The 250,854-nt window shown below is 38.4% G+C and overlaps 2 protein-coding genes across 2 annotated transcripts; both read left to right on the top strand.

Annotated features, from left to right (window-relative positions):
- The first annotated feature begins 23,085 nt into the window (after positions 1 to 23,085).
- thsd7aa (thrombospondin, type I, domain containing 7Aa) lies at positions 23,086 to 115,680 on the top strand. The gene is made up of 27 exons (XM_079485657.1): positions 23,086 to 23,612; positions 58,513 to 59,500; positions 63,255 to 63,503; positions 66,872 to 67,053; positions 73,963 to 74,118; positions 77,598 to 77,801; positions 81,387 to 81,581; positions 85,594 to 85,846; positions 87,018 to 87,133; positions 88,860 to 89,001; positions 89,414 to 89,517; positions 90,438 to 90,632; positions 91,142 to 91,408; positions 94,906 to 95,084; positions 95,866 to 95,999; positions 96,090 to 96,243; positions 97,313 to 97,457; positions 97,726 to 97,841; positions 98,147 to 98,264; positions 102,305 to 102,450; positions 103,435 to 103,609; positions 105,081 to 105,254; positions 105,356 to 105,451; positions 108,687 to 108,769; positions 110,975 to 111,188; positions 111,446 to 111,533; positions 113,471 to 115,680. Exons 1-27 carry the CDS (start codon positions 23,465 to 23,467, stop codon positions 113,556 to 113,558), a joined length of 5,109 nt encoding a protein of 1,702 aa, XP_079341783.1. The 5' UTR covers positions 23,086 to 23,464; the 3' UTR covers positions 113,559 to 115,680.
- A 6,949-nt stretch (positions 115,681 to 122,629) lies between these two features.
- Positions 122,630 to 148,713, top strand: nxph1 (neurexophilin 1). Its single transcript, XM_079485658.1, has 2 exons — positions 122,630 to 123,000; positions 146,731 to 148,713. Exons 1-2 carry the CDS (start codon positions 122,947 to 122,949, stop codon positions 147,493 to 147,495), a joined length of 819 nt encoding a protein of 272 aa, XP_079341784.1. The 5' UTR covers positions 122,630 to 122,946; the 3' UTR covers positions 147,496 to 148,713.
- The last annotated feature ends 102,141 nt before the right edge of the window (positions 148,714 to 250,854 follow it).

The following is a 250,854-nucleotide window of genomic DNA, read 5'->3' as shown; positions in this document are numbered from 1 at the left end:
TACATTCTGTGAGTAATTTAAACCTTAACATTTATTTAACATTGAGTTTGTCGTCATTACGAGAAGATCTTATGATAGAAACAGTGCTGGGTGTTTTACTTTAGCCCTGGTTGTTTATGAAAGTGAGCCTGTCAACTACTTTAATAAGATAATTTTTTTCATTTAATAATTGTATGATTGCACAATAATAAATGACTAGAGAATACGAATAGAAAAATACGCATAAGCATGTTTTATAATGCTTATTATTTAATGCGTTTTTAATGCTTTATATTTAATTATTTGAGTTTCTGCTGATTTTGATACAGAGCTGTTATATACTGTATATTAAAATGAAGTGTTTTAGTTTTTTGATAGGAAGATTTTTATTGATATTTTCTCCACTTGTTTTGTAATGTTATATGGATTTTGTGATATGTGTTGCTTTAATCATCTGCGCCTAGTGTTTTTAAAACCCATCAAATGTTTGAGAGCTGACCATCACTTCAGCTTCAGCAACGCATTTAATATAAGTTTGTTTTGTTCATACAGGCTTTGCAGGTTTTGTTGGAGGTCTATGGATTTAATATGGGTTTGCTTTGTTTGTATGAGTTGTTTTCTTTGGGCTGCATGTATACAACATGTTTATTGACACTTATTATCAATTGACAATTCTTGCTATTCGGGATGGTTGAAAAGTTGCACTAAACACAGTAAATTCTATGCAATGAAACATCTCTTAGCCTTATCTATATGGTATTTGTTCATTGATAGGATAGGTGTAGATGAGTTGCAGGTGATGGTCATCAGAGTCATCAGTTTAGGCCTAACGTATATGTTTATCAGTTACTAGTATGGAGATGGCGGTCTTTAACTGTTGCTCTGCATGAAACTTTCGTACTTTGTCCAAATAGTAAACCATATCGTTTTTTAAGTGAACCCTCCACATAACTTATTTTAATTACCATTGCTCAAAAGCGTGTCTTTCTATTTGGCATTAAAATTAAAGTTCCTTTGTTGTAATAGTTTACATGAATTTCTAATTGACACCAGGCAAAGAAGTGAGAACACAACCTCTAAAAGTCATTAATATTGATGGGATAGAGGTGTCATGTTGTTTTCATATATCCATAACGATTAAAACGAAATCTGATGTTATATTAAATAACGCAACCTTTTTTGGTCTTTGTTACATCCCTGTGAACTTAGTGTTCATTATTTATAGACAAAGACAAGCAAAGTATTTTATTATATTTTATTATGCTCATTAAAGTGAAATAGGGCCAGTGATATAGTGGGCTCAGAGGGGCACATTGTGCAGAATGGGTGCCAGTTTTGTCTTAATGAATGGAGTGACTCAGCTGTGTAGAAGAGTCTCATTAGCAGACTTCAGTCAGGGTCCTTAGGCTCCCGGGCATAGTCTCTCATGTACAGCATCCCCCGGCTGCCTGAGATACATTTGGACGGGGGAAGCTATAGAGAAAAATATATGGCCACTAAACCCTGAGTGTGAGATGGTTATGGCTTTTTATGCAGGTCAGTGGATAATATAATTTATTGTAATGAATGTCAAATGCAAGTAGGAGGTTCATGCGGTTCACACACTGCTGTATGCGCTTTACAAACGCACATGACGTTCGAAATAAATCTGTGATTTTTCCTCAACATTTGTTCCCAGTGCTTTTGAAACCTGTCATATTTCATACCAGTGTTTGTGACAATCTGTTTACTGCAAGCAGACCCAAGCAAAGGTCACATTGTTCCCCTCTGCTGCCTGCAGGAGCTGTCACACATCACATTTCTGCACAAATATCCTGTTCGGGAAAATGCGGGACAGCTTGCTGTCCAATAGACAGCGCTTGTCTGGTGTTTGTTTTTTGACTGCAGTTATGTTGTTTACCAGGTAAACCTTGCCGATTGGTTTTCTGCGTGAGTGGCGTCTTTGAGCTCATTGTCTGGTTGTTTAGTGTAATTGGATTTGTTTGTTTCCACGTGAGCATGTATAAAAGAAAACACTTTATTATTGTTGATTTGTTTCATTATTTAGCCACAGTTTATCTCTGTCAACAATTTAAAAAACAAAACAATGAAGTGCTGTATTGGCAGCATAAAGCTTTTTTTGTAGTTTCCTTTGTTAAAATTGGAAAGCTTTTGAAGTGATTTGAAGTGATTTTAATGTTCCAAAATACATGCAGGTGTATTTTTAGCTGTGTTGTTCACTATATCATAGTAGTAGAAGGATTATAGAGAGGGGGCGTCTGTACTGTACAACTTTAGATGCACGTGACTGCTTTTGGGTTGACAAGTTGCTAAAAAGAATCATTCAATCTGTGCTTCTGTCTGTGTATGTGGTCAACACAGGCAGTTTGTAAAACTACACATTCTCCTGTTGGTGTCAGTGGGGCGGCACGTGAAATGTCAATTGAGACACAAGAACAGCCTTATCGTATTCTTCTGTCCAGTGCCTGGGGGACAAATTCTATTGTTTCTAGAAAGAGGTGTGTGGACAAGGATAAATTATCTGAGCAGTGCACACACTCACACACACACATACTTTGAAACTAGATATGTGTCCACTCTATAGCTCTCTCTCACACACTGACATTTAGACACTCGAATCAAATAAAAAGGCTTTTTTTCAAAACCCGTAAAACACCCGCCGTGAATCTTGTGTTCTGTTTGCGGTCAGCGCCTTTAATGAGGTCTACTCATGTGACTGCACAGATAAGGGAAAGCCTTCGAAGGCTACAATGCTCTTACGCTCTTAATGTGCTACAGACCAGTCCAGCAATTCAGCACCTCGGAGAGCGGCAACATTCTTTCATCCAGACGCAGAATACCAGAGTGCTAATTCAGCATATACAGACTCACCTTCACAAGCCAGTGTGTGTGCACGCTCATACTCATTCACTGTAGACTCATCCTTTGTTCTAGACTTTAATGGATTTTTTGTTTAAGACACTGCGGGCACCATGACAGTGTGAATATTTATGTTATATACAGCCACGGAAAACAAAAATAGAGACCATTTCAGTTTTTCAGAATTTACTATTTATAGGTATGTGTTGAAGTAAAATTATCATTTTTTTTCATTCTGTGAATTGCTAACAATATTTATACCAAATTTCAAACAAAAATATTGTTTCTATTTGCATTTATTTGCAGAAAATGAAAACTGAGAAACAGGTGAAAATAACAGAAAGGATGCTCTTTTTCAGCCCTCAAATACTGCAAAGAAATAAAGTACATACTTTTAAGCAATACAACAGCAACATTTAAACACATATTTAGAAAAAGTTAAAAGACAACTTTCTTATGTGATAAACTTAATTCTATCACAGTTTTGATGTGTCTTGTCATGCTGTCAGTCTTTCACATTGCTGTTGGATGACTTTGTCACTCCTCCGATTTGATTTTGTTGAAATTCAACAGACACTGACTGGACAGGAATGGCCACAAACATCTAGAAATGCTGATAAAATGTAAATTTAGAATTGTCTCCTAATTGTTCTTATACACCATAATGTTGAGTTGGTATGGTGAATAATTTCAGCATTATAGGTAAAATCTCAATAATGGAAATGATAAAGTCCATGAAATGCCTCTATGGTGTTCCTGTAGCTTACTTGTTGGAGCAATGCATTAGCAGTGCAAAGATCATGTGTTCAATCCCAGGGTACACTTTCAGAAAATGTAAGGCTTGAACGCACTATAAATCGCTTTGGATTAAAGTGTCCGCCAAATACATGAATCTATGAATCTACATGCACTGGAATATAAACTCTAGTTTTGCATATTAAAGGAATCATTCTTCCAAATATATATTTTTTTGATTAGCAGAACAAAGAAATGTATACAGAATTGTAACAATTTGTTAGTGAGTAAGTGAAAGAATTATCTAGACAGAAATATCCCTTTATACGTCTACTCATGGGGAAGCGAATAATTAATATGCCTTTAATAACACTTTATGTAGCACTTATAGGCCGCATTTGTAAAAAAATCTTTGTATGGAAGCAATATCATAATGATTTATAACTAGTGGGGTTCAATTCAGACATTGTGTACTATCAGACCCTTTCAGGCCCTCCTAATTACATACCTGCCCCATGTGATGAATGCAGAGTATGCTGATCTGATAAAGCCTTTTTTCATTTCCAGCTGCACACTTTCCCACTGAGACCAAGTGAGGGGAGAGAGAGCCGTTAGTTCTTTTAATCCGCCTAATTACTGCAATTGTCTGAGAGAAAAAAAGGGTCTTATGAGAAATAGCCTTGCTTTTTGGCCCTTGTATTGTTGTATGTCCTTCCCAAAGAATTCCCACAGCGGTAGGACGTGCAATGTAACTCTACTGCATGTCTCACTGCATTAGAGGGAAAAGTTTAGATTAGTATTATGCACCAAATTAGTTAATAGTTAGTTTTTGTTATTTTTGGCAGTTACAATGTTTGCTAAAAGTTGCCCATAGCCAAATACGTGTTAGCAACTATGGTTCGCTTTATAAAGTTGGATTTGATAATGTAGGCCTGTTTGTTTCCAGTGAAGGAGCTTGGAATGATCAAAGCAAAGCTGATCCGCCATCACTACTCATTGTGATTGACGTTCTGCAAAGGAAGGTAGAACTGAACTTCAGAGCGGTGTCAATAAACCAAATTTATTAGAGGTGTAGCGAGAACTCTGCTGATAGATTGTTATAATTGCTTTGTGTGCTGACAGAGCTGTCTGAACAATTTAAGTGAAAAATTATGTCTTTATGGTCAGAGGCAACCCTGATGTTAATTTGATTTACTTCACATTTGCTGGACTCGAGTGTTTTTTGATAGACCGCATTAATGGTTGCATTAGTGGCTGGAGTGCAGACTCGGGGCTGAAGAGCATTATAATTTCCTTTTTAGCGCTGACCTGTGATGTAACCCTCCAGAACTGTCTATAAAGAGCTGTATTGCTCTGTAGACTTAGAGAGTTACAGGCTGTTAATGCTGTGGATTTTTATGGTTTAGGAATTAGGGTTAGAACCATGATCTCTCTTGTAAGTGTTTTTATCTTTTATAATATGCTCTTCAGTCCCCTAAGAAAAAGAGAAATCTAGATTTATTTTCAATGTTTTATTCTACTGTAGAAAGCAGTGAATGGTATGGAGAGCAAATTACTTTTGCTTAAGTCTCTTACATTTCTCCTGAGAAAAGGCTTTAGTTATCTTAATGTACATTGTTGCTAATCGTATATATTGTGTCTCTTTTTTTAATAAGAAATGTCATGAACATACGTGGTGAAACATGGACAAGAGGACCCAAGTGCAGACAGCAGGTAAGGGGTTAACAAATGATTTTAATATAAAAGACTAAATACAAAACAAAAACCTGCGAGGGGGTAAAATAAAAGGGCAAGGGTAAGAACATGAAGGGTAACAGGAACAAGACTTACTACACTAGACTAACAGGACTAAATACAACGGTAACATGACGACAACAACTAACTGACTAGACTAGACTAGACTAGACTAGACTAGACTAGACTAGACTAGACTAGACTAGACTAGACTAGACTAGACTAGACTAGACTAGACTAGACTAGACTAGACTAGACTAGACCGACATGGCAAGACGGGTGGCAGGGGTAGCACCACACACATACAATGAACCAGCACAAGACAGAAGACACAAGGGCATTAAATAAGGGACCAAATCAAGAGGGGGACAGGTGTAGGGCATGAATCAATAACAAGGAGACGAGAGGGCGGGAACAGAGACGAGAGGTTATGGAAGGCCATAAGGTCCATAAATACCTCTCTACACACAAAACATGAGATTCTGTCATGATCCTGCCACTAAACCAAGAGAAACATGACATGATGCGGCAGAATCATGACAAAAAATTGGAAAAAACATCTGAGACGAAGATACTCATTTGACCCTCAAATTAGGCACAACTGAGCCCCTGAGGTACACGTCTGAGCCACACAGGGATGATGTCGCGAGATGAGAAGTGCAGTGAGGTCAATGCTTGATTAGTTTTTTATGAATTCTCTTTTAACTGGTTGTCAGTTCTGCATGCAAGCTTAGTAGCATTAACACATGGAAGAAACTGACCCCATGCTGAGATTTGACCAAGTACAGTGGGTAAACTAAGTATTAAACAGAAAAAGTCTGCAGTTTTCTCAATAAATATATTTTTCAAGGTGCGGTTCACGATTTGAAAACGTTTGTGTGGAAGAATGGGACAAAATCACAACTGAGCAATGCATGCGACTAATTTCTCCATACAGGAGGCGTCTTGAAGCTGTCATTACCAACAAAGGCTTGTGTACAAAGTATTAAATACATCTCAGTAAGTGTGTTCAATACTTTTCCCCTGTGTTATTCTATTCTATTATTCTATAAATTTTTAAACATATTTGTTTTATTTTCTTTGTATGTATGGATTATTTGGGATGTTAACGAGATCTGGTGAAAAGCACCTTTAGAAATATATTTAATGAGAAAAATGGTGACGTGTTCAATATAAATTTTTTGCTGTACTTTTATTTATTTATTTAATATTTATTTCATGACTGCAGTAAAAAGCAGGGTGTTACTGTTACATTTTACATGTATTAACTCAAAAAGTGCATGAATTTAGCTTGTAATGTCCTCATTATAAATTGAAGGTAAATTGAAAAAGCCGAATAGAGATAATGAGAAGAGTACAGATGTGTGCTTCATTCTCCACTCTAATATTCCATTTCACACGCTGAAGGCGAGAAGAGAAATCAGCCCTATGTTTATCCCTGTCTCAACATTCAAGAGACGAAAATTAGTGTTTACAGTGAAGACACAGAGCCACATTTCAGTGTTTTCCCAAATAATTATCATACTTCAGATGGGATGTTGTTTTACAGCGAAAAAAACGCCCATATTGAATCGGATGTTTGCATTTGGGTTGAGAATATTGGGGCGAACGGCGCAGCGTCTTGCTGAGTCATGAATGAATTATGAGCTGAACCGTGTAATCTCGAACAAACATGTAGCGGTTAATTGAGTGGATATGGAGAAATGCTAATTCGACAAGTCAACTGCATCACTAACATCGTTTGACCGGCAGCAATAGAATCGATTTGAGAATCTAAGCGGCATGTGTTGCTGACAATTCATATAATCAGATGTTTATGTCGGTTGTTGAATGAATCAGTCAGAGGGAATATGTTTGGGTGGAGTTAGTTTGAATCGATTTAGTGAACAGTGCAAAACAATTCTCAGATTTTAGCAAGCAGTTAGACTGCATGTGATTGGTTTAAAGGTCCAGTGTGTCATTTTTTGGAAGCTCAATTGACAGAAATGTTTGACTCAAAGGTGTTCAGCTAGATTCAGGTCTGGGCTTCATGCCGACCAGTCAAGTTCCTCAACACTAGACTGAATCAATCATTCCTTTTTAAAATGTGGGTTTTGTGCACAGTGGCATTGTCACTCTGGAATAGAAAAGGGTCTAATCGAACTGTTGATGTAACATTTAAAAGCACACAATTCTCTAAAATATAAAAATGAGTAGTCAAAGCTGTTTATTAGAAAAGGGCGTCCTTATACTTATCCACATCAAATCCAAATCCCTTTATTGTCTTTTCAATGTGATTCTGGTCATTACATTTGATGCCACTGTCATGATGTTCAGATACAGGTTTATATTTGTAACATTCTCTACATGCTTGGAAATGTGTATTGTAAGCGTATCATTTTGGTTCCCTCCCACATGTTAGCATAAAGGAATGTTAACGTGCATTTGTGTGTGTGGAGGCTGGTCCTCAACCGCTGCTGCTCATTGGTTGCTATGCAGAACATGGGTAGCTGCATGACCCACATTTCGGGAATGCCATGGTTTGATGCAGATCATAAATGTTATATCGAGACCTAAACATACAGGGTAGCAGATAAACACGAACAGTGAAGTTTCTTGAGTTGCCTTTCGACCGTGATACAAGTGAAAATCTTGTGTCTGTTCATATCCATTCATCACTCGCTGTAGTATTCTGCAGCTTCCTCCAGTTGTCTTTTTCACTTTCTCACTTACATGGTGGTTCTCTTGCAGTCTGTCAGTAAGTGCGAGCTGTTTAGATTGTCAAATGGGTTCAAATTAGGGATGCCCCGAAATGGGAATTCTTGGACGAAGCTGAATAAAAATTAAACACTTGGCCGAAGTCCGGATACCGAACAACGAACATGGCTTTGCTCATGTTCTTCTATTTATTTAGCCACATTTTTTTCCATTGCATAAACTAATTGGCAAAAATGTGCATTTTATATTTTGTGTTTTGCTTTTCAATACAATATAATAAAAGATGTTGCCCTACCGCCTATAACTGACTGCTGAAAGAATGTACTGCACTCTGTACGCCAACAAAAAAACACTTTGTTAAAAAGTAACATTCAAAATTATAAGATAAAAATATGAATAGACGAAAAACTGTTGGATTATTATCGGCTACACTGAAAATGTATTTAAAGAAAAAAATCCCTGCAAGCAATTCTGACTGACAAACATTTCAGTTCACGTCTCTCCTCCAAACTCCGCCCACAAAAGCTGACTGTTCTCGCTGAAGATGCACCTGTGGCCGGGATGCACAGAACATACTTTGACAAGTTGTTTAGTACAGGGAACTGTGTTCATGCGACAGGCGCGCGCAATTAGGGGCGACGCATTTTTCTAGGTCGGTCAAGATGGATTCAGTTCAAGTTTTTGGAGTTCCACGTGCTCACCACGGGTCATTTGAAAAGACAAAGAGGCGCGCATTTTCTGCACGATTTTAGACGTGAAATGTGAATCGGGCCTTAATCAGCCTAATTTGTAGCACAATCGGCTAATGGTGATTAATTTAAAAATCCCCCAAATCGTCAAATTAATCGACGCAAGGCCGATCAATCGGTCGACCTCTACACAAGTTACCGACCGGTACAGATGCTTTTATTCCCAGTGAGGCAAGTCCTGAGCTGTGTCTTTCTCTGATACACACTGCCTATACGTTAGCTGCATTAATAACGCATGCGTCTCCCTCTCTCTCTCGCTCTCTTTGCTGCTTGATCATATCACACATCATGTTTGTGAGAATATATTCTGCCATATAACTTACACATTTTATTCGATATGCTATTTTCGGTTGCCGAAAATTCGGTGCATCCCTAGTTCTAATCCAATGGTTCAGTGCATCAATTACCTGTGTTCATGGGAAAAGGGAAACAACTGGCTCCTGTTAACCCTGGTGGTCCCCAGCTCGCTGCCAGAACCCTTCGGTTTTCTTCTCATCAGAAATTGAGATGTAATAATGTCCCTTAAAGGAACAGTTCACCCAAATACGAACATGCTGTTTATTTGCCCTAATGTCAGTGCATATAAGCTGTTTTGAATCATGCTGTGCTGCCACAAGACCATTTGGTCAAATTGCCCTGAAGTGGTTGTAGGTAAATAAATTGGGGAAAAATCTTAAGATTTCTTTAATTTTGTTATTATTCTTTAACCCTCATGCCATTCAACCTGAACTGTATGAAAAACATATTCTGAGAAATGTCTCACTGGTTTAATGTCCATACAATGGAAGTCAATGGGATCCAATGTTGTTGGGTCACCAACGTTCTTCAAAGTATTTTCTTTTGTGTTCTGTAGAAGAAAGAAAGTCATATATGTTTGGAATGACATGAGGGTAAATGAATAATAGACACATTTTATTTTTTGTGAACTATCCCTTTAAGTCTGATTTGGGCCATTGGAATGTTGCTTAAAATCAGTTCTGACACCGAAGTACAGTGTTTCTTGGTTGTCTCTTGAACAGCATGAGGCAGGAGAAGTTGAATTGAAAAGGATTGAAGTGATATACTGCAGCAGAACAATGTGAGAATTAGCACCTAATAGTGAACTGAGTGAAATGTGAGTGAGAAAGATGAATGTTGATTGCATTTATTAATATCCATATTTCGCCAGCTGTTCTACATTTGCTTCTCTTAAAGTGTGCATATGTTATGAAATGTAATTTTTCTCTATGCATTTTAAATTTCTCATTTGTAATTTTGCTGTGTCAACAATATATTCTTGACATTTGGATTTACGTCATTCTTAATCGGTTTTAGACTGAGATTTGCAATTTTTTTTCGAGTTTCTAGAGGAATCACCAGTCGACAGCACAGAGACCATTTTACAATTATGTTTAGTCATTTAGCAGACGCTTTTATCCAAAGAGTTTGGGGAGCAATAAGCGATATGTCATACGAAGATCAATCGTACAATAGGTGCTAATACAAAGTTAGCTTATTTTCAGTTTATTTTGATTTATTTAGATTCAATGATGTCTCACTTTATCAGTAACATGCACCGAGTAACATGAGACAGCCCGGAGAGCTATTGATCACATTTGTCCTTGAGGACAAATTGTGACTTTGTCTAAGAACAACGCTTCAAACAAGGTGAGAATTTGAGATGATATAAACACATGGTGAGTGAATCCACCCTGTTTTCTGATGAGTTTTTGCTCCTGTGTCTATTAGACTACACCTCTGACTAAAATCACAACGCCCCAATCTGTGTTGGTGCTGCTTCTTAAGTAGAGAAAGCATTATCATCATTAGGTATGAAACAGCATTACAAACAGTCTTTTCAACCACACACTATCTTAGTTATTTCTGTGTCAAATGATGACAAAAGCAGAGCTGCCAACAATTCTCAAGTTCTCAGTCTGCCCAAATTAATCTCAAAGTAAATACAGCCTTTCAACAAAACTACTCTTTTGATTGTCTTTAACATATAGTTTAATTTTGTTATTTGTTGTAAAAAAGTCTGACACTAGTAACTATAGGTTAACTATGAAATATGTCATTATTTTGAAGCAAATTCCTAAATATTACTTACCCTAAATAAAACATTTTTGTTAGAGTATCTGGTAAATGATGTATTACTTTTAGTCGTCATTCAGAATCGTAAAATAATCGAAATCTCTATTTGAAACAAAACTAATCGAAATCTCTATTTGAAACAAAACTAATCGTAATTAGGGTAAACCCATCAAATGCAGTAAAATTCTCCATAGGCCAGAGCCCAGCCGCTGCCCACAACCCGAATCTTTTTAATGCATGCGTGTGTCGGAGTGTAATCTTCATTGTCTTGGAGTATGCGTGCTGTCACATGGCACCCCAATGCCTGCAGCATAACAAGCTTGAAAATCCCCATATTGCACTTTGCAGAACAGGAAAGGCTGCGATGCGGAATCATCACGGCCTGACGTCTGATTGGTGTTGAACTCCGCAGCTGAGGGGAGCCACCCCAGACGTGGAGCTTGCTGTCTCCGGGAAAAAATCTCTCATTGGCAGACTTAAGGGGGGTGCGAAAATGGGGGAAGGGGATGCAGCGGGTTTTTAGAGTGAGACGATGAAAACTAGTGCATTACTTGTGGTTTGATTTGTAGCCAATAGTTTTATGAGGGAGAATACCAAATTTACAGGAGAAAAATAAAGTAGCAGGAACATTTTTTTCTTATTACTTTTTGCTGTGTGTAATATGAATACAGGCTGCAATAAGCTGCATAAATTATTTGGATGTTTGTGTGTTTTTCTTAGCGTTCATGGATGCATTTCTATGCGACTGCATTTGATCTTTGATCTAAAACACAATTTCTAATGAGGAATGGATTTTTTGGCTGGCTTCCTGCCTTCATAGCAATCCACTGGCATGGTGCGGGGTGATCCATTTGGCAGTGTTTCTCTCTTTTTCACAAACCACAGGGCTATGTTTATCACACTTAAGGTATTTGTATTGTTCTTTGTAAGAATATAATACTATATACATTATAATAAAGTATCAACTAGTCTCACTAACTAGCAATTATTTAAAGCCAATCAGTCTTAATTTATTAATTTTCTGATTTTAATTAGATGAATCAACCTTTTATGTAACTGACTTTGAGAAGTTCTGACCAATCTTCACAAAAAAAAAGTGGATGACTAACTTCTAAGACTAGTGCAAGCAGTTGATGCAACCTGCCCCTGGTCATAGTCAGAGGCTGCGCAGTCTTGCAGTTGACAGAAATGTTGTGAACAAAATATGTATAGAGGGTACATTCAGTCATTCCTATCACATAAAATGTGATGGGAATATGTCTGTTTTCGTCACCTTCTCAGTCTAATGCACACAAGAAAATGCTGAGTTGAACGAACGAACCCATCTGCTGTAACCTTTGCTTGGATTTTCTGCCCAGAATGCAGTGTTATTTTAACCCATTATTGGGTCAAATATAAAATATTATTTGGTAAATTTAACCCTAGCTGGGTTCGTCATTTCTTGACCCAACGTTGGGGTTGAAAACAACTCAGCATATCTTAAAGTAGAGCACTCTGGTTAACATTTCAGTAATGTTTTACACACACAGCTTGTCATACATGCTCAGGATGAAGCATGCTGTTTATGAATCACATGCCGTACAGTCTAGTTGTGTTACTTTTTGATGCTTTTGCATCCTTTAAAGCTTGAAGGCTTTATTCATCAGTTAAGCGCATTTAAAAGTGAAACATTTTGTGTTAAGAAAGTCGTACAGTTAGAAGAACATGATGTTGAGTAAATGAGAAAATGTTCATTTTGAGTAAACTGTCTCTTTAAATACCACAACATATATTGTGGTCTTCCTACAGCCTGTTTACCTACACACGTTTCATCATGAGGAAATGAATGTCAGATTTATTTGCCTACCTCAGCTCAGTCTCAAATATCATAAACCGGATACAGAGCTAACAATCTTTAGCCCAGTCTCTAAAAAGCCATATCTCACTTGCCACGTCGACCTCTTCCGCTATCTCCGATCGATCCGTATCGGTAATCAATAAGCCCTCTGTGATTGCCGTTGAAAGGGAAGATTTCACAGCTGTTGATTTGTGTCCCTGGAGCAAAGCGGTCGGCGTAAATCAACGTCCAGTGAATTCCACAGGGGATTCACTGACCGGATGCTGACCGTTGTGTTTAGTTGCCGAACCTCCTGCTAATAATATTAATTTGGTGGGAGGGAATTGAATTAGCAGCGAGTGGTCTGTGTCGGAGCGCTGAGGCATGGCAAGTCATTTATTTTCTCCGGGTTGGAGGGTTTCAACAGGCCACTTTTTCATTTCACTGCTTATGAAATTAAAAATCAATCAATCAAAGGCCAGCATGTGGAGACATGAGATAAGAATGCCAGTGAAGACCTCCTGGTGCGTAACTTACAATAAAGATGGCTGAGAACACTTTTTATTGCTAACACTGTGGCACATGCAAAAGTTGATATAAAAATATAATTAGTGGCTTATTGTTAAAGCAAACATCTGTGATGTTATTGGCTATACTTTGGACAAAAAACAAAACATGCATTTTAACCACATATCTATAGAAATGACTGTATTGCTCAAGACGTCATTACACATGTTGTTATGCCCAAATGTTCTATTAATGAATAGGGAGTTTTCACATATTAATGATATAACAGTAATTTACCAGTCCCCATTTTGATTTCTGAAGGCTCACGGTACATTCCTACAACGCAAATGTCTAAAGCATGTAAATGGTTAATTATATAAAGTCGAGAATTTTCCAGTCTTATTAGATATAGATATATACTAGATTAGATGTTACGTTCATTTTCATCACAGTAGCGTATATCAGATCAGCAGACTAATGAGACACCTCAACATATGACAAATGTGTTTTTTCTGAAATATAAATACAGATAAATACAGACTGTAAATGTCTTGACTGTATATTGAGTTATGCATCTTTATTTCTAAACATTTACACACATGCCATTACAACTGTGTGCAATACACACTCACCTTCTATACATTGATTTCTAATCATTAAAATAAATAATAAAATAAGTAAACATTGGAAAAACATCAGAAGTAACAAATACATTGAAATACACATGTGAACTTAAAACTAATTGTGTGTGTAATAAACTGAAATACTGGTTATTTTATATCAACATTTTCACTGTAAGTCAATGGCGCTCTCCGTCAGTTGGTCATACGAAGATGGTGGCACGATCGCTTCCGGTGGCATCACCTCCTGATGTTGGTTTAGCATTGTAGGCACAATCCAGTAGTTCAGTATTTCTCAGTTGTCCTGGTGACACACAGCGCTGCACATTTCAGATGTCTTTTATTAAACACACCTGATTCAAATCATCATTAACAAAGAGCTTCATGAGCTGAACTAAACTGACTGTTTCTGGCATAAGATGTGCTGCAGTTTCTATACTCGATGCCTTGAACTCTTCAACTTTCCATGGGTGAAAGTTAGTACCATGTCACAAACACATTTGCATGTTTGAGATGAAAGAGATAAATGTGTGTCTCTATCTGACTGACTCACATAATTCTATGAACATACTGAACGCACTTCAGGGACTAGTATAATGGCCAATGTCGCTGATGTCTTTGCGTATGTGTGGATGAATACTCTGTGTCTGAATCACTGACCTTCCCTATAGAATGTGCAATAGATCACAGAAGACACATTTAATCACAAAAGTGGATTTTATTTGATCAAAAATATCCGGCTCCAGTGATTTATGCTGCAAAGCTGCATTCAGTGAGAAATTTCATAATTAACTTTTGAGTATTCATTTTTTGACATTATAATCCTTAGTGCTTTTTACTTTTATAGGAGGCTTGGGATAAATGTTACTCGCCAAATAACAATCAAATTAAATTTGTATACACTAAAATTGCAATATCATCACATATTTTACTTAAGCGCTGCTAAAATGCAATGACATACAGTTGTGTGGTAAAATTAGGAAACATAGAAATGCAATATAATATACGTTACTATTCGTTCAGAGGTATATAAAGACCTAACATAATGAAGCGTTACGTTTTTATTAGCTTAGAATGAACTATTTCCTCTGTAACATACACCGCGGGTCACCTTGCATGGAATTCGCCATGTTGTTTCTACAGTAGCCCTAAACTGACAAACTGCTCTACAGAGCGCTTTTCATAAATACACAAATACACAGTGAAAACGTGATGACATCTTTGTCCTGTGAGAGCCGCCATAGTGCTTTGAAAGGGAGGGATGGAGTGAGCCGGTGGTTTCAATTCACAAACTCACCACTAGATGCTGCTAAAATATCCACATTGCTCCTTTAAAACGCTACACTTTTTCAATTGTTTTATGATTTATATCATTTTAATAAATGTATGACGCAGCGCATGCTTTTGGAAATAATGATACAGCTGTATCTGTCTTTTATAAATGTGATCAAACTAAAGACTGAAATTTGGAGGATGCAATACAATTCTCTCGCTCCCCCATATGTCTTTATAATGCATTACTCATTGTTAAAGTTAGTCTAGAACATTTTTTATTACATCTCTTTAATTGGCCATGGATGACCTTCATAAAAGATTTTCCATTTGCAGATATATTAAGCAACAATCCTGTGAATAAGGCATTTGTCGATAGCACAACACGCCCATATCATACTAAGTCACCTTCACATGAAGTGGCAGATTACCCAGAACAGGCTTCTAAAGAAAAACTGCACCAGATGTCCCATCTCCTGTGATGGCATGCCTGTCCCATCCTGACAGTTCAGAACCCATATTCCTCCGCTTTGGGGACGTACCTATGACCCTCCCCCACAGGTCCTGAATCCCAGCCGTCAGTCCAGACACCTGCCACCCCCTCCAGTGGAACCAGACTGATAGTCACACCTATGCACTACATCATGTAGACAAGGTCATTATAGAACAAATCAATTGAGCACACAGATGTGAGGTTCAGCCTGGCTTGTTTAAAGGATGAGTTAAAAACATCTGGAGGGGTATTCTCTCTTTTTCAAGTCCCAGGCTAGTTAAAATCTGACCTTAGTTTCTATCATTTACATTTTGAGCCGGAAACTCTTTTGAACCTGGCCCACAACACAGATAATTATTTTAACACTGAAAAAAGGAAAGCATCTCCGTGGAGATTGTATTGTCCGTTAGTGGAATGAAAATATTTCATTAGGTGGGCGAGCAGCGGCTGATTGTGTGAAATACACATCTGTACTTGCAGAGGCGAACTGCTTAAAACAGTCGCCCATTTATTGGTTTTGTTGACTTCCCATGAGGACCAGTCGTATTCTCCCTAAAGAGGATAGTGCAGTAAACCCCTTTGATGACTGTGCCTCCCCCAACCCCCCCACCCCACCCCAATTTCCATTCTCAGCAAAGTGGGATTTCTAGGGGGGGCTCCTATGATGCCTTTGTTCCTGGTCTGGTTATTTCCTGGGACTCATTGAGGCAGACGACAATGGAAACGTGGTTCGGCCCTGGTTTTGAGGAAACCAGAAGTGCGCCTCAGTGAACTAAGTTCAGGCTTGATTTGTCCTGACAGATATGAGCTTGTTGAATGTATGTGAGATTTTAGGTCTATTATGAGGGAAGTTCTCAGAACAATCTATTTAAGGCTTTCGGATTGGGACGCATTACTTGTGACCTGAAAGGTCTTGACTTGAACCAATGATGGTCCGATTGCATTTGTGTGATTTGCAGTATATATCTCACATTTAATAGTGTTAGGGAGTGAACTTTTCATGTAATTGAGGAAATTGGCATCAATTACTTAATATCAAGTAAATGCTTGGGTAGTGTGATCTGGCTTTAAAGGGTTTGTTTTTTACAAAAATGAATTATTGCATCATTTACTCACCCTCTTGTCATTTTAAACTTGTCTGACTTACTTTGTTCAGCAGAACACAAAATAAGATATTGGTAAGGTTTACATAACAAAAAATATTGGTCCCCTTTGAAAAAAATCACAGACCTTTCTCAAAAGACTTTCTTTTGTGCCCCACAAAAAAAGTCATCAGGTTTTGAACGACATAAGGGTGAATAAATTTCAAATGTGACGGAACACACATTTTTGTTTGGGCTATTCTTTTAAGGTTTTTTTCAAACTGCATAAACTACACGCCTTCAAACACCAAATTCTATTGGATTGGGATTTTATTGCATCAAACAGTAATTAACTGGAAACAGTTTGAATCCAACAACTAACTTAAATTTGTTTTAAATGTTGGCGTTTGGTTGGACATTGCGTAACAGCCTTTACTTTAGCAATGATTTGGTCATGTTGCAACACATTTCAAGGGACACCAACCAACATTATACATTTTCCTTAAGCAATGCTTTGACAGCTTTATTTTTAGACCACAGCAACGGTTTGCAAATTGTTTTGAAGAGAGACAGACTCTTACATGTTGTTCAATGGCCACAGCGTACTGCCCATTACACCTGTTTAGAGACTATAATCACTCCTTTAATTGAAGGCTAAACGTTTCATTGCATCAACCATTGTTCTTTTTGTTCTCCCATTTTTGTTCTCCAATTGTCTTCCCATTTCCTCTTTCAACTCTGGTAACATTTGCATATTTAAATTGGATCAGCCTGGCAAGGCATGCCCCTCCCACTTCACTGGGTTGGTTCCCCCACCCTCTGCCCCCTCCAGCTGTTCTGCAAGGTTTGAAAAAATCAAAAACACTGGATCAGGGCTGCTGTGAATCTGCCAAGCCTGTCTGTTTCACGTTTACTGCATTCATACTCCTACCGATGCATGTATCGGTATCTATTTATACTTTATAGATCAATGCATTTCCACCACACTGTGATCTCTGTTGGTGATGGTCTAAATGACTGTCAGCATCTGCATTCTTTTGAATGATGCTTAAGATGTAAAGCAATATGCTGTCCAATACATTGACCCGTATCTAGCGGCCATTAAAATAACCATAATGACCGTCCCTGGCAAATGCATCCCTTTTGAATGTGCGGTCTAAAGGTAGAATGTCTGAGCGGTGCTCTGTTTGTTGCAGCGACCACACAATCTTTTCTGCTCGCAGAGAAGAATATTGCTTTTGTCAGGCCCATTTACTGGTAATACCTGAGTGGTCATACGTTTTATGATGACCTGCTCTATTGTGATTGTGAAAGATTGTGTTGAAAGTACCCAGCAGGAGCATTTATTGCTTACAATCACAAGACATTAAATGAAGTTGTCATGTGTACAGTGTTGGTGGTTAAGCTGCCCATCAATGTGTAGCTTGAGCGCACGTGTGTAGGTTTGGTCACGGTTGTTGAGATTGCAGCAAACGGTGAAATCTCTGAACGTCTGTCTCTGTTCACTTCCCAAAGAAAAGAAATGGCCATTATAATCCTGGGGAGGCACTTCATATTTGACTAGTATGCAGCCGCTGTTTTTGATTTCCGTCTTAATGAGGCTTCACTGCAGACCAGCGAATGTCGATTATTCAGCCCCACTCATCCACATGACTGCACGCTCACCGCTGCCCAAGGCAAAGCTGGCAGGTGTTCAGAGAGCTATCGCTTCATTACTCCATTGCTTAAGGGAACTTATTGCAAATCGCTATGTATTTAACATTTTGAAGCAGATTTTAACAAGTTGCGAACATGCAGGATCTCTCGGCTGTGATAACGCACGCTGTTTGTTCGCCTTGTTTTTCAGGTGATTGTTTTGTAGCTTGATTTAGCTCTCAAAAATTCAAATCAGTTTTGTTTTAATTTACTATACTGAAATAATGGTTGTTCTAATGCAGTACTGTGATAAAATCACAGCTTTAATTGAATGAAAATATTAAAGATGTTTAATAATTGTTCACCCACAAATATTCTGTCATTATTTATTTACGCTTGTTGTTTACAACCTTTATGAATCTTTTTTTTTCTTATGAAAGAATATATTTTGTGGTGTGTCTCTGTGAGTAATTCCAGCGTAATCAAGTAAAAACTTGAAACATAAATTCTAAGATAATGAATTTATTACCAACATGCTGAATCATCTGTTTATTTTTAGCAAACCCTGATAAGAAGCCCAGACATCAGAAAAAAATCAGTTTATGCAAAATTTTTCTGTTTTAAAAGGGTGGACGCAGAAGGACTCATGTTTTAAAAGAATACATACTTCATAGGGTTTAAATATGGATTAAAATGTGCAAACCATAAGCAATAAAACCCAACAAATAGAGAAGGAATAGCTCTTAATTGAACTTAAAATAGTTTTTTGACCGTTTATGGACCATTGTCGATGTGACAATTCATTGACCTGAGCAAAATATGCTTAAAGTCCCAGTGAAATTCAAAATTACAATGCCTATATTTTTAATAAAATATTCCAGCGTTTATTGTATATAGTTTATCATTGTGGGTCATTCTCTTTTTAAAATTTGTGTGCCCTCATAAGCTTCAGTTAAAATCTGAAAATGCACTTCCCTTCTGGGGCCAGTTTCTTAAAATGCCTAGATTAGTCATACAAGTTAGTCAACTATTTTGTTTCTTTAAGATTGGTCATAACTTCTACAAATATGTTACATAAAAGGTAGATTGGTCTAATTGAAATCTGAAAAGTACGACTTATTAGTCGTAACTAATTGCTAGTTTAGTTGGAGATTAGTTGTTAAGACACAGTCTTAACTTAGCATCCAGGTTTATGCAACTGGCCTCTGTAGTGACTATCCATCTTCAATGGAGTATGTTAGATGGCTTGGGCGGAGCATCTGTTAACTCCTCCCCTTCAACTGTCTGCTGCCAGTTCCATTTCAAAATGCAACGGCTGTTTTTATAAATCCAATCAAACCATAGAGAAAGACGAAAGCCATGCCCATGTTTTTTCTCATTCGAAATTCGTCTTCTGGAAATGCGTGGTCTGGAAATGCGTAAAAATACGTAAGAAAAAATTTATCACAACATCAGGTTCATGGGGACTTTAAAAAGAAAAATGCTTAAAAAACTAAGACAGGCTTCACATGGGTATTTAAACCTCTAAGTATTAGTGCTCTCAGTATGGTAAAGAAAAAGTCATACAGGTTTAAAATAAAACAAGATTGCTTAAATAATGACAGAAGTTTCATTGTAGTAAACTATCCCTTACATAAATAGTAATATTCTTGCAAGATCTTGTGCCAGATGATCTTGTCACATGAGTGATCCGAGGGGCCGTTTACACGAAACCGTTTTTAAGTGAAAACGCAAAAGAATTTTTGCGATTTGCCTGTCCGTTTACACAGAAACTGCGTTTTAGGGGACTGATAACGCAAACTTTTGAAAACGGCTTTCAAAGTGCAAGTTTTTGAAAACCAAAGCGTTCTCATTTCCGTGTAAACCCCGCAGTACGCAAGAATGAGAAAATGACATTGTGCACATGCGTATTAGGTGTGGGGGTGTGGTGTGCGCGTGTACACCCAAACACAACGAAGAAGAAACAAATACAGCAATTTAGTCATTTTTGCGGATCTGTGTAAACGCGAATTGTTATGATAACGGTGTCGTGTGTACATAAAACTTTTCCGTTTTTCATCGTGTTAATGTGGCCTAATACTAACAATTCTTCCATCACTTCAAAGGCTGAGCTGGAGGTTGTTTTTAAACAATGTAGATATTTTGTACATTAATATACAATGTATGGTTACAGGTGTGCATTTCACAATGGCATCAAAAAGTTTCTTTTATGCAAGTTTTATGGTGATGTTTTAATGCACCATTAATTGCTTTATGTTCAGCGCTTCTGTGTTGCATGTAATTACGCTGAGGTGCTTTAATCACTTACATGCAGTTCTCACACATCATAAGCATGTTGCATTGTGACAGTATAGCACCTGTTTCGCAATGATGCGCTTTGCTTTTGTTTGCTTAATTGCACAGGGCTGGTAGTGTTAAAGTGTGACAGCCCAATGAATGTTTTGTGTTTCCTTTCTGTGAATTAACTCCTGCAAGGCCCTCACACATGTGTGCACGCGCTCGTGCCCGCACGCAGTAATCTGGTATGATCAGAGGGAACAGCTACAGCAGACCATATGCTTGTACTGTCATTCATCACGCTCCATGCGCCTCACATCTTTTCTCATTATAAAGCTCTGTCTCTACAAAAGAATAGAAAAAACGCTTTCTCCTACACACTTTTTCATTCTCAATTTCCTTCTGTTTTTTTTTCAGCCCATCTGTCTATTTCCATGGCCTGTTTCTCTTCTATTCATGTTTCTGCTGCACTCTTTTGCCCTCCAAAGCTTTGCTTTGTTTGTCTCAATCTGTTCTTGCCCACCTCCCTTACCCCTCTTTAACTGAGCTCTAGCATTAAGGTACAACAGGAGTAGATATCAGCGTCTCTCATGCTGTGCTTTAAATGTGTGTGGGCTTGTTTGCACGTGCATTTGTGTCTATGTTTGACATCGGCTGGCTTTATCACCGAGTTAAGCCCTGTCGGTTTTGACTCTTTAAGGAGGGCAGCTGAATCTGTAATCCCACCCGGCTGATTGTCACTAATCAGAGTTTGCTTTCTCTCTCACTCTTTGCTCCGTCTCGTATAATGCTGGCTTGCCGCGGTGGAGATCATAGATCATCTTACATCTTCTGCTAAAGGTCGAAGGCCATTTTAATAGCTCAAAAAAGATGATACTTTATGACTTCCTAATCTTGTAGGAAGTGGTAATATATAAGAATGTAAATGACTAACAGGCATCAACTGCCCTCCATATGAATGGTTTTTCCGGTTTCACAAGCAAGACATATATTAAAATGCCAATGACTTTGTTTTGTTTCAAGATGCAGACAGTTTTTTTATAAAAGCAACTTAAAAACTCTTAATTTAACTTAATTGACCCATTCACTTCTTTTGTACGGACACAAAACCAATTCATGTCAATGGGTACCACGCCACCATTGTTCGGTTACCAATAGTCTTCAAGATATATATTTTTTGTGTCTAATATTGAAGTATCGTTTTACACCTCTTAGTCTGTCTCAATCTATTACTAGTATTTAGTTACCAAGTCACTTTTATTATCTGTCACACACGTAGGCACTTATTTTAAGTCCATTTGCCATTGGTTTCCTTTAGTACATTGTAAAGTGCTTGTATACTGTATACTGTTGGAATGAAATGTTTTTCCTACACAAGTATTTACAGTTTCTGGATCAGTTCAGGTATGTCAGTCCTGGCTTATGGCCACCTTAAGCTTGACCACTAACCCAACTGACCTTCAGAATCAAGACTGGCCTCTACCAAGATTTAAGAGTTTACATTTTGGGGGTTTTAACAAATCTTGATTGTTTTTTGGGATTGCCTAGCTGTCAATCTTATGTATTTTAAATGTATTGCATGGTTAAGCATATATATATATATATTTTTTAATAACTTTGATTATTCAAGAACACAATCAGGTGTGCGTGTGTGTGTGTGTGTTGGGCAGGGGCCAGTCATTGGGCTTGCTCTCTGTTAATGCTACAGCTTGGCTAATTTGTTCCATGGTTTGCTTTCTGTGTTAGTGGTTAGCAGGGGGTGAGCGTTGTCCACCATCATCCTAATCACTGTGAAATGACTCACATGATGAACACAGATGATTGAAGGGGGGGTGGGTGCATATTTGAAACTGATGAGGTGTACTTACTGTAACTTGAAATCGTTTATTTTTTTAATTGTTATATTATTAATGATCCTGATGTTTATTTATGTACAGTATATATTGCTTCTTAGATGTTCATTATCATTCAAAGTTGCCTTTTATGTCACTTTATCCCACATATCTTAGCAATATACTTAATTGTCCTTTCATTTTCTGAGGAGAGGTGTGATTCCCCTGGCTGTTTTTACAGCGGTTTCTAATAACACACCACCCGTTCTATGGCTTGGAAATCATACAAGGTCAAAGTAAGCCCACATTAATTATTCATGAGGGTTTTTACTACTCTCGTTTGGCTGTTTTTTGCCGTTCGCTCTCCCCACCGTCAGTTAAGATTCGGACCTCCACCCACCCCCCCAGCATTTTCCTCTGTACTGTTACACACGCTGAGATATCTTTCCTCAGCATCTCTTTATAGCTTTTGGTCCCAGCTGGTGCAAACGACTCTGGCGTCTCTGCATCTTTCAGCAAATCACAAATCGGCACAAACACACACACTTGCTCACAGATGCGCACACTTCTCGCCTCGGACCAGGCACCTATCCTACTCACCTAATTCCCCTATTGCGTGAAGAACAGTGCAGCCCTTGATAGCAGGGCAAAGTGATAACCGAGAGTGATTGCAGGTGGATCAGTAAAGAAGAGCGAGTCTGTGCGTGTGTGTGAGAGAGAGAGACACAGAGACAGGAGGGGGTGGAATGGGAGGTGCTGTATCAGCCAGGCTGAGGCAGGACGCAGCAGCCGCACAAGCAGCACGCTGAGCTGAGGGATCTATTGTTCCTCTGGCTTTTACATTTTTTTCTCCACTCAGATCTCATTCTTCTCCGCTGAACCAGAGAACAGAGCAGAAAAGACAGCGAAAGAAGGAGGAAGGAGAGAAGAGACAGACAAGTGGATTATCCTTTTTTTCGGAGAAACCGCGTGCAGAAGAGTGAGAGGGACAAAAGCAGGCACACTTTTTCCTGTGCCGCATCTTCCCGTTGAGTCTGTGTGTGTTTTGCGAAGGCTGTCTGGCAAGTCTCAAGCCGCGTGGATCTATCTGGCCGGGCTGAAGCCATGGGGCTGGCCAGCAGGGCAGCAGGGAGAGGGAGAAATCCAACAGGGGCTCTTGACTCCCTCTTTAGAGTTGCTCTGCTTATTTTCGGGCTTTGGGATGTTCAGTCGCAAACAGTCGCCAACAAACCCACCTACATCTGGCAAACAGGTACGGCTGTTTTATAGGAGCTGAAGTGCCTAGTGAAGATAATTGAAGTGTGTTTTGTGGAGTGCGTTCAAGTACGTCCTTTTGAAAAATTGACAGGTGAAAATGTTCTTGTGAATTTAGACTGCAGAACAATTTCAGGCGAAAAAATTATCTGTAGCTGTTTTCTGAACCACCATAATGTGTTTGAACACATGCTGGTTGGTTAAAAGTGCTTAGTGTTTTTTTAGAACGTGTGGGATGGTGGTTGACTTCTGTGCTTTTCACTGGTAACCCTCCATATTGACAAGATGTTCATCCTCCATAAAAATATTAAGTTATAAGTTGGAAAATAAGTTGCATGCTTGGTCAAAGAAAACATAAACCTGAAACATTTCTATTGTAACATAATTAAACACATGAATATCCCTATAAGGGCAATGAATAATTGAAGCCCCTGCTAAATGCAGCATGGTGAAAGCAACTGTGAAATTAATATTATGATGCTTTATACAGAAGAATTAAAGGTTCGGCAGGTACGTTAAGTATTTGTAAATGTTTTGAGCACTTGCAGTTGTTGTGTTGGGTGGAATGCTTGATCTAGTTTCCCGTTTTTGGGGTGTCCCCCACCTGCTGTATCACTGGTGCAAATCCGGTATGCGTGGGACAGCAACCAGCGGTTGAAGTGGGGGATGGACTGGGTTGAATGGGGGCGCGTCTGTTTCGAGTGCGTATTTGGATGGGGTATTTGAAACGGTTCCTATGGAATGGCCACGGATCGATGGGTCATTTGACCAGGGTCTCAGGCGGGAATAGATGGAGATGCTTAGGATCAATGACGAGGGTGCACTGTTGTCCTGCAGGAGTTGATAAATGCACAGCTTCACAGCTGGACAGGATTTAGATCCAGCAGAATCAATGGAGAATTCTGAACTCTCTGGTTTAACTCTGATCATGGGGTTCATGGTGAATTTGCTAAAGTAGACGTTCTTGAAAGAGCAAACTATAAAACATTCACTGGTTGTTTAATGTAACGGTTCAAGGAGAGTCTGTAAACTTTAATGTTGTCTCGCAAAGTTGGATTCTTTACGGTGTGAGTATACGTAGCTTTTAGTGCATTACAGCTGTCATAGTGACGGAAATATGATGGTGATGCAGTATCCTGACCCCCTCCCCTTCTGTGGCTGAGTGCAAGAGATTAAACATAGAGTGAAAGAGGACGAACAGATTGGCTCAAGCAAGTTAACCTACATACAGTGAAGCCCTGTTTTTGGCATTAAAAAACCCATAATAAGTACAAACTATAATTGAGAATTTGTCAAAGGAATAGTTCGCCCCAAAATAAAAAAAATCTCTCATTTCATTTAAACCCTGTCTATGACACTTTCTTCAACACAAAAGATGATATTTCGAGGAATTTCTCAAGGAACATGTAAATCCATTTCCATGAATGTGTTGTTGCATTTTTGCTTTTGCGTTCCTGTTCGGCACTGTATTATTTTCACTGTTTTGAGCTGAAAGAACTGCTTTTGGGCTCATATGGGACCAAATCCGTTTTTTGTTGAATGCACAATACATTTCGAGGCTTTGACAAATAGCTCTGGTGGTGTGCATCCATATAGAAGCTGAGGTTCACGAGTCAGCAGGCTGTTTATTAGACAGGGAACATTTCCTATAGTTGCAAATAAAACAAACAATGAAGTGTGGGTCAATAATTTTTTATCTCAACTTTGATACATTTAGAATTTGACTATTAGTTTCATTGCATTTTTAGGATACAGCAGCAGAAATGTAACAAATCTTTTATCCGTCTTAAATTTGGTGAAAAACTGCATGCTGTCGACTGTCAATCATCTGTAATTTACTCCAATCCTTAAGGATTTGACACTGCAGTTTGTGTTCACATGTCCCTGTTTTTAGAGTCGTTAGACTCTGGGGAAGTGTCTGGCCTGGTTTATTGCAGTGTATTTTCCAACCCTACTCTGTAAACAAACCTCCTTTTTTAACACCATTGCATCTGCGTTAGGGCATCTCGGGATCATGACTTCATTTTGCCGAGTTTATTGCTGTCTTGAGTTTTGAGACAGTCCTGTACAGTAAAGCATTTTACCATATTGCTGTCTCTTACAAGGGTTTACCTCTGTTTGACCGTCACTCTCCAGGGCCTTTATGTGGGCCATTTTCTGCCCTTCAGCTGCCTGAAATAACACACACACTTATCTTAATCGACAGGGCTGAACTCTCTCCCCGGTCAGCATCATGCCCAGTGGTGGCGTGCATGTGGAAGGAAGCTATTGAGTATGTGAGGTCCCTTCCCCCTTTCACCCCGCCCATCCAGTCCAGCAGATGATATGCCCTTTATTCCTTTTGCATGTGTGAATTTGCCTCTACTGCCCCGTATTCTTTACTGTCCAAGAGCTTTCAAATATCCTTCTGTTTCCTTCTTTCAGCACTTTCACCTTCCTCCTGTTAGCATTCTTTTCTTTAGGTCGACCTTTGACCCTGTGGTTAGAGGGGTCTCGGGAGGGCTTGTCATTGTGGGGAGGTGGGAGTGTGGTAGTCAATTCAATGTAACTATAGGTCTGACTTCAATACCACACACATCACATTTATGCATCCTTATCATGTGTGAAGTTTTAGGGTAAGTTGACAAAATTACATGAAATCAGATTTAACATAATATAAAGTTATTTGGCACAGCACTTTGGACCTTATTTTTGGGCGGGGCAGCCTTGTATTTAGGTCATATGCGGTTATACAAATTTTGATATGCTGAGAAATCGTAGACATTTTTACTTGTCGTTTGTGGGTAGAACAAGCCTCAAGATGCGTAAGACTTGGCCATGTGCTTCTCAGCTTTTACTGAGTGCAGATATGGTAAATCATTTGGAAAATACAGGAGAAAAACATATGGAAGTACACAAACATTCCCGAGGCGATCAAGCTTTAATTATACCCAGCCATCAGCCTATATTTGGAGCCAGAGTTAGACAAAATCATCCTGAAGAGGAATGAAATTGAGTTTTCTTTCAGAGTCATCAAGTGCCAAATTGCTGCTGCTTGTCTGGGTACTTTACATAAGTACAGTCCAGCTGCCGGTCAGCCAGAACGGTCCGCCTCACACAAGAGCCTAATTTTCACCCACTGTCGCACGGACATTTTAGCTGTCTTGAGTTTGGCGTCATCGTTTTCCCTCTTCTAGTCTTTAATTGTGCGTATCGGTACTGTTGGCCTTCCTGGTGTGTGAGAGGTCACCTCCTCCCTGCCCAGCATCTGGGCGCTCCTTCGTCTCCTTTTGTCTTGGAGGGCGAGGTAAGAATCCTGATGAGAGCTCACTAAAACAGACAAAAAAGATGACAAAAGACAGACTGACAGCGTGATTTGTTCCACTTGCCCCGTTCTCTGTTTTCCTTCTCTTTTGCACACGCGTGCACACTGGCATCCGCGCACCTCATTAGTCCGCTCAGAATGGATTGCAGCTTGTGTGTGAGTCGGTGGTGGGGGGGACAGGGGGATGGGGGTGCTTTGTAATTACCTGGGTGTGGAGCGCTAACCTCTTTTTGTGTTCATTCTACGGCCTTTTACCCTGATATCTTTCTGACAGGATACTGAGAAGGCAGTTTTCTAAAAAAACAAGCACATTCACACATCATTTATGTTCTTGTAATGTGTCACAATAGATGATGGTTTCAAATCAAATTCAGTTGCCAGAGCTGGTCATTAAAGAACAGTAGTAAAGACGTGCAAATGGGATTGCACTAATTGTATTTAGCTTTGAATTAACACCTTGCAGATGACCTCTCTACGGCCGGCTAAATGAGAACACTTTGGTATTCTCAAAATGCAGTCAAAATGCAGTTTCATTTTGAGGTTGATGGTGAGATTCTAGAGCCTCAAATTGTGTTTACACCGGTATCAGATTCTCACCCTCTTGTCAGTTCAAACTTTAACAAAATATAGAAAATAAGATATTTCGAAGAAAGTTGGTAACTGACACCATTCACTTCCATTGTGTGAACCCACAACCAATGCAAGTGAATGGGGCCAGTTAACAACATTATTTCAAATATCTTCTTTTGTGTTCTGGGGAAGAATGAAAGTCATACAGGTTTGAAATCACAAGAGGGTTAGTAAATGATGAAATTATGATTTTTGTATTCTTTTTGAAAAATGTCATCTGCATCACTTATATATAAAAATGGTGATGTATGCAGTATTAACGTAGACTATAGAGAGCTATTTATACACTCACAGAAGTACACAGGCTATTGAAGGCTATTTTTTGCATTCTTAAAAGATCATTTTGAATGGGATAATATTTTTATTTCATAAAAAATAAGGTTTAAAAATAACTCTCTAATTGTTAAAAAAAGCTGCTTTGGAAAATCAGTTTCAAGTGGAAAATATCACCCCATAAAAGGTAAATTGCACACAACATCGATCTCTATTTCTCAACTATTTATCTTTCTTTGTCTGTGTGTAATGTAGACACACTTGTATTCCGAGCCTGTCTCTAAGGAGCAGGGCTGAGAAGTGCCGTACTTTATAGCGTAGCGACTTTTCTAAAGGAGATATTAATAGCAGACAGGTTGAGCTGCGCGGCAGCTGAGCTCCGGCTCCAGATCGTAGTTTCTCAGTCGCTAATAGTAAACAACCTGGTGGAGGTGTGATGAAGAATAAACAAGAAGAAAAAGACAGTTTGTCATCTCAGACGATTCTTTGGCGCCATGCTAAATTTTCACAGCGCTTTCCGATAAACACATTAGCACTGCTGATCGCTGCCTCGTGCACAATGAAACACCTGCAGCCTCATTGTGTGGGCATCACGTGGATGGCATATACTATAGCAGAAGCCAAATAATACCTTTTTGATAGGTAAGCTTTAATAAGAATTTGATTATAGCACACCAAAAGGCATTTGCCTTATGGATAACTGAGAAGTAGGGATGCACCGAAATGAAAATTCTTGGAAGACACAGAATAAAAATGAAACACATGGCCGAATACCGAACGTGCCATTTTTTTCCCCATTTGATAAATTGATTAGTCAAAATGTGCTATTTAAATGTTGTCTTGCTTTGCAATATAAGACAATATATTTTAAACAAGCAAATTGGCAAGCAAAAATATTCGCCAGAATACTTTTGGTTGACGAACATTCTGTGCATCCCCACTGAGATTTAAATTCTCACACTTGATTGTCCATCAACAGCTTTTTACACTGTAATGTTTTAATGTAGAAACTGCCTTTCGGCATCGAAGCAGTGTTAAATTCGACATCTGCCAGGTTTATCACAGAGTGTCTGATGTAATGACCAAATGTAATGAGTTAGTATGTGAGTAAGGATTTCCCAGCTGTCTAATCTGTGAACCCTAATGTGCCTTGACCTTTTAGGAACAATGATGTGCTGATATCGAATGACAAGTTGAAGGGAAGTTTAGGATAATACATACAGTATGAGGCTACGTAAATGGACTTTGTGGGTTGGACTGTCAGAGCTCTTTCTCTTTCATAAATACAATATATAGGCTACATTGTTTTAGAAAAACAACTGAAGTCAGAATTATGAATTTTAACAGAGAAGGAAAGGGGAGATATAACGCACATCGAGAAAGAGTGGCGGAGGCAGCAGTTAGTTGATATGATGTGGAAAGGTTAGCTTCTCTCCATTCAAATGGCAACTTGTCAAATATCCATTTATTCTGCCACCCACTCACCACCCACACAACACCTTCCTCAAACACTTCCACACGCTCCCATTCTTATTTTCACCTTCTACATTCTATACGTGTTTCAGAAATGAGCTGACTTTTTAGGTGAATGCCTAAAAGCTATGCAGTAGATCAAAGGAGATATTTTACCTTCATATTACGAAATTTAAAGAAATACTAAAAATGAAATAAACATGTCACGATCTTTTACTGTATTTTAAAAATTTCAAACAGTAAAAGTGAATGGTGACTTCAGCTGTCAACCATGATTTTCATTGAATAATGTAAACGTCATTATATTCCTCACTGAAAGCCATCTTATGGTTTCAGAAGACTACAGAAAGATATATTACACAAACCATGTGGAGTGCTTGATGATTTAATGGTGCTGCGTAGTGTTGTTTGAAGCTTAACAGCCTCTGGTCCCCATCCACTTTCATGTAATAAATGATAACATCAAACATTCTGCTAAACATCTCCTTTGGTGAAAAGAAAGTAATTCAATACTTTTATTGACATAAAGATGAAACAATACACAATTTTTGAGTGAACTTTCCCTTTAAATTACCCAGAACTCATTTTTTTTACAGAATCAGTTGTGCTAGTGTTCATGTTTTTCTCCCATGGATGTTTTCATACCTGTGAGAATTTGGGGTTTGCCTGTGTCCCACATGTAGTACTCCCCATTGTTTTATGCATTATATCCTGTTTTGTATAAATATCATTGAAAGTTACGACTTTAAGTGGCTGTATCCACTATCAGCATGTTCCAGATGTCAAGAATTGCTAACCTAAACAGAATTACTAACATTGGGTCTTGTAATTTCCATGTCCCGAAGTGTATGGATCTGCGCATTACCTCACTTCCTCATTTATCCATATTGGACCTATCCCTAATAAACCTTTGACTTTGAGTGAACTGCACTTCTGTGTCTGTGTCATTCTTGGTCCCCGAATCTTCTGAGTGTTCCATCGACTAGACTCGTCAACTTTCTACCTAGGCAAAAGTAATTATCTTACAATACCTGTCTGGAGATTGTCTGTTTGCTCTTCTACTGACAGCTTTAAAGGATATCATTTTCTGGGAGTGGAAGAGAGAGGACAAACATTGGTGTAAAAGGAAAGAACATTTTATCCATGTCATTTTTCATAGCCGGGTCTGCAGTGCCTACTTTAAGTGAGTTACCAGAGACCCACAATTCATCACAGTTACTCTGAGCACTCAGCCACACTCCCTGGTGGAACTTCCCCCAGACTTGTGTCTTCCCATAATGCACCAGTATACACTGCCCACCTCGTCTGCGTCATTGTTTTCTTTTTCATTCAGCGCTTGAAAGTCTCCTGGAAATTATGTAAAATTATGTAAAATTATTTTTGAGACCTCTGCTGATACTTGAGTAGAAAATGAGAATATTAAGGACCTCATCCTCCTCTCAAAACTGCATTGCTAGTGTTAATATGGTTTCAGAAAACTCCTTTGCAGAGATTGCTTCATTCATGTTTGCTATACAAACTTTCCCATGAGATGCAGTATGTGAGTGGTGCTGAGAAGAGAATCCATCTTGACAAATGTGGTGTAAAATTGGAGAAAATTACTGTTATTGTTTCAAAAGGGTTCATTTATGAGGATTTCATAGTGATCCAGACAACCTCTATTCTGGATACCAAAGTTACCATGCACACACTGCTGTTGTGTTGATGAAATGTTTATATTGTGTGTAAAATATTATGTTTAGGCTCTGGGGGATTTGAGCGATTTAATGTTTGAAGGGCTAGAATTGAAGAAACAACATCTCGGTTACGTATGTAACCTCTGTTCCCTGATGGAGGGAACGAGACGTTGTGTCGAACCGACATATGGGGTTCGCCCTTGAGAACCAATCATCTTCTGACTATTTTGAAAAGGCCAATGAAATTGGCGAATGAAATTTGCATGCCAGGCTCCGTCCCCAGATATCCGGGTATAAAAGGGGAGCCGGCGTGCTCATTCATTCACCTTTTGTGCTGAGGAGCCTGAGAGCATCTCTTGACTGCTGCAGAGGACGGCTATGTTTGTGGCATGAAGGAACAGAGGGGGTTCCGACAGATGGGGTTCCTATTGAAAACGCCACAGCACTAGCCGCGTCACAATCTATCGTGCAGCGACGTTGACCGGCCTAGGCGAGTCAGACGTAAGCGCTGTCGCGAGATTGTAACCTTCCAGTAGGTAGGAAGGGGTCCCAGAGCTTTAGAAAAGATGGGTAGCCCCTGCCCTCGGCCATCTCAGAGGGCCCTCACTGCCAGCAGGCATGGGCAGCCTTAGATTGGTATGCCGTCGTGACGGCGTCCACGATCCAGTGCGCCAGTCTCTGTTTGGAGACAGCCCTCCCCTTCTGCTGACCTCCGAAACAAACAAAGAGCTGCTCAGAGCTTCTGAAGCTCTGTGTGCGGTCCATGTAGAGGCGCAAGGCGCGTACTGGACACAACACGGATGGGGTTGGGTCTTCCTCCCCGGTGGGGAGCGCCTGCAAGTCCACCACCTGGTCTCGGAAGGGAGTGGTGGGAACTTTGGGCATGTAGCCGGGCCGGGTCTCAGGATCACGAAATTTAGGCAATCCGTGGACATGGAAAATGCTTGCAGATCCCCCACCCTCTTAATGGATGCGAGCGCCACCAGGAGAGCCGTCTTCATCGTAAGATGAGAAAGAGCGGTCTCTCCAAGGGGCTCGAAGGGAGGCCTCTGAAGGCCCGCCAGGACCACATTGAGGTCCCAAGAGGGTACGGAGCGCGGACGAGGTGGGTTAAGCCTCCTCGAGCCCCTCAGGAACCTGATGATCAGGTCATGCTGTCCTAGAGGTTTTCCAGCAACTGGCTCGTGATGAGCGGCGATAGCGGCTACATACACTTTCAGTGTGGAAGGGGAGAGATTACTCTCCAACCTCTCCTGCAGGAAGGACAGCATGTGCCTGACCTAGCAATTCCGTGGGTCTTCTATGCGAGAAGAACACCAAGACGAGAAGAGGCGCCACTTAAAGGCGTACAGCCGCCTTGTGGCAGGTGCCCTAGCCTGAGTGATGGTCTCCACCACCGCGGGGGGTAGACCACTCAGGATCTCCTCGTCCCATCCAGGAGCCAGACGTCGAGTTTCCAGAGGTCTGGTCTTGGGTGCCACAACGTGCCCTTCCCCTGTGAGAGAAGGTCCTTCGTCAGTGGAATTGGCCAGGGGGGAGTTGTCGTCAGAAGCATTAGCTCTGAGAACCAAGTCCGGTTGGGCCAGTAAGGCGCAACTAGTATCACTTGATGCTCCTCTTCCCTGATCTTGCACAGGACCTGTGCAATGAGGCTCACTGGGGGGGAAGGCGTACCTCCGCTTGTCCCGTGGCCATGTGTGCGCTAGAGCATCCGTGCCGAGGGAGCCCTCGGACAGGGAGTACCATAGCGGGCAATGGGTGTTGTCCAGGGAGGCAAACAGGTCCACCTGTGCCCGCCCGAACTGCACGCAAATAAGCTGGACTGCACGGGAGTGTAGTCGCCACTCTCCACGGGGCGTCGACCGACGAGAGAGCGCATCGGCTGTCTGGTTCAGGCTGCCCGGTAGAGCAGCGGGACATGCCACGCTGAAGAAATTTGCTCTTTTAGAAATTATCCCATTCTCGAACACCTCTGGAACTGCTGAAACGCCGGGGGGATGATCACTGGAAGGGACAATCCGCTGCACCACGTCAAGATATCAGCTTCGTTAGTCATTCGATGCGAAGGCTCCGAAGAACAAAAGGTGAATGAATGAGCACGCCGGCTCCCCTTTTATACCCGGATATCCGGGGGCGGAGCCCGGCATGCAAATTTCATTCGCCAATTTCATTCGCCTTTTCAAAATAGTCAGAAGATGATTGGTTCTCAAGGGATAACCCCATCTGTCTGGTTCGACACAACGTCGAGAGACCGACTGTAACACTCCCGTCCGTTTCCCCCCGTGCCAGCGCCCCGATGCACACCCGTGCCAGCGCCCCGATGCACACCCGTGCCAGCTCCCCGAAGCACACCCGTGCCAGCGCCCCGAAGCACACCCGTGCCAGCGCCCCGAAGCACTCCCGTGCCAGCGCCCCGATGCACTCCCGTGGCAGCGCCCCGATGCGTACCCGTGCCCGAGCCCTGATGCATACCCGTACCCGTGCCCGAGCCTCACCAGGCCTCCGTACCCATGCCAGAGCCTCACCAGGCCTCCGTACCCGTGCCCGAGCCTCACCAGGCCTCCGTACCCGTGCACGAGCCTCACCAGGCCTCCGTACCCGTGCCCGAGCCTCACCAGGCCTCCGTACCCGTCTCTGTGCTCTCTACAGAGCCCAAGGAATCCCAGGGGCCAACCCAAATGTTTTTTGGGGGGGTGCACATTGCATATCCGGGGAGCCCGGCACCCACCAGTCTTTCAATGGCCCCGGATAGCCCCGAGCCCAAGCCTCCGAACCCACAGCCCGAGCCCAAGCCTCCGGATCCACAGCCCGAGCCCAAGCCTCCGGACCCACAGCCCGAGCCCAAGCCTCCGGACCCACAGCCCGAGCCCAAGCCTCCTGACCCACAGCCCGAGCCCAAGCCTCCTGACCCCAAACCAGGGGAAGCCAGCTGAGAGACTCCCTGTCTCGTCCTAGTTTGTATGTCCCGCACGAGTCTCTCAGCTGCCCACCCCCCCTCCCTGGTGTTTCATTGGCGCGAGGACGCGCCTTTGGGGAGGGGGGTGTACTGTAACACTCCCGTCCGTTTCCCTGCCGGTTTTCCCTATGGACTTCATTTCACAATCCCGCACCTGTTCGTCATCCGTAATCACCTCGTTTCCCGCACCGGCCAGCCATCATTGTCATTACCAAGGACTATTTATACCCTGTGTTTCCTTTGTCCCCTTGTCGGTTATTGAATGTCTTGTCTTGCGTTACGTGTACCTGTCTGTTTGATTTATTAAAAGTTATCCGTTTTTGTACTCCTGGATCCGCGTCTGTCTCGTCCGGCACGTGAGCCGTGACACCGACAGAAAGGGAACTGTGAGTACAGGAAAGATCTGTGAGACCAATAAACAGAGACTGTTTATTGTAATCTGAAAAAGCAAGGCTTAAAATAAATCCTGTATTATTCATATGTGTATACTGGTGGATTATAGATTAGATTTATTGATTCCAAAAAATTACATAGAGCGTCCTAAGAAGATTTGAAATACAGACCATTGTTGTATATGTTTGCATTGCAAAACACTATGCTATTTATAACACTATAAACAGTATGTTAACTATACATAAATATAATAAATAAATACTATGATATAAAATGTATTCAATATAGTTCCAATATATCCTCTTAATCCAGTTATATAGCATTTTGAATGATGCGATTTGTAAATTGTTTGCATTATTTAATGACTTATTCAAAGCTGTGGCACTACAGAGAACCACACATGTGATTTAATACTCACAAGTTGTCTTATTAAATATTGTCACTGTCCTTCTGAAACCTTGTTTCTACAAATAGTCAGGAATTGAAAAAAACGGTGTACTTTTTAATTGATTACATTCTGTGTTGACAATGTTGACAAGCACTTTTTAAATAATTTTTATTGGTTAGCTATTTGTGAATCCTAGTGACAAACACAAAAGGTGACTAATAATATGATTTATGGCAAAAAATAAATAACTCACGGAATATGGAGATACAAGGTTTCAGAAAGACAGCGGCTATATGCTTCATTGGAGTTTTTTACAGTACATTCACAAGACAGCAGTTATACATCAGAATTTTTGTAGGTTTCTAGCATCTGCCAGCAGCTGTGAAGGTACAACATATGTGCAGGTACAACATAAAACACTGTTTTCATGGCCAGCATTTGGGGAGCTTCATTCAAATTGGAACATTGGAGAAAGTTGCCCTTATATGTGCCCGACAGTCTTACTGCAGACTTCTATGTCTGGTTCAAACATGATATTCCCAATATCATAAAATGTATGACTGAATCTTCTGTACGGAGATCAAAACAGCACAACAGTGACTTTTGGTACCTTACCATAGAGTCACTCTCATTCATCTTGTTTTGCTGTTCTCTGTAGACATCTGTCTTTCCACTCCATTTCCCCACCAATCCTTCTGTGATCACCCTGATGGCTGTAAGCCATTTTCTTGCAGATGTTGTCTGAGGAAGTTTCCAGGAAACTACTGAACTGAGGCACAGTTTGGTGTCAGTTGTCACTAGGTTGATGGAACATCTTTAATGAAACCTGATGTAGGATCTCCTTTGTGTTTATGCCCTGCACAACTTTTTGACAGTACTAGTCTCAAAAATGAAATGTGGGACGTACAAGTACGAATGGGGATTGATGCCGCAGCTGTCCATTCATGGAAACCCACGTATATGTGAAACGTTACCGGCCAGTTTATTATTTATATAATAACTGTTAAATGAGAGACAGTTGTAATTTGTTATCTACTTAAACGGTTGTAGTTAGACACATTGTGCATTACTGTTGGCGTTTGGTTATACTTTAAGCAAATGTATTTTTTTGTGCAATTAAATTAGCCCTGAACAGGATGAATTGTGTCACCATGTTCTTGTTCTTGACATTAGTGGCATGCTTTCTGTTTAGAGGTTGGATATAATCAGTCATGAGTTCAGCGAGTTTGCTTGATCTCATTCATTAGCCTGATTGCTGAACTGTGTTTTATGTTTGCGGATTTGTTTTCCCACTACAGTTTCTGAGGAGGAGCACTAGATGGATCTCTTTAGATCTGATGATGTGCATTCAAACTGTTTGATTTGATATGTGATGGGTTTCTGCCATAGTTACAGTACTTGGTCCACCTTGGCTGTTATAATTACAATTTTAATAGCTGCTGTAATGGTGCGGATGGGTACGTTCATTGAAAAATCAGAATTGTACTATATCGATGGTTGTCAATGGTGCCCCAGAACTATTTGTGCTCCTAAAGTCTTCAAAATATCTCACAGAACAAAGAACTATATTTTTTTCTACTATGGCAGTCAGTACCCCAGAAATCTCAGTTGCTAACTTTCATCTAAATATAGATTTTTTGTGTTCAGCCAAACAAAGCAATTAATACAGGTCTTAAACAACCTGAGGATGAGTAGGTCAGACATTTAAACTGGCACCCATTTAATTTGGTTTAGTGTCCAAGTCCAAGTGAATGGGTGCCGAACAGTCGGGTTACTAACTTTTTTCATAATATCTTCTTTTATGTTCTGCCGAAGAAAGTCATCCAGGTTTTAAATGACCAGAGGGTGGGTAAACGATGAGAGGATCTTCATTTTTGGGTGAACTATCCCTTTTAGGGAAGCAATTTAAAAGGTTTTTCTTTTTTGCATTTCTCAGTGAATACTGTCTGTTTGCATTTTGCAATTTAAGATGGTAAATGTTGCTTCTGCACTGAGAGCTGTATTTGTTGTTTTCTCATCACAAACACTTTTTTGGGAAAAGTTTTTATGTTTGGAAAAATTGACAAGGACAAAAAAAGTACGAACAAGATTTTGTGTATGTGTCATTTGCGACACATTTGTTGTAAAAGGCCATTATGACCCTCTGTTGACTCTTTGTGATTGCGAAGTTGCATCTCTTTCATTCTGAACCTCTCAGAACGAGGACAAAATAATAAAGAGGCTTGTTATAAATGTTTTTGTGCATGAATGGAGAAATCAGTGGAAAAGAATTGAAAACGCTCGCTAAACACCCATCACCCAGTGCGGCGGGAGAGTTTGAGCTTGAGTGATGAAGTCCTCACCTCTCTCATTATAGTGAGACACAATAACACGGGCCTGCTCACCGCCTTGGGTTCTCCTCATGCCATTGACTGCAATTCTAGCTGTCCTTCATGTTAATGGAACCGCACAGACAGTCCGCGAAAAATGAATTCTACATGTTTACGTACTACATCAAATCTCACATTGTTAGATCAGCCTATGCAGAAGAGAAGCTTAAAGGCGATTGTGATGAAACGTATCCTCCATAAACCAAATAGAAGTAATTAGACAAGCGCAGCTCATTCGTCTGCTTTTTTTTTGAAGTGGAATCTTGTTAACAAGGGAAGTAGACAAAAAGAGCCAAGAAAAATTCAACAGCATTTGCAGAGCTGATTCTTCCCACTCGTAACCCACCATTTCATAGTCAAACTGGAACAGCAGGTGAACTGTCAAATAGAGACATTATAGATTCAGTTTGGGTTGTTTTTAATGTGTTTTTGAAAGGGAGAGAGTCAGTCTTTGAGTGATCTACTGTATATGAAAGGGATGACTGACTCTTTAGATCTTTCATTTGAAGAATGCCACAGTCAGCTCTGTGTAGATGTAATGAGATATGGGAGTTATTCACGGGGTTTCCCGTTGACGCCAACGTTCTTTCCTCTCCACCTACTTCAACATGCTTTTTTTGTTTACAGCAACATTTATATTCTATTTCAATCATTGTGATAACAGAATGTTGTCTGTTGGGTGTTACTTGAGAATTGCCCACTTCATTCTTTCCCTCTTGGTGTCTCCCTTCTAAATGGTTGTAAAGGATGATTTTTGTTGTGGGTGTTTAGTTGGTCTTGATCAATCGTCATTACTTCCAGCCTATTGTATTCCTTTATTTATTTAGTGAATTGATTTATTTTATTTTGTGTTTATTTACAAAAATATTAACACTCTACTGGAAGCTTTTTTCTCCACAATTTGTATGCAGATTATTTACAATGTTTTCCGCACACACTCATTTATTGTTGCTTTTAGCTATTAAGTAGTCTGACCTCTTTTACACCTTTTAAAATATTTAAATCCATTCCTGCAGATTTCCCCCCAAAAATTTGCTACCGGTCAAAGACTGACCTACTCACAGCCCTCAAATCTCATCAACTGAAGTGTTTGAACATGATTGTTGATTGCACTACATTACGTATGCACAATTACATAACAGCCGTTTTTCAATTCCAAGAACGCAAAGAACGGACTTGTGTACACCGAAAACACGAGCACACAAGTTTGCTGAAGCTCTCATGTTGAGAAACAGCTAAATAAGTATAAAGACCTTGTGAACCATAAGTTGAGTTAGTCTTTATATTAGTATTCTGACTGTAATGGATAATCGAACAGAAGGTGTGGCTTGCGTTTTCCACTGCGAAAGGTTGGAACTAGAAAAGAAGGTGTTTCAATTTGCAATGGAGCTTGGAGATGACTGACAGTTGGAGGGGAGGAGTTAACAGATGTTCAATCAAAGCAGTCAAACTGATGTCATCATAATTTGTAACCGTTTGCCAGGCTATTGTGCTTTTATTTGGTGTGTGGTTTCCCTTATTTGTATACTGTGTGCGGGTCATCCGCTGTATACCCATGTGGCTTGCTTGGAGAGGTCAGAGGAAATGGGAGCTATGGGAGAATGCCTCTTCTACTATTTTGATTGTCCCTTAAATGTGCTGGACTCAGTTGACAGTTTTCTCTCTGTGCAATAAGCTTGGCCATTTGGATTCAGCAGTTTGTTCTTATTGGTTGCTTTTATGTCACCCATTAGAACAGCCCGTAGGAATTTTTTTTGGAGGATCTGCTGACAGAAATGCTATATAATATACATAACTATGTCTTCTGAGGTGTATAAAGACCTTACGTAATGAAGCGTTGTGTTTTTATTACCATAGAATGAGCTATTTTTATTTACATACACCGCAGGCAGGTCCCCTTAGGCCTACATGGAATTCGCCATTTCTATAGTAGCCCTAAACAGACAAACTAATCTACAGACCGCGTTTCGTAAATATGTTGTATGTTATAACAACATATTTGTCCTGTGTCAGCCACCGTATAGCGCTTCGAAAAGGAAGGAGTGCAGTGAGGAGTTGGTTGCAATTCGCTAGACTACTAAATTTCATACACTGGACCTTTAAACTTAAACCCACATTTCATTAATACTGTAGCTCTGTACCTGTACAGTGTCTCAGATATATTGTGATTGCTCTTAAAGAAATTAATAAAACAATAATTCCATAAAAATGTATACCAAAATATTTAATAGAATGAGTGGTCTCATACTCAGAATGTGACGGGATGGGGGTAGGGTGTGTTTGAGATTGCTGAGGTTGTTTTTAGCCTTCATTCATCTCCTGCTGAAATTAAACCCACCAGCTCCACCATTGTGCAGTGGCCTCTTATAACCCTTGCCATCGTCTCTAAGGAGCATTTAATGCATTGTGGGTAATTCTGGTTCTCCAGTGTAATTTGGTACCAACCTAGAAATAGCCAAACAAACAGTATTGTTGTTGGAGGTTTTTAAAAACAATCTTTAGGCTGGTTATGTGTGCTGAGATGCATCCGTATGTTTTTGAGTGATTGTGAAGGTTGTTTTCACATGTGGAAGAGAAAATATAGGCCTATCATCATATTTGTGTTTGGTTTTTAACTGTAGACATTGAAATCCCATATGACTGAACTAAAATGTTTGGTGAGCTCCGTTTGTGTCTACTTAACATATGTGTTCTCAGGAACCACACAAGTTCCCACCAGCAATATAAAATGCATTACTAGAATTTAATTATCACCCAGTTAGCACCCTCTGACCATATGCACACAACTTACTAAGACTGTGGTTTTGAAACCTCGGAGGGATTCAACAATGAGCCCTTCCCGCTTTCCCTCTCTCTCTCTCTCTCTCTCTCTCTCTCTCTCTCGCTCTCTCTCTCTGTCTCTCTCTCTCTCTCTCGCTCTCTGTCGTTCTTTGATCTCGGAATGCTGTACAGTTGAGCACATCTCAGTTAGTCTTTTACCATAAATTGCATCTTATCACAGCGGTTCTTGCTTCACTTCACCTGATAGCACAGCACCTCCTCTCCATTTCACCAACCTTAGCTGAAACGTAATGCAGTATCCATCATAACCGTAATATCCTCTAGCATAATTCAAAGTGAACGGCTAAAGTGAAATGATAGTGTGCATTTTAATAACATATTTCAGTCCGTCCTCAAGCTAATTAAGTACTTTAAGTAAATAAATAGAACTGGGAATAGAGAGTAGCAGTGAATGAGCGGGAAACAAAAACAAGGTGATTATGAGACACTCATATGCATTTTGAGATCACTTATCTGTTATAAGTGCTGATAAATGCTGGAGGACCCTGCACAGTGCGTAGCAGTACAAGTATTTATATATTTTTTATATTTGTTCTTGTTTGAGAGAGATGGTTCACCAGAGATGGTTTCCATTAATACTGAAACGTGATCTTGACTATTCATTGTGATGTTCTTTGTCGAAGTGGCCCTGTCTGCCACTTGCATTAAGATCAGTGAACCTTTGTAACGTGAGGGCTCGGAAGCTATTTCCTTTATCGGGACATGAAATGACACACCAGCATTAAATATTAACATCGATTATGTTCCGACTGTAGCAGCCACTTTAAGGCCAATTTGTCAGAGCATTTTGTCACCAAAATTACAAAAATGCCAAAATCCTCAGCATAAAAGTTTTGTCTCTGAAATTTCTCGGAAAATAGCACTCGACCCGATGCGTCTGCCAATCTTTGTTACTGCTATTCAAACAGAATAGTCTACGTCCTGGAATAGTCTCCAGATTTCTAGGCAGCTGTGTGTAATGCAAATGATCCCCATCTTGCTTTTTTATTCATTGTTGTAAATTTAACATATTGCACCCATTGAGCGATGCCACCAAATACTTCTCGGTTTCCGAGTTGATTGTTTATCTCTTATTTATTTTTATATTTACAACTGCAAAACAGTTTTAGACACTTCAGCCGCCTACGCGAGAAATTGATATTTTAATATCACATTGTTTAGAAAGAATTCTGGTAGGTTTAACACTGAATCATTCATGTGTAGATAATGATGAGACTGCTCAGTCTGGTGATATTGCATGCATGTGATTATAACACCTTTATTTGAATACTGATTGGTTCTTTGTTCATCGTCTAGACATGATTAAACCCGATACACTTTTTTCACAGGTTGTTTAATGATATGCATCATGTACTTTTAGTCCTTTGGCAAATACCAAAAGAACAGTTGCTGGTAAGGCAGGGAAAACTAGGTCAACAGTGGAGGGAGAAAAAGAAATGAAGCTGCATGCGGCACCCTTTCTATAATCCAATCTATTGCTGACTTCTGCCTTCACTAAAACTTATTAAAGCTCTCATGAAGTGCTTACGGATTATAGCATCGCTGCTAAGCAGGAAACTAATGATCATGCTGTGCATTGAGATGTACGATGTACAGACTTAATAAGGTTGGTGGAACATCAGCGAGGGTTTCTCAGACTATCGTGTGTGTCACGCATGATGATTTTAATGATTTTATTTTTGTATTCAGTCAAGTAATCGCAGTGTGCAAACGGTCATTAGCGTGTAAGGCGTGCTGATAGTCAATATCATGTTTTTTAAAACCATGTGAAATCTTTTCATACAAAGGGTTTGCCGTTTTCTTTCTCCCTTTCGTACCCGTCATTCACGGTCAAACTGTTTTTTCCCCGGCCCCTTAGATCCGCCTTCTCTGCGTGAGACCTGCAACCTGCTAATTCAGACACATCATTAAACCCCGGTACAACTGCGTTCATGCATATTTCATTAAAGGCTCTCGTTAATTATTTGTTTTAATATTACGGAGACAGCGACACACTGCATTTGAACGTTTTTATATGCACATGAGTGGTAATAAACATGGCAAGAAAATGGGGAAAAAATAAACGTCAGTCTAGGGAATAATTTAGAGACGTCCCCTAATGAATGAGGGTTTTGTCTGGAAGCTAATGGGATGCTTGCATGCCAGAATAGACACAACACCGTCAATTACACATCCTTATAGCGTTATCCAGGAACCAGGTAATTATGTAAGTCTGACAATGTACTGTACGTCTATACAAAACTAAAACTAAACTAAAGTGACATCTGGATGATACTAATATGAATTTGGTGCCAGTGGCTGTGTTGATTTAATATCTGCATCACATCTGTCCTGCACAGTATTCATAAACACGTAGGCATGGTTGAGAATCTCCAAACAGATTTTCTCACAGATAAAAGGTGAGAAAACAAAGCTATCACAGTTTGTCTCCAGGCAATCAACACACAATCAGATGCACACACTTCCATTGCGGTATTAAACCTGCTTTAACATGGATACGCACACACGTTTATTCTTTGGGGAGTGTTGTCTATTGACATCGGTTGCTTTTATATTAAGCTTTTTCACTAGACATAAACCTGATCCACCAATAAAGTATATTTTAGTTTTTTGTATTCATGGGGACATTTACTTGCTATTAAAAAAACATCTTGAAGCATCTTAGTATGGTTTGCTTGTCTAAACCAGCAAACTGGTTTAGTATTTTTCTCAGCTCAGTTGGTCCTTAATAAATTAGATTTGACTTACAATGTAGGCCAAACCTGAAGAATGCTTGTAACCAGACCAGTTATTGTCCACCATTGACTAGTATTGCAATTGCTATATAGATTTTTTTTTCTGTTGAAAACAAAAGAAGATATTTTGAAGAATCTAGGAAAGCAAACAGTTCTGGGGCACTATGATAGTCAATGGTGGCCAAGAACTGTTTGGTTATAAGCATTTTTCCTAATATTTTTTTCTGTGTTTATAAGAACAAAGACATGTATACAGATTTGGAACAATTCTCATATCTGCTGTGTTTAGCCCCATTAGCTTGAATTGGGGACAACATGTGCAGGCATCATAGATTCCCTTGTGACAATAGCTTTGCTTTCAGCTTTAGCATTTCATTTGCAGCACTGACTAAATACAAGTCCAAAATATGCAAAGCAACCACTCATTATACACAAACTTCTATGAAAAAAACAGCGCTGATGCAACTGTTTTTCTATATGCACATCACATTCATAAAACAGACATCTAAATCTAGATTTTTTTGGGGAGTGTGAGGCACTCATTAGCGTTGGTTGTTTACAGAGAAGCTGACGACTGTGACACTTGCTAGGAAGTTGTATCATTGTGATTGTCTTGCTTTGTGTGTGTCTTTCTGAGAATGACAGACCCCTACCCTTCACACTCTCGGCGGTGTAAATGATGCCCTGTGGGTTTGCTTCGCCCCATCTCAGGCGTGAAAATATGGCACCATCTCACTGCGGTGTTGTACCATACGGCCATCACATCAGACGCCGTACTCGGCCATATGCCTTGGAATGGACTTTTCTATTTTTTACTTGTGTTGTTTACTCCATTTAATAAGGACTGTACGTATATACCTTTAATACATTTGTTTACTAATTTCCACAATCCTCAATGATGAAATATATGAAAAAGTTTATTCACCATAACACAAAATGCCAAAAATGTTGGCATTATAAAGTCAGCTTGAAACACATTCAACTTATAGTTTAACGAATTATATTATGCAGTTATAAACGATATGTAAACACTGCAAAATATTTAGTCACAAACTCAAATAACAGTCGTAGCTGTGGTTGTTTTCTATATATGCTTTAGTGCTCGTGTTAGCAGAGGTGGTGAGCATCATTTCACACTGTCAATCATCCTTCATCCATGACTGAACCCTCATTGCCTTCAGAGAAACAGTTAAAACTACATAATCACATCATGTTTTATGCTTACATTGCACATATGTAAGAGACAGATGATCCGTTTTTGAAGAGGTTTGCCTGTGAATGTGTATAAAATGAAAACAGGTCACACCACAACAAAATGTGCACTCACACAAATGCTCCTATGAATATTTTGAGGTCGCACAAGTTAAGTTTAGGGAACATATGCGACTGCATTGGTCGCAAATTTTAAGCCCAGCACTCCAGTCCTGCCAATTGCGCAAGGAAATTGTGACACATCGGATCTCATCACACCCCTAGTAATCAATAAGCACAGACTACCACTAAACGATTAAAAGTAAGCAAACATGTTTGCATGCCCACATTATATTTTAGTTCAATTGAATTGCACCTAGTGCTTGACCCCTAAGTTAAATGTCCTCTATTACAGCAGCACTGAATTTATATAATTTCATGACTTCTTCGCCTTTGTTTGAGAACCAGCATGGCTTGTGATGAATTATTCAGCAGGCGGACTCCCAGCGATTGATTGGAACATGAGCTGATTACTGTGGGAGCGCGGCTCTCTTCCCATCCTTCGTAAATTGATACCATGTCGTTTTATGACTGCAGAGTTCAAGGTGCCCTCCGTGTGTACAAATCTGCCAGCGAGAATGTCATTATTGATGCGTAATATCACCATCATGCTCACAAATCGTTACCATATCCGTTCTTCTGCCATCACTATGCTGACAGTAAATAGTATTTATAGTGTATACTGACTATAAATACTGAGCTAAGCTAATGATACATGATTTACGGATAACAATGACATTACTGCCTTATTGGAATAAGTAAGACTAGATTTTTCCGTTTATAAGCTAAGTAGACTAGCATGCCGTAAACCTTTGCTCGGCTGTTAGATAGTTTGACTATAGAATACCATATGAAACATTTATTCTGATACCGATTCGATTATTTAGATTGAAATCTTCTGATACCGATTTCGAAAGTTAAAATTTATATTTCTTAACTTTCTGAATGTAATTTTTTCATATAATTACCATTAATATTGAACATCAAATTGGCTATGTTTCTTTATATTTTCAATAATGCAAATTTATTGCATATTCCTGTGCACTTTTGATTGACAGGATATATCTGCCCTGATCAACAGCTGTTTTTAAACTATTGGCTGATGGAAGATATTAATACCGATTATTTGCCGATATATCGTTGCATCTCTAAACCGCATTTCTTGATGTTTTTATTGTATGTATATACATTTTTTAATTAATATTAAATAAATCAAATCTGACACCCAAAGTGCTTTTTTACCAATGTTTACATCTTGCGAAGTAGCCTATATACTGTATGTACAGTTACCGTCTGCTAAATGACTCAAATGTACAGTACAGTGTATGTTCAATACAGTATGTATATGTAATTTGTATGTATGTACCTAGTGTATTTTTTTTTAATTTGTTTAATTTGTAATTTGTAAATATAAAGTTTGTCCTCCAAGGTCATTTGGGATGATCAACACTTAAACCAGTTGTTCTCCTTTCGTAGAAGGTCAAGCATCCACTTTCACCAACCATTTGTGGACTAAATAAAACTGCATCATATATAAAAGTAGCCCTTTTTAGTACCCTATTCACTTAAAGTTCTTGGAAATGGCTGGAACGCAATATGCCCTCATAATCTTCTTCATCGTTTGTTGAAAAAGACATGGCAGAATGGTGTTTGCCCTTTAGAAAAACAGACCTGCAGGCTTCTAAACAGGTAAAGTGTTAACGCTTTTGGCACACTACCAGGGTGATTGATTTCTGTAATGTTGTGTGTGTGCTTTTCCAGCTCTATGCCTTGCTGACACACTGGCCCTGATATTGAGCACCGCACCAGCATCGCTGCAGGGCATTTGAGAGCGTGTGCGTATCGCCGTCGCAGGAAAGCCACTGCAGGTTGAAATGCATTAACATAAAGGAGAGCTGTTATTGAGCGTGTCCCTGTACTCCACTAGAACGTTATAATGCCTTTGGGGTGTGAGTGCAAGGGTACGAAAGAGAGTTAGGAATCTTGATTAGCTTCACAGTCATTAGTACATGATTGAAAGCTAACTATAAAGTGTGGCTATTTGGAGATGCTGCTTCCAAGCTTGTTAAACTGATTTGGTCTTAGTGGAAGGTTCAAATGCGCTCTTAAAAGTGCAGTTTCAGTTCTTTCTACACCCCTTTGAAACCAAATTTAGAAACTCATATGGATCCAGAGGAATATCCCTGAAGATTTCTTTCACATTATTAAAGGGCTGGTGCAAAGGAGACCTCTGAGCAACCTTGTGTGGGCATTCCTTCAGAATAGCTGCAGGGAGATTGCTGTAGTTTTTGCATTATGTGTCATGTTTTTTTTTCTGTTCATGAAGTACTGCTGGCTTGCTTAAAGATGGTGAAATACGCTCTTTAAAAGGGTTCTTGGCAGCGTAGCCATAAAAACATTTTAGGTTCTTCAAAGTATTTTTAGTCAAAAGTTTCTTAAAAGCTATTTCTTATTCCACGACGGATATTGTTTTGTGCAACAGAAAGGTTCATTGGGTGTTAAAAGTTATTTAAAAACACATTTAAAAGTCTTTATTTTAAGGTTGTATGTACAGGAAACAACCTAAGGCAGATTTACAGGATTAAGGTCATAAACTATATCAGCATGATTCAGCATAAGGGGCAGATGATCACAACATGCTGATATAAACAGTATGTATGAGAATAACAAAGAGATGGCTGAGGTGTCATTACCTGTATCTGCTGTAAAACATGTCTGCTGAGATTGATCGATAACTTTACTATTTATCATTTATCATTTATTTATGTATTTATTTTTGTTACTTTGCCGTTAGGTATGTCAGTGCGGTTCTGTTTTTTTATCCACACTCCTGAAACGCCTCGCGTCCAATCAGAATAGAGGACCAGAATACACTGTTCGGTAGCACTTTAGTATAGGGATCAATTCTAGGTATTTTGGTGTCTTTAAGTCTAATATCTATAATTAATACTATACAAATGTCCCAATTTGTTTATGTTGTTTGGCAACCATACACATCCTACATTTGGTTAGTGAACATTCTTGATGTTTTGTTTGAGTTATTTAGTAATAAAGTTTTCTAAATTGGTGCCTTGCAATATTAAAAATCATCATGGCTTGAAATACAAGTAGGGAGATTTCTGTGTAAATTGCTTCTTGCATTGTGTTTAACTCAATCCCTAAAATGTAAGAATGGGTTTATGAAGAATTATCATTTTCGCGGGTTTCATCCACACATTCGCTTATAACTGATTGCTTTATTGTACCATCAAGAGCAAACCTAATTCTATATTATGGGATCATGCACCATTGAGGTTGATGTAGTTAGTTCATTGACTGAATTTAGAAATTGCTCAGAACAGGCATTACAGTCAATTTCATGACTGCACCCCATGGTCCCATTTCCAATCAAATAAAATTACAACATGTGGTACATCAAGTATCAAGTACCTCTTTCGCATATGGAAGGCAAAATATCTGGTTTGAACAGTGGAGGCATTATCCTGTACAGTATGTGGCATGTTACAGAGAGGAAACGTGCATAAACTAAGCCATGACATAATGTGCGGATCTACAGTAAATGATTTGGACCATCAAAGGTCATTTATTTCAAACCAAGCGCACAGATGGAGCTCACCATCCACCCCCACTGGTCTTTGAGAATCCGCCACATGTCATGTTGCACTGTAGATTTATCTTCTCTTATCCAGATCTTGTCGGATTAAAAACAGACACATATCACTCCAATCAACCTGTTATGATAAAGTTTTAGTTTTATGCAGCTGTGGGCTGCTCTGTCACGGTAAGCCTCTGAGAACAGAGCAATCCACTTCAGTACTATGGCATCTTACGCAGATGCACCTCTTTAGGCCTTCATGACTCATGCTGTTTTAAATTCACGCAAAAACATGCTCACCCTCCATAACTGTACAAGTGCAAGTAATAGAGGGTAGGCGACTTCCTGTGACACTGAAAAAAATAGCTTGTAGAATTTACTTTAAAACAGTTGTAATAATTTGCACAACATTTTTTTAAGTAAAATTTTCTACTATAGTTCAACTACAATTTAGTAATTCTACTTATTAAATACATTTAGTTAAAATATCAAGTAAATGTTACGTTGAACAAAATCATATGTCAAACTTCACGTACTTTCATATTGAAATATACAATTTTCTTTACAAAATAGATGGTCGAGTGAGAAGAACCGTGTGGTCTCTGTAATGGCATTAGCACAGTTGTTACACAACTAATATTGTGCCTCCCTCAATCTAGGCAAAAGCAAAAGCACCGCTCTTCTGAACAACGGTAACAACTTAAAAAACCCAAACTAAAAAATAGTACCAAAGCTCTCCTACATTTCAAAGATAAATCAACAAAAAAACACATGAAAAACACTTAAAATGACAATTAATCTTTATAATTAATCTCCTAATGCAGTCAGATACAATGCATGCTGGGAACTACAGATCATCTGCCAAAGTAGTTGTATCTACAAAAAATGATTTATGTATGTCAAAATAAATAAGTAAATTTCACCAATTTAAATGGGTTTAACATAATACAATTGAGTTGGATTTAGTTAATAATTTGTTAATATAAAATTACTCAAACAAACAAAATAATAAATAAAATCTACTAAGGCACTGTAACGAGCAAGGCAGGACGAGAGCCGTGAGGGATTGGTGCGAGGCCGGTGACGCAAGTAATAATGAGTGTCAGCTGCACGTTGCACCGGACTCGCATATCTCATGGAGGAGCTCCGGGAGCATAAAAGGAAGAGCGACAGGAGAGTACGACGAGAGAGGACGAGGGCTGGACTTTATGTTGTGTTTTGTGGACGGCAGTCGACCGCGAGGGAGCTGTCGGCATTTTACTGTCGTTTGGTTGTTTGTTTACAATGTTCGCCGGTTCCCGCCTCCTTCCTTCCCTACATTGAACTGTTGTTACATGCACATATTAATTAATTACCGGCTAGCATACACTGAAAAAAAATAATATGTAAGAATTAAACTACTGGGTAATGGTGGGCACCCATTCACTTATATTGTATGGACACAAAACCAATGCAAGTGAATGGGTACTGCCCTTATTTGGTTACCAATGTCTTCAAAATATCTTATTTTGTGTTCTGCAGAAGAAAATCGAACAGGTATCGCAGCCAGATATCAACCGTGTGAGCACAGAAATCCATGCCTGCGCAGGTTGTGTTTCCTTTCTGCAGCATCCAGCTGGGCACTATCTATTCATTGATTGATTGATGAAGGGCCACACGTTTGAACTCAAACAGAATAAAAAAACTTTAAATGAGGCCCATCCTGCGTCGGGAGCAAACTTGGAATCTGATCGAGCATGTGCATGCATAAGGTACTTGTCCAACGCTGCGCTGTGCTGTGCTTCTCCTCCGTTGGCCACTGCCGCTTTTGAGTCTCCCGCATAATGAGGTGTTTGTGAAGAAAGTCTTGACTTCAAATTCAAGGATTAAATGCCATTGTTTTTATGGTGTGTGCGACAGCCATGATGCACAAGTTATAAAGTATCATCTCATTTCGTCTTAAATAGACGTTTTGTCTAAACAGTTCTCAATGTCAATTTCAAGGACAGAATTGCAAATTCTAAATATAGCTAAGAAACTGAAGCATACTTAATGAAAGACACTGAAACTAAATTAAATGTCAACTTGCAGGAGAGCATGGCAAATCTTGCATACAGTTTTGACAAAAAAAACTGGAAAAAAAGGCATACATAACATTTGGTGGACGTTAATAATAATCTGTCAAAAGCAGACTTTCAAGAAATAAGTGTCAAGTAATGGGAGGCCTGCTCCCCAGCAGAGCTTTGAAGATAAGCCCATACTTTAAATTACATTTTGAAGTAATTGAATTATGCTTCAAAGCACATTTAGAGAAGTTATTCTCTCTTTTATTGGTAACATGATTCAAATATTTGATATTTACACAATACAAAAAGATTTTATGCTTCATCATATTCGCACACTGCTGGCATCTAGAATGGTTTTGATCAGCATTTTATTATATCATGTTATATGGCTCTCTCAATTTATATCTTACATTTCGCTTTTTGCAATATTGTTCGTATCGTTATCAGCATTATATTGTATCGACCGAAATATATTCCAATATCAATTTTGGCCATATCGTCCAACCCTAATACATATGGATAACGGGCCATATCATTGTTGTTCATATGTTGTTTATCTCATCCTTATTAATCCGGCTCACTTGGAATCACTTTTCTTTGGATCATAGTTAACACTTTTGAAAGAACATTTATTTTGTCTATTTAATATACATGCATACATAAAAAGCCTGTATTGTTCAAACTTGAAGGTGCTTGAAGGTGCTGTAAAAAATGCAATACAATATACATAACTATGTGTTCAGACGTGTATTAAGATCTTACATAATGAAGCGTTATGTTTTTAATACCTTAGAATGAGCTATTTCTATCGACATACACCGCAGATCCCCTCGCTTTGAATTCACTGTTTTGTTTCTACAGACAAACTGCTCCAAACGCGTTTCGTAAATAGATTATCTCATTCGGTAAAGAGGGAAAAAACGTGACAACGTCTTTGTCCTGTGAGACGTAGTGATTCGTAAGGGGAAGGGTGGAGTGAGGCGTTGGTTGCTGTGTTTAAGTTATCATAAATAGCTTTGGATTGTCTTTAAACAGTATTTAACAAAAGATTTTGTCCTTGGTTAAGGAGTACAGGTTAAAGGTCGGATGGTGTAGTACAGACATATGTGACATCTTTTAAGCCTCTGTGTTCCAAGTAAATCTTTATTTAGAGCAGGATTGGCACAGTTCACGTAACTGTTCAGCCAAGCATGCCTCGGCTATAGTCTGTACTATAAGCTAAATTTAGTAGGCGAGTGTGTGCTGTTCCTCCAGCTTTGTGATCAGACACCACATATAGCCTCTAATGGCTTTTTCGAAGAACTGTGTGTAAACCTACAATCTCTCCCACAAACCAGCTGTGCTTCTGTGTGGGCTCGGCATTCAAGTCCTCACACATGCACACACACTGCAAGTTACTATTGCAATATTAGCATTTGTCTGGTCAAACTATCAACATCTGAATCCACACTACAAACAATCAAGAAAACAGTAATGAATTTGCCACAGCTTACAAGAACAAAGGCACAAATGAACATTTAATCGTTTAATTGTTTTGTTGTCTAAGGAGGAGAAGAAACAGATTTGTTTAATTACACAATTACGTTGATTAAAGTCAATTTTCTCCTTTTGTTTTTCTAACTCGGCTGTGGCAGGGGGTGAGGATGAAAAGAAAGGTTAGTCTTGACTCGGGATTACAACGTATGCTGACGTGATGCGAGCGGGATGTTAATCACAGCAACATTGTGATGCCACCAAACCCGGAGTCTCCACAGGGCCACATGCTGACAAACGTGACCCCTGCGGTCACTGTCTCACTATTTCCTCTCTCTGTACACATATCTTTCCTTTATTGTAGCCAAATCCAATCATGTAAAGCCCGTCCGCCCCCTGCTCCGTGCTGATGTCATTAATCTGAAGGGCATATATCCTGAACGATTTCCTTCTCACTTCCTTCCCTTTCACTTTGGATCGCTGTGTGTCTTTGTTTATTTTTTCCCTCTATCTCTCCAGCTCTAGTTTCTGTGGTTCCCCTTTATGTTTAGAATTAAAGACTGCTGTGATCAGACTCGTTCCTTGGATGTGCACCTTTAATAATTTATACTATGTAGTGACAATTAAACATTTAATGTAAATAGTGGTAGATTCTTTAGCAGGACCAAGTAAATAAAAGCAGTGGGTGTTTATTTGGGGTGAATGCACATTTTATTTTGCAGTTTAACAAACATACATTTACAGATTTTCATTATAGGTATACAGTTTATTCGTTCCTAGAGATTCAAACCCATGATGATGACATCACCATCACCTAAGCTACAGGAACCACTTGACTTGTTCTGTATGACACTTTCATCATTCATCCATTTTGGTGTCTGATGTCATGGACATTTATAAGCAAGTCAATGGTCTACATGACCTGTTCAGCTATTACAAACCGAATCCTTCAAGATTGCCCTCACGTTACCTTGTTTAGATGATATAAGAGGTTTATGGTCACAGAACTGTTGAGTGCATGTGTACGTGAGTTGATGATGAAGGTGATCTTCTCTAAACATCCTGAAGGGCAACCTGACCTGAAATAAATCTTGCTTTGGCAGAGCAGCTCCAAATGCTTTCCTGTTTTGATTCTGCAAGCATTTATTTAATTACTCCTCCATGGTGTTAAGATTTGCTTATGGAGGATCTATTGACAGAAATGAAATATATTATACGTAAATATATATTCAGAGGTGTATAAAGACCTTGCATGATTAAGAGTTATGTTTTTATTACCTTCAATTGAGCTGTTTCTACTAACTGAATAAACCGCGGGTTCCTGAAATTTGCCATGTTGTTTCTACAGTAGCCCTAAACAGGCATATTGCTCTACAAAGTGTGTTTTGTAAATACGTTATTTCCTTCGCCTAAGAAGCAAAAACCTGATAACATCTTAGTTCTGTGTCAGCTGATGTAGTGCTTCAAAAGGGAGGAGGCCTTTGGTTGCAAATTGCGACCTCAGATGCCGCTGATATTCGTACACTGGACGTTTAAGATTTGATAATTGAGATATGTAAGATGTAATAAAAGTTATCTGAGATTTTTATGAACATATTGGAGCTTGGGACTTCATTTAAAATTGAGAGCTTCATTTTGCGCAGGGAGTTTTAAGGACGAAGATGTATGTCTGCACCCTAAAAAGGGATATTCTATTGTTATTCTTAGCATTTTCTCAACAATCATCCTTAACACAAGATCCAATTTTCCTTGAGATGCAAAATTAAGTAAAGTAATAAAACTTGTTCTCACAGAAACATCTAGAGTTATGTTCATTGTTTTTACCCCATTGACGTAATCTAACACAGTTTGTTTATGACAATTAGATTAGAACCGAAAACTTAATATAAGATTTATATTCTTTGAAAACATGTTTTATTATCCTACTCAATTCTGCTTTCAAGTAATATATCTTGTTTAAAGAATGCAAAACAAGACAAAAACACTGGCAAAGCACATTGCAATGTTTATGTAGATGTGTTTGTGTGTAGGAAGAGTCCAAATAGATTCCTTTGTCTCATGCAGTATTTTTGTGCACAGGCAGCTCGAGGTCAGACCAGGCACGCTGTCAAAACCCCGCAGATTTAGGCGCTTCCTTATTGTACATTCATAGAACAGAGAGACACTGTTCTGTCACAAACAAAGGGCGTGCAACTCGATAGAGGAATAAATGATGTGGGTGTGAGCATGGGCATGTTTAGGAGAGTCAACAGCTCACAATCTTGTCTGACCACAAATCAGCAATCTGAAGTGTAGCTGTCCTAAGGTGACCAATGGCATAATTTTGTGTGGAAAAATCAATGGATCATTCATTTGGGTTTTTGTTACACATTGTAATATGTGTAATCCCTAAAAAGCAATGACCTTCAAAGTGACATAGGAGAAATAAGATGCTTTTAAGTCATTTTTACCCTTCCCCACAGTGAAGTTGATGATGCTGAAAAAAGTGCCGTCGCAATTGCACTCTCATGGACTTTCACTGACTGCGTGTTGCACGACATCCTAAATGAAGCGTGTAATGTCTCATCTTAATAGTGAAGCACCTACCGCTCACTGCGCTTTCATGAAAAATAAGCGAGTCGTTTTAAATTCCAAGTATCACTTTTCCTGTTCTTGTGTTGAACAAATTGTTTCACAATAACAGTTTTGCAAGCCATTCTGACACTTCAGCCTTCAAATCGGAGTACCCCTCACTTATTTTCTACAGAGAAAACAAGTGTTTTGTTTTCAGCTGTGGATGTATCTGCAGCTCAGCTTCTTTATCTTGAAAAATTTTTATGGATAACGTATTCTTTTGACAAGTCCTTGAATTTGACAGGTACACAAACACTTCTGAGACATTCTGGAGCATCTTCTGGCTTTGTTTTTCTTAATAGAGATTTTTTTATTTTTTGTTGCACGTCATTGTTGAGCTTTTTGCAGCGTTTTTTATTGGAGTAGGTTTCCAGACTTTATCATAAAGATCCTAGATTACTAATCATAAAAGCAAATTGTGTCATTTTGATGATTTTCTTTCTGAAATTCTTTGCTTCTATTGTGCATTTTTTTAAATAAATTATAATAATTTTATATTGTTATTTGTTATAAATCAGATTTTCACTCACATTGTTTGGTAATGATAAAAAATGTTAAGTGAGGATTTGAATAATTATTAAATTACTGTATATTTGCTAACCGCAATATAACTTTGGCGGTAGCGTTGTCAGACTGTATTTATGCATCTTCCAGATCTTACAATGTAGGCTACATAGATTTGCCAAGATATAAAAGCACAGGAAAAGGCCCAATTTCTTGTGCTTTGCTATGCTTTCTGTATTTAAATGCTTGGATTGTTTTTCAAATAAATTTCAGATAAATTTGATTAGAAACATCTTAAGGTAATGATGACTATATCTACACACAGATAGGCCTCCAAATGAAAGAGCAACCGCTGAGCATTTATTTTTGTCAACCTTTGGTTCACGGTATTATCCGTGAAGAGGGAAGAAAAGTAGGCTTTATGAGTTTGAGATTATTACTGTACCCCTCAAAGGTCTTCATTTATTACTTTAGCATCATGTTTATATAACATTGTTCACTCTGTGCCATCAATATAACTGATATTATGATTCTTGACAACCATGCAACATACTCTAAAATCAACAGTTTGTGTGAAGGGTTTTGTGGTAAATAGATGATGAAATAATCCCTGAAATCAGTTGTAAATTAATTAATAAATAAAATATAATTTCTCTGCTATATGGTATTGTTAAGTAGATGTCTTCTATTCAATGTCTTAGTAAAACTATGAACAGTTCGTGATATTTATTTCATATTTCAACACTACTTCAATATTCTCTGTGGGACGTAGATAAAGCCAGGCTGTACTCAACCAAGCGATTCACTGCTGATATTGTGCCTGATAAAAACTAGTGATTTATGTATTTTTTACACTTACAGCAAATCCTCATACAATTTAGTGAAATACTATTTTCTCTTTGTAATCATGCTGATCTAAACAATAGTTGGTGGTTGAAACGCGTGCCCTTTTCATGGGCTTTTCCTGGTTGTTCATCATGGAGTGTGTGAATGCCGTGCGGTCGCCCAGCATGATGCTGTTTTCCAAAGCCTCTGTATTCAGCCAAGCTGGTACGGAGCAACATTTCATGCTGTTTTACATTTTCCCTGGTAAATGCCAGCTTTAGCTGGCCCACCTGGCACTGCAGGACATAACCATATTGGGAACAGGCTCAGCGAAAGGCAATGCAGATGAGAAATCGTATTTATCAGGAAATTATTTTAACACACTCCGCTCCTCCCTTTCCCCTGCTGTCTCTCTGTGTTGTGTTTTCCTCCATCGTCTGACTGCATAATCTTGTATGTGAATAATATAATAACAATCATATAATATGAGTCATAACCTTGTGCAGTCACTTCGATAGTGGTTGCTGTAAGCAATGGAAAATAGCATTGAGAAACTGATAACATTTGTCATCATAATGCATTTATTGTCCATAAGTGTAATTTGGGCTTGGTGTTAATTTTATGTTTTTACCTGAACAAAACTGTAGATTTACAATCAGAGGATCTTGAAATTGTAATAATTGTGGGTCTTGACATATGAACTGAACTTGAACTGTATCTGAAAAGCATGTTTAGATATACATACACCTGTGAATGGAAGATCATATTGTGTGTATTAGCAGGTAATAAACAGCAGTGAGTGGCAGGTGGATGAATGGACAGGAGGAGATTGATGAGCTCTTTCACTAATGCCCTGAGGCTGTAGATCTAACTGCCGGAGCAGAAACCCTCAAACAAAGGATTGTTTTATATTACCTTAGAATGAGCTATTTCTATCTACGTAAACCGTGGTTCCCCTTACATAGAATCTGCAATGTTGTTTCTACAGTAGCCCTAAACAGACAAACTACTCTACAGAACGCAATTCATGAATACGTTATCTCCTTTGGCAAAGAAGTGAAAACGTAATGACATCTTGGTTCTGTGTCAGCCGTCGTAAGGCTTCGCAAGGGAAGGGTGGACTGAGCCATTGGTTGCAATTCACAACCTCACTGCTAGATGCCGCTAAAATGTCCATGTTGCTCCTTTAATGCTTGAAATTCAACATTGATGATTTCACAGACAGGGTCACTTAGTGTAATAGGCAGAAATCAGGGAATTCCACACTACACAAAACATTTACATGCCTTTCAAAACCCCTGGTTTTAACAGTACAGGTGGAAATAATATGCATTTCCCGTCTTTTTAAAACGTTTGTTCATGACTTTGTTGGTGCTTCTTTGATGTTCTGGCCAGTCTGCATGCTGTACCGCTGTATGTGTCCCTGGTGTCCCATGGCCTGTGGATGACCACATCACCCTGTGACATGCTCGTAAATTATTCTGAGCACCTGCAGCTCCAGGCGTGAATGAAGAAGCTCTCGCCCGCTCTCTCCGGGGAGCTCCATTATGCTTCCTCTACGTGATGTTGTTTATGCAGTAGAGCTCTGGTTAAGCCAGTAACATGCTTGAATGTTACACACTCAAGTGTTTACTTGTGTGGAAAAGGAGAGGGATTTTCATCTTGCTCTTTGCACTTAAAAACCAAATTGCCATTGAAAATTGGAGTTTACAGTAACTAGCCATGTGGCGCTTGTGGAAAGTCGTAAATTGTCAGCCACATTTTTTTATTAAAATAAGATTCTTGTACTTAAAAGGGCTGTCGAGAGAAAGAAAACTGATTCTGCAAATACACTCAACATACAAGCGTCACTTTCCAGTATTTGAGGACAATCGGTTTGTGATGATGCTTGTCTGTTGTACGTGAAGCAGTTTGTGCTGGTCGGTATTGATCTCTATTGACTTGGTCCTTGTGGTCGTAGCTGTTGGCTAATTCAGTCCGCTACTTCTTCCGATGACATTTACATCGGCCTGTTTCGTCTTTATCGAGTGGAGTCATACAGCATGACTTCAAATGGCCTGCATTTCTCCGCGCTAAATCACCCTTTGGCCCAACCACTTAATGAGGCAGGTAACTGAGCCATGAAGTGCTGTGTTCTCTGAGAGAGCTTTTAAAAGAGAATCTGTGAGAGAAAGCTCAGCCATGCTGCACAAACAAATGATATGACCTCAGGTAAATATACAGTATGGAATATAATCTAAAGGAAATAGTTTACCCAAAAATATAAAAATGAATGTCATTTAAAAGCTTATGGAACACAAAAGAAGGTATTTTGAGAAATGTCCTAATGGTTTTGTGTCCATACAATAGAAATCAATGATCTTTGTTTGTTAGCTTTCTTCAAAATATCTTCATTTGTATTGTTTTTGGGTTAACATTTTCTTTGTGCTTTGTTTCACTGCATTCATTTCCTTTTTTAAGGGATAGTTGACTCAAAACTGAATATTCTGTCAATTTGTTCCATTCTTGTATAAAGTTTGTTGTTGTCTGAACACAAACAAAGATATTTAGAAAAAAAATTAACCGAACAGTTCTGGGGCACCATTGACTATCATAGTACAAAAAATACCGTGGTAGTCAATAGTGCCCCAGAACTGTTTGGTTACAAGCATTCTTCCAAATATCTTCTTTTGTGTTTAACAGAACAAAGAAATGAATACAGGTTTGGATCAACTCCAGTAAATTATGGCTTAGTTTTTGTTTTTGGCTGAACAATCATTTTAAGAACCATAACAAAAGGTCAATTAAATTCATCCACTCAAGCGCTGCCATTTTCTTTTGTGCATTGTGTTTTTAAGACGTCATGTTTAAAAAAATCCAGCTGTTAGAAACAAGTTTCGAGGTCACTGCACTTTTGTTTTACTTCCATTTGAAAACAATTTTTTTGCACATCCCTGCCTCAAGACTTCATCTCTCTCTATAAAATACTGTTGCAGATTTGTGACCTCAGCAAGTTCAGTCAAACTACATTTCGGTGTCTGTCAGCGCACTTTGATTTATGGCCTCAGACCATGTTTCCATGTTTCTAGTGTTCTGTAGAGACTGAAACGCTGCGGATAGTGAGATGGAGAGGAGACAAAAACAAGAAGTGGGGGATGGTGTAAGGCTGTTTTTTAGCTTTGAATGACCCATCCCCCTGAGTTATCCCTCTGCATCTATCTGTTTCTGCTTCTTTTTGAATATTCCCTGTACCACACTAACACCTCTACACTAAGATGTTTGTGTCAAATCCATCAGTCGAACAAGCACCCAACCACTGCACCTCCCCGGAGTGGTTTGAATTATAGTGTCCATGGGAATATGGGAGTATTGATTCAGGCAATGGACATTTGACTCTGCGTATCCTGTTTTTAGTTATTTTAATGCCTTAAGTGCATTTAGGCTGCAGACATTAATTATGTTCCGCACAGGAAGTGAAAGCGAATCAGGTTATTGACATCAGTTTAATACGGTTGACGTTGTCTCTGTCAAACTGAAATGGTGGCTTATTTCTCTCTTTTGTATGAATGTTTTAGGGCCCTGGGGTAGGTGTATGGGCAGTGAGTGCGGCCCGGGTGGAAGTCAAAGCCGAGCAGTGTGGTGTGCCCACTCTGAAGGCTGGACAACATTACACACCAACTGCCTGCAGTCGGAACGGCCCAGCAACCAACAGAGCTGCTTCCGCGTGTGCGATTGGCACAAGGAGCTGTACGACTGGCAGCTAGGGGCATGGAATCAGTGCGTGCCAGTGTCCATGCGCAGCGCAGGCGTGCCAAGGCCAGCGGTGTGCACGCGGGGCGAGGAGGGCATCCAGACACGTGAGGTGGGCTGTGTGCACAAGGCGGACGGCGTGCCTGCCGAAGACGCCATCTGCGAGTACTTCGAGCCCAAGCCACGGTTAGAGCAGGCCTGCCTTATCCCTTGCCCACGTGACTGCGTGGTTTCTGAGTTCTCCCCATGGACCTCCTGCTCCAAGAGTTGCGGGATGGGTCTGCAGAACCGCCTACGTTCCGTTTTGGCTCCACCTCTTTTTGGTGGTTCTGCTTGCCCGAACCTTACAGAGTTCCGCACCTGCCAGCCGGGTCCCTGCGAGGGGGAGGAGAGCTTGCACAGTCTAAGGGTGGGTCCTTGGGGTCCCTGCACTGCCCCCGCACCCGCACGGCAGGCCCGTGAAGCCCGTGAAGGCCGTGAAGGCAGAGTACCGAAATCAGAACGGAAAGCAGAACGGAAAGCAAAAAGGGAGCGCCAGTTGAGGCCGGACCGCCAAGCGAGGCAGGACCGTCAGGCCAAGCGGCGCAAGAACAAAGAGAAAAAGGAGTTGAAGGAAAACAAAGGGGAACGTTTGAAGGACAGGGTGAGAGAGAAAGGGAAGGTGAGGGATCCAGAGACTCGAGAGCTCATTAAAAAGAAAAGGACAAGGAATCGGCAGAATCGGCAGGGGTTGAAATCCTGGGACCTGCAGGTGGGATACCAGACCCGGGAGGTGACGTGTGTGCACCGGAGCGGAACCACAGCGGCGCTCAGGTCAGCCTCATTTTCTTCACATCTTGTGTTCATGCGTGAGATATGAATTTTTATTCTTGTAGATGCGGGATTCTCAGCAAGGAACTGTGATTTTCTTAACTATGCTCATACTTGATAAAACATCTAGTTCTTTTGCAATAACTTAAACTATATTGAAACTCCATCTCTGGGTCATACCTAATGCTATAATGAAGCCTTAAGGGTGTAAAGGGAAAGTTCACACATCATTTACTGGTTGTTCCTAACCAGTAAACATGTATTTCTTCTATCGAAAACAAAGGAAGACATTTCGAAGAATGTCAGTAACCAAACAGATTGATCCCACATTTACTGCAATGGTTGGTGAAAATCACCATCATGAGTCATTGGGGGATGATAACTCTTTGGTTTGGACATATTTCCAAATTCCTTCCTAATGAGAGTAAATGAAATCAAATAAAATTTTTGGTTGAACTATCGCTTTAATACTTTTGAAAAAATTAAACATACTCACCGTTTTTGGGATATTTTATTCTATAGTTCATTTTATATTTTTGATCGTTCATAGCTGTCCACCGAACAGCTGTTTTTTCTGCTCCTCTCTGCGGGGATTGCAGATACCTATATATAAATGTATAGGATAATGCTATGTAAGTCGCTTTGGATAAAAGCGTCTGCCAAATGCCTAAATGTGAATGTAAAATGTTTCTGATAGCTCATAGGATAGTGTCCCTGTGTGCGTGTGTGATAACTTACAATTGAATGCCGGGGCAGCACTAATGTCTGTTTTTGAGCACAGGGATATGACAAGCCAAGGTTTAACAGGACACCTTTACTTACATGAGCCTGCAGTGGAATATGGTCCTTTACAGAAACAAACACAAAAGCCTACATTTCATGCTCAAGGCATTATGCGTGTATGGTGTATTTTTTACACACATAATTTCTTATTGTCCCTTTCCTACAACTTAACAATACGGTTCAGAGAAAACCAGGCGGTCTTGACATATTCTGACATCTTTTAATATTAATTTTGTAATTTATTTCCTAATACATACCCAGTTTATATAGATCTTCATTCTCTTTAAATACTTTAGTGGACTTACATAACAGACTGTAGAGAAGCTGGTCTGAAACATTTATTTAATCTGGTTCCTATAAATTTGTAGAGTGAGAAAACCAGAGGAGGTTGCAAAAAATCTGCCAGTCGACAATAGATTTAACATGGAGAAATGTATTGAAATTGACCTAAAACGCTGGATACCCATCATTACATTACCTTATTAGTGCCAGAGCCTGCCCAGAATGCACTTGTATGATCAAAATTAGAATTTTTATCTGAAGAGCATATTTTATTAACTATCGTAGGCTATATGCTACTGCATGATATGATTAGGAGTACTATGTGATATTGCATTAGATGTTAGCATAGAGTCTAACGTTTTCCTGAAGATCTGCACAGCACGTCATACAGTATAGCCAATGCATTTGTGTCCTCGTTCTGTCATAAATGACGAACGGCTACCACAGAAACGTTTCTTTATCTACTTAAATAACTACGATATTGTCAAGTGGCATGGAAATGTCACCACATCCCTTTAAACTTGAAGAGCGAACTGCTAAAGTACAGCATGTCCATCAACATCCTTTTTGATTCTGAAGCCATGTTAGGGCTTCTTTCATGCTCGCCATGTCTTTCGATTCAAGAGTCAGCATAGGGACTTCTTGTATCTGCCTGTATTTGTTGTCAAAAGGGATTAGAAAAGGAAGATGGGCGAAAGATGCGAACTGTGTCCTGGCAGTTCAGTACATTAAAGCTACTCATTGACTTCACAGATGGCTGAAATCCCCAAAGAGGCTTAGCTGATTCTGATGAGCGCATTTTTGCTCTGCCCCGCCCTGGATCAAATATATAATCATGAATGAGAATCTTGGGCAAACATTTAGTTAGCAAAAAAAACAAAAGGATTCATTTGATTATCATAAAATGGATAGTTGTGACATTTTTGTATTTATTTAAAAAGTGCAGATAGTTATACATACACTTTAAAAACGTATTAAATAAGTTAATTCAAATTAAAATGATTAGTTAAATAATCCATTTCTCAACAACTCGTTGTGTTAACTAATATTTTTAAATTGAATTCATTCAAGATGTTAAGGCGGCCAGGTTACTGTTTTTTTTAAAGTTGAACCAACATTTCTTTTTTTACAGTTTAAAATATTAATACATATTTACAACTTATGAAATTATTTGCTTTCTCGCAATCTTTATTATTTATTTTAATTTTTTTAGTTTTAATAACTAATTCACTAACTTTATTAATTCTTTTTTCCTTTAAAACATGTATTTTTTTAGTTTATTAGTACTCATTTCGTTGCCACAGTAATAATAAGACAGGAATCTGTCATTTTTCAGATGTTACTTTCATGTCTGGAAAATCACGCTAATGTAGATATTATAGAATTAGTGATAGACGTCTAAAGGTGTAGTTTAAAGTCTTTAACAGCCAAATGTGTAATAAAAACCTCCACATCGCTTGCATTTAGGTTATTATGGCCTGGTAAAACCCATTAGGTGATCTCTAAAAGCTTTGGATTTCTCCAGCTTGCAAATAAAGTAAAATAAAGTTGCGTTTGCATGTCTTCTATGAGCTCCTTTGTGGACCACAACACAAAGTCGTCGCAGAAAACAAGCATTTTATTTATTTTAATTAATAGTCTTGGAAATTGTGCCTTTGATACGTATCTACATTGAGTTGCAGTTGGTATTGACTGCACTGAGAAAGACACTTGAAAGGTTTTGAGGGAACTGCTGGTGAGATATCAGGTCTAAGTGTAAGATAGTTATCTTTCTGATATTTTCTGCATATCCATAATGGTGTAATTGGATGGGATCAGTTGAGTACAGCGTTAGTTGATAATGTTTGCCAATTTATAAAGACAGCAGAAGATAAAGTACAGCCTCCATACGGCTCTTTAATTTATGTTGCTGTAGTCTGAAGTGTCTGTTTTTCTTAAAGTCCCCGTGAACTGTCGTTTTTACGTCTGTATTCTGACACATTTCCAAGTGAAAAGGAATTTCAAAGGAGAAAATTAGTGGAAGTGCATTTTCAGAAGATTATGAGGGTACATGAATTTTAAAAAGAAAATGACCCGCATTGATAAGCTATTTACTATAAACGCTGCAATATTTAGTGAAAAAATCAGAATTGTCATTTTTTATTTCACATTTGGACTGCAAACAAATAATTTCCATGTCCTAGTTTAATATGCATAGACAACTGTACCTTTCATCATTTATATGTATTACATTCTTGTCTCTGCAGAGCACACAATAATGTTTATTGAATATGTGGTTGGGCGAATGCAATACAGTGGCGTTCTCTTGTTACATCTTTACATTTAAAGTACCCAAGAGTGTCTTCAGAAATTGTGTGCAGTTTGCTGATTTATTTGATATTAGTAAAAAAACAACTTGCGACAGCCATTTGAAACACCATCGTGAATCCATGTGTGATGATGGCTGCCACAGCTTCCCTTTACATTTTGTTTGTTTACTTGTTTACCTTATGCATGTTGAGGCTGAACGATTTAAAACTGTAAGTTAAATGAATATAATACAAGTCAAAATTAGCCCAGTTCTGAGCGTTCCTGATGTTGCTCTGGAGGTACATTAGAAACAAACATGGGTCTATGTTATATTTGATCTGTTAATTGATTTAAGGATTATGTTGTCATGTATGACTAACAGACTACTTTTCTTTCCCTACAGCTTTTGTAAACAGCAGACTCTTCCTGTAACGTTTCAAGCCTGTGTTATATCCAAAGACTGCGAGGTGACTGACTGGTCAGACTGGTCAGCTTGCTCGAAGGAATGCTATGATCTGAACGGACGTAAGGGCCAGCGCACACGCACGCGACAGGTGCGACAGTTTCATGTGGGTGGGGGTGCAGAGTGTCCGGAGCTGGAGGAGAGCGAGCCGTGTTCCCCACAGGGAGAGGGAATCCCTCCATGTGTGGTGTAAGTTCTGCATCTGTTCTACTTCATAATGGAGACAAAATAATGTTTCTCTCTATAGTGCCTACTGTAGCTCTCAAAATGAGTCATTTTGAGTCATGTACTTATATATTATTAAACATTTTCACACATTTGAAATAATAGTTAACCATATTAAAACTATGCAAAGTTATGAATGTTTAATAATGGTAATCGTGTTGTGACCGAAAACAATCAACTGTTATGTTTTATTTAGCTTGAGATGTCAGCTTGAGATGCTATATAAACAGCATCGAAAGAGTAACCATCTATTCTGGCCTTCATTACACTATAAACCTTCATCCATCTGCATTTGTATATCGTGTGCATGTTAAAACACAGACAGAGGATTTAAAGGGGTGGGGGGGGGGGTTAGGGATGGCAGGAGTCCTGCTGGGGAAGATGGAGAGATGGCTGTATGCTGGTGGTTTGGCACGCCGCCACTCTGAAGGAGATGAGCTGATGAATAGTGAATGTCTGAGAGGACAGGCGACACGCTGTCTAATCTGATCTCCCCACAGATGGGCTGGTCCGTTACCCATCACTCATCACCTTACTGCACTGGATCTCACACACGGGAGAGCAGAACATGTGTCCCTCTGTTGTAGATGGAGGTCAACACTGCACCCGTGGAGCCAACCTGGGCTGTGTGCCGGGCCATGTTTCCTCATCAAACCCCATGCGTGCTTATGCTGTTGTCACTAAGAATCCTTTTCAAAAGGGGTTTTTGACCAAATGTCACCCCAGAGTGAAATTCAGGTGCTCAGCCATGGCTTGTAATCATTAATGTTTAACATTCATCTCTCAAGGTTCTTAAAGCGGCCCTAAATCACACAGTTTCTGTATATCTCATGTTAATCTTGAGTACTTACAGAATAGCATCGCACACTTTAAATATCAGTAGAGTCTTTAGTTTGATCACATTTATAAAAGACAGATACAGCTGTACGTATATACGATTACTAAAGCACATACGCACACATTGCCAAAAAAACAGTTTCAAGTTTTCAAGTTGTTACGTAACGTTTTTTCATGTTCGAAAAACACTTTCCGAAACCTGTACGAACACTGGGGGAGTGTGTCGAGCACAAAAAGTTGACCATGTTAAGCATGAGAAGACAGCACGTTTAACACTGTAAAGAAGTCAGAATGCATGACGCACTGTTGCACCACCCCTTTAAAGGTCCAGTTCACCCAAAAATCTTTTTATTAGCATGGTTCTGTCTCATGTACACTTCCTCCTGGCTGTTGCTTTCTATACCATCAACGTAAATAGAAAGAAATGCTGTTAAGCTCCAAAAATGTGAATTAATAAGTAATTAATATCCTCTGTTTGAAGCTGATTAATTGAATTATGAAGCAATTTAAAATTTGCTTTATTTTAATAAAGATATTTTCTTTAATTGACTGGAGCGTATGAGTGTAATTTTGAAACACATCAGCCATTAGACTTGATCTTAAACCTTGAAATGTGATTAAAGCAATTGCTTTGCTGATGGTGCGTTATGCTAATACTGTTAATAACATTTACAATGTTGAAATGCAATTTGGATCTTTCAAGGATCCTACACAAGAACCCAAAGGTTTCACTCTTCATACACAGCACATATCTTAAAGGTCCACTGTGTAATTATTTCGGAGTATCTATTTACCGAAATGGAATATAATATACATAACTATGTTTTGAAAGGTGTATAAAGACCTTGCATAATGAAGCGTTATGTTTTAATCACTTTAGAATGAGCTAATTCTATCTACGTAAACCGCGGGTCCCCGTACATGGAATTCGCCATGTTGTTTCTACAGTAGCCCTAAACGAACAAACTGCTCTACAGAGCTCGTTTTGAAAATACGTTATCTCCTTTGGGAAAGAAGCAAAAACGTTACACATCTTAGTCCGGCCGCCGTAGTGCTTTAAATAGGAACGGTGGAGTGAACAGTTGGTTGGAATTCGAAACTGCTAGATGCTGCTAAATTTCATACACTGGACCTTTAAGCATGATACATAAATGAAAGGAAGGCTCTTGTCATAACAGTCAGTTGGAAATGCTCATGAAGCCAGGTTTTAAGTCCTTTCGGATAACCTACAATTGGCAAGTTATGGTTTAGTTACAGTACATGCATGACTACGTTCAAGCAGTGCCTTTTTCTAGATTGCCTTTTTGAACTCTTGTGAAAGCTAGAAGCAGGCTGAGCTATACTTGAAGGTCAGTGGACATTTAAAAACATACACACAAATGCACATCACCTCTTCTCTTCGGCAGCCCCTCAGGCTTTTAATGAGAAGAGCTGATGAACAAAGACTATAGAAAGAAAGTCCTTACTTGTTTAGCCAATGCTTCTTGTCCCCACTAAACAATACTGCTGATGAAGACATAAGAAAACATATAATTTGTTAGTTGGACAAATTGATGACTGCACGACAACCTTAAACCAATTTTGGCCTATTTACTCAATGAAATATTATTTCTATGTAAGCCATTTTACAGTTTCTTTTTATAATGTTTTTCTGTTTGGTAATTTACTTCCAGACAGCAAAAAGACAGTGTTTTTTAAAGATTGTTCTGTACTGTTGCAACATTTTCATCCATGGCTCAGCTGGAAGCTGTCTGTCAGGTTTTGTCACTAACGTGATCAATCAAAACGCAGCAGGCCAGACGTCAAATTCAATAAAGCTCAATAAATGTTTGACCTTACTGCATATCCTGACTCTGTCACAGCTTTTGATATCCGTGTGTTTTCACAAAATAACAACACTACCGGTCAAAGGCTGGTGTGGACGGAGGTTACTCAAATGTAGTCTTGTAAAAGATCATTACAAATGTCTATGTCTACATTTCAAATTTTGAATGAACAGTTCACCCAAAAAGAAAAAATCTGTCTTCATTTATTTACTCTCATGAGGTTCAAAACTCTAAAGTCTTTCTTCTGTGGAATAGAAAAGAAGATATTTTGAGAAATGTCTGAATGGTTTTGTGTTCATACAAAAGAAGTCAATACGGTCCAATGTTGTTTGGTTACCAACATTATTAAAAATATCTTATTTTTATCTTACTTTAGTTCTGCAGAAGAATACAGGTTTGAAATGGCAAAAAAAAGAGTAATTTTTGTGTGTACTATCCCTTTAACATTTAACTCTATTCCCTTTTTCACGTAAGTGGTAGTAGCAGCAGTATATATTTATAATTATTTATAACTCTTAAACAACAGGGTGATGTACAGTTTATTATTATTGTCATCTGTCTTTACAGCCTACAGAGGATAAATAAAGAGTAGTGAGATGTGTGAAGAGATCATTATATGCTCATCATCACACATCCATTGGCTAAATTTGCCTCCCTCTCTCGCTGCAGGTATAATTGGAAAAGCACAGAATGGACCGATTGCAGGGTAGACGTGCTTCTCAGCCAACAGGACCGTCGTCGAAGCAACCAGACAGGGCTCTGCGGAGGCGGGGTTCAGACCAGAGAGGTCTACTGCGTTCAAGCGCCCACAGAAACCTCATCTAACCTTAGCTCACTCAAGAGCAAAGACGGTAAGAAAACATTTCTGTCAAACAATTGAAAGGATCAGATTAGAACATGCGTTGGTTGATAGCTGTGAAAGTCATTTTGAGAAATACAGGCTTAAGATATAGCTTGCATAATTTGCAAATTTGGATAACTATGTGTGTCAGGGTTTGGTAAGGAAGAACCCAAGCGCAGGCAGCAGGGATGAAGGGGTTGACGAATAGGCTTTAATAACTAATAAAACATAAACACCCTCGATGGGGAAAACACTACTAACCAAGATACCAAGTGAAAACTAAACACTCAACAAGACTAGCAAACACTCAATAGGATTGTCAGGAAACATGAACACTCCAAACAGGGCAGGATACATGAACACTTACAACCAATGAGCACAAGACAATAGACAAGAGGGTATTTTATAGGGAGACTAACAAAGGAGATAACGATGGGCAGTTGTGGGTAATGCGACACAGGAGGAGAGCTATACTAGAAACGAGAGGGGCAGGGCCAAATGACGAGACAGGAGAGAACGCATATTATGTCCTGATTGACCATAATATGTTCCTCTCCACATAAAACATGTATGTCTGTCATGATTCTGCCCCTACACCAGAAAATCAAGACAAGAGCAGGCAGAATCATGACAATGTGATCTTATGTAAACAAGAATCAAACTTAATTTTGTGAAGTAAAGGGGTCACACCTTAATTTTCTAGACTAGCTTTACAGTTGGTTTACCCCGTTGATGCTCCCTGCTGTCATTCTTCCATCAGGTTGAAATATAAATATGCCACCAACTTGATCCTAAAAATCCTATGCAATTACTGTAAACACACATGGTGTCCTTTTAGCATATCTTTTATTGATGTCACCAAGCGGTTTAAGATGCTACAAGTTCCTATTTTTTGGATCAGCTCACCTCTGCTCCAGTACTGACTTAAGCTCACTGCAAGCTGTTAGAAAGAGATCGTTTTATATCTGTACGGTGGCACAACCGAAGCCAACATGTAATTGGATTGCTTTTTAAGGGCTGAAATTAGATCACTAGGGGGTAATTAAGGAATAAAGAAGGCAGAGCAGTACAAATTAATGAAGCAGCTACTTTGGAATTGAAATGCTAATGCCATCACGTAGGTGCCGATACACCCAAACACACATTCTCTCTGGAGTAATGTGACAGAAACAGGGAGACTCTAGTGCTCGGTGCCATGCGCTGAGGCTGGTGCTGGGCCCACTCTCGCTTTCAGGCCGACACCGAAACTCCCCTGCCATCTGCTCTGAAACACCGACTGCCGACCTCCCAGGGAACTTATTCAAATGTCCACAGCTGTCCTCAAGCAGTCATTGGCCGGTTCGGCTTGGTCACGACATAGAAAGAAAGACAAAGCATGCAGCAAGCAGATGTCTTTTAGAAGTAAGGCAAATTTATATAGGCCAAAACACACAATGGGGTATTTTTAGGCCCTGATTTAATAAACGCTTGTTGTGTATAAACAAGGAAATGTTTCAGATTTGTTTCATATGAGCAAAGTTGGTGTCTCGTTCGATTTTGCAGGGTTCTGTAATATGTTATTTAGAGCGTGCCTCTATTTAAGATTAAATTAAACAATGGTGGTCTATGCAAATTAACTGAAAAGAACCAGTAACTGGATGTGCAAAATAACATGAGTGAAATGCAGGTATTAATCGGATTCGTGTCGTGCTCCATATGGTTGCTGTCACAGAAGCACGATGTAGACTTGGAGACTGAAGAATATGTAAATGTAACAGTACTGCTGGATTACTGACACAGATAATATGCTTTCAAATGATTTCGTGTGAGATATTTGTGAGCAGTTTTGAAATGACATTTACAGCACAGAATAATAAATGAACTCAACATATTTTCATAGTCAAGTGTTGAAACGCATACCAGCTTATTCTGCTGTAACCTAAAATGATCTAACTTCTTGTGTTATTCTTTTTTAATGATTTTAGCATTGCTTTTTAACTGATTATGCCTCCCCTGTTACTGTTACTGTGAACAGTGTTTAACATGTAAATATGTTTAAATCGAAATTTATTTTATGGAAATGTACTCTAAATTATTTTACATTTACACAATGTACAAAACAATGCAAAAGCCTCCTTGAAATATATCTTAACTTTTTCACGGGTGACTACTTTTGTATTAGGGAAATTCCATGCAAATGTCAACCCTAAGATTACCAAAGGGTTTTACCATACAGTATGTCAGATTTCAGTATTTGGTAGTTTGAATACCCATGTGAAGTCTCTCTTAAAGTCTTTAAAACAATTTGTTTTTAAAGCATAGTTTTCAATAGTCATCCACATCGATAACGGTCCATGTTCCTCATAAATGGACATGTGAAATAATTTTTTTAATCTATTTTATGTTCTATAAAGAGGTCATCCCTTCTCCATCCCTTCTCAAAACACGCTTCCTTTTCTGTCACATCCATAAGGTGTTAATTTCTCATGCATAGACTGATATTTTTCTAATGTCTGGACTCATTCAGTGTTTATTAAAATACAAACAGATAATTTAATATTGGTGATAAATACTGAGAATTTATATTTTCAAGTTTTAACTGAAAATGTCACATTCAGAACCCATGACTTACCCAGTAGTAAATCTAGTAAAACTGCAGCACACCCATTAAGTGCAGACCTGATTTGTTAGACTTGACCAGCACGGTTGCCTTTATTTGCAATGTTGACATACAGCCCTCCTGCCAGCGAGGATGTTTTGCCAGGGAGTGCTGGAATCCCATAATGTGGCATTAAGGGAGGCACATGGCAGTGTCTGCTGCTCCCGCTGTGGAGGTGACAGGCCTGGTGTGCTGACGAGTCACACACTGACAGATGGAAGAAGCGTGTGAGATAAAGGAGCAGGGCATGAGCACCTGCTTCTCACACTCCATTTCTCTGTTTCACACCCACACACATACGCAGTAACAACACACACACCCTTTAAGCTTTTTCACAGCATGTCCAGCTCGGTCTTATTGTATGTAATGAATGTGGCAATTATGCTCATTGTTATAAAGGGATAGTTCACCTCGAAATGAATTTTATGTCATCATTTATCCACGATAAATTTCTTTCTTCTGCAAAACACCAAAGAAGATACTTTGAGCAATGTTGGTAAACAAAAACGTTGGTCCCTATTCCCTTCTATTGTATGGACACAAAACCAATGCAAATCAATGGGGACCAGCATGATTCAGAAGAAAGTAAGTCACAGGTTTTCGTTTTGGTTTACCTATTCATTTCAATACAGTGATGGTAATTTTTTTATATTTTACTTTCGTTTTTCCTACATTTTTAAATAAGAGTAAAGAAAAGTGTACTTTCTCTGTTGAAGTTAACGTTGTTCTGTTTTGTTTAAGAACTTGTTGTTTGGCTTTAATTGTTTTATTTTTCTAGTCAGTCAGTCAATACATTCCATGTGATGTTCAAAGATATCAGTCCACACATTTATTATTTACTTGCCCTCCTTTATTTTTAAACATGTATGACTGTTTCTTTTTCGCAACGCAACAGTTAATTGAACAAACAACACAACAGAAACATGATCACAATGTTAACATCCTTTTTGCCGATGGTCTTGTTTGCTTTTTAAGCATTAAAGTGATTTATAATGCCATTGTATGAAGTCCACACAAACGAATAAATAAGTCATATAGAAGGGACAGAGGAAGTCAAATGAATGTGAAACGGTACATGAGGTTGAATATATTGTCACTATTTTTATTTTGGATGGAAGCTGGTTCTTGATTTTTTCAGTTATCCTCCTCTTTTCATGCTTTTTTATGGGAAAACAGTGAACTTAACTCCTCGGAACCTTTACATGCTGATGTCATATTTGGACAGTTATGTCACTTTTATTCCGAATATTTTGTAGTTTTTATTGTATAATTTTTATTATTTGTAATTTTCTCATCCATATATTTATATGTAGGCCTACCTTTTTTGCATTCTCACAGAAAACCTTACTGCCAACATTTTGGGAAATTTTACGGATAACTTTATCAGGACCTTTTCACTCTCACTCTATCATCTTTCCCTGAGTCAAACATCTTTCTCATGTAACTGCTTCCTCTTTAATCAATGGAGACTCAATCAAGCACTTTTCCCCACAGGGAATTTCCGACAAATTTGAGCGGATTTAATTTCAAGCTTCACATGATTGGACATTTCCAAGCGATTTGCCACTGGGTCTGTTGAATTTTCCACATGTATTTATATATGCTAAAGCCAGACAATAAAAGCACCAGGTCTGCAGTTAACTCCAGAATACAGGGACAGGGTGTATTAAACAGTTTTAATCCGGTCATTCAGTTTCAGGGATCAAATGAACAGTAAATCCTGTATGTGAATTGTTTGACGGACAACCACAATCTCCAGCCCTTTGCATTTTCCAGTACAGTGTCAACCACATGCAAAAGGCTCTCTATGTATGCCTTTTTAAATCCATTATATATATAGGAATATGAAAGTGTTTACCTTCTGAATCCTGTTTCAATCATTCTGGGATTATGGTTTCCAAAACAGGCGTTATGAATTCCAAAGTGTCCGTTTTACATATCAAAGACAGCTTGTTGTTTTCCTCTCTGCCATTGCCGTATCCCATCCGGCTTTCTGCTCTAGTGTTTGGGCCTGGGGAAGCTGTGCTTGATTTCCTCTCCCTGCGGGGGGCTTCAGACATTTAGACAACGGGGGAAAGCAGCTGCTGTCTCAATCTTTATCCATTAACACATCTCAGTCGCTGGAAAAAGAACCGAGAGCAGAATGTAACAACATTGCCGCCACCGTTCATTCGATTCGCCTCGGCCATGTTGCTCCCCAGAAGGTAATGAATACAGCACCCTGTTGTGGATCTTTATGAGATATTCAATAGCGCGGCTTTGTTACAGGGCATCCATGCAGCTCCGCCCTGCAGGCAGGAGTAGTTACTGATGATGATGATGTGAGCAGGTGAACGTGTTGGGTGCTGTCAGACGGAAGAGGGACTGATGGGATTCCATAATTAGGCCAGGTAGACCCTAGGTGGGAAACTGCAGACCATCTGGCCTCCAAGCAAGAGTTGTGCCACCTGAACAAGGTCAAACTGCAAGGAGAGGGTCATTAATCAGAGTGGGTTAACACGGTGGGGAAAAGGGGAGACGCTGAGACAGGAAGTCCGATAGGTGTTTGTCCGTCTCAGTGATGAACTTTCTAAAATAATAATGATAATGAGATAAAAATGCAAGCATGCCAACGAAATCTATACTGGGCGGCCCATTCACTTCTGTTGTATAGACTAAAAATCAATGCAAGTGAATGGGTACCGGCATCGTTTGATAACCAACATTCTTCAAAATATCTTCTTTTGTGTTCTGCAGAAAAACGAAAGTCATTCAGGTTTGAAATGACACGAGGGTGAGTAAATGAGAGTTTTCATTTATGGGTGAACTATCCCTTTAAAGACCCCCTGTGTTTATAAGTTTATGTGATGTTTTTAATGTGCTTTAATACAAACCATGTGCAAATGTATAATTTGAAACTACTGTGTAATATTGTCTTCATAAAACTGCAGTCTACCAAAGACAGATTAAATATGCCGCTTGAAACTGCCCCAGTTAATGACGTCATAAAAATTTAACCAATCCCATCAACTCATTTGACCCCGTGGACCAATAAATATGCAAAGATGGCGCATGGATTCGGGCTAAAATTATCACTGCACTACTCTGTCAGCCCTCAGTTTCACTTTCAGTTTCACATTTGAGTGCTAATTTGCTAATTCGTGTATCAGTGAATACTTAATGTAAGGTGTAGAGTTACATTTAAGCTATTTTAACAAAGGAAAAATTGACCACAGGGGGACTTTAACTGTCGAAAAATGTAACAGGGGTCATGCATTTGCAAGTCAATTCTTTTGCAAATCAATATCATCAATTTGACGCTTTGACAGCTAATTTCTTTTTACATGTCACTTTTGGAACGAAGAGTGAGTAAATTGAATGTTTCAGTGCACGTTTGTCCCAGCGGAGCACTTCACGAACCTTTTTAATTTCTATTTTAAACAAGCTCACGTGAATCATTAATAATTGACGCACGGTCACCCAATCAATCATTCAGATCACTTTGAAAATGCGTGTTACGCAGATAATATTAGAATCAAAGCCTCACACCTTTTGGACACGGAGCAATTTGCATGTGAATGAAGCGAAGATCCGTCACAGGGTGTCATGACAGATAAATTTGTGCGCTGACCTTGCAGGAAGTCAACTACAGCTTGGAGCTGTATGCACACACAGACACACGTACACAGGGTGCTAGTACAGATAAAAGAGAAACACAAAGACACAGGGTGTCTTGGGAAATATTGAGGAAAACACGTGAAACCAAAAGCATTTTTCTGTTTGAGAAAGGTGTTTTCAGGTTACAATGTTGCATTATATTTCGATCTTTATGTCATCAAAACTTAATTTTAGGTTTTGAACCATGACTAGTGTGGGCACTCATTGGGGGGAAAATGTCATTTTTTTATACAATTTTTCCTAGAATTTTCTGTTCATGTAGAATTCTGGCACAAAAGCCAATAATAGGAATTCAATTACCTTTCAAAATGTAAAAATTATCCGGAATTCTACCGTTGCTGTCCTTTTGAAACCTCAGATTTCCAAATATGCTGTTTTTCATGAAACACTGTACTTTTATCAAGCACTGTGTTGTCAAAGTTACCAAGCCCTTTTTAATACTTTTTATTGGTTACATACCCAATACAAAGGCCAGTGACACACGTAAAGGGTGACTAATAATAATGTTTTATGGCAAAGAATTTAAATTACAAAATCACACAGATACAATGTTTCAAAGAACAGCAGCGATATTCTTATTCCATATTGTTTTTATGTTTATATGGAATTTCTTACTTTTTTCAGCTTCCCGGCCGGTAAACAGTGACCTGTGTTTGGGTGTTCCTCCTAACACCACCCAGCTCTGCCATATTCCCTGTCCTGTGGAATGCGAGGTGTCTTCCTGGAGCGCTTGGGGTCCTTGCACCTTTGAAAACTGCCAAGATCAATCCACAAAGAAAGGTGAGAGCAATTTCAACTTGAACTGTTTGCCTCTTACACTTCTGTTTGCGGAGCGGGACCTTCACCCATCTCGCTAGTCTAAAACAGAGCGGATCAATAAAATGTCCCCTTTCATTATAAATCTCATGAATTGTGTGCTGAACCCCTTTCAACACATAACTCATCCCCCCCCCCGATCACCTCTATCTGCACCATCAGCGCCCATAAGCTCACCGCCTGCTGGAGCAGAAGATTCATTCTCAAAGGTTTATATAGCAGGGGAATTGAAGAGAGTAGTCATAAAATAGAAAAATACAAAAAATGTGTTGCACAACAAATCAACTTTATATCCTGTGGGGTTTCGCAGGATGCCATTGTGTACTGATTTCTCCATGTAAATCCTGACAGTTGTTACTAGTGTATCAAAGGTGCTGGCATGCTGGCTGCTTTTCTGGTTAATTATGGCTGGGACAGCGACCCGTGCCATGACTAATGCATATTGACTCATCCCTAATGAAGCGACTCAAAAGGATGGGATGGGATGGAAGGAAATTCTCCGCCATGCATCTTAATGATGGATTCCCTCGAAATCTGTCTTGCACTCTTTCACGTTTCAAACGCCCACGCTGCATTCTTTACAGCAAATACCTCATTATTCAGGGATATGTGGTAAAAGAGAAGAGTGTATTTACAGCCTGGAGGGAATGGAACAGTGTACATCAGTGTCTAATAACTAAACTCATCAGTCATTGTTAAATTTTGGATGCATGGTTGGGAAAAAATCTAATTTCTGAATCTTGAAGTTCATAAGTTAAAATTTGAATTGAATGAACTGTACTCTAGATGATTGAATTTTAAATGGAAATGACAAGTAGAGGATTTGAAGATATTTAATATGTATTAGCAAACGTGACCATGTTTGTGAAATCCAAGTTACAGGTCCAGTGTACAGTATGAAATGTTGCAGCATCTCGTGGTGAGGTTGCGAATTGCAACCACCGGCTCACTCCAACGCTCACCCCTCCCTTTCGAAGCACTTCGATGGCTAACACAGGACTGAGATGTCGTCACTTTTCTACTTCTTTGCAGAAGGGGATTTTGTTTTCGTTAAAGTCTCAAAATCTATTTATGAGATTATGAATATTTTCTGAGTTTTTGCCATAAAATGACAAAAATAGGTGGTGTGTTTATCCGGACATTTTCATTTTAAATGAATGATGAATCATTTTACAGTAAATACCTAAATGAATGTTATAAGTCATTAAGTCATATTACTTTTACACAAAAAATATAATTCCAAACATTACTTAGTCAATATTAAGATATCATGGTTATATTTTCATAGAATTACATAATGATATTATGTATAAAACTGAAATCGCATTAAAAAAAATTTAAACAAGCAGGGTCATATATTTCCAAAAACTGAAACTGTAGTCTGTCTCAATTTGACATTGAAGACCTCTTCAAAAGGTGTAACCATGGTTCATAAAATGGATGTTCTACATCTTATTAAAACATATACATTTATTCTGAATTTGTCCTGACATTTAAAATGTTACATTGTTATATTTGAATTAAAACATTGACTATTTACCCCTAATATTTCTTGTTGTATCCCATTTGTTGTGTATATGATAACATCCTCCACGGGTGGCTAACTGATAAATTGTGCTAACAAATGAAATATATGATTAACATTGTACGATTCAACAATTCCTTTAAGATTTGAATTGCAATCCTGCGTCCAATTTGCTTCCTCAATGCAAATTTAAATGTTGGAGTTAAACACATCATCAATGCCTTGTACACGCCCAAGTCATCTACGACAGCTAAAACCAGTGCTGTCTAACCTTCCACTTCTGATGAATGCCATATATAAATTGTACCATGTTATTATGACAGAGAGGCTGTTATATATTGGTAATCTTTATTATAGCCTGCACAAGGTAGAAAAAGAAGCCTGATGTGGGATAAAGAACAAATTACCAGTGACATCTCAACCAATAATGTGTCAGTGTGCACCTGGGTGTGAAGATTTGGATGAGATTTCTCGGCGGCTGTGACTTTTTGTCGTTTTTTTATTTTATTAACAGGGGGTCATATGAAATCCAGTATCCTGCCTTGTCTGATAAAGAGACACACACACACCTGAGTGCTGACTGACTGAATGTGATACAATCCTCTTACACACGCCCCCACCTCTCCTGACCACAATGCTGACCTTCTGATTAAATAAAGCCAGAGACAGAAGTAATCAGAGAAAGGGACGATGCTGGCATCTCTGCCTTACTCCGAATGGCCCCCCACACCCATATTACCTTATCAGTCCCAGACAGCGATGTGGATTAAACCAGAAGCCAGGGGCCGGCAACAGAATGGGGGGGTTACGTGTAGGTGACTTTGGGCAGGCCTGAGTCCTTTCTTTTGCCCTTTAATGGGAATACCCCTGGAGTCAAAGCCCTTTCAGTATTAATGGATTGCTTAATGCATTAGGCGCTTTGGTGAAAAGCCATCGTAATGAGGAAAGAATAATAATATTCATTATGATGAGCTGCTCCAGTAATTTCTGTCATCTGCCACACTTAATGGACTGATACGTTTAAATGAAATATTGCGATTATGGCTCAATGGCACACTGTGTCAGTGAAGAGGGCTTTGTGCTTCCACTGGTCATGTCAGCCTGTTAAATCAATAGAAAATGATTTCTTTACTCAGCATGCCAAGGTAGAAAGATATCAAGCCACGTTAAATAATGCCGGGCTATCTATGCCTCCCTCAAACACATGGTTGGGCTTTTCGAGCAGTATAGATCTAATGCAAACTAACAATGAATGCATTTATTTGTCTTAGTTTATGTTTATGCTTGCATTTACTAATACACTTTGATGTTTTAACTGTTAGAATTAGTTAATGCACAATAAACGATTGCAATTGTATTGCCATTAACTACATTAACAAAGATTAATGGAATAGTTCACTCAAACAAATTTGTAATTTCAAACGTGTATGACTTTCTTTCTTCTACAGAACACAAAAGAAGATTTTATGAAAAATGTTGGTAACCGAACAGTGGAGGTACCTATTGGCTTGCATTGGTTTTGTGTTTTAACAATAGAAGTGAATGGGCACTGCCGTTGTTCGGTTACCAACATTCTTCAAATATCATCTTTTGTGTTCTGCAAAAGAAAGACAGTCATACAGGTTTGAAATGACAAGAGGATGAGCAATTGAGGACAGACTATTCGTTATTGGGTGAACTATCCGTTTAATGAATGCTGAAAAACTGTTTATGTTGGCTAACACATTTACTAATCTTTGCAAATCTTATTGAAACGTCTCACTGAATAAATGTTCCTTGAATGCAATATAAATTGTATCAATATAAGTCATGTTTAAAAACATGGCTAAAGCGAATTACTGTAAATATGTAAAACTGTATTGACTTGCAGTCAAATGGCACTAGCATGATTTTGACTCTGATCTGTACTTCTCTCCAGGCTTCAAACTGAGGAAAAGGAACATCATAAATGAGCCCACTGGTGGGACAGGAAACTGCCCCCACCTGACCGAAGCCATTCCCTGCGAGGAGCCCAGTTGTTACGATTGGCTGGTTGTGAAATTGGAGGAGTGTGTTCCTGACAATGACAAAGTATGCGGGCCAGGAACCCAGAACCCACAAGTACAATGTGTCAACAGTGATGGTAAGTGATACACACACCGGCCATCTGCATAAAACAGGCCTGTTAATTTTGTGGTACCTTTAATCGTTTAGGCTAATTAAAAGTATTTTGCTTAAATGGCTTTTGCGTTTAAGGGTCGTGTTCAGACGTGTAGAATGCAAACAACCCAGATTTTTTTGTTCTTGTACAGCTGGGTCCATTCTTGAACTCTGTCCGTGGGGCTTATGTTCTGGATTTATGCCCAATTGTAGTAATTGCTGTTTTTGCACAGGCGGCTGGTTGTAGGTTTCTGTTGTTACAGAGGCCAGAGGGGAAATTCAGAGCTTTAAGAAGTGGCTTTTAGCTTGTTTAACACAAAGCCACATGTGTTGTTACTAGATCAAAGACCTTAAAGGGATAGTTCACTCAAAAATTAGAATTCTGTCATCATTTGATCATCAGATGACATGAGGGTGACATGGGTGAACTATCACTTTAAACTATCCAATGGCATCAAACTAACACCAGAGGAAGCAGGAAAATACAGTTCACATGGGCAAAGGTGCGTGCCTGGAACTATACAAATAGCTCACATTTTGTCTGAAATGGATAAACAACGCTGTCATTTAAAAACACTGTCAAACAAATAAAGCATATTTACATGTACATTTGCATTTATTCATTTATCAGATGTTTTATCCAAATCAGCTGACAGATAATTGTAGTTTACCAAGCCATGTTTTGAAGTAAGAAGCACAAAATACCTATAGTTGTTAAGCTCCGAGAGGTTTGCTAATAACTAGATATAATAATATATAAAAATATATAATTAGTCAATTCTTTATAAAGCTTTGAACATCACAGATATTGAACTCAAACATATATGTCAAATTCCTATGTGTTATATGTTATATCTATGTTGTAATAAGTGTGTTAATGGGATTTTGTTGGCTCGCAAATCAGTCCGGTTGACGAGGAAGCAAAATTTAGCGCTGCAAAACCGCGGCTCTAATTCATCCAATCTAATTAATTTCATATAATAGAAACAGAGCATAGCTGAGTGACTATTTTAACAGAGAATAAAATGAATACTTACTAGTAAAATTGAAAGTCTGCCTCAACAAATGAAATAGATTGATTCACTGCGGCTTAACGAAAATAATTAACCTTAAATTATGGTGGATAATATGAGGAACAAGTAGAATATTTCGCTTTTTAAATAGGACCACCAGCTCTGTGACTTCCTTCTCTTTGCTTTTTGTATTGGTAATATCTCGTCTTGAGTTGCGGCACGACCTGCATTAATAAATCAATTACGGGGCGCGCGCCCGTAATTCTAATTTACATCCTCACATTTCACTCCTTGTTCCAGTAAATTTCAGCGTGCGGACATGGCAATTACTGCGACATTCCTGAACCTCAGCTTTCACATCGCTAATGAGGACTCGGGGGAGAGACTGAGAGAGAGAGAGAGAGAGAGAGAGAGAGAGAGAGAGAGCGAGAGTGTGTGTGTGTGTGCGCGCAACTCAATCAGGTTTGTAAGGCTAATAATCAGCAGTCCCATTCATAGCAGCTGAAGGTATCATACTGCCATACTGTCACCACGGAGACGACTACCACATCCCCCCCAATTCTCCTATGAATCTTCTACATAGTTACCTGCAGACACCTTGCTTAGCACATCATATGCAGCAACTGTGTTTTATATACAGTAGGGGAATTTATATATTTGTGTAACCTGTAGAATATGCAATGAAAAAAAAGTTGGGTTTGTCCATTTTGTGACCAAACAATGAGTTAAAATAACCCCAAAATGAGTGTTGGCATGATCTTGACCAAAAATAAAAATAACAGGTTAATAGTTATAGCAATTTTATCACAAACTATGTATTCCTGCTGCATCTCCCTATAAGTAGAAATACGATTTTTGATTTACAACTCTCAGTAGAGTCCAAAGCAGTAAAGAACATCAGCCATTACTCCATCACTCTCTAGCCATAGGCTTGCTGCAACACGTTGGCCCATTTAAGTCCAGATACCTCGCTGCTGTGAGAAATAATATGATTTGTTCAAGGTCACCTCTCTCTTTGTCCTGCCTTACAGACGAGCACATGGTAAATATGTTATTCTAGCTTCGGCCACATAAATTAAATTAGCTCCACGTGTCCCTCAGAATAATTCTGCATTTAGCTGAACCCTCTCTCATTAACTTAGAGACGAGTAGCGTGCATCCTCATCACATTGTGACAGCGCTCGATAGAGGAAATGTCAGGTGCTGTCTGGTAGTTTTCCATCAGGGGACAGTCAGACGCAGGTGAGGTTTAACACATCTGAGATGTTTAAAGGGTAGACGTGCAGCCTTTATTGCATTTGTCCCAGCGGGAACTCGCTGAGTGATTCATGGAGACGGTTGATTTGTTTTTTCTCGACCAAGTTTTCCTTACTTATTCTTTGATTAATTATTAAAGAAATCTAGATTGAGCTGTTAGCTTGAAACAAGATTGCTTTCTAGCTGGTTTTGAGCTCATCTAAGATGAAAAGAGTTATTCTGCAGGGAATTTGTGTTTTAAAATATATTTTGCCACAGCCTCTTTCTATTTGTCTTTTAAGATCTCTATCGTTAAATCAGACCCTCAAAAAGGCAAATGAGCATCTGTAATGGACCGTAATGATTTTCGTCCCGACGTGGAATGTTATCACTTGATGTGAGGACGTCTCACACTTTCCCACCCCCAGTTTCAAGCACTCCTCATTGTTCCCCAGTGCATCCCCTCTTCTCTGCGTTATTGATCTCTGTTGTCTGGTGCTGATGAGAATGGATCTGTTGTGTCTCATGGGGTCCAGCGGTGTCATCTGTTCTTTGGGTTTTCTGTCACTGTGGGCTATTTTCAGGGGTGGGGTTTCCCGATCGATACGGGGGCTGGTGCGCCGGTCACAGCGGGGTTGGTGTCCTAAAATTGGCACTCTTGGAATGACCTCTATGAAGAAATCTACGGTTTGCTCTCTTGTTTTAGATACTGGCATAGGGTTGACAGGGTAACCTTGAGTGTAAAGTGTAAAATGTTTGCTTTTACATTCAAGTTGATGTATAAGGTGATATAAAATGAAAGTGCACAGTACAGGCACTGAACTTCTACCTTACACTGTTGCTTACCAAATGCGATCATTCAATCTATGAGTGTGTAAATTAATATTTATTAATGGGAAATCCATAAGAGTGCATAAGTGTGAGCGTGGGTGTTTTGCCCTGAATGTTTGTGTGCTTACAGTCTGGCATAGAGTAGAAATAACAGCTTGGCACTGGATCACATGCACTGTGTGAATTCTCTGTGTGGGTAGATTTATTTACGCACAGTGACAAGTGGATTAATGTTCACACAATTTAACACATTGTCAAATTACTGAGGTCTCACTTAGCCTTTTTGTTATCCTGTAGGTGAATTTCTTGTGCTGCAGTCCAGCGGATGATTTTACTTTATAATTTATTAGGTGTTCATGCCCTTTTAATGTCGTATGGTTTAATAAGTTATACAGTTTTATATCAGCAGTAGCATCAATAAACAGCTTGCTAAAGTTCATATTATTGCACATAAACAATATAAACGGATGTGTTTTGTCTGCTTTCAGGTGAATTTGTGGACAGACAGCTGTGTCGGGATGCCATCCTTCCCATGCCGTTGCTGTGTGAAGTGCCCTGTCCAAAAGACTGTGTGCTCAGTCCCTGGACGTCCTGGTCCCTGTGTTCCAACACCTGCTCGGGGAAGAACACAGAGGGCAAACAGACCCGATCACGCTCAATCCTGGCTTACAATGCTGGTGAAGGTAAGAGTGTTAACATTTACAAAACTCCTTCCTCCTTCTTACCTTGTTAAAAACTAATAGGTCTGGTTATGATGGTAGTTGTTAAGTGATGGTAGAAGAAGGCATATGGACAACGTGGGATTTAATTTATTTGGGAAACAATAAGCAAGCAAGAAAACAAAACGTTCTACCTAGCATTAGTCAGGGGGATCTTTCTGCCTCCCCCTAAGCTCCGCCCACAAAAACGTGTCACAATGTTTACTAAATGCGTCTATTACCAGTTATTTTATTTATTTTTCCACATAAGAAACTCAAATAAGGGAGGTTATTTTTCTGAAATAATAGCTTATTTAAAATATAACATAATACATATGAATATAATATTAACATATTTATTGTTGTATTATAATTATACAACATCTACGTATCTATATATTTTGTATATTGTGTATTTCATATGTGATATAGTTATATTATATATTTAATCATGTAATTTTTGGACAATATTAGTATTAATACAAAATCAGTCAACGGAGCTCCCCCGTGAGAGATGCGAGACCGGTGCACTCACAGCTGACACCCATTATCACTCACGTGACCGGCCTCGCACCTTACCCTCACGGCTCTCGTCCCGCCCTGCTCGCCACAGTATACGACATAAATCATTTATGATTGGGTAATTTACAACATAAGAATTTATACAATATCAATAATTTACAATATTAGTATTTATACATATAATCAATGTATTTATTTGTAAAAAAAAATTACAATATCAGTACATTGTGTCGTGTTGCCCAAATTAAAGATTTCAGTCACACAGATGTTTAAATAGACATGAACAGATTATGACTAGCAAAATGCACTTCCCTCCCTTGTGCCAGTAACACAATCTTCGATGTGAGAAGACTTATAAAAAACGCTTCCTATCAGAATGTAATGAGCATCTATGAGCGCTAAGTGATTCAAACCTCAAGTGAGCTCAGGCTGTAGAAGAGTGTGTCTGATCTGTAACAGACTAATGCTTAAGTGAGAGCTCGTAGGCTAAACCTCTGCTTTACCTCTTCTACCCATTTTCCATTTCCACAAATATGCAGCTTGAGGGAACAAGACTGACCAACTGCTTACAGCTTGTTTTTCTTCAGCATCACATAATTTTTATGGTCACGCTAGCATTAGACTATATATTACACTCAGGCAGAGTGCATCAGAATCAAACGCAGTGTTTGATGCATGTGTGGAGTGCAGCTGCATTATGTGTTTTCTTTCAGGGTGAATGTTCGACCACATATGAGTTCTGCCTTGTGGCGAATTCCGCTATGTGCGATCTCAGGTTATTAGCTTTTAGATGACTCAGGAGACGATGCACAAAATTATGATAAGCATCTAAGAAAGCAGGTGTGTGATAGCAGTAGCATGAAGTACAGCCCTGCTTGCCATCTGCGTCAGTGTGAGGTGATGGAGAGAGGTTGATTGACATGGAAAGGTAATTTTACTGTCTGTGTTGTTCATGAATAATGGAGTTAAACTGTGGTCTCTTGGCCGATATGAAGCTGAAATAACACAATTACAGTAAATGAGAGACATACAGAACATTGGTTAAACTAAATTAATTATTGTGTACTTTATCATGTGGCTATTTAGTTACATGTAGCTTATAATAAAAACAACAATTTACAAAACGTTTATCGCGGGCAGCTAAATGTAGCTACACATAAATTGAATGTATAGGAATGTAGAGAAATAAATGTAACATACTTTATAGGGGCCAAACAGAAAAACATATCATCAGATTGTAAAAATGTTTTGATTAATGCAGATAATAAAAATAATAAAAAATAATAATAAAAAATATTTTTTAATAATAAAAAATGTAAATATCAACCCAATATATACCCTTTATTGGACGAATACGCCAGGCCCGAAATAAGTTTCTGGTTTGTTTATTGCTCGGTCTTGGTAGTTGCTAATAGTATAACAATTTATATTTAATTTAATTTATGTGTATATCAATGTATATTACTATTTTATTGTATAATAATTGTATTAAATAAACAATTGGTTGAATATTATTCTACATACATTTTATTAAATCAACATGGGTCGTGTAATTTTGTCGCATTTAAGTTTAGGCAAGTTACTCTCCTTCCAATGGTAACTTGCCTTCTTATGTAATTTACTTGTTATTTTGTGTTTTTTCAAAAACATTCAACTGAGACATTATTCTTTGCGGGCGCTTTCCGGAAGTTAAATTTGGCCACAAAAGCATGCATGCACAGTAACGTTTGTTTATGTTTTGTTGGTTTGAAACCTCCGGCCATGGCGTTATATCACTAGCGATAACTTATGGATTGCCATAGCTGGTTGAGAACCTAAAATTTTATAACTGGATATCTTTAAATACTGACACTACTGGATCTTCATGTTTGCTTTTGATCTAAAATAATTAAAAAGGTAATTTTTGGATTGAACATTTAAAATGTTTAGTGCAAAAAAGACTGGAATACACTGTACGACTTTTAAAATATGAACAGATTTTTAAAATCTAGACATCAAACGCTTGCAGACTTTTTGAAAGTTTGCAGAGATAAACAGGACATCAGACACTAAGTGATACAATCTGCAAATTAGCGCAGACTTTCTGGAAACAAGTTCAAACTGAAAATCTGAGCTGCTTTTTCTTAAAATAACACATTTATTTTCATAATCCATGCCCACTATATTATATTCTCTCATATTGTATTCTGTATTTATTCTAACTGTATATCCTGCACTTGCTAATTGCACTTCTGGTTAGACCTAAACTACATTTCGTTACACTGTACTTGTATATGTGTAATGACAATAAAGTTGAATCTAATCTAATCTAATTCTTCTTGACGTGATGAAAGAAAGTGGGTGGCGATTGTTACCTTTTTTTATTTACTACTTAAATACTATAAAAATAACATAATCACATTATAGTGCATGTTTGCCATACAAATTGTACCAATAAAGATCTGTCAGAAAATGTCACATTGGTTCAATGCAACAATTCATTGAGAATATAACGTCCCACACCAAGAGATTAACACAACAGTAGATGTGGATGACTATATGCAACATGAACTGCAGCTCTTTGTGGTGCAAAGAACATGCTATTACGCTGAGCTGTGTTCAGACTCACTTTTGTAATTGCACAAGGGATTAATCTTCATGCGAGTCACTGGTCAATAAATAACCAGAGGGAGTGATAATCCCTATTTGAAACAATGTGATTGTCGTGCAGGTTTCTGAAGCTCTGTTAATGCGCTGTCCTGGTGTGCCCAGAAACAATATGAGAAGCTTTGATGTTACATAACCTCCCCTGTTGTATTTTATTTTGTTATGATTGCTTCTACCTAGAAGCTCACAGCAAGTGTTTTTACCTGTGTAATGGAGTGTGTGATAATTGTTGATAACACTGAATGACTCTGCACTGCATTGGTACAAAGGATAAGTCAATTATTCCTTATTTTAGGTGCTACTAAAAATAAGCTCTGCTTTTTTCCTCATTCACCGGTTTAACATTTTCTCATTGATTGCTGTGTGGTTGTCAATGCACACCATTGAGATAATAGCTGGCCACTCCGTAGGGATTTTTTTGTTTTGCATGAGTGTGGCTTTTAATTAAACACAGGCAGTGCTTGGTAAATAAATTGGACATCCACTATCTTTAACGGTCATGGTTGCATTACCCTTGTGCATTTGACATTTCTCATAGTTCATCCGGGGCACTCACCGTGTCAAATATAGCCACAACACCACATTGCTTTTGTGCAAAGTATATATTTATATACACTTGTGTATAGTAAAATACAACATGACAGATGCAAAAACGATAAGAATAATGGTCACAGTCAAAATAAAACTCTTCATTAGGATCGGAATAAAACAGCTTTACCATAAATTACGTATAGGATTGTCAAATACCAGATCAACCACCAGTTGAAGTTTGTTAAAGTTTGGTCTAAATGATCAAGAGTTCACCGTCCAACCTTTTTTTTGCCTCTAGGTGGGGGTCAGTGTCCCAACAGCAGTGCCCTGCAGGAGGTGCGCAGCTGTAATGATCATCCCTGCACTGTGTACCACTGGCAGACGGGACCCTGGGGTCAGTGCATAGAGGACACCTCTGTTCCCTCTGCCAACAGCTCGCTGGGCCGCGCCGGAGCTGGAGTCGCCAGTAATGAGGCCTTCTGTTCAGTTGGAATGCAGACGCGCAAAGTCATCTGTGTCCGGGTCAATGTGGGCCAGGTGCCGCCAAAAAAGTATGTTTTTATGTTTAATATATCCATGATTTGATTGATTTTTGTAACTATGAATACTAAGAGGCTTTGAATGTATTGAAATGATTGATGTATTGATTGTATTTGTTATTAATTGTTTTAGCATTATTTCAAAAAAATGTCATCGTCTTATAGGGTTACAAATGTTATTTTCTTAATAGGTATAATCAGATCCTCCTACATTTTTAATACTTCCCTTTTTTCATTGTCTAGCCTATAAATGCCTTCATGTGACCTCTCATTGTCCTCAAGCAGGTCGCAGACAGACGGCAACTTAAATTTTTTTTTGTTGGAACAGATATTAAAACACATCATGTATCAGCTCAATATTCTAGTGCCCCGCTTGATCTTTATTGAGGGATTGAGACTGTAGCTTGATGAGATCTCATCCGGTAGTTAAGGTACCTAGATCCGGTCTTTCCTGCAAGGCGTCAAATGGGTTGGTAATCGGTTTATTTATTTCATTTAAAAGCTGCATTTTTCTGTCAGTGACTGTAAAAACGAGTCTGGCTCGCAGGGACCCCATGCTGGAAATGGAAATGAGGCATACTTTCTTTTTACCAGGGGTTATTCACGCGCTGGGCTTTGCCCGCTGATCTACATGTTCACAGACGCATGCAGATTTGCAGGCACGGGCTGCATGCTGATCATTGTAAGACTGGGATTTCGTGTGAAAGGAACAGGAATGACATTGCGGTGTGAATAGGAAATGTCACATGTTCAAGGCATCCTACTGTATACATACCCTATTAAATATTTGTATTGTGTTTAATTTAATTTACTGATTCATTAGTTGAATTAATGAAAACTATTTTATTGAAATTAAATAACTAAAAATGTACTTTGGTTTGGTATGTCTCCTTTTTTCTTTTAATTCCAGTGTGCCCTCATTGTGGCATGTACTTTGGTGCATACAAAACCTCATGCCAACACATTTTGAGAATGTTTCAAATAGCATCTTGTATAATAAAAGCTTAGAAATCATGTATAAAGAAGTTAATATGGCTGTGCTTGTTCGTATAGCCACCTAGGAATAGTGCATATTCTTAAATAGTTCCACATTGTGTTTCATATTATTTCTTGTTTCACATCCCAACCTTATTTTAAGCTTGGATTAGGATAAACATGTGTCTGATTTATTGTAATTGTGTAGGTGTCCAGAGAGCCTGCGTCCAGACACAGTAAGACCATGTCTTCTGCCATGTAAGAGAGACTGTATCGTCACTCCATACAGCGACTGGACCCGCTGCCCCACCGCATGCCAGACAGGTGCTGTTTTGCTTATTAACACAAAATTACAGTACAGCTGAATAAATGCCTCAATGTTTAATGTATTTCTTAGGCATATTCCACATGTTTGGTGCATTTCTCAACAGAAGAATAAAAATAATAATCCAAAGGAATGTTTATAGTTCATTGTGCTGTACTATTTTGTTGACTTCACAAATAATGTTTTGTATTGTTCTTTCCATTAGATTATTTTGTTCTCATAATATGAACACAGTAAAGATGAATTGTTGCTAGGCAACCCAGTCTATAGGAACCAGAACAAATATTATAATAAGCAGCCAATATCAGAGCAATTTGTTATATAAGGCGAACTTGCGCTGCATTCCAATTGCTTGTTAAAACCATTTATAACTGTGAATGTCACACTTGAGCGTGTCATGTTTGAAATATTGTAATGCCTTTGAAAGAGCATCAGCTTTAGAGCTACTGCATGTGCATGGGCATGTTTTATCCTGCACTTGTTTCTTTGCCTTTTTTTGTAGCTGATTATGATGAAATGTATGTGGTTTGACCAGTTTTGTTTAGAAAGCAACACACAGGCAAATATTTCAGTTGATTTTCACAGAGAGCAATGATATTACATTAAGGTGATGGTAAACCTAAAAATAAATATTCCTTCATCCTTTAGCCACCCTCTTGTCATATTAACTGTATGACTTTCTTTCTTCCGCAGAAAACAAAAGGAGAAGAAATTTGGTTACCAACTTTTTTCAAAATATCTTTTTTATTTGTGTTCATGCGAAAGAAAGAAAGTCATACAGCTGTGAAATGACAAGAGATTGAGTAAATGATGACAGAATTAGCATTTTAGGGTGAACTATCCGTTAAAGAACAAACAGAAAGTTTCCTGAAGTCTCCTTGTTTTCAGTGGTAGCTCACGAAAAAAGAATCCAGTAATCCCACGTCTCTCTAAGAGTTTCAGAAGCGATCTTTGCAGTGTCACAAACACATTTTTGGTCAAGTTAGTCTAAAATCAAAACTCAAATTTCAGTATAAACTCAATTTGACATTTCTTGGGTCGTAACAATATCAAAATCTCACCTCTGTAAAAATGTATTTATTGCAATGTTTTAAATGCCAAATGATGACTTGGAAACGTGCCATAAGCATCCCCTTTTCTTTATTCTCTAATCATAACCGTTGCTTAGAGGCGTTATAGTATAAAATGGGTCAAATGTAAGGCCGGTAAAACCTATAGTTTAAACAGTCATGTGAACACGGTTATTTTTTCTGGAAATTTTGCTATTGCGAAAACCCCATATTGTTTATATTGTTCGAGCCCTAGAAAAATGTCACATCACAGGATCTGTGCTTTTCTATTCACTTACCCCTGAACTACCAAAAAAAATGTAATTTGAGGAGGCAAATTGGCACAGTGCTACAAAATGAGACGCTTATGCTTGTCAATGTCTTTGCCAAGTGAAAAACTTGAGAGTATGAATCACTCAAACGAGTTTATTTAAAAGAGAACGTCTGTGCATTGTGGTTTCATTTTTATCATTTCATTTCTAAATTGAGTCTAATATTGTACTCATTAATCCACAAAGCAGATGGTACTGCCATTCCCGAAGTATTAAGGCTGAAGTCGGCTGCAAACCTTGTTAACTGTAACACAGTCATGCATAAACTAATGTGCTGATTTGATGCTCTCTAGAATTCTCTGTTTACGTGTGACTGTTTTATATTTTCTGTTCATCTTCTCTAGTGTATTTCGGTGGTACCATCAAAAAGAAGCAATCCAGGAAACGCATCATAATTCAGCTTCCATCTAATGGAGGTCAGGACTGTCCAGAAGTTCTCTTCCAGGAAAAGGAATGTGATGCTGCCTCTGTTTGTCCAGGCTACAGGTAAACATAATGTCACAATCGGTAGCACTTTACTTAAAGCATACGTGTATGATGCATTAAAAATGTAGTTTTAATGTATTAATTATGCCTTGTAATGCACCTTATATTGTCTCATGAATAGTTGTAACTACGGTTTATGCATTATGACTCTTCTCAATTCATTGTTACACTTCGCATTTTGATTTTGGTTATAATTCTTTACAACAACATTTAATGTATTACAACAAACATCATGAACAATTATATTGCATCATACCATTTAATAACCCATTATAATGCATTATACCTAAAGGCTTTAAGTAAAGTCTTACATCAAAATCTAATTCCTGAAGTCATGCCAACGTAGGATACACTTTATTGTATAAATGTAATGAAAAGCCCTCAATAACTTTAAATAAAATCTGTTCCCCAGGTGGAAAACTCACAAGTGGAGAAGGTGTCAGCTGGTTCCATGGAGTGTTCGGCAGGACAGCCCCGGAGCTCAGGAAACCTGTGGACCAGGACTACAAGCTAGAGGTTAAAACTGCTAAAAAGATGCTACATCTTTCAATGGCGTTTGTCAAAACTACTTTGTAGATGCTTTGCTTCTCATCGCAGCTGGGGAGATGCGTTTACGTGTTGTTAATGCATGAGATTGTGATCTGTGACTGAGAATTAACATCAAAGCCCTACTGCTGGATCTTTACAAACAACATTAATCACTGTGTAAATGCCTTCAGATACAAGTCGAAAGATAAACCTTTTGCTCCGACTCTCACCATAAATACTTTAGGGTTTTAACGCTGACCTATTACTGTGGAATGAATAAAAAACATCCTCGAAAATGAAAGATGAGAGTCTTGGGTTATACGCCTGCAGACAGTGAATGTAACCACGTGGTGAGGACTTTCTCTAAGAGAGGTTAACAGCAATAGTTGAAAAAGTCTGTTTATATGGGAAGGTATACATTAGTGCAATACTGAGAAAGCAAAAACAAGAAATGTCCCATCATGGATGACCCATGAATTGTCTAACAAAAGTGGATATGACTCAGAAGAAAATGCAAGAAGATCGTCTGTAAATGATTCCCAGACCAACATTATAACCACAACATGATGATCGTCTTTAGATATCAAGATATGCAGCACTTTACAGCACAGCTTGCATTAGCGACCATTACTTGTAATAGTATCCCGCATCACTCAGACACGGCTGAAGAAGCAATCCAATACAGTTGCTTTCACACTGATTCAATGATATACGTCTGGATCCGTTCGGCTTGAGTCAATAGGCATTAAAATGCCCTCTCATGTAATCCATCACAAGATGCTTATCTTTATTCAATGCTGCGGCTTTATTGGTAAGAGAAGAGAAACGGATGGTATTTTTTCTTTGGCTTTTTATTCTCGTATTATTGTCAATTTAGTTCCGTTTATAATCTATTTTTTCTTTTTCAGCTGTCTCTTGCAAGAAGGTGGATGGTGGAGCAGCAGATGTAGCGGCGTGTTTGAAGTTTGCTGGTCCTATGCCTCAGCTCACTCAGTCATGTCAACTTCCGTGTCAAGATGACTGCCAGCTAACCAGCTGGTCCAAATTCTCATCATGTGCAGCTGATTGTGTAGGTGTTCGGACCAGGAAAAGGATGCTTGTTGGTAAGCTCTGGTTCTGGACATTTAATCAGTATTTCTAGATTTATTGTATTCCAGTCCTGTGTCTGTTGAATTTCGGGAAAACTTAGGAGTGACATAAAGTCATCCAACAGCAATGCGAAGGACTGACAGCATGACAAGACACATTGTCTTTTTTGCTTTTTCTTAATAAAACTAAATACAAATATTAATGTTGTATTGCTTCAAAATGAATAAGAACTTGTTTTCTTTGAATTATTTGAGGTCTGAAAAATTCAGTTTTCTACCAATAAATGCAAATAGAAACAATATTCTTATGTGAAATTTGGGGGAAATATTGTCTGTAGTTCACAGAATTAAACAAATATGATAATTTAACCTAAACACACACCTATAAATATAATTCAGAAAAAATGAATCATTTTGAAATAGTCTCTTAATTTTTTCCGCAGCTGTCAATTACTCAATTAAACTTGTGTGACGTTGAACTTCACCTTTATAATCAACTGTGTTGATATGATTTATGCCCTCAGGAAAAAGCAAAAAAAGGGAACAGTGTAAAAACACACAGATATACCCCCTAAGTGAGACGCAGTACTGCCCCTGCAACAAGTACAACGCCCAGCCTGTTGGAAACTGGTCGGACTGCATACTGCCCGAGGGTGGACGTGTAGAGGGGCTTTTGGGGATGAAAGTACAAGGTGATATCAAGGAATGTGGTCAGGGCTACCGGTATCAAGCTATGGTGTGTTATGACCAGGACAACCAACTCGTGGAGACATCACGCTGCAACAGTCACGGTGGGTTGACAGACAGACATGTGAAAATAAAGCTTTTGTTAGTGTTTATACTCTTTGGTTATCCAGTTAAATTTGGCTTGTTTACAACTGTATGCATATTTGTCTGGAAAATGAGTTAATTACAAAATGTAATTTACACAATGGAAAAATTACACATGGTTTTGTTTTATTGACATTCATTTGACCATTTTGGGTGAATGGGGCTCAGTTAACAACATTCAAAATATATTTTCTGTCTGCCGAAGAAACAAAGTCAAAACAGGTTTGAAATGACAGGAAGGTGAGCAAATGACAGAATTTAAATGTTTTAGTGAACTATCACTTTAAGAGAGATATACGAACACAATGCATGTTTGAAGCATACAGTGCATCCGGAAAGTATTCACAGACCTTCACTTTTCCACATTTTGTCATGTTACAGCCTTATTTCAAAATGGATTAAATTCAATGTTTTCCTCAATTCTACAAACAATACCCCATAATGACAACGTGGAAGTTTGTTTGAAATCTTTGCAAATTTATTAAAAATTAAAACAAAAACGAAAAAAAGCACACGTACATAAGTATTCAAAGCCTTTGCTCAATAATTTGTTGAAGCACCTTTGACACCAATTACAGCTTCAAGTCTTTGATTATGATGAGTATCCCTATTTTTGGGCAGTTTCTCCCATTCGTCTTTGCGCTGGATTCCTCCAGACATGATGCTTCCAATCAGGCCAAAGAGTTCAATCTTTGTTTCATCAGACCAGAGAATTTTGTTTCTCATGGTCTGAGAGTCCTTCAGGTGCCTTTTGGAAAACGCCTGGCGGGCTGTCGTGTGCCTTTTACTGAAGAGTAGCTTCTGTCTGGCCACTCTGCCATACAGGCCTGATTGGTGGAGTGCTGCAGAGATGGTTGTTTTCCTAGAAGGTTCTCCTCTCTCCACAGAGACATTCTGGAGCTCTGTCAGAGTGACCGTCGGTTCTTGGTCACCTCCCTGACTACGGCCCTTCTCCCAGGATAGCTCAGTTTGGCCGGGCAGCCAGCTCTAGGAAGAGTCCTGATGGTTCCAAACTTCTTCCATTTACAGATGACGGCGGCCACTGTGCTCATTGGGACCTTCGATCCTGCAGAAATGTTTCTGTACCCTTCTCCAGATCTGTGCCTCGATACAATCCTGTCTCGGCGGTCTACCAATTCCTTGGACTTTATGGCTTGGTTTGTGCTCTGACATGCACTGTTAACTGTGGGACCTTATTTAGACACGTGTGTTCCTTTCCAAATCATTTCCAATCAACTGAATTTACCACAGGTGGACTCCAATCAAGTTGTAGAAACATCTCAAGGAAGATCAGTGGAAACAGGATGCACCTGAGCTCAATTTTGAGTGTAATGGCAAAGGCTGTGAATACTTATGTACATGTGCTTTTTTCATTTTTTATTTTTAATAAATAAAAGATTTCAAACAAATTTCTTTCACGTTTCATTACGTGGATTTTATTTTTGTAGCATTTTTAGTAGAATAATTAATTGAATCCATTTCGGAACAAGGCTGTAACATGATAAAATGTGGAGTGCTTTGAATACTTTCCGGATGCACTGTAGATGTTTACTAAAATAAATCCTCGAATAAAGACAGTAAAGATCTTACGATGTTTCGCACACTCACTGATGGTCAAAACAAAATCAATGTTGAAAATATGGAGCGCTCTGCAACAGGGTTCATCGTCTAATTCTCACAAACCTCCAGAAGAAAAGGAGCTCAAAAAGGAGCATTTAGCAATCCCTTCCTCTCAGCCCAAGATTAGGCTGTGGAAAACTACAGCACTAGATCAAAGCGCGGGCAATGTTTTGGGCCACGCAGGAGCTCAGTGACGTAAAGAATTATGTCTTTATGAGTCACGATCTTCTCAGCTTGAGGCCTGTGCGAGGCTCAAAGACTTGGCATCCCTGGTGTGATGGTGAGCTGACAGAGGCAGGGCATTTCTCTCTCCCTTCCTTCTCTTCCTCCCGCCTCTGAGACATCCCTCACTCCAGTCAGACACCCAACTCTGCACAATTTGAAGCATGGTTATATTTTGTGAAGCTGTCAGATTGACGTGTTGCCCGTGGTGATTTGTTGGGGGAGGGTTAGTGTGTTTGTAATCCAGCTATGGGAAGAGAAGTTTCTTATATAGCACTTGGTTCAACGAGTGCAAGCAGATACAGTTGAGACGATGACATATTTTACGTGTCCATATATATTTTTTTTAAAGGCATAAACTGTGGAAGACCGAGAAACAAGGGCAAATAAGCAATTGTAACACTTTTAGTGCACCTGGTATCTTTCTGCGTTTGCTGAAAAATTGTAGTCAACCACCAACAAATATTGACACTGCCAGCCAGTCACAGGTGGGGTTGTCACGATTATAAAATTAATAGCTATTATGGGAATTGCGTATTTTAAGGCTTAGACAATAATTATGATAAATTGTCATATCAATTGTATGATCCCATGATTCCTATTAATCCGTATTAATTTTAAGATTATAACACAAATAAAATATCTTACAGTACATCTCCAATAAGAACGAGTTGAGTGATTTTAATTATGAGTTAACTACTCCTAGTTAAACACATGGGAAAATGACTTCATGTATAATTATCACTGTAATAAATTATTATCTGTAATTTCCTCAGAAATGCATGTGATTCTTGAATGGCTCAATGAGTTCAGTTGAGACCACTGCACCCTTTTCATTCTTTTTAACGAGTGCCTTTCATTCCTAGACGGCAGAATTAATTTAAGGCTTCTCATTGGTCCACAGACAGGATGTCATGGCAAATGTCAGGATCAGCCAAGGAACAAATTAGATTTCTTACCGTGTGCTTTGACATCATAACCAGCAACCAGAAATTTTCTTTTTGTGACTTTCTGCAAGCTCTGCACATTTTTTTATGTTGAATTTGTTACTTTGTTATCTGGTTGATCTTTTGATTTAATTATAAAATATATCTGCCGTCGCTGCTTTTTCAACACCAACCTCCAATAGCGTATTTATTCTGCTATAAACTATAGTTTTCAGTATTTCGTGTTTGTTATTATGCATGTTTATTTAAAGGAGCACTGCATCACAAGACTCCGCCCCCTCTTTTTGAATATCGTTGATGTCCTTTCAAAATCTTTAATGTTCAAATGAGCTGTTTTTCAGTATTTTTATAAATTGGTTAAATCCAGTGTTGTCAAAGGTGACAAGTAGTCGTAATAGTAGTTTTTGCTAAAAAATTTAATCAGGAAATATAAAGATACTAGATTTCAGAATGACAGCGGAGATACGTACCTTATACCCATTTACACAACCCAAATATGAAGCACTTCCTGTATCAGTGTTTTGTCACTACGCAAACAGTTAAATAAAATACTACCAACCGAATTGTTAATATCAAACGAACCTTCTTTAAGAAAAAATATATCATATGTTTGAACTGGTTCGGCTTATACAGTTGATACGCAATTTAATTCAATTGTTCTTTTACAGGTTACATCGAAGAAGCCTGTATCATTCCCTGCCCATCTGACTGTAAACTCAGCGAGTGGTCAAACTGGTCACGCTGCAGCAAATCATGTGGCAGTGGGGTGAAAGTACGATCAAAGTGGCTTCGAGAGAAACCGTATAACGGCGGAAGACCCTGCCCTAAACTTGACCATGTTAACCAGGTACATTATGTAGAATATTTAATGGTGTTGGATTAGTGCTTGTCTTGTTTTAATGATTCATTAGCAGGCTGTTATAAATATTTGATCAAAAGACCAAACAGAATTACATGTTTCATTAATGCACAGAAATAATATGCCTGCTAATATGTTAATATCATGGGATGATGTGTTCTACATCACAGCATTATGTTTCTTTTAAGATTGTAAAATTAAAACAATGTGTGTTTATCTACCTTTAAAATCTTTATTTTCCATGTTCTTTTAATCTCACCATCGGGGTTATCCTGCCACAGGCCCAGGTAAATATCTCTACCAATTTATTGTTATTATTAATATTACAGTTTAAAAAGTATTTATTTAAATTATTACAAATGACATCATTTCACTTCTCAAAATAAGTTTTGCTTATTACTGAATAAAAATATTTTTACATCATTTTAACCCAAGATCTTAATAAATATATGCCTTTGCATGCAGAAACCCAATCTAAAGAAACAATCTAAAAACGATTACATTATAATGTATTGTTCATGAATATTCATTAGGTGACGTGATGTTCAAACAGTAGTCATAACTAGTTTGCTCACAGGAAAAACTGGCCGTTAACTGTTGCGAATTCATATCACATTCATTACCAAAGTGACTGGTCTTAAAGTTGCTTTACGCAAAAAAATCTTCTCACTGCAAATCAAACCTCTTACACTGTAATGTTTAATGAACAAAAACGCAACTTCCTAGTCATTTCTATACCCCTGTTGTAATCTTTGCGTTGTCTCTTCAGGTGTATGAAGTGGTGCCGTGTCTGAGTGACTGTAGTCAGTATGTTTGGGTGGCTGAACCGTGGAGCGTCTGGAAGGTCAGTAACGTCGATCTGAAGGAGAACTGCGGGGAAGGTGTACAGACGAGAAAAGTCAGGTACGACATATTTAAACATGCTGTTCTCTAGGAAGTTTATGTGAGTTGAATAAAATCTTTGTAACAGATTCTTGTTTTTTATATGTAAAGGTGTATGCAAAACACTGTGGATGGGCCTTCAGACCCTGTGGAGGACTATCTGTGTGATCCAGAGGAGATGCCTCTTGGAGCCAGAGAGAGCAAGCTTCCCTGTCCAGAGGATTGTGTTCTTACTGACTGGAGCCCTTGGAGTCGATGTTCACTGGTGAGAAAGCAGATTGATCAGTTAAACGCCTGTGAACTCGAATGTGTGATTTAGCACACAATTCTGCTGCCCCCCCAAAGTGTTTTAATGGGTAATTCAGCCCTGTTTTAATTTTTCACACAGTATGGTGCTTATGAATGACGCTGAGCCTAACGTTTTCTATGCACATGTGCCCCTGAAAGCGTTTGTCTGGAACTAAAAGGGATAGTTTAGGCATAATTATTTGACTCAAGTCATTCTAAACGTTTAAGGCTTTCTTTCTTCTGTGGAGCACAAAAGAAGTTCGAGAAATGTTTTTTTTGTCCATACAGTGGAAGTCAAAGGGGGGTTTTGTTTGGTTACCGCCATTCTTCGACATATATTTTTTTGTTCTGCGACAGTAATGTTCAAACATTAAGTCATGCAAGCTTGGAACGACATGATGGTGAGGGAATGATTCAAGAGTTTTCATTTTTGGGCGAACTCCATCTTTGGTTTCCTTTAAACCCTTGGATTGGCAAGAGGTTGGTAAACTTTATCTGCCTATTTTTCATTCCCTATTTAGAAGGATTTGAGAGACAGCAGATGGGCCATTCGAACGCTGGTTCTTTCTTGGTCAGCAGTAAACAGGCTATCTATAAATACAGAAGAGAAAAAGCGGTGAGGGTAGTAGGTTTAGATTATGGTGGTGGTTGGTTTCTTGGAGTGCTTCATCTTGCCGGTGGGTAGTGAGCTCATACATTAAACAGTCAGCAGCCGCATAAGTGTTTACGGGCGATATTGAGGATTCTCTCAGGGGTGGTAGGGGTGTGGGGGGTTTTCTCGTGTCTCTCTCAGTTTGATTTCCCGGCGTGCGGCCACCGAACTGCAAGGAAAGCTAATTGCCATGGATACCGAGAGTATCCCTGCTGAGAAAATGCGGGAATTCATTTTCCCGCCAACATCTACAATGGCTAAGAATATCCAAAGGCTAAATTCATCCAGCGTGCATATGCTGAACATTTTAAGACGTCCTTTGTTTCAATGAATAGATTGTTTGTATATTTTGTTTTTTAATTTTATCATCAAGCTCTCTGTTTTGTTATTGAAGCCGTGTAACGTGAACAGTACAAGGCAGAGAACCGCCAGCTCTCTACGTCAGCCCGGGGATGATGGGAAACAGTGTCCTCCAACTACAGAGAGGGAATCATGCATCTTAAACACAAACTGCTACCATTACTCCTATAACATAACAGGTAACTATTGATAAATACCGTATAGACGATTTCAAAGCTTCTGTGGCCCAAACGTAACTTCCGGTACACATCCGCATATAGAATAGTCCCTGCGGATAACAAGCATAAGAAATAAGTTAAAAGTATGTCTAGCCAGCATTAGTTTGGGTTACCAGTATTAACACACAAAAAAATTACAAATTCTTAGTATAATATACGCTATTACGTGCTAATATACATGTTCTCTTAAATGTTGTTGAAAATATTTTTTTATAATATTCACATCCAGATTGGAGCACGTGTCAGCTGAGCGACAGAGCTGTGTGTGGGGTTGGATTCAAAACACGCATGCTGGACTGTGTTCGAAGTGATGGCAAGTCAGTGGACCTCAAGTTTTGTGAGGAGGTGCAGTAATATTGTTTCACCTTACAATATTTCTCTACTTGAAATGACCGTAAATGAAAAAATAAAATAATGAAACACTTTTTTTGTCAATGTTAAAATGTTCTCTTTTAATGCTTACACATAAACTGCATCATTCAATTTGTGTAAAAGAGAAAAGGGACTGTTTTACAGACATAGATGTTCTGTAATATTTCACAAATTTTTATATGTGAATATATGACACTAATGGTGTTTCATCTCAAGCTGTGTTTTACGCTCCACTCTCTCCCATATATATCTAACTATATTGGTTTCTGTTATTGTAGCTTGGTCTTGAGAAGAAATGGCAGATGAACACTTCCTGTGTGGTCGAATGCCCCGTCAATTGCCAGCTGTCTGATTGGTCGTCTTGGTCCGAATGCTCCCACACCTGTGGTCTTGCAGGTAGACACTTCTTGTTGGATATGAGCCAACACATACTCAAACTTTTACGGGTTTAAAATGATTAAATTTGTCCGGCTTGGTTAATTCACTCTCTCAGCAGTCTCGGTTAGAATTAGTTTGACAGCCTCCATCAGATAATTTCAAAAGCCTCGGGAGGGCTGTTGGGTCTTGCGGTCCAAAGCGTTAGTCTTTGATGTCAGCTACCGTGACTGGTTCCTCAAATGGCAGATTTTGGGGAATTACACTGAGCTTTTAGCTGTCTTTTAGAATTACCAGAGCATTGGATGAAACCACTGGAAAAATTTATGGTGCGAGAGCAATCGTGTTATCGTTCAAAAACCAGTGTTTGAGCAGAGGATAATGATGTCCTTCGGTGTAATTCCATCTACTTCCACGATTGATTAGGGGGCCATTATGTTTGTGTGCTCTGGGCCTTTGAGACCACTACACAAAGTCTTTGAAAGCCAATGGCCAGCAACTGATAGAGCAAACCCTGCTGCTATGTGCAACATACACTATACTGGCTTAGTTCATTGTAGCATCTTTAATCTCTCCCCAGGCTGGGGGATTCTCACAGAGATGCAGGTCATCTGTAGCTCCTGACAGAAAAAAAAATGTTCACGCTTGTGCGAGGAATAACCAACATGAATCCAAAGGACTCAGGAAACAAGCTTGGCTTTATGTTGTCAAACAAATTACAGCAATGCAATTGTAAGCAACCGTGGCCATGAAGTCCAAAACAACAAATCACTAAATAAGAAATCTGATAAAAAAAAATCAAATTTGAAAACAAAACAAAATAATCCAAGATCAAAATTAGAGTCTGAAAACGCAATATCAAATCTACAAACAAACTAACAAAACATAACATAACACACAACAACAAATCCAGAAAAAGAATTTAAGTAAGAAAATGAAGAACCGGAAAAGGTAATTATTTGGTTGGAATAGGATAGTTACTGCTGATTGGATAATTGGACTCCTGAACATCAAGACATCCAGGAAGTACGTTCAACGTTACTATGAGGAAGGACATTCTTATTTTTTGCACACAAAAAATCTCAAACGGACTCTCTCGGTATCAAACCTAAACCTGTCGCTCACCAGTCACACATTGTTTGCACCGTGGCCGCCAGTAGAGAAATAACAAACAGACAGAAACGGATGAAACAGAAGAGAGGAACAGAACAAAGTGGATATGAGCAATCCCTACGGCTAGAAACCCACACAAAGCCTCGCAAGTGCTTGTGTGTGTAGAGTTTTCCCAATAGAAGTCGGCATATAAAAAGAGAAAGCAAAGAGCTTGGGAGTTGATTTGGTTTGTGGTTGTTGGATAGCAGGGAGCTTCACAGAGGCTTCTCCGGGGGGGAAAGGCCATCACGGCTGGCCTCGGCGAAGATGAATTGCATGCGGTACAACTAGCTTCGGGCAGCACGTCGGTCGGGGACCGGGCTGTGATCATGCTGAACATAACGCAGTGCCTCACTGTGCCATGTGAACTTGTGTGCATCCAACTTGTTTTCATAATAACAGGTAGTTTATGCTGTTTGCTCGCCAGTGCGGAGGAAATTGGCTTCCTTGGATGGTCATTTTATGTCTGTTATAAACAACACGGAGGCTTGGTGACCTTTACCAGAAGAGAGGTGCACAGGCGACGAGAGCAATTTAGTGACTCGAGTTAGTGGATACTATTTAAAAGTCATGTAGTCATTGGTCTGTATTTTAAGGTAACAGGATGCTGTTATGAACACTTAGATACACTTGTTGTAATGCCAAGCTAGTGTGTTTTTATAAGCAGGTGAATAAACATTGTGATATCATCTAGTAATTCTTAAGCTTTAGAATGTTTTTTTTATTTAGTTCTTTGTTTTACCGCCCGCCAGACGAAATAAGCATTCTGGTAAGAAAAGGGTGTGGTTGATTCTTGCTTGTGCATTCCCCACTGGGCTTTCTGACTAATTGACAGAGTTTTATGGCAAGCGTCCCCTGGGCACCAGTCTTAAACAGCTGGATGCCTTCTGCCTGAAAGACTCCGCACTTTATTTCTCTCCATCCCTCTTTACAACCCAGAGGAATCGATTTAAGAAAATCAAGAGAGAGAGTGAGAGAGATGAATATTCAAAGTGGTTTCCGGGCCTGGAAGTAGGCTTAAAAATGCCTGGCAGATTAAGTTATTCACAGAAGGAAAGGAACATTACTGCACAGAAAAAATATAATTTCAGGTCACACATTTTTGGTTCTCCTTCGGGGAAAGATTGAGTTACCTGAGATGGTGCGCGTGTAACCCGAGAAGATTCACTTGCGGTAAAAGCCCTTATTTCATTCCTCAGGTCATTCTGATGGAGGTTAGAGCGCAAGATAACCGTCATACTGTGTATAAGGAGCTGAGGAAAACAAGGGAGTTGGGCTTTCACTGTTTGAGTGAATTGAAAATAAAGAATTTCATTTCTTTTTTTTTAAATATGTACTTGAACGTTTTTTTTTATATTTTATATATATTTTTGGTTTAATTATATATTTAAGTCAAGTTTTTTATGTATATCTTTTCTTTGAAAAGGTTTAATTGCAAATATTCTATGGTGTGTGTATATGTATATAACTGTCTATTAGACAAATAAAATCTTAAATCTTGAAGCATCAAATGTTTTAAAGTCGGCATGAAACGGAAATAAAAAATCTTCTTTTCCGTATCGTGACGTAATTCCAAGTAAAACAAATTCCGATATGAGAAAAATAAATGTGTCCATAGAGATTTCATTGGATCGTTGTCAAGTGCTAATTGCTAATCGCTACTATATTTACACAGGCAGAAGTTATTCTCCGATAGCCAAAATTCCGACAACTGATAACAACACAAATTATCATGACAGGAAGTGAAGAGAAGTGATAAAAGTCCCTGTGAAAAGGATGCTGCGTCGTTTTTACATCCGTATTTTGACGAATTTCCAAGTAAAATGGAATTTCTAATGAGAAAAGTAGTTGGCATGGCATCGATTTGATTGGATGTATAAAAACAGTTGTTGCATTTTGAAATGGAACTGGCAGCAGACTGACAGTTGAAGGATTTAAGTAAACAGATTCTCCACCCAAGTCGTCTAACATACGTCATTTAAGAGGCCGTTTGAACGAGACTGTTTTCAACAGGAAATGAGAATCCAAGAGACTCACCCACATTGATAAACTATACTATAATAAACGCTGCAATAGTTCATGAAAAAATAAGCATTGTAATTTTTTTATTTCACTGGGACTTTTATGATCATGAGGGCACATGAATAAATAAATACATCACAGATAAGTCATATATTAAGACACTTCAATATTCCATAAAAAAATTTGAGTTTAAAGACTTTATAACTTCTATCTTGTTCTGCAACACCTTCTGTAGCACATCTGATTTACCACCAGCTTCATGTGTTTGTTTTGACATACAAGTATTCCTGCATTTGTGACCTCAAGACTTGACTACTGTAATGCGCTACTTAGTGGTTGTCCTGCATCATCAATAAATAAACTACAGTTAGCTCAGAATGCAGCTGCCAGAGTTTTAACTAGGTCCAGAAAATACGATCACATAACCCCAATGTTATCAACCCTTCACTGGCTTCCCATTAAGTATCGTATTGACTTTAAAGTTATTTTAATCACTTATAAAGCCTTAAACGGTTTAGCCCCTACCTACCTAACAGAGCTTCTATCACACTACAACCCATCACGCTCTCTAAGATCTCAAAACTCAGGACTTTTGATAACACCTAGAATAACTAAATCCACCAAAGGTGGTCGAGCTTTCTCATATGTAGCACTTAAACTCTGGAATAGCCTTCCCAACACTTCGAGGGTCAGACACACTCTCCTAATTTAAATCTAGATTAAAGAAACCAAGCATTTCAGCCAAGGATTCACTTAATGCAAAATATGCTAAATAAACCACCGGGAGACTGCATCTAGTAGATATTATTTACTAGAATAATTTAGCTTGTTCTATAAACACCATGTACTGTTGTAAATGTGTGATTTTAAGTCTGTCTTTATCATAGGAAAGCTCTGGAGAAGAAGAACCGTGATCCAGGCCTCTCAGGGAGATGGACGGCCATGTTCCTCGCAGCTGGAACAGTGGAAACCCTGTCCTGTGAAACCCTGTTACAGCTGGAGATACAGCTCTTGGTCACCTTGCAAATCTGAGGTGCACTTCTCACTTTTCTTTAGTAACGCCAATCATTACAAACTTAACTTAGTTAGAATTTTTAAGTATCTTGCCTACACAGCAAGCACTTGATTCTCTTTATGGCAAGCCTGTAGAAACATTTTTACAAGGTTTCATCTTACCTGAGGCACACATCCCTACAGCAAACCACCATCGTTCATGTCACTGCAGGAATGTTTAGGTATATTTAGAACACACTCCAGCTTTGCCCTTTCTGGAGCATTTGTGCTGTCATCTTCCCTTCTGTCTGTCTGGCTTTCAGGGCCCAACGGGAGGTTTAATTAAAGACAACAGACACAGCCTCTCTCTCTCCTCTCTTCTCCCTGCCACCCTCTGTTCCCCCCACCCTCTTCATGCCTCCATCACTGAAGAGAATGTGAGCAGATATTGACTCTGCTCTTTGTTCTCGGCTGCCTGTCTCTAAGTCTGTGACAGCCCTCAGCAGTCTCATGCAGCATTGCCTCTCACTTGTGCCTTATGGTTTAAGACACTTTCAGCAGGTGTGAAATTATGTTGAGAAACAATGCTGGACTTCTTTTCATTTTCATGTCACTTCGAGAACTTTTGCCCTTTCCAGTAAAATATGCTGGGTTATTTTCAACCTAGTGTTGCATCATAAAGGGACAAACCCAACCGTTGTGTTAAATTAACCCAGAAATTTTGTATATTTAATCCAACAAATCAAAACAACCCATAGAGTGTCTGCTCTGGTGCGAGCTGGTTTTGGTGGACAGTTACAGTTGAGCATTTTTGTACTTTACACAGCGGAAAAAAATGCTTAGTTTTTAATAACTAGTACTTTGAAACCAATTTCTAAAAGTTTGCATTTTAAGGCCTCCAAAACTCTGTTATGCAAATGAACAGAAAAAGCGCATAAAAAGTTTTAGCTTTTAGTCAAACATGTGTTGTATGTAAGTTCTACAAAGTCTCGTCTTTTACCACAGTCCTTTAATCTCTGTTTAGGGTGCAAGGTGTGGAGACGGCTTGCGCTTCAGAAACATCTCCTGCTTCGTATCTGATGGTTCGGGTAGGGATCTGGGCAGTATGGTGGATGAGGAACTGTGTGGTGACCTGGAGCAGACGGTGGATGGAGACAAGCAGATCATCCTGCAGGAGTCTTGCACAGTACCCTGCCCAGGTAACATCTACCGCTGTACTGACTGAAACTGTACCACACTGATGTTAAGCCTCAACAACTTTAACGTAAATGTATAACTTCTAAATGAAATGCTGTTTTCGGTCGTTCTACGGCAAGTTAAAGTTTACCTCAGATTACCTGGCTCATGCATCAAAGCATCCAAACAACTCAACGCTAGCTTGTGGGAGTGCATTAAAGTGAGTTTACAAGCTGCTGTTGCTCTTTCTGGCAGCTCGCTTTTAAATCAGACAGACCTACTTTGGCATAAAAGATGGCAAGGCTTTTATGAGACGCTGTGAAAAATATTCCCTGGGATATCACATACCTCATTTCAATAACCTCATATGCCTCTGTATTGCCTCATACAGCCGTCTGTAGTGCAATTCAGAGCTGCTTCATGTATTACCTCATACAAGCTGTATTTCAGACTTCCTGTTAAGATTTGTGAGATATCATACTGACGTTTTATTGGAACAAAACTAAAGGCCTTCTGTTCACACCGTCGTTTCGTATCATTAAGTGCGAATGACAGATATATGGACAACATTTTGATATGTTTTGATTGATAGAAGAGTAGAGTGATGACAAAAATGATACACCAGCATTTTTTTTAGAAAGTAATCCTACTCTGACCTTTGACCCCATCAATTTTATTTTTGAAGCTTAGAACTCCTACAGCTGCACTCTTGCAATGTCTTCTTCTGTCTCTCCTTACCTCCAGCATACATTTACACGTGTGTATTCGTTTCAAGCTTCTGGCATTTCTGGCATTGTGCACACATGCTCTGATAATAATGCCAGGATTGTGGCATTATAGAAGGACAACTTGAATAATTAATATTCAAGGATATATTAAAAAATCAGCACTGATGTTACAATAAGACAGACTGACCTAGTTCTACGGAAAACCCTTGAGACCACCCACAAAAAATAAAAACATGGGATTTGAGTTTAAGTGTTCTAATATTCTCGACAAAAACCCAAAACTCCTTAAGCTGAAGGGAAAAAAACAGCAAAAACTTTAGTTCGTATAACTTTGTGGAGAAGTTATGATATGGAAGGAAAATCAGGGGGAGTGGGGGCGGAGACTGTGCTTTGTCTTGACTCTGCCTTAATTAAAGCACTTAAACATGCTGTGTGTAATTTTTTGAAGGCTCTATTGACAGAAATCCAATATAATATACATAACTTTCTATCTACATACACTCCCCTTACATGGATTTTGCCATGTTTCTACAGTAGCCCTGAATAGACAACCTGCTCTACAGAGCGCGTTTCGTAAATATGTTAACTGCTTCAGCAAAGAAGCATAAATGTCCTCTTAGTCCTGTGTCAGCCACCGTAGTGCTTTAAAATAGAGGGGTGACGTAAGCCATTGGTTACAATTCACAACCTCACCGCTAGATGTCACTAACTCTATACACTGGTCCTTTAATGAATCAGCCATTACAAGCGTCTCTGTTTTCTTTAGGTGAGTGTTACCTGACGGATTGGGCCGTGTGGAGCCCATGTCAACTGAGCTGTATCAGCGGGGACGATTTGGGCTTCGGTTCCGTGGAGGTGCGCTCTCGTGCCGTCTTAGCTCAAGAACCCGAGAATCTCCTACAGTGTCCAGAACAAGAATGGGAAGCCAGGCCATGTACAGGTGAGTCCAAAACAGTTGTCCAGATCTGTTACATTGGGAACCCAATTCAATATACAACTATATTACATTCTTCTTATGAAATTCTATTTTTGTGTTTTAAGATGGCCAGTGTTTTGAGTACAAATGGATGACTGGTCCATGGAAAGGCTCATCTCGCCAGATCTGGTGCCAGCGGTCAGATGGATTAAACGTCACAGGTGTGTGTGCACACGCGCTGATCTCTTTAAACCGCTAAAAAAATCCTAGACTGTGTATCTTTTTAAAAATATACTGGATTAGGAGCAACCACACGTGCAGAAGAAAAATTCTTAAACCAGACTACGCTAGTTTGTCTGGTTTGCTGGTTTTAGAGGGGTTTTATAGGTGGTGGACTAGCTTGCATAGACAGGGAGACAGTTGATATAGTTGGCTGTTTTTTTCCATCATGAAGCTGTTACTAGACAAACCGTGACTTGTTATCTAGAAGCACAGACGTCTGCTGTCAATATTTAGAGAATAAAAACATGTTTTTCTCTGAAACCATTCATGTGACAAAACTGTCGATATTCTCTCCTCTCAAAGTGTGTGTAATGAGAGACTGTGGTTTGAGATAACGTTGACGTCTTGTGCTGCCGTATCCTGTCAGACCCCGGGAGGCTGAAGTGTGTGACTTTTATACATTTTTATGTACTTTATTGAAACAAGCTTTTAATCTATGACAGTGTCACACCCACATCATAATCCCATTCAACATTATGCCAGCTGTCCTCCCGTGGATGCATTAATATGCATATTTTTCTCAGTCTGTATCTGTTTTGTTGCAAACATGCAAATGTGTGGGGCTTGTCCATGTCTCTTATAACATCACTGAGAAGAATTACATTTAATCCGATTAATAATTATATGAATTTTGCCTGAGATTTGTTCTGAGTTCTGGAATGCTGTACTTATGACAAATAGGATCTTGTCCTCCGTACGATTTTCAAATGTTTATTTGTCCTCTGTGCCGAGCCATCCAAACCGACCTCATTCCAGATGGCACACATGAAACTGATTGGCAGATCAGTGCAGCAGAAGCTGTAAAAATGTAACCAATCCCTCCAAAGCAATCCGCTCTCCGTTTATGAATATGCATGAGTTATATTAAGGTGTGCAGCAGAATAAATATTCATAAATGCTGCTAATTGGTCACCATGTTTCTGAAGTTGCTTACAGTTTATGGCGAACCTTTTTTATTTACAGGTGCATCTAAATTAATTAGAATATCATGAAAATGGACAATAGTTTTTGTCACTCATTTCAGAATATAAAACCAATATATTATATAGATTCATTACACATAGAGTGAAATATTTCAAGCCTTTATTTCTTGAAGTATTGATGATTATGGCTTACAGATAATCCCAGAAAATTTTAATGTTACATAAGATCAAATAAAAAAGGATATTTAAAACAGAAATGTCAGGCTTCTGAAACTTATGTTAATTTCTATGCACTCAATACTCGGTTGGGTCTCCTTTTGCATGAATTACTGCATCAATGCTGCATGGCATGAAGTCTGTGGCACTGGTCAGGTGTAATGGAAGCACAGGTTGCTTTGATAGCGGCTCTTCCTCTTCCTCTTGACAATACCCCATAGATTCTCTATCGGGTGCTGGTCAGGCAGGTTTGCTGACCAATCAAGCACAGTAACACCATGGTCATTGAACAAGCTTTTGGTACCTTTGGCACTGTGGGCAGGTGCCAAGTCCTGCTGGAAAATGAAATCAGCATCTCCATAAAGCTTGTCAGCAAAAGAAGGCATGAAGTGCTTTGTATCTTTGTGCATTTGATTGTGATTCATTGAATCATCATTAACATGTTTATAGGGCTTTCGAGAAATATTTTGGCCACTCTAATCGTGAAGTGACAATCTGATGCTCTGACAGCCCTAAATAATTTAACTTGACTATGACTTCTGGCCTTTTAAGTTACCGATCATTTAGAACTTCTAGGCACTGAAATGTCTTTATGATGAACAAATGAAGAGTTCAAATGCAAAAGCCTCTAGGTACCATCTGACGTTTTTCTTTTAAAATTATATTTTCTTCAAGCTTCGGTGTATCTATTATAAATGATGTCCCTTTATTGGCAAAAAGGAAGTATTTATTGCCATTAAAGTGAAATCACTGATCCCACACATTAAAACACACATTTTAGAGGGAAAGAAATTCAAACATCACCTTGAACAAAAAACATGTGTTTCTTTAAAACATACAAATCGACTGGATAGTCTAGGGTCAGCTGAAATTGGAAAGATATGCTTCTTTGTTCCTAGCTGGTTACTTCCTCTTTAAATGGGGTTTAGTTAACCCACATATTATACCTGTATGTCTCGGGTCTGCACTGTTGCCTTTAAAGCAAACAACCAGCATGCTTTTATTTTTTTGCTTAGTGTTGACATACAACTCTGCTATATATAATTAATATTCATATATATAATTAGTATTCATATTGACTGAGTTGAGTATGTGCGCTAAATCTACATAAATGACATAAACTTACCAGCAAATGAGTGAACATGATTTGTGAAACCTAACCGGCCAATATGGCTAGTGATTTGATTTACACTAGCTATGGATGACACAGATATAGTGTTGGCGGTCACTTGAACAATTGTCATCAGGAATGGCAGCAAAAGTCAAGGGTGATTCTGGCATCAGGGAGCAGTTCTATTTCGCCGCACTCATTGTTGATTGGGTGTATTGATTCATCCTAGCTTAGAGAAAATAAAACCCCTGTATTGGCCGCTGGCTGCCCATTTCACTGCTTTTATAGATTATGTGGATTCCCACAGGCTACGATTTTGAGAGGAAGATAGAAAGTGTGGCAGAGGAGAAACGGAAGAGAGGGGAGAGACTGAAGACACAAGCATCCTGAGAAGAGGATCATTTTTAATTTTGCTCTGCAGGGCTTCAGATCAGCTCTAGATTTTCAAATGGTGCTTAAGTGACTGCTTATAGACAGTCAGTCATGCGATAAATCTATGATATATGATGTGCCTTGAGTTTTCTTTTATTCATGTTATAATTAATCTGCAAAGCTATGCATATATCCTGAGGTATTTAAATGTTATAAATGATCAATATAGTATACAATTATGTTATAAAAATTATAAATATAACATTTATGCATTTGTTAGTGCCATTGGTTTTCTATTTGAGCATCATAACAAGCCTCAGTTTGGAGGGAAGGATGAAAGGGATTGAACTGTGTTTTACACTACTTTACATTTCCAGTGAAAGAGAAAGAAACTGAAAGATAGCAAAGGATTGTGAAGAAAAACACAGAACCCTTTGATGTATTTGCCTCCAGAACAACAACTGACTTTAAAGTTGCTCGCATTGGTCTTTGTGTTTTTGTATGTCCTTTTTTTCCACATCGAAAGCTGAATCTTTGCATCTTTTCCTGCAGGTGGATGCCCATTGACAAGTGAGCCTGTGTCGGACAGGTCATGTGACCCAGTCTGCGACAAACCCCGCTCATACTGCACAGAGGTGAGTGTGCGTATACTTGTTTTTATGTACTTGTATTTACTCGTGTGTGATGCTCTGATGCAGGCAAACTGCATAGACATTCAATGCAAGATTAGATTCCCGCCAGAAGAGTCGGAAAGGGTAAAGCTACAGGAATGTATAATGGGAATGAAACGTGAGAACCAGTTAAAAAAGGCTTTTACAGGTTATAAGAGCTAGATCTGATGTCCACTTATAGGATTTTGTAAAAAACTTTAGATGGGAAAACTCAAGTTCAGGTCTGGTTTATAATCAATTTAATAGTATTTTTGCTGAGAAATGTAAGTGTTAGATCTTCGCACGGAGCCAGTTTTATCACACAGGCCGTGACCAATGTCAGAAGATATTAGAAGCTGTCATGCTGCATGACTGGACACTGCGGGACTAAGGAAACCCCTGAGGGAAGATAAGCCACTGTCAGTTGAGAAAGATATGTTGTTATGGACAACAGCTCTGTTTTGCTGTGGTTGGTCCGCAGGTTACCAAGTATATAGTTTGCTAAATGCATTATTAATGTGTTTATGGGTAAAGACACCATAGATTGACTTACCAGTTCCTCGATCTGTATGGGTTTGCTGTTATGTCAATGCACTTTTTATGATCCTGTTATTTCCAAAAGCAATGTGTAAATGTGTATCCACAAACGCTTTTACCTACTTTTATCTCAGTCCTTTGATGATAATCCTGTGGATTGTACAGCAAATGTTCATTTTGAACTGCTGTATTTGTCCTCTGATTTCTTTCCTAATGTTTTCATAATGTTTCTAGCGTATCGGATAGCTTTCCTATTGCTCAGTGGTTTGATCCCAGGGTATTGCACATAGTCAGAAACAAATGTATAGTATAATGCAATGTAAGTCGCGTCTGACAAATTCATTAATGTAAATGTTTACTGACTACATTCACATCAGATCTGTAGCTTTAGCGTGTCCCGCTCTCTTGTACCCACATTTGGAGATGGAAATAGCCCAGTGAATTTTGGTCATCCCTTGAGTGTGCCGTTCTGAGAAGGGCTGCATTCTTGTGCGTAGCCGATTATCCTTCGAAGATTGTTGTGGGAATAAGAGAAACCCACAGACTGCACAGGGAAATACGCGTTCAGGCCCAGAGATAGGCAATGGTTGCAGACCCACATGTAAAGAAACGTGCTTTGTGCTGTCTTAGCAACACCCACTAAAATAGCACAGGAAAAAATGTAAAGTATGTTGAAATCACAGCTAGATGTGACAAAAGTATTTTTAGCATTTATTTACACCTATTTGAACTGAAGGAAGAACAGTGACACTGGTAAGTAGGAAGTTAACAGAGATGCTCACAGGAGACTGAAATGGAATTCAATTAACAGCTGTTTAAAAGCGAAGACAGAGGCTAAAAATATAAAGTACATGGTTTTACCGGTTATTTTATTTTATTTATTTATTTAGAGAAACAGGGACAGCGTACAATAAACATTAACCTCAAAGGGAGAGATGCATAGTACCAGGTTTTAGCTCAAGAGAGGTTTTAGCTTGAAGAACTAATGATTTATTTTGTCCTATTTTATTTGGTCCCGTACAGCCCGATTTTTACTAACCCTGCTAAATCTGGTCCACACGCAACTATACAGGCCACCCAACAACCCACTTTGACAGGAAGAGGCCAAAACAACCACCACAAATGATTTTGGTTGAGACATTTCTTTTTGGGTGTTTTTTTCTGAAATAGACTTTAGTCAGAAATAATAACGGTCTGGGTGTGGTTGGGATGGATTGCTTATATACTATATTTGTGTATTTACTTGAATCTGAAAATTGTTCATGTGAAAACAATAAATATATTGATAAAAAATAAATAATCGCCGTCCAGAAGCAATTAGTACCATTAATTTTACAGACATTACTGTAAACCAGAGGTGGACAGTACTTAAGAATTGTTCAATTTCAAAATCTACTGTAATGTTTTACTTTGGCAAAATTTGACTTAAAACTATACTTGATATTTTAATTTTTTTATTTGACTAATGATTTAACATTGTTTTCAATGCGACTCTAAAATTAGTTTTCAGTAATGTGTTACTACTAACATGCTGACATGGCTGTAAGAACTTACAATATCAACATGTATGATAATCAGACTAAAACTGCACACTTTTACAGTGTATATCGGTTGATGATTATTGTGTAATTGATGCAATGGCTCCCCCTGCAGGCCGGTGTATGCGGCTGTGAGGAAGGCTACACTGAGGTGATGACATCAGACGGCGTGCTGGACCAGTGCACAGTCATACCAGTGCTGGAGATACCGACTGCAAGTGACAGCAAGGCTGACGTGAAGACCATCAGAGCTCTCAGCCCCACCCAGCCCACCTTTAGCCTGCCAGGGCGCTCCGGACGAACTTGGTTCCTGCAGCCCTTCGGAGCTGGTAAGTTTGTGGCTTAGAAGTGCTAGTGCTTCTATTAAATAATAGAGTATGTTTGATATAGGAGTTTTATATTAGATTTTAAAAACAGAGACTAATATTGCCAACCGCTTTTACAGCTTGCTTCAGTCACTTGCAGATCCAAACCACATTAAGGCTATAGCTGAAAACAGTCTTGGTAATTTTATTCCTGTTGCCTCGGGTGTAAACAGGTAGAGATCCAGCTGTGTATTTGTATTGATGTGTGTGTGTCTACACAGATGGCAAACTGAAGACCTGGGTGTATGGTGTAGCAGCTGGAGCTTTTGTGCTGCTTGTATTCATTGTCTCGATGACTTACTTAGCCTGGTAAGAACAGTTTTTCTAACAACACTCAAGACACTCATTTCATCCTTTCTTCGTAACTCTTCTGCTTTATTCTATTCATCTTATTCTGTGTTTATATTAATCATTTAAGTTCTTTTCATTCATTTTACTCACTTTTGTTTCCAAACCCCTTCCTACCTGTCAGTTTTTGTATTCTGGCCCGGAGCTCTCCTCCGAGCCCGGATCCTTCCATACCCTCCATGGTTTGGGTCGGACCCAATGACCAAGAGCTGATTTATACCTGTCCTGACTGTCAGCGTATTGAGAGTCAGAGCAACTAAAGCTCTCAGCTCAGTCCCCTCCCCTATGGCATTGGTCTCTGGCCAGTCATGTCCTTCACATTTGCCTTCATACTGTCACATGTGCCTTTCTGACCAATCATGAGGAGCTGTTTGGAGGTGAGCAGGTAGAACTACTAAAAATTATGTTTAGTAGTCTAGATTGATCATTACTGTAGATTTGGGTATATAGATAGCAGTGGCAAAAGTGATGCTTGGGGGGTATAACTTTGAAAATAGGACGGGTACAATGGACAAAACATTGAATATATTTAAATATATTTGTTGGACAAAGATATTTGGCAAAATTACAAATTATAGCATATCAAGGAATATTCTAATATAACTTCAAAATGAACATTTTCAACATTTACTCACCCTACTGTCTTTTTAAACCTGCATGATTTTCTTTCTTCTGCAAGACACAAAAGAATATATTTTGAACAATGTTGGTAACCAAAAACCATCGGCCCCCATTCACTTCTATTGGACACAAAAGCAATGGAAGTCAATGGGGACCAACTGTTTTCTGTATCCAACATTCTTCAAAATATCGTATTTTGTGTTATGCAGAAGAAAGTAAGTCAAATACGTTTGGATGACGTGTAAATAATGACAGAATTTTCATTTTGAAGGTGAACTATCCCTTTAAATTGCATTGTGCATACCAAATTGTTATTTTATCTTTAATAGTATATTTGAATAGAGCAAACACGTGCATTTTCCAGTGTTGGACATCAAATGCCCACTACTGTATAGATCTGATTGATGAATAGCTTCAGATTGCTGTTTTTGGCAAATGTTTCAGTCAGTTTATAGCCACTCCCCCCTAACTGTCACATTTAACATTACACGGTCATCCATGAAATCTAAACATTCTGCTTTGTTCTGCTTCTGATCATGTGCTCACCCTCAAGTTGTTATCATGGTGCTTATGGTTTTATTATATGTAGTCTTTTAGGGGTTAAGTCACCATTTTCTCTCACCGTGTGAAAAACAACTTCAGTAAACGTTAATAGTGACTAAGGCGTCTGTCTTTTGTCCAATTAACATTTAAATGAAGACAAAACCCATTGCAATGAATGAAAACGTTCTGATTGGTTACTTTTGAGTTAAGGTCATGACACGTGTCTCTGTCTCTGTGTTCTAGTACTCATTAAGGTAAGTCAGGGATGTAGTTTTCAGTGAGCTGGAATACGCTTCTGGCTATTTCCCAGTTCCCTCCATCGCTTTACAGTAGCATATACTGTGCTACCTGTTGAAGTCAGCATGGAAGAAAATGACTAACCAGCTAATCAGTTTGCTAGCTTCTGTGTCAAACTTAGTAATATAGGTCATTAGACATTACACATTTAGTGAAATGACAAATGTGCTGTGTATAATGTTATTGTGCTATACGCTACAGCTACTTCATTAGTTATAAACTAAATGCATGGCAACCAGCAACTGTGCATGAATGATTAGCAACATCAAATGCTCACAAGAACCACCAAAGTATCTACGCAAAGCATTTCACTATTATGAAGTGATAAGAAACTTTGACAAACACACCATTTGTTTTACAAATGCAAAGCAAGTCCTTATAATTAAGTTAATCAAAAATTGTTGTTGCGTAAAATGACATGTTTTGTGTTTCCACAGCAAAAAGCCAAAGAAGCCCCAGAGGAGACAGATGAACAACAGACTCAAGCCTCTGACGCTGGCTTACGATGGCGACGCCGACATGTAGCGTGACCGCATTTGCCTGTGCCGCAGATGACGATCGGGAACAGCCTCAAACCAGAAGACTCGAACAGACTCGAGCAAACTCACCGATTGCTTTTTATAAGACGCAAACGAAACCTCAGAGAGAGACTCCGCCCGTGTTTATACAATATGCCCCCCTCCTTTTTTACGTTACCGTTTTTGGACTTTGTTTCACAAGAGCCTTGACAAACTCTGATGTTCTTCAGGGAGTCTGCCTTCACCTCTCTGCCATCGACGTCTTTCTGTAACATAAACTTGTTTTTCAGGAGAAAAGTTGGACGACCCGTTTGAATTGGGAGGTTTTGCTGAGGAAGCACAAAATACGCCCTATGTTTCTTTAATATTGGACCACCTGTCAGCTCCAGCAATGTGCCAACGGTGCAAGCGGCTGTTTATTCTTTCAGACTGCTTAAATACGCAATTTATACGCAATTTAACTAGCCAGAATTTTTTTCATCCCTTCGATTTGTGCTGGGTCCCTTCTCATCAATATTTTGTGATGAGAAGGATGAATGTGTGGAAATTGCATGGGCCCACTAGCGCCCCCTAGAGAAACGCTGACCTGCCTTTTCCCCTCACTGTATTCAGGCTCCATTTGCACTATATTAGTGCAGCATGAACATTTACTTATAGCATTGCCATAGAAAACTGCCTCTCTCCATACAAGATGATGTACGGTCTTGTGCTAGACAAGTTTCTTAAAAAAGAGAGAGAGAGAGAGGGAGAGAGAGAACAGAAGTAGCCATTTTTTCTTCTGGAACTCACCAATGTTTGTTACTGCATACTACTTGTTTACTGGTTACCTCTTGTTTGTGATAACGGGGAACTGTTGAAAAGATTTTTGTGGGCTTCACAAACCCCCTGTCTTATGTACAGTTGCATTCAGCCATGTGTTGCTTTCTTTGCCTGATTGACGTATTGTGTATTCAGTGGTTCTTTTCACCTTATGGATTTGAGTTGGTGAAGTTTTCCATGTTTCAGTCTTTGTCTCTAATTCAAGGGGCTCTGTAATAATCCGAGCTCTTTAAAGTGTACAACAGATAACCAATCCCACTGTGTCTACGTAGACCTATTCTGGTGGCAGTTTACCATGGCTACCTAACACTATAACAGCATTTTCATATCAGCTAGATCGCAAAAACCAATGCTTGGATATTTAAAGATCAGTTTGGAAATTTTAAATCAGTCTGGCATTTGTACCTCTGAATGGAGGTTAAAGAAAACTTCTCAGTTCACCCAAAAATGAAAATTCTGATGTTTACTTATTGTCATGTTGTTTCAAAATGGTTTGACTTTCCTTCATAGAACACGAAAAAAAGGAGATGCTGCGTCCTTTGTCTCCATTCCCTTTCATTGTATGGGAAAGAGATGCTGTGAAGATGAATAGTGAAACGAGGCTGTTAGTCCAAGTCCTACAGGTTTAAAACAACATGAATGTTTTATTTAATCTTTGGGTGAACTGTGATGAACTATCAAACCCCATTGTTTTGTTCTGGCACATCACATGTTTGTAATGTTCAGATTAAAAAAGGGAAGAGATCTACGAGCTATAATATCACACTTTGGAAGCCATGAACGTGCACGTTCAAGTATTTCAGCAGAACCGGTTGCGAAGATTATGTGGATTCAGACTGAAATGGTCAATGTCACCAACTATCTTCAATTAGGTGGAAAAGCAAAACTAAGTAGATTAGGGCAATGTTTCCCCAAAATCCATATCTACAGTAAATTAACCTATGGGCACTATTGATCTCTAAAGGCATATCATCCAATTTGCTTTCAATAACAACGGTTGAAAGGAATGTTTACTCACATGTTATAATACTTGTTTTGTTCATTTGTAAATACATGAATGATCATTTATTTATTGATGATTTCTTTATTAAGTACACATTTGTTCATTCCTTTTTTTACTGCATAGTGTTTAGTTTAAACTTTTCAAAGTGTGCCTGATGTGTACGTGAGAGAGAGAGAGGAAGAGAGAGTCTACTATCTGTCTTCGCTATGGGGCGAGCCAGGTTACTGTGTGAAAATGTTGCTTTCTTCTTTTCCTACAGGTTGTTTATATGTGTCTGATGAATTGCTGATAATAAACAAGAAAACATTGCTGTATATTTGCCTTTTTTCATATTTCTTTTTTTCTAATTTTTACACTTATACACCGTTATACAACTATACAGTTGTATCATGTGTCATGATCATTACGTTTATATCTAGTGTTACACATTAAGTATTTTGAATAAGTTTATGTTGCATGCACATTTATTCATTTTGCATGTGCTTTTATACAAAGTGATTACAAAATGAGGGAATATTTGACATTTGGATAACTAAATGCCATTTCTATATCAATGGCGTATTTTATATGTTAACAAAACAAACATACATAACATTACAATAATATTCGTAATATGTATGAGTTTGAGTATGCCTGACAGAAGCTACATACTTAGTTTACTTTCTTTGCAGCAACATTCAAAACTAAATTTCTGATTTAGCAGAAAATCAACCTTTTGGCTGGTCTCTTTGTGAGTAGAGGTGCAGAAATCGTGCATAACCCTGTATGAACTGTGGTCATTTTACATGAAATCATTTCTACATTTAAAGTTTACTTAGGCACCAGATGTTTACAATTAGTATTAATAGATGTTTAAAAAAATCTAGGGCCTGCAGCGACTCCCAACACACCTTCAGTGCAGAGCCTACTGCTAACTCTGACTTTGTCTCCTGGGATTGAGTGACAAATCTCATTCAGGGCAGACATAGCATATTCACAGTATATATTAAATTATATTAATATCTTCAATTATTAAATATATGTAATCATTTAATTCTATATAAATATATGTGTGCTATAAAATCGGGTTATATATTCATATCTTTCTGACATTATTTCAACATACAAAATCAAGATATAACTGCATCAAATATTAAACGCAGCAAATATCTTATAAAATGATTTGTTCTTAGATGTAAAATACCAATTCGTACCTTTCATATCCTTTAATTGTTTAATTATTTCGGTCTGCTAGATTTGCTATCAAATGAAATAATCGAATGGCCGGAATACACTACAAGACTTCTGAACAGATTTTTTAAAACTAGACAGAACTTACAGACTTTTTGAAAGTTTCAGAAAGAAACACACTAACTGATCAAATCTGCAAACTGGCACAGACTTTCTGAAACATGTCCAGACTGAAAATCTGGCCAAAATCTGAGCATCTGAGAATGTAAAGAGGTAGGTATAATTAAATGCGGTTTGAGCCCAGTATACACAGATGGAGTAGAACTCTACTCAGTGGAAAGATCCAGAACATCTGTTGGTTTAAAACCAATACAAGCAAATGTCAGTCTTTAGCTTTAGCATTTTTGTGAAAATTTACAGACAAATAAAATAACTGTATTTTGAAGTCTACTTGGAAGAAAAACAAAATAACTGTACTTTTTAGACTACTTGGAAGACAAATAAAATAACTGTATTTGTAAGACTACTTGGAAGACTACTTTGAGGACTACTGCAAGACTACTTGAAAGACAAATAAAATAACTTTATTTTTAGACAACTTGGAAGACTTCTTGAAAGACACCTTCGAAGACTACTTGGACATCAAATAAATAACTGTATTTTTAAGACCACTCGGAAGAAAAATAAAATAACTCTATTATTAACTTGGAAGACAAATTAAATAGCTGTATTTTTTAGACCATGCTAAAATAACATTCAAAATGTAGCATTCAAAATTATTGAATGCTAAAATCAATAATTACTGAATGGCAAATGAACAGATTTCAAAGAGAAAACATTCAAAGATATCTGAACTGTCGTTCATGTTCAGGAGAAATCGAGTTACGTTTATCCAGGATGAATCACAGTAATGGTTCGTGAACTTAAATGCTCCTCAGCCCAAAATAACATACCTCAAGCTTCAGAGCCCCATGTTTTTTTATGAAAAAATAAAAGAACGCATACCTTGTTGTGTCGGGAAACACGGAACAGGTGGACAACCACTAAACTTTTTTGCCCTTGCCACACCTTGCCACCAGATGTCGCTAAAAGACTATCAGAATTCTTCAACCAAAAGATCATAATACGACAAGCAGAGGCGTTTCCAAATGATATGTTTGGTAACGAATCAAGAAACTATTGAATATTTAAAAGCATTAACACATTTTAAATTCAACTTTGGGAAATTAGGTAAATTCAACACATATCAGATGACAACATGCTTTGTAGTAGGCTAATGCAGCTGTGTGAACCAGCATACGTTTCAGTATAATTCAAAGAATGATATGTAGGCCTACTGGAAACAGAATGAACTAAGATCACATTTGGAGGTCATCCTAAAGACCTGCGCATAAACTGGCAATGTCTCCAGATAAGCAGTTATTTTGTTTTACCAGTAGAGTCATCTTGATGCCCCCAGCTGGTAAAGTCGTAGGCCTATCTGGCTTTAATCAACAGGGTCACAATGCTCCTATGATTATAATCATGGCTTGAGGCCTATGTGAGTCTTCAGTCCTCATTACCCAATCAGTAATTATCACAATCATGTCTTCTGGCTCTCATTGCAATTGAATTGCACAGCTAAGAAAAGGAAGCACACAGGCAGACCTAATCAATTAAGCCCCGGTGCAGGTCTTCTTCAATCGGATGACTTTTTCCCAACCTTTGAGTTATCAAGATGGAGTTAAGATTTGATTAAGCAGAACAGACATCAGGTACAGGAAAGCGGATGCATTCCTAGAAATGTCAACTTGTAAGAGAAAGATGTTCTTTTTGTTTGGAGCTAATGGGCCAGGGAGCCATTTCCAGCTGATAATCTTCGACAGATAAATCAAGCTTTGACTCCATTACAACCAATAAATTATGCCCTTTAGAGAGCACTAAAACAGCACTTGATTGATTTGAAGAAGATGGGATTGCTGTGCCAAATGTTGGGGAGAAGTTAAACAAGACGGCGGAGACGAACCTGAAACTTCCTCAAAAGGGGAAAAACTTGAAAGCATACGAGTCTGAAAAAGGCTTTCGGATGCAGGCACTTTGCTAAACCCACATTTGCCGTCTGCAGCAGTGCGACATTTGTTATTGTTTAAAGAGTTGTAATTCACCATAATCTGAGTCATTAACCCTCCCGATTGTTTTTGCAGTTCTGAGGCGCACTGAGATGCAGATGTGATGGACTTTGTGTACGAGTATCGGTCTGGCCGTGCATCCGAGTCCAGCCGTCAGTGTAATTGCCATGCGGAAGCACTTGATGCGCGCCAGCTGCATCCTGCGACCGGTGCTCTGATCCTGCATTTGTCTCTGTCAGTCTTTCGGGGCCCGCCCGCTCCACCACTCATATGAGCCATGCTGGCATCAACCGTCAGCTCTTTGCTCTCTCTCCATCTTTCTTATGAGCACAAACCCACGAACGTTCTGTGCTGTGTCACAGCTTTGCGTAATGTTTGGGATATATTTACACGCCGTGATCGTCTACTCTACGACATGTTTTTGACGTATAAAATAACACCTGGCATAAGAACGCTTGGGTTTGGCCTAATTGAAAGCCTCCCTATTGTGTCACCGCAGCCCCTATGGGGTCTGCTCCCTTCTCTCTGAAACATCTGCCCACACAATCAGGCATTCAGCCATGCCAGCTGAGCCATGCCACAGCAGTGTATTGCCAGCGTCACTCAGCTGGCTCAATCTTCCTCTTCCTCCTTTTCTTTATCTGTGTCATTCCCTGTCTTTATCCCTCGCTTCTCTTCCACCGAACCATTAGCAAATGGACGCGTCTACCCTATAATCTGCTGTTCTCTGCAGTAGATTACATGGTTTGAGTGAATGCGCATGAGAGTGAGTGAGGACCAAAGGTAGGCTGTGTTAAATTAAACCCACTTGACCTTGTGATTAGACGGAAGGGAAAGCGTGTTTTGTGAGCAGGTGTGACAGATCTGAACATTACACTAGCATGTGTTAACTCCCTTACCCAGAAACTAAACATTCATGCCAAAACTGAGTGTGCCATGATTTGGTGGATTGAATTGTGTGGAGGTGCATGGCCTGACTGTGCATTAAGATCACAGATAAAAATGAAATTAACCACAAACAGAATGGCGAAAATAATGATTTTTTTAAATGGGCTTCTTGAATACTCTTACCATTTACCATCATCTGGCCCAATAGCTAATCCTTGCCTAAACTCACCAGCGCCAAAATGTTGCTGTGTGAAGCTTGGTGGGACTCTTTAAACAAAATGAGTGCCACAAAGACATAACGTTTATAACCTTTGCATGATCAACTTACAATCATTTACTTATGCAAATGTGTATATCAGATTTATCTTTAAAGCATTTGTGACAGTTCAGCATTTTTGTTGCAGGCAGAAAACATAGAATACATGCTGCTATTGCATTTCATTGCAATGTATAATGAAAAAACTTAAAACTGTCTAAAAAATTGTCTACAGACATACACATCTACTGTTTTATAATGCTAGTAAGCGCTGTGCCAAAATGTTTTCATGGGATGAATATTAGTGATAGAAACTGTTAATTGACTGTATGATTATTATAATTGTTTATGTAGAAAGATGAATGAACTGATGACATCAAATTTAAACCTTTACTGGAGTTGAACGGAAAATGTATAAAAACAGTTTATGTTATATCATTTGAGAAATAAGAGTATATGAGACATATGGGCCCTGTTTCACAGATAGGGTTTAAGGCTAGTCATATACTAAAATGAATACTTGAGCTGTCTAAACCGAAAACAACTTTCCCTGACATCTCAAAATGTATCCGTGCCATTGTTTTGTCGCAGTATGCACACCAGTAATGTGTTTTTTATAATGTTGATTTAATTACCCTAATTCCACAGTTTACACATTAAACTGATACCATAGAAAGTTTTGAACATAAGTGGGAGGTTGCCAGACAGGGCTTAAGCCTAGACCGAGACTAAGTTAAATTCTAGATCTTAACTGAAAACAGCTTGGAGTGACATCTCTGACAATATATCAGTCCATTATTTGAATAAAAACGACATATCCTAATTTAACAAAGGCCTAGTCCTGGCTTAATCTAAGCCCAGTGTGAGAAACTGTCCCCAAACCTTGAATCAATCTTCAATAAAGATACGTATACTGTATATACAGGCACAGAAAAAAAGGATTAAGTATTTTGAAGAATGTTGTTAACAGCCCCCAATTGACTTGCATTGGTTACAATATAAGTGAACGGGGGCTGTGCTTTTCTGTTGCCAACATTTTTCAAAATGATCTTCCTTTGTGTTCTGCAAAAGAAAGAAAGTCATACAGGTTTGAAATGACAAGAGTGCATGTAAATGATGACAGCATTTTCATTTTAAAGACGAACTACTCCTTTAAGAGACCAATTTCAAATCTGCTTTTCTGATTTGAAAATGTACTATTTTAAGATATGTGTTTAGGTAAAATTTTCATTTTTGTTTCATTCTGTGAACTGCTAACAATATTTCTCCCAAATTTCAAATGAAAATAGTGTTTCTATTTGCATTTGCAGAAAATGAAAACTGGAGAAACGGGTCAAAATAACAGAAAAGTTGCTCTGTATTTCTTCAGACCTCAAATACTGCAAAGAAAACAAGTTCATATTCACTTTTGAGCAATACAACAATAATATTTGCACATGTATTTAGGAGAAGTTTAAAACATATTTTTTGTGTAATGACCTTGATTTTGATGACAGTTTTCACGTGTCTTGTCATGCTGTCGGTCTTTCACATTGGATGACTTTATGTCATGATTTTGTTGAAATTCAACAGACACTGGACTGGAATGGCCACACTACATCTAGAAATGCTGATTGCATTTGGTAAGGGCTCTTATGTTTTTCTGTGGCTGCATATACAAGAAAAGAAAAGATGAGAAAGAAATGAGAAATAAAGTCAAACAGGCCCTCAGGTCATTAATTAACTGGTCCTGTGGTCTTGACTGAGCAGAGAGGTCAAGTTTACATTGCAGGTCTTTCATAGGCCTTGCTAAAGTGCCCTCCAGCATTCTTTTCTTATTTGAAATTATCAACCCTTGCTTTTTACATCAATCGGCCGTATGTTCTGCATTCTGGTCCAAAGACTGTTAAGCAATGTCCCATCACCCATGCTCTGCAGAAAAAACTTCAGGAGTGTCTAGCCTGGATGACACATCCTTCAGGATCTGCTTCATGATACGACTGTGAAGGCCACCACGGCCATTCACAGCCTCATCCCGTTTCATCCCACCATGTGAGTTACTGCTCGTATGACACGGTCGGCCTGCCGCCACGCTGCAGCAATGAGAATGCCACAGATTTATGAAGCCAGACCCCTGCTGCTTTCCCCCTCACCTCTCTGCTTTTACGTAGCCATGCATGAGAAAACAGCAGTTGTTAGGTCTCCTTCGTTACATTGTTCCCTGACAGGTTTTGATGTTTATACAGTAGTGGCACCAGAATCTGAAATAAAAGAATCACTTGAATATCCAGAAAAACCGGCCAGTTTTTGTCAGCACATTTGTCCCTTTTTACTGAGAAAACAGCTTAAATCAGCCTAAACCGGTTTGCTGATGTGTCGACACATTTGGGCACATTTCTGAAGATCATCTTGGACATTAGGACAAAAGCAAACCACCTTAACCCAGTAAACCACAACGGGCTGGTTTAAGTGTACTTCTTTTCTATAAAGCATTGTTTACAATTATGAACATCATGTCCTTGACACAGACACAAAAGCCCAGTTTGTTTCTAATAAATAAATAAGTAAATAAAATAATGATTTGAACAATAAACAAAGCGAGGATCTATTTAAAGCGCTGCACCTCGCCACGCGCAAACGCAAACACGGAACAAGTCTCTATTAAGTCGCCGCAGTCGTGTGATCCCGTCGTCTCGGACCAATCTCATCCGGTGCTTTAATGTTCTCCCAGTCTGTTCTTGTCCCACCCCCTCGACTCTCCTCCCCGTGGCTGGCGCTGAGTTTCTCTCCGGATGTAGCGCGGCGCGCGTGGCTCTTCGCGCGCGATATAAAGCCACCGCTGAGTGACAGCGCGCGCGTGAAAAGCCTCTGTCCTTTTTACAAAGAGGACTTACGCCGCAGCCCCTCCAGGCAGCGAGACCATCGAGCATCTCCCCCGACACCTCAATGAGATATGACTGTGCTTCACTCCTTGTCTGGATTAATGCCTATGTAATCGTTAATTTGCTCACCCTCCCTTATCTGTCAAGTTTAAAGCCTATTCTGTGATCATGGGGTCTATAGTGTCATTTTTGCCTAGGCTAAAGGTCTAAAGCGGATACCGGGTGGATCTATGTTCCTTTCAGACAAGAGAAACAGCGCAGGGAAATTAGTGGAAGTTTGAGAAGGGAGGATGCGGGCGACGTGTTGGTGTGCGGTCTTTCTCCTCACTCCGGCTGTCTACCTGGTAAGTGTCCTTTTTTCATTTTGTCAATTTGCGACCAGAATTTACAGACGGTTATACGTTCGCGAGTCTGGAAACGTTGCTGTCCTTTTTATATCGAAAACTGTGGCACTTTAGAATAACACAATGAAACCAGAGATCTTGCAGCAGGATTCGTTTTACTCTTCAGCTATCACGTCAGGGTAATAAAAATAACTTTTTATGCTGTTGTGATGGAAAGGGAATCGTTCTATTGAGTGTTGTTTGTGATACTTCACGTTTTGATTGTAACTTTAACATGAAAAACTGCCGGATAACATCTGCTCACGAAAGGACCAAATTCACATATAGCGTGATTTTATTTATAAAATGCGTCTCGTGCGCGGACGACCCATCCTCGGTGTCTGAAGGCATCTCTCGAAAAGGACACACGAGCGGTTTTAGTATTTGACCACTGGGGGGCGCCAAAATAAATGAAAATAGGCGAGTAAACGAAGGCGCAGTGACGGTCTTTTACCCAGATGAGAGTACCTTTGATTTCTACTATTCGGGGCCGCTGATGGAAAACATAGAACCACATGTCTAGAACAAACTACTTTTATCACCACAAATCACCAATCGCTTTATTAAAAAGGTATGAAAAGTATATAGACAACTACGACTTGATTTAACAGAGGAACACAATTATGGTGACCGATTCAGCTTGATGAAACTTAATATTTGCCCAAAAAAAATATGGAGGACATTTAACTTTTGTATTTATTAATAAAAAAATTTTTTAGACTTATGTGTTTGTTAAGAAGATAAGAGTGTTTTTAATTGAAGTGGCTAAATCTAAAATTATAATAATATCGTGCTTATTTATTTTTTCCAGGGTTGTATCTTTCTTATTTTTTAGACGGCCCGCGTACATACACACATGTACACAAGACGACTAAAACATTAAAGAAAAAGTAACATTACTGAAATGAATGAAACATAGCAGGCCACTTTAAACGTCCCTATTTAGCTAATTTATTTTATACTGTATTTTATACTGTATTCTAATTTGCATTATCCTTTTCGTTAGAAATTATTTTTGGCTATTTTTTATAAATCGTTTAACAATATATACTACCTAATTACGTTTTTAAACAAAGCATTCGCAGCCATCTATCACAGTGACGAACTATAACCTTTTCTACTCCAACTTTCTCTTCCCGTTTCATATATTATTTAAAGAACTAAAATCATTGTATGACTGAAATCGGAGATATATTTAGTTTTAATTTGTTTTAATTTCTAAATAGATATAAACATAAACATAAAAGCGTAATCATTTGTAGTTGTATCATGTTGTAACCACTTCACAAAAGTATAGTAGCATAGTCGATTCTTATACGTTGTGGTCATGCCTTTCTAACGTAATGAATTTTGCAGAGGCCAGAACAGTACCGCGCAGAATTTTGGGGACGTGCGAGTTCCCAGTTTTTCCTTAGACACTTCAGCACCATGGACAGCGCAGTCCGGAAGCCCTATCGCATTAAATTCGATTAACTTCACTGAGCTCGATTTAATGTATGTGGGTTTTATTTGAATGTATTAAAAAATGTATATATATAAATATATATATATTATTCACTTTATTCATTATTCATATTGCGTACTGTCACTGTTTCGGAGTAGACCATCACTAAAAAGTAAAAGGTTCAGGTTCTCGTCTTGAAAACAAACAGAAAAACACTTGTTTATTTTACCTTTATTTACCTCGGCTGTCTTTACAAACAAGACGCACATGATCTATATCTGTTTATATATTTATGGGTTAATGTCTCTTGCAAATCTGTACCAGTTTGGACGGGTGTGAAAGGCGCAATTGTCTTATTATCAGCAAAGCCGTTCATTTTTTTTCTCAAACTGAAAAGGCTCAGTTTTTCTTTTCTGTTAATAATTACCAAATTAATTTTCTAAACTGAAAGAAATGTTCTTTGTATTCACTCAATGGCGAAACATAAAATACAGATTTTAAATTCATGGGTAAAAATACTTCATCTTCTAGGCCTATCCGCACCTACAAGGATTAGAGTTGAACTTGGATACTGTATTTCTCTTGTAAGTCTCTTGTCAGAATTTAAGCCTCTTGTCTGTGCCGGTTCGCCATGACCCCGATAACGGCGGAACAACGGAGCGCCTGTTCGCCAGGCAACCCGACTAACCGCAGCGCTCCAATGAGCGCACGAAACGCGGCGCTTCTTTATATGTATAAGGGTACTGTTGTAGTGTTTTTTTATTACATTATTGCTTTTTGAATTTTTCTTTATTTAAAATCTGATAACATTTTCTTAGTAGGCTATATAAAGTTCTAAAAATGCAAATACAAAAACTCTTAGAATATTTTATTGTTTTTTGGCAGCTTGTAAGTGGGCTGACTGGGTTATGTATTTATTTTAAACACCCACATTCCATAGAAGTTAGTTTTAGTATCTCCAAATAGCAGAGCACTTCATGTGCCATCTTATTTCCACATCAACCGCATAAATATAATGCGTTCTGCAACTATAGATACAGACTTATTATCCAGCACAAACTCAACCATTTATTAATAATCTTGAGCGTGGAATAATCCTCAGTTTCTCAAGTGTTTTTAAACCTTCGATGACTATTTTTTAGGAGCTGCTCAGCCAGCTACATCCACTCCATTTAAGACTCCAGTGGAAAGCTATGGTCAAGGTCCGAGCTAACCCACTTGTGTCTAATGATTGGTGAAGATGGCGTGAAATGGTTCAAGTAAAATTCCGCGCTCTTAGTCCATTAAACCTCATCTACGCTTCAGAAACCACTGGAAGGCTCTTAGGTCAGCTGACCTGGGCCCCAGAGGAGACATTTTGACACATGGGCTGTCAGTCTCTTTAAATAGGTTAAAAAGAAATGCAGTTTAACTGCCCTCTTGAGGTCCTTTAAATGAATAAGAACTTAAGTGATACAATCAAGATTGTTCTGTTCTGACAAAACATATAGGTTGAACAAAAGCATAACTCAACTGAAGTGGCGACCATGATTTTGTATTCTCTACTTCACAGGCAATGTCTGTACTTATTATATGCATTTGAATTTGGTTCCTGTTAAATTGGTGTCTGTGTTGATGTGTATGTTTGGTTACCCCCTGCCGGTTCAATCCCAGGATAAGCCATGATTGTATGTGGTTGTGGAGTGTGTGTTAAGGCTGAATGATGTTAAGCTCTAAAGTGATAAAAAGGAACAGTGAGGTCTGAGAGTGGGGGGTGGAAATGTTGAGAACCCAAGGCTGTATATTTAGTGTGCAAAGCAATGCAGTCAACCGTCTTCCCATGGTGCACACACACATATATTCACTGTTTAATAGACTTGTGTTCACATCAGTGCCACAGTCCATTTATCCCAACTCTGTGGGATTCACGAAGAGTCTTCATATTGCAGTTAAGGACATCTGCATTATGTTAATGCATATCTCTGTAGGTAATGGTACCATCAGCAGTTCTGCAATAGATAATTGGAGAAACTAAATTCGAACATGTTCTGCAACGATTGCCACCAAGATGAGCTTAAAATGCAAACTGCCATCTAAAATGCATTGAACACTGCATGCTTTACACTATCATTGACCTGTGACCCTTTTGGAAACCCTAACGTGATTAGACAGGCATGTGTGACCCTGTGAGCTCTGCTGGGCTTTGTAGGATAGTGCACTTGTGCATTCATGTCTGTGTGTGCTGATAGCAGCACGGGGGCCGATGACTGATGTTGTGTCTTTGTAGGATTGACGTCTCAAGGTGCCCTTTATTTAGCAAGTGAATCCCTGGCGCTACACCTGTGCCAAGGGTGTTGCTCAAAAGCCTTGTAAAATACAGCTCTCTAACAACACCCTCCACAGCTCAAACCGGTGGTTATTTCCTATAGCGTGCTCATCTTTTTTGATGGCTGTGAATGAATAGACAAACATTATCATTTGTGTTGAGAAAGACTGGCTGAGAATAAATTCATTTGGAAAGCTAGGGTGGAGGATGTGGTTTTTTTTTGGTGTCTTGAAAAGCAAGTTCAAATGACCTTCATTTTTCCAGACTCGTATTACTTGAAGGGACAGTTCACCAAAAATATTTTTTCCAAACCTGTATGACCTTCTTTTTGAAGAATGTTGGTAACAAACAACATTGGCTCCCAGTGATTTCCATTGTATGGACATATTTTCTCTTGTGTTGCACAGAAGAAAGAATCATATACAGCTTCTGCATGATATGCAGGTGAATAAATAATGGGAGACATTTTTTGTGAACTAATGTTGTTGTGGACTAGGCAATAAGTAAACATTGTATTATTTATGTCAAGTTTTTGTCAACCAATACAAAAAGTCAATTAACACTATTGGGCTCTTTATTTGATAAATAATGTTTGTTTAGTGTTTACCCTGCACAAACAAGCTTTAGCAGATCCCACTTTGAAACTCTTTCCTCCTCTGACCCTCCACACACACTCACAGACGCACATATACGCGCAGTGTCAAGCTAAGGACAAATAATTGGGTGGAGACGGGACAAGGTTGGTTTGATTTATTACCACAGTCTGTGCTCTTCTCTTTCCAAAACTGCTTCTGAATTTGAGTCACCAACACAGGTCAGAGGTCATCGCTGGACGCAACCCCAGAAGGGCTGTGGATCTGGAAAATTATACCCTAGACTGACCTGAGCCTCAACCCAATGGGCTATTTTCCCTGTTTCGTTATATATATATATATATATATATATATATATATATATATATATATAAGAATTCTATCCCATCCCTGTACGTGGGGTGTGGTTAAAGAAACATTTCTAAATACTCCATGCGAAGCCTTCGGAGAGACAGGAAGGACCAGATAACCCCAGCCTACCTCCCTTCTATCTTAAAATGCTGTGGGACTCTGAAGTTTCTTTCATGCATTAAAGAGGCTGGAATTAGAGAGATTAAAGCGAAATCTCTGAGCCATAAACGTCAGTCAGACAACAATGGTGATGGATTACACCAACAACCCTTCCAGACTGTATTTGGATACAGGTCTGCAATCATTTCCCAAAGATATGAGAAGCAGATTCGTAGTCGTGGCACCGAATTGAGGTGTGGAAGAACAAGAGGTGTTTACGTATTAGATTAAAGCACTTTAGGTTGGTCTCTTGGTCTTTATGGCCATCTCTTGCATGGTAAAATTGCTCTAAAGCAGCGTTCCTTAAAACAGGAACAGGAAGCTATGGACATGTGCTTTAAGCTTCTTCTATTTCAGTTATTGCATTCAGATGACGGAATGATGTTTTGGTTGGTGGATGACAATTAATACTCTAGGTTGCTGGCCATAGTTTACCAACTTTCAGTCATTGTCTTTTAAAGCATTACCCGTCTCTGCCTACAGGTGGAGCACTGTCACAAGTTCAAGTTGGAATGGTTGGACTGTCTTAACAAGCCAGCATGTGTTTGTTTTTTGCACATGTACATTTGTTGCATTTCTTAAGTGTAGGCTATTTTTTTAATTTTTTAACGTTTTATTTAAAGGTTTTCTTTGCTTGGCAAACTAAGCTGCAACTTTTAAAGTAGGCCTTACTTTCCACAATGAGGTCAATATAGTCAACAGAACTTTTGTACAGATATTGATCACCCTTAATCAGAAAACTCAATCAAAGTGATTGACTTACTTACTTCTCAAAACACTCATAAAATTTCTAATAACCATTAAGAAAAAGTAAAAAAAAAATTAGTTATTTTCATGTATGTCAGGGCTGTTTAAATGCACAATGGAAAACAACTGAACCATTACAGGTCCAGCCGAATGTTTATTTAGAGAAAAGCTACACTTTTACATTTATATCTACTTAATAAATACAATTTTGAATTGTAGTCCATATTATTTCTATAGATCAGTGTAATTAAAAGATTTGTTATAGTTCTATTATTGATAATGTTTATAATGTAATGGCATTTCTTCCATCTGAAAGAAGTGGGGTATGGTATTAAAGTGATAGTTTTACCAATTTCTTTTATTTTTTCCATAATTTACTCACCTTCTTGTCATCTCAAATGTGTGAGTTCCATAGAAAGTAAAAGAAAGTCATGACTCCTGTAGGACTTAATTTATTCTGCATTAATTCATCCCTTTGAGAACTGTCCATTTTGATCAACATTTGCTAGTATTTCTAGTATCTAATACACATTTTCTAGGTAAATCAAAGTAACAGGCAACCTCGTAATTGAACAGGCCTTGTTTATTTAACTGATTTTGTATATCTTTATATTTAAGGTATTGATCTTTCTTGTGCAAGTTCAACAACTCTGAGTTCATAAGACCTCGTGTGCATGCACCCCTTTTAAGACCCTCTTGTTTCATATCATCAGTCTGTCAACAAAACCTGCTGCTGACCCTGCATGTAACAAGCTGCAATAGATGCTTACAGTAATTAGGCTCCTAATTCAAGTGTGTGAGAAGATTTAGACACGGTAAACTTGGACAACACGATCGCTTTTGTCGTCTTTGTTGAATTAATGAACTTAATTACATGGCATGTGGACAAAACGACTGTACTGCATGGAACCAAATTCAATAGATTTGACACAAAGCCACACTTGTCTGCCTCAGTCGCTATCCTGCATTAGGTGGCTCACCACTCCACTGCATATGCTAATAACTGCAGTGCATCTGTCTGTAATTTGTGTGTGTGTCGGGAGGACCTGGTTTATTTTCAAAAGCCCCAGTTATGTTTCTTCTCTTGAAATGAGTTAAATCTTTTTGTGTGTCTGTCAATCAATACATAATACAACACACATGTATCTCTCATTTTTTAACTGTATAGCTATACAGAGTGTGAAACTTCAGCTTGAGACGGACAAGCATGTGTGTGGCAAGTGTATGGAAACTGTTCATGACTGCTAAACAGGAACAGACCAATCTGGGGGCTTTTCATTCTTCTTGTTGTGAATGGCAGCATTGCAATACATGGCCGGGGTCTGCTAGATTTCATTTTTGATTTTATTGATTTTCAGAATCACAATCGCTCCTCACCCAATGTGGGCATACAGCCAGCACAAGTTGTCTAGAAAAATCCTTGAAATGGAGCAAGAAAGACATGCTAATTTGGACGATGAAGTTACACATGCCTTACTTGTATGCCTTACACATAATAGTGACCAAAACTTGGGTTAAAGGAACAGTTGAAATGAAAATTCTGTCATCATTTATTTCCCCTTGTTCCAAATCTGTATGAGTTTCTTTGTTCTGATGAACACAGAGACAGATATTTGAGAATTGCTTGTAACCTTATGGTTCTTGCCACCATTTACTACTATCTGTTAAACACAAAACAAGATATATTTTGAAGAATTTAGGAAACAGTTCTGGGGCACTTTTGTCTACCAATTTTTCCCACTATGGAAGTCAATGGTGGTCAAGAACTGTTTGGTTACTATTCTTCCAAATATATTTCACTGTGTTCATCAGAATAATATAAATATACAGATCTAAAACAACTCGAGGGTGAGCAAATGATGACAGAATTTTTATTCTTGAGTGAACTGTCCCTTTAAGGCTGATTCTAGGTTGAGTTTAATATGATATTTAGATTTACAATCCAGTGTTTTTGTATAAAGTGGTATTCTGCCCTTATAATTTTTCATGTTGCTATAATCTTTTTATGCTTCTACCCTATTCACTTCATTTAATTCAGGGATTTAAACTCTCACAGTCTGGTAGTTCAGTGTGAACGGCAAAGTGTGTGTGTGCATGTGTGAATAGTCTACAACACAACAATGACTAATATGCCAGTATGTCGTCTTTTTTATATATATTGAAATGAGAGATTCGTCAAAGACAAGAGTCAAGAGTTATTCCGAGAAGCACAACGGAAACAGAATAATTTCCAGAAGGATGATTTTGTTTTGTTTGAAAACTTTTACGTTGTGTTTTGCATGTGATCTGAAATCTAGCAGTAGGTAGACAAAATAGGTCAGACGAAGTTTAAACTACAATAAAGCAATTTAATCGAAGTAAAAACAGTGATAGACTACATAATAAAAAGGAAGACACGAGTGGCAGTTACCCACACTGTAAAAAAACAGTAATTTTACTGTAATTGATCACATGTACTGAAAATACTGCAAATGTACAAGAAAAACTTCTTGTAGGAACCAAAACACCTCTCCAACCGTGACCCGAGCTGATCTTTAACAAGTGACACATGACAAAGATAGTCAATTTCTTCTGTAAATCCAATGTCAACTCAACTAGACACAGAGTAAAATGTCTCTAATTAATAGACATGTGAGGGTGCCATTGATGCCGTGTAAAAGTCTGAATATTTCTCGGTTCTTCTAAAGCCGATAGCGTTGCCTGTGACAGTGACTGAAGGCTGAGCGCATTACAGTGAGGTGATGGATGTGCTGTGTTCTCCCAGAGCGGCCCGAGCACCTCTGATCTGTCAGCTCTCAAAAGCCATTACTTAAAACATTAGCGTGGACCCATAGAAGCAGCCTCTCATACAGAGAGAGACGGGTAAGTAGGATTCTCCTTACCCTGCTCCTGTGGGAGATGGCTACAGAATGGAAGCAGGTGTCTTTGTATGAGAGCGAGAGAGAGAGAGAGAGAGAGAGAGAGAAAGAGCGAGAGAGAAAGAGCGAGAGAGAAAGAGCGTGGACTCTTGTGCGGTGACTGACAGCGCCACCCACAACCCGAATGGGGGACATGCTATGAAATGTTTTGCTCCCATGTCTCGGCTACCTTTTATTCAGTGTCATTCAATTCTACTCGGTTTGATTTAATTTGATTCTGCTGGAAGACACATTATTTTGTGAAACGTAGATGACAGAAAGCTCTGTTTAAATGTGATTGTCTCGCTGTCAGTGTGTCACAGCAACGTTATGTGATGTAAAGGACGAGAGTGGATGAAATCAATTTTGGGTAAACGCAAGTTTTATGGAGTTCTACGATTTGCTTAACATTGGTTTATGGCTCCTTGAGTACGTGTCCAATAGACAAGGGTAGCTGGGAAAATATGAAATAGCTGTTTTAAAGTGATAGTTCACCCAAAAATTTAAATGCTGTCATTATTTTTTATATTAAAATGTACAATTTTTAGGTATGTGTTTAGGGAAAATGACAACTGATGTTTCATTCTGTGAACTACTTATGTTTCTAGCAAATTTCACCTAAAAATATATATTGTATTTGCATTTATTTGCAGAAAATAAAGACTGGAGAAACAGGTAAAAATAACAGAAAATATGCTTAGTAATATTTGTACATGTATTTAGAAAAGATTAAAGAAATTGTTTTATGTGACAACCTCGATTTTGTCTCACATTGTCTTTCACACTGTTGTTGGATGACTTTATGTCACTACTGACGTTTGATTATGTTGAAATTCTACAGACACTGGACTAAAATGACCACAATACATCTAGAAATGCGGATTAAATGAAAATTTGTAATGGTCTCTTAATTTTTGTCTGCGGCTGTACGTCCACCACTCTCTTCTCTCTGCACTTCTTACTATTTTCCCTGCCTTTTTCTGATCAAAAAAGTGAGAACTGTTCAATGTTTTAATTTAATTGCTCAGACTATAAAACTAACAGCCCGGGGGATATTTGAACGTGTCTGTGTCCTGTAAGATTTTAATATACAGCGTAAATGCATCCTTTAATCTTGAATCTCCCATAATGTGCGTGTCTGCATGTGTGAGAGAGATAGAAAACATTATTAGTACCAAACAAATATTATAAATAATAAATATACCAATTTTCCTTCATTGTTTATGTTCAGTAAAACCTCATACCTGTATTCAAGACATACGTGAAATGCAGTGAAAATTGGATTGTGTCCTCCAGTAGGATGGAGAACGTCAGGTCTCTACGTGGTGGAGTAACTTCAGGGCATTACTTTGATGTGCTATTAGTCTGTGAAAGTGCATTATAGCCATGGGACAGTGAGTCTCGGCAAGGGATACATATTAATCAGAGCCCTGGATAACCCAGAAGGAGGTTTCTGAAATGAGCCTCATAATCTCCACTTGAGACACACATACACATCCCTCCAAAATATTCAGAGAGCTTGTAAAAATGTGGAGATCACCATGGGGAACGTGACGGACAAAAGCATAAATGATTTTGAGTTTAACTTTATGGTAATGGTACTATGTGTACAAGGTGAACGAGACATCGTGTTCCTACTTTTTTTGCCTGGAATAGTAATCTGTATTTCATATCATCTTTTCCTCTTAACTGTCATGTTATGTGGACTTGCGTTGCACTTTTCACGAATTCAATATAGTGCAAGTTTTATGCACATTTAAGTATATATGTTAGATGAATTACTAACATTACATTTTTTTTATTAGAACAAACACACAATTGTTGTGATTGTTTGTTGAATTGTATTTATTTTAACTCTATTTAGACGTAAAATTGTGGTGTCAGTGTTTCAATAACTTGCTTCAATTGGTTATAAAGCCAACAGCTTGTATAAAGCCCTGTTCAAACAACCAGCAACTTTGTGCGGTGTCTCGCTTGTCTCTTGCTGTGAGATCATCTGAACAAACTCTCCAGTTACTGAAAAGAGACGGATGACGTGAGCTCTACTGCTTTACTCCTATTAGTAGTTGCATAAAGTTGAACAATTCTAAACTTTTGACGTTTGACTCCTGTCGCTGGACACGCCCACTTTCTGTCGGCAGCGGTCAGTATCGCTTGTGTGCCAGAATTCCCTGGCTCTCCATTGAAATGAATGAGATTGTGTTGCTTTGCAGCAGCTAGTCGCTGACGGTCTTAATGGGGAGCAACATGTTATTTTCTTATATACTGTAATATGAGGTTAAGCACCACTGCACTAAATAAACAAAATACCATGTCTTTAATATGTTAACAAGGACCTAAAGTAGCTGCTCCAATATGTTGTTTGAATTCAATGCTGAGAAGGTATTAAATAGGCTATCTACTGCTGTTCAAGATGTTTTTCCTCTTTTATTACAGCGTAGTAGCTGAAGAATGGGGGTCACCTGCTAAGTGCTATTAAGGACGGGTACATGAGGGAAATTTGTCTATGGAGAATAACATTTCCTAACGGAAGAATGGAGGCTAGGCGTTAGCCCTCCCTGTGAAATTGTCAGAGATGATAGCAGCGCGTGGCGAAACCATTTAAGGTTAAATCTAGCATACAAAATCCACTTTCATTTGTAAGGCTGCTGCTTTCCTGCTCCACCACAAAAGCAAGTCATTTTGAATTAATCTTTTCTGCTTCCCCTCTCTCCTGCATTCTCAATCTCGCACACACACACACACACACACACATTCTAGCTCTCTTTCTCTGCATCTGTTTGTGTGTATGTAAGAGAAGGCGAGAGAATAAGAATCACACAAACACAACACTAAATAGCCCATAAAGTCAGTCAGCTGGCCTTTTATGAATTCTTGTCCCTGTGGTGCATCATGGGAGTTCTGTTTTAAACAATTCCTGTCAAGGTTCAGCCACTTTAAAGTATATTACTTTGTAGTTAACAGCTCTTGCTGAGCATGCTCGACTTTTTAAAGAAATGTGTCTTATGTATTAGTTCACAAGTTACAGAAATGCAGAGATAAACACAGTGATAAAGCAGTGTCGGAAATTAACACTGGTCAGTGTCAAATGTTCAAGAAATACATTTTGAATGCTCTGGAGCTCTGATTATTTTAACCCAGCTGTTGGGTTTGTCTCTTTTTTGACCCAGTGCTGGGTTGAAAATATTTTAGAGTGTTGGTAAGCTAAATCATTTATTTCAGACCCTGAAAAACATTGTGAATATATTTTTAGCTTTGACAGAATAGTCACGTAAGCACTACTTCTTCATTTGTTCAAAGAACGTTATATGGATACTGCACTCTTCTGTATAAATATGAATTATTGAATCAGGACAGTAGATAGTCAACACCATATCTAAAACATCCTCTCTGTATCCTGAACTCTTATCACACCATCAGAGATGTACTGCTCTCTTGGGCATGCAGAAGATTTAAAACTGAACCCTTTCTGTGTGATATCCTTTCTCAAACTAGCTTGTTAATGGTAAAGAGGGCTTTCATTAAAGAAATGCTGTGAAATGTAAGTTTTTGCATGCATAAATGTGCCCGGCTTTGTTTAGACTACAGGCTCTTGTGTATCTCTCATTTTTGGGAGACTTTAATATGTGAAGTCTTTCATGCTGTTAATATCTATGAACCTGAGCAAAGAAGCAGTCAGGTTCTCCAGAGCCGTTGAAAGGGAACTTCAGACTGTGTTCTGTTTAAAGAGGTGCAACATGCTTTGAATGGAAAGCAATTTAGCAGAGGGTAATTGAAGGGAAATGATAAGCTCGGCTGTCTCAGGATTCATTGCTTAAATTTCATTAGGGAGGTTTTTTTGGGGGGGGATTTCTCCTCCAGTGTGACTTGTGTGAAATTGCTGAAGTGTTTATCACAAGCGCCTTTGTAGATTATTGGCTTCTTTTAAAGTAATCACCATGTGAATTAGTTTTACCTTGCTTTATGTTTTTTCTTTTAGAGGATGAATAAATGTTTTATCTTTCTGGAGAGCTTTCTTGTTCTTTGAAACTTGAAAGTTAAAATAGATGATTATTACAGATGACAACAATGCAATAAAGTGGCCATATATCTGAAAGGCATTGTTGTAATTCCATGTAATGTGTACATAGTCACTTAGACATTATGATGTGTTTACAGTGATTCGTATTTAAAAAGAACATGTTTTCTTGGCCATATAAAGTATGAGATACAAGATATGCCATAATGCCATCATATGAGTCAGATATTGAGCTGTAACCAATGAGGAATGTCTCTATTTCATTGACCTGAAAACCCTTTTTATTTTGTGCTTTACGTTTCAAAACGTCCTATAAAAGTTTCATAATATTCAAATGTGGTGATTGGAGGCACCATGGGAGATGCTTTATCACGGTGTCCGTGAGACCACTCAGGAGAATATGGGGGTGTTATCATCCCAGAATATGATATTGTTATGTGAAAGCAGTGTTTTCGCAACAGGGTCCTGTAAAATTGCCTCATGTTCATTGGTCGGTCTATGACCACGCAAAGCGATCTTTGATTTCAGATCCCCCACAGTGTTTTACAAGCTGGCAACAGACGTCATGGGTTGCAGGCATCCTCCGGCTTTCTCCAGATGTAAACTGTGGGAGATGCAATAGATGCAATGGAGTGGAAGATGGCCCTTAATATCGTTTGAAGTTGTTTATTTGCATTGCCCTTGCATGCAAGAGGTTTCCAAAGAGCAGAAGAGCTTACTGTGGTTTTATCAATGCAGTATTTTGCGTTACTTAGCTATTATTCTGTAATATAAATGCCATTACCGGTAGCTTTGACTGTTTCTTTTTGCTGATGCACTTAATTCATGTTAAGCGTGTGCTGTCGTTATTTTTAAGACCACAATTTATTTTATAAACCAATCTCCAGAATTTCAACACAAAGATATAAACAAGTATGAATGCTAAGCACTGTAGGCTATTATATAGTATACACAGTATTATATATATATTAATTATATATACATATTAATTATATAGGTTATTAGATAAATTACATGTCTCTATATATACTGTACTGTAGGTAGGTTATTAATCATTTATTATTTATTATACATATTTTATATAAACTTCTATATTTATTAACTTTAAGCATGCGCTTAGGTAAAATGGTTATTTTGTTTTCATTCTGTAAACTACGGACCACATGCTTTAACGTTGTAAGTCAAAACTTAATAGTTAAATAGAAGTCACCTTTTCAAAATGTAGTTTTGTATCTATGCAGTTTTTTAGTATTTCAACTCTTTATTCATCGAATTCAGACCCTTTTATTTAGCTGTATGTAGTTATGTATTCTCTACACAAAGTTACAGGGTGGCAATCTGGCCCCGTCTCAAATGTATATTTTTCTGTTTGCTGTTCATTTCAATTTTAATCATATTGCAGTTCCAAAAAATGAAATGTATACAGATCTTTCCCAAACATCAGTGATTGCATTGTGTATTCATAATGTTTACATGAGCAAATAAAGCATTAGCCTTCTATCAGGGAAACCAATAGCATTATCTAGAAATGATTGCTTTTGCTTTACTTGTCACAGAACAGATGAGAGTGAGATGAGACCGGGCTGTTTTTATCAGAGCGCGAAGAGCTGTCGTCAGGTTAAAGTAGCACTGACAGATACTGTAAACTGTAAGTAGCCCTGTCAATGGCCCGCTCCAATAGACACGAGCATATCGATCTCTGACTTTCAGTTAAATATCCCTCGAGGCGGTCTCATGATAGCTGCTTCTGTCTTTTTTACACCTCTCTCTCTCTCTCTCTCTCACTCACTCACTCACTTGACTTGCGTATCACATTACATCCAAAAATCAATGCAGCACTGTAGCACACAACAGGCCGTCAGTAAAACGCTTCCACGCATTTCGCAGTGTAGAGACAGCATCGAAACGCCGCCTCGTTTCTCCTCGGCTGAATTATTTGTGTCCTCAACCCCTAAATCATATTGATTAGAACTTGTCACGGATTTGAAATGAGGTCCTGTGGGGTCACTTGCAGCAGAAATGGCAGTTTATTGGATTACAGACTTAATTTGATTTTGAGGGACGAGCGTGCATTATAATGGCGGCCCCCCGGAGAGCGTTCCTCTTTACCTGACTCTTTAACCCTCTTAGCACTCCAAACGAAAAGAAAATACACACACTTCTAAATACACTTCACAATACAGAAATCGGCCATTTTCTGAAACCTGAAGACTACATTTCTCAGAGAGATCATTCAGGCCGTTTGTGTGTGTGTGGATATGCTTGTGCCTGTGTATGACCTGATATCCTGTATGTTGTGAGACCGGCCTAGAGTCCCAATGAAGAAAACAGACTTATAAACATGCTTAATATTTTAAAAGACTTTGCGAAGGTAAGGTGTAGAGATAGTGTTAGGAATGCGGCTTTCAATACGGAATGGCGAAAATAAATAAATACATAATGCTATCAATTTAGTTTATTTTGTGTTTTGGCCAACAAATTACACTTAATATGCAAGTGTTGGGAGGCAGAGAGAAAGAGTTGGTAACCGTTGTGACTTTATAAGATAGAGTTTTGAGTGAGTGCTGAACACAATATTATCTATGTGTAGTATTATGACAAAATTGTTAATCATGGTTTTTGATATTACGATTATATTACGGGGGAACATGTGCCCAACACACTGAAACATGTACTGTATGTATACATACATACATTAAAGCAATATTATAGAGAGTATCTCTTAAGCGTATTCAAAACATCGCACAAATCATTGCGAGTATTAATTTACAACACTACCTGATTGAAAATACAACACTACCTGATTGAACACTACACCCAGTGAAAATATATGTACATTTTTAAGGTAACAGTCTGTGTATTTTGAGAACAAATATCTTGTATACAATTTTGTGCTATAGTAATAAAGTCTTTGTATGCCTACAAATTCATTATGTATTATTTAATATCTTATATATATATTATTCTAACAGATTAACAACACTATGTATTTCCAAATGTATTATTCAATTATTTAAAATATTATTGTTAATTTAGAGGAAAATATGTTTTCTTTAAGAGTAGCCCAATATTGTCAGTCTTTGCACCGTGAAATTGAACTGTAATACAAAAGTTATTCACTTTAAACGATTCTACCTGTATGCCAACCGCAGGTTACACCAATGTATCGCAAGAGGCATTTGAAAGCATATGGAACAGACTGTTCCCACAGTAGTTTATGACATACACGGATCGGTAGGGGCGGTTCGGAAAGACTAGTTTCAGGGACTCTGGTTTTTCTGTGAGCCGAGCCACCCGACCGCGCAGACGCTGATGACATCATTGGCCACTGCTCATGCTTCTGTCGCCGAATTGATCAACGTTAAGCTCCCGTACGTGATCAAAATACCCCAAAATCTCCAAAAGAGGAAGAGGGTGCAGCTCATAACTGTTATAGTGTCTTCCTATAGAATCGTGCAACTTGGAGGTTATGTGCTAAACTGCGGGCTGTTTGAATGGGCATGACGCCCAATTATTGTCAAAACCAGGTGTGGAGCAAACAACATGAGAGACGAAGCCAAAGCAAATCGATCGCCCCCTGGTGTCTGACTGTAGTATAGGACATTAAACCCAGCCCTCTTCAAATGGGACACTACACAAATAACACTTCAAAGGACATTTGTTCAAAGATTGTTTCTGTCATTTCAGTTAGTTCTTATAACACTGATGTATGTTCTTTGACAAGTTCTTTTATAAGATATTATAAAAATGGGGTGTGACGACATGATTTGTGTGTTTGTAATTGAGTTTGTGAGAGTAATGGGCGGGACCTTGATACCCTGCGATTATTACTCCGCAATATGTCAGTGCCCTTTTTCCCTTCATTTTTCTACAGGGGAATTCGATGAAGGCACGTTGTTCATCTCTTTTATGGTCACTACCGGTATATTGCAAAATATCAGTAGCACATCAATATAGGCCAATAGAAAATGTTTGTTTTTATTTTTATTGTTAAGCTGAGATGAAGTAATGTATGTTTATGTTCTTTTATATTAATGCACATAATTTTACACAATATTTGGCTTTTTGGCAACTTTTGGAAATCAATTCTGTTTGGAAACATCAGTGCCTCACTATCATCATTTTAGTTTTCGGAAAATACTTTGATATGGTTTCTTAATAATGAATATACAAAAATCCCTGCCCTTTCCCATCATGCACCGTACAAACAATTACCCTCCCAACACAACCCGTCTGTCTCCTGCACATGTAGCTACCGCAGGTGTCTAATGGAACAGTATAGATCCAGGTCTGGAAAAAATAAAGAATAGGAGAGGAAAAAATCATTTGGAGAAGAACAGCACAGCTTCAGTTTATTATTCCAGCCTAAAATCTCATTAAGTGTGACATTGAGGATTAGTTCACAGGGAAAGCGGTAGAGAGCGAAGTCTCCCGCAAATAGCTGTGAGGAGAGTCGCGCTGGCTTTTGTTTGCCATCATTAATTCTGCGCTGTAGTGGCTAAGAGGAAGGCCCCGAATCACTGATCAGAGGAGGCCCCCCGAATATGACAGCGAGACAGGTGCCCTCACTTCCTCTCTCTCTCTCTTCTCGCAAGTTCGGTTTTCCTCTCTTCGTCTTGCTGCGTCTGTGTTCTCCTCTCTCGCTTTCTCGGCTCTTAATTGGGGTGATTGGGCGGCGGGGCCATCTGCGATGCTGACAAAGGGAAGCCTGCTTTGATTTATGGAGCCTCAGGCCACATTAGTCTCAAGATTTCCACAGTAAATATAAGCGCTGAGCAGCGCAGTTGGCTCAATAAAAATCTGCATTGCTCAGGAAGAGAACTGTGGGTTCGTTCTAGGGAATACTACTATTGCGAATTTGCGATGAAGGCAGATTTACATTCGGAGGGTTTCAAAGAAGCCACATTTTATACTTTTATAACATTTCAGCTTTTACATTTTAAGTCCATCAAATGTGTTTCTTGATGTACAAAATGTTCATTGTACAACTATTTTCTACCCGCTCTGGCTGCTGTCGCTACCTTTAAAGGTACACTTCACCCAAAAATGAAAATTCTGTCATCATTTACTCACCTTCGAGTCTGTATAAATGTCTTTGTTCTGATGAACACTGAGAAAGATATTTGGAAGAATGCTTGTAACCAAACAGATCTTGCCCCCATTGACTCCCATAGTAGGAAAGATTAGTTTATCTTTTTTTGTTGAACACAAAAGAAGACATTTTGAAGAATGTTAAACAGTTCTGGGGCACTTCGACCATTGTATTTTTCCTACTATGGTAGTCAATGAATGGCAAAATGTGTCTGTTTATAAGCATTCTCCCAAATATATTTCTCCGTGTTCATCAGAACAAAGAAAATTATTCGGATTTGGATCAACTCGAACGTGAGTGTATTGGGTGAAAGTTTGCATTGTTAAAATTGCATTGTTTACACACTGTTAGTTTCAGTGTAATGTTTTGGGTGTCATTTAAAAGCAACCATATTCCACACTTTTGTAAATTTTCAAATAAAATCTACTTATATAATAAGTGTTACTGTTGCTTTACATTCCTCTTTTACGCCCTGATCCATTGAATTCATTTAGCTATTCCTTTAAGACTTAAATTATCTGGGAGAATTGGGAGACATCTTTGCATTGTTAAAGAGATAGTTCACCCAAACATAAAATTTCTGTCATCATTTACTCCCCCTCTTGTCAGTTCAAACCTGAATGACTTTCTGTCTTCTGCAGAACACAAAATATATTTTGAAGAACAATGGTAACCAAACAACATTGGTTCCAATCTTCCCTTTGAGACATTTCTCAAAACATCTTCTTTTGTGTTTCCCAGACGAAAGAGTCATATGTAGGTTTTAAACGACATGAAGGTAAATACATTATGTTAGAAAAAGTTTTTGGGGGCGAACTGTCCCATTTGTAATCAAATTTTCCACGAAATGTGGATTTTGATTTTCTAAAACACTTTGTTGAAGCTTGCATGTTTTCAAGTGCAAACAATATTATTTGTCGTAATGTTCTCAATAAGCCATTTTACAATGCATCTCATACATCCCCGTGGTATTAAAGGCTTAGCTCACCTTCAAAAGGAAATTTCTGTCATCATTTACTCACGCTCTTGTCATTTCAAACCTGTTTGACTTTCTTTCTTCCGCAGAACACAAAAGAAGATATTTTGAAGAACATTGTAATAATGTTCTCTGCTGTCTGCTCTTTTGTTTTACATTTCTGTTGCAATACCTACTTGGCCAGTGTATCAGGGGAGCCCATGTACATTGTTTCAAACACACTCGCTGCTATACACAGCGAGTGTGACAGGCCGCTTTAATGGTGCGTCAAACAGCCTTCTTACGACACCATTAGGTGGTTCTAGTGCATGGTCACAGCCTGATATAACAGGGCTGCTTAGCAGCTGTCCAACACTTACAGCAAGCCTCTCGTGTCTCGGCCCCAGCGGCCCGTCCTAAAGCACGGTGCTTAGTTATGTCGCTAATAGGCCTGTGCAACGCTTCAAAATCCTCCAAGCCAAACTCACGCGGCAGGCAGCAGGTAGGGGGTTCGCAGAGCATGCGAATGCTTTGTTAGCAGAAGTGGATTCGCTCGAAATCAGTCTTCATTTTCGCCTTTTTCCTGTTCATTTCTCTCGGGATTGAGGAATCTTATTTAAGCATCTAGATTATGGGTGGTAGACGATTGCTTTAAAGAAAGGTGATATGCAACATTTATCTCATCTCCCAGGCAGGCTGTAAATGGTGTTTGGGAGGTTAACCCGAATGATGCACCGGGCATTTTATGGCATATTGTGTTTTGTTTTTGGCCTAGACTGTTTTTCACTGGAACGTTTACATCAGAAGGATGTTAGGATCTTTGTTGGGTTTTTATCATTTTGTTTTCAATGTATTTCTGAGATCTCGTAAGCGGTATTATGTGAGCTCAGGGTCACTGGGGTCTTTTCTCCACTCGTTATATCTGTTTCCTCTTCTCATTTTAATACCATTGGTGTTTCTCTTGTCATTTCAAACCTGTGTGACTTTGTTTCTTCTGTAGAACACAAACGAAGATATTTTGAAGAATCTTGGTGACCAAACAACATTGTACTCCATTGACATCTACCGTATGGATAAAAAAACACTATGACATTTCTGTTGGAAATCAAACTGCTGTACCCATTATCCTCTAGTGCATAGGCACAAAATCAGTGCAAGTCCATCAGTGCAACCGCCTTTGTTAGGTTACCAACATTCTTCAAAATATCTTCTTTTGTGTTTTGCTCGAGAAAAAAGTAATTAAGGTTTGAAATGACAAGAGTGTGAGTCAATGATGAACTTTCTTTTAACTACCTTTTAAGAGAAACTGCTTGTACCTATAGTAAAGAAGTGGACAATTGTTGTAAAATGCTACATTGTCATGCTTAATTTACGAAGTAAACAGTCAATGCAATCAATGTTCTAAAACTACTAAAACCGATCTCTTCTGTGAATACTTGACCGACAAATGAAAAAATAAAATAAAAAATTACCCCCTCTCTTCTCTCAACAGGTAGTGGTCTAGCTTTTGTTGAAACTAGTAACTCTGTATTAGCACCTTTCGCAATATTGCTCTATTTATGACATATCGCTTATTGCTCTCTGAACTCTTTGTAAGTCGCTTTGGATAAAAGCGTCTGCTAAATGACTAAATGTAAAATGCTAGTAAAAAAATGCTAGTTCACTGTAGTTGACATATTGATGCATATTAATACTTTAATTAGTGCAAATTAACATTCAAATGGAAACACAAATGTGTTGCAATAACATAATTACATTTTGAGAATTAGCGTGTGTAATTATTCCATTTAATCTGCTATTATTAATTACCACAAAAATCTCGCTCTTTATGCTAGACAAGCATCTTGCTGTCGGGAGAGCAGCCATGTAGCGCGTACTTCAAGGTTAAAGGCGGTCAGTGGTGTCGAACTGCTCGCTACATTTTTAATTCCCTATTTTGCAGTGTGTAATTTTCAATTAAAATCTGTCACACATTTGTGCCCCATGACTTTTTGAAAATCGGGAAAACTCTGATATTTGGCACGTTCAAAAATTCAATCGCGCATCACTTGCATGTGACTGTCTCTACATCTCTGTGGAAATGTGTTCACTGCGAAACAATGGACACGATTCTTCATTTATTTGATTTATTTGCCAGAAACATTTATATAAAGCGACTTAGAGTTCAGTCTATACATTTTATCAGCATGTTTGTTCCCTTGGAGTCGAACTCATGATTTATTTGCTGCGAATGCAATGCATCATTTTATAAAAATACTCTTCCAATTGTAATCTCTTATGATAAGGTGAACAGTCTAACCTGCAATACTTGCATTTTTTTAAAGCCTGTCAGTATTGACAAACGTTGGATCAGTATCTTACAGATGTTTAAAAGCTCAGCTGTTGGATCAGGATTGTAGTCAGTAGGATTTGATCTGACTTCACTGAAGTTTTTAAAGTATTCAGACTCATTAAGATCCACACCATGCACACAAACTGTCCACGTGCTACTCTTGCTGACCTGATGCAGTGTAGCGCCTGGGGGAGCCCAGCTGTTTGCGCCTGCCTGGCCGGCTGTCAGCGGGTGAGGATGGAAGGGCTTGGCCGTACTTCCCCCCGAATGTGTTTACCAGATGCACTGTTGCCTCAGGTGAGCGCTTCAGCTGGCTCCATAAAGCTCCAGCAGCCAAGCTGGATCCAAGCCCATCATGGGAAGACAGGCTGAACAGGCCACGGCTAACGTTTAGACATCCGCTATGTGCGCAGGTTTGATGCCCAGGAGAACTGACTCCAGGCCAGTGTGTAGCTGTCTGTGAGTGAGCTTTTTGAGTTAGCCGGCAGTGCATAGACTAGACAAAAAAAGAACATCTTAGGCATTTTTAGGGGGTATTTGCGTTTTATTTTCTATAACAAAACTTATTCAGGGTATTATTATGCATTTTTAAAAAGAAAAAGCTAGGTAACACTCACTCACTCACTCACTAACTTACTAACTAACATTAAAGATTTATAAATGCTGTAAAAATGTTAATTGTTATTTCATGTAAGCTTATGCAGTTACTAATGTTAACAAAAAGAACCATACAGGGATAGTTCACATATAGTTCAAATATAATAAAAGGAAGATATTTAGAGAAATGTCTCAGTGGTCCATGTACTGGCACTCAATGGGGTCCAGTGTTGTCTGGTTACCAGCATTCTTCCAAATACCATCTTTTGTATTCTGCAGAAGAAAGAAAGGTGTTAAATTACATGAGCGTGATTAAATTAAATTAATTTTTGGGGGATTAAAAAGACCCTCTAATGTAAACAAAATCTGTTTTTATTCACGCACTCTTGTGTCGCATCCGACCTTTCTAAGCAAACCTGTATGCTGTTATTATAATTTTCTGTAATTTACAGTTATTTTTGTTTAAAAGGAACATTAATGACCACACTTATGATAAAAAAGCACAATCAAAATAGTCTGTACCACTTCTAATTCCAAGCCTTCGGAGGCCAATACTCCCACTTTTGTGGGAGACACGAGACCATAATCAAAGTTTGAAAATATTTTGTCATTGCAGTTTTGCTTTATTCAGGAGAGAGCAGATAACCATGATGAATACATAAAGAGGAATGCAAGTTTTTCCCTCAGCATTTGGTTAAAACAAGCTCTGATAACCACACCATAAAGAGTAATTTATCAATGTGAGAAGCCCTCCCATTCGGTCAAGCTGCAGTGAGCGTCACATAAAATAACTTCTTAAAACTTGCTCAGCCTTGGCCTGTTTGCATTGCCTCTTCTGTAATGAGCCATTAATAAATAATAACTCTGTCTTTGATCATGTTCCCAGAGTACAAAACATATTACTTGTGCTTTTTTACTATGGGTCAAGGCCTGTCTGCTCTCTTACTCCATACATGAGGAAGAGTAATTGATCTGCATTAGTCTGAAACATATTTAAACTCTTTCGCCAAGGCACTTCATCATTATAAAGTGTGTGTGCTTGTCACCAGGTAAAGGTGCATGTTGCACACCTCTGTACCTTGCATTAAGACTTACTGAATTGAATTTTCAAAATCTGTGGATCACAAAAGAAGATATTTTGAGAAATTTCACAGTGGTTTGTCAAGGGAGTCCAATGTGATTTGGTCAACAACATTCTTAAACATATCTTCTTTTGTGATCTGCAGAAGAAAGAAAGTTATACAAGTTTGGAATAATGAATAATGCTGAAAGAATTTTCATTTTTGGGTGAACTATCCCTTTAATGTGAGTTCTGAGCTCGAGTCAAAAAGCTTTCCAGCAATCCCCAGGATCTTAAGTTAAACCTCTCTTAATTTGCATTTTGAAACACTCTTAACACTCCGCTATTGATTACCTTTCAGTTTCGCAATGTGAAATCTTTAAGTGAGCCGTGCGGCCCCACTCCCTCATCGGCCGCTGTGTTTAAAACGGACCTGCATCGGCCTCACGCTCGCTCATGCTGTGAGGCAATTCTGTCCAAAGGGTCAGCGTGATTGGTAGCGAGACCTTATTTTCTAACTATCGATCCCAGGGGTAACCCTCGAGATGCAAAACCACCGCAAGACGGATCTGCTGTCAGGTCTTACAGTAGAAATCAGGCAATCAATGTCACGTAGCTCCGCCAGGCCCTGTATGAACATAATTTCACTCATGGACACTAAATGGAGAAAACCCAGTGCCTCATCAATCATCAATTCAAGGGGCACTGGCTGGTTAATAGTCTGCTCTTTACTCAAAGAATACTGACTTTTATTATCAGGGAGAGCGGCGGAGGTCTCCTCCTCGACATTGTGCGGTCAGGGAGGAGAAGCAGGACAACGGCGTCACAAGTTTGATCGCTGTATTCTTTTTCTCATTTGCCACGCTCCGTTTCATTTCCCAGAAGGCTCCTGTCATCTAGCGGCGTTCAAAATTGAAGCTTGCAGGCTTGATCGATTATCTCCCCCAGCCCAATCCATTTGATTTGCCTGTTTAGTGGGAGACTGCATGATTGCGTGTGGTTGAGTGGTCAATATCTCCTGGATCAAAGAGTAACATCCACCTACTTCACTTTTCTGTCATGAAGCATTGAATAAAACGCTCATTTGTTGTGCATTAAGATTTTAAACCATTACCTAACATCATCTTGTTTTCGCTTTCAGGTTTCAAGTGCCCATGGTTCCATTCCGGGGAAGTCGGAACTGCTCAAATCAGGGAGCCCCAAGTCGACACTAAAGCACATATGGACAGAAAGCAGTAAGGACTTATCCATCAGTCGGCTTCTATCACAGACTCTACACGGGAAGGAAAACGCAACAGCCCTGGACCTGCACTATGACGCGCCAGAGCCTTACTCTGAACAGGACCTGTGGGACTGGCTGAAGAACACCACCGACTCGCAGGACTCCAGACCGAGAGCCAAACGGCGGCCGATGGTCAAGACCGGCAAGTTCAAGAAAATGTTCGGCTGGGGAGATTTCCACTCCAACATCAAAACAGTTAAACTCAACCTTCTGATCACCGGAAAGATCGTCGACCACGGCAACGGCACCTTCAGTGTCTACTTCCGCCATAACTCCACAGGTCAGGGCAATGTGTCCGTCAGCCTTGTCCCGCCCACCAAAATCGTAGAGTTTGATTTGACGGCGCAGCAGTCGGTCATCGATGCCAAGGATTCCAAGTCCTTCAACTGCCGCATCGAATACGAGAAAGTCGAGAGGGGCTCCAAGAACACGCTCTGCAACTTCGACCCGTCCAAGACATGTTACCAGGAGCAGACGCAGAGCCACGTGTCCTGGCTCTGCTCGAAGCCTTTCAAAGTGATTTGCATTTACATCTCCTTCTACAGCACCGACTACAAGCTAGTCCAGAAAGTCTGCCCAGATTATAACTACCACAGCGATACTCCTTATTTCCCTTCTGGCTGATGGTCGCTGCTGATGCCGCCATGTGAAGGACAACGAGAAGCAAGGATGGAGCACTCTCCCCCATCCATGACAAATACATGTTCCCTAAGCTGTTCCACGCTCACATGGCCCGGGTCATATCAAACAAACTTGGAAAAAACTGAATTTGGCTATTTGCACAAGAACCACCAATTTGTTATTCATTTGGAGTCATTTATTGTATGGCGCTAGTTATCATTAATAATTGAATTCTGTTTAATTTATTGTTTATATTTTAGGTTTATTTTAGGTTATTGTTGTATTACTGGGCTGTTGCTTATAAGAAAACCCACAGTTGAGGGGGTAGCAGATTTTGACATTGTGTCATGTAATTTTCACATTTCCTTTAAAATCGTCTTAGTACAAGTGCTTGTTTTCTTTTGTTGAATTAGTTTCTTTGTTCAAGTAATTATGTGTTTCTTAGAACTGCCAGAGGCCACAAGTGTAGATGTGACTTTATTTTGTTTAGCCAGTAGTTTGCCTCAAGGTTGCGGGAGAATTATTTGCCATCAGAATTTTAATGTTTCCTCCCCTGCAAACTTTAAAACAGCCCTGTTCCTGAATTATTTCTCCCAGACAAAAGCCCGAGTGAGACCCAAAGATAAGGTGATATATTTATGATGGCGAGAGCGGCTTTGTTCTGCCGGTTACGGGCAGGCCTTAACTGCAGGCATGTTTTCTACCTTATAAAAAGAAAAGTTGTACTGTAATAATTCTGGATTGTTCCTGGATAGATCCAGGAATGGCTGGTGGGCTTGCTCATTGTCACTTATAATACACTGTAATGTAATGAATTCTATATCTTAGAGCCTAATTTTATGAATGGTTTGTTTTGTACATAGTTGATCCTGATGGAGCTGCTTCTGTATATGCCTTCATTCCATGTCTGTTAACCGAAACCCTACCCTCTCCCTCTCTCTCTCTCTCTCTCTCTCCCCCTCTCTCTCTCTCTCTCTCTCTCTCACTTTATCTCTCTCGGCACTCCATCCCATATATGCTTGTTCTTGGTTCTCGGACAAAGAAACTGATGTTGCTGATGTAGATGTGAACTCCATGAACTCCATGCTCTTGTACAGGGGCTGTAAAACTGTCAAAATATATATTAGAAGTACTTATCATCTGTATGATTATGTTTACTTTCAGGGGAACAAGGGGGTGGAGATGTACAAATGAATAAAATACTGAAAGTTTTATCAGGTGAAATCTTTGTTATTGTGAGTTATTCAGAATGCACTGTATGTCTTATGTTTGTCCAATATAATATTTTATACTAGCATCAAATACTTTCTCTCTATTCTTTACGGTCACAGCGAGGAAACGAGCAATTACAATATATTACAACTAAACACTAAAAAAATAAAAAGCTAAAATATGGTAAAGTCCACCAGATCTTGGCGCTTTGTATCCTTCTTTCAAATCACAGCACTTGTCATGAGTTTCTGGCATTTATTTTTAACAAACTTTCTATTCGTTTCAGTCTGACCTTAACAGTTTAAGTGCCGTTTTTTTCATGGAACATTTGATGAAGTTGTCATAATGTTAGACTTTCCAAAGAGGCTGCTCTCCCGCAGACACATCAGTGTGAGAATTTCATACGCAAAAATAACTTTTACAGCAATAAAGAAGCAACAACATGAAGAAGCATTAAAGACACTGCAGAAAAACACTGGAAACATGTCATTTTAAATATCACCGCGATTAGAATAACTGAATGATTCCTTGAAGAGATATTTATCTTCCCAATTCCAAAATAGCCCTTTTCTGTGATATTAGCCATATTTTTCCGAGCCAATTTTTACAGTAGAGCATACACTAATGGTACCCCAATAGTGGCGTTTTTGTGGTAGTTTGCTGAGGAGTAATTTGCATTTTAAGATACATTGAATCTCAGTGCCAAGAAATGGACAATAGGATACTCTCTCAGTGTTGGTTTCAGAGGAATGGACCGACACAGAATACTCGAATGCACCAGTTAGGATCAGCAGTGTGCTTTAAAGTGATTAAAGCCTCCGGCGGGAACAATCCACTGAGTTTAGCTGGCTCACAACTTATCAGTAATTAAAGAGGGCGCTAGGTTTGTATGTTCATCTCTTGTCCACAGGGGTTTTGCGGTCAGACTCATTTCGGGCTGTCTGAAGTTTGCCTTAAATTTTCTCATTCTAATCAGTCTACAAGATGAGGTTGTGCACTCTAAGGGCACAGTGTGTCAAAATCCACACCCACATCACATGATTCAGATCAAGTCTGAACTAAATAAATCAGCTAAAACCTTCCATCCTTATTTTATTATATGCAGCCAAAAACAACTCAAACTGTTATTTATTAGACAACTCCCAAAATGTTACCTTACGTCTCTTCAGGGACAAAACATTTTCTGTTTGAACTCAACTTGTGTTGTTACTTTTGCTTATTAAACTCAACATGAAGCATTTTGAAGCATCTTGAAATGACATACAATGTGTTAAAAAGCCTTAAACAAACAATTTGTTAATAGTTAACACATCCTTTTTGAGAGTGCACACTTTCTAAAAGAATGTGTTTACTAATAACGTTTTGTGTTTTATGGAATATTAATACATTATGCCTGTTTCTACACAATTTCTAATTTTGTGTTTACTTCAGGGACAACACAAGGTTGAGTTAAAAGTAACATAAAATGTGTTGTCCAGACACACACAGAGATTTGTTGGTTTATACTGTAGTTTAGTTAAGAAGAGGTGGGGTTGTTTTTAACAGTTTTTCTGAATAGGTATGTTTAAGTAAAATCAAAATTTGTATTTCATTCAACTAGTGACACAATTTCTTTTTTGGAAAAAAACTGTTTTTATGTGCATTTATTATTTATTTGCATAAAATTTTAACAGAACAAACTGGTCACAATAACAAAACAAAAAAAGATGCAAAGTTTGCAGATCTTGAATACCGCACAGAAAAGAAGTTCATATTCCTGTCTTAAATATAAAATATGCTACATGTATTTTATTGTTTAAAATTTGACTTGTGTCGTTGCATTATCTCAATCTTTTGGGTGACTTTATGTCATTCCTGATGTTTGTTTCTGTAAGACTTCAACAGGCACTGTACCAGAATTGCTACAATACATGCAGAAATGCTAAATAAAGGCAAAACCGGACTAAACTCTTGTTTTTCCCACAGCTGTATATAGTAAACACCTGGTTTAAAAATCTGTCACTGGCGACGCAACAACAAATCTCAAAACTAAATACAGGTGTAAACGGGTTCAGAATAGACAGAGTGTGAGAATGGAGCCCAGACTCATAGATCTCATACTAATGCTTATTAAGACTTTTTTAATTAGCTTTTCTAAATGATCTCATCTGTTATCCCAAATGCTAAACATAATCCATTATAATATGTAAAAATGGAGAAAAAAATAATTACATTTTTGTTGCTACGAAATCTGAAAAAAAACAGATTAAATGATAATGTAACTTATTTGGTCCATTTGCAGCCCCCCTCCTGTGCAGGAACGAGAGACAGAACCGCATTTCTCCCTCTGGTGGGTCAGAACACTTCGATCTCTATAACAGAACCTGCGGCAGAATCATAATTAAGTGACAGAATAACCAAGCAGAGTATTTATTCAATTATAACGTTGCCTGTCGCCGAGGCTGTTTCCTCTTCACAGAAGGACCCGGCTATCACGTGCGTTTAATTCAGACGTTGCTCAATACAGATTAAGTGTTAAACACCGTCATGATGAATAGCTTTAATACCTCCAGATCAGATTTAGTAGTGTTCTTTCACTGCTTAGCAATTCATAGCCGTCCCAAGAGGGACAAAGCATGCCTTAAAGTCAGGGAAATACAGAACAATGGGTTTTGGTCTCTTGCCCAACATTAAGCCGTCCCAGCCGATCCCATCCCACTCTGAGTTCTGCTTTTGCCTCAGCAGAATTTCTGTTTTAATCAGAAGCGGAATGGAAAAGGACCTTGTGTGCCTCTGGGATATTTTTCCATTAACCATTCTGACACATGACTGACTGTGGGGGATTATTGGTTTTTGAAGAACTATTAACAGCTGTACATTTGCATTTTAATACAGTTCTCCTCCACTACTAATGCAATTTTGGTTCGCAGCTTTGTTGCCGCCTTGTTCCTGGAGCAATTCAGGCTAACAGCAAAAAGGCCCTCCGGCTTTAATCATTTTAATTGCCATGAAAAATTTGTTTTCATTAATCACTCCTGAATCTTCGCTACTGTGAGAGCGAGCGTGCCATTACCTCTGCTCCCCTTAAAATTGTTACTCATCGTTTCTTTAAAGTTTCCCACAGTGGTGGGCAAGTTTCCCCCTTCTGAGTTTTAAATGGCTGGAGGGGGGCATCTGATTCAAACTAAGCTATTGTGCTCTGTGAAACAGGACATGAGGATAACATTTATACTTACGTGTCTTACACTGACATGAAGAATACTCTTTCATTTTTTGGCCTTTAAAGAAAAAAAAAACATTTTTGAGTACAAATTATGACTCTCCGTACTCCTAATGATGAATCAAAATATACATTTTGTGGCTGAAAACACATTCAAGGTGATCTGACAAAATGCACTCCCAGCTTTCATTGCAGCACCGGGGGTCATCCGTGAGCACTCTGTGTGCATTTCCAGCTTATTCAGATGTAGCATTTCCTTTGATTTTTACGAAAGAAGGTGAGGGAGCGGCCCGGGCTGGGTCTGCGGAGAGATGGTAACCTTTGCTAAAGCACCTCCATTACCATTTCTGCATGCTGTCTGGATTCATCTCCATCTCCAGCAGCCAGAAGGTTAGCACGCCACATTAAGCATTATGCATGAAAGTGTCATTTGAGACCCAATGCAACATTTTCCTGCATACCTTTGTTTCACTCACCTTCTGGCTATACGTAACTTCTAAATAAAATTGATAATTTCTACAGAATAGTAATAAATAGAATAAATATAAATATCAAGATTTTGTTGAAAAGTCTAAAAGATAATCATTATATTATACTTTTGTCATGTACTTTTAGTTTTGTCCTAACCATATTGCTTCCCTCAATTTAGTTTAGTCAATGCCATTATGTTAAAGCAGACATTTAGGTAAATGATGTTACTTTAATGTGTTGTTTGCTGTAATAATGACACTATTGGTTAAATCAGAGGGTTATGCCAAACTACATACAATATTGTTTACAAGCTTTGCATTAGCTTCAACGATCTCGCAGAAGTTAGTTCAATGCACAAACATTCATTTAAATTCAATACATTTTATTTGTTTAGTGGTTACAATCTACATTGATCTAAAGCAGCATAACAAAAGAGGGGAAACAGAAAAGGAACACAAATAAAACAGCCTGCCAGAGGAGCAAAACAACGTCCCAATGTATGTAATATGAAAAGTTGCGGGAGCTCTAAGATTTTTAATCACTTGAAAAGTGCATGGATACTGTTTTCATGGGTTTCTGCTCCATTATACAAAAATTAGCTGTCTTTTCCTCCGATGACTGCACTTGTCTTTTCCACAGCTCATTCACTGGATTAAAGTTAATGAAGTGGTCCAGCGGGAAAAGGCCACTTCACTCAGTCTGATCACAGAGAACGATTGAGTGTCTTTATTTATTTATTCATGTATTTTGTTGTGTCTGTGTTACTCAAGGTTAGAGCTCAGCAGATTTCTGGAGATATGTCAGGTACCTACACACTTGACTGCAAAAACGTAACTATTAAACAACGTGGCAAATTTTGGCTAATTCGTACAATCTCATGCATTCCTTTTTGAGCAATTTGCTTTTGCACCAGTGACGTTAGCGTTTAGTATTAGTTTTTTTTCTGCGATAGTACGTTTTTATACGATTCACAACGTACGAATATATACGAATAAGCCACCTTGTAAAATAGTTACGAACTCAGGTTGAGATCAGGTTGCAGGTAACATACTGTAGCCTATATATAGTTGCATATGAAATGTGTATTATGTGTAGAACTTAACAGGCCAGAAACGTCGCTGTCAGAGTTTTTAAACCAGATAAATATTTTTATCGTTTTAATATGATAGTATACAGTATATGTTATTACTTGACATCTTTGTCAGGAGCATAGGGCGCATTTCCAAAAATGATTCCTAACACAGATTTTGAAAGTTACAGAGCAAATGTGTCACGACAGAGATTGCAATTTCAAACACCTTAACATTAAAGTTTACACGCTTAACATAACCTCAAGTGTTACTTGACCTTTCTATTTACCAGCAAGTAAAAGCCAAATCATGGTTAGTTGAGTGGGCCCATTGAATTCTAAGATGATGTGATGTATTATGATAAAAGAGAGAAAAACAGAGCGACAAATTCTGGCCATCTTCCTCCCTCACCATGAGTAAACATAAATATTAATAAAAAAACATCACTCAACAGAGCCCTTTTGTACCTGGACTTGTCAGGTTTGTCAGTGATAAACAAAGCAAGGTGAGTCTGGCATTGAGGAGTATCGAGAAGAGGTAAACAAAGAGAGACTAAAGAAATAGATTGAGAAAGAGAGAGTGTGAGAGAGAGAGGAGTGCTGCATAATATGGGTAAAAGAACTGTTTGGATTTGCGGAGCACCATCCTATACCCACCCTTAATAAGATTAATGTAGCCCCGAGCCGTGCTGTTCCGCCTGGCAGAGGATCAATCGAAAAAAGGCAAGAGCATATTAAAAGGATTATAGATTAGCAATTAGATGTCTTTTGACTGGGGGAAAAAAAGATACTCAATGAGGTGAAATATGGCTCTATATTTTAAATCAGCATTTCAGAGGTAAGGTGGATAACACCAATGGGAAAACTGATCAGATAGACATGTCAGTGAGAGAAAATGACAAGCAAGGCTTTTTCTGGTGGTCTTATTGTCATTGGTGGTCTTAAGATGACATTCCAATCATAAGTAGCAAAGTGCCAGGCTGATACAAATCTTTCTTAGCCAGCGTAAACATATTAATATGCTCCCGCTCACAAGAGAAAATGTATTTTTCTTAACATATCTGGCTTTCTTTACATATCTGGCTATGTTAAACGTGACTCATTTCAGTGTGACCGCTTGTGCGACATGTTAAGTTGTCACGGGTGATGATCTGGGAGGGCCCGTCAATCATTTCAGCATACATGATGGACCTTCTCATGATGAAACATCCAGCAACTTATTTTGGGTTGTTTTGAACATTTCTCCATCACTTGATTGCACAAAATGCTGCTGTGGACAACTGGTGAGGTGGGAAGTGGACTGTGTCCAAAGTATATTGATTTACGGTCTATACACCCCCCCACACAGCCCATGTTTTAGCAGTGGCGTAGAATGCAGTGTGCAAGTATGTCCTCAAACAAATGGACTACTTCATTGGTTGTGACAGCTTTATTGGGTCTGATGGACAGGAACTAATTTCTTCATCATACGCAAATAAAAACAAAAAGAATGGGACTGCATAAGTTGCTTATTAGATCCAGGTGTTGAGCAAACCCTATAAATGCTAATATTCCCTGTGTTCCTGGCTTCTGCTTTTGGCTGCTTCAGAGACAGAAGTGAAATTTCTCAAATTCAGCGCTGCTTCGGTGACGAGATGCAGAAGGACCAATGCGCTTAATAAGATGCAATTAAAGATAAATGGATTTGTTGGCTGTCTAATTTTAATTATAGGCCTACAAAGAGAGACACACACTGCTTTGTGCACTTTGAAAATTCTCAACAATCTCTAGCTGTGTTAGAGTAGATTATGTGTTTTGTTTGGCTTCAATAGTGATAACATAATTAGACACAAGGTAATTAATGTTCTCTTTTAAGTCTCTTATTAGTGAGCATTATATTAATTTAAGATGGAGTTGTAAAACAACCAAATAATGCTACATCAAAGTATAGAAGTAAGAAGTGGACCTTGTAGGCAAAATTATATTGTAAAATTGATTTTGTGGTCTTAGGTGCTTATCAAGACCATGCTGTGCTATATGGTGCCTAAAAGTGCCATATGACACCCTAGACAGTTTTACTGTATACAGAAACAATATCAGAATATTCATCAGAAGTTATATTAAGTTTCAAATAAGTTTTTTAAAGGTTATACATCTTACAATATAAGCACTTATAGCCTTCAGTATGTATAAAATGATCTATTCAACAAAGTCGAATAATTTGGTTACAGCTATGTTATATTTACTAATTTTTTTTGCACAACAAATAAGTTACAATTTAGAAGAAACCCAAAATGACAAAGTTCAGGCACAATGGATTTAGAAATTACGTAACATATTTTGATAGAGTTGAAAAAACTAATGAAAAACAAATTTTATGTTTCTCAAGTTTTATATTTGTTTAGTTATTTAAATTATATTAAACTATTCATTTTGATGAATGGTAGGAGGCGAGCATTACAGTATGATTTAAGGGCATTGTGGAAACACGTTTATGTTAGGCAAACACAAAAACGTACATTGTTGCATATTGTTATCAAAGCCGCTGAAAAAGTTACGCCTGCAATCATGGTTGAAACACGTAATGCAGGAAGGAGACCAAAGGCCGTAATTCTTACTGAATGAATTAGGTTTGTGAAGAAATAGCGTATGATTTAAGGAGTCGCCTGTCTACTAATGCTTCAACATGTTTTATGCTAACTTGGCAATATGCTTTTGTTGGGAACTGAATGCATTGAAGTCATTGCCAATTTGCCATCATATGATTGGCTAAAATGCCTCACTTGACAGTTTTCCAATACCTGAACAGTTTGCTATCAGTAGTTATACTGTTATATTATGTCCTTTTTTGAGTGTTTCTTAAATTAATTAAATTAATTTACCTGTTCAAAAATTAGACTTTTTAGTTGACTAGATAAATACTACTGAAGTTACATTGACTTTCCTGGTGGTAGGGTTGTTTTTCATTTACACATGAAGTATAATAATACATAGAACAAAACATATAAGAATAAAAATAAATCATAATATAACTACATGCATTCTTTTTGGTACCCTTGGTCAATAGCAGCTCAAGTACCCTTTATCCAGTCTTTGATGGCGTAAACAACATACAGTCCCAGCATGCAGTGCGTCTATCATCATGGCTGTACATGAGACTGTGAAAAACTTTCTCAACAGTCATGTCATTTTCATTTGTAAAGGTTTGTACTTAGCCCTGTCACCTGGAATTAACATTAACAGAGAGCAGCGCAGAGTTGACACTTTGTTTTGTGAAAACTCGTCTGCCAGTTCTTGTCTCTCTCACTCTCGCTCACTCTATGCCTCCCTGGGTTGTTTGTTAAAGGGACAGTCTGAGAGGAGATGTTTGGTAACCGATGGAAATGGCCTGTCAGACAGTGTCAGATAGTTACGCAAAGATGGATTTCCTCAATCTAGAAACATTCTCTACTGGATTCTGACACTTAATTGTGTCAAAGATTGATCTGCTGTAATTACCGAATCTGTAAAATGTGGTTATGAGGGGAGCAAAGGATTTCCCTAAAGCTTTCATTGGAGTGACATTATTTGCAAAGCATCTTGGGCTCTTTAAATTATTTGTAAGTAGGAGAGATTTTGGTTATCGGAGTACACCTGTTACAGGAACTCTTCCCCTGGTGCCACCTAGGGTTAAGTGCCTGTCCCAAGACAAAGAAGAATGGTTAACTTAATAATGAATTAACAAAATATTATGCACAAGCTTCCATAATTCACTATTTTAAAGGTGTTTATTGGTAAAGTTCAAAGTATTTCTTGTAAAAGGTTATGTTTTTTGGTAACATACAGTGAATAAGACAGCTATGTTACTCTATGTTACTACGTCAAAAGATGCTTAAGAAATTTTTTAAGAGTATGCATCATTTTTACAGCTGCTCTTGGTGAATTCCCAGCCATCATGTCATTTTTTTGTCTTATTATTCTGCAGCAATGCAATCTCAACAGTTTTTAAATGTTAACTGGAATTAACTGGTTTCTAAAAATGTTTTCCAATGCAGAATCCGTGTTATGCCCTTTTTTGGTTCCGATGTTAGGCACAGCGTTTGTGTTACTTCAGGGGTAGATTTCATTATTGCAGTAACTTGTGGACATTAAAATCCAATGAGGAGCAGAAGGGAGAACATTAGTTTATTAAAATGTTGCTCCATTGGCGGCCCCGTAATGGCTTTCGTGCTTCATTTTTTAGCAGATAACGATATAATGCCTTTCTAGCTATTTGTGCCCAGAGGAGACGCTTTTGCATAATGAAAACATTTCATCTGCTTTGCTTTCCTTGAGCTTTCTCGCTGGGGAGAGAAGCCCGCATGTAATATCAGTGTGGCCAGGTAACTGCGGTCGTAGTAGTTGTAATTCCAAAGGTTCATTAACTTTCCTCAGTCTCTGTGGTCATGGGATATTTCACATTAAGAAAATGTATACTTTCTTAAATTTAATGCAATTGGCTGGAGACTAGTGCAATTAAAGCGAGAGGACCACTGGCAAATGGGTTTAAGCTTATCTCAATGTGTTATGAATGTGCATTTCATAGGGCTGTACAGAACGTTATGATCGCCTGTGTATTTGCGGTGTAAAACCCACCCGGGGAGTTTAGCTCAGTCTAGCTTTAGCACATCAATTTCAGATTAAGCATCAGCGAGGCCTTAATCAGCAGTCTGCGGTTACGACCACTGGAATGGCAGCAATGCATTCACTATCATTTATGACTAATAATGAAAACCGACTGCAGCTCTAGTAGAAGTAGAGACTCGTAGCTCCAGAGATGTGCAATCTGATGCAATGCTACAGTAATGAACTGTTATTTGTGTTGGATTTACAGCTCAGCCACCGTATAAAGGTTATAAAATGATATATATATCTCAAACTATATAACCCTCTAGAATATTTAGCTTGAACAATGATTTGCTAAAGCTGTTGGTTTAACAAGCACACCTCATTCTGCTTGGAGCACACTTGTAAGATAGCTTTTATGGCCTTTTCACAGTTATAATTCTAATAGACACATCAAAAGTATCTGTAGCTTCATCTTTTAGCACCATGATACTAAGGGAAATTAATTGAAGGATTTTTGTCAACACATATGAGTAAATCTTTAAAGCCCATCTGGATGGTACTTATCTCCTTAAGCAGTCATAAAGGGCATGTGTGCATGGGTATTAATAATGTGATAACTGTGCTTTTAAACGGGTGCATCTGGAAAGTTATTAAATGATATTTTAGGTGTTGATTATAAGGCCTTATCTTGCATCTCCACATCAAACCGCAGCAGCATGTTCTGAAGAGCCGCAGCAGAAAATCACAGCATGCTAACAGGGTCTTTTGCAATACTCTGTATGAAGCCATCCAAACACGGTCCACACGCATAAATACGTGCATTCTTTGCTTGCAAATGTGAACCATAGCCTTTCCTTCAGTGCCTGGTGTGTTTAATTGGAAATGAGTTTACGAAGCCGAAGTGATTGTGGCAAAGCGGTTTTAGTACAGCGTGGTTGCAGTGTGCTGTGCTGGAGATGAGTGGATTGCAGAGAAACACAGGCCTAAAGGAGGCTTTGGCTCTGTCTCTGTTGGTTAGGGGATGAAGAAGTGGTGATAAGGGAGAATGTCTGGAACAAAGGAAAACAAGCAGAGACTAGGCAGAGACTGCGGTTCAATACACTCTCTCTCTGCTTGTGTGGAGCACAGTTGTGGTTGAATTTAGTAAAGAGCTCGATGTGTCGGTTTACTCTTTGGTCCTATTTATATTTCATGTTTTGGCTAGATTATGGTACTAGCAAACATCATGGGAGAGTAATGACAAGCAGGAGATATTAATTCTGTATTTATTTATTTCACAAATGTTACATTTTAATCCAAATCATAACTAGGCCTAATTTTATCCGACTAGAGTGAAGATCAGTTGAACTCCATTTTAATGCAGTATGTAATAATTTTTTTTGTGTCAAACTGGTATGAATACATTTCAGACAAACTGCATCCGCTATGTTTTATAGTCATGTGCACTTTGACGTATTAACAACAACCTGTATTGTATGTAGGTGTTGATAAAAACATACAAGTGCATCTAAAAACATTGAATATCATGAACATGAACTCTTTATCTTTTGTTATTCATGGTAGCTGGTTTGTGCTGCTTTAAGATGGTCATTTCATGTTTAAGCTGGTCATGAGTTGGTCTTAAATTGGTCCAGCTGGTTTAGGACCGGTTCAAACCAGCTAAGGACTATCTTAAAAGCGCAGCTTGCTTTAAAAGCAGCCTTCAGCTCTTCAGTATTGTTTGATCGGATGTCTCTAAACTTCTTGACAATAACCCATAGATTCTCAATAAGGTTCAGGTCAGATGAGTTGGCTAGCCAATAAAGCACAGTAAGATCATGGTCAGCAAACCAGTTAGATGTATATTTCGCACTGTGGCTAAAACAAATCCTATCGTTAGTTTTAGATGTAAATAAATGTTTATACACGATGTTAGGTTAAAAAATGCTGTAGTTTCCACATACTGTGCATGTTTGTATCTCCTCTTTGCCCTGCCTCTCTGAAATGCGCAGATTTTTTACAAAGCTCATCGCTAGGAAAAGCGAGCTGTGTTTACCAGTGTGTAGTGATTGGTCAAATTCTGCAAGAGTGTGACGGTAATGTAACGCCTCTAACCATATTTGGAACATCATGTTCCAAAGGAATTTTACTGACAGGTACGCCTACGGAAGCCGTAAAGTGCCAAACAAAACAACAAATCGCAAAACAAACAACAAATCTAAAAGCCAAAAAAACGAATCCCAAATCACAATTACAAATCTGAAAACGCAACACCAAATCTGAAAACACATTAACAAACCATAAAGCGCAACAACAATTCCGGAAACAAAATAACAAATCAGAAAACACAACGACAAGTCAGAAAACACAACGACAAATCCGGAAACAAAATAACAAATCAGAAAACACAACGACAAATCCGGAAACAAAATAACAAATCAGAAAACACAACGACAAGTCAGAAAACACAACGACAAATCCGGAAACAAAATAACAAATCAGAAAACACAACGACAAGTCAGAAAACACAACGACAAATCCGGAAACAAAATAACAAATCAGAAAACACAACGACAAGTCAGAAAACACAACGACAAATCCGGAAACAAAATAACAAATCAGAAAAACACAACGACAAGTCAGAAAACACAACAACAATTCGGTCAAACCGGAAAAGGTAGGTCTTTTGTGTGACCGGGGTAGTTACTGCTGATTGGGCGGAACCCCTGTCAATCAAGATAAACAGGAAGTACAGTTCTGCAGCTAGCGGTACAGAATAACAAGAAGAAGCAGCTGGCGGCAGTGTACACAAATATATAATGTACTGTCCTTATTGTGGGTTCAAATTTGGTGTTTTGCATCTGCTCTGAAGGCATTCATGACATTGATTAATAGGGAATCGTTTTTTCGTCTGAATAAACCTGCATTCTTCAGGTGTCTTTCAAGAGAGCGCAAGCTGATCTTAATATCATGATATGTTAGAAGCATATCTACAATCACGCCATATGAATGTCCTTCTTGAAAGTAGTGCTGAACAAACTCCATTATTTTCTATGAAAACACACACCTGACTGTTTATCTTGATTGACATGGGTTCCGTCCAATTAGCAGTAACTACCCCGGTCACACAAAGACCTATCTTTTCCGGTTTGACCGAATTGTCGTTGTGTTTTCTGACTTGTCGTTGTGTTTTCTGACTTGTCTTTGTATTTTCTGATTTGTTATTTTGTTTCCGGAATTGTCGTTGCGCTTTATGGTTTGTTAATGTGTTTTCAGATTTGGTGTTGCGTTTTCAGATTTGTAATTGTGATTTGGGATTCGTTTTTTGGCTTTTAGATTTGTTGTTTGTTTTGCGATTTGTTGTTTTGTTTGGCACTTTACGGCTTCCGTATACGCCCGCCTTACTTGCGTTTACATTTGGGCGGTCTTAGTCAAATCATACCACAAACTGATGTAGATTTGTGGGGGTTTGGTTACACGAGGCATTTCAGGCAGGTCTGGGTGAACATTCGCTTTTAGATAGAATGCATCTTTTCTTTCGATACTTAAATTTTGGCAATTTTACGTGTCTCAACATGCATGGGCAACCTATAACACATCAAAGACACAGGAAAACAGGTATTCGCACCATATTACCCCTTTGAGTTTTTTTATTTGATTTTTCCTTCATGGGATAGTAGTCCATCCAATGCACACTTACAAATCTAAGTGGAATCTTTAGACCATCCGGGTATTTCTAGCCAACTGTTTTTTTGCATATTAAGGTTTCGGACATGATATTCATACTTATTTTCACCTACTATATAGTGTGTAAGTAGGCGATTTTGGACACAGGGATGGATCTCTGGTGTGCCCCAGGTTTCCAAGAAACACTTTCACGAATTGAACTCAGATCCACATCGAAGGTAAAAGCGTGAAAGAGCATTTTGAAGTGATTAGGAGTTATTCTTCATAGTAATGTCTAATAATGAACCAAACATCACTGTGCTGTGTGTTGTTTTAACATACTTATTATACTCCTGTGCATAAATAGCAAGCTGTGATTTGTCACATTTGACTGCTGATGATGTTTCCTTTTTTCTGTGATTACTCCCCTGACTCCTCATCAGACTGACATCAGACATGAGAACAAGAACTGAGAGACTGAGAGAGAGCTTACCCAGAATGCCAACTAGCACAAAGGTTCTGTGAATAACCCATTTATCAGTGGACAGTGATGCAAATAATTTCAGCCATTTATATCCAGAAAACAGACTGTTGGATGCTGCCAATGTCTGTTTTCCTAGCGTCTTTTTTTAACCTTTGTTATAGCGATTGCGAGTCAATTGCATGTTTTGTGCAATGTGTCTGCTGCAGTAAACAAATGCACTATCCAAAGACCATGTATTATTTTCATTCCTTCAGCTGGTCAATTTACACAAATCAGCAGTCAGTGTTACTTTTTACGAGTCAGTTACAAACCTTTTTTGTAATGGTGGAAAGTTATAAGTAACTGACTTTGTGTGGGATAGGTTGGCGTTAACTTGACTACTAGACAAATTTGAATAAAGTTACAGTTGATAAAATTGTAAGTATCTAAAACTTATTTTTTTTAAAACTCAAGTGCCTATTTACCAACATTGCCTGCCATTATAAAAGCAGATTACAGAAGCATCTTCTCCATGGTGAACAGAGATATGATGACTTCACTTTCTCTCTCTATTACTCCGAAATTAAGCCATTGAATCATCGCTTCCAGTCTGTTCATATGGATGCATGTACCATACTCATCAGTGGATCAACCAGACCGGAATAACGGGAAATTAAAAATCCTCATCATCTGATTAATTGTATTTGTGTTTGCCAAACCCACTCTCGCTTTAGGAGGAAATGAGACGCAGGAAGTCAGCTCGAAGGGAGCAGGGCCAAAAGCATGCAAGAGACTCTGGGATTGCATTCAACCCAGTGCTGAGGAGAATTGGTGCATTCAAGACGTGGCACAGATTAAAATGCATTAGACTTTAAGTAGCCGTTGATTTTTTGCCGCTGGCTGCTCTTACTCTCTTTCTTTGCATAATTAACACATTTTGAATAATCCACATTTTATGTGATGCCCGGAAACAAAGCAAAAAAGCTCTTATTGAATAGATTATAATTACTTTCTGTTGCTAAATGATTATCCAAGGCTGGATTACATTAGTCCCTCCGTAAGTACTGAAATATTCAGAAGGGTTTCATTAACTTCATAAAGATAACTCTGATGGTGGATGATGTTTGAATATTTCACCTGTGTTTTAAATGTTTGTAATTCATTACAGGAAAATATCTTGGGCTTACCAGGTTTTAAGCATTTAATTAAAACATGGTTAAATACTTAAAGTGGTTCTCCCTTTTCCGGGAGAATTGTCCAATAAGGGACTTACAAAAGTTGCTATGAAACAGTTTTCATTTTCGAAAAAAAACCTATACGAACACCATACGGAGTGTATCGAGCACAGAAATACTACGTCATACGTCCATCTTGTTGGAGCATGAGAAGACAGCACATTTAACATTATAAAGAAGTCAGAATGCATGAAACACTGTAGCACATACCCTCCAAGTAATGCCGTGATACACCAACAGATTAATGTTAGACATTGTCATCTTAATTCTGATCAGTTGTGGTTATATATATACATATAAATATATCCTTCAACCCATACAAGGTTGATTGTGAATTCCCTCAAAATGATCCATATGCGCTCCCCAGGAAATGACCGTTCGACTGTCTTTATTCGAAATGTATGGTTCATTGTACAGTGCACATGTAAGAGTGGTCGAATCGTTCCAATTAAAATGTGACTTCAACATGAATACATTAGTTGAGTTGGAGGATATTAGCTCGGGGGGAATCGCTCTGATTAATCTTTGAGACTCGACTCATCAGCGGATCAATCTGCTTGGTAATGAAAGTGCACAGAAGGATTTGCTCACCTTCCTCGTCTCGGTGCCAAACAGAGAATAAAGTTTAACCTTTATGAGATTGAGATTTCATTTTCTTGATCCCTCACTCTAATTAGAAAAAGGTGAGCTTCAAACCTCAGTATGGAGGTGTATTTAATGATCTAGATTTAGAGGCGGTGTTTTCACGCTTTCTCTGAAAGCAAATAGCTGTGCCGCACAACTTAATTAAATGTATAAATGAGCCTCCATGAAAATAAACAGCGTTTGTATTTCAAACATTGTTGTGGTATAGTACATGTGATTATTTAGGTGCTCTGAAATTAAAATAAAACATTTTATTTTGATCTTCAGACGTACTCTGCAGACTCTATATATGAATATAGACGACAAATGTTTGCATTTGCAAAACAAAACAATTCTTGAGTGTATTGGAAGCGATATGATGAATGCCATAACGCAATGATCTTAATGACGGAACTGCCTGAGAGAGTTTGCTTGGCTATTTATAGTACACCAGTATATTGACCCCTTTTGTTACGCCATGTTCCCCATACTCTCTATATTACCATTCACCATCCAAGCACCTAATTAATCACCACTGTAAATGTGTTTCTTTGCTCTACGACCAGCCTATGCAAGACCGATACATCACTCAAGGTGTGCGAGACATGTAACCACACCGCAAGACCCTGAGAGAATATAACCCACAGTGTAGAGTAGATCAATAAGGATGTTGACCCGCCCCCTCCTAGACCTGTGCCTGAAATGAACATCATTCCTCTTGTGGACCCTTCTTTCAAAGGGAACTGTATAGTTAAACAGAGTCTGTTTGTGTAGTCTGGTTTGTACATTTGAGGGAATTCATCAATGCTTTGCTTGCCAGTTTTTTAACAAAAATAGTAATGTTCCTTTTTACTGTTTTACATTTTGTTAAGGTTGAAAACACAGTAAAAAGTGGATCTGTTAGAAATTTGACCTCTAAAGTTAAATGCATACATTCATGTCAAAAGTATGTTTACATATTGTTTTCAGAAAATCACGATTATTCGGCTGAGTAAAAATATTTGTTAAAGTCACTGAAATAAGGCCAGAGAAGTTTTTTTTGTGTTCTACAAGAAAATTTAGAAGAGGATTTAGTGGACTTAAGTTAGTTACCAAGTAGGGCTTCTAAATAATGACAAAAAAAACTAAATCATGATTGTTTTGGACAATATTGAGATCACGATTATTTAACATGATCACCCAATGACTTCTTAAACAACATATATTTTACTAAATACTTTTAAACTTGAATTTAACTGAAAAAGAAAATTAAAAGAATAAGTGTAAATTAGCTGACACACTATGAATCTTTGCAAAAAGTAAATGCCACACAATAGCCGTGTTAATCTCAATAATTTTGATTTTGTAATCGTTGGAAGCCAAAATTTACGATTACTTTTAAATAGGATTCATTGCACAGACCAAGCACACATTTTTGCACTTTCTGTACAGATTGTGGTGGAAAGCTAGAAGATCCCGTCAAAAGGATTTAAATATTACAATGCATTACTTTTTTTCATTTAAAGGTGTAGATGCAGAAAATATGTTCTAAAGAATACTGATAGTAAAACTGATTCTGTAATGGAGAGGCTCGGAGATGACGTTTTTTTGTATGCAAAACCCAGAAGCGAGATAGCATTTTAGGACTTCCGGTTCCATTGCTTTTTTTAATAGATTTTTGGTAAATCGCCTGAAATACGGTTTGTGGTAAACAAAACCTGTAAATATTTTCACGTTTTATTCAGTGACATAATTATTCGATGACATAAAACACACCAGTTATAACCCGCTTGTTATTTTTTAAAGCTTTTTTGTGTCTTAAAACGGCGGTTGTTAACAAGTTGCTAAAAGCGACAATTTCCTTTGGTGGTTAGATGTTAAACGTCTTCAGATTTCTCCGAGACGTATTGCAGATGAGCCAACTATGTATTGTAGATGTCTTGCAGATGTAAATGCAGACGTCAAATAGACGTAAGCCGGATGGATTGTGCTATCTGGGTTGTATTTCAACTACAAAAGTAATAAATGATTTGTTAATTTGTAAAGATTATCTTAATAGATCCTAATGTTGTAAACATCATAAACCATTGTTAATCAAAGAGCTTATTTTTTGCGATCTTCCAAAAGTCTATGGGAAAAATGTATAGGCTTTCAGTTGAGGGAACCATGTGGCACTTTCTTCCGGTTTAGCCTACAAAAATATGACATCTCTTAGCCTCTTCATAGGCTATAGGTTCTGTAGGGGATGTCATTGGAAAATCTGATATGAACATGATACAGAACATGTGCACAGGACACATCTTCGTAATCAAAGCCAGACACATAATCAATTACATCAAATACTGTAATAACCAAACAACAGCAGCACGGGAATCTTTCACAGAAATCTACTGCATATCTTTAGTCTCCACATAGGCCTGGTTAGAAAGAATCAGAAGATTCTGGAAGGAGAGGGAAAGAGGATGCTCAGAATGACATTTGTGAGTCAGGCCAGCTGCGAGGTAGCAGTAATCAGACCCAGGGTGCAATCAGGGAAGATGCTGTTGCAATCATTAAGAGGAGGTGAGAGGAGCAATGTGAGAGGCATCAGCCCTCCGCCACAACCATTGTGCACATAAAGGAGTGTCCGATTTGTCTAATCAGGCTACAGAAACGATAGATAGAACTAGAGAGAAAGGATGGGAGAGAGAGAGAACAGATTCCCTGAAGACTGTCAAGTGGCGCCAAGCTAATAATCAGTTTGTTCTTGGCTGATTAGGAGCTAATCATGGACCAAACAGAGCACAAGGCCCACAGTTAGCAGCACTGATCCTATATTCCTGTCTTCAGCGAACACGTGACGGTCCACCAAGACAGATGGAGAGAGAGAGAAATCAGCTATGGGGTATTAAGGAGCTTCCCTGGTGTTCAAAGAGCGACAATATTTACTCTCTGATGAGTTCTGATTTGCATCCGAATGCACACACAGGAAATCAAGGATAAATAGATGAACACAAGGTGAAACATTACAAACGCCATGCTGTTTTAGATCCTAAAGTGCAGTAAAGTGTTTTATCCATCCCCTCGGCTAATTTAGTCCCGAATCCCTTTTAAACCAAGCACCGGGATGTTCTTTTCGTAACGGAATAGTATGAAAACGCATTCAATCTATCTGTTCACACATAAAATCGCACATTGTTACTTCATGTCTGTTCCAAGAAGAGGATTTTCAGAGAATAATGACTCAGATTTTGCACTTTCGAACCAAAAATGACCTCGTGATAGAAAGACTATCATGAATATCAAGCGCACAACTTGTGCTGATGTGTAATACTTTCAGTTCAAATGGCCAATAATATTTTTTTCCTTAACCACCTTTTGTGTTCCGCTGACTAAAGAACAGGTTTATAAGGGTGAGTAACACATTTGAATTGAAAACATTTTCGTTTTTGTGTGAACTGTTCACAGACTTGCACAGAGGTTTTCCAGCACGGACTGGAACATGCATCTCGCCCACCCTCCCCCGCTCCGGAGCCTGTGAAATTGGGCCGAACTAATTAGAATTTAAATGAAACCATAATTGGACATTTTGTGCTTGTCAAGCGATGAGAGACAGATGGGCTTGTAATTACATTACAAGTCTGACATCATGGCGGTGTGTACGTGTGCTGTTTGGCGCGCCCTTCATGGCGAGCAAGCTGGTAACAGCACAAGTTCAAAGGCAATTTAGGCCTCGTCTCTTTAATCACGCGCTGACAGCGTTGAAACTCTGCCTATAATTCTCCGTCTTGACAGTTCCATTCAACCACAATAGGTATCTTAAAGGAATACCCAAAAATTATGTGCTCGCCCATATGTTGTTTTTTTACCTCAGTTAGCACAAAAAAAAGACATGTACTGTATAAGTAAAGGTGGATACACACTCTCCGATAAGCACAGCTTACTGAGACAACTCACAGGGGCAGCACACTAGAGGCACGCGTTTTCTATAGATGAGCTCAAGATGTTAACTTATTTTTCAAGATTTTTACTCCTTTTCTATGATCGGAAATAGGCTGCCTTTGAAAGTATATCAATCTATAGTCTTTTCAATACATTTTTTGGTGATTTATTTGAAAAAGAGATTTGAAAACATTTTGCAATGATGCTTTAATTATTAGACTAGAAGATTAGAATATATTTGTACATTCTTTGGCAGTTTAATAACTATTTGGGAATAGGTACTGAGAAAAATGTGATTTATGCACACATTAACATACAGAATGTGTCAGGCATGAAGATTTCTGTGCTGTATAGGTTTAATTTGCACAAGACAGAATTGATAGATTCATGGGGCTTCATAGTTAAAGTAAAAATAATATTGCACACTGATCTGTGCCTGAGATAAATCCAGAGAAAAGAAACTGTCCCTATGGTTATTGCTGCTATGGTAACAAAATTCATATCTGCAATTTGGCCTTTGAATTGAAATTATAGGGGGACTAAATTATAATGTCAAGTAATTTCACACAAAGACTTTATAAGTACTAGCCTACAAGCGAATTGCATTTGTTTGTTGTTTGCAGACTTCAACAGGCACATAGCTTAAACACTAATATTTTAGCATAGTGTTAATTATAGCTTTTCAAAGAGTAATGATTAGCAATAATTCACTTGCTGATATGTAAAGCCACAACACCACTGACATTTGCTGTGGTCTTCCATTTTACAAAAGAAAATGATATGTCACCCTTTTACAAGGAGAGCAGTCATGTTTTTATATACTCATTATAAAAGTTGGTGGTGTAGGTGAGAGGTCGTATAAATGAGAGCTGTTTGTATAATGTGGGAAGATAACATGACCCTAAATACCCACTTTTAAAGCTTAGCATCATCACATTTGTTCCTCTTGTACCTTCAGCTTGGCCCATTTTTCTAATTCGTTTATTTCCAGTTCGGTTGGTTATTCCTCATTTTGCAGCTTTAACCTTTACACTGTATCTAAACTAATCCTTGACCTTTATATTTAATTTTCCATGTAAAGATGGTTAAGATTGACTTATGAGATCAGATTAATATGAGCCTATTTCAGTAGGATTTGAATAAGAGGCAGGTGAGGGGCTCTTGTCAAATTTTTCCAAAGAGATCGGAATTCCCTTTGAGAGCCAGATGATGATCGAAAGCATCAAAGTTTGATTGAAGTTGGAGATCATCCTCAAGCATATATGAATGGATTTAATTTAAATAGCCATGTTTAATCTCCTTGATGAGATTAGATTTTAGGCCGCCCAGGACAATGAAAACCTATCAAACCCGATTAAATATCGGTACCATTGGAATACTCAGCAATTACCTGAGGTGACTGTTGGAGGAAAGAACGAAGTGAAACTTTACTGTTTGGAACAGTGATCAGCAGTGTAAAATCGGCTTACCCGTTGTTTGGACAGATTGTAGAACAGTGCTGTGCGGAACACGGCACGTGTTTCAGCGGTGATGCCAGAATGGTGCTTTGTAAATGACTGCAGGCACAAAATTCTCCCAAAATGGCCCGTAGTGAAGCTAAACAAAGAAATCAGTGTTTTAAATCACAACATCTGCTCAGTTTGGTCGACAAAGAGTGATTATCTAAACTCAAAAACAAATAAGTATTATTTTAACGTTGAGGAGCATGATACACTGCGCTCATGAACTCAGAATTTGCAAGGAGTTACAAGATGCACCATGTGATCAATGTATGATTTCCAGTTTTACAATGAAATGATTAGATATTCATTATAAGGCCAAGACTAAAATGAGCAGATCCGAACCATCATTTATGCTCAGCATCTTGCCTTTGATCATATCTTGTTAGTGTGCTAGTTACCACCGTACCCTGCACACTGTCCCAAACATATACGATTAATTGTGCACTGAGTCAATTAATCACCTTACGATTAATATGTGATTTTCACTCTCACAGGCAAATGACTTGATTAATTATGATGTCTTAAGGCCAAGACCTGAATGTTTGCTAGTGATTTAGAAACTAGTAACAGAATCCTCTGGGCCTCAGGCTTTGATCATGTCTTGTTAGGGTTTGAGTTACTGTCCCTTCAAAAGTCTGTCCCAAATTACATACAGTAAATTGACCCGGGTCAATTTGGTGGGGAATAAAATGTACAAGTGCAATGTTCTGAATGAGAGAGAGAGTGAAGTCAGGTTTAATGAGGCAACTGAAATGAACGGATGCAGTTTTGTAAACATCATAGCTCAAGCTTTTCAGGCCTGTAAATTAGGAATGAGTCTTTGCCTATTTAATCCAAATTGTGCCTAATCTTCTGAAGGCTGCCGAATTAGAGGCATGAAAAACAGAGTGCTCTATCTTTGGCCAGAAAAAAACATGCGGTGGAATATTCAGAACATCATTGAAAGCGGTTATACACACGGAAACAGAAGTTGTTTTGTTAACTACACATATACACTCACCTAACGGATTATTAGGAACACCTGTTCAATTTCTCATTAATGCAATTATCTAACCAACCAATCACATGGCAGTTGCTTCAATGCATTTAGGGATGTGGTCCTGGTCAAGACAATCTCCTGAACTTCAAACTGAAAGTCAGAATGTCAGAATGGGAAAGAAAGGTGATTAAAGCAATTTTGAGCGTGGCATGGTTGTTGGTGCCAGACGGGCCGGTCTGAGTATTTCACAATCTGCTCAATTACTGGGATTTTCACGCACAACCATTTCTAGGGTTTACAAAGAATGGTGTGAAAAGGGAAAAACATCCAGTATGCGGCAGTCCTGTGGGCGAAAATGCCTTTTTGATGCTTGAGGTCAGAGGAGAATGGGCCGACTGATTCAAGCTGATAGAAGAGCAACTTTGGCTGAAATATAAACTTGTTATAACCGAGGTATGCAGCAAAGCATTTGTGAAGCCACAACACGCACAGGCTTGAGGCGGATGGGCTACAACAGCAGAAGACCCCACCGGGTACCACTCATCTCCACTACAAATAGGAAAAAGAGCTCACCAAAATTGGACAGTTGAAGACTGGAAAAATGTTGCGTGGTCTGATGAGTCTCGATTTCTGTTGAGACATTCAGATGGTATAGTCAGAATTTGGCGTAAACAGAATGTGAACATGGATCCATCATGCCTTGTTACCACTGTGCAGGCTGGTGGTGGTGGTGTTATGGTGTGGGGGATGTTTTCTTGGCACACTTTAGGCCCCTTAGTGCCAATTGGGCATTGTTTAAATGCCACGCCCTGTTTCTGACCATGTCAATCCCTTATTAACCACCATGTACCCATAGTTTGATGGCTACTTCCAGCAGGATAATGCACCATGTCACAAAGCTTGAATCATTTCAAATTGGTTTCTTGAACATGACAATGAGTTCACTGTGCTAAAATGGCCCCCACAGTCACCAGATCTCAACCCAATAGAGCATCTTTGGGATGTGGTGGAACGGGAGCTTCGTGCCCTGGATGTGCATCCCACAAATCTCCATCAACTGCAAGATGCTATCCTAAAGAATGCTTTCAGCACCTTGTTGAATCAATGCCACGTAGAATTAAGGCAGTTCTGAAGGCGAAAGGGGGTCAAACACAGTATTAGTATGGTGTTCCTAATAATCCTTTAGGTGAGTGTATGTTCAAATGAACACACTTCGTAGTCATTACATTTGAAATATAGTCGCTTTCTCTCATGAAACTTTGGATGTTCAAATCCACTGTTTTTCAGGAAATGGAATAAACAATGTACTTTTTAAATGATTAAAAACCTAGTGGCAAACATAAAGGGTGACTATTAATAATGATTTGTGGCCAAAAAATCACAACAAACAGAGATAAGAGCAGCGGTATATATCTTTATAGGTATAGCTGGGTGTATTGTAATTTAGCCAGGCATGTAATACAAGCAACGGCCTATGTTAATTGGTCGCTTAGGCAGTGAACTGAGAAAGTACAAGCAGCATGTGAGAATTTGTCATGGTTAGCATCCACTAGCTGTCTTACATTGAGAACTACTGGGTAATCGCTTTCAACTAATTAATATTCATGAGCCAAGCAAATAAGGTTTAAGTATGCATTAAATATTATGTAATATGCTATTACATGACACAAACACACCGACACGTGCAATGTCATCCTCTTGTTAGGACTAAAATATGAATTAAATCGTAATGACCGATTCAGAAAGCCGTGGCAGACTGAATTAAGCAGGTTCTGTGTGCTTTTGCAAAATGGTAGGGGTGGTCCGTTTGTTGTTTATCTCAGGAGAGTTTTGGAGATGTGTTCCCCAAGATGGAAATGTTCTCATTTGCTCCCTGGCTCTTTTGTCAACATGTAGTCTCCGAAGAGTTGAATGCATGAATAATGTCAATTCTTTTATTTGATGGTCTCAGTTTGGAAAATTAAAACGATTGCAAAGTTTTTCTGAATATTTCAAGATTACATGATTTGAGTTGAGTTGAAGGTGGGGATTTAAATCCACGTATACTGTAGCATCTATATCGCTGGTGTCCTTCTGGAACCTTGCAATCTCCATGTTTTTGTATTCTATACTTTTTTACTAGTAACCCTTTATGTTTGTCACTAGGTTTTGCAAATATTCAGCCAATATACTTGTTAACTTTGACAATACAGTATTTAAAATAGCCTGTCCTCCGGGGGAAAAAAAGACTCAATAGGTTGTCTGTGCATGTAGTTTATTAGGACAACAATTCACGTTTGAAATTTAAGCACCCTTTAGCAATTGTTATGAAAACGACCCCATGCCGTTTTGTGCAGTCAGACAAAGATGCATTTATTTTTGCATTTGTAAAAGTATTAATGGTTTAATAAATGTTTATGGATTCAAAGATATTTAAGAGCACCTAATCCCAATCCCACTCCTAAACCCAACCACTTGTCAACCATTAAACACAACACACGAGTAAAAGTACGGTCACGTGTATTTATTCCATAAAATGAACAAAACATTATAAACGTATTACAAACAAGTCACTTTGCAAACTTCTGAAGCCATGCGGTAACCTTATACAAGGAACTCAGGGAACAGACATCAACATCAGGGGTGGGGCGGAGCCATGCGGTAACCTGATACAAGGAACTCAGGGAACAGACATCAACATCAGGGGTGGGGCGGAGCGGACCTAGGAGTGGGGGATTGTGGGTTTTGGGGCTCAAGACACGAATGTTTTTTTCAAAAGCCCCGAATCTATCTCAGGTTTCTAAAATGAATTAATTCAGTAAGCCGGGTGGCAGCATTCAGCTTTAAACGGCCCTCCACTTCAGTAAATTATACTGAAGAAGACGTTCAGATGAAAACAAAGGTAAATTATATGTGTGCAAATTAATATGCTGAATCTTTTGACATTTAACACACTTTTCAAATCGGTCATTATTACAGTGGCATCGTTACTGTGACTGTATATTTATAGTTATGTGGTGTGAAAACTGTTAGCTGATGCGGAGATTACCGGTTAATGGGTAATGTTAACACTAGGCGAATAGGCTATGTTGCTCAATGTGTGCCGGACCACTGTTGGGATATAAGAAATATTTTACTTGTTACTAGTTTTTCTCGTGATTTCTGTGCCCTATAGAAACTTGGTGCAGTTGCAGCAACGGCCAATCAAATTACCTAGGCCAAGCAGAATGTCAGCCAATCAGACTGAAGAATACCGAACTTCAGCCAATCGACAGGCGGGCACGTAACAGAAACCATGCATGAATTCCAGAGTGGAGATACTGTAGTGAGACGTAAGAAAGCAGACACAACAAAGCCAACTCTTTAAAAAAAATTAAAATGGTAAGATTCAGAGATGAAAACTACTTAATAGGCTTCAAGATTATATATAGTAATGCTGTTTATTCCAAATTCCTAATCAACCTTTCTAATGTAACTTCATAGTTACAGGCTTACAACAGACGTATTCCTCCGATTAACTCTTTCACTGCCAGCCTTTATAAAAGCCTACGCCAGCGTTTTTTTGAACATTTTCACATAATTATGATGGCTCACAGTAGCCTACATTTTCTGTAATTATTTATGTACGAACCACATATCAAATGAAATAACAGCGTCTCTGTAACTGTATTCTTCTATCTTCATTTTTTCTTTTTATATCACCCCTCAGATGTGGGTAGGTTTCTTCAAAAATGCATCACTTTGATTAAACAACTGAGGTAGTTAACATGTCTTAGTTTCCAAAAAAAAATCTAATTTTGTTTCAGAAAGACAGCGACGATATGCCATGTGACCTCAAATAATGTTTAGCTTATATTAATATATACAATAAAACATGGTTCTTTTATTCTGTGGAACACGTGGATTATGTATTGTTGACTCATCTTGAACCTACAGGTGTGTCAATGGCTTCGTTCAATAAAATGCTTGCTATATGAAAATGCCTCTCCCTCAATACAAGCAATCACAAGCAGTCTCATATAGGGCATGTGATGTACAATAAAGGGATGTTCACTTTATAACGATAACTATAAAAAAACGTAATCATCTGCTGGTGTGGACTTAAATATATTTATAGTTACAGTTAACTTTATAGTAAATTATGAATTGCCATTAAAGGCTTTTGAAGAAAGATCATAACCTTTAACATTGTATCACATTGACCTGTGGTATTAAAACATTGACACACAAAAAAACCTACTTTTTTTCAATTTTTTATGGAACTGTTAGAACAGATTAATGATCACCTGTCAGCACGCCTACTCTCAAAACAATGATACCTGCGCCAAATCACTCATACCAAAATAGAAAAGTACACATTCAGAGTTGATTTATAAATATCTAGACGTCTTCCATTATTTCTGATCACTTGCCCACTAAGCACAGCCGGAGTAAATGGAAATGGGGTGGGGAGAAAAACTACAATTATCAATAAAACTGCATGCAACAGATTGGAGCGTTTAAAAGACTGGTTCATACAAAGATTTGTGGCGCCGTTTCAGTGGCTCTGATTAGAATCCGGGGATTGTAAATTGTGGCTAATTAGGCTGTCATGGGTTCATTAAGGGCTTCAGTTCCTCCCCTTTTCCTCACCTGCATGTATATTAAAACTCATTAGCTTCCTTGTTTGAGATTCCACTTGCATTAATTGCCACCGATGCCCCAGCTTTCATCTCCCATGATCCTCTTTTCTACATAGTTAGAAAGATAAAACTTCTCTGAGGCTGTGATTGGAATGGCGCACTGCCATATTTCCCACACTAAATCTGCAGTGTGTTCTGTCAGCTTGATCTCACCGGAATTCGTAACTACATTACGAGGTGGCTAATTTGAAAGCATTTTTACCATGTGAGTGATAACGTACGAATATTAGAAAAAAGGTATACTGAAGCCCCCCCGTTATCTTACCTCTCTCTGGCTCGAAGGCAAATTACGAATTTGTCAGCTCGTAAAAAAGTAACAAATTGCTGTGAAATCGTGTTGTTACTATGCAGGTGTGTGCACAGCACTGTATCTTTATTTGACCTTCATGACATTTGCATTGTGTTTCTTCGTTTGATTTAAATTGCAAAATTATTTTTCAGACTAAAATTTGGAGTCAGCAGTCGCTACAACATGCATCAAAAGGTCGTATGACAAACCTAGTGATGCGCCTGTCGGTATAGTAGATCCTATAAGTACATTGCACTGATGTTGATTTCTTTTCTGAAAAATTAAGTTAATGTTTTTGCCAGTGACCATTTTTGGAGGGCACTTTAAAGCATTTAATGGACCTATTGTAGATTTGTTTTACCTGTTTGCTGCTTTTCAAGTTACAGCTTTAGCTTATAGGATAGTCACTAATGGAGGGCCGGGGACTCATTGTTCCTTCAGTCACCATTTTCAGGATGTCATTGGTGAAGATGGCAGCAAGCAGATTGCATACTTCCAACAGGGCCCGTGAAAGCTGATCAAATGCTTTTGAGCTAAAGGGAATGCAAGTAGATCGATTTCTGCAGGTATTGTAGATATCCGTGTTTGTTTGAAATATTGTTGCATTGTGTGTTTGTTCCATAACAATAACAAGAAACTGTATCAAGTTTATATAACATAGTATCTGGAGGAAAAATGTAAACACTGGATGGTATTCCATTCCTAACATGCAAGAAGGACAACTGAGAGAGATAAAGATGTTTCTTCTGGTCCTCTCTCTCTCTCTCTCTCTCTCTTTCTCTCACTCTCTCTACGGCATTTGTGTGGTTTGACAAGGATGGAATGCTTGTCTCTTCTGTCGGGATTTGAGCTAAACTTAATGATCCAAGGCAAACATCTAATCCACTGTGCTGTGGAGTGGTACATGTGACAAATGCACCCAGTGGAGAAGACGAGCGGTGCCACAACTCACACCATGCGTCTGGTCCCTGCCCATGTCTCCCCAACACTAATGGCATTACACTTCCTGCTCCTCTAGCAGCGTTCATCCTTTGCCATTCATCTTTGCGTGATGCACGATGTACCTTCTTTTGCCTATTAATACTAAATGCCAAACACCTCAAAAGTTGACTTTCAAACTTAGAGACAGTATTTATACATTTTTCGTTTTTTATATTTTGAGGAATGTTTTTGTGTCTGTTGACAGTGGAAATAAAGTTTTCAAAAAAATATTCTTACAAGTATACGTCTGTGCAGATCATCACATAAATTGACAGGTAACTGCAAAAAAGACATTAACATTAAATAAATGGATACATTTTTTTAAGTTCTGCATTTTAAATGCTTTACTAAACTGTAGTATATTATAGTATTTACTACGGTGAACCGCGGCGAAATTCTTGTGTACTGTAGTCTATTTGAGCCTTAGAATAGTAAATATTAAAGTATACTATATTGTTAACTACTGTCACGGGTCCCACTGTTTCTCCCGTGTTTTCCCTTGGACTGCATTTCCCATTACACTCCCGCACCTGTTTCATGTCGGCAATCCCTGCATCTGTCAGCAATCCCCTCATCACACTAGCTATATTTATACTTATCCTGTGTCTTTGTTTGTTGTCCTGTCTCTTCATTATCATGCCCAAGGATATTTCTCCTGTGTTTTTCCATCTTGTAAATTGAAGTTTTGTTATTGGAAACTACCTTAGCTGTGGTCCGGGGCATTAACGTGACAACTAGTTCCTACAAGTGAACTGTTTTATCATCTGGTTCAAATTAAGCAGACTTTTATTTTGGCGGGTCGTCGCAAAGACAGTTCAGTCTGTTTGACAGTAGCTTCACTCAAAAAGCGAAATTCTCATAAAATATTGTAAGATACAGACAAATCCACGTGTGTCACGCTTGTAGCATGTTAAAGTGTAAAGTTCATTCTCTCATAATAGACACACAGAGCAAGCAGATGACATAGGCCTATTTAAATAATAGAATTCTGCTTTCGTCGTTCCATGTTTTCCCACATCGCGCAGATCTAGTCTCTAGATCCCTGGACTCAATGCAGCCGGAAAACTATTTTTAATTGCAAAAACTAAATAAAACAAAAACATGGTGTGCCATTAGTTTACCACACACGAACAAGCACAACGACAAACAAGCATCTCTGTCAATCACCTCCCATACTGCTTTGAACACGTGCTACTATTAAAATTATTCTTAGCACTGCAGACGGATTTGTGACGTAGCCTGTGCAACATATATGGATATATGGCGCAGTATACAGCCGTGCCTTTAATACCACTATATTGCAACACCTCTATTCCACACTTCACACTTGCTATAATATAATTTCTTTTTTACAATGAATACATTTATTGCCAAAATTGAGAAAAACTACTTTTAAATAGACATTAGATAAGAAACTTGCTTTGTGCTTGCATGATAGTGCGCTTATGGCATCTGCAAGCAGGTTAACCAGTTTGCCCTCAGTCAAAATGTGCAGCGTTGTCATCATCTGTGTGATTTCTACAGCACAAGTTTCTTTCTCTCTCCATTCTCTCTGATGCTGCTTAACCCTACAATATGTGTTCAGATGTGATTTAATAAGCGAAGAGTGGTCCCACAGGAGGCCTTGCATTGAGTTTTCCTGCGGGTCTCTTATGTGTGTATGACTGCGTTATGGCAGGGGTCCTCCCCGGCCCAGATTAATTACCCCCCTCTAATTGGTTTAGCATCTCACAGCTGGTCCATACAGACAGCACGCTGATACATTCAGTTAAATGACAGCCATCCGTCATCACTGGCTATTAGACCCGGGAACCGAGACTCGAGTGGTCCGTTTTCCTCCTGGTTTGAGTTTGTGTGTGTGAGAGAGAGCGACGGTCGTAAACACAAGCACTTTTGCTTCTACAGCACCAGATAATTTGATATCTCAGTTGTTGACGTGCTATTTGTCAGAGCGGTATGATTCATGTATCAATGGATGATTGAATGCAAATATATCAGAGAGCAAAAAAGATGTGTGTGGACTGTGACATTTTTCAGATGAATTCAATTACTGTCTTTGTAAATCTGCTTATTTTATACCTATGCTACACATATACAGCTGGAAAAACTAAACAATAATTTAGACTCTCCAATAGCTTAGACTTAGCATTTGAATAACAGAATAAACCAATCAGATGAATGGAAGGACCATCTGGTGGTGTAATAAAGCAAAGATGTTGATTTAGCACACAGTCATGGTGCTAAATGAATAAACAAAAGAGGGAGAACTGAATTGTGACAGACTTGATTCAAACGGATGGTCATGTCAAATAAAAAAAGTGAAGAGCATTATAAGGCGAGGACATCTTGTGTTTCTGAAATAAAGGCCAAAGATTGGACAGTGACTCTAGAACCGCTTGTAAACTTGCAAATGCTCTATACCATCCCATAGTGTAGCTACTTATTTAAGTGCAAATATATGACACATACTCATTTTCTGTGTGATGGAGTATTGTAGAGCTTCCTCTCTCTTTTTGTCTTTTTCTATTTGCATTTTCTTATTATAAGGTATATATAATGGTTTTGAGTTTTAGGTATATGCTCTGAAAAACAGGTTGTGAAGATCACAAGTCCATGGTTCTCATAGAATCTGTATATACATATCACACACCCTACGGTGCAATAAATGTGTGCAATACTTTCCCTCAGACATTTCACATATATAAACTCATAACTTGTATATTTTAATATGTCACACTGCACTTTCACCTTTGTGTGCTAAACTTTTATTTTTATTCTGTACTTTCGTTGCCTTTGTTGATTGTTACTTGTCTTGTAACCTTACTTGTGTACTGGAAGCTTCTGTAACCAAGACAAATACCTCGTGTGTGTAAGCACACCTGGCAATAAAGCTTGTTCTGATTCTGATTCTGATTCTGGTTGACATGCCCTCAGAGCATTCAACATTTTGTCTAAAGCTTAGTCTTCTTTTTAGTTTGCAAGTAATCGAGGAACAGATTGGAATATAGAAACCAAAATATAATTTTTCACACCACGTTTGTTCTTTGTCTTATGCAATCCAAGTTAAAGGGACATTTCACACCAAACTCTTTTTTGTCATCATTTACTCACCCTCGAGTTGTTCCAAATGTGTTCTTATGAACACAGAGAAAGATATCTGGAAGAGTGCTTGTAACCAAACACTTCTTGGACACCATTGACTACCATAGAAGGACAAATGACAATGGTAGTCAAAAGTGCCCCAGAACGGTTTGCTTTCCAACATTCTTGAAAATTTCTTCTTTTGTGTTCATCAGAACAAAGACATTTTGGGGAAAAACTTCAGGGTGAGTAAAGAATACAGAATTTTCATTTTTAGGTGAATTGTTCCTTTAACATTAATACACTTAAGCGATTTCAATTTTAAGAACATATTTGCTTACCTTCAAATGTTAAACATCTTTTTTGGGTTATCATTTTTAATGTAAGAAAAAGAACAGTTGACAAACACTGATATAATTATTCCTAATAAACGCACACTGTTTGTAAGTTTCTAAATTTCAACTTTTCAATGTCATCTACATTGTGAATATTTATTTTAAGCCCACGTTTCTATGACAGCGTACAGAAGAGTACTTTTGTTAGAATATGAATCATAAAATGCAAATAAAAGGTTTTTGTTGCTATCATTATCACTTTAAGGACCCTCTGGTGGTCTAATCAATTATGCAGACGGAACGTTAGCCCCGGGCACAGACCTCAACACCAGCAGCACAAACTTTCAAGTCACCAGGCGTTTTGTCTAATGACAGAAATTTCGCAACATGAAGACGTGGGCCCATCAGCATCTCAACAACATTGTGGTTCCACATCATTAATTTCCAGGGTCCTCTGTAGTGGGGGAAAACGAAATCACATTAATTAGGATGCTGAAAACGAACATGGGAAATTAATAAAATAAAATGAAATAAACACGAGAAAAAAGTGCATTTGTGCTAACGGAAGTGAAACAAACGATGCCATTATTTTTTAGTGGCGGAAAGCCTAACTGTGTTGTTGGCAATTTCAGATTCAATTATAAGGCAGGGACCTGAGCCCTACCTTTTAAAATGAGGTTTATATGAAAACATTTAATTAGAAATTATAACCCTTGAGTATCTTGCAGACTACAAAAATGGTCTCCTCTTTTTTGCATAGTGTAATTTGTATGTATAGGTAAGCGATGCTCATATGCAAAGTAATGGTGCTTTAAATGCACCTGGTAAACTTCAGAGTAAGAGATTCGTGGCAATGGAGGCCCTGAATCGCTCTTCAGTTGTACCAGTGGATAAAAGTCCTTCATTTTTTTTTAAACGTAATTTTTTTATATATGAGGCGACGTTATACTTACACTAGGTGTATGTCTGCATATAATATAAATTATTTTCCTCATTCTTTTGTGTGTGTGTATGTGTTTTAAGCCTCTTTCTTTTTTGAGGTGTCTTCTCAAAATTGTCTAAAATCTGAGACACCCAATTTGTCCGAAAACTAGTGTCAGATCCCTGGGGAATGGATGGCTCATCTCCAGCATGTTCTCTATAGCTGTAAGCAGTCAACAAGCCCGGCTGTAACCGAGCCCATATTTCAAAGCATTCCACTGATGTGATTGGTATCGTCCTCAGGGTGGATGGGTCCACTCTTAGCGACGGGGAGGGGAAGTTTAGTCTGTCTTACCTGAGGATAGCGAGACCTTTCTGTAATCTACTTGGGAAAAAATTATAGAGCTAAATTTTAGACTTACCCCATGAAATTAATACCCCCAGCTCTCTTTTCTGCTTCGGAGAGTGATATTTTTCTTTACAATAGCTAGCCTCTTTGAAACTTTCCTAAGTGTAAGAGGTTTTGACTTCTTGTGTTACCTTTATGTCCATTTAGATGGAATTCATATTTTGGCCGAGTTCTGCAAACTCTCTCTTCTGTACAATAACATACAGCTTATTTAAAGCTGTGCGATTATGTGATAGTTTTCTATATACCAGCGAAATGCTCTCCATCAACCCGTCCATGTTGTGACCAAGGGTGTGGAGAGGATTTGCTAGTTCTAAACTTGCTAATTTGTCTCCTCAAGGCATCTTTACACTCAATACTATACAAAGAACCTGAATCAACATCAATGTCGCTAAAAGTGCATGATTTTTATAGACTTTCTAATGGCACACAACATGTTTTTATCGTAATTGGGGTGGCAATTGAAGAACCAAAATGAAGGTGATGTACTATGGTAGCTTTGATAATAGGCAGTGAGGTGAGTCAGAGTCATCATAGTATAGGACAGCTTTTATGTAGCAAAGCTTATTTGATCAGAATTTGGATATGACGCAAAGCTCAGGGGCGTTTCCTCCGAGGAGGCAGGGGAGGCAGTGCCTCCCCTCCCCCTCGAAAATACTCGAATGAGAATATTATTAACAGTTCAGAAATAAAATAGGACAGCAGATATAACGTATTGAGCTAAATATGAGATAAATCAGCGTGTACAACAGTGTGAAACAGCGACCCCGCTCGAAAAGAATTCCAAAGGGAGGAAGAATTTCTCTTGCCTCCTCTAAGCTCATTGACTTTACATATACCCGCTAAAGCGTGCCGTGAGTTTGAGTGGGGGTAATTAAAAAGAATGGAGAAAAGTCACGTGAGAGGAGGCAATGCCTCCAACGGGCTATGATTGGATTAACTCATCAGCGATATCCCGCCTTCCTGCTCGTCTTCGTCATACATTTTAAACTGCGGGCGCTAAATTAGATTGAACGTTTATTAAATTGTTTTATTAGTTGTATTAATCGGAGTTTAGGATTCATGTCGGAGATGGCGGAGGCAGAGGAGTTATCGATTGTTGACAGAATATTACGTGGTTCAGATTTGTTCAAAAACTTTTGCTTGTGATCAGGCTTGCTCAGGATAGCAGCAAGGCTAAAGTAAGTCACATCTATTTGATTTGATCTCTTAAATGCTTTGAGTATTTCTGGGACTGCTAATAATTAAATTGATGGTATTGGTAATGATGTTATTCTTATATAGGAAATCCCAAATGTTCCAGAAAAGATGAAGGTGGTGTTGATGCACACCACTGACAAAGCTGTAACCAGTATGTCTGGTTGTGACAGTCTTTGTAAGTCTAATGGATTTATATTTTTCTTTTTTAAAAGACACTTAATTAGTTTTTCTTTTCTTGAATAATTTAATGATTGATTAATGAATTGAATTTGCATGGCATGTTTTGTTTTGCAAAATAACCATGCACAGTGGGAGGTCTTAAAATGTAACACATCAGCATACCCCATGCAGATACAGTTGTTGCTGATGTGTTGCTGTCATAGTGTATTCTGTCCCTGTATTAGGATGAATGTCAGACAGTATAGTGGCACTTGTTTTTGACTGTTCTTTTTATTTATAATAATATCTAATTGTGTTTTTAGGGTTTGTATGTGTTTCCAGTTGGATTGTCTGTGCATATTTATTTATTTATATGTACTTATTTAGCATTCTGCTGCATGCAGGGTCCCTTTTTCAGCCCATTTGGTGAATTGTTGATTTGGGGACAGGTCCTACACCTCCCGGCCATAGCGTGTAATGGCCTCAATCACAAACTCCAATGTTTTCAGCCATATTCTGAAATAAATCTCATTTAAGTGCATTGCCTTTTATGGCATATATCATACCGTGGCAGCAATATAGAACCTAACTGGCACCAGAGTGGAATGGATGCCTTACTGACAAAATGATGATGATAGAGATTTGTTTTGTAATTCACAGCTGTAGTCAGACACTGTCAAAGTGTCGGGTGTGTATTTTGATTCGTGAATACTTTTGCATTGCTGTTTTTGCAAATAACGCTTGTAAATACATCACTTCTACAGCTGGTTTCCAGAGACCCATTGTTGTTCATCAAACACACTCAAATTTTACATTAACATTCTCGGAAGTATTCGGGACGTTACCAAAACACCCCGTATTACACAGCACACTGTAATTTAGAACAAGCCAAGACGAAATGCGGAGATAGATGTTGCGCAGCGTTTCATAAATTAAGTTTTTATAGATGAACAGGGAACGCCCAATTAGCACGACAATGGCATCATTAACAAGCACTCAGTCGGCCTGATTATTTAATAAGGGCCGAGAGAATGAGGACGGGAGTTAAATAAAGAAACCTGTTAAGTCTCTGGCTCTCGACTGTTTTGTCAAAATAGTATGCAGTGTGCCGTACCAATCAAGGGTTCATCAGAAAGCGTGTCAAGACGATGGCACGCGGACCCCCAGCAGAGGCCAGATGACTGCTCATTATCCACACAGCTGTAAATGACGGCCATTCTGGACAGAATATCAATTATGCACTTCTTAAAACAGTCGACGGATTAAAGACTTCACAAAAGGCCACTCGCAGCAATCAGGCCCGCTGATTAGGTTTTCATAATGCGGATGAAACACTCGCTGCGGAAATGGGCTGATCATTCAGCGATTCAGAGATGAAGCTCTTATGTCAGTCGCGCCCGTGCATATGTTGCCAATTTTGCCCTCATTTGTCTTCCTGCTTGTTTGGAAAAAAACACAAAGTAGTTTTTATTTGTGTGTCTAAAAATAACCTTAAATGCCTTGTGGTTGCGGGTAAATTATGTAGCTCAAGAGCTTGGCGATGGTGAAGGTAAAATGCAACATGCATGACAGATCTAATGAGCAGATCTCCCAAAAGATGATGGCGAGACATAAAACTTAATGTTCGGTTTATGACATGGTCTTAGATTAACATGCCCGCCTAACTGTAACTACACCTCGTTTGGCATAAAATAAAACGAATCCCTGCATGTGATACAGGTTTTCTATTCATTTTGTGAGCAGAGTTGAACACGTCCCCTTGTGAATTTACATTTAAGTGACAGGAAGTGGGTTTACTGAAATGCAATTCATAGAAATTAAACAAAAGAGGAATTTCACATGTTCAACGCGACATCCAAACAGCAGCAACGTGATACTCTATGCTGTTTTGCTAAGAATTTCCATCTTATATTCCTTTCTATTTTGTGTTATCAACAGTAGCCTTTGTTTGCTCAAAATGGACCAGATATGCTTCAGATGTTCAATATTAAACAACATCGTAGATATTGATGCAAAAGCACTTTATAAACTTATGGAGAATACAGTGAGCTAGAGAAGCAATTGAGGCTCCGCATCCCTTTTACAAAGTGTCACTTTAGAGAAATGAGTGCTTTGCATGCTATGTAATCAAATTTTTTGTAAAATGCTCTGATTCACTACTTTCCTCACCTCCTTGCGTTCCCCTAAATACAATATAACCTACAAATCAAAAAAGCAAACTGTGTATGAGTGTGTGTCTGTGGGTATGACCTCTTTCAGAGTTCAGGGTCTTTCGGTCAGGTCGCTGGCAGAGGCCTCTTGTCTTGCGGGCAGCTCATGCAGAGCAGTAAATAAGATCGCCAGTGTGAGCAAAGGTGACAGGAAATAGTTACAGCCATCCATTATGTTAGCCCTTGTTTTAACTGGTGCAGGAAAGATCAGACGGAGTTCAACAGCGATTGTGTCCCAAACATCTTTTTCTTTAAATACTTTCGAAAAAAAAGCAACATATCAGGGATCTGTGACTTCGGATTCAAGAACATCGCTGGCTATGATATTTTTGGACATGGTTAAAAAATGTAAAAGCTTTGTGGGAATAGTGGACTTGTGTCTTGATTTTGTCTTGATCTGTTGTATGTACCCTCATTTTCCACTCATTGTTAGCCGGCGGGTTAGACCTGATAACAAAAGGTCTTTACTTGTCTTACAGCTCTGGAGAGAGAGCATAATTCATCAAATCTCTCTCTCTTGCTCGCTCGCTCTCAGTGCCTTTTCAGTTGAGATGGCGGATGCTAGTGATATCCTTAATGTTATCGAGGTTTCTTAGGGGCTATTTCTGTTAGGACTCTGTCCTTCCTGTCTCAAGCCTTCTAGCTCCCTGGGCAGAGTCATGACATTGCCACGTTTTTCGGGTTTCTGTTGTGTTATGTGTGGAGACATGTGGCTTTATGTTGTTACTTGATGCCACGTGTCTTCCTGTCATGTCTCTCAGCCCCACCCTCGGATCTCCTGTAATTTCATTAGGGTTTCATTCCCATCGTCTGTTTTGTGTTTCACCTTCGTTAGGATTTTATTCCCATCACCTGGTTAGTTGTTTCACTCGTTATGGTTTCATTCCCATCAGCTGTCACCACTCTCCCCATGTAATCACTCCTCGTTAGTGTCTCCCTTTATATAGTTTCAGTTTCGCTCTGTTCAGCGTTGGTGCATTATCTTTTGTCTTATGGCTGTTGTCGGTTATCAATGCTCACGGTAGTATCACAGTTTCTTGTCGTGTTGGACTACCCTGTTTCAGTTTACAGTTTGTGAAAAGATTATTTCAATTTAAAGATTCTCGTTTTGTGTTTGTTTCTTGTTTTTGTTCTTGTTTTACCCAATTGTGGATCTTTTATTTAATAAAAATTTCAATTAACACTTCGTCTGCCTGCATCTGGGTTCTGTCAAAACCATTTCGTGACAATTTCCATTGAGAGATAAAACCATCAAACAACAATGTGTTATTTACAATAACAACTCAATATTGAGCTTGAGTGCTTTTTCGCACGAATGAGGTAAATCATCGTAGGTTATTATTTTTTGAATCAATGTTTGTTTGACAGATTCAAAGCATCAACATTTGAAAATAATTAGAAAACTATTACAGGCATTTAAACTTGCATATGTCATTACACGCCCAAAATCCATACACAAAAGGGAGAAATTTCCTGCCCCTCTTTTGTAGATGACAGTTCATGACGATCAGGTGTATCAATATTTAAGAAAGATGTCCATACAATGCATACACTGGATTCTGAGTATTTTGTAACCAGGAACAGAGCGAAATAATGGATAATTTATAACTTGTCCTGCAGTTAACTGGTATATGAGCATTGAGTCTGTGAGTTAAATGTTCTGATCAGTCGTGCATGAACATTCTTCATAAATCTTTAGAACAATCTGTGAAGTAAATGATGACAAAATGATATTTTTTGGGGAACTGTTACATGATGTTGCCTTTTAATACAGTAGAAAGTGGACAAGCACTCTTACTCCCTCATTCTTTGATTTTCATCTACAGTGTGTGTCATCCTTCTTTGTTTTCTTTTTCACCGATGAATATGTGGCACTCCTCTGTGATAGGCCAATAGCTCAGCTGAGAGCAGGATAATAGGGCTTTCCCTACTTATTAATAAAAGCGAGGCCTTTTCAGGCCTGCTCGTCTTGAAGAAAGCATTCAAATAACGTTTGGCATCGGCCTGGTGTTTGTTCTCCTCCAGCGTCTGCCCCTTCCAGGACATCCAGAGAGATTTACTCCGGCTTATCTCCAAAGGACCAGGATGTGCCTCCACGGCTGAGCGAAACAATTACTCACAGTGGCTTCTATCTGTTCTACAGTGAGCGTTTCCACTTTACACACACACATGTACACACCGAGACACACACGCATGGCTCAACTACACTTGGGCTCATGCAGACAAAAACAACTGCAGTTATTCAATTAGGAATTTTCTTTGTCATGTCAGAACATCTGGAAAAAAACAATTTGTCACTTTGTATTTAAAGAAGGCACGCTATGAAGCCGCTGTAAAGAACATTAGAAGACTTAGACGTCTGCTGTGTCTTTTTGTGTATAGAAACATCCTCAGTTTTTTTTATATGCTTTGTACGGTAGTATAAACATAAATGTTTGTAATTTTAACTTAAAACCATTGTAAAATATGTGGAAGTAAACAATTTATCATGATTTATAAAAATAATTATAATACAGGACACAACATTGTACAAAAAAGAGTAAATATTTAAAGACCAAAGAATAAATTGACAAATATATTTGTTTTTAACAGAAGTTTTTATTCATCTATGTACACATCAAACATGACAAGATCTGTACCCTTCAAATTGGATCGTGTGCACTGATAGTTGGGGGGAGATGGTATTAACAGGGCCAGATGCCTTCATGCTAGAAAGCATTTGAATTTATATAAATATGATCATGTAATGGCAATAGCACGGAAGTCAAAGTTGTCTTTAATAATTTATTGATATTAAAAATGTTCAAATAATATTAAGACTAGAGCTAATGAAATGGTACTTAAGCAATATACTGAAATAAGTTTAAATTCTTTAATGATTCCTATCCTATCACTGATCCCCCTATCACGTATGAATCAATACAAAACATTTTAAGAAACAATACCAAAATAAAATGAAACTAAAATATACTAATACTAAAATATACTAAATATAAAATTTGAATATTTAAAAAAACACAATAAACTGAAAACAAAACATAAGCTTGACTTAACATTGACTGGCCGTCTACAATAACTTATTTAAAGATAGTTATAAATTATAAATAGTTATAAATGTCCTGAATATGATCACTTCTGCATTTGAGGTCCTATTGAAAGCTGATGGGCTAAATGCATTCCCGGCTCAAGGCACTCCCTCTCCCTCGCTCCCTCTCTTTTCTCATTCTCAAGGAGCTAAGAGTAGAAGCTATTTAGGAACAACTCCCATGAGCTCACGAGAAACTGTGCTGAGTCACAGAATGCCCTCTTCAACCAGTGAATGAGACCTTCCCAGTCTATGATGTGGAAAGTTGATCTTGTGGTTAAAAAAAATCCACAGGTCCAGGTGTCTAGGAGTAAACTTTATTTGTTCAAGCCAAACAAAGTGAGATCTTCCCAAAGCATCTGAAAATACACTGTTTTCCAGCCTACAGTTAAAGTGAAATTTATGTAGGGTGCTCTCTTCTAAGACCAATCGGGTAAGTCACTGTTATCTCTTGTTTGTATCAACGAATTGCTGTTCTTCTGCCACCAATATATCCCAGGCAACAAGATACGTCTATAATGGTGGTGGGCTCGCTATTACCTCATTAAAAAAAAATTATACGATGTTCTAACTTAGTTACAATGGTCAGTGGAAAGTACTTAGGATTTCTGTGCCTCATCCTCTGACCTTTATTCAACCTTTGGCCTCAGGCTTCTAGGTCTCACAGACATTACTGGATTTTATATTGCTGTATGGTGTTCAAATGTGCTCTTAAACATGCTTATTGCATGCATTCATGTGAATAATCATTGATCAGGTATACTGATTGTAACATGAAATCATCAAATCATTTGCATAATTATTTTGCATACAACAATCTTTGGATAAATGTGGTTTCAGATCATATTACTTATACTCCCACATAAACTAATGTTCCTAAAATCATCTTATCAAGTCATTATCATTCTTAATACTGTTTATATCATGACTGTGGTCAATAACAGTGCACATATCATGTAAAATCACCTAATCAAATCACATTATCATCTAACATTGACTCAGAAAGTAAAGATCATCTAAAATCACTCAGAATATCTACAGCCCATTTGATTTTATATGGATTATATTACATTCCAAGATTGGTAAATACCACTGAAACTTTTCACTATTTGTGTCTCTACTTTCTGAGTTTTGTTCTTCGTGTTACATTTTCACTGCTCTGCGACAATCACTAGTTTGACATTGAGCTTATTTTGAAATTATTTCGCAAAAATAAAATACACTTTCTTAAACTTCACATGTCTTAAATGGCCATAGCACTGTTACGCGTGTCATTTAATTCATTCATTTAATTTCCTTTTATTTGCAGTGAAATGAGATGCTAAATAACTAACCATAAGGCATCATAGCAATGTTGTAAGGCATTAGGTGATATCACTTTTGACAGGATCATGAATCACGTTTGGAGATGAGTTTTGAACCCTTGGAGTGTGACGAATGATGGAAATTGATAAGCACCGTTAATGCAATTATAATCTAGTAAATCTCTCTTATAATTGAACAGATGGAGGGAGGTCTTTACTGCCCCGCCCCATAGAAAGGCAAAATAGTCTCAATGGCCCACCAGAGAGATCTTTTTAAAGCTGCTCAGGCTCTGGACAGGAGGAGGGTGGATCGCAAAGGAGATGGTGTCACAACTACCAGACTGTCAAATCTATTCTTTGCCATTGCATATACTTTAATTTTAGACATTTCTTATAGACAAAATGCAGCTTTAATTCAGTATTCTGAAATCTAAATCAGAAAATATACATTTCTTTACAGAGAGAGTTTAACCAAAAATGAACATTCTGTTGTCATTTTAAACCTTTATGACTTTCTCCAGCAGAAAACAAAAGAAGACATTTAAAAAAATGCTGCTAACAGAACAATGGTGGTACCATAGACTTCTATTGTATGGAAAAAACTAATGCAAATGAATGGGCAACATTCTTCAAGATATCTTCTTTTGTGTTCTGCAGAAGAAAGGAAGTCATACATGTTTGAAATGACAAACAAAATGTTTAATTTTTGGGGTGAACTGTCTCTTCAAGGAAAAACCAGCGCTTGCAAGACAGCATTGTAACAACTGATCTTGTTTTACAAGACATTTACAAGACGAAATTCTTATTTCTCTCTATAGAGATATATAAGAATGTGTTAATACAGAATCTTGCAATAATAATGTGCTTTGTGCGTTTGTAAAAATGAAACACTGCGTGGCAGATTCACTCAGGTTTTGTCATCTGGGCATTCATTCACATCCGTTTTCTAATGAAAACAGACAGAATCTCACAAATCGGAGCTGTGAAAGGAACAGAGTTGCGTCTGAAAACAGGTTTTGATGAGCACTCAAAGTGCTGGCACGTAAATGAAGCCTTTGAACCTCTCCAGAAAGAGCAAGCTGAATGCCTAATCAACGCCGGGCCTCCAACACACGCAACAGGCCCGGGATTAGAGATAAACACTCGCCAGCCCGTGGCCATCGTCAACACCAGCTTTCACCAAGACAATGGCTCTCTGATCAGAACAATGATTGCGCCTGCCCGTCGTTCTCTCTCTCTCCACTGGCAGCTGAAGCTTCCCGCTCCTATCATTTTAATTAATCCTGTAATATTTCCAAGGCCTGCACTGTATAGGCCTCTAATGAGAAATCTCATCAGAAGTCGTCAGAAGCAGGCAATCTGAGCTGGAACCCACGTTCTACCTTTTTCCATTCACAATATTTCTTCATTTTGAAAAGTGCACGATCTGGCCGGGAATTAACACACGGGCCACCACTGTGGTAACGCGTTTAAGCACAGGGAATGCTTTTCATGTGTTTCCAGCACCACTTTCGACTTGTTGGCCGTTGTGTACCGATAGCTATCTCATTGACTTTAATCAGCCATCCGTCAATGTGACAGTGCTGTAAGAATAAAGGTTTTGAGGCGCAAGTTAATTAATCTGCCTGCTCCTTTCGGCTGGCACTGCTCATTCATGGAGCAAATAAAGGCAGTCATGAATGTAATTGTTTGTTTTCTGTGCGGTTTTGGGAAATACGAGCCGTTTCTGCGTCTCTGATATCTGCAGAGGTTGCCCTTTGCCTGCGCTCAGCCAGGATAGTGTTTGGTCGTAAATGATGCGTGCTTAAACAAATTATTTTTCAGACTCTATTTTCATTAGCTCATCTAATGCATATTTTTTGGCACACTGATTTGGTTAGACAGGTGCTGTCATCAGGGTGTTTTTGATATGAATGGATGTTTCTACAAGTACAGCGTGGCCGTTGGAAATGATACGAATAATAAAACAAGATTTACCTGTGATATTTAGTATTTTATTTATTTTATATAATGTCCTATATTTATTGTCAACCGAATCCCTCATTGACGTTTTTTGGAGTGAAAGCAACATTTAAAGGGATAGTTCACCCCAAAGATTTTCTGAATTTTATCAATCAATTCTAACTTGTATGACTTCCTTCTTCCGCAAAACACAAAAGAAGATATTTTAAAGTGTTGATAACAGAAAAACAGTACTATTGACTTCTATTGTAAGGACACGAAACTGTTGTTTGATTACTAACATTATTTTAAATATCTTCTTTTGTGTTCTGCAGAAGAAAGAAAGTCATACAGGTTTAAAATGACAAGAATGTGAGTAAATGATGACAGAATTTAAATTTTTGCATGCACTGTACATTTAAATATGTATTAAAAGTTGTTTTTGTGTAACATGTGTGTTACAGGTAAAAGAAAATATAATAGTGTAATAATAATGTATTGTAGATGTTCATATTTTCAGAAGTCTAGACCTGGGAAAGAGTAAAACAATACATTCATGGAAGGCACATGATAATCGTAAAGATACATAAAAGACATTGACCTTCATAAAACAGATTACTGTTTTTTTTCATTGTTATAGATTTTAATAAAAATTACCTTTAGACATAAAAGTCATGAGCAACCAGCTAAACAGTCATATATCTCAGCTAAATGTAACACCAAAAGCTGACCTTAAAGGAAAAGTTCACTTTAGAATTAACATTTTTGCTTATTATTATTGTTTATTATTATTATTAGATTTTTAGTCTGGACTTTTTTGGCAGAAAGTTTGTGTCAGTCTGCAGATTTGATTAGTTTGTGTGTTTCTATCTGAAACTTTCAAAAATTCTGCAAAAAAGTCTCGTAGTGTGTTCCAGCCATTACTCACCCTCATATCATCCAAGACATCCATGTCTTTATTTCTTCTGCAGAAACTAATCCAAGGTTGTTGAGGAAAATGTTTACAGATCTTCCTCCATATAATGGCTTTAATGGAGGGGTAACCTGATTTAATGTCTCAATATCAGTTTCCTTTCAGCTTTAAATGGCTAAATGTGACACCAGCCGATGAATTAGGGTGTTTGCAACAAAACTATTAGTATTTTTGAAAGAAAAATTCTACTTTTTAACCACAAATACACTGCTCGCACCCAACCATGTTCACGTTCACGACTTGCCATAATACATAATCACATTGGAAAGGTCTTGCATGACATGAGGGTCCACAAATAAGCATACAATTTTAATTCCAAAGGGAACTATTCCTTTAAGTGGACCTTTATTTCAGCATTTTTCTCTGATAAGTCATTATTTCAAACATGTTTTGATGCCGCTGGTTCTCAGCGCAGCTCAAAGTTCCATATGGGTCCTTTATCAATAAACTTAGTACCTGACTTTCTGGCGGTTGTAGGTTGGACACTAATTTATTTTGCAGTCAGGGTAATGTAATGGTTGGCATAGTAATCTTGTTCTTGGCGGCTGAGGACAGTGCTCCGGGGCATTGTCTGCACACTGAGCCACATGGCAGCTCTGGCTTTAAGGTGATAAGGGGCTGACTCAAGCCAAGTTCAAAGCTTGACATAACTGGAAAAGAGGAAAGTCATTTCAGGCAATCAAACAGAATTCAACACACTGGACCCCCGCACAAATGTTTTATATTGAAATTTGAAAGTACATCCAACAAAACCACTGTTGAAAGGAAGCAGATTTCTTTACTTTTTTTTTACTTTGGCGTGACTGAAATACATATAATGTCCATGGCTTTTATAATGTAGTGTGTTTATATATCATTAAATAATTGTATGCACATGCATTTATGTCGATTTTGTTTAATGGTATTTGTTTATTTTTAAGGTTATCACATCAGCTGTGCTCCAAAATCCTATGAATCACCTACCTAGATAGCATGTGAAGGTGTCTAGGATGTTCCAAAAGGTAAACAGCGATGTTGTCATTTTTTAAACCTGTTTGACTTTCTTCAGCAGAACACAAAATAAGACATTATGAGAAATGTTATAACCGATCAACGGCGGTACCCATTTACCTGCTTTGGTCGTATGTCTATATATTAGAAGTAAACGGGTACCGCCATTGTTTGGTTACAACATTCATTTAAATATCTCCTTTTTGTATTTTTCCAAAACAGAAAGCTATACATGTTTAAAACAACTGAAAGGCGAGTAAATGATGACAGAATTGTTATTTTTGGGTAAACCATCACTTGAAATTTCATATTGTCTGTGCTAGTATGTTATTATAATGTGAGAGGTAAGTAATCTTGTATTTAAAAGTATTGCGTCTGTGGCTTGGACTGACAATCACGACATTTAATCATAATTAGTTCCTATATCCATTTCATGGGTAATACTATGATCCATTTACTGTAAGACATGGAACAGTGTGTTTCCTGAAGACAAATGTGTGCTATTTACACGCTGAGTTAAACGTATCATGGATTACGCCGTATTGATGTTAACAAATAGCTTGTGTTGCTCATCGTGCCTGGTATGAAATGTTGTCAAGAACAGTACAATGCACAAGCTAAGAACATGGAACATATTTGAGGCTGTTTCAGCTTATATCAGCTGTCTGTACCAATCTTTGCTGAAGAGTTGAGATGGGAAAAAAACGCCATATGTTCTTTAAACAAGGTCTAAGAGCATTTTGGGCCAATAAGTGTTGAAAAATGTACTCATTTCATCTGAGGTCTGGTCCCCTCTTCATGTATTACACAATCAGAGGGAAAATAGTTGACGATGACACATGGGAATATGTCTTTGGAGCACATGCTTCTCTCTCTCTCTCTCTCTCTCTCTGGTCTTGCTCTCTCTTTCTCTCCCTCAGAACACTAATGTGTGTAACTACGACGTATTGTGAATGGAACGGCTAAAAATCAATCACGAGATAAAAACCAAGATTAAATTCCATTAGACATAGGGCTAATGCTGATGTTTTGTAGACTAGAGGTACATTGTCAATTCAGGGGTGAGCAATCAAATCCGTTTGACTTTTCTTCCATTTTACGGTGAACGAAAGTATATGTCCTCTGGTCTTTCATCAACGGCTGCAAATTTGATTCATTCTCTCTGTTCAATAATTTAGTGAATGGATGAATTGTGTAATATTCAATTAATTATTAATCTATAAATGTAGTAATTTAAACAGATCAGCCAATTGGCCTATTTGCTTTTCTTTAAGCTGTGGACCATTACTGCTTTAATTAAAGTTCATTCAGAGATTAGCGTGTTTAATATGCCGACCAGCCCGCACATCCGTTCGGATTTTATGGGGGCCAAAATTAACTTCACAGACTGAATCATTACATTTAGAATATCTACATTTATAATGGATGGGTTACTGTAAACGGCAGTATTTATTAACCTTAAAAACGACTACCAGTAGCATTCGGAAAAACTGATTCAACATCGTAAACATGTTTAAAAGCTTTAAACTTGAATGTTCTTGAATAACTAGTAACCTGTTAAAAGCCACCATAAAATCAAGGTGTCTCGGTTGTGGAGGTTATTGTTCCCTTAATGCTATGTGTTTGGGAAATTAATTGTCATAAAAAATTCATAGTCTACACAAATCTTTGGGTTGAGCTTTTTTATCTCTTTATTCTCTTTGCTGAGCAGATGTACAGTATTTAGCAGTGACTGTGATTAGGCAATCAATGATGCTGCGGTGTATTAAAGCAATAATGCACCAGAAACTTTATTTAAGTCACTGTATTGACATAGGAGGTCTACTGCTTTTATAGAACGGCCATAAAAGCAATACGTCAAAATGCAAATGTTTAACTTTTTTTTAAAGAGTTACTATTTTATTGTCCTTGAAATTACATTTCATGCAGTGTGTAACGTTGCTGTGTGTGAATGTAAGAAGTCTGCCAAGTTATAAAGCCCAAATTTAACGAATACCAAAGTTGTTGGCTTGGGAAAAAAGGAGTCGACTTGCAAACGAGTGCTCTGTTGTTCTAATTTCAGATCCGGGTCAGATTTGCGTCACTCGGTTTAATGCCTGCTTATATTCCATTTGCGACTCTGTACACGGTAGACAAATCACAGCAGACCTAGACCATCTGACCAACAGATCAGAGTAGGCTGACAGAAGGGAGGGGATTAGACCGATGAATCACCAAACAAATCATTTGAGAGTCAGTCAATAAGTAAGGTAATAAACTGCTATTATTAAAATATGAAAGTAAAAAAAACTTGTTGTTTGACACTCCATCAACCAAAGTAGGACCTAAAAAATATAATAATATTCACATTTCAAGTTATTTTGCATTAACATTATATGTGCATAAACATTTTATTGAGGTCTAAGTACAATATTGTAATGTTTCGGGTGTGAAAATATAATTATTTGACAGGGCCAGTGTTATTTTTCTCAATGGATTTATTAATTTCTGTTGCGTTTTCATCATAGGTTTTATTAAGCTTTGGTTTTGTGCTTTCAAATGATTGCAGTTTGTAGGTGCGGGAATAATGATGCATTGTATCTAGAGTGCTTTAGAGATGGTCAAGCCATTAGAAATGGTCAACATAATCACTTTGCTGCTAGCATAAGAGTTGCAGCTATAATATAAAGTGTTTATAGCTATCAAAAATATGATTATATGAAAAATACACTTCACCTCCACACATTCCCCTGATTTTTATATGTAGCTGAGAAAATGAGCTGATATGCTCAAATCTGATGACTTTGGCTAATGTCCAGTTGAGGTGTACTGTACCATCTCACATCCCAATATCTCTTGCAGCATCTGCAGCCAGGCAGGGATTTGAAACTAGGTAAGAGGTAAAGGCCAGCACACAACAATAGTGGATGAGCTGCCAACTGTAATTATGTGAAGTGCTAGTCTAATAAAAGCACACAGGATTATAGACACTTAAGGACACTCGCTGATTTACGTTTGATGTCCATCAAAATTGTTCCTGGCATGGCCGACGGATCTCTGATCTTTTTTTGAAATGCAGTCTGCATTGAGTTTGCATTTCCGATGAGAACTTGCTGCCCACTCTTGCACCTTAAAGGAATAGTTAACTAAATGTATGTCAGAAAAAGTTAATTTCTTGAGCTTTATAGCGAAATTGAAACATGCACAAACCTCTATCTGAACACTGGGATTCTTATTGGTTCTCGTGTGTCTTGTGACTAGTTGACATGATTTTTTGTCACAAGTCATATGAGAACCAATAACATTTATTATTTATTAACCCGCTCCAAATCATTTGGCTTATTTTAATGATGTGCTTATCTAGAGTTTTAATAAAATGGGGCCTATTCATGCATGAAGTGCTGGATATTTTCTTTAAAAAAAATGACTGAAGAAATGAAGGTATAGGCCCCAAAAATATATATAAGAAATATTAAGTCGTTATATATATAATTAATAGGACTTTTATTTTGTTGTTCATTTTGGCCAACTGCTGTTTGGTGATAACAGTATCCTTTGTTATCCAATCGTAATGGAGAATAGCTATAATGTTCTGGAACGAAATAATCTTAGCATTCTTTGCTAAATAAGTAAGATGAAATGTATCCAAACCAGTGTCCGTGTGTCACGGATGTGGCTATTCTCTGAAGTTTTTTTCTCTGTCGAGTCCAAGTTGGTCCTGAAGCTCTCTCCTTTTCCACGCCGACATTAATCCTTGTTTCATTCCTACGTTTGTCCATAAGCCTGCTTGCCTCATTTGGCTTAAGTTTACGTTTTATTTTTTATTTTCTTGACTTGCCAACTAGTAATCATTAATCCTTAACTGAACAACACAACAGCTGCGTCCCAAATGCTGTATAACCGGCACTTCCCCATTTGCATGTTGCTGCTGTTTCTACAACCGGAAACTAAGGATAGTGCGGTCACTGGCGACAATTAAAAGGGAGACAAGTGATGAGCCATTGTTTAAAATAAAAAATTCTTTGCAAATGCACATTTTTGGGAACATTTGGAATATTGTAAGTTCACAACTGCATGAAATATATCACACTGTGCAATTGTTTTTTTTATATTTCATAACAAAATTATGAAATTTTGTGCCTTTAAGAAAAAGCATGTGTCGCGTGTGTTCCTGACGTTATTTCAGTATGTGCTCCTTATATCCTGTGATTTGAGTTTGCTGGTTAAATGTCTGCAACGGACCTGTGTGTGAGGAGAAATCGTGAAACGCTATCTCATCAGTTTCTCAGATCGTTTTGTGCTGCATTAAAGCTTTTTTCTTTTTTTCTTTCAGAGACGATGTGGCGTTAAGAATATATATTCTTATGTTGCTGATATATGTACTTAGAATATACAACTTTTTTCAAATCGTTTAGGTTTCATAAGCAGCAACAGCTCATTGAAAATGCATAACCGGAATTTTAAAATGCATGAAATCCACTGATTCGATTATGTAGTAAAGGGGCCCTGCCTCCACTCTTGCGGCCCTGTTACGCCACTGGACGAGGCACATGTAAAATCAACGTTATCACATTAAAAGAATGAATACTCATTTGTTTTCTTTTGAGTATTTAAGGTCTGAAAATAGCAGAGCATCTTCTTTTATTCTTTTATTTTATCCTTCAACTTTTATTGATTGGGCAAAAAGAAACTCGCATCACATTGATGTCAATGCAATTTTGCAATGCTATTTTTGCACTTTTCATGAGAATTAACTAAAGTTAGAGTTGGGATTGGAGAAAGTATTTTAACTGGTAGTCACACGCTTTTTCTAACCATGAAACAAGCCAGATTTTTGTTCTTTATTTTATCTCTCCACTACTTGTTTACTGCAGGATGTAAAAATGAGATACCTATGACATCGCCTGTCACTCCAGGGAAAGATATATCGGCAGAATGTTCCTCAAGGTCAGTGTAGCCACTCTAAAAGCCACATAGATCTCTCACACAATGTGATAAATCGTACCTCCACCACTGGAGTCTACGAGAATTTTGGATACTTTCAGACGATAGTCAACTAGCCGGGGTGGCGGTGGGTGATTAAAACACTTTGTCTTGAGGCATATCCTGCTTTACTGATCTCTCCTCCCTCCCTTCACCAATTTCTCATCATACCATCCCTCTGTCTTTTTGTTCGCAAAGCAAAAAGAAATCCAGTTCTGTCTCTTTTTGTCAGAGCAATGCGGCAAACAAATGAGAACCGATAAAACGTCACACTTTTTACCTGTCTGTCTTTCTATTGATTGCCACCGGAGACCCGAGGTGAAGTCTGGAATGTGAATCTGTCTCACATTTTGATTGTGAGTTTGCTGTGAAACAGTCCTAAAGTCAGTGATGACATTTCCATTGAATTACTGATGCGTTACTTGGGCGGAATACCAAAATGTTTTATGTACGGCAAAGCTGTAAACGAGGAACTGGAATCAATTCAGTTTGAACGCACGAGTGTTTATTTTGTAGATACACTTCCAGTCAATAGTTGGACAGACTTACTGATTTCTAATGATTAGAACAGTAGGCTACAGTTTGAACTACACAAAACAATCCAAAAACAAATATAAGGGTATTAGTATGGTAGTTATTAGACCACAATATTGCTAAATCATTTAAGAGTTTTGTCTTGTGTATCGTCGTGCATGTATTTCATATTGTTTTGGAGTTCATGTCCATGGTCGTTGTAGTCCGTGGCTAAAAATGCCCCCTATACCCTCATTCTCTATTCCCCACATTAGTTTATTTATAAAGTCCACTGAAGAAGCAAATGAAAACGAGTGAGTGACTTTGGACAGCGTTTTCTGCTTCAGAAATGTATTTAGCCAAGGATTGCTAGCAGATAGCTGTGAATTTTTATCGGTTGTACACTCTTAGTGCATCATGGGATTGAATGAGTGCACTCAGTAATTTCCACTTTTAAAAACTACAGTATATTAGGGTATAGAGGGATATTTCGAACATTTTAGGGTACAGGAGGCTAATCTTGTCCCTTTGGTTAAAAACATAGCCCTGAGTGTGACTTTATTCTAGGAAATGTCATAATGTGTCCAATTAGGTTTTCTTGGCTGCCGTCTCTTTACTCTTGTCAAACTTAATTAACTTTTGTTAATGAACTTCAAAATAATAAATTAAATAAAAGCATGACAATTTTTTATATCCAAGGCACTCATGTAATAAAGTATTTCATTCAACCAAATTAAAAGCAAATGAATCATATAAAACTTATTTAAAGCCTTTCGGCGTAAGCATTTGATTCAATTGTTTTAAGATCATGTGAATGTTTACTGCTATGTCCAAATGCTTACATAGCAGTGTATATAGTGTAAAAGTATTTTCAAGAAACAATGTACCCATTAACTTCTATTGTACAGACACAAAATCAGTGGGTACTTATGTTGTTCGGTTGCCAACATTTTTCAAAATATCTTATTTTGTGTTCTGCAGAAAAAAAGAAAGCCATACAGATTTGAAATGACAAGTGGGTGAGTATATGATGTTTATTGGGTGAACTTTCCCTTTAATGTATAAACATTAATGCATTTGAGTCACTGTTCTGTTCATTGTTTTACTGTCATGACCTCATAAAATATGTTCATATTTTATCTCAGAAAGGAAAATCTCAGTCTAGACTTCCTTGCATTTGAAAAAAGGCTCTGTGAAGTTTCAGGAGTCTTTCTTAAGGCATAAAACATCAAATGCCTCACAGAGACCTCCAAAGCATTGTGGGATTTTGATCTGGCCCCAGGAGCGTTGCTCCTGTCCGTGTTCAAAGTTTCTTGTACCAATATTTCAGGTGTGAGCAGAACATCAGCCTTCAAAGACCATGAACAAGACGACTATGATCTCAAATCAGTAACAAAAGGTGTCAGAGAGAAATCTGATACAAAGATCAAGAACGATTTCTACACTCTTCACTTTGATCAATGGCAAGTAATACATAACACATTTATATTACATTCTGTAATTAAGACTGTAAATATTACATTTAATTGGGAATCACAACCAGAGGTTTGTGTTCACATAATATCTCTGTGTACTGTGCATGTTCATTTTGCATTTACAAACACATACACACACACACACACACTATTTAGGAACTATTTACATGTATTTGTTTATATTTACCAATAATTTAAATTATATATAAATGTTAATGATATTCATTTAACTATATTCATACAAAATATGTGTATGTGTTTATAAATACAAAATTAATATGTGCAGTGCACAGACCCATATTATGTACAAACAAAATGTTATTCTGGATGTGTTTAATCGCGATAAATCGTTTGACAGCCCTAATAATTTTTTTATGACTTGCGGTAAATTCACTAAATGGTTGCATCACTGTAAGCATTACAGTGCAAAAAACAGGGGCTGGATTGTAGTGGAGCAGTGCTGTGCTGTCCCAGTAAAGTACCGTATGCAGATATACAAGCCTCTGCAGCGTCCTCCAGATTTTTTCAGTAGCTCCTCATATCACTGCAGAATGCGACATCCAGGCAACAAGGTTGGATCCAGATCCAGTCTCCTCCCATTGCATTGTGATTGGTCGACACTGGATCCAGTATCTTTCCACTGCGTTCCGATTGGTCGACAGATTTCTTGAGCAGTTTTTCCACAACACAAGTCATACTCATGTTTTTTCTCTCTACAATTTACGCATTGAGTCGTATTATTTTATGAGTTATTATTTTGACGGACAACAAACTTAATTTACTAACATATTTTTAATGAAGTATTTTATTAGATTTAGGGTATTTTTAACAACGTATTTTATAAGGTTTAGGGTAATGGGTAGGGTTAAATATTTATAACTGTGATCATTACAGGCGTGCACTAAATGATGACATTAATAAAAGCAAACGTTGGTGACCACGAGTTGCAACTTACTCTAAAGTGGGAGGAGTTGGATCTGGATCCAACCTCGCCCCCTGGATCTTGTGTTCTGCACTGAGGACATCTAGATTTTTTGGTGCCGTTTTGCATAAATCCCTTAGAGTACCACAGCCAAATAAACAACGCCTCCTTTTGTCCTTGTGATTTCATATGAAATGCATGTATTTTATTGACCATGTTGCTGGGAAATCCTTTGCTGCCATAGTTATCTAGCATGGGTTCAGTTCCTCATTACCAGCAATTCAATGATGCTAAATTGCCAGAACATGCATTAAACGCGTGTCTCTCAATGTGCCCAGCTGTCTCTGTTGTTATGGTGAACATGTTTGAAACAAGCAATAAAGTGATTTGCCTGAAAGCAGACTGGCCAGGTTTGGGCCGGGCAGCACTCCAAATGAACTGTGTTTATAAATGCAGGCCTTTTTGCCTCTGTGTCTTCTACCTCGGTAGAAGATCACGCAGGGATCACTTCATTGTAAAGCTGCGTGGATTCCTCACTCTTGTGTATTTTGCAGCAGTTGGGGTATTGAAGTAACTGATTTGGCAGTCTCCCACACCATCTGGACACAGTATAATGTTCAAACAGAAGTCTTGCTTCTAAATACTGGACCACAAATTTTGAAGGACCGGTACACATGTGCAGTATTGTGGGGTGGGGTGGCAATCATTCTGAGTAAGGGCTGAGTCAAAGTTTGTACACTTAAGATACCTTAATAAAGAGAATTGAATAAAGTACAGATAATCTGAAAACTATGGACTTAATGGTTCTAAAGGCAGTCAACCCTTTTAAATATTACATACTGTATGTCATCTATGAAAGAAGACAGGTTGATTTGATCCATAACTGTTGGACCAGACTTTAAATTGTATCAGCATAAAGTCTGAAGCTCATCTTGTTTTGGTCAAGAACCGCCCACCTAGACAACTTTGTGCCTTTTGGGTATTTCGTGAGATGGCTAATGCCTATTTGAAAAAGGTGAGTTTGAATAAAGTGAATGAGATTGTGTTGGTAAATCTACAACCACCACAACAAAATCAACATCCAGATCAATTCAAAATGTTGTCAATCAATATGTCTTGTCCTAAGATAAAATATTTTGTAATGTTAAAATAAATTAGAGATCAATAAATTAAGAGACAGTGTTATCGGATACATAAAATATTTTTATATTTAATTTATATTAAAACTAATTTATATTAATATTTTATTGTATATGAATTGTATTAAATTATATTACAGTTTATTTGCAGAGGTCTAAAGGAAGTGAGGTTTGGGCCACATTACGTTTATGATGTTACCACTGAAACCATCTAATTCTATTCTATTAACATTCATGTTTTAATACTAAAGAATGCTTTAGACGTCCTTTGTAGGACATATTTGCAGAAAAGGAAACAGGAAGTACCATTTGCAATGACAACACTTTGCACTCGAACACCTGTCAAATGAATTAAAATGATTTCTACATGATTTTAAGAGGTAAAAAGGGGGTTACCAAGTCAAAAGAGTAAAATGTATTGCCTTACTGTTTAAAAATCACTAAACACTTGTAAACCTATTTACTACATATGCCTGCTAAGATTGAAAAAACGTGACACAAATTGTAAACTGTTCACATTTAAACACCACATATTTGATTGAATGTGCAGCTTTTGTCGTTTATTCAACACACGTTTATTTAACAGTCGTTGGCGGACGCAAAGAATTGTGGGTCATCTTTAGCAACTAAGGATAAACCTCATGTGTCCTCCGAATTCTCATGAATGTAGGTCGCATTCGAAGGGTGCCTACAGAGTGTCCTTCCTGCTTTTATGAAACGAGACACTGGATGCGGTTACGGGCTTCAAATGAGACCTCCGGAGGACGCAGCCTTCCGAAAGAGACTCAGCTAACCTGTATGTCTCCCAGAAATCCTGTAGAATTCAACCGATCAGGTCGACTTGAAATCTCCTGAAGTGATTCCAGTTTTGCATCCATATGCAGCATATGTTTAGCCAACGGTCTGTATGCGTGACCTCTGGGGCTGAGAGAAATGAAGGAAAGGCTGTTCAAATAAACGCACACGGTGAGTTTCCCACCACAACATGTTTTTGCTTCATTTTGTTTGTTTATTTATTTTGTGTTAATTTACTGAATAAGCAGCAGTGACCATTGTTAGGTGTTAATAATGTTATTGCAAGCACTGTGTGTGGCTAAAGCTAACTATAACCTGCTGTGCTTTTAGAGGGGACTTTATGATGACTGGCTCCTCCGTTGCCTTTTTAGACCAGCATTTGTTGCTTGTGCTAAAGCTAGACTTACCGAAATTGCCTGTGCCGTGTCGTTTTAGGTCCATTTCAGTCATATCCACAACAGGCCAGTGTGTCTCAGTTGTCTTGTCTGGTGTTCAGGCGTCAGTGGAGTTGAATTAAATGGTGCAGGGAAAGTGGGCTCTGTTCGCAGGATGAGACAGACTGTCTCATTGAATCTACTGCACCTGGTGTCCCTCGGCCCACACTGAAGGACTGTGGCCCCACTGCAATGAGCCTTAATCTGGGAGATCACTCTTTATCCTGCTGCTTCTAGGGGCAATGTGGAGGAACATATCAAGCCATCTCTATGGATTAGGCAGTGTGATCTCTTGTGGGACAAGTATTGGGAAGGAAGTCAATCTCTGGGGATTTGTGGCTTTTCTTGTCCTCCTCCTCCCTCTGTCTATTTCTCTTTGTTTCACTGTCGGGTGCTGTGTTTCTGTTATTGTGACTTTGTCTGTTTTTTACTTAAAGGCATAGTTCACCCCAAAATCTTAATATGGACTTTCTTTTTGTGCTCCACAAAGGTAGAACAAATTATTTTAATCCAAAGGCTGTTACTTATTGCGTGTCTTGTGACCATGGGCGTAGCTAGCCCCTTTTAAAAAGAAGCTCAGCACCCCTAAAACTTGGAGTAAGAAATGTTTTTATTGTAAAAAAAATGTGTCTTTTACAAGAATCTGAATTTTGGAGTTAGTTGTTATTTTTTAATAGACACATTTTTTTTTGTGTGAAAAGAGGGTGGGTGGTGGCAGTGGGGCTCATTGGGTGCTCAGCACCCCTAAAGCTCTGACCCTTAAATCGCCCCTGCTTGTGACCAAACTACACCAGTCATCATTAGTCACAATGAAATAAAAAGGTATTTAGTTAGGTATTTAAATCAATTATCTGTGTTTTATTTTTTATTTCATGTACCCTCATAATCTTAAACCTCACGATACAACTACTATTCCTGTCACGATTTATGTTGCGAGGGTGTGGCTCTTGATTCAGAAACTGAAAAAATATTTAATTATATTGAAAAAATAACTGGGGATCCAGTGTGTAATATTTTGGAGGATCTATTGACAGAATGCAATATAATATTAATGTTTATATATGTCTTCAAATGTGTATAAAGATCTTACATAAAGAAGCGTTATGTATTTATTACCTTATGGCCGATTTCTGTCTACATACACTGCGGGTCTCCATGCATGGCACTCGCCATATTGTTTCCATAGTGTTCCTAAACGGACAAACTGCTCAATGGATCGCATTTTGTAAATATGTTCTCTCCTCCACAAAGAAGCGAAAAAGTGACGACATCTCAGAAATGTGTCATCCGCCATAGTGCTTTGAAAGCAATGATTTGCAATTACAAACCTCACCGTTAGAAGCTATTACATTTTATACACTGGACCTTTAAAAATGCTGATTTGTAATGACATTTTGGAATAAACAAATTTTTTTTGGGGGGGTGAATGTGTCTTTAAATAGGTTAAATCTGACTTGATGCATCTAAGTTATTTTCCTTATTTATCTCCAATATTTTGTCGTGATTCACAGCGGAGAACCCAAGTGCAGGCAGACACGGGGATGACGGGGTTAACAATATACTTTAATTATAAAATAGAACAAAAAACACCCTCGATGGGGGAAAACGCTACTCAAACTAAATACAAAAACTCAAACTAAACACTTCCCACATGTGGGGGCAAAAACAAAAACTACTAGGAACCATAAACATGAAACCGGGAACCATACATACACTACAACAGACCAGAGAACTTGGGAACAAGGCAGGATACAGCATACAGGTACAAGGAACAAAACACAATGAACCAGCACAAGACAATAGACAAGAGGGCATCTTATAGGGAGACTAACAAAGGAGATAATAATGGGCAGGTGTGGGTACTGAAACACTCAGGGAAGGTTAAAGAGACAAAAGGGCGGGAAACACTGACGAGACACGAGAAAGCACATGGCAAGTCAGAATCAAAACAAAGCCATGTCTTTCTCACACAAAACCTAAGGCTATGCCATGACTCCGCTGCAAGACCAAGAATAAACATGACATGATGGCGGAATCATGACATAAGCCCCCATTAAATGAACACCTCCAGGTGTTCATCAAGGGATAGACTGACAAGACAATGTAGACTGGGCTAACGACAAGACAAGGCAAAACATACTAAACAAAATTAGGGGCAGACAAGAATACATTACAAAAGGGTTGGGGTGACATAATAAAAATAACAAACAAGGGAGGGGGGAGGGGGAACAACAAAGTTCATGGGGGGAAGTCCAAAGGGATTGGGACAAGGGGGAACAGTTCTTGTCCCTGGCGCTCGGAAGCGCGGAGTTCCAGGGGACTTAGGAGGGTGTACCCTGGGGGGAGGCGCTCAAGAGCGTGGAGTCCCAGAGGCTCTGGGAGGGACCGGCTGAGGGACTTGACGCCGGCTGGAAGGCCGGCTGAGGGACTTGACTTGACGCCGGCTGGAAGGCCGGCTGAGGGACTTGACTTGACGCCAGCTGGAAGGCCGGCTGAGGGACTTGACTTGACGCCGGCTGGAAGGCCGGCTGAGGGACTTGACTTGACACTTGACTTGACGGGACCACGGGACTTCGAGCCGCTCTCCGTTGCCTCTTCTTCTTCAGCCGAGCCACCCGCCTGGTGGTCGGCTGAAGGAATCACGAGAAGGGCACGGGCGGCTCGGGATTGGAGGCCTCGGACGAGGACCCCCAGGATTCACACCTTCCCCGTTTGCCACCCAGGCTGACTGCAGGTGGGGAGGCTGACGGTGGTGGAGCGGAGGGCGTGGCGATGCCCAAAACTCCGATCTGCAGGGAACGTCCCTCTGGAATCGCGGCCAGCGGAGAGAAGATTGGTTGGGTTGAGACCCCGGACTCCGAGCGAGTGATGACTTACCGCCACAGGTCGTCGAGTTCCGGAGGTCCCAATGCTCTCATCTCCGCCCGCGAAAGTGGGTCCCTCAGACCGGCATTAAAGAGCACCGCCAGCTCCTCCTCTCCCATGTCCACATCAACTGCGACATCCAGGAATCTAACAAAATAGTCATGCACTTTTGAGTTCCCTTGCTGGATGCCGCAGAGGAGACGAGGCTTCCGGGATCGTGCCGAGGTCATAGCTGCCTGATGGGTTCAGTATGGCTGGTTCATCCTGTCGTGATTCACAGGGGAGAACCCAAGTGCAGGCAGACACGGGGATGACGGGGTTAACAATATACTTTAATTATAAAATAGAACAAAAAACACCCTCGATGGGGGAAAACGCTACTCAAACTAAATACAAAAACTCAAACTAAACACTTCCCACATGGGGGGCAAAAACAAAACTACTAGGAACCATAAACATGAAACCGGGAACCGGGAACCGGGAACCATACATACACTACAACAGACCAGAGAACTTGGAAACAAGGCAGGATACAGCATACAGGTACAAGGAACAAAACACAATGAACCAGCACAAGACAATAGACAAGAGGGCATCTTATAGGGAGACTAACAAAGGAGATAACAATGGGCAGGTGTGGGTACTGAAACACTCAGGGAAGGTTAACGAGACAAAAGGGCGGGAAACACTGACGAGACACGAGAAAGCACATGGCAAGTCAGAATCAAAACAAAGCCATGTCTTTCTCACACAAAACCTAAGGCTATGCCATGACTCCGCTGCAATACCAAGAATAAACATGACATGATGGCGGAATCATGACATATTTAGCAGAAAATGTGACACTATTCCTAAGGGGTAAAAGCTCAGTGTTAGCAACCATCTGGTTGCTTGTTTAAACCCCATAAGGAGCGACTCATGAACCACCACCATTGTGCCCTTGTGCAAAGCACTTAAGTCGCTCTGGATAAAAGCATCTGCTAAATGGCTACTACTTACAGCGGCGCACAGTTTGTCTAACACATTCCCATCAATTCTTCATTTTCTTCCAGTAAATAGAATTAGTATCCCAAGGTCACAAAGCCAGAAGGTGAGGTCCGAATTGTCCTTTTGCCCTTCCAGCCATGCAACAACCTGCCAACCACACATTTATTTACTGCAAAATCTGTACAACTCAGTTTAGGTTTGCGATAGATGAAGAAAGTTTAAGCACGTTAAAGAAAATAGTGTCTGTGTGCATGTGCGTTTTTGACAGTGTTGGAGAGAAGGTATCCTGCGTTGGATCCACTCTAATGAAGCGCTACTGCAAGCATCGCTGGAGACGAGAGGAGAGGAAAAGAAGAGCCGGCGCCTTGATTTCTCCTCCGCCAGTGACAGCACAGAGTAATGACTGGTAACGCTTCAGAGTGATCACTGCACGTCATATTTCTTCCTTCCTATCATGTTCACTCCCCAAAAGAATGTTTTATCTGTGAAAGCGTGTCTACTCATGTGTGTGTGATTTGGGTGAGGGGGGTGCGAGAGAGATATCGATGTTGCCACGCGTAGCGCAGAATAACAATAAATGACAAAAAGCGAAGGAAAGAAACAAACAGAATGTAAGTAAAAGCTAAACTAAAATGGATTTGAGAAAAACGCAATGTTTTGTTTAAGGGTTCCTATTCATGTAGGATGGTGCTTGCAACTTGAACATCATGGGTTCAATCCTGGGAAACACACGTTATTTCATTATAAAGTTGCTTACTTGAGATAAAAGCTAAATGCATCTTCCAAATGCATACATTTAAACGTTAAACCTAAAGTGTCTGCTTTCTATTGACTGAAGAAAATCAGTTTTCTCTGACCGTCCCAAATTTTTTTACCTATGTCCCAAATAAATGTTTCATTTCTTCAGGTGTCAGAACTGCAGTCTACAATCATCAACAGATGAAAAAAGACATCTCCCTGGTGGTATGCAACATTTTATCGCATTTATGGTAAAATGTCTGTTTTCTTGGAAGCATGCTGTGGTGTGCTGATTCCAGGAGGCACGATGTGAGCGCACTGCACATTAGTTTCTCCCTGTCTGTATGCTTTGTATCAAGCAAGGGGGAGTGAAATGCTTCCTTATTTCATGCCTGAAGTTATTACCTCATGCATTTCATCAATATATTGTTTGCATAAATTTGTCATTGCTAAGGAATTGTGCTCACAGAGCTATGCAGAATTTGAACGCTTGATATGTATAGATGGTTTCATCGGATGCACGCGCCTGGCCCGAAGTTAACTTCCGCTATGTGTTTGTTAATAGGTCTGGCTAGTTATTATTTTTATTTCATATAATATGTACAGCATTCATATTAATTTGTATTGATATTTTATTGTACAAAAATACAACAAATTGTTTCTTTAATGCTATGTAAAAAAAAATTAAATGAACAATTTGTTGAAGGAGTTGTGTAACTTAAGTTTAGCCAAGTAACGGTTCTTCTACTGGTAACCTAAACTAATACTGGCTAGACATACTTTTAACTTACTAGCTAATGTAATTGACTTGTTATTTCTTTTGCTTGTTATCAGAAATAATCTACAGGGACTCTATTCTTTGCGGATGTGTACCAGAAATCAAGTTTAGGTCACATAAGCACGCACACACACATAGTAATGTTTATGTTGTGGCCTTAAAACGGTCTATGACACAAACTTGTCTCACATGACCTCTGAGCCTTGCATGTTATTTAATAAAATATTTAGTCTAATTTTATTATACTGTATAACACAGTTCAATTTGTAAGTGTCGGCAGTTGATAGCATGACCAAATTAGCTTAAATATTTTTGTTTTGTATTTTCTGTTTTGGGGAAAATATGTATTTTATTGAACATACATATTTTCCCCCAAAACATCAGAAAAACAATTAAGCAGATTGTGTCTGGGTCTGGTCATTGCTTAGCAACAAGGCTTGAGGCTTGATTAAACTGTTTTCATTTTAGTGTAAGCATAATAATTTAATTCATAATGAAATTTAATTTAGCCAGCAAAACAAACAAAAACACTGATGGGAGCTTTCTGGATCGTTCCTACTCACAATGAACAGAAGTTCACACATGTTTGTTTCCAGACCTTATATTAGTTTGGCACCTAACGCTGTTTTCCATCGTCCGCAAAAAGTACAACTTTGAGTAGTTTGCTTGATGACGCTGATTTTTAATAACTTCTGGCCTGTCAGGTTTGAGCCTGTAAACTCCCTCCTGTCATTTTGCCAGCTTGCAGGAAAGACCTCCAGCACTGAGATCCATCTTACAGTCTGCTCTCGGCTGCCTGCCTGGCCGTCCTGCCACCCAGGCCAGATGCAGGAGGGCCAGATGGAGGAGCTAATCACTGGAGCAGCAGGCATGCAGGACACTCCTGATCTAAACGTGTTTAAGTTGCCCATGGGACCCAATTCAGTATGTTCGTTCACTCACTTTCTCTCATATCATCTTGTGCCTGTCTCACTAGATCTGTCTGAATCTTTGTTTCTGGTGCATGTATTTTCGTCGCATGGTGCATCTTGTGAAAAATGCTAGGTTGATATAAGCCACTGTAGGGCCTCTTTTTGACCCAACGCTGGGTTGAAAATAACCCAGCATTTTTAAATGGCATAGTTCGCCTAAAAATGAACATTCTGTCATCATTTATCATCATGTGACCTCTTGGATTGTATTATAACTTGTATGACTTTCTTTCTTCAGCGGAGCACAAAACATATTTTGGAGAAAGTTGGTAACCAAACAGCGCTGACACCCATTCACTTCATTTGTATAGACAAAAAAATGAATGCAAGTGGAAGGGTACTGCCATTTTTCGGTTACCCACATTCTTCAAAATATCTTATTTTGTGTTCTGCAGAAGTTTGAAAGGACAAGAGGGTGAGTAAATGATGACAAAATAAAGCATAGCATCTCGATGCTAAAGCTTCAAAATTCCTGTGAAGCCGCTCTGTTTTTAAAATGGAAGTATCGTAACTAATGTTGCATATGCGCATTAACGTTCATTTGAACACTTTCATCTGTCTTTTTGCTGTGTTTCTCTCCAAAAGAAATCCGTGGTTTGAACGACTCGAACGAGATAATGATTCAGTGAGTCCAAGACTCTCGCTTCGTTATTGAATGAATCAACTGAAAGAGTTAATAGAATGATTCACTGAAAAAAATGAACATTTTAAAGTGAGCCTAACATTTTCCTTTATAAGCATTGCAATAAATGCAATTTGTCACACATTAATTGAATTAGTTCCAGAAAAAATGACTACAGTAAACCTTGCTAAAATTACTAGACACTATTGTTTTTAAATCTTAACACAGTAAATATTATAGTATACTACAGTATTTGCTTAAACTTGTCCAATAACTCCAATCAATACTACAAATGTTGTAGTGTGCAATATAATACAGTTCACTAAATACAACATGTTTAATTTAGATCTGTGTATTAAGGTCTATTTTGAAGATTTTAAGTATAAACATGACACTGCATGTCAATGCTACTTGGTATCGTGATATTTCATAAGGTATAGTATCGTGAGATATGTTTATGGTACCGCGACAACCCTATTATCTTATTATATAGGCCTATATTAAAGCCATAGTCGCGATGCGACATGACTACCTGCTTGTTCTTAATCGGATGACACGTGGTGCCGCACCGCATCCAGTGTGGATAAAATTTTTAATTATGTGTTCTAATGCCTTTCTAATGTCTTTTGTCACGTCGCAACACGCCGGTCGCGTCCGGTGTAGACACGGTGTTAGCGAGCCATCACACAGAATGCGCTTTTCCTGATTTTTTAAGGTTGCTATGCAACCACCGAATCATCTGCCTTGTCAGTCAAGAATTATAGCAACAGCAAAAACGTGATGGTGCCCAGCGCGCATAAGCAGCACGCAAAACACTCCCTGACAACGAGAACTATTCAAAAGAGTCGTTTCTAACAGCAAAAAATGTGTTCTGTCAGATGGGCCCCTTACAGTAACATCTTGTGTATTGTGTTTCTGCTATAGCACTGGCCTCCAACCTGCACCTGATACCACGTGAAGTCTGAAAGTTGCACGGCAAGTACATTGCAGACTGTAAAATATCTTCCTACTTTTTAACCTAAATTAAATACGAAAAGGACCTATGGTAACATTCCCATAACATTACAACATGAAATAAAATAACGACAATTCTTAAAAATATGATGTGATTTACACAAATGAAAATTATAAATGTACTTATTTAATTTTAATGATTGATATCAAGAAGCCCTCATTTACAGAAAGGTTGGAGACCCTTGTGCCATCGTATATTTTAGAATGGACTGTAGGAGAACTTGTGTTTTTCATTAAACATTAAGCTTTCTGCTGTCAGGCCCTCTTTACTATACCTCTGTGGCCTTTAACTATACACCTCACACATAGAAGGATATAATGCTTCATGTTATCTTGTTAATCCGTAGACTTCAGACTTTCAGTTCAAGGACTTCTTGTTGGACAGAGAGACGCAGCAGGGCCTCCCTATTACTGTTCATATTGTGTAAGACTTCATTTTGCATTTTAATACTGACTTATAATAGCATGCGTATAGCACCATATTGGTACATTTACATGCTTAGTACTCTACATTTCCTAGCCATTAAAATTATCAGCAGTAATGTAAATACACTGGTACAGTACATTACTGTTTTACGTAATACATGTAAATATGGTAGAGTAGATCCTGAACTTTTACCTTGTTGAAGTTTATTTATTTGTACTATATTATTTAATTTTGTATTAGCTTTTTTTCAAGATCAACACTACCTTGGACCCCCTATCCGGAGACCCACAGGCAACATGTTTTTGTGCGCACCTACAAATGTTTATCTCTGAACATATGATTTCCGTGCGTTTCATAAGGGGACTGCTAAGTGATCTCACAGACCCTTGAATGATGTCTAGACGCCCGTTAAGTAGCTGTTCAGAGATGGGGAGCCCTATAGCTGCTGTGTGATTGAGATGACATGGCTCATGGCCCCCTGCTGAGTGACGGCTGCATTGCTACACTGAGCAGCGCTCTTTCACAGCGATTTGCTTTCTGCCCTCTTTATAAAGACTGACACGCTGCTTCTGTAGAGGGGGGAGACAATTACACAGTCTGCATGGAGCTATGATGAACTTGGGGCTTCAAGAACAGGCTCCCAGGTCTTACTTGTCAGTCTGTCTTTTTGTGAATTACCCCCTTACGACCCACCCTTACCCTCAACCCTGTCTGCAGACACGAGGTCAGCAGAAACAGACGAGGTACAAAGGAAGGGCTGCCTAATTCTGTATTTGCATTCTGGCGACTGTTGCCTGCTACTTTGAAGGTTGAAAAGAAAAATTGGTTCGATTTCAGTTCAGTTGGATGGGTGGAGAAATTCACTATACAGAAATAAAACACATGGGATTGTTTTTGAGCATATGTTTTTCTTTATACATTTTTTAAAACCTGTGTATGACTCTTTCTTCTTTGGATCACAAAATAAGCTATTTTGGGAAGTCTCTGTGATTTTGTGTACATACAATGGAAGTCAATGGGGGCCAATGTTGGTCCAAATACTTCAAAATATTATTATCATTAGCGTTCAGCAAAAGAAAGAAAGGCAACCCGGTTTGGAGTGACATGGGGGTAAAAAATTATGAAAGCATTTTCATTTTTTAAAGAGTAGCCTATCTCTTTAAATAGGTTTGATTAAATACTATATTTAGTGTAAACAGACTTGCAGACCCGGCTGGTAGACCTTTCAACACGCTGGGGCGTCATTTTACAACTTCGTTGGCTTATGTTCAGTGCGCAGCATCGAAGTCCAAAGTGGACAGATAGTAGACAGAGGTTTTAACATTATCATATGCTTGTGGGATCTAAGTTGCCCACCCTCTTCACGGGGAGCACGGGAGTTATTTTAATAGTTCACTGACGACAGGTTAATTTGCCTTTCAGAAGGCAGTCTTTTGCCCCCGCTGGCTTTCACCGCGGCTTCCCCTGTGTGGTGACAGCTTACTCATTGATCCGGAATAATCACGACTAGCGCACATTTCATATTTCATTATGCCAAATGACAGCGAAAAGAGACTTCAAAGTTCACATCCCGCTGGGGCGACAGATATTCCGGTATGACGGTACAGTGAACGAAGTAGCCACAATGAAGGCTATACATGCGGCATTACGCTGTAGGAGACTCTTCTCTTTTTATAATCTGACTTAACCTTGAATAAAACAAATCCCTGCGAATAAGTCAGTTTCGTTCTTAAATTCCAACTACGATTTTCATCCTTCACGCTGTGCAACGTTGAATCGGGTTCCTCGGAGAGCACGATGGGCTTTGACAGTGCGAGACCTCCTGCTCCTCTTCGGAGCGCTGCTGTTGACAGAAACTCATTAATTATCTTGGGCGGGGTATCGTCTCGCGCAGCCTTTCGCGAAAGATGCCAGTCACCTGGCCGCTTGAGCTGAAAAATCGTTAGAGACTTTTAACAGTCTTGCTTACGTGTTCATCTCATCAGCATCTGCCGCCTTCCACTGTCAGAGTTTATTGTGTGGGATCTGAGCACAGAGGCCCGGTGAAGCCGAGGATGAGGAGACAGGAGAGGATGAGGATGGTGTATGAGATGGTGAAGCACTATGCAGTCAGCAGATGTTTAGGTGGAGTTGATGTCCCCCTCCATGTCCTGATTACTTATCAGGCACTGGTGAATGGATGTTGCAATTTAAAGCAAGAAGGTCTGTAATGACTGAAGAAAGCCATCTTAGTGTTCTCATTCGTGACTGCTGGACCTTTCTGGAGGTATGTCATATGAAATCATCTTTGCCAATCACCTGGGCTATAAATGGCACGTGATTAATCGTTAAAGTCACAGGAACCCCACGATCCATCATGCAATGACAGCAGACAGCTATCAAAGCTACCAGAAATGCGTTCAATTATGTAAAAGAAAATGTTTCTATAAGGCTTTTCACAATTTTGTGCCATTGCAAACAAACGTACTACCGGTTAAACGTGACTGAAATGTTTCTAATGATCTTAAAGAAAGATGTTTTAATATCAAGGTGTAAGCTCTATTGTGTGAAAATTACTTTTTAAGACACAAATATAAATGTGCAAACACATCAATTTCTTTCATATGAAATATAAAAAATAGTTCTGTTTGAAAAGGTTGACGAAATAATGAAGTAAGAAAAGCAATAAGAGCCCTAGATTGGAACTAGTGTAGGTTTGAGCAGTAGTAATTTAGAAAGAAAGAAATATGGAATGAGAAAACATGGTATTATTGCGGAGTTCTCCATATGATGTCCTTTAAAGGAACTCAATGAATGCCTACTGGTGCAAAACAGTGCATTTGCAGAACATGTTAAAACATATACATAAATGAGTTTAGAAAATAATATTGTTTTGTTAACATCCTACCTGGGTTATGAAACATTCTCATTACGTTTCTGTACAACTGCATAAGTTCCCTTAACAATATAAGAATAATGTTTTCATACCAGGGTTTAGCAATGACATAATATGAATTAAATGCTTTTTAGACGTTACTACAACAAAAATCTTTAAACTTTAAGAGAATGTAAGCTGGTGTCTGGGATTATTCTGTTAGCTGCAAGTATTTTTTTATTATTCTGCAATGATAAAATGTAACATTTGCTCTTTATATTTTATATTCAGGAAAATAATCTGTATTGTAGTATGCATGTGGCTACTCATTAAATGGCCATCAATTGAGATGGCCAGACGGTAGTTACAGCATCTACCAGCAGGTGCTAAGTGTCCCGTGCTAGCTAGCTACACATTAACCTTTGATTTGATATCTTACTAATCTTCTAAGAGTGACACATTAACGTATCAGACTTGATTGGGAGTTCTACTTCTGGTTTGAATTAGAACAGCTTTGAGAAATCTCCACCAATGTGAATAGAAAGGTCAAATAAAGGACATTTAAGGCTATGTGTGGGTGTTTTTAGGACAGTGAGGAGGCTTTCGACAGACAAGGGTATGGTATTTTCAACTCTGACTTGACCTGGTTTTCCCAGTGTAATGGCATTGTATTACAGCCTGTTCCAGCTTAGTGAGTCTTAAGATTGAGCCCTTTTGCGGTTCGCACTGCTGTGACATTCTGCTGGGCTGCTTTGCTTTGCCCTTGGGTGCAAAGCGCATCCTATCTCTCCAAGTGTTCACATGCTAGGTGGGCATTGGCAGAAAGGCAGAAAAAGACGTATTGGATTCATTAGTCTATCAAGATAAAATTCGTCATTAGTCCAGGGCTAAGAACTGTTTTGCTATCGAGTTGCGTTGACTTCTAATATTCAAGTTTGTGAAATGGCCTTTGACAATAAAGCTTTTTATTTAACTGATGTTCGCCGGAGGGCTGAATTTCATCAGGCAAATGCTTTGTTGGGCAACAGAAAACTCCCAGAGGTGTTTCCAACTAGCTGCCCGTAAAACGTATCGTGAATGCTTTGACCTTAAAACAATACAGTATATTTACTTACTTTGATGGATGGAGAGGGCAGTTTCTTTATGTATCAGTGTGCTTGAACAGGCTGAGAGACCCTGAAATCTCAGCAACACAAATTTAATTCCAACGCGCCGTTGCCTATTGAATATCAGTTTGCTGACACCCCAGCGAGCAGACAGTGTAGCAAACAGAGAGAGATGTTGTTTTTTTTGACACTCATTGTTTATCTCTGCATTCACCTGCTAGATTCAATGTGATGAAGCTATTGAAATTGATCTTGTGTCTAATCGAAAAACAAAATTGGTTTGAGTGGACTGTTTGTCACATGACACATCAATCTCATTTGATCCAATTCGCCATTCACTCCCCAGGGGAACATCTTACTGTTCCCAAGCGCTTTCCCGTGCAGTCCATTAACAAACTCTATGCCATAAATATGATTTTCATATGAAGAGTTTTATTATGTTAACATGGTTTTTTTGTGTTAGTTAGCTGTATTCTTTTGTTATTATGGCTCAAATCTGCAGTTAGATTTTAGATTTTTAGAATTGTTTCATTTTGGAACCAAATTCTTCAAATATTCAATGTTGGGGGCTGGAAATCTCTGCAGCCACTGGTGTAGTGGACACCCCCATAGCCCAGGTGGCACAGAGGGGTCCCCAACATGTGCAAGGGTCCCCTCATAGAGTTATATTTGGTTGTCACTTCACCTTTTAATGCTAAATCTGTACACACAGTACAGTAATTTGTGAATTTTTACCATTGTTGGATCAAATTTAAACAATTTCAGGGGTAATTTGTCCCTCTTTGGTTGAACATTTTCTTAATTCTTTTCTCTGAGTTGTCTAAATGAAATGTGGAGAACTTAGATTGCTTGTTTCCTCCAAATGAAACCTGCTGATTTCTGTCAAAGCATTCCTTTCACTCAAAAAAGGCAGTTATGAAGTTTGAAGAACGTTTAGCTCTAGACCGATAGCCTGAAAACTAGATAATAACAAACACGCCGGAATATTCTCAGCAATTAAACCAAGAGGACATTAAAAAGTCAATTTCAGAGAGCGGTGGAAAACGACGGCGACCACCACTGATCTCTTTCAATTAAATAGTGAATTACTCATCACCTGCTTCAGGATCATCTCATCAATCAGAAGTCCATAAACCGCATTTTCCAGGCGTCCTAGGGCTTGTCACCTGCTGCTGCTTCCTCCCCTATGCCAGCTCTCCTCATCTCCCGCCTCTAATGTCTTTCCTCACTAATGACATTAGAACGTTCTGGGGGAAGAAGAGGCTGCTATCAGTCCAATTAAAGAACTGAGACTGCTCATTTGGGACCTCAGCCAAATGACTGCAAGAACTCTTTAAAGTCTTTCTGTGTGCCAAAGAGCTTGCAGGGTTATGGGACCTATAGCGCAAGTTCTACCGGAAAGACTTAATGCTACGTCATATATTACACGTAGTTCTAGCCCATCATCATCTGACACTAGGAGTATATAAGCCTTCTACTCACCCCTTTTGTGTTCGCAGATACTGACGTCAAAGTCCACCACCACCAGGTTGGCCTCATCCATGCATCATTGGGGGGTAGGCTCCGCCCCTACCTACTTCTGCAAAGAACTTTATCTATTTTTTTCTATCATGATTATTGTCAAATACATTCTATCGATTCATTATATCGTCTCCTCGTGTCTTTCTGGTAGAACTACCTGTCCTCAAACCTCTTTGGAAAAAAATGATTTGTGCTTGTTTGTTTGCCTGTCCTTATGTCAAGAGTTCAAAATGCCTCGGTTAGAGTTTTAGTTATGTGCATAAAGTTTAATGTAAACAGCAAAATATTTGGTGGACGTCTCATACTCATAAAGTGACCATTCAGGTTGGGATTTTACTTCAAATAGACTATTTCAGAAAAAAACACTGATGCATGTATCCAGTTCTGCTCATGAATAGCTAGTTCACTTGCTTCTACGTGGTGAACTCCGGATATCTTTTATAGATTTGACGCTGCTTACCTGACAAACCCAATGATTATTTTATCCGTTTGTTATATTGGGGTGAGCGGAGCACAACCTTGTGCAGGGCTGAATGTTTTGTGCTCTATGTTTGTAGTCAATGTCCTGTAAATTTGTGGGAAGTTGGAATGTGTTTTCATGGAAATACTGTACAAAAAGTGCTTTTGTGGCATTAAAGCAAATTGATTTATCAAATGTTTTTTTCTGATATCGTACCTTAAATAGGTTTTGAGTGGTTGAGCCAAAACCAAAAGTTTTAGGTTGAGCCCCACCCTCCCCTATTTCATAAACACCTTTGTTTCCTTTAGGTTTTCAGAAAAACAATAAAATGTCTAACGGCGTGCATAGCAGGCCTTCCGCAAAACCGACTGCGACGCGCTGACGTGCATGTCCTTCTGTGGAGTTTTATTCATGGTGATATTTGCGATGGTGTCTCTCTTCAGAGGCCAGCTGTAGTGCTTGGTGTTTATCTGAAGCTGATACAGGAGGTGTAACTCATCATGGGGTGAGGGCACTCAGTGCAACCAGTGAACATGAAAATTGGATTCAGATAGATAAGTCAATCTGTGGGCTGGATCGTTTTATGAGGCCGACTTAGAGTGAAAAAACACTGATACATTCTTCCATACATATATTAATAGTAAAAGGAAAAGCTTTAACGGTGAACTGTGTCTGAAATTTTAAATCTCCTTATTTCCCTTTTGCACATACTGTACTGTCGGCCTTCAGTGTCATAGCTCTTCCTAAATTTCATTTCCCTTGCAGACCAAATAGAGTGTGGAATATTAAATCATTTGTCATTTTAACTGAATTGTGTCAATAGTTAATGTACACATATTTCACATGGTTCAGCAAGTTCAATCTTTTTTTTCAAGTTCAAAGTTTTATCTTTACTGTAAGTAAACTGAATTAAAAGGTTATATTTTTAAAAGCATGTTTACATTTTAGTTTACAACCCTATGGAATCATTGAACACTACACAGAACAAAATAAACATCTTTAGCCTATAAATTCTTCTTTCTCCCTCTTCCTTTCTTTCTTTAAAAAAAAGAAATAAAACTCTATAAGGTAATTGCAAAGGCAAACTCAATGGAGTGTGTTTATCTCGCCTCTCCACCCTGGGATTTGTGGGAAAATTCACCTAGTGCTTAATCTCGTGTGCACTGGTGCATTGAGGAATGAGGAAAAAGTATTAGAAGGCAATATTTGAATACATTTATAATCAAAAGAGAACCAGATATGAATGCCAGGCAGGAGGAAGGCCGTTCTTTCTTCTGTGAATAAACCATAGGAATGATGAAGGAAAGCTGAGATACAAAAATGACACTTATACACCTGCTGCAAACAGAAGCTTGGCAGCTATAAAAAGAGTTATCTTACACAAAAATATGGTATAGGATGCATATGTATATGATACAATGGGTAGGATACATTACAAGGTAATATAACCAGCTTTTTTCTACTTCATTGCTGTTTAATTTTCTGTTAATAATAGCTATTACAACTGTGACATAGATGTGTCTGGTACAATAACTACATCTCAGATTTTCTTTATTGACAGTTCACGTTTCACATTCCAATAAACAGAAAGTTCTGAAACAGGACCACGGTGGTTATGTGTCCATCTATTGTGGTTTAAACTCTCCAGCTGTTGTCTTTGTACAGTATTGCATGAAAAATCATCGATAAAAGATTATTTCATTTAACAGAAACCAGATGTGACATTTAGCTCATGCACAGCAATTACACATCCAATATACTCTACAGGTCCAGGATGAATAAACTAATAGCTTCACTGAGAATAATTTACTATTGATCCCCAGGCTTGCATAGTTTCTGCTGTCGGTCGATAACCGTAGTTGTGGTCATTTCAAGGATATATTTTGAGCGACGTCGGCGAAAATAAAATCACTGTTTTGAGAAATCGGCTCTAAAATAGGTCTGTTTGTGGAGGGCACAGTGTCCTTCACGTGGGTGTTTTGTTTGTGTTTTTAGCATAATCTTATTTAGCGTTGATGCCACGAATTTTACCATAAAAATCTCCCACCTTTTTGGTTTTTCTACATGCTCCGAATTTCCTTCAGTTTGACAATAAAGTGAATTTCTTGTAGCTTCACAGGGGTCCAAACAATAAGACAATTCAGTGTTGTTTTTACGGATCTCTGTATGTAACTGGATTGCTGATAATGTTCTAAACACCAGCAGGAGGTAAATCCACCGAGCAGCCATATTGAAGACTTTTTATGGACATTTGTAATGCTTTTTGTCAATTCGAACAGGATAAGAAAAACACAAAATCTGTTTGTATGTAATTATGCAGGAAACTATGATTATTTGAGATTGATTTGAAAACAAGTACATTTAACACTTCGTTGCCAATTTGTATTATTCAGATGATTTCCAGAGAAATACTGAATATGTAAGGGGCTTCAACGGTATGAAATAATCAACAATCCAGCAGTTTATTATAGATCAGTGGTTGTTTTAAAAAAATGTGGTTTATCAGGACATGTTTGCCATTCTTGGGCATGAGATTATGGAAACATGTGCAGGCTGGATTATGTGCTGGGAAAGATGGGTAGTCTCGCAGGGAAGAGCTTCTGCTTTTGTTTATTATAGCCACGAGTCTGCACATTTCTTATCAGCTGTGTGCACCGAGGTCTAAGCAAATACACTGTAGAGCATGTTCTCTCACTCTCCGTCTGTATGTCTCTCTCGCTCTCTTACTGATCGCCCTGTTCCTTACATAGGCAGAGTTTGGGTGGGTGCCGAGGGACTTTGTGTATTTTTTTCCTTTCAAACAGCTCTGCATGCAAATTAACAAATACCTGTACACCTGTTACATAGATTTTATGATTGGTATGTACAGTTAAATGCACATACCTCTGTTTTCTCAGTGTCTTTGCATTTTAAAGTGTGTAGATGCACTTCGGGTTTAAATGGCAAGCATTCACAGTCAATAATAATAATAAATTATAATATAAAAATTTTGACCAGTAAATGAAAAACAAGTATACATTGTTTGACACAAATATGATTTTCTCAATTATCTCAGGCAACACACCCTTTGCACAGTGGTGAGATATGCTGACCTGAGTCCTGTTTAAGCAACAATGTAAATAGCAATAACCTGATTATCAGTGTCATTCCTGAGTTAAACACCTATTTATTATTCTGTCTCTTTGTCTGTTTAAGTATAGTTGAGGGAACATTTCACCCAAAAATAATTTACACTTCTTAGCCTCAAGTTCCAGATCTGTACACATCTCGATTTTCTGATGAATCAAAGATACATTAAGAAGAATGCTTGTAACCAAACGTCCGACCATATAGGAAAAAATGCTTTATAAATGTCTTTGTTCTGGTGAGCACAAAAGAAGATATTTTGAAGAATGTAGGTGAGCAAACAGTTCTGGGGCACTTTGACTACCATTGTAATTGTTCCTGTTAGTCAATAGGTGCAAGAAATGTTTGGTCACAAGCAAATATCTTTCTCCGTGTTCATCAGACAAAAATAATGTACAGATTTGGAACAATTTGAGTTTTTGGGTGAACTGTCGCTTTAAGTTTGGAGTTAACAAGACAGTTTACAAATGAATACATCATAAATACATCAAAATAACTTCCGTATAAAGAGCTCAAAAACCTTATAATGGGGTGTGTCATCTTTATCTATTGAAGAAATCACACTGTAGGCCTTATGTCTTTTAAGATGAATTGTTGATAAGATTGTCATAAAACTCAATCTAAAGATCGTCTTATCGTTTAGCCCATGACATGGACATTTAGCATATTGATCGATTTCTTTCAAATTATGACCTTCCGAATGCATAGATTGGAAATGTCAGCTACGGTTGAGTATAAACCGGTCACATTTGCAATTCCCTGTCTGTCTCTGCACAAACACAAAACCAGGGGCTAAAAATGACCGGCAAACTGGAGAAATGCGACTCCTAACCAGCTTTGTACACACCTTGAGAAGATGTGTGAATATCTGTGTGTGCACATGTATGGTATGTGTGTATGTAGTGTACATGTGTCCATAGTAACAGGCATTTAGAATTCCACAGGAATATTAACCGAGCATGAAAATAGCTGCCAGGCCTTTAATTGGTGCAGCTGTGGCAGTTTAAGAATAATTTTATTTTTCTAAAAATACATACTGTATGTAACAAAATGTTTACTTTTATTTCTCATAGTATTTGCTATGTTCTCATTTGATGTTAATGACATCATGCATTTAAGATGTCATGGCCTTCACGTGTTTGTGCAAAACCTGATGATACGTTATTCCTGTGTGATACAGAAATACAGATGTTTACGGCTATAGGAAACATCAGATCACTGCTCTTGAAACGCTATGCATCTTGGGCCTCTTTGGAAACTTGTGTGAGACGTTATATTTGTTACTAGTGTGTATGTACCTGTCAACTGCTTTTAAAAACCTGCTCGTGGGAAGCAGCTGGCAGCGGCCAGCGCAGAAACGCTTGGCTGGTCCCATGATGCTTTTCCCGGCTTTTTATTCCTCTGAAATGCTTCGTCTTCTGTAAAACACCACGTTTAGCATAATGAAATGTAGGAACCAATCACTGAGAGTTCAAATAGAATGCAGACTGACATGTAGTATATTTCCTGGCCGCAGAACAGTCTAATGTGGTTTACATTCACATCGACTCTCATAAGCTCAGAAATGGAAGAACGCGTAGCATGCAGATGCTACCCAGCCGTGTCACTTTCCTTCGGTAATTTGCACATGGGGACATGCACACACACATACTGATCAGGTACAGTCAGTAAACCAAATTGTGTTATTCTGCAGGGTGATGTTAATAATAACGAGACATTCGTGTCCATATGGGGAGTTCAATTCATTAGATTGTATAATTGTTTGCAGCATCAGACATAAAACACTGTTCAGTGTCTAGTGCTGCCCAATTCCACTAATTTCACTTAGACGTTGTGCAAGAGAATGTGTTTGCTACACTGTTTTTAGGAAATGTAATATTTCAGGACAAAATGATAAAAAACATATTTTTTGGTAGTTTACTTACCTTAAATTAAAGTTTATTAACGTTAACACTGTGTCTACACCGGACGCAAACTGCTCGATGCGACACGACAAAAGAAATTAGAAACGCATTAGAACCCATAATCATTTTCAATTTTGTCCACACCGGATGCGGCGAGACGCAACAAACCCATTAAGAATAAGAAGGTTGTCATTTCGCGTCTGTCCCGTCCGACTGTAGACACGGTGTATGAATTGAAATTCAGACATCATTTACTCACCCTCAAGTTGTTCCAAATCGGTATTCATTTTGCTCTAGTGAACACAAGGCACGATATTTAGAAGAATGTTTGCAATTTACAATTCCAGTTCAATACTACAAAATACTAAGAAAATGACTAAATCTGTTCTTTTTTGTCAGTAGTCCTATAGGCTTTTGGATCTGACTTTACATTTTTAAACTCGATTTGAAACTAAATTTGACAAATGGGCAAAAGATCGCCCCAAATGGTTTACAGACTTGGCTGGTGAAAAGGACACCTGTACTAGTTAGTGCCAGCTCACATCCACAAAGGCCAGTATTGTCCCTCTGTCTTTCCTCTGGCTTCTCTTCACCAGCTGCCAGCGCTCATGCCTGTATGCCACACGGATGCAACGCTCGCCCCGGTGGAACTGTCACTCAAACCCCACAGGGATGGACTTGGGGGGTTTGGAAATGGGCAGTGAGGGATAGGGGGAGAGATATTTGTGATGTAATTATATTTGAAGGATTTTGACGCCCCTCTGTAATTTCCCCTCCAACACTTGTGTTTTTTATATCTACAAAATGGACTTTATTAACCCCTGCCATTTCAGTCTTCTTGTCTCCCCGGGCTCTCATGCAGCGCAGCCTCTCCATGGAAGCGCCTCAAAGGAAGCATCTGCTGGCCTTTTCACGGCACCCAGTCTTCCTTTTAACAGCAAAACGATAGAGCACAATTTTTCATCCTGTCATGTAATGAGTGAGAAATGCTCGCAAACTGATTACCGGGGGAAGGACTCTGTGACATTTTCATCGGCAAGATTTTTTTCTACGCTTGATGTGTTTTGTGGTTGAATGTCAATACGGTGCATCACAGTTTCCACCTCCACATAAAAAAAGAAAGGAAAAAACAGTGCTATTTTTTCCGAGCCACGTTAAAAATCTCTACAAAGTGAAGGTAATTTCGGTACACCGGATGCCATGTAAACATGATATAGTTAGTGTGTGGTTTGTCATGTGAAAGTGTTCACCAAAGATCCATTTCCAGTATGGATTTGGGAAGATGGAGGATGTAAATTGGAAGTTGTTTTAAGATGCACACAGCTTCCGACTTTTTCCACGGCCTGTCACATCTCCCAAGTTCCAAGCTTTGCATTGCAGAATAGGTTTTTGTAATAGAATTCTCCCTGCAAAGGAGGTTGATTACGTTTCTTCTTTCTATCTCCTTCTGTTTTCTTACATCTCCCCCTTTTTATGTCACTCTTTCTCTCTCTTTCATTTCTAAAAGTAGAAAACGTGTTAAAAGTGTCCAATATGCATTGTGGGTATGTGTGATTGTAATGGAATTGGTGTTATCCTTTGAAATATTGCATACAATTACAAGTTTGATTTCAAAAATGTAAAATGTAATTGCTTCTCTGTTGTGTTTGGAATGGGTAAGTAACCAAAACATTTCAAAACATTTCTAACCTGTATGACTTTCTTTCTTGTGCAGAACACAAAAGGAGATATTTTGAAAAAGGTAGGTAACCAAACACCGGCTATATACATTCACTTGTATGGACACAAAAGCATTGCGAGTCAATGGACAACACTGTTGCAACACTATTACCAACATTCTTCAACATATCTTCTTTTGTATTCTGCAGAAGAAATAAGTAATGCAGGTTTGAAATTATGTGATGGTGAGTAAATGATGACAGATTTTTCATTTTTGGGTGAACTATCCCTATAAGCAACACCCATAAATACTAAGAACACATGAAGTAGTTTACACACAGACTGTGGCCATCATCATGAGCACTTCTGACCTAACATACCAACATCCAAGGTACTTTCATAAAACGGACTCTCTTTGGTTTTATAACATTGCCACACATAACTAGAGCCATAAAGCCTGTCTGCCTTTGATGTGCCGCCTGCTTCTTTCTACCAGTGAAAAATCACACCAACCATGTCACTGTCAGGTCCTGCTTGGGGCATGTGGCCTCTTTTAAGATTAGGGTGAGTGGGAGTACTACCCACTTAAACATACAGGGGGCGTCATCTCTCGGAAAGCCCAGTGGCCATGGAGAAAAGGATTTCCTGTTTCAGGCAAACATAGCTGTCGGTCTGAAGCCCTGCTTTGCTAAAACTTTCAGCATTTATTTTAGTTTACTCACAGTTTACTGTGACTGAAGAGGGTCAGGCTGCGAGTGAATGAAAAATAATGCACAGTTCTAAGCTGGGGTTTGGTTCAGATGGTAGGTGAAAAAACATAATGTGTGTAGTTAGGCTAGCAAAATAAATATATTTGCAGCAAATCGGTCAGAAGCAGTATTTTTATATCTCTGCTCATGTATGCAGTATGTGACAATAGTTTTTAATCTTGCCATTTCAACATCACCTGCATGATTCGACAGCGGACTTTTATGCATTATTTTACTGTTAGTTCCCGTTGAGACTTTTACTATTACACTGTAAGACACACGCACAAAAACAAACCGGAGAGAAAACGTTAAATGCGTTTACATGCAACAAGAAACCGGGGTAATGGGCAAAAAACTTGAAATTAAACATTTGAACAATGTCCTGTCGTGTGGCAACTGTGGTATACACGGAATAATTGACTCGGTTCCATTCAATTATTGGAAAGCTAATGCACACCTGAGGTGTAACAACAGTCATGGCCGCATTGCCACCTCGGGGTGTGCATTAACTTGGGAATAATTGAACAGCCCATCATCAATTGTTCCTTACTGATAAACTGTGTTGGTACACATTGTGGTACAATATCGGGTACAGTATTTTGAACAATTCAACATCCAATTTGGACCTTATTGTAAAACCAGTGTAGAATCACTGACATTATTATTTAATATTTATTTAATACATAAATATTAAGTAATAAGGGATCCTAGTCCTGGACACTTATTAATGATTCTTAGTTAGCATTTTATTTCTTCTTAACTGTTTATTTTCTGTTTTGTATTTCTTCTTGAAACCCAGAACCCCATCTCTATCACCAAAAAATTCATATTATAACAATTGCACTTGTTGTTTACAGATGTATAAACGAAAGTATATACTTTGTAATGAAACCAGTCAATCGCATTCTTTTTGGCTCGTGTACAGATCCTCCCACACACAAAGGTCACATTAAATGAACACACAACATCGTTCTCAAAGTCACAACATTTATATTCAGAGATCATCAGGGCCAGAAAACATCATCCTCAAAGATGTCTTTACCTGAAGCTTATGTAACATTGTAACTTTTCCCCAACAGGTATCTTGAAGGATTCAAAGGAGGAAGCAAGAGGCTGGTATACAAAACATTAACCTTATTTTATTAGTACAAATGGTATAGTTCAAATGTTGCGGCTCGGCAAGCAATACTGGACATAGGCACACTCACGGCCAATAGCAGCACCTCACAATCACAGTGTATCAAATACCGCAATCTGAATTAATTAACACAGCATTCCCAATATAACAACCCTGTACACAGCAAGCTCAAACTGAATAGTACATGTGGAACCACTCCAACTCCATGCTAAAGGTAAGCTATGGGTAATTGAGCACAATGTTACGATACCATTTGCCGAACCGTTCATAAAACCACAGAAAAGAAAAGAAAACAAAACAAACAAACAAACAAACTAAATACAATACAACTTGGAGGTACAGTACAATTATCTAAAATATAATAAGGGGAAAGCGGCAATTACACCCCGAAGCACTCGGTTTCTTGCACTTAGGATCCTAGCACCTAGTTGTGTCGATTCCCGGTGCTCCGCTCGGCTACTTGGCTCCCCATTTAATCCCAGAAAACGTTTCTACTACAACCAGTTGAACGTCTCCCATGTGAATGAAAAACTGCAAAACCTTCTGTTGTAGATCACTTCCACCAACTCGACCTTAACACATGCTGCCCGGGCCAAACAAACAATTCATTCACCCTACACGTGCACATGCTTTTATCCACTTCCTAGTGGAACTAAGCAAAGGCGGTTAGTCTGCAAACGACTCCCTCTATAGGAAGGGAGTAGGTATAGGTAGCCTAAATAGTCATCCAAATCCTGACAACACTTCACCTGGACACACTTATTTGGAGCATGCACCAGAGATGTATAATTAAATCGGTCCTAATCAATTTAGTATTAAACTGTTTTATGAACCATAAAAACAAAAATCACAAAATACCAATCTTTGCTTTTGTCGTGTTTCTTATCTGTAACATGATCTTTAAAAATGTTACCATCTTCATTAGAGTCAACATTTTTAGGTTTTATATTTGAACACAATAAATATTCTGGAGAAATGTTGGAAAATAAATATATATGTGAACAAAGTAAAAAAAATAATCCAGTACTCTAGAAAAAGCAGACCAATGGACAAGGGGATTACATCCAAAGTATTATGATATTGAACGGATGAGCTCAGAGATTATCCCAAGTTTAATCAACCCCGTACTATGAGCTTACACAGATATTTATAAAGCACAATTGATCAAGTCATTGAGACGAAGCAGATAAAGTGTTTGGGATAGTTAAAAATGAGTTTTAGCATTATGATTATTTATTGAAAAAGGATTGGAGACTGTTACTGGTTTATTTTGGACGTATTCTTAATTATACTTCTGAATGCTTCAGTGAGGTTTTCAACAACAGGTGCTGGTGATATGTAATATTTTATATTTATGAAGCATCTGCGTAATATAGATAAGGCATTTAATTAACCGGCTGCAGAGGCGTTCTCCTGTTAAATATTCATCATTTTACTTTTTGCTTAGCAGTTTGATTTCTAACTGCTTCATTACAAACACCCAAAACACGCAGTGTCTTGAGAGAGTTTGCTAATTTTCAAAAGTATGAAAACACTTCATGAAAGACAGTTGAAGAGCAAACATATCAATTAATAATCCCGAGTACATACACACTGCAGTTGTGGTCAGAGCTTGCAGGATTTATTTTAGTGTTGTAATGAAATGTTTGCATGTGCAATTGATATAAAGACACATTGCCCTGATTCCAATCTGTTCTTTATCATACATGGTGTCAAAAATATGCGTCATTGGTGCTGTAAGTGTTTTCCGAGGAATGAGTTTGACACGTTTAACTGCGGGGTCATCCATTAAGAATTTTAATGAGGAAATGTGACATACATGGAATGTCTGATCTGGGTTTCTTTTTGAAAGCATTGTATCACGAGAAAGTTATTTGTTTGGAATCCGAACAAAAGAAATGTCTATTTTTAGATAATCTATGGAATTTATTAAAAATAATTATTAAAATGAATGTGTTAATGCCAAGAAATGGAAAAGAGTTGCCACGTTTTTTTGGCACTTGATATGTGAAAACAAAACAATAATGAATCTGATTCCAAAAAATCCTAAATGGTCCTAAAAGTAGGGCTGTCAGACGATTATTCACTATTAATCGCATCAAGAATAAAAGTTTGTGTTTACATAATATATGTCTGTATATTATGCATATTCTATCTGTATAACACGTACAAATATTTGTATACATATTTAGGAAATATTTACATGTATTCATTTATATTTACCAATAATTTAAATTATGGATAAATGTTAATAAATTGTTTGGGATTTATAAATTGTTTAAGCTTTAAAAATATCCATGTATGTGTTTATGAATACAAAATTAATATGCACAGTACACAGACATATATATGTAAACACACACTTACATTCTGGATGCGATTAATTGTGATTAATCGTTTGACAGCCCTATTAAAAAGTAACATTCTCCTGGCCATCATTGGAAACTGAATGGGGGGAAATCCTAATCATTGCATAAATAATATAACATAAAATCATTACATATAGAAAAAAGAGTCTGAAATATTTAAATATGAATAAAAAGAAAAAAATGTGTTCAATAAAACTAAATACATCGTATAGTATATACCTATATACGCTTGTATACAGATATTACTTTTTACCTTTTTGTGACCCAGTCAAGCTTTTACCCTGATGTCGTGCAGTCGTCCTGGAGATAAACCGAAGCACGCTAGCTGCATCTGAATCCCGTATTAGGCCCGAATGTGCCGGTGAGGCGGGACTGTTGCCAACGTCCCGCTTTGCCAGCCATCGACCAGCACCCATCCTAAAGCAGAATTCCCTCTAAACTGACTCTCCATAATGAGAGCTGTGCTAACCTGGCTACGCATAAGCAATATCTGCGCACAGTCCTCTGAAAACCTCCCCCGAGATTTATTTGGCTGTTGAAGTAGAAAATGAATATTTTACAGTTGGCTTGTCTGATCAATTACCTACAAGCTGTTGCTGTATTTTGTGGCACATGGGAAAGAAGTGCTGGGGGGAAGGGACTGATGGATAAGACCAAAGGGAATCTGAATGAAGACAACAAAAAGGCCAGCAGTCGATGAGATAATCTACGGCAAAGCGCGCACTTTTTTCGCCTCAGCCGTTTGGTATTTAAAGAGCACTGGAATTGTTGCAAAACAAATGAATGCTTTCAGATGCTAATTAGCCCTGTTTAATTTCTTGAGGTTGTAGACACACTGGGCTGATTAGTCCTTGCTAAGTGCTCCTTGATTCAAGGCCAATTTGAATGTTGGAAAAACAAGGTCCCCTTTTCCCCGTGGTGTGAGTTTCACATACACTGTCATGCAAGGGACTGAGTGAAATAATGTTGATTCGCTGTTACATTCTGACAATTAAAATACTTTCTCCAGTCCCCGGCTTATTTATGCCAAAACATTATCCTCTCTCAGCTGCCCTACACTGCACACTAAATCTTTCATTTCTCATACGTTTAAACACATACGCATTTCTCATACGCAGTGGAGATCGGTGCCTAATCTTCAGGGCCAGAAGCAATTCAAAATATATGTTCAGCGTGTCATGTGTGTGCCGCGTCATGTCAAAATACGTGTTCGCCGCATCACATGAACCTATGTGCATCGTGCATCATGTCAAAATACGCGCCTGCTGCAGACGCATCGAAAGGGTCAAGGGTCTCTGATAAAAGAGACGCTCGTGTTCAAATGATTCTCTCTTAGTCTAATGTGTAATCAGAGTTAAGTGTTAATCGAGTGTCTTGCGAGTATCTTTTGAACACGAGCGTCTCTTTTATCATAAACTCTTTCGACGCGCCTGCAGCAGGCACGTATTTTGACAAGATGCACGATGCACATAGGTTCATGTGACGCGCTGAACATGTATTTTGACATGATGCGGCACACACATGACAACCTACATACATGATTTTCCGAGCTTCGCATTACTGCTTCCCCTGAAGAGGAGGCACCGATCGCTTCTGCTCATATGTATACATGTAATAATAATAATAGCTTTTATTGTTTTGTTGTTTTTGAAATGTGTTTATGCTCTTCCAGTTGTAGTCGTGTCCTTCGCTGAATCCGAAATGACAAACTGTGTCAGACTCATTTTAAATAAATTTAAATAAAGTACCTTCTTATCGAGCATTAAAAAGTACTTTCTACTGTATATACAGTAGCATGTGCGGATGCAATATGAATATATTCCGGATATGTTACATCTGCCATATTTTATAGTCGTGTGGTCTGTATGCGAACAGCATATTAACAACAATCGGCAAAACATTTTACTCAGGTGTGGTTAAAGAAATACAACATAACCACAAGGAATGTATTTCTTGATAACTTTGTCACTTACACTTGAACAGACTTGCCTGGCTCGCCAGTTGTTTTATTACCTCTTTGAATTTGGCAGCTCCTGAGGCCTTATGGGATAGAATAGTGCCCATACAATGCACACTGTAAAATCTTGCCAAACCCAGTAGACCACCCGGGTGTTTCTCACCTGTTCTTTTTTGGGCAGATTTTGGACTTGCTGGACATACCTGCATTATGCATACTAATGACTTTCACATATTTACTTTATAGAGTTTCATTGGAAGCACATGCCGGCCCAAAGTTAACTTCCGTTCTGTGTTGGCCGGGTCATAATATAACACTTTATTTTTTATTCAATATATATTAATCGATGTAAAAATTATATTGTGTCTCTGCTGTCTGCTGAAAATATGCAAGAAAAAAACGTTGCAAAAAGTGGACCCAACATGTCTCAGACACGGCTTCTGCGAGAGGAAAATTATGCTGTGAGGCAGGGCATATCTGAGATGTTCCTCAGCATCATTTGTGTCTGTGAGCTCTGCCTTGGGTAGATCAGCAGGAGAGCGCAGTGTTAAGTAGAACACATTTAATGTCATAAATTATTCTTGATATCACACAGCTCTCTCATCCCTATTTAACATTTTTGCCACAAAGCTCATGAGGAAATCACAGTTGTGTAAAATCTTGGTACACCTTAAACCTCCAACCAGCACAAAAGATGTTTATGGGAAAAAATCTCTCACATGGAGAGGTGATGCGAGTTATTCTCATGAATTCCATGCTGTGCTCTCAGAGTGGAAAGACCCTCAGCGGGGGACACAGATCTACCGAATGTTCTTGTTTCAGGGAGGGGATTGTCGTATGGGAGGTGGAATTAATTTCTGTCATCTAACTTGTCTTTGGCTCAAAATCCTAGTTTTGATGAAATAGAAAATGCACATGAATTTGGCTAAACCTACAATGAAGGCGTGCACTCTGCACACATGGACATTCATATTGTCTTTCTCAACATCTATGCCTCTAGCAAAATCAATCAGGGAAAACATTTTTTATTCACCATATTCACCATAAATTTGACCAACCTTGGAGAAACATGGTGGCTAAAACAGTTGGATTGAATCCTTAGTACCTCTATCAACTGGGTGATATGATAGCAAGCTAAATATCCCACATTTCAGCTACGACAAGCAGGTTTTAACCTGTCCTGAAACTTTAAACGATTTTCCTGTATTTTAACAGGAAGATACTGGCAAAACAGCTTACTGTATTTTTTGAATGAAGTTTGTCCATCCACTCACAACAATAAAGTTTTGATGAATTTACGGCAGGAAATTTACAAAATATCTTCATGAAACACGGTCTTTGTGTAATATTCAAACGATTTTTGGCATTAAAGCAAAATCTATCATTTTGACCCGTACAATATTTTGTTGGCTTTTGCCACAAATATTCTTGTGCTCCTTAAGACTGGTTTTGTTGTCTAGGGTCACATTTTATAGTAATAATGATAAAATAATGACTATGCATTACAGAACAGTATTACAGAAATAGCACATAGTCTTCTGAATGTTTGGCCAAAAACAATGACAAGAGTTTTTAGATGAAAATGTAAAAAAATCAAAGCAACCTCAAAATCAATCAAGTGCGATTCGCACAGGTTGCTGCTGTGACGCTTTTGTCAATCATGGCCACTGATTACTTTTGAAATCTGACATTGTTTATGAATCCGATATTGATTTTTTTTATTCCTTTGGATCATATTTTTTTTTAGTCGGCAAACAATTGCTGATTAAACTCTCGCTATCTGGGTCAGTTTAAATGAAAAATTCTCCCATGACCTTTCTTTGCCTCACATTTGAAATTTCAAGAAATAATTTCAGTACTAATATTGGAAAAGGAAAGACCTGTAAGCTTCAGTTCTGCTCACAATATAACAGTTAGAACAATCCTAAGCTCTTTTAAATGAGACAGTTCCTCGGTTTGTGTTGCATGGATTATAGCATTTGAGTGAAACATCACTCATGGAGTGAACATCTTTCTCTCTCCCAATCTCTAGAGGGGGAGACTAAAATCCTGTGCTGATTGCAAAGACAACTGATGTGTTTGATTGAACCGTGTGATAAAGACGCTTTATTAATTTAACTTCAAAGAACAATCAGCAGAAGACGGCAGGAGATGAAAATAGCCTCACAATGTTCTGCATTCACTGACGAACAGAACACAGAACGAGATTTACAGGGTGAAATGGATTATTGTTTGTGTACAGAAACAATTTTACAGTGAATATGGGAACAGCTGTTATGCAGCACATATGTTACAGATATTATATGTGTCTAGATTGATTAATGGCACTCACAACTACAGTAAAAGCAAACTGTGCTTGCAAAGTAAATGTTGAAAGTTAAATAGTAAATAACACTGGTGTGTGTTATCAGCTGGTATATGTTAATATGGCGCATAATTAAACACTATTCAATACGTTTGAATGTTTACCAGCATATGGACTAGAAAATGCATTTATTTACTCGCCACAAGTCAGGTGTGTTCATTCAGAAAAACTTACATCAAGAGTTTCTTTTGTAGTACAGTCGACAGAATATGTGTTTAAAAAGAAAACTACCATTATAACTTTTTGCTATTAATAATTATAAAACTTAAAAAAATAAGAAAATGAAGGAGAAACATTCTACAAAAATCCTATTGTGTACTCAAAGAACCTTAAACTGTATTTTAAGTGCTTCAAAGCTCGTTTTCTCATAATGGGGTTATTGGTGGAACCTTCTATATTCTTTATGATACTTCCAGGAACTTTCCCCACATTAAGTTCTGAAGTTCTGGGGTCACCTTTTCACTACACTGGGACCTCAAAGTGCTTTGCGGGTTATTGAAGAAACTCAAATACCTTGTGTCTGCTGTCGTGTGCTCATTTGTTTTACTTGATTTCCTAGTTGTTCATGCCTGTGTTTTTGGATTGCCTCGTAATGTTTCATGTCGTGTTATTAGTTAGTCTTGTTCCTGTCATTTAAGTGTGAGTCTAGTTGTCTTGTTTTATGATTTTGTCCCCCTCATGGGAAGAGTTTGTTTCTAATTCGTGTTATGTTACTGTTTCCCCCATTGTGGGCTCATTCTTAATGTTTCTTGTTGCGCATCGCTGCCTGCGCTTGGGTTGTTCCACCCCATCCCTGACAATCGCACCGAGCAACGTCCAGTGTGGACAAAATGTTTAACTTTTAGTGAATTTTTAGCTCTTTTTTAACTTATTGTTGTATGTGTTTAATGGTTTCCCAATCCATTTACATAAATAATTTTTCCTTCAAATTTTCGGTATTTTCCAGATGAGCAGAAAAAAGTATTATATTGTTTTGGATATGTTTATTATCATGTTATTTGTTATATTTGCACATGTAAAAATACTCATTGACAATGAAACAAAGTGGACTATTACAGTTGTTACTATAAATAGCCTATTGTACTCCTTAACCATACCAAGGTGGTATGTGACTACCAGGCATTGTTATATTTTGTTTATTGTTACATTTGTTAACCAATTTGTGATGTGCAAAATGATTAAATGTAATGTTTTATGAGACGTTATCTAAATCCCTCTTTTTTTGTCTCCATGTCTTTTCCCCAGGGACACCCAAGGCCAACCGACCCAGCTCCAACCCACCCCGATGCTCATCATTGCACTGCCTGGGACACCTAGGGCCAACAGGCGCCGCTCCTGTTCTCCTTTTGCCATAAATACACATCTTCTTTAGCAGTGCAAAATTGTGAAATGCACTATAGAAATAATTTTGACTTTGACTACATGGATCCGCATACCACCTGGTAATAGCATGAAACCCATCTGGAGAGAACAGCATTGTTTTTTTCTTGCTCGCAAGGATTAGCATTTTGGCAAATTACAATTTAACCATTGGTGCAGGCTTTGATATGAGAGACTATTGTACATTTGTACAATGTACCTGAAAAATTGCTGTATATGTATTTAAAGTTGAGGCAAATGATTTGGTTAGTTTTTTTAGGATGAAAACATTTAATTTATAACAATATCACCAACGAATATTAATTATACATTTGATTTCATAAATTTACAATTGTAATGTACAATATTGACTATTCTCTGAATATGTATTCAATGTACATTGTTGTTGTTTATCAATAAACTGTTTTTGGTTTGATTTGTTTGATGGTGAGACTGTAAAATGGTGCTTTGAAGCACCCAAGATGGTTCCAGACTATTTTAATAAAAGGATCCCCAAGAAGCCTTGAGGGTTCCTTGGAGAACTGCCCTTCGTGAAACGGTGCTTCGAGTTTCCCCTGATGATTCCTCAAAGAACTTTTAATTTTTTCAGTAATGATAATGGTATCTGCTTCAGAAACAACTCAATACATCCCAGTGGTTTTTAAAAGCTGTTGATTTGATTGTTTCAAAGCAATTTTTTCCCCTTAAAGGCATCTAAAATATCAACTGAGACTTCATAAGGTGGAACCAATTTATCTTACCCCTCACGTTGAATAGAATTAGCGTTCTCTCTAAATCACCTAATTAGTTTTTGCTCATTAAATTAAGATTCATGCCGGTTTTTCATCAAGATAAACAGCGCTGTGCTTTTTATCTGGTCGCAGAGAGCTGTGGATCACAGTGCCGATTTGCCACTCTGCTGTGCTTCTCGCTCCTGCTAAATGAAACTGAAGGAATAACACATCAAGAGTCTCTCAGCTTTATTTCTAACAAAAAGAGTTAGACAAACTTTGGTAAATACTGAAAGTGAATAAAATACAAGAAATGTAATTAAAGTAATAGTTCACCCAACAATGAAAATTTTGTTTTTTTTGCCCTCATGTCATTTTGAACCTGACTTGAGACAGAATGTTAAGGCTCATCTTTTTCACACTATGTATGAGAATGGTTGCGTCGACTTTGGGGTCAATTATTACCAAAATCCATACCTATATATTACCCATACATTCAGATTATTTGGAAAAATGTTAGCAACTGACTTTTCTGGGGCACCATTGACTACCATAGTAGAAAAATAGGATACAGAGGTGCCGAGAACTGTTTGTTTTCTTACATTCCTCAAAATATCTTCTTTTGTGTTCAACAGAAAAATACAATACAATAAATAATACAGAAAATAATACAATCATTTTGCCTTCTAAGGTCGTCAATGGTGCCCCATAACTGTTCACTTTCATTCAAAGCTTCCCATTTTTTCCTTTAAAATCCACTTCATAATAAACACTGATTTACCTTTACATCTACTTTTATAAGCTTTCCGTTTCTCAAAAACTTGTTAAACAACACAACACAGGTCAGGCCAGGTTAATCTGTTACTCAGAAAGTCTTTTTATATTGATAAGTATAAGTGAAATCGTGTTAATTCAGGACGAGGCAAAGCCCAGTTGTAGAGTTGTCAACAAAATTACGATTGCCAGATAACAAAATAATGGAGAGGAAAAAAGGCAGGAAGTTAAGGCATTCAGTGCAAGAGCGTAAAGGTAGCACACTGACAATTTAAGAGTGGGTTGCAGACGAAGGGATGCTGGGATATCAGTGTGGAGGAGAAGAGAGGGAATGACAGAAGCCCGCGGTACCTTCCGTGAGACTTTTGAAAGGAGCCCAGATAAACACAGCAGAGCCCAGGGTTGCATGAGTGGGGAATCAAACATAATGGCGATGCAGAACCTCAGGAGCGGCTTACTGTATTTGCATCTTTTGTCACATTGACTTTGAAGATTGGTGCATTGTGACACTGCACTTGGACACACCGTGCATCCAGCACCCTGTCTGTTAAAGTCAAGCTGGCCATAAATGATGAGGAACGGTCCTTCGGCATCCTTTTCTGCCTGTTGTTTCTTAAGTAAAATGTAAATTTACAGTGGCTTTTGTGGCACTATAACCTCCAGGGTCAGAATGCTAATCAGCGATGTAAACATGTTTTTGAAAATAATTTCATATTATGACTCAACACAATGTGATAAAAGGGGGTTTGTGGATCACTGTTGTTTCAGCCGTCTGTTAAATCTTGAAACGCGAGTGAAAGGAACAGGAAAAAGTACCTTTTTGAGCAGGGTCAAAAAAATCAAAGTGTTGAAATGAGCAATGGTTACCACCAAGCAGTAAATGTGCAGATTTTATGTGTGCAAGTTAATTATGCCACTTCAGAGGAGCTTGTGAAAGGATAAGGAAAGCTGCATAAATTTAGCTGTAATCCAGGCAGGCAGAACTCATTTGCAGGGATGGTCTTATCTGGGCACTGCAGCTTTCTCACAAAATTAACCTTGGATATTTGGGCCCAATTCAGAGAGTGTTTGATTCTCTCTCTCTCTCCGTCTCTCTTCCTCTCTCTCTCTCTCTCTCTCTCTCTCTCTCTCTCTCTCTCTCTCTCTCCATATTTTTTCACTCACTTACCCCTGTAATTCTCTCATCCCTTTCACAATCCCTTTGCCACTCTCAATCTAAGTCTCTCTCTCTCTCTCTCTCTCTCTCTCTCTCCCCTCCTCTATGAGGAGCCTATAAAGAGTAACACCAAGCAGCACAGAGTTCTTGGAGCTATGTTTGACAGAATAAATAAATAAACCCAGTACTAAGCCCTTGTACACCAATAACAATGTAGACTAAAGTAAATTACAAAACAGAATGTGGGCTGCTGTGTCAATTCTGTTTAATCAAAATCATGTCGGTCTCTCTTTCACACATTTCCTTTCCATGTTGAGATCACAAATGGTCATCCGAAAGAAAGATCGCAGATGTGGTCTCTTAATACCTCAAGTAGATGTCAATGAGACTAAATGGAGAGATAATGGAGACGTAAGTCTCCTGCTTGTCAGATATTTCTCCTGAGAAAAAGATCCAGAACTTTTCTCCCTTAGAGTGACACAAGAGATTTGGCAAACCTCTTAAACTGAGCGAAGATTTGTCAAGTCTGCTATCAAAAGTTAGTCCTATTTTTAATGATTAAATACTGTGTTGTCAGAGTTGACAAGCACTTTTTGATACATTTTTATTGGATAGATATTTGCAAAACCCACGATAAACATAAAAGACGACTAATTATATGTATTTATGGCAAAAAATGTAAATCACGAAATATTGAGATACAAGGTTTCAGAAGGACAGCATGCAGCGATATGTAAATTCAGATCATGTGTTGGCTGCTCAACCAATTGGATTAAGCAGACCTCACATGGTTAAACTTTTTTGTGTACTGATTTTTAAATATATCTATACTGTATATTTAGGATCCGTATTTGATTTTCACTTCATTACAGGTTGTTCTGGTTGTAAATGTGGGTTAAACAGCTGTTACACCCTATGCTTCAACATGATCAACACTGGCATCATCTGTGTCCATCGGTAACTTAAAGCTCCTGTAAAATGAGGGAAAGTGCAGGGCAAAGATGAGCCTATGATTCTGGTTTCCAATAGCTGCTTCTTTATGTATGTACAGTATATGTTTCTAAGTGGCTTGAAGCCCATATGCTAACATATGCTAATCACTCTTAAGTGTCCGTGAGGCAGGAGCCTTCAAAGTGCTGCTGCAAAATCTCAAATAAAGATGTTAGTTTTTCTTTAAAGTGAAAGAGCTTTAGAAAGCCAGACCCTCTCCTCATTGCACACTGTAAGTTCCTTTGACGTTTAAATCACTTTTTGTGCTAGCAGGACAGTAAGATGATGTGTCCTTTCAAATATTGGGAGGAATGTGAAGAGATATAGCCTTTGGTTTATTAACTTGTGCTGCCTTTACGTGCCCTTAGTTTCCATGGTAAAAATAGAACATTAATGCCCTCTGATGTCACGTTTACCACTGGAAAGTTGGGAAAGAATTTTGATACCCGAGTTCCAGAGTTGGGCGGGCCTTACACAATCAACATGGCGGACGGGAGAAGGATTTTTGTTGTGACAAATATGATTTATTAGAATTTCTGCAACAGCTCCATTGCCTTGTCTTGTAGTTAAATTACTGACATATTTACATATATGAATAACCATATGAAGCATACTATATGTTTTATACACTGCGGAAATGCATGTATTTCACCAATATTGCAGAATAGTAAATCCATACAGTAGGATGAACGGTTGAAAACCTATTAAGCAGTTTTAGCATGTAACTAAAGTCATTCAGATTTTTTATTTCTATGTATACATACTTCAAAGTTGTGAACAATAAAAACAAACAGTTGACAAAGAAAATAGTTGCGTCAGAGCTGTAGCCTAGCAGTTAGCGCTCCAGACACGTATACATAAGCTGTTGGCTCATGGGGACCTGGGTTCAAATCCAACTTGGCTCATGTCCCGATCCCACACCCCATCTCTTACCCTCATGCTCCTGTCTGCCTCCACTGTCTTATGCAAATAAAATAATAAAAGCCCCAAAAATATTCTTAAAAAAATATAGTTGAAACAGCTAATATTAAAAAAATACATACAAAATTTGTGAGATTGGATTTAGGACAAAGGGATTATAAAATAAAAAGGATTATTCACTCAAAATATTGTCAATTCTGTCAATCACTGACAATTTTTTCAACAACATGAAGGTGAATAATTTTTGTGAGCTATCCCTAAATATCACGCTTGTGACAACTTTCCCACGTGACAACTGACCCCCAGTCTACCCTATAATTCCCTGTGTAGTAATAGGGCACAGCTTCTATACAACAAGTATCTTTTTTTCCACCTTGACAGATTTCAGAGGAGTAAAGTGGCAATATGACTATTTTAAAATGAGAACTCTAGTACCACCCTAAGCCACTAAAATGGTGCGTATGAACTTGCCCAGGATAGACAGCAAGTTCCTGCTGACTCTTCAGTTTGTGCTGCAGCACAGTTCACTCCTTTGGGTATCGCAAAAGAAAATCACAAACAGCGTGGCAAACATAGATAAGCCCACAATTATCCATTATTGACAGCGGTATGAAAATCATGGCTGATTGGACTAATTGAAATTCATGCACGAGTCATGGCATTTAGCTCCCTCTTTCTCTCCTCCCCTTAGCGCATTCATCCAGACAGTATGAAGGATGGATGTTAATTAGTTAACACAAGCTCACCGTCCTTGCTTCCCACCCTCATTCACCACACCCCCCCCCCCAAAAAAGAAGGGTTCATAGAGGCATACATACATTAAATTGTACATTTAAAGTAATTATTAAAAATATATTATCTGAAATATATCACTGACACAAATAAACAGTCACTTGTAAAACACGCTGTTGTCCTTCTGAAACCTTGTATCTCCATTTTTCGTAATTTCTTTATCATAAATCTAGTATGCCACTCTTTGTCAATGGGTTTTACAAATATATATATAACCAATAAAAAGTGCTCTTCAACTTTGACCTCACAGTATTTATTTTATCATTAAAAATACAGCATTTTTTACATTTCCTGTGAAAAAGTGAATTTGGACATCCAAGTTTTCAGAAGGAAATGCAGCGACAGTAGAAAAAGTAGAAAAAAGCAATACTTATTAATTAGAAAGACCTGAAATTCATCAGCAAACTCTTAAAGCGCACCACTGCTTATTATAAGTATGTGCAAGCCGTGAATATTAATGACCGCCAAACAGTTTCTTCTCATAATTGGACCAAAATGAAGTCTAAAAAACACAAAGACAATTAAACTAGATGCTTTTTATCAGGCTAGTGCAGTATGAAACAACATCCGTACTGAAATGGTGGCGGCCCATCTGAGCTGGCAGGCACAATCTCCTCTGTGCTGTTTCAGGGGCTTTGTTTATCTCATTTTTCAATTAACCTCCTCGATTTAACTCTCATCATAAAGCGATGTGCATGTTTGCTCTGAAGAGCAAATAAAATTGCTTGGTCCTGGTCCTCTTTTCTCATGCTGTTTCATTTCCCTATTTTCTTTGCGCTCTTTCTCTCTCTCTCTCTCTCTCTCTCTCTCTGATGTGTACGGTGGAAGGCATTGGCGGCTGTGCATTACAGGACTGGATTTTGAAGAGGACGTCTGCGTTTGGATTTGAAAGGATGAGTTTGTTGTATGCAGAGAATTTAGGAGATATTGCAGTGTTGTGTGATACTTTCCTTCCTACTTTTTTTGCTACAACAGTTATTACGGCTAAGAGATGGAAACAAAGAGTAAGATTGTATGCAAGACATAAAGACAGAGGTTGGTGCCTTTATATGGAAAATTATATCGTGGGTCAGTGTAATGGATTATTAAGGAAAGATTCCTGAATTACCTTTCCCTGTAAGAAACTTGAGTTAAAATGATAGTTCCCCCAAAAAAAAGAAATTCTTTCATCATTTACTTTCCTATTTGTAATTTCAAACCTGTATGACTTTCTTTCTTCAGCAGAGCACAATATAAGATATTTTGAAGAATGTTGGTAACCAAACAATGGCGGCACCCATTGACTTGGTTCTGTGTCAATACAATAGAAGTGAATGGTTACTGTGCTGTTTCAACATATCGTATTTTCTGTTCTGGAGAACAAAATGAGTCATACAGGTTTGAAATGACAGGAAGGTATAAGTACATTTTTGGTGAACTATCACATTAACGCTGAACGTATTCCGAGTTACACTCCGGAACAATGTCCGGCTCAAAATGGGAGGCTCAGCAAGTCTACAGCGTTGGCGCTAACCGATTAATCACTGCTAATGAGCTGCAGACCCTGAGGAATACAAGAAACATCAAAACAAATTAATAGGAAGCAACGGAGAAGATTGTAAAATGCTCATTTGCACCTCCCTTCCCCCAAACAGACAACAATTCCCCTATCCAATCAGCTCTCTGGCTTTACGAAATCAAGCATACTCTTATCTTGAGAGAAATGCAACACTGACAAGCCTGTGATGGAGTGAATGCATTATCCATCGCTCAAATAGACACGCACTGTTTTGCTAAACTTTTCCCAGGGTTGCTTGCCTTGTTTATGGCTGCTGCAGTTGCCCTGTTATGGACGACTTGGGTGCACAGTGGAGAAAGACTCCTTCAAACTGATGGAGGGTGAGATGCTTATTTCAGCACAACCGATCACCCCGAGAGCAGGCTTTTAGCATCTTATGCACAGGCCAGGGTGTAGACCATGTCAACAGCATAGCTCTGATAGATCAATCTGACTCTCGAAGATTAATTTAGTTCTGAATAATTTTGGGCAGCGCACTGGACCTTTTGCCGCTCAGCAAGTATCTATAAGATGTTTAAAGGCGGAGCACTGGTCCACAGTGTCAATGTATGACAAGGGGCTATGCAACCTTTAGAATCAGAATGAGCTTTATTGCTTTACACACACAAGAAATGTGTCTTAGCGACAGAGGTTCCCAATGCACTTAGAGGTTAAAAAGTGACAAAGGCACAGACAATAAAATAATTTAAAGAAATAATACAATACACAAAACAATACTGTATAAGTAAGTATTCTGGTGTAGTCGGGGGTTTGACTTAATAAAGCAAAATGCAAAGTGACATATTTGACATTAAACTGATTTACAAAATGGTTGTAATCATTTAAAAATCATAATCATTGTAATCACTATGATCATCATCAGTATTAGAATAATATAAAAGAAAGAAAATTTTTATGAAGAACATTAAATTTCAATCAATACATTTCAAGCATATGTTTAGTTTATGCATTGCCACTTGCATAGGTACATTACAGCATACGTAGCATATTGCATATATGCAAATTTGTTTTGGAAACAGAGTTTTTCCACTTAGGTCATTTCATTTTGGCCATATACTGCAATATACAATAGTTATTATATTTAACTTACATATTAGTGCGCTTTGAAATGATGTGAATTGAACCAAGAAAATGAGATGTTCTGAAAATGTTTAGACCCTGTTGACAGTGTACAGGTCCTATTTTTGGTCACATGCTTAACTCGTGCAAATAAGTTTGGCCCATGCATTGCATCACATCTTGCGTGGTGTGAGCATTTCACATAATAATGACTATGGTTTAAGACATTTTATCAAGTTAAATACTCTACTTTTACAAACATGTTTTGACATCCTAGTCTTGCTTTGTCTGGCGAGGTGTGATGCCTGTAGGAAAAGCTAGGACTTCAATTATGACAACAAATGCTGATGGTATACAAATCCTCCTTTTGGGATTTAAATTTAGTAGAAGATGTCATTTTAATTAAATAACAAAATAATTGTAGTAAATGAATGTAAAATCACAAACCCAGCTGAATTATATTTTTGATCATAAATTTAGAGCATGTTTGTTTGCTTTAATATGTTTCAGGCACAGCGTTTTCTGCCCTCATCTCTATTGCAAAATCACTGAGCCACATGTAAATCTTCCATACAGTGTCAATTCAGATTCAGTTCATGCGCTGAGGAAAAAAACTTGCAGCAGAGAGACGCTCTGATTACTGCTCAGCCATAATCCTTTTTCTCTGATCTCTGCTGATTTAAGTTTAATATTCCTGGGACTTTTTGAAAGGAGGAATTATTCAAATACAAGGTGGAAATCGCTTCTCCACCTTCAGGCATTTGAGGGGAAGTTTGGAAGGGGAGAGAGAGCGATAAATTAGAGCAAAGCGTTCATATGGCCTCTGAGGTTTTTCTTCCCGATGTTTCCGTCAGCGTCGGACGGACATCTGCAACATTTGAGGTCATTTCCCTTCCTGGCCTGCTAATATTCCTGTGGGTGGTGCAATGTCTGGCGATGGCTAAAATCTGTAGAGCCGAAGCTGCCCGCGGGCCGCCCGCACTCACCCCTGATCTGGGGTGTTCACTGATAGCAGCGTGATAGGTGTAATGCCTTGAATTTTATTCAAGGATCATACCCTGCCAAGCAGAGGAATAGGAGAAGCTAAATCGTCTCTGATAAACGGCTAGATGGCTAAAGCCTCCTAGCATGTCAACCGTTTACAGGGAATTGGTTTATTCTATCTAGCTTCTTACATGTGCACTGGGGGGCTATTTTAGTTTATGGACAAACTGCAGTATGACCCCAAAAACTATTTGGATTGGTAAGACATTTTAATGAATTCCATTGTGGACGCAAAGCGCCGAGACATTTCCCAAAATATCTTCTTTTGTGTTCCACAGAAAGAAAGTGATACAGGTTTTTAATGCCTTTAGGGACAATAAACGGCTGCCTTTTTTTCTTTAGCAATGTTTTTGTAAAATTATGTGCACGAAAAGCCTGTGTGTGTGCATGCATGTGTGCCAATATATGTGCCAATTAATGCATTGAAATTCATATACAGTACTGTAAGTATGTCCAAATACTTTTTGGGGTACAATGCCAAGTTTGTCAAGACTATGCCCAAGCTACACCCACTAAGCACATAAATTGCCAAAGCAATGCATATTTTACCAGCCACATTTTTGTGCCCAAACATACAGTATACTATATTAAACATCCTAAAAATAATAGATTTATATGCATTCTGTATGCACAGAGACTGTTCTTCTCATTGAAACACAAACATTGTTCTTTGATGGAAGAATCTTGATTGAATTGCGATATCAAGGTACATAACTGCACACAGAAAGCAGTTGTTTTGAAAATCAGTGTTTTGTAATGGGATGTTTGTATTGGGGGCGGTTTGGCTGGATAGTCGAGTCCAGAATGCAACCTCAGCCTTTCATCCAGGACTAGCTTTTATGTCTTCGCCACACTGGGAACCGTCACTTGGAGCCCCACTGTCAACACGAACACAATACAAAGAGTCCCAACCACCTTCACTTTGACAATGTGCAGCTTTAAGCTTTCTCCAAGATACCTGATTTGGTGGTGGGTGCCAGGAGAAAAGCTTAAGTACAGCTTCAGTGCGATTTACCACCAAGATCTGTATTTACAGAACCTTCCCACAACTTCTGTTTGCTTTTGATATTAAAGTGATAATTCACGCCAAAATAAACATTCTGTCATCATTTTCTCACCCTCGTGTCATTTCAAACCTGCATATGACTTTCTTCTGCAGAACATAAAAGAAGACATTTTGAAGAATGTTTGTAACCGACCAACAGTGGTACCCATTGACTTGCATTGGTTTTGTGTCCGATATATAGTCAAATAGTCAAATGAATGAGTCAATGACAGCATTTCTGGGTCAACTATAACTTTGAGCATGAAGTATGTTTTTTTCAATGTCGCATTACAGCCTTCATTTTAGTATTGGTAGTCTTTTAACAGTTTTGCAAACAGCTAGCTCTGCCCCCAAACTTTTTCATTATCTGACTTGAGAGGATGATTAAACAAATATGTTCTCAAAGCACCACAGTCTTTATTGCTCATTGATGGAATCTACCTAGGCCTACTTACGGTATATGGTGTGATATGAAACAATAACATCCCAAATCATACACACATTAGCTTATTTATAATTTGATAAAGATCAGTATTTTAGAGTAAACAACATAGCAGATAACTAAAGGAACATTTTGGTTTGTTTGTTTAAGTTTTTTGGGGTTTGATGGCATGTGGCAGTCGTTTAAAGATATCACCTTCCATCTCTTTGCTCTAATGTACAGTGCCCTCTGCAGGCAAACTGTATCACTCAACTATGACAGAACCCGAACAATTTCACTTTTCCACATTATGATATGAGCCCTCAACACACGCCAAAAAGCACACACAATGAAAACACATTAAAAGTGTGGAAACATCAAGCTGGTAGTTGTAAACACTTTTGTCCTGGACATCTGGGATGAGTGATACAAACACAGACTTAATGAAATTCGCTTCAAAAAATGCATACACTCAAAATGAAGGAAGAACGTATGAATTTTTAGCAGACAGATGAATGCTAATTAATCACGCAAGCTAATGCCTCATATCCCAACAGGCTGTTTTCCCTGTGCTCCTCTTGATATGGCAAATAACAGGCCTGCCTGCCACACAGTGAGACACTTTGCCAAACAAATATGATCAAAACAAAGCTAATGACGTGTAAATTGTTTATGATGTTTTCTGCAATGAGCAGCCCTGGTGTGTGTGTATATACATGTGTGTGTGTGTGTGTGTGTGTAAAAGGGGGTAATCACTACCATCAACTTGACATAATCAGGAGGAAATGGATATGAGAATATCACAACGCTTTTTGACCCATACAACTCTGAGCACATTTAATAAATGCAGGACAAGTTGTATGATGCGACTTTACAGTTCCCTGTGAGGTACAGTTTGGTATGTACCACGTTTGCTTTAAAATGTATTGGATTGAAACAGGATGCAATGAAATATTCTCAACTTTCAGTGTGTAAATGAACACGATTTGGTGAAAGACTACATCATTATCATAAGAGGACATAATCAAATGTCAAGTTCTCACTATTGTGTATAAACTGATCTTGATACTTCATCACCTTGGAATGATAAGGTTCTGACATATTTGTCAACATTAAGTTATTCACATATTCTTATTCTGTGACAACTTATTTACATTATGTGTTGTGTTTTCTTAACGTTGTATATTTGGGGACTTTTTTATAGGTCTAAACTGCTCAGAATGCAGATAACGCCTTATAATAACACCAAGACGACGATTTATTGGTAATGATTGTTTGTGTTATGTTTAATCTTGGCAATGTATTGTATTCATTGACGATCTAAGAAACTTATGCAAGTAGTCAACAAAATGTATAATTTGCAATCCACTGAAGAAGCACAACAGTGTTGGCACAATCCTAAAATAGCCGGAATACATTTTCTCACAGGTGACAGGATAAGAATATGATGGGAGCAACTGGTTTCAGTTTTTGTGTTTCCCGAAAAAAGATTTCAGCAATGGAATCTGACCTTTTGAACAAAAACATGGTTAATGTAAAAATTTACCAGTTACTTAAAATATTTCATGTCCTTTTACTCTTAATTGATTTACATTTTTGACTATTTACCTAATTCCTTATGCATTTTTTAGGTTAGATTTTTAGTTTTTGTAGTCTCAGACATTTAAGCTAACTAAATACGTTTTCACACCACATCGATTGTTAGCGATTATCACTGCAAAAAGAGAGGTTTGTGGCATGTGTTCAATTAAAAGCACATAGACTCTGTGTCTCTGACAGCATGGCAGTGGCGATTTAGACAGTTCTGCAGTCTCTTCTACAGTGTGCACCTGCTGGGATGTCACACACAAGCCAAATTGAATGCATAGAACCCACTGACAGAAATGCAATGCACTCGAAAGCACATAGAAATACAAACAAGCACCAACTATTACCAATAGTTGGTAGTGATGTGTGGTATGATAAAGTATACGTAGTAATTTTGACGTAAAAAAACTACTGTCGGTATTTCATAAAAACACGCAGTGAAAATTTGCGGACACAGCTGTTTTGCGACTGATTTTAATGCATATGCATTTGTAGGAGTTTCAAATACGCAAACTTTATGGGATTTATTTAAACGAATCACACAATATGATTTACTAAGGTTAGCGCTCATCACTGTACTAGTATTTACGTCTTTATTTAACATTTAAAAAAGCATTTCGTAAACCCTGCTCTAACTTGCGCTGCTTTTGGTAGATTCTGTGCCTTAATAAATCACCCACAAAAATTTCCACTCACTGTAAAAAAGGTAAAAAATAAAGCAAACAGCTGCAAAGCATTTTTGAGTTTACTCAACTTCGGTGGTTGAAGTTGTGCCAAATCATTTTTGAAAGTTCATTGAAGGTGGATAGAGACTTGAGCAAACTTTAATAAATGAGTAGCCACAACTGCATGGGCATGAAGTTCTGTCAACTAAAAACAACTTTGCAGCTTGTTGCCTTATTTTTATATTTTAAGTTGATTCAACTTTATTTTCATCTTTAAATTTGCTTTGAATAATCTTGCATCCAAATTTCTCAGCCATGCTGTAAATGCTGTAAACTATGCTGTAAAAACAATACAAAAGACTATGCCATCATTGCAGAAAATATTTATTAACAATTGGACACACTGAGGACCCTTAAAATGCAAAATAACACTTTCTTAGAATGCTTTTAAAGTGCCATTACAGCACAACATCTTTTTAAAGTGCTGGAGTTGCAAATTGCAAGAGCAACACTGTTGTATCAATGAAGACTTCAGAATTCTACAAATTGCAATGTGTTTCAACACCACAAAAAAGACCATTTAAGATACATTAGAGAAAAACTGAAAAGATTTTACTCTTTTGACATATGTTGAACTTTTACAAAAATGTCAGCTGGAGGAACAATAGGAAAAACTTAAGTCACTTTGGATAAAATTGTCTGGATATAAAGGATCAACGATGCAAGTTTGCACTCTAGCCCTATATAGTCTACAGTCTACACAAATATGAGTTTGTTTCAGGTCAAGGAGTTACAGGAACAGTGCTAGCTGTAGCTGACCATCAGTCTCATCCAACCGTGATTCTTCATTGCTTTTCAAATCGTCAATTTAAAAAGTAACCTAAGAGCTAAAATCTTTGAAACCTTCAAGACTTGTTTACATTTAGGCATTTGGCAGACGCTTTTATCCAAAGCGACTTAAACAGCATTATCCTATATATTTTACATAGGTATCTTCAATCCCCTGTGATCGAACCCACAACCTTGCGTTGTTAACGCAATGCTCTTACCGCTGAGCCTTTAAAAGGACATTTGACTGTGTCCGGTCTCTTTAAATGGTTTCTGATGTGGTTCAAAAACTGAGATGGCTGACAAACACCTTTAAAATCACATAACTGGCATGTCAAATTGGAGTGATCTGTCACTGCACCAGTCTGTTTGTGTGATCTTGTGTCATGTGATTTTGACGCACCTATAGTTTTGAAAGTGTAAATAGAGTCAGTATACAGGCAAGGCTGCTGACAGGATCATCCTTGATAGTGTTGAAACCTGTAGTGTTTCAGGAGGACCTCTCTGCTACTGTAAGCAAATTTGCAAAGTTTACACTGCATTCCAAACCTATAAAAACAGTAAAAAATATGTTAATACAAAATGTTAACACTGGACATTAATATTTATATACAGACACAAAATAACTAATAATTAACCAGCCAAGTCTATTTATTGTAGCTAATACCCTACTTCAGAAATAAAATAAGTAGGTGTCTGAAAATACTGAGATTCAGTTTTTATCATTCAATACCATTTGTTACGTCTTAATAGTTTTTCAAAACAAGCAAAATGAATACAAAAATAATGTTTAAGTATCACATAAAAAAATACATAACATTTTCATTGGACAATGTAGCCTTGAGTTGTATGAAGCACTTGAATGCCATAACACCGTTGTTAATGTAGCGGCTACTACGTTAGGCCTAACATTACATGGGGAATTATATGTGGACTAAAAGGACTAAAGGCGTTGCGATGTTATTTTTTCTGCTGTGTGCATTCCCTCATCGCTGGATCTTTAATATAATGTGAAATGAGAACTGGACTACGCTGTGGTCGGACCAACACGACTTCTGTTAAAATCCTCCCGCTTTTTATATTTACGGCGCTTTTTTGAAATAGTATCGTTTTTGTGCTTTTTTGCCCTTTTGAATGTGGCCGTAAAAAGTCAAAACCTGACTAATTGTGATTGGTCGTCTTTCGTATATCTATTTTGCACACTACATTCTGAGTGTCATAAAACTGCCGAGCAGCATTTCATTTACAGAGAGCCAAAGCTTACCTGAAGTTTCATTACATTCATTACCGCCATCACATTATTGATTAGTTTCATTATAATTGAAATAGATGATTAAAGTTCATCTAACAATTTATGGCAGAGTCAGAATAACACATTTTGACGTTTTATGAATGCAATGTGGTAAGATCATTCCCCTTGTGAGAGAACAGGAGCTAAACATATTATTATTAACAAACATCTATATTTTAAACACACAGAAACATACATAAAACCAAAAAGCAAACAAACAAAGAGGACTAATCTGAATATCTGGTTGTGTATAGTTTAAGAGCACTGTGCATAATGTTGTGCTTATAGCCATAAATAAAAGTCCCTATGGTAATTTCACACAATTTTACTATAAATCAGTAAAAGACATGTTCCGGTTTTCCCTGCCTCTGATAGCCCATGTAACGCTTGAACCCGTAAATACAAAATGAAATTTCTTGACACAGTCTCACCATGCGAAAGATGGATTTCCATTTCCAGGAAACGAATGAACAAAAAAGAGCATTCAATATGTAATTACCTGTCATAGACACAGTCACATCGGTGAAGGGAATTCAATATGCACCCATGACACTTCCGGCGTAATGTGATGGAAATAAGTGTTTGTTTTGGTTGGCAGAGGGGGAGGTAGGTTAGTACGTGTGCGTGTAGTTGGTCTGTTGATGCTGAACTGCATCTTATTGTTCATTATGACCAGAGAAGAGAATGACGGCATGGGAAGATGTTTCGTTTCATGGACCAAAAACATTGTTTGCCAACACTTAAGTTTATCTCAGACGATTTCAAAACATCTCTCTCTCTCTCTCCCTCTTTCTCTCTATGCCGCCCTCTCTCGCCCTTTGTAATGGTTGTGTGGGTCTCACTCAATATTTCTCATTCTTATTAACTGCATGGGTGCAATTTATTTTCCTCTCAGGCAACAGAGGTAGCTGGGAATGTGGGAGACTCTGCTCGACACTGATAAGCTCACTCTCACATGGAGGCCCGCAGGAGAGACGAGATTTACCAGGAAGACAATGTCCACCAGGTCACATACGTGAGCTTACACGCGGGAGCACGAGTGGAGTAATTTACTGCGCCGGCATACATATAGATAAACTTAAATAAACAGATAAACAGACCAACACATGTTTATGGGAGCCAACCGATCAATAGTGGATGCTTAACCTCTCTGCGCATGCTAAAGATTGTAAGCATACAGTACACGTGCACATACCAACAAGGGCTGTCCATCAATTTATTAAATAATTACTCTCATTATTTTGTAGCCTAACCCATTTAGTTCCTTTTTTTTACGAAATAAAACTAAATAGTGGACTTTTAAAGGGACGGTTTAACCCCCAAAAATGTTGTTTTAACTAAACTAACTTTACTTTTATTTTACTGTATGCACACAAAACCAATGCAAGTCAATAGGGATGTTCGGTTATAAAATATCTTCTTTTGTGTTCTGCAGAAGAAAGAAGGTCATACAGGTTTAAAATAACAAGAGGCTGAATAAATGATTAAAGAATTTTAATTTTTGGGTGAACTATCACTTTAATTTTAAGGATGCCATTGGCCTGTTGCATGGAACTACAGTTAAGAACTGTTATAATGTAAAAAAAAATTACAATGTTTAATCCCATGTATTAATGTGTTAGCATTTCATGGTCCTAATTACAATTTATAGTGCCGCTATCACCCGACCTGCAAAACATTGAACGCACATTAACTTCCTCGAAAAAGATCCCACAAAACAAAACGAAATGAAATAAGATTTAATCAGGGAAAAGTAATTCCATTTGCGCTGCTTAGTTAGTGACTAGCAATAAGAAGAAAAGTTTCCGAGTCGAAAAAAATGTAATGATATTCCTCCCTAGCTGCTTGTTTGTGTTTATGTGTAGGAGCCGAGCAAAGCAGCGGGAC

Source organism: Barbatula barbatula (assembly GCF_947034865.1).
Source record: "Barbatula barbatula genome assembly, chromosome: 21".
In the NCBI taxonomy this organism is placed as follows: Eukaryota; Metazoa; Chordata; class Actinopteri; order Cypriniformes; family Nemacheilidae; genus Barbatula; species Barbatula barbatula.
The sequence above is the reverse complement of the archived record's forward strand: the minus strand, read 5'-3'. Positions and strand labels throughout refer to the sequence as shown.

Excerpts from the sequence above, each read along its gene's own strand:
- nxph1 (XM_079485658.1), top strand. The coding sequence starts at position 122,947 with ATGCGGGCGACGTGTTGGTGTGCGGTCTTTCTCCTCACTCCGGCTGTC. Across the intron at positions 123,001-146,730 it reads TCACTCCGGCTGTCTACCTG|GTTTCAAGTGCCCATGGTTC; the intron begins GTAAGTGTCCTT and ends TTTCGCTTTCAG.
- thsd7aa (XM_079485657.1), top strand. The coding sequence starts at position 23,465 with ATGGGGCTGGCCAGCAGGGCAGCAGGGAGAGGGAGAAATCCAACAGGG. Across the intron at positions 23,613-58,512 it reads CACCTACATCTGGCAAACAG|GGCCCTGGGGTAGGTGTATG; the intron begins GTACGGCTGTTT and ends TGAATGTTTTAG. Across the intron at positions 89,002-89,413 it reads TCTGTTTGTCCAGGCTACAG|GTGGAAAACTCACAAGTGGA; the intron begins GTAAACATAATG and ends TCTGTTCCCCAG.